This window comes from Acipenser ruthenus, chromosome 10 (genome assembly GCF_902713425.1).
Source record: "Acipenser ruthenus chromosome 10, fAciRut3.2 maternal haplotype, whole genome shotgun sequence".
NCBI classification, from domain to species: domain Eukaryota; kingdom Metazoa; phylum Chordata; class Actinopteri; order Acipenseriformes; family Acipenseridae; genus Acipenser; species Acipenser ruthenus.
In genome coordinates this window covers 44,611,902-44,868,205 of record NC_081198.1, presented here as the reverse complement: position 1 = coordinate 44,868,205, position 256,304 = coordinate 44,611,902, and the positions used below count along the sequence as shown (strand labels likewise).

The 256,304-nt window shown below is 36.4% G+C and overlaps 3 protein-coding genes across 10 annotated transcripts; all 3 read right to left on the bottom strand.

The window, feature by feature from the left end:
* Positions 1–56,162: 56,162 nt before the first annotated feature.
* Positions 56,163–65,186, bottom strand: LOC117409089 (histamine N-methyltransferase-like). 4 transcript variants are annotated; one of them, XM_034014735.3, is made up of 7 exons: positions 65,052–65,186; positions 63,810–63,956; positions 61,265–61,317; positions 59,432–59,539; positions 59,006–59,136; positions 58,811–58,904; positions 56,163–57,347 (listed from the first exon to the last, which is right to left on the bottom strand). In XM_034014735.3, the coding sequence occupies exons 2-7, from the start codon at positions 63,944–63,946 to the stop codon at positions 56,992–56,994; spliced, it is 879 nt and encodes a 292-aa protein (XP_033870626.3). In that variant the 5' UTR covers positions 63,947–63,956; positions 65,052–65,186; the 3' UTR covers positions 56,163–56,991. The 4 variants fall into 4 exon arrangements, with proteins under 4 accessions (XP_033870626.3, XP_033870633.3, XP_033870618.3 ...); XM_034014742.3 differs by having other exon boundaries at positions 65,048–65,181; XM_034014727.3 differs by having other exon boundaries at positions 64,944–65,175.
* Positions 65,187–65,593: 407 nt separating this feature from the next.
* On the bottom strand, positions 65,594–73,239 carry LOC117409074 (histamine N-methyltransferase-like). Of its 4 annotated transcripts, none has more exons than XM_034014693.2 (7): positions 73,130–73,239; positions 71,830–71,976; positions 71,324–71,376; positions 69,054–69,161; positions 68,628–68,758; positions 68,436–68,529; positions 65,594–66,954 (listed from the first exon to the last, which is right to left on the bottom strand). In XM_034014693.2, exons 2-7 carry the CDS (start codon positions 71,964–71,966, stop codon positions 66,599–66,601), a joined length of 879 nt encoding a protein of 292 aa, XP_033870584.1. In that variant the 5' UTR covers positions 71,967–71,976; positions 73,130–73,239; the 3' UTR covers positions 65,594–66,598. The 4 variants fall into 4 exon arrangements, with proteins under 4 accessions (XP_033870584.1, XP_033870592.1, XP_033870565.1 ...); XM_034014701.2 differs by having other exon boundaries at positions 73,126–73,228; XM_034014674.3 differs by having other exon boundaries at positions 73,044–73,206.
* Positions 73,240–84,014: 10,775 nt separating this feature from the next.
* On the bottom strand, positions 84,015–215,032 carry LOC117401984 (thrombospondin type-1 domain-containing protein 7B-like). Of its 2 annotated transcripts, none has more exons than XM_034002774.3 (29): positions 214,780–215,032; positions 187,437–187,738; positions 182,845–183,018; positions 163,321–164,149; positions 159,052–159,300; positions 158,281–158,450; positions 155,766–155,921; positions 153,610–153,810; positions 138,526–138,717; positions 135,922–136,156; positions 132,701–132,816; positions 131,491–131,623; positions 129,834–129,937; positions 116,999–117,190; positions 110,934–111,197; positions 110,327–110,505; positions 96,620–96,753; positions 95,321–95,474; positions 94,029–94,170; positions 93,815–93,930; positions 92,890–93,007; positions 91,585–91,730; positions 90,115–90,286; positions 89,601–89,774; positions 89,197–89,292; positions 88,785–88,867; positions 87,335–87,527; positions 87,044–87,131; positions 84,015–86,559 (listed from the first exon to the last, which is right to left on the bottom strand). In XM_034002774.3, the coding sequence occupies exons 3-29, from the start codon at positions 182,981–182,983 to the stop codon at positions 86,478–86,480; spliced, it is 4,857 nt and encodes a 1,618-aa protein (XP_033858665.3). In that variant the 5' UTR covers positions 182,984–183,018; positions 187,437–187,738; positions 214,780–215,032; the 3' UTR covers positions 84,015–86,477. The 2 variants fall into 2 exon arrangements, with proteins under 2 accessions (XP_033858665.3, XP_033858672.3); XM_034002781.3 differs by having other exon boundaries at positions 158,290–158,450.
* Positions 215,033–256,304: the final 41,272 nt, after the last annotated feature.

The window sequence follows — 256,304 nt, the reverse complement described above, 5'->3', positions numbered from 1 at the left end:
TGAAATGTATTAATGAGATGATACGTGTTGTAACCATTTGTAATGTTTGAATAATCTTCAGTCTGTAACAAATACTGTAAAGTGCTCTCTCTGTAAGATCGTATAACAGAATCTGGTACAACTTGATACACTGGCCGGCCTTGAGCAGTCTCTTATTAAAATTGGCACGATTCCCAGAATTTAGTACTAAAATCTCTGTTAACACTTTTCAGCTTGACTACAGAATAATGCTGTACTAATAGATGTATGTTAATATGCTTGTTTTAAATGGTATAGGTTGTTGCGATAACATGTAATCATAGTTAGTGGTAATTATAGTTAGTTTAAATAATAGTGTACTATGAACAATTTTTATGTATAAGATCATATGATTCACTTTGCTTAATATGATAGCATACCTGAAGCTGTTTTCTATCAAGATAAGCATAGTTAAAAACTGAGTCCTAATTCAATGAAAAGAATTGCTGTGTGCTTACATTCAAGAATTATACTTTCCGAATATAAAGGAAAAAGGAGTTAGGAGTATTCTTAAGGGAAAGAGAAAGACAGAAAGGGACTAAAGGATCTCACTTTGAGTCGGTTTCTGCTTGTAATTTAGCTTTAAAATAAGTGGGTGAGTAAGAACAACCTAGAGTAAAAAGCAGCCTCTAATTCAAGAAAAATAAGCATTTTAGAAGATACACCACAGAAAGGGAACAGAAAAGTTAAATAAATTGTTATTACGATATTGCTGCTATGCTGCTGCTAGCAGAAAGTAATAAGGTTAGCAGCCATACGCTATAAGGAGTAAGGTACTAGTTTGACTCTGAAGTTAAAAGACGCAGCATAAAAAGAAGTTGTGGTAAACATACAAAATAAAAGGATTGAATAAATAATGAAGAATAAAAGCAGGAGATAGGTTTTAGGAGAGTAAACTCTATGTGACCTGTCTTCTTGAACTCTCTATCAGCCTGCCCTTGGAGAAGATTTGTATTAGCCGATGGAAGGCCTATTTGGTGGGAAGAAGCCGGAATTTTTTTATCAGAAGGCTTATAGTATCAGGGGCCGGACTGCAAAAATAGGGAGTTAGAACGGATGGTCTTAGCACCTAAGATAGTTAGTTGCCGGGCGGAACAAGCACGTAAGATACAGGTGTAAGGAAAGTTCTAGGGAACATTAATCACTATTAAACTTGGCAAGAAAAGAGGTGTCTCCAGCAAGCTGGTTTTAGCCAGTATGTGTATAGCTGAAAAATACAGGGTCATCTGGATGTCAATTAAGTTCAAGCTACCAGGGGCCCATAGGAGAAAAACATTACAGCTTAACAGCTCAGTAAAATAGTTAGGTTTTCCATAAGGAGAAAACTCTACACTAAAAAGATATAAGATGGAAGTTCCCTATAATACCTGCTAAACACACACCTGTAATCAATTATAATCATTATAACTATAACTGCTATATTATGATATAACTATTGGTGTTGCATATATTCAAACACCACTCTTTTTATAATACACACAATTATTGGTGCTTCATATATTTAAACACCACTCCTTTTTATAATGCACCCATATTAAGTAGTGTATCAAGGTAGCAAGGATTTTGTGAACTCTGCTTCACCTAACTTTTCAGATGAAGGAGGGGGGCCAAGAATGAGTGGATGAGAACATGGGCTAGTGTTGATTTGTTGGCATATGACTCCAATTGAGTCTGAAGAGTTGGTTGAATTCTTTAGAGATTACTGTTTGCCAAGAGATAAGGACTGTCCATATAGATTGATGACTGGATCTAATTGGGGCTTCCCATTGCTTTCAATGGGACGAAAATTGTATAAAAACCCTGAGCCGATCACACTGAGACCACCACAATCAAGCTTGGCAGAGCTATGTGGTCCATCCTTTGCAGATCTCCACAAGGCAGTCCTTCTCTTTTGTTCACGCTACTCTCCCTTATAATAGGAGGTAAGCACATTAATGGTAATATTGTATCTTGCATGTATTGGTTATATTGCTATGAGGTTTTGAAACTATGTTTTAGTATTGAGAGTGTTATATTGAATGTGCTAAAACATAGCAGTGGGTGCTTGTAGGCTTTGTGCTTAGCCAGCCTGAGGGCTGCACTGAATACATATAATTCTATTATGTTATTGACGTATTAAATGCTGAAGCTTGTAATAAACTTAGGATTGCTAATTATTGTTACATGTTTTGGGGTTTTAGTGGTATGCGCAAACTACTAAACCAATATTAAAGGCATTATAATAAAACGAAGGAGCGCTGATGTTGCTCTGATTCGTAAAACTTCAAATAAATGAGTCTGAGTGATTTTCTTGGTTAAATAAAGGTTTTATGGACACACCGCTCGTCCAGTGCTCGAACATAAACCACTAGGAGTTTTAAACATCTCTGTCCTCCTCAACGTTTCCCCTGAGTTAAGAGTGTGTGCAGAGCAAATAATACAATAAAAAGAGAACGTGAAAAGTGAAACCGTGACATGCTCATGAATGCAGGACTATATTATTTGCTTATAGTTTTGTTTACACACTCAAACATGACCTTTGCACCCCCAATTATGGCCAGTATCGGGCCTTTCTCGAGTAGAGTGACAGTTTGACGGGTGGTTTGGATGTGGATTAAATACTACCAAACTGATTTCACTGAACTGGATTCAAATCTAGAACATCAGAGGTGAAAGGCCAGATTGAGAAGTGAATTTGCTTGGCGTAACACCTAGCTCTTCACAGAAAATTCTATTCTCATAATGCTGTATATTGTGTTGTAGGTTTATGGTTGTATTTTGCCATGGCTTATCAAATAGTGGTTGTAATAACTGCTTTCCATCTTGCAATAGCCTTTAGAGTCATTTAAAAATGGTATATGTGCAATGTATAATTCGGTGCTTATTTTGAGGTATTTTCGAGTTTTATGTAAATCGTTTTTTTTTTTCGGGGCTTTCGTTTTTAATATACTGTATGAAATTAGTGTTTTCGGTTACTTTTCAAAATGCTTTAGCTTTTTTTATTTATTTTTTTCTGTCAAAATATGTGTAGTAGTAACTCGACAGTACTTGCACACATAAGTTGTACCTTCTTTCCTTTGCTGTCTTCCACAACGAAATCTCTATTGTCACGGTCACATTCTGAGTTTTTTGTCTGTAAGCATTTTTGTACATTTCGCCACAATTTAAGTCCTCCGTATCTTAACTGTATACAGCTTTAAATCCTGCTAACAAGCCTCCATCCTGATTGTAATCTTGTTTTAAATCTCGCAAGCGGAGTTTCCAATAGAAATGTAGGAAGCTCATTAACGCCACAAAGACAAACAAAATAAATCAATGTGTATTGCATTATTATGAGATAATATGTTGTTTCTCAAGCATTATTGCCTTATTCAGAGTTTCCTACAACGTATATTCATTTTTTAAACAACCTCAATGTTATAACATAATGTTTCACAACATGTAACATGCCTTTGAGCCAAGTTTACCACACCTGTGCCATCTAATTAGTTAGCCTACTGTACACGCCTCAGCTTGTATCTCTTATTTAGCCTGGCGCCTGATACTTCCAGTTCTGCAACAAGCTCATGCCATATCTTATTTCTCCCCATACAAATTAAGCTTCACACTTACAGGACTAAGCAACCAAAATATTCCATTGCTTATGATTAGTTATTTACATCAAACATATTATAATAGTACAGATTTCATATATGAGCAGGCACCATTATCTTGAGGATGTATATATGAATATCTTGTAAATTTTCTTTTTATGTCTTATCTTGAATTGTTATATAGAAGGCCTTTTTGCAAATCTTTACAGTTATGTCATTGTATAATTGCAGATGTAGGTAAATGCAGAAAAGGTAACCCATTTTTCAAGCCCCTCAAAAATTGAGGACTAAGTACAAGAGTTAAGAAATAAGTAATCCAGGCTGAAATAAATAATGTACGTGAGTGGTTTTCATGGCCACAAAATTTCTATTTTCTTTTAATTTAATTTAATATTCCCAGAAAAACTGATTTGCGATGAAAATGCTACGTTAAGAGAGATTGCTGTGGTCACACAAAATGATTCTGGCGAACATATGTGTTAAAGCTGAACCTATTTGAGGAACATTGCAGCACAATTTAAAAACAACAAGCTTTTTGTTGCAATTCTCTTGCACAAAATGCACAAGATGATATCTCTTACAGGCTTACAATAACAGGATACTCTTCAAGCACAACATGGGTATGACCCAAGCAGCAACAAGTCTTCTGATAACAGCACCCCAAAAAAGTACAAACAGACAAAAGATCCACATTTTGTTTCTTTTTGGAAGCTTTGAGGCATAAAGAAATAGATCATGTTGCTTTAAGCTCAGCTTTTACTGGTAGCCAACCCTTGTGTATTGTATCAACAATCCTTAATAATAATAATAATAATAATAATAATAATAATAATAATAATAATAATAATAATAATAATAAATGGCATTTTTAACACAAAATACATTTAAATAATAACAGAAATAACACAATCATAAAACTGTCGCAGTATCATAAAACCAAAACAATTGCTCATGAATGCAGGACTATATTATTTGCTTATAGTTTTGTTTACACACTCAAACATGACCTTTGCACCCCCAATTATGGCCAGTATCGGGCCTTTCTCGAGTAGAGTGACAGTTTGACGGGTGGTTTGAATGTGGATTAAATACGACCAAACTGATTTCACTGAACTGGATTCAAATCTAGAACATCAGAGGTGAAAGGCCAGATTGAGAAGTGAATTTGCTTGGCGTAACACCTAGCTCTTCAGAGAAAATTCTATTCTCATAATGCTGTATATTGTGTTGTAGGTTTATGGTTGTATTTTGCCATGGCTTATCAAATAGTGGTTGTAATAACTGCTTTCCATCTTGCAATAGCCTTTAGAGTCATTTAAAAATGGTATATGTGCAATGTATTTTTCGGTGCTTATTTTGAGGTATTTTCGAGTTTTATGTAAATCGTTTTTTTCGGGGCTTTCGTTTTTAATATACTGTATGAAATTAGTGTTTTCGGTTACTTTTCAAAATGCTTTAGCGTTTTTTTTTTCTGTCAAAATATGTGTAGTAGTAACTCGACAGTACTTGCACACATAAGTTGTACCTTCTTTCCTTTGCTGTCTTCCACAACGAAATCTCTATTGTCACGGGCACATTCTGAGTTTTTTGTCTGTAAGCATTTTTGTACATTTCGCCACAATTTAAGTCCTCCGTATCTTAACTGTATACAGCTTTAAATCCCGCTAACAAGCCTCCATCCTGATTGTAATCTTGTTTTAAATCTCGCAAGCGGAGTTTCCAATAGAAATGTAGGAAGCTCATTAACGCCACAAAGACAAACAAAATAAATCAATGTGTATTGCATTATTATGAGACAATATGTTGTTTCTCAAGCATTATTGCCTTATTCAGAGTTTCCTACAACGTATATTCATTTTTTAAACAACCTCAATGTTATAACATAATGTTTCACAACATGTAACATGCCTTTGAGCCAAGTTTTCCACACCTGTGCCATCTAATTAGTTAGCCTACTGTACACGCCTCAGCTTGTATCTCTTATTATTATTATTTATTTCTTAGCTGACGCCCTTATCCAGGGCGACTTACAATTGTTACAAGATATCACATTATTTTTACATACAATTACCCATTTATACAGTTGGGTTTTTGTTTTTTTTTACTGGAGCAATCTAGGTAAAGTACCTTGCTCAAGGGTACAGCAGCAGTGTCCCCACCGGGATTTGAACCCACGACCCTCCGGTCAAGAGTCCAGAGCCCTAACCACTACTCCACACTGCTGCCCCGGTTATTTAGCCTGGCGCCTGATACTCCCAGTTCTGCAACAAGCTCATGCCATATCTTATTTCTCCCCATACAAATTAAGCTTCACACTTACAAAACTAAGCAACCAAAATGTTCCATTGCTTATGAGTAGTTATTTACATCAAACATATTATAATAGTACAGATTTCATATATGAGCAGGCACCATTATCTTGAGGATGTATATATGAATATCTTGTAAATTTTCTTTTTATGTCTTATCTTGAATTGTTATATAGAAGGCCTTTTTGCAAATCTTTACAGTTGTGTCATTGTATAATTGCAGATGTAGGTAAATGCAGAAAAGGTAACCCATTTTTCAAGCCCCTCAAAAATTGAGGACTAAGTACAAGAGTTAAGAAATAAGTAATCCAGGCTGAAATAAATAATGTACGTGAGTGGTTTTCATGGCCACAAAAGTTATATTTTCTTTTAATTTAATTTAATATTCCCAGAAAAACTGATTTGCGATGAAAATGCTACGTTAAGAGAGATTGCTGTGGTCACACAAAATGATTCTGGTGAACATATGTGTTAAAGCTGAACCTATTTGAGGAACATTGCAGCACAATTTAAAAACAACAAGCTTTTCGTTGCAATTCTCTTGCACAAAATGCACAAGATGATATCTCTTACAGGCTTACAATAACAGGATACTCTTCAAGCACAACATGGGTATGACCCAAGCAGCAACAAGTCTTCTGATAACAGCACCCCAAAAAAGTACAAACAGACAAAAGATCCACATTTTGTTTCTTTTTGGAAGCTTTGAGGCATAAAGAAATAGATCATGTTGCTTTAAGCTCAGCTTTTACTGGTAGCCAACCCTTGTGTATTGTATCAACAATCCTTAATAATAATAATAATAATAATAATAATAATAATAATAATAATAATAATAATAATAAATGGCATTTTTAACACAAAATACATTTAAATAATAACAGAAATAACACAATCATAAAACTGTCGCAGTATCATAAAACCAAAACAATTGCTCATGAATGCAGGACTATATTATTTGCTTATAGTTTTGTTTACACACTCAAACATGACCTTTGCACCCCCAATTATGGCCAGTATCGGGCCTTTCTCGAGTAGAGTGACAGTTTGACGGGTGGTTTGAATGTGGACTAAATACTACCAAACTGATTTCACTGAACTGGATTCAAATCTAGAACATCAGAGGTGAAAGGCCAGATTGAGAAGTGAATTTGCTTGGCGTAACACCTAGCTCTTCAGAGAAAATTCTATTCTCATAATGCTGTATATTGTGTTGTAGGTTTATGGTTGTATTTTGCCATGGCTTATCAAATAGTGGTTGTAATAACTGCTTTCCATCTTGCAATAGCCTTTAGAGTCATTTAAAAATGGTATATGTGCAATGTATTTTTCGGTGCTTATTTTGAGGTATTTTCGAGTTTTATGTAAATCGTTTTTTTCGGGGCTTTCGTTTTTAATATACTGTATGAAATTAGTGTTTTCGGTTACTTTTCAAAATGCTTTAGCGTTTTTTTTTTCTGTCAAAATATGTGTAGTAGTAACTCGACAGTACTTGCACACATAAGTTGTACCTTCTTTCCTTTGCTGTCTTCCACAACGAAATCTCTATTGTCACGGGCACATTCTGAGTTTTTTGTCTGTAAGCATTTTTGTACATTTCGCCACAATTTAAGTCCTCCGTATCTTAACTGTATACAGCTTTAAATCCCGCTAACAAGCCTCCATCCTGATTGTAATCTTGTTTTAAATCTCGCAAGCGGAGTTTCCAATAGAAATGTAGGAAGCTCATTAACGCCACAAAGACAAACAAAATAAATCAATGTGTATTGCATTATTATGAGACAATATGTTGTTTCTCAAGCATTATTGCCTTATTCAGAGTTTCCTACAACGTATATTCATTTTTTAAACAACCTCAATGTTATAACATAATGTTTCACAACATGTAACATGCCTTTGAGCCAAGTTTTCCACACCTGTGCCATCTAATTAGTTAGCCTACTGTACACGCCTCAGCTTGTATCTCTTATTATTATTATTTATTTCTTAGCTGACGCCCTTATCCAGGGCGACTTACAATTGTTACAAGATATCACATTATTTTTACATACAATTACCCATTTATACAGTTGGGTTTTTGTTTTTTTTTACTGGAGCAATCTAGGTAAAGTACCTTGCTCAAGGGTACAGCAGCAGTGTCCCCACCGGGATTTGAACCCACGACCCTCCGGTCAAGAGTCCAGAGCCCTAACCACTACTCCACACTGCTGCCCCGGTTATTTAGCCTGGCGCCTGATACTCCCAGTTCTGCAACAAGCTCATGCCATATCTTATTTCTCCCCATACAAATTAAGCTTCACACTTACAAAACTAAGCAACCAAAATGTTCCATTGCTTATGAGTAGTTATTTACATCAAACATATTATAATAGTACAGATTTCATATATGAGCAGGCACCATTATCTTGAGGATGTATATATGAATATCTTGTAAATTTTCTTTTTATGTCTTATCTTGAATTGTTATATAGAAGGCCTTTTTGCAAATCTTTACAGTTGTGTCATTGTATAATTGCAGATGTAGGTAAATGCAGAAAAGGTAACCCATTTTTCAAGCCCCTCAAAAATTGAGGACTAAGTACAAGAGTTAAGAAATAAGTAATCCAGGCTGAAATAAATAATGTACGTGAGTGGTTTTCATGGCCACAAAAGTTATATTTTCTTTTAATTTAATTTAATATTCCCAGAAAAACTGATTTGCGATGAAAATGCTACGTTAAGAGAGATTGCTGTGGTCACACAAAATGATTCTGGTGAACATATGTGTTAAAGCTGAACCTATTTGAGGAACATTGCAGCACAATTTAAAAACAACAAGCTTTTCGTTGCAATTCTCTTGCACAAAATGCACAAGATGATATCTCTTACAGGCTTACAATAACAGGATACTCTTCAAGCACAACATGGGTATGACCCAAGCAGCAACAAGTCTTCTGATAACAGCACCCCAAAAAAGTACAAACAGACAAAAGATCCACATTTTGTTTCTTTTTGGAAGCTTTGAGGCATAAAGAAATAGATCATGTTGCTTTAAGCTCAGCTTTTACTGGTAGCCAAGCCTTGTGTATTGTATCAACAACTGCATATGCATTCCAGATTAATTAGACTTGTTTTCAGCAGCTGAAGAACAAATCTGCAAACCTCTCCAAAATCAGCTCTAATTTGAGGTGCACTACATGTCTCAAGAGCAACCAGTTGGTATTGTATGCAGAATATCCTTCTTGTGCAAAGTTCAGTGACGCAGGTATTCACAATTTGGTATTTCCTATGAATGGTTCACCACTAACATCTGATTCCCACATGTGAAGTTCTGTGGCACAAATCCTAGCTACTGCATCCCTGCATTTTGATGGAAACATTACTACATTTAAATGAGAATTATTGATGAAAATGAATGTTGTTGTGGAATATCTAATTTTCTATATTTTCCTTAAATCTTTGTGTAATGAGAATAAGGATAAATGTAGTGATATTTTCACAAATTTATAAAATCCTTTAAATTATTAGCCCGTGTCAACATTTAGCCCTGTTTTCAGTCACTGTAAATGATGTCATCAGTCTTTTTGTTTTCAAAATTTTCCAACAATAAGCTATATTTCATCCAAGCTTCCTGAAACAATCCTTTAAAATGACACACATGGTGGTTACTGATAACAGTTATTTATTTCACAGCCTTTGTCTAAAAATAAAACAGATCTGGACTCTAATCTGTTAGGTCAGGATTAGTCTTTTAGAAAAAAAAAGTGTTTAGGTTCACTGCTTTGAAAAAAAGTGGAAACCTTTTTCAAATCTATTCATATAACATATGCACATATTTTCATAGACATAACCTCTGCAAACATAAAAATATGTGCACAGGATTTTCTAATTCTCCAGATCAAATGAATTAGAATTGACAAAGCAGATATATTAGCAATAATACATTTACAGTGCAGACTTCTCAAGAAAACAAGCAAACACTCTTCAAAAGCTTAGTGAAAGGACACTATAAAAACATAAACCACCATGTGACAGAGCGGTTGCAGTACTGACGTCCCGGACCAGGAAGAAGCAATACAAAAACAAAGGCAAAGGTAGGTAGGGGAAACGAGACGCGTTTGCGCTCGGGTTTTAATAATAAATCAAACAATAAACAAAACACTCTATAACAAACAAAAGGGCTCGATGGCCAAAAATACATAAAGAAACAAATACCGAGTGGTACAGCGGTAGCAGTTGCTTCGGCTGTATGATCTCGCTCTAAACCGTCCTCCCGTCTCTAACTCAAAGGAAAATCTCCCCCCATTACCCTGGAGCTCGTTCTTTTAAGCTGTGGCTGGAGCCTTAATTAATTATCAATAAAACAATTACCTTATTGAGGCTCCAGCCACATTCACACAGGTTTTTTAAATTAATAAACAAAACAAACAATAAAAAAACACGGCTTTCCCACCGTCAAATACAAATATAATAATAATAATACGAAATATAAAAATAATAATACAGGGACGAGGTGTACCCTATCACACACGCCCCCCCTTGTGCGTAGCACACATGGCCTCAATGGCCACCTCCCCCCTCAGTCTCAACGTCCCGGAAGAGGGGGAAGCACAGTGTCCATGGGGGTGGCCATGGTGGGAGGTCCGGCACCCCCCAACTCTTCGTGGCCGGCAGCTCCCTCTTCCAGGGCTCCCGCCACACACTATCCTGCCGTAAACGTGCGGCTGGGGAAGCTGGTCTCCTGACCTCCCCCCCCTTCTTCATGGCCGGCATTTCCCCTCCGTGGGGCTCCGACCACCCGATCTCCGGCAGCGAAACTGCTGCGAGGGGAACTGGTCTCCTGACCTCTCCCCCCTTCTTCATGGCCGGCAGCTCCCCTCCGTGGGGCTCCGGCCACAGTATAGCAACCCCAGGCGAAGCAGGACCCTCAACGACCCCAGGCGAAGCAGGATCCCTGGCGACCCCAGGCGAAGCAGGATCCCTAGCGACCCCAGGCGACGGCAGCAGCAGCGGACCCTCGGGAGGCGACGGCAGCAGCAGCGGACCCTCGGGAGGCAGAGGCAGCTCCTGCTCCTCTCCCTCGGGTGGTGGCGGTGGAGGCAGAGGCAGCTCCTGCTCCTCTCCCTCGGGTGGTGGCGGTGGAGGCAGAGGCAGAGGCAGCTCCTGCTCCTCTCCCTCGGGTGGTGGCGGTGGAGGCAGAGGCAGCTCCTGCTCCTCTCCCTCGGGTGGTGGCGGTGGAGGCAGAGGCAGCTCCTGCTCCTCTCCCTCGGGTGGAGGCAGAGGCAGCTCCTGCTCCTCTCCCTCGGGTGGTGGCGGTGGAGGCAGAGGCAGAGGCTGCTCCTGCTCCTCTCCCTTGGGTGGTGGCGGTGGAGGCAGAGGCAGCTCCTGCTCCTCTCCCTCGGGTGGTGGCGGTGGAGGCAGAGGCAGCTCCTGCTCCTCTCCCTCGGGTGGTGGTGGTGGTGGAGGCAGAGGCAGCTCCTGCTCCTCTCCCTCGGGTGGTGGTGGTGGTGGAGGCAGAGGCAGCTCCTGCTCCTCTCCCTCGGGTGGCACTGCTGGCTCCTTCGCCAGCGGGGTTAGAGCTGGTGGCGCTGCCGGCTCCTCCGACAGCAGGGTTAGGGCTGGTGGCGGGCGTCTCCGCTGGGCTCCCTTCAGCAGCAAAAACAGCGGCTGCTGTGGAGCCTGAGCTTCAAGCCCTCGTCCCTCCCAAAAAAAAATAGGGGTTTGGGCCTTCAGCTCCTCCCCTCCGGACACAGGACGCACCGACTCCTCCCTCTCGGGCCGTGGACGCACCGACTCCTCCCTCTCGGGCCGTGGACGCACCGACTCCTCCCTCTCGGGCCGTGGACGCACCGACTCCTCCCTCTCGGGCCGTGGACGCACCGACTCCTCCCTCTTGGGCCGTGGACGCACCGACTCCTCCCTCTTGGGCTGTGGACGTTCGGGCTCCTCCCACTCGGGCTGTGGACGTTCGGGCTCCTCCCACTCGGGCTGTGGACGTTCGGGCTCCTCCCACTCAGGCGCAGGACGTTCGGGCTCCTCCCACTCAGGCGCAGGACGTTCGGGCTCCTCCTCCCCTGGCTCCTGCTCTGGGCAGTCCTCGTCCTCATGCCCATAAGCAATGCACATGGTGCACCACCTTGGCTCCCTCTGCTTCCTCCTCACTTTTCCCCCTCTCTGCCTCCTTCTGCTCACCTTCCTCCTTTGGGCTGGTTCCTCCTCCTCTTCCTGGAAGGGGCAGACAGCCACCGTGTGCCCATACACCCCGCAGGCAAGGCACCAACCTTGGTCCTCCAACCTGCCGAGGAGATCCTCCAGCTCACTGCAGCCGTCTCTCCAGTTCCAGCCTTCCATTTTTTTTTTTTTTTTTTTTTTTTTATTTATTTACTTTTCCACAAAAACCAATTTTCGAAAAAAATTTAAAAAAAAACGCCCTTTGTATTCCTGGTCCGGCTCCTGGAGGCGTTTATCCCACGCAGGACACCATATGTGACAGAGCGGTTGCAGTACTGACGTCCCGGACCAGGAAGAAGCAATACAAAAACAAAGGCAAAGGTAGGTAGGGGAAACGAGACGCGTTTGCGCTCGGGTTTTAATAATAAATCAAACAATAAACAAAACACTCTATAACAAACAAAAGGGCTCGATGGCCAAAAATACATAAAGAAACAAATACCGAGTGGTACAGCGGTAGCAGTTGCTTCGGCTGTATGATCTCGCTCTAAACCGTCCTCCCGTCTCTAACTCAAAGGAAAATCTCCCCCCATTACCCTGGAGCTCGTTCTTTTAAGCTGTGGCTGGAGCCTTAATTAATTATCAATAAAACAATTACCTTATTGAGGCTCCAGCCACATTCACACAGGTTTTTTAAATTAATAAACAAAACAAACAATAAAAAAACACGGCTTTCCCACCGTCAAATACAAATATAATAATAATAATACGAAATATAAAAATAATAATACAGGGACGAGGTGTACCCTATCACACACCAACATTGCACAGAGGAGGTATCTGCAAATTTGAAAGCCAAATAAACCTCTTGAACACTCAAACTACTACTTTGAGACAAAGAGAAGAGTTCTGCAATCACTTAATTATTAGATTCAATTAAGTAAATTATCTTTTACATCTGTCTTATCTGTTTAAAAAATCAGTATGTCTTCATGCAAACCATGCAATCACACACAACAGTGGAATAAAAATAACGTATAAAAGGCTCTAATTGCATTTACCACTTATTCTTTCTTTCATTCAATCATGCATGAATATTTCGCTGATTAGGTGCTCAGATTTTTGCATACATGTATTGCTGCATCTGGTACTCATTGCTCATTTGCTTGATACTAGCACACTTTTTAATTATTTTATTTCCATGTGGGTGAAAGGTTATATGAAAACATGGATACAGTTGAAGTACAATTCAAACAATTATATTAAATTGTCAATTGCAAATTTAAATAAATGTTTTCTGTCTGCAGGTGTGGGGATCAAGGCAGAAGCAGACGCACAGAGGGAAACTGGACTCAAACTCAGTACCTAGCGTTTCTCAGACCAACACAAAAGAGCCAGGTGCATTTTCAGGAGCAGTTATAGAATAGATGCATGGACTTTACCGCCTATATACTACCAGGGTCAGCTTCTTTCAAATTTCCACTGTGTCTCTCACTAAAACTATGCTTGCAACTTTTAACATTTCTAAAATAAATAAACAGAAAGGCATAACAGTCTCAGGCTGGTGTGGGCAATCACCACTCCATTCCACAGGTTTAACAGGTACAGTATCATGAAAAAACAAACATGTTACTTTAGGACCTGGATAGATAAAACATGGTGGAAACAAAGGTCTAGACAGAAAGTGCCAGTTTAGCCCTGGTCTAATCAAAATAACACTGTACTGCTTAAGTAATTAAAATTGGTCAGTGCAGACTTATTGTCCTGATTTTATGGTTTCAAATGAGACCCCACCCCACCCCACCACACCACATTGTACTTTTGTGTGTGTAAGTAACCAAACCTACTGTATCTTTAGTGTAATTGTAAGGGTTGTGTTTGGAGGTGAATGCCTATACTGTATAGGCTCGTAAGAAAGCAGACTCTAATTCAACTACAACTCTGTTCTCTGCGTGGAGCGTGGGAGAGTCGATAAGCTTGTAAAGGACAGTGGCTCAAAGAACACCTTAAAGGCACAGTACAGCTTAACATATGGTTGCATTGCACACTGACAACAGTCTGTTAATCGGATGCAAAATTATGAACCCAGCTAAAAAATATAAAGCCAAAGATGGCCACCAGTGAGTCCCCGTTAATCAGATCACATCTAATAAAATCTAATCAGAACACTTTTATAATTATAATTTTAGAGGAATCAGAATATTGAGTAAAAAACACCAAGACATATTGGATAGGGATTCATAGCCATGGTCCCTCACATTCCCCATTGGTGGTTATACCTTCCAAATCAATCAGATACATTGCTATTTGGAGTGCTCCCCTCCCCTGCAAACTGTTCTGCAAAAATGTTTGATTGGTGCTTTCTTATTTCTGCCTCTGCTACTTTTGATCATCTGCTGTTTGTTTTTCTTTTTGGCTTAAACAAGTTGACTAGGCAACAAACTTTTAATTAAATTACATCAACACAATAAGTCAGACAAGGGTGACTTGGAACATACTGTATACATGCAAGCTAATGCTTTTTGGAGTAGCAATTTCACAATTACAGGTACCGTACATTTCTGTTTATGTATGGATTACAAGATGCTGTATTTGGGATATGCAAGACAAGCTGTTAGATGCTGTGGCTGTATTTGTACTAGTAACATTATGACATTATTCTTAATGTAATTTATTCCTTTATGTTCTGAAACATGTATTTTATAACTTTCAGCTGATCATAGCATACATTTTTATTCAGTTTTGTAAGCAGTTTTGTACTTCTCTCTACGATTCTTGAATTAAATTGGATTACACAAAAGCTCACAGCATGCCCAAATACTTATTACGTTAAAGTAGAAATCATTAAATGCTGTTCTTGGAAACTATGAATAATCAAATCTTGTTTATATGCAGTACCAGAACATAAACAGCTGTTTTATGTTTGCATTCCATATACAGACAAGTATTTTTCTTGCGTGATAGCAAGCTAGTTTACAGATATATATTTAACGTGCTCCTCTTTGTTTCTGTGGGATATTATTAAATTATTAAAGAGACTTTCCTTGAAATGTGTCTGGAATGAAAAGAGTGGAATATATTGGAACAGTCCTTGTGCTTATCTACACGATGGAACTCAATTCCACTAATACAAAAATGCCAGTGAGAAGAAGCAATCACAATCATTCTCCCAGTGTTTGTCATCGTAAAAAGAACACAACTGAGTCAAAACATGTGCAGAAAAGCAATATCAGATGCACTTCTGTTTTCACTGCTGTGTTTCCATGGCAACCATGTTCTTTTTCAAAAAGCAGCTCAATGAGAATGGTGTATGATGTCCCATTCCAGGCACAAGGCACATTTAAAACTACAAATGTCCCACTTTGTATTTGAGCTTCAGTAGTAAACTCAGACTTGTTTTGAAGTATTTCAATCCAGTAAACTACAGGCTTTACTTCATTCTTTAAGTTGCATTTTTTAAATAATTAAAAAAAACTATATTTGGTTCTAAAAACACATATTTATTTGATTGCTTTAGAACACCATGCTGTTGATATCTGTGGACAGGATGGCTTTGTGGTGACCAGGAAGTGACAGACACTAACTAGTACTGTGGGTTGAAGTGCTGTGCGCGTATTTATTAAACAAATAAAAAAATAAATAAATAAAACGTTTAAACAAAACTCAAAAGACTTTTACAAAAAAAAAGGCACGATGACCAAAACAAATAATAAACAGCGACAAACACAAACAAGTAATGTGCTGGTTTAAAGCCAGCACAAGTAGCAATTGTTTTTAGATATATTTTCACTTACGTTCCTCCTCTGAACAGCCCAACCTTGACTGGGAGGTTCCTGCCTCTTTTATGCAGCTGTGCCTGAGCTTGATTGCTTGTCAATCATTCAATCATGCTCAGGCACATTCTACACATTACTGTTGGCAGGGAAGATAATTGTCTGCTTCCCTGCCAACCCAAAACCCTTAATAATAATAATAAATGGCATTTTTAACACAAAATACATTTAAATAATAATACCAGAAATAACACAACTAAACACAGGGGTGGGGTGTACTCTGTCACAGTATCATAAAACCAAAACAATTGCTCATGAATGCAGGACTATATTATTTGCTTATAGTTCTGTTTACACACTCAAACATGACCTTTGCACCCCCAATTATGGCCAGTATCGGGCCTTTCTCGAGTAGAGTGACAGTTTGACGGGTGGTTTGGATGTGGATTAAATACTACCAAACTGATTTCACTGAACTGGATTCAAATCTAGAACATCAGAGGTGAAAGGCCAGATTGAGAAGTGAATTTGCTTGGCGTAACACCTAGCTCTTCACAGAAAATTCTATTCTCATAATGCTGTATATTGTGTTGTAGGTTTATGGTTGTATTTTGCCATGGCTTATCAAATAGTGGTTGTAATAACTGCTTTCCATCTTGCAATAGCCTTTAGAGTCATTTAAAAATGGTATATGTGCAATGTATAATTCGGTGCTTATTTTGAGGTATTTTCGAGTTTTATGTAAATCGTTTTTTTTTTTCGGGGCTTTCGTTTTTAATATACTGTATGAAATTAGTGTTTTCGGTTACTTTTCAAAATGCTTTAGCTTTTTTTATTTATTTTTTTCTGTCAAAATATGTGTAGTAGTAACTCGACAGTACTTGCACACATAAGTTGTACCTTCTTTCCTTTGCTGTCTTCCACAACGAAATCTCTATTGTCACGGTCACATTCTGAGTTTTTTGTCTGTAAGCATTTTTGTACATTTCGCCACAATTTAAGTCCTCCGTATCTTAACTGTATACAGCTTTAAATCCTGCTAACAAGCCTCCATCCTGATTGTAATCTTGTTTTAAATCTCGCAAGCGGAGTTTCCAATAGAAATGTAGGAAGCTCATTAACGCCACAAAGACAAACAAAATAAATCAATGTGTATTGCATTATAATGAGATAATATGTTGTTTCTCAAGCATTATTGCCTTATTCAGAGTTTCCTACAACGTATATTCATTTTTTAAACAACCTCAATGTTATAACATAATGTTTCACAACATGTAACATGCCTTTGAGCCAAGTTTACCACACCTGTGCCATCTAATTAGTTAGCCTACTGTACACGCCTCAGCTTGTATCTGTTATTTAGTCTGGCCCCTGATACTTCCATTTCTGCAACAAGCTCATGCCATATCTTATTTCTCCCCATACAAATTAAGCTTCACACTTACAGGACTAAGCAACCAAAATGTTCCATTGCTTATGATTAGTTATTTACATCAAACATATTATAATAGTACAGATTTCATATATGAGCAGGCACCATTATCTTGAGGATGTATATATGAATATCTTGTAAATTTTCTTTTTATGTCTTATCTTGAATTGTTATATAGAAGGCCTTTTTGCAGATCTTTACAGTTGTGTCATTGTATAATTGCAGATGTAGGTAAATGCAGAAAAGGTAACCCATTTTTCAAGCCCCTCAAAAATTGAGGACTAAGTACAAGAGTTAAGAAATAAGTAATCCAGGCTGAAATAAATAATGTACGTGAGTGGTTTTCATGGCCACAAAAGTTATATATTCTTTTAATTTAATTTAATATTCCCAGAAAAACTGATTTGCGATGAAAATGCTACGTTAAGAGAGATTGCTGTGGTCACACAAAATGATTCTGGCGAACATATGTGTTAAAGCTGAACCTATTTGAGGAACATTGCAGCACAATTTAAAAACAACAAGCTTTTTGTTGCAATTCTCTTGCACAAAATGCACAAGATGATATCTCTTACAGGCTTACAATAACAGGATACTCTTCAAGCACAACATGGGTATGACCCAAGCAGCAACAAGTCTTCTGATAACAGCACCCCAAAAAAGTACAAACAGACAAAAGATCCACATTTTGTTTCTTTTTGGAAGCTTTGAGGCATAAAGAAATAGATCATGTTGCTTTAAGCTCAGCTTTTACTGGTAGCCAACCCTTGTGTATTGTATCAACAACCCTTAATAATAATAATAATAATAATAATAATAATAATAATAATAATAATAAATGGCATTTTTAACACAAAATACATTTAAATAATAACAGAAATAACACAATCATAAAACTGTCGCAGTATCATAAAACCAAAACAATTGCTCATGAATGCAGGACTATATTATTTGCTTATAGTTTTGTTTACACACTCAAACATGACCTTTGCACCCCCAATTATGGCCAGTATCGGGCCTTTCTCGAGTAGAGTGACAGTTTGACGGGTGGTTTGAATGTGGACTAAATACTACCAAACTGATTTCACTGAACTGGATTCAAATCTAGAACATCAGAGGTGAAAGGCCAGATTGAGAAGTGAATTTGCTTGGCGTAACACCTAGCTCTTCACAGAAAATTCTATTCTCATAATGCTGTATATTGTGTTGTAGGTTTATGGTTGTATTTTGCCATGGCTTATCAAATAGTGGTTGTAATAACTGCTTTCCATCTTGCAATAGCCTTTAGAGCCATTTAAAAATGGTATATGTGCAATGTATTTTTCGGTGCCTATTTTGAGGTATTTTCGAGTTTTATGTAAATCGTTTTTTTCGGGGCTTTCGTTTTTAATATACTGTATGAAATTTAGTGTTTTCGGTTACTTTTCAAAATGCTTTAGCGTTTTTTTTTCTTTTTTTTTCTTTTTTTTTCTGTCAAAATATGTGTAGTAGTAACTCGACAGTACTTGCACACATAAGTTGCTGGGAAATGTATTTATTATTATTTTTGTAGTAGGTTTTATTTTTTAATGGTTAAAGGGTAAAGTCAACGTGAATTGATTAACTATTTCCACAGTTTTTCTGGTGATTTTCAGTGTTTATTGGCTATCCACCGATTTTTTTTTTTTATCAGGGGTGTTTTATCGGATTTTATCGGTTAAAACTGAAAATCAGAAGCCCTAAATATAATGTTCTCTCTCTCTCTCTCTCTCTCTCTCTCTATCTCTCTCTCTCTCTCTCTCTCTCTCTCTCTCTCTCTCTCTCTCTCACACACAAGTTGTTATAATTGTAAAATGAGCCAAAGGCTTTCTTTTGGGGTTTGTGGCAGTGTTGTTTGAATGTAAAATGAGAGTAACCAACTGTGTTCCTCATTTATGCAATATTATTTCTAAACTATTATGCACAGCATTTTAGTGCAGCAGACATGTGTAAATTACTTGATATTTAAAGCTGCATTTTCATTCTGGCCCAATCTAGCATTATGAAAATATAGGTCTATGTTATTTCTAGATTGTAATGTACAACTGCTGTGATTGAGGTATATCAATACAGCACTACAATCTTAATTTATGAAGAATAATATTAGAATTTAATTCAGTCACAGTAGTCTTTCCTCCACTTTAACTGACAGACTGCAATTAAAAGGACCAACACAGAACCTAATGAAGCAGGACGACTCAAACATGCTTTGTGAGTCTTATGGGTCAAGGAATGTTATTGTCATTTGGTTAACATCTTATTTTACTTATGAAAAATAAAATCTACATAAAATCACAGATGTCTTATGTCAATAGGTAATTTGTGTTACTTGTCAGACTGTACAGATGACATGATGATAAATTACAAACTCTGATTATTACACCCGTGATTATGTAGCGTAAAATATCTAGGCAGATGCTAACGCTGAGATGTCTATTGACAATTACTATCGTTCTTCATAGCTCATTTCACAGAGGATGAAGGAAGAAATTGCACACAAGCTTCTTGTTATTAATAGAGGTATTTCATATGGAAATTAGATTCTAATTTTACCCGAATGCACAGTGTTTATTCTGGTAATTTTCAAATGAGTTGCAGTGATGTTAGAATTGAAATTATGATCCTATTAGGTTGTGCTGCTAAATACAGAACAGTGGTACCAGAACCCTGACCATTTTCATTGCAGCATATAGCTTCCTTATATTTACTATCAGTATCAATGTAGTCGTTTCTACATGGATCACATCTGTTACTGCAGATCAATTCAGATCATTTTGCAGGATGTGCACTTGCTCTCATCTGGCAATATAACAAATACATACAATTTTAAAATCCTGTATTTATTATTAATTATCCTTGTATCCAGCAGTCCAGATAAGCTGCATACCTGCTGTATTTACTCATTTAAAAAATCCAAAATACACACTAGATTTAAATTTAATGTGTAAAAATATGCATAGGAATTTTGCTGCACAGCTTGTCTGCCTCCCCTCCTGCCTCCCCTAAAACTTCCACTAACAACTACATTTCCCAGCATACAATGTCTTCAGTTATTAGGAAACTGTACACAACAAAAACCAACCCAACAAACATTATCCAATCTCTGGCTACCCTTGATGTCTTTGCAGCCAATCACAGTAAGAATAAGAAAAATTTGAAGCTTCACAGGTTGAAGCGTAAACACCGCAGTCGTTCAAAGTAACATTGCTGTTAAAATGGAAGGCTCTTTTTTAATGCCAACCCTATTACCATTAAATATTGTACAGTATGTATCAAGATTACTCATGATTTCAAGTTTCTGCAAGAACTGCTTGATGCTGGTAGGTCACCTTCCACATTGAAGGTGTATTTAGCGGCTATATCTGCGTGCCATGACCCGATAGATTCGGTATCTCCTGGTGCTAATTTTTTTGGGCGACCCGGTTTATCAAGGGAGATAGGCGGTTACGCCCTCCCAGGAGGGCTGTTCTCCCCGAGTGGAGCCTTGATGTCGTACTGGAGGCTCTCACGAAGGCCCCGTTTGAGCCACTGTACTCCATAGAGTTGAAGCATCTGTCTATGAAGACAGTCTTTCTCTTGTCTATCACCTCCGCTAAGCGGGTCAGTGAGCTGCAGGCACTGTCGGTGCACAGCTCTTTATGCGTATTTGGGACGATGGCAGCAGGGTGTCACTGTGTACAAACCCTGCTTTCCTCCCCAAGGTGATTACAGCCTTCCACATGAATCAGTCTGTGGAATTGGAGTCTTTCCATTCACCTCTGTTTGCTTCGGAGGCGGATAGGAGATTGAATTTCCTCTGCCCAGTGTGGGCATTGAGGTGTTACGTGGATAGGATAAGAGCTCTGCATCATACTGATCAGCTCTTTGTCTGTCACGGTATACAGACCCTGGGACAGCCCCTCTCAAAGCAGCGACTGTCTCATTGGATTGTGGACACAGTCTCTGCGGGGTATGACAGTGCTGGCTTACCCCCACCTGGGAGAGTAGCTGACACTCTACTAGAGGGTTGGCTACATCTTGGGCCCTCTTCAGAAGGGCCTCACTGTCCAATATATGTATGGCGGCTAGCTGGGCTACGCCACATACATTCTCCAGTTTCTACCGCTTGAATGTGATAGATCATTCCTTGCCTTCAATAGGCACGAGGGTCCTTGAGGTTGCACGCTCGCACCGCTAACCTTCGGTTATATGGTTTTGATGCGTCCCTCGTATGCTGCCGTTCTTTCGCAACGGCTCTGGTATACATTTCCCATACCTAATGATGTTGGTGGTCATCTTTGAATTGAAAGGCAACATTAGGTTACCTACCATAACCCTGGTTCCCTGAAAGAAAAGACAACCACCAACCGCGAGGTCGCATCAGTCGCCCTCACGGGTTCGATGCAAAAAGAGAAATGGCTTCCTCAGTATGACGGTTTTAATCCCTCGGCAGGCGGGACCGAGGGCGTCATCCCAGGAAGGGGCCTATCGGCAGCTGTGGTATAGAGAGCTCAGAAAATACCTACCAATGGGCAGGCATATCCCATACCTAATGTTGTTAGTGGTCATCTTCTCTTTCAGGGAACCAGGGTTACGTTCAGTAACCTAACGTTATGGGTGCTCAGTCAGGATGGCTAATGTCATGGCCTGGATCCAAAGTTCCATTCTATAACGTACATGTCACAAAGTCAGATCCTATATTATTTAGCTCTCTAGTTAGTACACACATATTTAACAAAGCACAGCAAGTAGGTGGTGCCATAAAAACTTAAAAGTACAATAACCAACAAGTAAAAGATCGTAACAGACAGATAAATATAAAACACCAAATAACAATAATGCTTAGAAAAGTTCACTTTGAAAGGCAGCTTTTAACTTAGTTATAATAAATCATGAAATATTGTCTCAGAAAAGAGACCATGTTGTAAAATCAGCACATACTGTAGGAAATAATATACAAAGTAATCATTCTTGAAGTTAAAGATAACGTCTTTTTTCTGACTTGACTCACATACGCTCACAGCTGGGTTTGCGATGGGTGACAAGTCCCCGATAAGATTCTTTATTTTATTTATTTTTTGGCATATGATGCTTTGACAGAGGGGTTTAGAATTTAGAATTAGGTTTTTGAAGCCAGTTTTGAATTGTGACATATTAACTTATGTTACCAAATTATATTTAGAATTGTAAAACATATCAATGCTTGCATTTTGGAATAGAAGAATTCATTAAATAGTACTAGTAATGTACCTGTACACAATCATATTGCCTAGATAGTTGTACCTTGAACCAGGTGTCCATGCTGTCCTTGCTTGTTGTGTGTGGTTGTGTGAATGGATTAAGTGGTTCTCTCCTATCTGAAAAAGCTTTCAGTATTTACTGTAGCATGAAGTGTATATTGTCCATCTCCTGGAGGTGATGTACCACATAATTCAGTTGCCTGTGACACCATGCATGTTCACAAAATTATTCAGAAGTGATGTGAGATAGGATGAGCTTTTTCATGTTTGAAACAGAAATGGCACACACAGCAAGATTGTTATGGACAACCATGATTCTTATACTGCAGAACTAAACAGGCCAGATATTCACTAATTGCTAGACAGTTCTGTATATTATAAGAAATCCTTACCACATTGGAAACGTAACGTGCCATCTATTTGTGTGAAATGCAATTTTGCAAACTAGTCTCTATATTTAATAAACACTTTCAAATAGATAAATGGGTGTTTGACTGAAAAAGTATACACACATCCACCAGCACTGCTCAACACATTTATAGGCTATGATGCATAAAATGGTGATCGTCTGTCACTGTTAAGACTTTATGGTTCAGTGACCGTTTCAGTTTTTGAACTGGTACCTGTGATTCAGGTGCAGGATCAGGTCCAGTATTTGGCTGAGTAAAATAATCGTTTGGTATTTTTTTGTTGTTGTTTTTTTGCGATATATATGTCTTTCTTTTGCCATATAGAAAATAATGGTTTCAGTGTTTAATATACTTACCGTGTTTTTGGTGCTGACATCCTTGAAAATATGAAGAATCTTGTCTCAATTTGATGTAAAATTTAAAAGCGGAATAGTTCTGTCTGAATAAGGAAACACTAGATTAAATGTAATTTATCCAAATGTTATTATTATTATTATAGCTTTCAATCAAGAAAGGGAAATCCAGTAGGGTTTCTGGTTGGAGTATTTACTCAGAAGACTGTCATGAAGCGAGTCATTGCTGTTTTTTCCTCTTTGTTTTGTTTTTTAAATTTCGATTGCAGTCTGGTCATGAACATAGTCTTGATCACATTGTAGCTACACACTGGGTGCTTGTAGGTGCTGTCTTAAGTGCACCAGAAATGTGTTTACAACAAATATTTAGCTCAAAGTTAAAAAAAAAAACAAAACAAAACAAAAAAACACCTACTTTAGGACCAGGGTTGAAAACCACTGGCTTAGGTTAGAAAGAGGAAACAGAAGTCAATGGGAATAATCTGTGGAGAGATGGGTGAACTATAGAACTATAGGAGTGTGTTATATAGAAAGCAGCACTTGTTTTGTTTCAGTATTAATAATGGCACTTTTTTTACAACATTATTAACACCTGCAATATGCAACACATATTGTTTTCATGAATGGGGCGGCTTCTTTTTAGTTTTATTCTTTAAAGATTTTATTTTCAGTGGGTTAACAAATAGAAAACATTGACATCTTTAACTGGTGTTAATGGGAGAGTATGATATCAAGCATCAGTCCTAAAAATGATCCTTCATAAACTGATGAAAATGAGGAAAGAGTGTGATAGTCTATAGAAATATCCTGGGAAGTCTGTATAGTGAAAGCCCCAGACAAACAAGTGCCTTTTATATAACAGAGATTCTACTAAAATAGATAAAATGAACAGGAATCCATTTGGGACTTCATGACAACTGCATTTTAACTAGATGGCTGAGGATGTCCCTATGGACATAACAGTATGATGTCATCCCTCTGATCTAGAGCTTTTTTTAATTAGTTGTCTGTGAACCCAACCATTGTAGTGTCCTTGATAATGTGAAAAAAGTACAATAATTTCCCTGTTAATACTTGGTAGTGAGAATAGATACAACTGCAGCCACCACAAAGGTTAATTGGCCCATTTAGCGAACCAGTCTTCATATGAATATTGTCAATCAGGTAAATGTTTGTATTTTGCTCTGTAGCAGACAACAGCAATAAACCTCCAACCTCCAGTTTTTGCATCTAATGTATAATTGTGAAAATAGGTGCAAGCTTTATATTTGGGTTTTTTCTGTAAAAATGCAGTTACTTCTTGGTATATAAAAACCATGCACTTCAGTCCAAACAAACACCCTTTGCTTAAATCTATTGTGTCCATGCATTATGGGATCCTCTTTAAAATACACATTTAGAAAACTATTAAGATTGTAATGTTGAGAAGATATTAAACATTATTGAATATTGAATAATTAAGTGTCTAGTTTCCATTAGGAGTCATTAATTTGTGGTAGACCTACAGTATATCAGTATATAGGACAGGATCTCCTCCCATACTGTAGCAGACAGTTACCATGTAGTAGTCAATTACCAAAGTAAAACCACTTGCTCCTGGTGACTCAATTTGCTGAATTGATTGAGTTGGAAATAAAAATGTCAGATCTGATAGTTACATGCATGACTCTTAGATTACAATATTACAATACAAATAAACATATCTGTTGACACTATTTTAATAAGCTATTTTTATTTCAGCAAGCTTCTGCGCTTTCAGAGAGTATCTCATTTCCAGAGCAGGTACATCTTCTGCAGAGGCTTATCATTTCATTGTTAATTAATACAGATGCACTGTTGGCTTTAAATGCTACCTGGAGTCTGTATTGGTAGATTACTGATGTCACTTTTTGTACCATAGAGCATTTCTCAGTAAGGTATTGGCACCATGCAGTAACCTGGGGCATGGGAATCTCTGCTCTAACTGCAAGAAGCAGTAAAGCTTTTAATTACCTTCTGTACTAATATTGCCCACAAATGTGTGTCTATAAAGACAACCGTGGCAGTTAATGCTTTATAACATGATGGGTTTGTTGTGGGCAACAATAAATAGTTTAATAATCTTAGCATGAACAATGCAGTGTTTTTCACACAATTACATCATTTACAGCAGCATACTTTTACATACCAAATAGCTTTAGATACATGGGGACCTGTTTTCATCTGCCAAACTGAAAGTGGTTAGTAATTAGTCACAAAACAAAGTCAAACAGATTCAACCTGGAGAAGAAATTGGTTTCTACAAACTGCTTTGATAAAGAAAATGACCTAAGAGGTGCACATACAGTATGTCAATGATGTGTGTACCTTCTACATTTGGATACCAGTGAACCTGTGGCATGTTTGAGGCATTTAGGGTTTTATACAACACTCAAGGATGTTTCACAACCACACAGATCCAACCCAAAACACGTAAATATACCCTCAACCATGCAGCTTTACTGCTAAACGTGTAGCTATAGCCATGCAGTTATACTACAACCTTGCACCTGCAGGACAAAAAATCCATTACAACCCACCACAATAGCGAGCAGCACTAAGACGGGAAATCTAATGATGGAAAATCATGTCAGCAGTACCAGCACCAATGCACATACTAGGAGCTGAAGAAAACAGAAAGAGTAAGGGCATCGTTCACAATATTGAAGTACAGCAAACAGGCGCGGAGGATTGGTGTCTGTGTTTTCTGGCAACGATCAGAGTCAAACACAAACCAATGATAAACACCACATCTGCACAGCAATCAAGAAAAACCCATAAACACAACAAAACAAAAATGTTTTCTAAAATATCTAATTGTTAGGTATACTGTGTTTATATTTTATAAGGAAAATGAAATATCAAGAATTAAACTATACAAAGCCCTAGTCAATGCTTAAAAATGAAAGGCCAAGGAGCAAATTATCCGGTCATGCCTGAATCCCCAGTTTTCAAACAGAGTAAAGTGTTGAATTTATAACCCGAAGGCTCCTGGAAAAAAGAAGCCAGACAAACATGCCTGCTACATGGCAGACATACAAACTCCACCAGCATAACTACATAAAAATGTCAAGGAAACTATTGAAAATAAAAGTTACATTGATCAACATTTGGAATCTCTTACATTAACAATACATAACTGTATTACAACAATACTTTATGTATAGCTACATGTAATTATATGTGTTGTTGCAGTTGCTTTTTAAAACAATGTAATTACATACTGGTACAATTTGCATGTATCCCTCATTATATTGCGCTAATATAGTGAATGTTGTGAAAGACAATAGGTGAGAGAAGTGCATTGTTCTAGTGTTTATAAATATATATATATATATATATATATATATATATATATATATATATATATATATATATATATATATATATACTGTATATGTGTCCATTTAACTTGTATATATTTTATACCACACATTCTGCAGTTCATGTTTACTATAGATTGATAATTAATTTTGATAAATGTAAAATCATTGTTTATATCGTATAGCAAGAGCTTATATTTTTCCGTTTCATATGAAAAATGTTATTGTTTTCCTGACATTGCTATTTTCTAGAAGGTAATTGCAGATACAGATCTCTTGGAGTCCTGCCTGCTAGTAAATGCCAGGTCTTTAATTACTGTCTCTTTTCCATCTCTGCTATTGAACTGCAAAGATGTCTATCTGACCTGTAGATTCCGTTTAAAATGACTCTAATGGGAAATGACCAGTGTCTGGGTACTGCAAGAGATTAGAAGCGACAATTCTAATTGACGGCAAAAGAATTCCCTGGACGGCTGACTGGAAAAAGTCCTCTAAAGGAAACATAATTGGATTGATTTGATTCTCAAATAAGATGCATAGAAGTTTATGTTTTTATTTTTCTATACAGTATTTGGAAAGCTAAGTGTGCCAAGTTCTAAAAGCTAAATTGTTCCAGCATGTTTTCTTTAACACGTTTTTATCTCAGGGAAAAGTGGTTAATTATACACCTCTGTCTCTGTTTTTTAAGATAAATATGAATGTAGGTATTCATTCTAACTTTCCACCACAGCTGCCCTTGAGACTGGTGGACAAACAGGAGAGGGAGTGGCAAAAAACGACTGGGAATGACTGGCTGTCACATCACGACTGGGTTGTGTTCCTGATGTCAGCAACATTACAGTAGGTGGAGATAAATATAAAGTCTCTACAAAAATACTGTCCTTTTCTTAGTGGTATCAATGATTAAGAAAGTCTAGGCTACAAAAGAATGGAGCCTTTTGGAATTGTATTCCATTGCAAAGGTATAGTAGATATAATGTATATTCCCTCTGCTCATTTAAGCTAAATAAATGTTCATATGTGTCTTATTTCTTGAACAGATATGCAGTATAATACATGCCGAGTGCATTGTTCGAATGGTAATAAGGCGTGAACAAATAGAAAAAGTTTTTTTTTGTTATTTTGAAAGTCTGCAAAATAATCTATTATTGTTGTCCATCAGTGAGAACTATATGCTGTGGTTTTTCCAACTGTCCAGCATTATTTTACATTCTACCAGAAGAAGGGTATTTCTGTACATCCCAAACCTGCGCAAATGTTGAAATGGCAAAATAATAACAACATTTGTCTTCTGTCAGGAGATATTGACATAACATTACTGGTACAAAATTGCTTTGTGTTGTGAAGTGTGTCTCAAAGATAACTCTAGCTTCTGTGACTAAAATCTTTTCTTAAGTTGATGTTGGGGAAAAACAAGGTTCAGGTTCAAGAAATGTTACGATTTTATTATTTTGTATTAAACACCATCTGAGTATTGTGACTGGTCGTTTGATGCTTAACCATCCACATTTGCAATGACAAATTATCTTGATTAGTATATTTTACTTTTGGATTTATTTCAAATTTTACACCGATTTTCACACACATTATTCAATTCCAAATAACAAATTCAAAATCAAGGCAAAATCCTCAAAAATGTTACCTTTTTGATTAAATGTTAGTAAATTACTATACTGCTTAGAATTTTTATTTTTATATAAATGTTTAAACAGTCACTGGCATGACACAAAAAACATGATAGTGCAACCCACAGTATCTATGGCATAGTAATTTAAATACATATTATAAGCATGGGAATGGGATTTAATTTGGATCACTGCATTTTATCTGGAATTCATCTGACATACAGTACAGTAAAGTATATGTATCAGGTTGTATCTGCTGGTTGCTGTTTATCAATAGGAACTGACTGTAATTTTGCCAGATTTGTGTTTGGTATTCATGTGCTGGTTTAGTATAAGCAAGTATTAAATAGAAACATCACTGAATGCTAGACATTGTAGATAACCTGATCTAATCGTGAGCTAAAAAGACTACATAGACAAAATAACCATTCTGAATATTAATATTTAAAACTAAGTGCTGTATTGAATAAACTATAGAGAAAAGGGAACAATGTACCTTTACATAGGAATTATCGCTCTTTTCCCCACACTTAAAGGTCAGCTACTGCTCTTGTTTAAGAGGCTTTTACAGACCCTTTCACAGGAAAGCAACCTCCCACTTTGAACAGTTTGTGAGGCACTGAATTAAAATTCAACCCAACATTAATGGGAAACCATTTTAATTTACTTCTGACATTAAGATGTTGTGCCCTGTGGGCATTTTGTCGCAAAAAAAAAAGTGTTGTGTTCGCTCTCCTGCCTTCTAAATGCACTTTGTGTTTTGGTTTAACAAATCCAATCACAAGAAAAGACCAAAAGTGCTGTAAAACTAATCAAGTGGAGAGACTAAACTGAAACTCCTCCTGTGTTTTAGCTTTTTTTTTTTAATATCTTTCTTGAGGTATACCCCTGTTAAATGTAAAACCGCAGCTGCATCATGTGGTACAGCTGAGTCAATTGTCTGCAGCAAATGCTTTCCTATTGATGTGAATGAGGAGCAAATCAGGATTGTAAGAAATAAACAGGATCCTTCAAAAGATGAAAATACATAGCAGTATTTAACAGCATAAAAACATATTGCAATGCCCTGTCTCTTTGTGGATGATATACTAGAACTGCCACAGCTATACCGGCCCTTATTGTGTATGTGTAATACATATACAAAACATTCAGGGTTATCTTCCAGACCCTGATGCCTCAAGGTAACAGAAACAGCAGGATATTAATTGTATGTAATTATGTCAATGGATTACTTGTAAACTTCTGTCACACATGTTTTAAAATGTGGTTCACAAAGTCTACTCTTGATTTAGTTGTACTTTTTGAATTTCTAGGTTGAATTTAAGTTTACAAAATAAGGTTTGTATTTCATACACTGACTGGTTGACAAAGAGTTTATTCTGTTTGTTAGAGAAACACCACAATGCAATATGTATGATACTGTATCAATTCATAATGCACTGAATGTTATCCACAAATCTTATATACAAAGCGCATTACATTTTTCATTTTGAGACATTATTCGCATTACCTTTCCTGTCAATTTAATACCTAAGTTATACATAGCCTTTTGATCTAAATTCACTAATCCAAAGTTCATCAAGGAGGGCAGCCAGAGTCAGCTACATTTATCAAAGTGAAACGAAGGACAATCCATTTTTTTTAGGGTCCATCTTTTCATGACCTCTTTTATCATCCCAAATGCTAACTTGTTTCACTGCCCATTGTAGTCAACCATTACAGTGCACATGGAAATGTACAGTATAACTGGCTACTGGCTCTCTTTGTAAAACCTTATTTTATACCAGTTCAATTCCTATTTGGAAGTATAATTTGTTATCACTTTTTTTTGGTTGCCCTTGCACAGAAAGATTGAAGCTATCAATTTGACCAATTGTAACTTAAAATAGTGCACAGTCGGATAGGAGATGGCACAGCTGGAAGACAACAAATGCTACAAATGAACTCCCCAGGTTTAACCTGTGCTTTGAAGATCACTTCATTACAATTATATGATGTTGTACGAACCTCCGCTTTCTTGCAAATCACCACATTAGGTTTTGTCAGGAGTACATCAATTCCCTCATTCCTTTTTTCTATAGAGGGAGCAAACCTGGTATCTTCAATGTGCAAAAAAAAGATTAAAAAGAGAAGAGAAAAGAGTGAAAAGTTTTATAAAATATCAATCTAATTAATATGGAGACACTGACGGCACACATAAACTCTTTGAAAGTGTACTTTGACTTTCTCTCTGTCAGTAGTTCTACCACAGAGCTAATGATCCTGGCAACAAGATGAATCACTTCAGACAGGGAGTCGAACAGGGCTGTCAAATGATCTGTATAGCTTCTGACACCTGAAAATAACCAAAAGAAAGAATAATACTGGCTACAAGAGCAACCTGAAACACACATTTTAAGTTATTTTAAAAGACGTATACTGATATTATCTGCCCTGCTTGTTGTTGTGGATAAAGTTACAGTCCATGAAACTCAGTAATAGCATGACATTAAACAAAAATTGTACATGCCAATGGGGTATTTCTTTAACCTTTCTTTAATATTTTTAACAGAAGCAAGACGATTGACTTGACAGCGGCACCATGCCCGTTGATCTTCAGACGCTAAGTGTGTTGCAGCATTTACTGTAGGTCAACAATGACTGCAACCTGTATTTTCTAATCTTAAAAAAGTGGTGTGTTATTACCAGATTCTAACCATTACTTTAACTGCTTGGAGAACAAGGTTTCTAAATGTTAGGCTGCCGGTATGAGACTGCCACTGTTTAGACCAGTCAAATAAACCCCACTATATTCACACAGCAACTGTTATTGAGGCACTGTCTTTCCAGTTGCACTCTTTCAATCCTGTTCTATTAATTGCGTGGCCCAATCCAGTATGCAAAAAACAAAAAAACAAAAACACTGAGCCTATAGCCTCTTATTTGCTATGTAATAGTATAGTGATACATGTAATATACTTCCATTAGGTACATTTACATTAAAGTAACAAATTAGATCTGCTTGTCTATGGACACATTTTCCATCATTTAAATTGCTTCATTTCTATTGAGATGACTGCAGCTTCTGTGACAAAGTCATTAATATCCAGTTCAGTGGCAAGAAACTGCGCAACAGAGCATCTGTTTTTATTGCCAATGCTCGGTAGGATGTTGTTACATCTGTAGTGAGAACAAGAAGGGGTCTGATTCACATCTAGGTGTAGATTCTGCAATGGCCACTTTTTGTCATTTGCCAGTCATTTGTTTTCTTTGTATTTGCAATAACATTATACCCCCGGAGGAAAATGACCAAAATAAATAAATAAATAAATAATCACAAATGCAAACTTTCAAGATTCAGAATAAATTGGTGGGGAAATTCTAAGGCCATATTTAGTAAAGATAACACCATTAGAAGATCTATTTTTTTTTTTTAAACCTAAAGATGGCGCAGTGGGTCAATGGAGTATCCTTGCAACTCTGGAGAGCTGGATCCAAAGAGAACAGAAGAATAAAGGGGTTCTCTTTGGTGCCAGAAGGACCTCAACACTGTACCTTATTTCAGTCAGGACAAGCTTGCGTTAAATAACCACCTTTATTATAATACAAAATCTTACAGATTTCCAAAAACATTGAACCCCACAGCCTCATCCTTCGGAGCACCCCGGTGCCGCCTGCTAAAAAACAAAGAATAAAATAATAAATCTATACGACATGTTCAACCCGGGGAACAAAACATATTAGGCAGAGTAGCATCTTATACTCCACCCATCCAGGAAAGGGCTGGAAGTGAGAGTAGGTGGTAATTCGAAGCACAGCAGGACTGTGTTTGCAAAGTAGGTTTTTATACCTAATAGGTTGATGGGAACTTGACGGTAATTGGCTTGTAGTTTGACCAATGAATAAATGATGTACTAGAAACTGTATTAATGATACTATAGAATTCCTTCCTGAAAATCAAGCAAGCGTTATTATTATATTATCCTCCATCACAATCTATGTCAGTACCAAAAACCAAACATCGCCATGTATATAAATAAATCAGCAGAACTGTAATGTTAAATTGATAGAGGCCTCTAATTTTTAATATACAGTAGCTAAGATTAAGTGTCCTTGAATTTTCTCTAAGGGGTGCTATTTGACCATAATGTTGAACAATGTGCCTGTTTATTATCCTGATGTAACGTCTAACTTAGTGATGATGATGATAACGATGATAATTATGAAGATAAGTGTTGATAATTTGTTCTTTATTGCTGTACATTACATTTAAATGTCCACTGTTGGAGAATTTTAATATTTTGCCCAGTACTGTCTGTGTCTTTGGTAGATGATGATAATAATAATAATAATAATAATAATAATAATAATAATAATAATAATAATAATAATATCACCCACCATAATTAAGGTGACCATATGGCTCTGTGTTCAGTGGGACAGTTTGGGACAGTTCAGGCTTTTCAACGCACAACCCAATGCATTCTGGTAAGCGTAGTCCTGCTTCTCTTAAAGGTAAGAATGGTACCTGAGACAGGTAAAACGTACCAGAATGCATTGGGTTGTGAGTTGAAAAGCCTGAATTGCCCCAAACTGTCCCGCTGAACATGGAACCATATGTTCACCTTAACCATAATGCTTGTTTACTATTAGGACAGTAGTTACTATTAAAACCATTACAAGTACAAAACCAAGAAACCAACTTTCAGCCTAGTGAGCATAATGTCTGACCTAGACTGAATTCTAAATGAATTTATATTTTTTCTGTTATACTTTAGTATGAATTATGCAATGTTTGAATTATCAGTCATATTTATTACACTGCTTAGGAAATGTACTACAGGCCACTCAGAGTAAGCAGCTGGCATTTTACTGTTGAAACTCAGCCGAGTGTGCTTTTCTAACAACTCAGGGCTAAGACAGAGTGGCTGCAAAGCCTGTCAAACATTATCATTATAGAAAGAAGGTGGTGGATTAGCTAAATGGGATTTGGGAAGGAGTTCCAACTCAGAAATTACTAAAATAAACTTTGAATTTGTTTTTCTTAATACTAAATCATACAAAAAACTAGCTGATCAGTGTAAGTCAGTTCCATTCTTTCAATGCTATGGAAACCATCAGACAGCTGTCATATTGTGGCCATGTGACATTTTGGACTGGACTGGAGATTTTGGTTTAATACTCCGTACATAACTATATTCTCTGGTGCTCTAGGTTAAGTTTTACTGTAGGAGCAGTGGGGCATGCTTAAGGGAAACATTCAGGGCTGTATTAGGAAGCTACACTGAGGTACTCAGACTACCTGAAAGCAGAACCATTACCCAATCTGAAAGCTCACAGAAATTATTCATTTGTGTTTCGACTTTAAATGTTTAATTCTGCATCAGCAAAGTGATGGATTTGGCACTTGCTGCTATTAATATGAAATAAACAAAGATTAGGACATAGTGACTGAGCTCAGTGCTGAATGCACATGCCAGTAAATAGTTATGCTTGTGTAGCTCAAATCATTAGCTTGAAAAAGTGGAATTAAATAGTAAATCCCCAAAGTAAACATGAATCTGTCAATAGCTATGGATGTGTATTGGTGTAGAGATGTCTGCAATTACATTCTGTAAAGAGATGGATTTTTTTGGGGGGGAAATACAAAGTTGAAACTTTAGTGTCCCATTTTGAAACAGGGGGTTATATTCGCAATATTGAACAATAATAAGATGATTTTAAGGACTGTTTTTAAAGGTCCATTTTAATTAATTAATGTAGTTCACAAAACACCTTTCAACTGTTTCAGAGGTTTTCAGAAAAGTTTATTCTCAGTTTTCAAAGCACTGTATAACCTAAGAGAAAGTTTATACAAACAGACCTTATAAAAGGTTTCCTTAAAATGGCCCTCAACATTTTTTTAATAGGGCTCTTCGTAGAGTATGTAAACAAACAATTATCAGTATGCCAAAATGTAATTTGGAATACAAAAAGTATTATCCCCTTTTAAAAGTTATGTTATACATATTTACAGTAGTAAGTAACCTCCTACTGATGCAAGTAGTCGCTGTGGTATGTCCATTTGAATCATTTTGATGCATGCAATAAAGTACTTTGGGCTATTGAAACAAACTTGAGGTAATTCCAGATATGTTCTTACTTTTGTGGTCTGGTACAACACCATCTACACTTCAGTGAATATGTACACCATATGCTGAAGAGTAGGAAATGGCAAGATGCATCCAGTCTGTGCTTACAATAGACTTACAACAGTGTGCTTCAAGTGGATGTGTGCTTTACTTTCAAGACATGCATAGTTAAATATATAGGTATTAATAGCTGATGTCAAGAATACACGGGACTTCCAGATTAAAGATGCGGTTGAAAATATATCAGCTCTTTCTTTCTTTCTTTCTTTCTTTCTTTCTTTCTTTCTTTCTTTCTTTAGTTTATTGGTCTTGCCTGTTTTGCCATAGAACTGTCAAGGTGACCCAGTCCCCTATGCCCAAACATTTAATAACACAGCTGTCTTGCCAATACCCTTTGAAGAATGAGATGCATATCTAATTGGTTCTCATCCTGATTAAATAAATCAATTAACTAGGGTTACCATATGGCTCCAGATTAACCGGACGCTTTGAGACAGACCGGAATTTCAAAATTCCCCCTAAATTGAAAGTAATTCACGTATAAATGAGCTCCACCTTTGCTGAGATTAATCCTGCTGTGGTGGAATTGCTTGGGCGCAGCAAACAATTCACACTGATCAGCTGCTTCTGATCAGATCTTAATGAACGAACAGCTAATTTATCGATAGAGCAACGAGATGATGATGCGATTGTATTTGCAGAATAATATGGGCGATTGAATTTTAACAAACAGAATAAAATAGCGACTGGCTGCAATTCATTCTTGGTATAATACAATTATTTGACGCGCATGCGGGTATTTAAGCACCATTATTAATTGTAGCTAAGGATGGTTCATTTACACCTTCATTTATTTCAATTTAGGGGCAAGTTTGAAATCCCGTTCTGTCTCACAGCGTCCGGTTAATCTGGAGCCACATGGTAACCCTAAATTAACTGAAAAAAAAGTTCAATACTCATCCTCACTGGTGATAGAAAAAAATATATTGTATACTTTTTAATAGACAAGAGTAAAATGTATGCCTAAATATACACTAAATGAAACCCTGGAAACAATTGTGCTTTCCTGTTTTTCTGTTCAAACACATTGCATCTGTTAGTAATTGTTAACTGGTGGCAACAAACAATATTAACTGCCGAGTGTTCAAATGGTTGTACAAATGGAATAGGATAGCTACTGTAGTATTTAGGATTAGCTACTGTAGTATGTCCAAGCACTGTTACAATAGCCCATTTTTTTCACGCTAGGTTCCTTATTGGCTTGGAAACAGTATTTTTGTTTCTGTAGTTATGGTCATGTTTTTGTAATGTATCAATTCCTGAGACGTTCACATACGAAATATAATTTACAGTGTTGAAGATACGAAAGAGCATTGATGCCTTTAAGTGAGAAGATTTTTCTTCTGTGCTCGATTGCATTGTAGATATGAAAATGAGTCTGGAAACTACACAGTAGTTGGGATATTATCTGATAAATACGTGACTGATGTACCAAGCTAAGGAGCCTTTATCTGATTGTAGAAGGCTGCTGAAATAATTTTGTATTCAATGCTAATCTAGCCCTAGGGCAGTACTCCTGTACATTGTTTATAAATGCAACTCGTTTTTGTTTTACTGAATTTAATTAATTACAAAAAAAAAAAATCATCAGTTTATTTAACTATATGGAAACTCCTTACATGTTTCAATTTCATTAGTACCACAGGCACAGAAGCTGTGCAGCCAAGCTGAAAACCCTTGCAAAGCTCATGGTGATTGTCAGGGTGTGACTGTGATGGATCACAGGTATACCTGAAACAGACCTGCCATAGATTAGCATGTCTGAAAGCAGTGGGACTCCATAGACCTATTTGTTTTGTACTGATGAGATAATTTTTCTAATTAACCTTAAGAGCATTGCTTGATACCCTGTCACTATGTGAAAGAATGAGTGTAAGTGCATCCTTACAGTACCATGCTTTTTTTCGCCTCTATAGGCAAGTATATTACAATATTGTTTCTATTCTAAAAACAAATGTATTATCTTAGATGAGTCTCTTGTAGTGAATATTTGTTAATATACAGGACTATATACTCATATTCTTATATAGGTGACCTGAAATCACAGCCAAACTAAAGGGAAAGAATTTTACTTGGCATTAACTGTTTTTTAACCGACTCCTCTGTGCAGCGATGTGGAAGAAAAATTGGGTAGTTCCTAGTAAGTGTTTGATGTTGTTGGCTCATATTATTCCTGATTTCTGAGGGTGAAATGGGGATCATTTTGTTTTCTGATTTGCCGAACCGATTTAGCAAACCAAACCGGAAAAAGCCTCCCTTTTGGCTTTAAAAATGAAATATATTGAAACTAATTATTTGTATTATTCTTCTTGCATTTAGCAAATATTTTGTGTTGAATGGTAACATGGATCTTGATAGACAGATAGTTTGCTAGCTATGTACTATTTTAATTAAATTCATTTTCTAGCTCAGTGTCAGATGGGTTTTGGTTCACATTGTTATTCTGTTTTTTTTTTTTCTTATTCGGCAAAACATATTTGCTGTAGTTATTCTGCACATTGCATAACTGAATTTCTAAGTAGAAATTCACCTTTGGTTTGCAGTCTTTGCTCATGCATCTGACAGTCATATTAGACATCTGGATAGAGCAGATTGACTTCAGCTAGAGCTGCACCCAGTAGGATTTGAAAAATGTCCTGGTGGCATTATATCTCCAAGCTTCTGTAACTTTAACATGTTTTGTCAGTGAGTGAAGCGTGAATTTGGAATAAGATGTCTTATTGGCATTTATGTAGCTTTTTCTGTTGAATGTAGGTTTCTTTATTAGTCTGGACACATGCAGACTCCCATAAACATTTGGGGTCTCAGGTCACTTAAAGAGACAACAGTAATATAAACAAAGGTCATTGATTCTTCTACTAAAAATAAGGCAACACCAAGTATCTACAGACAAATTAACCATAACATATATATATATATATATATATATATATACACTACCTGTGTATATATGATGCTCCTGGAATATTTTCTATTAAAAAATATACTTAAACTAGTCTTAAATTGTTGCTTTGACTACCCGTTTCCCTTTCTCTAAACCTAAGACCAATAAAATATAAATATGTCAATTTCTTCAGACCTGATATTAATCAATGAATACCTAGTAGCCAAACTTACAAAAAAAACCCAAAAAACAGCAATATAAACAGGCAGGTAACAGGAACATACAATGTGGTTTGTTACACACTCTAGGAATGCTCCTGACTACAATATATGTAGAAAACAAAGTAATGATTTCAAAACAGGTTTTATTCCAGTTTTCCTTCATGTTCTTAAAATGAGTATGGACTTTTCAAATGACATTTCCTGGATCCCAAAAAAAGCAATAGTGTTAACACATCCATCGTCTAGCGCTTTAAGGTCATATTTGCAAATACATGTACCCCTAAGGGTAGCAATCCCTAAAATTTAATCAAAAACAGGTTATACTGTATTTTTTATTTTATTTTTTTAGCCCCGAGTGCTTTATGTTTCAGATTAAAAATGTGTAAGTCTTGAACCATCTGGCCTGGGAGAATGGACTGGGGAAGAGGAATCAATGCCAGCTCTTTGCCACTTCCTAGGATGGGCTGTTGGTATATAAATGGCCCTCGGCTGTGTGTCTTCTATTTATTATTTTTTAAAAGGACATTATTTGGGTTTTCCATTTTTTCTTTCTGTAAAGCTTAAAAGTAATCTGGACTTTTAGCTGCCTGGCCTGACGTGGAATCCAAACTAGGTCAAGGACTCAAATGAAGTCATTCAACAGATGAATCCAGCAATAATTACAACAGTCAGCCACTATAAAACTCCAAGTAAAGTCTATGATGAGATTAAAGATACAATCCCATGCAGCATTTTAAAAATCCTATTGTTTAATATTTCCCAGATTTCAAGCAATTTCCTCAGCATTTGTGCTTCCTTTGTAAGTGTTGCACTGTAATTAAGCTTACTGCCTTCTTATCAGACCAATTCAAGAAACTCAAAGTCTGGCATTGATAATCATGTTTAAAACAGTTTTTTCAATAGATAAAGCAGCATTTTCCACATTTAGCATTTAACCCTTAGAATTGAAAAATAAATAGATTTTGAGCAGCATTATAGCATGTTGGACTTGATTTGCCCAGCGCATACAATACATTAAGTCAATAACTGTGGATAGATTTTGAAAACACGGTTATGTGCAGGACAGTTTTTTTTTTCCCTTGCTTTTTTAAATAAATGGTCACATTGTTTCCTGGTACCTTAAACCAGTTGTAGATCAGATTTACTCCAATGGCATCCTGCAATCATGCCATGTAACCAACAGTACATACAGTGATTAGGTATCAGGAATCTATAGCGCTGTACAGATCTTGAAAAGCAGTATTGTAAGCATTACAGAATTGGGTAGGTGCAAAGCCCCAAATGCTAATATTAGGTAAGAAAATTGATTATTTTGGATGCCGTACCCCTTTAATAGGCCGGCATACATTTAAACTGAAAACCATCTTTATACTTGCACAGAGCCTGCATGGTTGAAAAATAATGGACTGTAAATGAACTGCCTACTCTGTTTCATTCTATGTTTGAAAATCAATAGCAAACACATTGTCACATACACAGTTGATGCACAGAGGATGTACAGTGGCTCTCAAAAGTATTCACCCCCCTTTTCCACATTTTATTGTGTTACAACATGGAATCAAAATGGATTTAATTAGCCACTGATCGGTGCTTCACAAAACTGGCCTTTATGGGAGAGTGGCAAAAAGAAAGCCATTGTTGAAAAAAACTCGAATCAAATCTCGGCTAGAGTTTGCCAGAAGGCATGTGGGAGACTCTGAGACCAAGTGGAATAAGATTCTATGGTCTGATGAGACCAAAATAGAGCTTTTTGGCCTCAGCGCTAAGCGCTATGTTTGGCGCAAGCCTAACATCGCACATCATCCTGAGAACACCATACCTACCGTGAAGCATGGTGGTGGCAGCATCATGCTATGGGGATGCTCCTCTGCATCAGGGCCTGGAAAGCTTGTGAAGATAGAGGGCAAAATGGATGCAGCAAAGTACAGAGAAATCCTGTTGGAAAACCTACTGAAGTCTGCAAGAGACCTGGGACTTGGGAGAAGATTCATCTTCCAGCAGGACAATGACCCCAAACAAACAGCCAAAGCCACACTGCAGTGGCTTAAAAACAAAAAGGTCAATGTCCTGGAGTGGCCCAGTCTGGACGACAATCCAATTGAGAATATGTGGAAAGAGTTGAAAATTGCTGTTCACCAAAGGTCCCCATCCAACTTGACGGAGCTCGAGCAATTTTGCAAAGAAGAATGGGCAAAAATTGCAGTGTCCAGATGTGCAAAGATGGTAGAGACTTATCCAAATAGACTCATGGCTGTAAATGCTGCCAAAGGTGCCTCTACCAAATATTGACTCAAGGGGGTGAATACTTGCAGTCAATTATTTTCTGTTTTGTATTTGTAATTAATTTAGAACAATTTGTAGATTTTATTGTTCACTTTGACATTATGGACTTTTTTTGTGTTGATCAGTGGCAAAAACTCCTAATTAAATCCATTTTGTTTCCATGTTGTAACATAATAAAATATGGAAAAGTCCAAGGGGGGTGAATACTTTTGAGAGCCACTGTACATCTGTATTTATTTTGTAGATAAACTAAGCACACATTATCTGCAAAACATCTAAACAAATACTGTGTTTTTCTGCATATTCCCCTAATGTCCTTGACTTCAGGGAGGCTGGATTCCTAACAAGGTACCTTTGGGACTATTTGAATGTGTGTTTGTCTGTGCTGCACTTACTGTTGCCCTCCCCAAAAAGCACTGAACCTTGTAAAAGAAAAAAAAAACATCTTTAAACCTGTGCTTTCCAAATATTAGATCATCCCTAGTGTATAACATCTAATTGTACTACCAAAAAAAGAAAACATGTAATTATATATACATATATGTGTAGGCTTTCTGTCAAGTTAATACGTTGCTGAATACTGTAAGTCTAATCGTGGGCACTAAAGACCTAGGTCACCTTTCGTATCTCTGGGAAAACGTTATATTATTTGTTCTGCTTTAGTTACAATGAACCTCTTTTTGACTGCTATTAAAAAAGCTGTTAATCCCGAATGGAATCCTTGGCTTATGAAATGGAAATTATGACATTTATGAATTCTATCTTTCAACGGGGCTGCAGGCATTTTTCAAAGAGGTTTATGACCCCAAGATTATTCATGTTGGGTGTTATATGTACTGCTGTGGGCTATTTCTGGAAGAACCTGATTTTCATATTGATGTGCTGTACAGAACAGTTTATTTCCCTTCCTGGTCCTGATATTGGCTAATGTATCATCTTAACTTCAAACTGTCAAGCCTCATTGATAGCAATTGTAGAGTTAATAAATAAACAGTCTGGTACATGGCTATCATTTTCTGCCATGTCTTTCTCATTATATGTGTTTGATATGAGTATTTGAATAAAACTTCCTTTTTTGACCTAATGATGTAACACCAAAATGAAAACAATACTGTAACTTGACCAATGATAAAACTTTCAGCATTTGCAACTGGTTTCATAGACCCTGATAAGTACTAATTGTGGACTACCTTACCTAAAATTGCATTAGGTAGTCCAACATTAGTGCAAATTGGGGTCTGGGAAACCAACCACCTGAGGATATAGTTATTCCTTTTTAGTATATAATTTAATGTTCAAAACTAAATTGGTCTTTCAACAAATCATTAAATACAAAACCTGTTTTTTAATTTTTTTTTATATACAGACACGTTTTGTAACTTACATTGTAGATACATTTCTAAAATGTTTAAACTTACAAAACACCAGCTGATTAAAAACAAATACCATGTTTGGTTGGTTCCTATTGATACTGAACCTAATATATATCTACAAAAGTGTAATTTATCTTTAAATAACTGCCAATTAAAAGTTTGCTACATATTTGTATCCCATTGTAGTATATAGCTGTACAATATTTATGCATTAGTGTTTTTTCAGAAGCAAGATAAAATAAAGAGCAATAGGTGCAATAGGGGTATGATATTTCTATAGATACTGTAAAATCTTATTTTTAATTTCTTGATAGTATGTACATCAAATATGAGTTTATTGAAGAATTGGGACTGTTCAGATAAACAGTAAAAACCTTATTAGCATTTTTTTGGTTCCTGGGTAGTAAGTGTTATTTCCTAATTGCTTATGCCTCAAAAGTATAGAAAATGGCTATTATTCCCCACAAACTTTGCTTTTGTGACCAGGACAGTGATATTTTGAAATTTACCTATTTTCCAGAACATTCCAGATAGATTCAGAGCTGAATAAACTTGGAGTAACTTCTAGAACTTTCTAGAACTTTCCAATAATATAAATAGTAGTATAAATACAGGGGCCTTAAGCCCACCAGTTCAGTTTAGTTCCAGCTGCCTAAGTGGATACATATCTGCATTTTTCTGAGATGGCATCAAGGTCATAGGAGACTTCAAAATGGTGGCATTCCTGATGGGTCTCTGTGACAGAGATCGAATGAGTCTTAGTGTTAGATCTCCCTCTCGACCTGTGAGAGCACGGTATACGAGGAACAGAGTACCCTTAATGAAATGGCACGACAATTTATTCCGTAGGGTAGATGGAAGTCGGTCAGTTCGGAAGGGGGCGGAGCCATGGCACCCGAGCTCAGTGACCCAGACGGTAAGCGGCGTGGCATCCGAGGACTGGAGGAGCGGATGCGCTCGTTAACCTCGGGGTCATGGGCGAGGGTATAAATAGGGGGCATGGCTTGAGTGATCTGTTCCTTTGCAGATGGTTAAATTATATAACCAAGAAGGAGCCCGTATTTGTGGAATCGACCGTGAGTGTTTCGTGTCTGTGTCTTAACACTGTGTGTCTTGTGTGTCGTTTCTCACAAAGATTACTGAGCACGATCCGGAGCTGCAGCCGCAGGCCAGCGACAAACCCGGACTTCACCACGCACCTTTGCACTACAGGAACTTTTGTTTGCACCTTTAGCACTTTAATCACGCACTGTCTTTGTGTTTGTGTTTAGTGTGGGTGTCTGAACGGGACTTTGGGGTTGCGGGTCAAACCCGTGGATTACAAATAGAAGTGATACACGCCGCTGTATCACTTCCAGCACTATTATTATTTGCAGGTTTGCCTTAAGGCTCTGGACATTTATTAAATTAAATAAACACCCTTGCACCTGTACCAACGTTGTCTGTGTGATTCTTCTGCACTGCACTCACCTGCACGTCATTACCACTTTGCCACACGTGGTTGTCAGAAGTGAGGATGGACTACGCAACACTGTCGGCGCTGCTGGAGCAGCTGGACAGCAGACGGGAGGGGGAGGAAAGACGGAGAGAGGAGAGGTACACCGCGCTGATCGAGAGGGTCGGGCTGGCAATACCTCCCACAGCAGCAGCGGAACGCGGCTTCATAGCGCCCAAAGCAAGGACGCATAAAATGACGGCGGATGATGATCCAGAGGCATACCTGGTGGCATTTGAGCGGCTGGCTACCACCGCGTCATGGCCCCGACAGTTCTGGGCAAGCCAGCTGGGACCCTGCCTGATTGGGGAAGCGCAGGCAGCCTACCAGGCGATGGGGGATGACGACGCCGCTCAATATGACCTGGTAAAACTGGCTATTCTCCGCCGTCTTAACATTACGGAGGAAACGCACCGAGTGAGGTTCAGGGAGTACAGGAGGTCCCCGAACGTACGCCCCAGGGTGGTCGCGCAGAAGCTCTGTGACCACATGATACACTGGCTCACCCCGGCGCTAAAAACAACTGCCCAGATGGGGGAGGCCATCGTGATTGAGCAGTTTTGTCATGTGGTTGGCGCCGAGACCCAAGGATGGATACGGCGCCACAACCCCGACACCCTGGAACAGGCAGTCAAGCTCGCTGAGGACTTCGAGGACTCCCTGGTATCCGCCCAGACCGGGCTACTCACCCCGCTACCTCAACGGAGCAGCCGAGCCCCACCTCCTCTCTCTGCTCCATCAACCCCACCACCAGGACCGGTTCAACGACCTCCGAGAGCACCAACCCCAATGGGCGACCTTGCCTCCTCTTCATGGAGACCAAGGTCGGCCCCCAGCGGGGGTAGAGGTGCTGCCCCTGCCCCGTTGCCATACCAGCAGCGGGACAGACCATTTAACACTGTGCCCTCCTTTCCCCCTACCTGTTTTAGGTGCCGCCAGCCGGGACATCAGGCTAGGTCATGCCCATCTGCGATGGAGTGTGACGTGGCCGTCTGTAATCTGGCATCTGAAGCGGGTGAGCGAGGGAAAAATGGTCGGGAGGGGCCTTGTATTGTTAAGGTGATTTTTGGAAATGTGAAAACCCATGCATTAGTGGACACAGGGTGTGGTCAGACCTTAATTAGAGCATCTCTCTTAGGCGGTATGGTGTGGCAGCCACAAGGTCAGGTGGCGATCTCCTGTATCCATGGAGACACGGCAACATACCCCACAGTAAAAGCATATTTATCGGTCGGTCCGATGAAACGTTCCCTGGTAGTTGGGGTAGCGGAAAGGTTACCACATCCCATTATTCTGGGTCGGGACTGGCCCAACTATAAAGATTTATTGAAATTAAGGGCAGTCCCGGCCATACACGCAAATGTGGCAGGAAAAGTAGAAGGGGAAATGATTGGTAATGTTTTTCCCTTTCAAGCGGAAATGTTCTCTTCCCTGTTCCGGCCGAAAAAAACAAACAAAGAGAGAAGGCTGCGGAAATGGGAGGGAGCGTTAATGAGACAAGGCTGGGGGCTGGTGGGAGCCTGTTATAACGGTGAAAAACGTCAGTCAAAGGGGGTCGGAACGCAGTGTGACCGAGAGGGCGAGGTTACTGGGCCATCAAGGGCAGATGTTACTCCCGCCCCGCTCAATATACCGGACATGTGGCACTCGAATGTGAACCTAGTGTGGGAGCAGGACAATGACCCATCACTGGTGCACATTCGGGGACAGGTCCGGTCCATTGAAGGTAAGGATGTTGAAGGCGCTGGGGCACTAGTATTTCCACACTTCATTATCAAGGGGCAATTACTATATAGGGTAAACCTGGCCGCGGGCACAGGACATCCTGTAACACAATTATTGGTCCCCCCGTCTTGTCGGCTGGAGGTCATGAGGCTGGCGCATGATATCCCTTTTGCGGGGCACCTCGGAGTTGACAAGACAAGGGAACGGATATTGGCTCGATTCTTTTGGCCAGGTCTTTATAAGGAAGTGTCGAAATATGTAGCCACATGCCCAGACTGCCAGAGAGTAGCGCCGGGTCGAGTGCGCCCCGCCCCTTTGGTCCCACTGCCGATTATTTCCACCCCCTTTGAACGCATCGCAGTGGACATAGTCGGCCCTTTGCTACCTTCTGACTCCGGGTATACGCATATATTAGTGGTGGTAGATTACGCAACGCGATACCCAGAGGCAGTTCCATTGAGGTCCACTAGTGCTGCTGCGATAGCCAAAGAACTAGTGCAGATTATGGCAAGAGTAGGGATCCCCAACGAGATATTGACTGATCATGGAACTAATTTCTTGTCAAATACGCTACAGCAGGTATATAAATTACTAAAAATACGTCCCATCAGAACGTCGGTTTACCATCCACAGACGGACGGTTTGGTGGAACGTTTTAATCAGACTCTAAAGGCGATGCTGAGACGATTTGTGAATCAGGAGCAAAAACATTGGGCATCACTTCTTCCCTACCTCCTTTTCGCAGTGAGAGAGGTGCCGCAGAGTTCGACAGGGTTCTCCCCCTTCGAGCTCTTGTACGGCCGACAGCCTCGCGGCATTCTCGATCTGTTGAGAGAGGGGTGGGAGGAGCACAAAGGCTCGTCCAAAAATGTAGTGCAGCATGTGCTCCTACTGAGAGATCGCCTAGATTTGGTCGGTCGTTTGGCCCAAGACAATCTCAGATCGGCTCAGCATCGACAACAGCAGCATTACAATCAAAATGCATTAATCCGAACTTTTCGACCTGGAGACAAGGTAATGCTGCTACTTCCCTCAGCGGAATCCAAACTATGTGCTAAATGGCAAGGGCCATATGAGGTGATTCGGGCTATAGGAAAGGTGAATTACGAAATTAAACAGCCCGATCGCCGTAACAAAAAAGAAATTTATCACATAAATTTATTAAAGCCCTGGCAGGCAAGAGAGGTGTTATTTATAGCCCCAGGCAATATAGAGGATGATTTAGGGCCCGAGCTAGAACCCTCTAGCACAAAGAACATTTCAATGGGGGAACAGTTACTTCCTGATCAGCAACGTGAACTACGCAGGTTAATTGAGGAATTTAGCGATGTTTTTTCTAACACGCCCAGTAGAACTAACCTCGCTGAATATGACATTATCTCTCCCCCAGGTGTCACAGTGCGAGAGAGACCTTACCGGGTCCCGGAAAGTCGACGGAGTGGCGTTCGCAAAGAGGTATGGGACATGCTCGAACTTGGGGTGATTGAGCCTTCCAGGAGCGAGTGGTGCAGTCCAATTGTGATAGTGGCCAAAAAGGACGGCACCAACCGCTTCTGCGTTGATTTCCGCAAGGTAAACGCTATTGCCAAGTTTGATGCGTATCCCATGCCTCGGGTCGACGAACTCCTAGATAGACTGGGGACGGCGAGGTTCATCTCCACTCTGGATCTGACGAAAGGATATTGGCAGATCCCGTTAACTCGTAGGTCTAGAGAGAAAACCGCATTTTCAACACCAGAGGGGCTGTTTCATTTTACAACCATGCCGTTTGGGTTACATGGTGCGCCTGCTGCCTTCCAGAGACTGATGGACCAGGTTTTACACCCACATCGTGAATATGCGGCAGCGTATATTGATGATGTGGTCATTTACAGCTCCACCTGGCGAGAGCATTTGGCTAGGATCACAGCCGGCCTTCAGTCTCTAAGGGCAGCCCGGCTGACAGCTAACTTGCGAAAATGTGCGTTTGCCAAAAGAGAAACACAATATTTGGGATTTGTAATGGGGAATGGCAGGGTGAAACCCGTTGTCTCCAAGGTCCAGGCCTTGGTAGACGCGGCAATCCCCAAAACCAAGGCTCAAGTGCGGTCGCTACTGGGGTTAGCCGGTTATTACCGCCGCTTTATCCCCGAGTATGCCACAGTGGTTAATCCCTTAGTTGACCTCACCAAAAAGAGCGCACCAAATTTAATTAAATGGTCAGAAGAATGTCAGGGGGCGTTTAATACTGTTAAGCAGAGACTTTGCCAGGCCCCTGCTCTCATCACTCCAGACTTCACTAAGAGATTCATCCTCCACACCGATGCTTCGGATGTCGGTTTGGGTGCAGTCCTGTCTCAAATGGTAGGCGGAGTAGAACACCCTGTTTTGTACATAAGTAAAAAAATGCTCCCTCGGGAGCGCAACTACTCCGTCGTCGAAAAAGAGTGTTTGGCCATGAAATGGGCTACTCACTCTTTAAGATACTACCTGCTGGGACACTCATTTGATCTTGTCACTGACCACGCCCCACTCAAGTGGTTAAGCACAATGAAGGACAGCAATGCCCGGATAACTCGGTGGTATCTGGCATTGCAGCCCTTCATGTACCATATGGTACACCGTGCAGGGAAAGACCACCAAAATGCGGATTATTTTTCCCGGGAGGGGGGAGTAATGGGAAAGGTAGGTTTAGCCGAGTGTTCCTTCGGCTCCACTCTGAGCGGTGGGATATGTGACAGAGATCGAATGAGTCTTAGTGTTAGAGCTCCCTCTCGACCTGTGAGAGCACGGTATACGAGGAACAGAGTACCCTTAATGAAATGGCACGACAATTTATTCCGTAGGGTAGATGGAAGTCGGTCAGTTCGGAAGGGGGCGGAGCCATGGCACCCGAGCTCAGTGACCCAGACGGTAAGCGGCGTGGCATCCGAGGACTGGAGGAGCGGATGCGCTCGTTAACCTCGGGGTCATGGGCGAGGGTATAAATAGGGGGCATGGCTTGAGTGATCGGTTCCTTTGCAGATGGTTAAACCAAATAACCTAGAAGGAGCCCGTCTTGTTTGTGCTAAAACCGTGAGTGATTGCTTGTCTGTGTATTTACACTGTTTGTCTTGTGTGTCGTTTCTCACAAAGATTACTGAGCACGATCCGGAGCTGCAGCGGCCGGCCAGCGACAAACCCGGACTTCACCACGCACCTTTTCACTACAGGAACTGTCTTTTGTTTGCACCTTTAGCACTTTAATCACGCACTGTCTTTGTGTTTGTGTTTAGTGTGGGTGTCTGAACGGGACTTTGGGGTTGCGGGTCAAACCCGTGGATTACAAATAGAAGTGATACACGCCGCTGTATCACTTCCAGCACTATTATTATTTGCAGGTTTGCCTTAAGGCTCTGGACATTTATTAAATTAAATAAACACCCTTGCACCTGTACCAACGTTGTCTGTGTGATTCTTCTGCACTGCACTCACCTGCACGTCATTACCACTTTGCCACAGTCTCCAAGGCGGTTTTACCAAGTTTCCCTGCTATCTTTGCCTTTGGGACAGCAGGGACACCAAGGCGCACTACCACAAGCGGGACTGGCCACAGCGGACCGAGTTCTCTGTGGGGAGGAACAACATCAAGTGGGAGCCACTGGTGGACCCCTGGAAGGTGCTGATGCCACCACTGCACATCAAATTGGGCCTTATGAAACAATTTGTCAGAGCTCCAGATAAGGAGTCGGCAGCCTTCAAGTACCTTCAAGACTTCTTCCCTAAGTTGTCTGAGGCAAAGGTCAAAGCCGGTGTCTTCGTCGGACCACAGATAAAGAAGATCCTGGAGTGCAATGAATTCCCCAAGAAGCTCACTAGTAAGGAGAAAGCGGCTTGGAACAGCTTTGTCGCAGTGGTTCGGGGCTTCCTGGGCAATCACAAGGCCAAAAACTATGTGGAGCTGGTTGAGACTCTGGTGAAGAACTACAGCACAATGGGCTGTAGGATGTCCCTCAAAGTCCATATCCTTGATGCTCATCTTGATAAATTCAAGGAGAACATGGGAGCGTACTCGGAGGAGCAAGGCGAGCGCTTCCACCAGGATATACTGGACTTTGAACACCGCTACCAAGGACAGTATAACGAGAACATGATGGGAGACTACATTTGGGGGCTGATTCGTGAAAATGATTTACAGTATAATCGTAAATCTCGAAAAACTACTCACTTCTAAATCTTTTGTAGTCATTTTTGTATTACTTTAGTATAAATACATGTTAATTTGGATTCATATGTTGTTTTTTTCTGATTTTTTGTGAACGAAAAGACACAAATTCGCCCGTTTTCTCATTGGAAATAGGTAAATTTCAAAATATCACTGCAAAGTTTGTGGGGAATAATAGCCATTTTCTATACTTTTGAGGCATAAGCAATTAGGAAATAACACTTACTACCCAGGAACAAAAATTGTGTTACATAGTGTTTTCAAGCAGCCTTGGTAAGATTATTGAATAGAAAAAAAGCTAACATTCACACTATGTCCTGGCTCTAAGCCACTTTATTGGAGGATGCTGGCTCCCAGTCATAAAATCTAGTCGAATTAAAAACCAAAGACACAACCTACATTTATTTTTCAGTTGAATCAAATTTGACTTGAAAACCAGAGTTAGCTGTAGCGGAAAAACACAACACTTATTAGACAGCTGTCACCTGATCAAGTCATCACTCCAAATGCAAATTTGGCACTGGCATTTCAATAAGAAAAATAAATTACTGCGTCTTTAGATCACAACATTTTACAAAAGTATCCTAGATACCAACTAGATCATGTCTACTCACAGATCAGATCTCGTCAGCTTATTTGGATGACAAATAATAATAAATGTGTCATACTTTATAAGTAGCTGTTAGGTTGAATGAATATAGAGACTCTTCATTACTCTCTTTTCTATTGGGGTGTAAAAATGAAATGTTCTAAAGCTGAGACAAAACATACAATAGCATTGTGTTCCACTTGATGTAGATGGATCTGAATCAAGTTGGAGAATAAAAGCTTTGACTGGTAACTCTAATGGCTTATATAGGACATTCATCAACACTGTTATTGATTTTAAGATCTTCGATACAAAGAGAAAGAACAGAACAGATTATGAAACAGCCTGATATCACAAAAGTTGAATGGGTAGTGTAGTAGAGGAAAATAACACATTTGGATATTGTAAAAAGAAAAGATTCTCACTCATTGCAGCAAAAAATGACCTTGGAGTTTCTCTTGTGGAGGTTTAAAATCAGAAATAATGGGAGGGAGCCTGTGGCTCAGCTAGTAAAAGGACTACTGTGTGGAGTGCAGGGTGAGTGATGTAACCGTTATTTGAGTTAAGTTTGCAGTCTTAACTGGGAGCTGCAATGACCTTCATGCACACTTACCTATGTCGGATAGTTTATCTCACCCCTAAGAGTCAGACGTCCACCAAAGCCAGGGTTCAGTAGTGTAACAACATTAGGTGTATGGGATTCTAATTTAACTTAATTCTCTTTTCCTCATTAGATTTCCTTGTTAGATCTGCTTACAAAAATATGTCAAGTTCACAAAATTACACCGTAAATGCCACGTTCCAACTGTAACATAACTGGCTAAAACTTAAATGCTATCTTTATTAGGTTCTCTATCTCAAGGGTGTTCTATGAGAAACAGACTTTATAGGTCTGAACCAGGGTCATTTGATAATTTAAAGGAACATTTTATTAGATTGGGTTTCATTGCAAACGCCGTGGCAGCTAAGTGAAAAGAGAACTGGAGGAAAATGAGTAGATGTTATTAAGCCAAAAGGCTACTCTAGAGCCCAAGCTCTTTAATAGTGCATTAAGTTTGAAACTCATTTACTATGCACAATTTAACACTGCCCCAAGAAAGCAGCAGAGAGGATATTTTGAGAGCAGCAAAATAATTATGTGCTGTAAATAGCTTTTAATGAAACAACACAGAAGAATGAACGTGTTGTCGGTTTTTAAATGCTATATAAAATGTTTCTATCTGAAAAAATATGTATGTGTGTTTGGAAATATTTTGTTCTTGTTCATTGTACATCTTATTTGCATATTTAATTATTACAATTTGAATGATTAAGCAAAACTGCAACATAATCATGTATCTTTTTCGGAAAGACAAGTTAATATAATAATTAAGCACTAATGAGCAAAAATGTGTGTTGTGCCGAGATCTTGCCTGGCTAATTTTTTACCCATTACAGTAAGCTGCAGGATCTAAATAATTTTACTAGCTTTCTATATTAAAATCAGTGGTCACTGAGAGTGCCTGTGTCACGGGGCGGAGGCTGGGAGCGAACCAGCGACAATTCACACCACAAGAGAGTGGTTTAAAACCCCTTCTTGCTGTATCAAGGCCATATTTCAAGGCCAAGCTATGTCGTTTCCCATTAAAGTCCAGAGTGGTTTATGCTCTGTTGAAGCCCTCTACAGATCTACAAATTCACTGTAGTAATTTCCAAGTTCATTTATTGTGCTGTCCCCTTACAATGGCTGCAGTCATTCTGAATAAGTGGTTCTTATTGCAATGACTCAGATACTATGCTTTCTTCTGGGCTAAGGTGCTGTCACCTGACTTCAGGAGCTGCTCTTCAATTCTAACTGGCCGCTATAGATATATTACTTGAGTGAGGCCAAGGACTGAATGGCAGGGGGTATTTAAGTCAGGAGGTGCACTCACTTATTGTGTAAATATATTATTATAATCATTTTACAATTCAAATTATAAATGGGGTTGGGTTAGGTTTATGGCTGTGGTTAGATGCATTTTACAGTATACAACCTGATAGAATGCCTGACAATCCAGGGTGTCAATTTAAAGATCCTTACAATAAGCAACCTTGTAGTAATATGTCTTGTCAGTATATGCAATTGAATGCTTGATCTGCTACAGTAAAACATCTTAAATATTCAACAAAGCAAGAATCCATTACGTGCTTCTAGAGGAGAATTACTGAATGTAATTAAAGTAGAATTTGTCACTGGCTTACGTTATTGACAAACTAAACATCTGATAGAGGTCTTAATTAAATGAACATGGGTTATCCATTAGATGCTTGCTCATAGGCTTCATTAATTAACTACACCAGTATCTTGTTGTTCATTCTTCACACACTATTAAAAAACATGGGTTTTAAAAGGTGGGAAAACGATATATATTTTTTGTACAGGGGATTAGGGTAAGGGTTAGGGTTAATGACTTTTGTAAATGTCACTAATCCTTCAACAAACTAGGCTATTGTCAAATATATAAACAATGATGCATCAAATACTACTGCACTTTAGTTAATCCAGCTGGAGTGTTCACTGATGGTTGATTAATCAATGCCATTATTAACTTATTAGTGTCACTAATACCCCATCCACACAACCTAAATAATGCATGATTATCACATTTCAGTATTTTGAATAAAGTGAATGTCAGGCACATGGTTTCAGCATGTATTGATCAAGCTTGTTTAGGTAGTGTGCATAGGGTATAAATGGAACAGAAACTGGACTGCCATAGAGCGTGTTTACAAGTGTAGGCATTTAGATTGACACTTGTCTTGTGTGAGATTTATTGCATGTCATATTCTTCAGAGAGACATTGAGCATATACAGTATAGATAGAGGTACTTCCAATTCACCATAATATTCACTGAACAGGCTAAATTTAGTAAATATTTCTAGTTCTATATTCTCAGGAGTGGGGCTGGGTGAATCAGAAAATACAGAGTCTGTTATGTGTCTGTCCTTTGGCAATATTTAATCAAAATTCCATACACTGGAGGCCAATTCAACCCAAACATTCAGTACCCCGTGTTAGAAAAAAATAAAATAAATACCATTCGGTTATATTCTTTTAATTGGAAACACATGCATACCTTCATATTTATATGTTCATTGTTGGAGTAGTGGTTAGGGCTTTACCTAGATTGCGCCAGTAAAAACCCAACTGTATAAATGGGTAATTGTATGTGAAAATAATGTGATATCTTGTAACAATTGTAAGTTGCCCTGGCTAAGGGCGTCTGCTAAGAAATAAATAATAATAATAATTGTTGTTGTTTTTTTCACTTCTTCAGCTGCAAATAAATATAGGGGAATTAATAAATTGAGGGGAATTAAGCCAAGGACTTTGTAAAGTGTGTTGGCACATGGCAGTAAACAATGAAGATTGTGTCCCTATGATGGACATCCTCAGTGATTCGATTTAAGCATGTACTTACGTACAGAATGGACCTGGTCATCAATCAAAGAAAATGCCCTCTGACTTCTTCATGATAGACACTATATAACTGCAACTGCTAAATAGTACTAATTCCTTCGGATGAAATATTGTTAGGGCCAGCTACTGTGAGTCATTTACTGGATTTGTATCATGGCCATATTTCAAGGCCAAGCTATGTAGCTTCCCATTAAATTCCAGTTGACACATTAAAGGGCGGTTTACGCTCTGTTCAAGCCCTCTACAAATCTACAAAGTGGCATGAGGGCTGATGTAAGATTCTTTGATTGACTGTGGCAGTGGGACAATAAGAAGGACAGAGCAGGTATTTATTAAACTTTTGTGCTTTTTTAAAAAAGGAACTTTAAGGCCCCTCACTTTACCCGGTTTGGACTTGTGTCTTCTTTTTTTCAAGAGCTCATTTATTGAAACGTGTTTGTATGTTGGTGTGACAGGGTGGCTGGGTGGTGACGTCACGGCAGAAGCAGGAACTACACACACTGCAGTTTAAAACAAAAAGGCGGGTTTGCCGTTTTTATTTAAAGGTAGCAGAACAACAAAAATAAATAAAATATTCAAACAAAAACACTGTGCTCGCAGAGCAAAATAAAAGGTTTAAATAAAACAAATCTCGAACACAAAATGCACGGTCAGGCTAGGCAACAGCCTTCACTGATCCGTTATCTTTTTTTCTTTCTTTTCGTTTCCTCTCGCTCGCACTCTCGTTCCTCCTCTCGAACACCCCACCCCGAGTTGGAGAGCTGCAGGCTTTTTATAACAGGTGACCATCTCCCGATTAGCAACAAATTAAATCACCTAATTAATTTGGGAGATGGCCACCTTCTGCACGAGTTTTAAAATACCATGTGGATGGGGCTTCCCATCCACGTTACTAAATAGTATAAAATAAATAAACGGCTACGCCGTCACTAAACAAAACAATAACAAACATACAGCGCTCGCCATCATGTAAGTAATAATTCAATAAAACAAATAAACAATACAAAATAACACAGGGGCGGAGGGGGACCCCGCTCTAAAATAAAATAAACAAAACCCTGTACAGGGCACCTCGCCCTGTTACAGTTGGCTAGGAAAAATGTTAACTTACATCAAGTGTAGGAGGAGCATTACCAAGTGGAGGAACGATGATGGACAAAGGAAGTTGATTGTAATATTTTTATTGTAGTATTACTTTGGCACATACTATTGGTGGTAAATGTGCTACATTTTTTAGCCCTTTCATTTTAAACTGCTGAGAATGAAAATAGAACAGTTAGGTTTTTGTTTTGTATTTCACTGTGCAGATACCTTGGGTAACAGACCATTAGCTAACATGTCTTTTATGATTCCATGAACAAAAGTGCTTCATTTTTTGTATGCAACACTTTACAATACACTCCTAAAATATATTTCCCAAGCAGATGCCAAATTACAGGAGGTATAGTTATGGACTGAAATTAAGTCAAAGGGGCTGTGCGGAATTTTGTGCAATGAAGCAGTATTTTTATTGAGTTGAGCTACTCGTGTTAGTGTGTATTGTACTGTATATTAACAGTTTTGTGGTGTATTCCACAAACTACTCTGGGCTTTATTATCTCAATGATAAATGCTCTGTCAGTGCTTAATAGGATATTCCCCAGCAAGGCCCCTTTGTTATGCAGCTGAGGTTCAGTAAGCAGTGTGACATGATAGGAGTAAAACAAAGTCGACAAGAATTTCTAATGAACTTCAATTTCTGATAGATTATGGCTAATAGGAAATATGTGCACCTCTGCTATCTGTTGTTCTGCTTTCCTTCTTGAACATCACTAGGCAGTGATTTATATCACACTGAACTAGCTTTGAAACTAGAAAGCACACATCTTTGACAGGCTGTTAGATACAGTAACTGTTATTCAGGAGAATGTAATCAAAGTGAAATTAGAACAGTTTTTTTTTCATTATTGCAAATTTTATACCAATGACCTAAAAACCTGATCGACTATAAACTGTTTTGATCTCTGGTTATTCCCTCTGCATCCATTTTTATCCCTGTTATTAATTTGACTAGCATGATGACATGTAATTAATTATTTAAATACTAAAGTGTTTGTCATTGTGAGATTTCAAAAAAAATGTTTGCTTAAATGAAATGGTCCATTCCTGTTTTTCAATTCCAATTCCTTTTAAAAATCAATTTCCAATTCCTTCGAAGGACTTGGAATTGATATTGATATTTCAGAGACATAATCGTTGTTGTGATTGTTCAACTGCTTTCACCTGAAGACAATTTAATTGCCTAACAATAGTGATTGACTAACAATTAATTACTATTGCACCCATATTATTGTGGAAAATCATTTCCAGCTGTCTCTGTGCTGCACTGATGGTGCAGTAATATGCCCTCTTTGAGATCAGGTGGCGCAGTTTTACTGAACTCATGTGATTCTGTTATGGTCCAGTAGAAGCTGTCCTTTTTACATACCATATTGTTATGAAATGCTATTTTTTTAAAAAAAATAAGGTTGTGAACCAGCAAAACAGACCGTAGCAGCCCCAGTAAATCAGATATCTGATATAGCATATTCCAATTTGCATCAGATGTCAACTCATTATTTACGAGCACTCTAACAGAGTGTGAAATGGAACGACCAAATGAAGAAAAATTGAGATGTGTCATAGTGGTGTATAAATTATTTTCATGAGCTGTTCCTTGGTGGTTCCTTCCTGTGAATCTGTGAGATACATATACATATAATTAGAAAATAATAATAATAATAATAATAATAATAATAATAATAACCTTGCTAATACAGACTGAATCGTGTCACGGTCAACATTGTCTGTGTCAAGAAGTCGGCATGTTACCAGATTTCCTGAGTGAAAAACTGGGACATATTTTTTTTCTTCAATTCATTGACTCCATAGCAACTATGAAGCAGTTAATGTAGAATAATAACCTAATTGTAATTTAGAAGTTAAACATTGGGTGTAATAATGTCAGATCACAACAATTCATCTGAATAGATGTTATCCTAAAGGTGATTGGCTACTCTTGTAATTACGCTGTGAATACGAAGTCATTACAAGCGACTATGTTAGCATGACTAGGTACTACTGTAAAATCACCTGACCCCTACATAGAAAATACGTAGGTCATTTGCATTTATTTAGAACACATACTATTTTATGTGTTCTGATTGGTCCAAATCCATGTGTACTAAATATTTAAAACATGTACTAAATAACGCAGTTCTGACCCTAATGGCCTTCCATAGTACAGCTCTTAATCTATAGAATCACTGGACTAATTGAATGCATTGTTTTACAGTCCTCTAGGCTTTGCAGCATAATATATATACACCTAATGACTTTTTAAAAAATGTTATCTCTTCATTATTAAAGTGCTGTATATGTTGTTGTTTTTTTTCAGTTCAGCTGTTACAATGAAATACATGTACACATATTTGTGCTGCTACTGTTAAGAAAGTTCTAGACATTTCCTCACATTATCTGGGATTCATTCTGAGGCTGGTTTACAGTATTTACACATTTGTGCAACTTTTACTGTAAATAGTCGACTGTGAGCATAAGTACTTGATATGTTTGTGTTTATTTTAAAGAAAAGGGTCCAAAAAACATCAAAGGAAACATATACCACTCTTTGCAGTTCATTACTATTTCACATTCACACTGGTAAAATAATCTGCTAATTTAACATTACAAATATATTTCGAAAAAAGTTAGTTATCTTCAGGATTGTGCACTTTCAATACTACTACATTGTTTTATTTTTCTGTAAAATACATACATTACAGCATCATAGGTATATGAGAAATATGAATACATATAACATGAATTCATATGTAATAACAATCAGTTTATTTTGTCTTTATTTTTAATCATACATAAACTACAGAACAAGCCACAGGGAAAACAATAACGCAATACAACAATGTCCAAAAGTGTGTTGTTGTAACACTTATTTAGCACTGAACCACTCAAAATACTCAACTTACCAGTACCCCTACAGGTCATTCCTTATTGCGTTATTGTGTTCACTAGGCTATGGCTTGTACTGTGTCAGTAACCAAATACAGCACACTTTCAGCTAGATAAGCTACTGCATTTGTATACCCCAAGGAACTTTATGCCTTCCATGTATTAGAGTGAACATTATAATATTACTGGATAAATTACACTGTACACAGATTGCAGTTGACAGATGCACAATCATAATAGAGAATGTACATAACATGTTTACATAACCCATATTGTGTTGAATATATTGTACAAAGTTGAGTTGCTACAAAATATAATTTTTTTGATACCTCATACTACATTAAACAACAATACACTGGGATTGAATTATCTGTATGTCCTTTAATTAATACCTTTTTGAAAGACTACCATGATTACAACTTTATGGTTCCACCATTATTGCACCCAGAGTGTTGTTGAAAATAATCTTTCCATCTTTCTCTGTAGTGCACTCAGGTTGGCGCAGAAAGGACATTATTTTAGCTTTCAAATCGGGTGGTGCTGTTTTATTGAACTCGCACGTTTCTGTGAGGAAATCCATCAAAAGCTCCCCTTTTTCGTCCCCCTCCGTAAAACACTCTGTTATGTCCAGGTAGGATGGGAGATCATAGTGTTGGTATTTTAGCCCTGTGCTGTCAAGGTATTCTTTAATGTCTTGAGTAGTTATATACTGGCTGAATTCATTAAAACACAGCTGGTGTTTAAATGTTTTCCAGAGATGGGACCATCCACTGGTACCTGTAAAGAGAATGATAACATTTACAAAAAACGTACCGTGTTTGCTCGAATTTAAGTCGCCCCTGAATTCAAGTCGCACCCCCAAATACGGACACCAAAAAAAAGACCCTGAATGCAAGTCACATTTAACTCGGAATGAAAAAAACACAATAATTAATGGTTAAATTACTTTTTAATTTCTAGGTGCCAGCAGGGAACACTGTATTACTGTACATTAAAACATCAGAGTACATCACATACTATATTACAAATGCAAATGGGAAAAGAAAATATGTACAGAGTACAGTACAGTACTTTCAGTATTGAACGACATTCTTTGCAGTTTATGGTAGCTGGGAAAGAGTAAATTACCTTGAACTTTATTTCAGTCTACTTTATTGTCCTTGTTTGTTTAATTTGGCCAACGTGACTCTGTCACGTTCGCAGGCAAATTAGTGCAAGACAGAAATGTGTAGTTCATCTTAAGTTTGAGTTAGGACTTTAGAGTTTACATTAGTGGGGTTCCCGTAGTTAAACCAGCCACCGACCATAATAACAGTGAGTAAGGTAGAGAATCAGAGAGCGATGGAGAATCCACCATGAAGCAGTACATACCTTAGTGTTCCTGTTTCTTGTGCTCCTCCAGATAGAGAAATAAAGATATATAAATAAATGATTGTTCATTTTGAAGCTGGACCCGCGTTGATCATTTCAACAAGTACTGTACTGGTAATATTATAGTATTACATAGCCTTTCAATTGCGTCTCCGTCTTCTGACACATCTCAGATGCCGCAGTTTCTCTTCAGCAAACAAAATTACTTTTCTTTTAAAAGCTGCATTAAAAAATGTTCATGAAGTTTGCTGTGCAGCCATTTTAATATACCGGTACTGTACCGAGAGTAATATCTGTAGTGGGCAGTACTGTGTACAGTTGGTCTTGTTCAAGCGCACCAGAATAACTGACATGCGCAAATGTAAAATGGTACCCTAACTAAAAACCTTGAATCCAAGTCGCTCCCTCCAGATTTGAACTTTTATTGACTTAAATTTGAGTAAATACGGTATATAGTAACCTATACCTGAAAATGAGATAAGGAGCTGTGTACAGGACTATTTACACTCCAACGTGAATCAACAAACTTACAGTCCCAGTATACTAATAATACATTATTTTCAATATATGTTCTCTTTGAAAGTTGTAGTTTATCTAATTACCGTTTTTGTTTTAGATTGTAGCTTAACCCTCACGCTCTCCCCTCTACCTACTCTGCAGCAGGTCCACTCTGCTTCGACAGGCTTTTACCTAGCTGCTTGGTAAACCAACCCTGGCTTTAGCAATCCCCAGCAGCTTGTAAGCACAAATCCAGAAATGTCCCATACAAATGTTTTGTTGTCACCATATGATTGGATTAGAAATCAAAGTTATCATGCTTAGCTGAGGTGTACCATCAAGTTGAGTTGTGAAGAATATTGAGCTCTTACCTGATACAAGGATGATAAGGAGCTTTCCCTTAGGTCCTAGCAGGCTATGAAAGAACTTGATAGTAGCAGCAGGATCTGACACATAGTAAAGCATCTATTGATGATACAAATAAAATTAAAAAAAAACAACGGTCAATTTTATTTTCACATTAAAAGGGTTGAACATGCCCAGAAATTGGTTTGCTTAAAAAATACCTGAATCATATGAATGAAGTCAAATGTTTTGTTTTCTTTGTTCTCTTTCACATGGTTCTCATACTCAGATGATGTCATCTTATTCCAGTTGAAGGAGACATTTTCAAGGTTTGGGGTCTTGGCAACTAATACTAGGAACATCAGAGAAACCACCATATTTAGAATATTTACAATACACCATGACACAAGAGTCTTAAAAACATTCTTAAAATAACTTCTGGTTGCATGTTTTGAGATAAGGGCCTAATAGTATACAAAGTCAACAGCAAACTGCTCAAGATAGTCTTTCAACATTATTATACAAACTTATTGGTTTACATTTAAGTTTTATAAAAGTATACACTGGTGTGTAGGCCTATAGTGCAAGTTTGAAAAGTAACAGGGATGTCTTTAAAAAATTACAATCTTTGTATGCAGTACTGATACCTTTGTAGTTGTGGATCTGTTCACTGCTGGGCTCCACTATTTCATTATTAACAGAAGCTCCTGGGTATTTTAACTGCAGTTTAGACAGCATTTGGAGATCAACTGCACCTGAAAAGTATGTAAAAATGAGAAATGAAGATATGAAGTATTTCTATGGATAAATGAATCCAATTTAACAACTATGTCAAATATTGTAAATATAATGTTGTCAAAAATAAGTTCTACAAGTATTTACTGCTTCGGACACAAATTACATGAACTGGTAACAAATGTTTCAACATAAACTCGGCTTCTCTGCGCTCATTCTTTCCCATATGATTTGTTAAAAGCTTCAATGTACCTCTGTAGAAGCTGGCGCCACAGCTAGTGAAACGTTATCATTATTGTCTCTGCTGGCAATACCTGCTGCATCGGATGTTGTATTAGGAAAGACCAGTCACCACAAAAAATATTGGGCTTTATAAAGGAGTGATCCCCATTCTTGTACCGTATTTCATTGTGTTTTAAACTTTTTTTTTAAAATTATAATTATCAATTATAAAACTGTAAAAATAAAATAAAATATACAACACATTGAATTGATCCAGCCAGCTGTATTGGGTTTTGGTACAGTGGGGTCACAAAACTCCACAGACAGCCCCAACATTTTTACCAGAACACTATGCTAAATGACACATTTTTGGGGGAGGGGAGGGGGGATTTTTAACAATAAAGTTCTAATACACATTTTAGCTATACAGACAGAGGGGCTGAGCATTTTGATTCACATTTCTTGTCCTGCCCTGCTCCATTTTCCAACTTTGAATAAAAGTTTCAGTCTATTGTTTAATATATTAACTTTCTTCTTTCAGTCTATAACGATTATGTCTTTAAACTGACACAGCAGGAAGCTTTTCAAAACACATTTGACTGAGAATAGCCAAAAGAATGTTTGGGAATTTTCCACACTGGATGAAGTTCACAATACATAGTTTTTTTGGACTTCGGTCTGATTGTGAAATTTTCGTCACTGAACTCTACACATCCATGCACTTGTGTTTCAAACCTTTGAATTAGCAGGCTGTAAGCTTTCTGAAGTGACTGCAGTGCTACCAAAAAGGTTGTGATCTGAACTTTAACTAAGAGCCGTGGCAAGTTTCCAAATTTCAATTGCTCAGCAGAGTGCCACTGTCCTGTGTGATAACATGAACGGAGGTCTTCCTCTTATTTGGTCAAACATACAGTACACAGCTGAGAAAATACATTTCAGATACAATCCTTGCTATTTAGAATTTAAAGATTTAAAGAAAAGTTGAATAATTTGGCAACAAAAAAGTATACTGCCTAAGAGAATATAAGAAAGTATTTTTAACAGGGTTAAAAACATAACATTATCCAGATTAGTAGTACTTGTGTAAGGCTTTTTTCATTACTGAAAATGTAATTACATTGTAACTACTTTGTATTTGCAATAGAATTGCTATGCACATTAATTCATGATACACCTACAATTAATACTAAAACATGAATTAATCACAGACAGGGACAGCATTATAGAAACAGACAAATGCATATGTGAATATTGCTGAATGTATCATTATTGAGATGTACTTCTTGTGACTTCAATATGAAATAAACAGTTTAAAATAATATCTAAACTGTATGCGTAGATGCGTTTTTTATGTATTTTTTTTTTTATCATCGTCTGTTATGTAAATGTGATGAGCAATATTTTCCAAAATACTGTGGTAGAAGCTAATAGATACTATCATTTGCAAAACAAATAAACCAGACACCAATAACAAAGCTAATAACAATTTCAATCCTATGAAATGATAATATATTCAGGCTTACCTGCTCCACTTCCGACACCCAGAACATTAAAGCTGCATTTTCCATCTCCAATGCTTTAAAAAAAAAAAAAAAAAAAAAAAAAGATCTTGATAAATACATTCTAGCCACAAACTGTATTTTACAATGAATAAATAAAGACATTCAGACGCAAATGCCCACTGAACTCTAAACTCTGTTGTTGACTTCATCTAAAAAGAGGCTTAACAAAGAACAGTGACAGCTTTTACGACTTCATTGTAAGGAAAGAATATTTACTGTCAGTAAAATCTGACAGAAGTCTACTGAAAAGAAGGTAAACATTGCAAAAGGAGACCCACAAGTACTTACAACCCTGTTTTACCCCACTCTCATTGTTTCAAGTTTAGTTTCAACAGCTGAACGAAAAAAATAAAAATACATACATTAATGACTCTTTGGGCGCTTACAGATATTAACTGTCTCTGTGGCCAATTATCTTGCAGGTAATATCCACAGCATCAGATGTTACACCAGATTTAATGTTTTATCATACAATTTACTTTTCTTCCTGAAATCTCTATATTTGTAATAGGGTGAGTCAAGGCCTTCTATTTATCCGATGACTGAACAGATACTTAGATTATATTAACTATTTAATATACTGTTGCTATTATATGAGATAAAGGTAAGGTTGAGTAATAAATTACATAGCCAACTATTATTCTTTACAAATGTGTGGTCCCTTATTAAACATACTACAGGCCTTAATTCTTTTAATAGGCACTGTGCTTATGCACATGTAGACAACAGTTTATTTAACCCTATTGCTTGTATTTGTTATTGTTGCCTTAGTAATATTCCTGTTACCAGTAGTCTCCGCATATAAGAACACCTCCTAAGAGAACACTTTGCCTAAGGGAACATCCTTGTGGTGAAACAGATTTTTCCCATTGTAAAAGTTTTGTCTGAAGGAACAGAACTTTGCTTAAAAGACCACCTTTTTGGCACCGCTAGCAATTTGTTCATAACTGATACAGTACTGTTTTGTAACCTGATAATACATCATCATTAAACTTAAATTCAAATGGTTTATTCAAGGCACACTGATTGGTTTATTAAATATTTCCAGAGCCGTCATCATATCATTGGCTCGTTTTGTTAACTGATTTCCATGAGTGCACTTCATCGCTACAAAATAGCATGTAAACAAATGGAGAAATGTGCCGTTGCTTCGCTAGTTACAAAAAGTTGGAAATTGTTCAAGCTCCTGAAAAAATCTTGAATCAGACACAAGTTGCCGAGCAATTTGGTGTTTTTCGTTCTGGTGAGTTTCTGTGTTATTTTAGTTTGACAGTTTGTCTGTTACTTTATTATTATAGTTTATTAACATACACTTACCTATTGCTTTTCTCGTACTTATTCTATTAATTTAATATGTTGATGAACATGCGTCATGACAAGTAATAAATATGTATGTATTTATTGATTCAATTGTGTCTGGTGGTCAACTCTGTCTTATTAAAGAACACTGTACCTTTTGATTTTGTATCTGAAAAATAACTAATGGCGCTTCTGTCCTGAATTTCCACACCACCCTCCATTTAAATTCAGAAATTCGCGCATGCGCAGTATAGGTGATATCTACCTTTTTTACAGTCTACCAATTTCCCATGACACTGGCACTCAAATAAAAATAAAAGGTTATAAGCCATTTTGTGTATGGGGTACCTGAACTGAAGAAGAGCTCTGTGCAAGTAAAATATTTTGTTCTATTATTGAGGTATTATTTGGTATTGTAGGCTATGGTCTCGAAACACTGAATTAATAATAAGGATATTATCCACACATGTCACTTAACATTATCTTGTGACCTGGGCAGAAGCCAAAAACAACACAGCGCCCCCTACTGTTATTTTAATACATATTTCCAGTTTTCTTTTGCCACCTGATGGAAGGAATAACAAAGTGCTGCTGAATCAAAGTTTTTCAGAAAATTCACAATTGCTGCCATGTGACACTGTCATACGTTTTAGGCTATGCCAAGCCAAATTATCAAATTCAATTCAAGATATCTCAAATGGGCAGGAACTCATTTTGAGATATCTCAAATTCAATTCGAGATATCTCCAACTGGAAAGGAAATCAATTCGAGATATCTCAAATTCAATTTGAGATATCTCGAACTGACTTCCTGTCTAGTTTGAGATATCTTGAAATGAGCCGGAAGTCCATTCAAAACAGAGCAGTTTCACATGAAGTCAATTTGAGATATCTCAAACAGGACAGGAAGTCAATTTGAGATATCTCGAATTGAGTTTGAGATATCTTGAAATCGAGTTAGTTTGAGATATCTGCAATTCAATTTAAGATATCTTGAAATGCATTTCAAGATATCTCTAAATGATAATTTGGCTTGCCATAGTCAGGCGGCATGCTGTTATCTGCGGTGGGGGGTAGGAACATGCTGCTCCCACTGCATACTATAACATACTTTCTTTAATACAACACGCATAAATACCCCACAAAAATAAATGTATATGCAACTGTACTGTAACACTTTGAAATAATGATATTTTTCTTGTATTACCTTGCTAGTTCGCCTGGGAGTATCTCATCAATAAATACTTGCATACACTTGTGTTCAGTTGAGCGATCCAGGAACAAGTTGAATGATTTCAAATACCGGCTTTCATCACTCAACAGGGTTTTCATGGAAGACGCCATATCTAGTTTGCTGTGGAGTTCGAAAACAAAGAAACCTGGATATTTATATCCTCAGAGTGAATGAAGCCTGCTGTGCATGTCACTGCCTCCCCTGAGTGATACAACATTTCATTGTCGATTAAAAACAGCTTGGCTGGTCTATTGATTTGGAGCTAGACATTACTGTATTTAAGGGCTCTGAAAAAATAAATACTGATATCCAAAGAAACAGATGTCTGGGAGCTGCTTCCTGGCCTCCCATCTTAGTTCAGTATCACAGTCTCTTGGAAATCTTAATCTCTGACTGTGCTTACAGTACTTCCTGCCAGGTCAATTTAAGTTCAGCTGTACAAACATTCACTGTATTAGTTAAAGTTGAACAAAGCCATTACACATCATATTACAGCAACAACTGAAAGCAATAATGCCTTTAATAAATCTGACCCTCTGCATAAAATAGAATTTCACATATTCCAAGTAATTAATAATTATATAATTTGTATCAAGACTGTTAAAGTGTAATTTTCTGTGCATTTTTTATCAGAATTGTTTTATGACCCTGGATGATTTACTGTTTTACAGAGCTACTCAATCACACTTCAAGATACAGGTTGGCAGGGGCCAAACACATTAGTCTCCCATAATCCTTTAATTTAATAATGCATTTTTTTTTTAAAATCCATGCTTAATTGTTTTTCACTTTCATATTACATGTCTTAAAGGTTGATTCATAATCAGTCACATATACTTCCTCCCTATTCCTGTTATGTCACTGTGAACTGTAATGGATTGTGCAATTGCAACGAGAGGTTACGAATGTCTACTACAGTTCTGTTGTAGGAGAAAATAAAGTTTTTTTGGTTATACTGATAAAAGTGTTACAGAGCAGAGCTACAAATCTGATATTTTTACTACGGGTTGACAAATGTTTCAAATGTCTACATTTTTAAAATATGCACTTATACAACAGTTTAAAACTGCAGGGAGCTACATCGTTACAAAGCAAATAGTAATTTACCAAAATGTCTTCAATGTTGTACCTGGGTGGGTATGAACTCCTTAAGGGCATTCCAAAATGTTCAAACCCAGCTGAAGTTAGACACTCTTGAAAAAAGTACTCACTTACGTCTTGAGTTCTTTAGCTGCAGCAAACAATGGTGAGAAAACCAGTGGGAAACGCTCTCAAGGAATTGAAAGAAGAAGCTTTTGAAAAAGTTTAAGTACAGGAAGTTTGAATCCCACCCACTTGAGTGTGTGTGTGTGGGGGTGTAATTCGTCACAATTTAAAGATGCAGGATCCTTTTTTCTGTGGAACAAAGTCCAAATTCTGGGTTTGGTTGGTTTCTAAAAATGAACATGAATAATAAATAAATACCTCTAAGCCTATACAACAGTTTATACATTTAACCAAGTGTCATTCCCACTCTGAAATGCTTTAAAGCCTTTTAAAATAAGAATGCAACATTCATTGACATCTGTCTTTAAGAGTGGATTTCTTTAAGCAGTGTATAAAATGTCAGGTTCTGAAAATCCAGAGAGATTATTAGCTTCCATTTGTTGGAGTATGAACTTTACCCATATGTTTTGTAGAATATGGGCCCTATTTTAAATTGAGCTGTAGATAAGGTGTGCATTTAGGAAGGTCAAGTACAGACATTGTAATAAACATTTTCAAAATGTAAACAATTTTATATTTTCCATTTTCATATTACAAAACAGGGCTTCTTAATTCATTTAAATTTAAAAAGGGCATTTTAAACACAGCTTAATAAGGGGTAGAGAAACTTTAGCCCAATATTACCCACGACTCGAAGTAAGGGTTATACTGTATTTAAAAATAAGAATGCAAGTTTTCAATTTTATACGCACATATAGCATATGGTCAAGCTCAGCATTTTATTATTATTATTATTATTATTATTATTATTATTATTTTTTTTTTTTTTCAGCTGTTACAATGAAATACATGTACACATATTTGTGCTGCTACTGTTAAGAAAGTTCTAGACATTTCCTCACATTATCTGGGATTCATTCTGAGGGTGGTTTACAGTATTTACACATTTGTGCAACCTTTACTGTAAATAGTCGACTGTGAACTTTCGAAAAAAGTTAGTTATCTTCAGGATTGTGCACTTTCAATACTACTACATTGTTTTATTTTTCTGTAAAATACATACATTACAGCATCATAGGTATATGAGAAATATGAATACATATAACATTAATTCATATGTAATAACAATCAATTTATTTTGTCTTTATTTTTAATCATACATAAACTACAGAACAAGCCACAGGGAACAGAATAACGCAATACAACAATGTCCAAAAGTGTGTTGTTGTAACACTTATTTAGCACTGAACCACTCAAAATACTCAACTTACCAGTACCCCTACAGGTCATTCCTTATTGCGTTATTGTGTTCACTAGGCTATGGCTTGTACTGTGTCAGTACTACAGATTGCAGTTGACAGATGCACAATCATTATAGAGAATGTACATAACATGTTTACATAACCCATATTGTGACGAATATATTGTAAAAAGTTGAGTTGCTACAAAACAGAATTTTTTTGATCCCTCATACCACATTAAACAACAATACACTGGGATTGAATTATCTGTATGCCCTTTAATTAATAACCTTTTGAAAGACTACCATGATAACTTTATGGTTCCACCACTATTGCACCCATAGTGCTGTTGAAAATAATCTTTCCATCTTTCTCTGTAGTGCACTCGGGTTGGCGCAGAAAGGACATTATTTCAGCTTTCAGATCGGGTGGTGCTGTTTTACTGAACTCGCACGTTTCTGTGAGTAAATCCATCAAAAGCTCCCCATTTTTGTCCCCCTCCGTAAAACACTCTGTTATGTCCACGTAGGATGGGAGATCATAGTGCTGGTATTTTAGCCCTGTGCTGTCAAGGTATTCTTTAATGTCTTGAATAGTTATATCCTGGCTGAATTCACTCAAACACAGCTGGTGTTTAAATGTTTTCCAGAGATGGGACCATCCACCTGTACCTGTAAAGAGAATGATAACATTTACAAAAAAACGTACCATGTTTGCTCGAATTTAAGTCGCCCCTGAATTCAAGTCGCACCCCCAAATACGGACACCAAAAAAAAGACCCTGAATGCAAGTCACATTTAACTCGGAATGAAAAAAACACAATAATTAATGGTTAAATTACTTTTTAATTTCTAGGTGCCAGCCGGGAACACTGTTTTACTGTACATTAAAGCATTAGAGTACATCACATACTATATTACAAATGCAAATGGGAAAAGAAAATATGTACAGAGTACAGTACAGTACTTTCAGTATTGAATGACATTCTTTGCAGTTTATGGTAGCTGGGAAAGAGTAAATTACCTTGAACTTTATTTCAGTCTACTTTATTGTCCTTGTTTGTTTAATTTGATCAACGTGACTCTGTCACGTTCGCAGGCAAAATTAGTGCAAGACAGAAATGTGTAGTTCATCTTAAGTTTGAGTTAGGACTTTAGAGTTTACATTAGTGGGGTTCCCGTAGTTAAACCAGCCACCGACCATAATAACAGTTAGTAAGGTAGAGAATCAGAGAGCGCTGGAGAATCCACCATGAAGCAGTACATACCTTAGTGTTCCTATTTCTTGTGCTCCTCCAGATAGAGAAATAAAGATATATAAATAAATGATTGTTCATTTTGAAGCTGGACCCACGTTGATCATTTCAACAAGTACTATACTGGTAATATTATAGTATTACATAGCCTTTCAATTGCGTCTCCGTCTTCTGACACATCTCAGATACCGCAGTTTCTCTACAGCAAACAAAATTACTTTTCTTTTAAAAGCTGCATTAAAAAATGTTCATGAAGTTCGCTGTGCAGCCATTTTAATATACCGGTACTGTACCGAGAGTAATATCTGTAGTGGGCAGTACTGTGTACAGTTGGTCTTGTTCAAGCGCACCAGAATAACTGACATGCGCAAATGTAAATTGGTACCCTAACTAAAAACCTTGAATCCAAGTCGCTCCCCCCAGATTTGAACTTTTATTTTGGCCACAAGAGTGTGACATAAATTTGAGTAAATAAGGTATATAGTAACCTATACCTGAAAATGAGATAAGGAGCTGTGTACAGGACTATTTACACTCCAACGTGAATCAACAAACTTACAGTCCCAGTATACTAATAATACATTATTTTCAATATATGTTCTGTTTGAAAGTTGTAGTTTATCTAATTACCGTTTTTGTTTTAGATTGTAGCTTAACCCTCACGCTCTCCCCTCTACCTACTCTGCAGCAGGTCCACTCTGCTTCGACAGGCTTTTACCTAGCTGCTTGGTAAACCAACCCTGGCTTTAGCAATCCCCAGCAGCTTGTAAGCACAAATCCAGAAATGTCCCATACAAATGTTTTGTTGTCACCATATGATTGGATTAGAAATCAAAGTTATCATGCTTAGCTGAGGTGTACCATCAAGTTGAGTTGTGAAGAATATTGAGCTCTTACCTGATACAAGGATGATAAGGAGCTTTCCCTTAGGTCCTAGCAGGCTATGAAAGAACTTGATAGTAGCAGCAGGATCTGACACATAGTAAAGCATCTATTGATGATACAAATAAAATTAAAAAAAAACGGTCAATTTTATTTTCACATTAAAAGGGTTGAACATGCCCAGAAATTGGTTTGCTTAAAAAATACCTGAATCATATGAATGAAGTCAAATGTTTTGTTTTCTTTGTTCTCGTTCACATGGTTCTCATACTCAGATGATGTCATCTTATTCCAGTTGAAGGAGACATTTTCAAGGTTTGGGGTCTTGGCAACTAATACTAGGAACATCAGAGAAACCACCATATTTAGAATATTTACAATACACCATGACACAAGAGTCTTAAAAACATTCTTAAAATAACTTCTGGTTGCATGTTTTGAGATAAGGGCCTAATAGTATACAAAGTCAACAGCAAACTGCTCAAGATAGTCTTTCAACATTATTATACAAACTCATTGGTTTACATTTAAGTTTTATAAAAGTATACACTGGTGTGTAGGCCTATAGTGCAAGTTTGAAAAGTAACAGGGATGTCTTTAAAAAATTACAATCTTTGTATGCAGTACTGATACCTTTGTAGTTGTGGATCTGGTCACTGCTGGGCTCCACTATTTCATTATTAATAGAAGCTCCTGGGTATTTTAACTGCAGTTTAGACAGCATTTGGAGATCAACTGCACCTGAAAAGTATGTAAAAATGAGAAATTTTAGTTTTGCAGTGACCAAGAAACGGCTTGTGTTGCAGTTTTCTAAATCATATTTTGTGGTAATAAAAAGGTAATTTGATTCCAGGATTTTAAATTATTATACAGTATTACAGTGTCTACCTTTATGTTAGGGCAACTCCATAAAAATTAGATGTTTGTTACATTAAATAAGTGACCATCAGTATCAGATAATGGCACGAAAGCCTTTCTAAGTGGGTGGGCCAAGGTCTGGGGGCGGGGGTGGGGGGTTGATATGAAGTATTTCTATGAATAAATGAATCCAATTTAACAACTGTGTCAAATATTGTAAATATAATGTTGTCAAAAATAAGTTCTACAAGTATTTACTGCTTCGGACACAAATTACATGAACTGGTAACAAATGTTTCAACATGTTTCAACAGTTCTATATTGCTACAAGATGACGAATGCAGCAACATTCGCTACCACACATAAACTCGGCTTCTCTGCGCTCATTCTTTCCCATATGATTTGTTAAAAGCTTCAATGTACCTCTGTAGAAGCTGGCGGCACAGCTAGTGAAACGTTACAATTATTGTCTGTCAACATAGTTCCGGTGTCATCTTAATTTGTGGATTTATTTGATTTTTATATATATATATAATATATATATATATATATATATATATATATATATATATATATATATATATATATATAATGAATTACTGTCTCTGCTGGCAATACCTGCTGCATCGGATGTTGTATTAGGAAAGACCAGTCACCACAAAAAATATTGGGCTTTATAAAGGAGTGATCCCCATTCTTGTACCGTATTTCATTGTGTTTTAAACTTTTTTTTTTAATTATAATTATCAATTATAAAACTGTAAAAATAAAATATACAACACATGGAAATGATCCAGCTAGCTGTATTGGGTTTTGGTACAGTGGGGTCACAAAACTCCACAGACAGCCCCAACATTTTTACCAGAACACTATGCTAAATGACACATTTTTGGGGGAGGGGAGGGGGGATTTTTAACAATAAAGTTCTAATACACATTTTAGCTATACAGACAGAGGGGCTGAGCATTTTGATTCACATTTTTTGTCCTGCCCTGCTCCATTTTCCAACTTTGAATAAAAGTTTCAGTCTATTGTTTAATATATTAACTTTCTTCTTTCAGTCTATAACGATTATGTCTTTAAACTGACACAGCAGGAAGCTTTTCAAAACACATTCGACTGAGAATAGCCAAAAGAATGTTTGGGAATTTTCCACACTGGATGAAGTTCACAATACATAGTTTTTTTGGACTTCGGTCTGATTGTGAAATTTTAGTCACTGAACTCTACACATCCATGCACTTGTGTTTCAAACCTTTGAATTAGCAGGCTGTAAGCTTTCTGAAGTGACTGCAGTGCTACCAAAAAGGTTGTGATCTGAACTTTAACTAAGAGCCGTGGCAAGTTTCCAAATTTCAATCGCTCAGCAGAGTGCCACTGTCCTGTGTGATAACATGAACGGAGGTCTTCCTCTTATTTGGTCAAACATACAGTACACAGCTGAGAAAATACATTTCAGATACAATCCTTGCTATTTAGAATTTAAAGATTTAAAGAAAAGTTGAATAATTTGGAAACAAAAAAGTATACTGCCTAAGAGAATACAAGAAAGTATTTCTAACAGGGTTAAAGACATACACATTATCCAGATTAGTAGTACTTGTGTAAGGCTTTTGTCATTACTAAAAATGTAATTACATTGTAACTACTTTGTATTTGCAATAGAATTGCTATGCACATTAATTCATGATACACCTACAATTAATACTAAAACATGAATTAATCACAGACAGGGACAGCATTATAGAAACAAACAAATGCATATGTGAATATTGCTGAATGTATCATTATTGAGATGTACTTCTTGTGACTTCAGTATGAAATAAACAGTTTAAAATAATATCTAAACTGTATGCGTAGATGCGTTTTTTATGTATTTTTTTTTTTTATCATCGTCTGTTATGTAAATGTGATGAGCAATATTTTCCAAAATACGGTGGTAGAAGCTAATAGATACTATCATTTGCAAAACAAATAAACCAGACACCAATAACAAAGCTAATAACAATTTCAATCCTATGAAATGATAATATATTCAGGCTTACCTGCTCCACTTCCGACACCCAGAATATTAAAGCTGCATTTTCCATCTCCAATGCTTTAAAAAAAAAAAAAGATTTTGATAAATACATTCTAGCCACAAACTGTATTTTACAATGAATAAATGAAGACCTTCAGACGCAAATGCCCACTGAACTCTATTGTTGACTTCATCTAAAAAGAGGACAGGAAGTCAATTTGAGATATCTCGAATTGAATTTGAGATATCTCGAATTGAGTTTGAAATATCTTGAAATCGAGTTAGTTTGAGATATCTGCAATTCAATTTAAGATATCTTGAAATGCATTTCGAGATATCTCTAAATGATAATTTGGCTTGCCATAGTCAGGCGGCATGCTGTTATCTGCGGTGGGGGGTAGGAACATGCTGCTCCCACTGCATACTATAACATACTTTCTTTAATACAACACGCATAAATACCCCACAAAAATAAATGTATATGCAACTGTACTGTAACACTTTGAAATAATGATATTTTTCTTGTATTACCTTGCTAGTTCGCCTGGGAGTATCTCATCAATAAATACTTGTATACACTCGTGTTCATTTGAGCGATCCAGGAACATGTTGAATGATTTGAAATACCGGCTTTCATCATGCAACAGGGTTTTCATGGAAGACGCCATATCTAGTTTGCTGTGGAGTTCGAAAACAAAGAAACCTGGATATTTATATCCTCAGAGTGAATGAAGCCTGCTGTGCATGTCACTGCCTCCCCTGAGTGATACAACATTTCATTGTCAATTAAAAACAGCTTGGCTGGTCTATTGATTTGGAGCTAGACATTAATGTATTTAAGGGCTCTGAAAAAATAAATACTGAGATCCAAAGAAACAGATGTCTGGGAGCTGCTTCCTGGCCTCCCATCTTAGTTCAGTATCACAGTCTCTTGGAAATCTTAATCTCTGACTGTGCTTACAGTACTTCCTGCCATGTCAATTTAAGTTCAGCTGTACAAACATTCCCTGTATTAGTTAAAGTTGAACAAAGCCATTACACATCATATTACAGCGACAACTGAAAGCAATAATGCCTTTATTAACTCTAACCCTCTGTATAAAATAGAATTTCACATATTCCAAGTAATTAATAATTATATAATTTGTATCAAGACTGTTAAAGTGTAATTTTCTGTGCATTTTTTATCAGAATTGTTTTATGACCCTGGATGATTTACTGTTTTACAGAGCTACTCAATCACACTTCAAGATACAGGTTGGCAGGGGCCAAACACATTAGTCTCCCATAATCCTTTAATTTAAAAGGAAAACATACTATAGGCATATATCCTCATCCATACATTTTCATTAAGTGTCCCAGTTGAACAGGAATAATGCATTTTTTTTTAAAATCCATGCTTAATTGTTTTTCACTTTCATATTACATGTCTTAAAGGTTGATTCATAATCAGTCACATATACTTCCTCCCTATTCCTGTTATGTCACTGTGAACTGTAATGGATTGTGCAATTGCAATGAGAGGTTACGAATGTCTACTACAGTTCTGTTGTAGGAGAAAAGAAAGTTTTTTTTGTTATACTGATAAAAGTGTTACAGAGCAGAGCTACAAATCTGATATTTTTACTACGGGTTGACAAATGTTTCAAATGTCTACATTTTTAAAATACAACAGTTTAAAACTGCAGGGAGCTACATTGTTACAAAGCAAATAGTAATTTACCAAAATGTCTTCAATGTTGTACCTGGGTGGGTATGAACTCCTTAAGGGCATTCCAAAATGTTCAAACCCAGCTGAAGTTAGACACTCTTGAAAAAAGTACTCACTTACGTCTTGAGTTCTTTAGCTGCAGCAAACAATGGTGAGAAAACCAGTGGGAAACGCTCTCAAGGAATTGAAAGAAGAAGCTTTTGAAAAAGTTTAAGTACTACATTTGAATCCCACCCACTTGAGTGTGTGTGTGGGGGTGTGTAATTTGTCACAATTTAAAGATGCAGGATCCTTTTTTCTGTGGAACAAAGTCAAAATTCTGGGTTTGGTTGGTTTCTAAAAATGAACATGAATAATAAATAAATACCTCTAAGCCTATACAACAGTTTATACATTTAACCAAGTGTAATTCCCACTCTAAAATGCTTTAAAGCCTTTTAAAATAAGAATGCAACATTCATTGACACCTGTCTTTAAGAGTGGATTTCTTTAAGCAATGTATAAAACGTCAGGTTCTGAAAATCCAAAGAGATTATTAGCTTCCATTTGTTGGAGTATGAACTTTACCCATATGTTGAGAATATGGGCCCTATTTTAAATTGAGCTGTAGATAAGGTGTGCATTTAGGAAGGTCAAGTACAGACATTTGTAATAAGATTGCACCTCACACGGGTTCGTTGCCCCTTTAAACCAGACCCAGGACACCAGAATTGAATTTTCACGCGGTTACGCGCTATTTTTAATAAGCACAAACAAAACACAAAAACACCTAGCTCCTTCGGAGCGCTAACTAAAACTTAGGAACACCCTGACTATAAAGTCGGACGGCTAAGCCGTTTCCCCACAACACAAAACACACAGGATTTCTACACTTGACGACTGCTTGGAAGCAAAGCACACCTTCCTGCCTCCTTCTCCTCAGCAGCCTTGAGCAGACTAGCTACCTCTCTGAAATACCCTGCACCTGGTTTTAATTTAACAATAGCTACCAGGTGCAGGGGATAATTAATAATAAAACAATTAACAAATCAATTAAACAATAAAGTAAAACAATTAAACAATAAACCGAATACAATTAAATTAAACAAATGTGCATTCCGCACATGTTTTTTTTTCTTCAGGGAGGCTTTAACCCCCTCCCTGCTATCTTACACATTGTAATAAACATTTTCAAAATGTCAACAATTTTATATTTTCCATTTTCATATTACAAAACAGGGCTTCTTAATTCATTTAAATTTAAAAAGGGCATTTTAAACACAGCTTAATAAGGGGTAGAGAAACTTTAGCCCAATATTACCCACGACTCGAAGTAAGGGTTATACTGTATTTAAAAATAAGAATGCAAGTTTTCAATTTTATACACAAACATATAGCATAGCTTCTATTCATTAATACAACTTCTGTTTTCTAATTTGCTATTTCTTTTTTTCTGTATCATATACAGTGAAATGGTTACAATAGACAGCTGGTAATAGAGTGTGATGAGACTGTTTTCAAATTGCGTGGGTCTGACAGGGTCTTAATGGGTTTTATATGAAGCTGGTTTTAAGAAGAGGTGTGTATTTTGATCTTACCTTAAGTTAACATGGTGGATATATCGGTTTCTTTTTTGATGTTATTTTGAAATATATGCATATGTTGCACACTCGGAAATAATTAAACTCCCAAGATTGAAGTAAACGTATTTGTTTATTTAGTCTGAAAATAATTAAAAGAAAACACTTCTCAGTACAGTACATTCGTAAACTTTCTGCATTGCTTTCATTCAGCTCGTTGACTGGCACACTGCCGGTGTAGCGCCATCTGCAGTCACGACTGTACTAGAGCAACTCCAACAAACACATTATTTCTACCAAAATAATGAGGTAAGTATTTTTAGTAAAGGTCAAGCTCAGCATTTATTTATTTATTTATTTATTTATTTATTTATTTATTTTTTGTATTTTTTTTCTAGTTGGTAAGTAACTATAGTCCCAGTATGTTTTCTGTAGATTACTGACTTGCCTGTATGTCAAGAAAGAAAGAATCTTATCGATGCCACTAACTAAATGGTTACATTTTTTAACAGTAAATTCACTTCAACATATATACTTCACTTCAAAATAAATATCCCATGTAGTAGTTCTCTCAAGAGGGGATATAAACAAAATTAATCTTACCTGCTTCAGGATTTTGAAGAGTCGTTGAGTCTTATGGGATTTTTAACTTGGTATACATTTCCACCTTGTGGTCACATGCTGTCAGTGAGGCTTCCATTTAAAGGCACTGTGTTCTTCTGTACTCCACTCTGTAGTGTCAACATAAAAAAATAAAAAAAATAATAAATCAATATTTATTTGGAAACAGTTGTATATACAATAATAGTCAAGGTGCTGAAAAATGAACGATAAAAAAGTATCAAACAGCTCTGCAATAAACAAGTACCTGCAGTGCTTGTTTTCAAAGAATGTTATAAAAACAAAACTATTTAAACTAATACCACTGGACTTGAGTGTACCTGCTATTTATTCTCTAGGCTCCTTTGGGTTTTAGTATCTCAATGACAAATGTTCTATCAGTGTTCTATCAGTGCTTAATAGGACATTCCACAGCAATCTGTTTTTATGCTGAGGAAGTTCAATAAGCCATGACAGCCAGGTCTCACTAGAAAAAAATGTTAACACATTCACTAACAAAGAGCCTATTGTTTCAAAGTTAATTACACATCTTCAGTCAACCCAGATATTTGTTATTGAAGTGAATAAACCTAAATGCATTATATACAGTATATATATATATATATATATATATATATATATATATATATATATATATATATATATATATATATATACAGACGTGCTCAAATTTGTTGGTACCCCTCCACAAAAAACGAAGAATGCACAATTTTCTCTGAAATAACTTGAAACTGTCAAAAGTAATTGGCATCCACCATTGTTTATTCCATATTTAATAGAAATCAGACTTTGCTTTTGATTTTTTATTCAACATAATATTGTAAATAAGAAAACAAATGAAAATGGCATGGACAAAAATGATGAGACCGCTAACCTAATATTTTGTTGCACAACCTTTAGAGGCAATCACTGCAATCAAACATTTTCTGTAGCTCTCAATGAGACTTCTGCACCTGTTAACAGGTAGTTTGGCCCACTCTTCCTGAGCAAACTGCTCCAGCTGTCTCAGGTTTGATGGGTGCCTTCTCCAGACTGCAAGTTTCAGCTCTTTCCATAGATGTTCGATAGGATTCAGATCAGGACTCATAGAAGGCCACTTCAGAATAGTCCAATGTTTTGTTCTTATCCATTCTTGGGTGCTTTTAGCTGTGTGTTTTGGGTCATTATCCTGTTGGAGGACCCATGACCTGCGACTGAGACAGCTTTCTGACACTGGGCAGTACGTTTCGCTCCAGAATGCCTTGATAGTCTTGAGATTTCATTGTGCCCTGCACAGATTCAAGGCACCCTTTGCCAGGCGCAGCAAAGCAGCCCCAAAACATAACTGAGCCTCCTCCATGTTTCACTGTAGGTATGGTGTTCTTTTCTTTGAAAGCTTCATTTTTTCGTCTGTGAACATAGAGCTGATGTGACTTGCCAAAAAGCTCCAGTTTTGACTCATCTGTCCAAAGGACATTCTCCCAGAAGAATTTTTTAGCAAATTCCAGTTTGGCTTTTTTATGTTTTTCTTTCAAAAGTGGAGTCCTCCTGGGTCTTCTTCCATGGAGCCCACTTTCGCTCAAAAAGCGACGGATGGTGCAATCAGAAACTGACGTACCTTCACCTTGGAGTTCAGCTTGTATCTCTTTGGCAGTTATCCTTGGCTCTTTTTCTACCATTCGCACTATCCTTCTGTTCAATCTGGGGTCGATTTTCCTCTTGCGGCCGCGCCCAGGGAGGTTGGCTACAGTTCCATGGACCTTAAACTTCTTAATAATATTTGCAACTGTTGTCACAGGAACATCAAGCTGCTTGGAGATGGTCTTGTAGCCTTTACCTTTACCATGCTTGTCTATTATTTTCTTTCTGATCTCCTCAGACAACTCTCTCCTTTGCTTTCTCTGGTCCATGTTCAGTGTGGTGCACACAATGATACCAAACAGCACAGTGACTACTTTTCTCCATTTAAATAGGTTGAATGACCGATTACAAGATTGGAGACATGTGTGATACTAATGAAAGAAACTAATTAGTTTGAAATATCACTATAATCCAATTATTTATTATCTTTTCTAAGGGGTACCAACAAATGTGTCCAGGCCATTTTAGAATATCTTTGTAGAATAAGCAATAATTCATCTCTTTTCACAGCTTCTTTGCTTTATTCTATGACATACCAAAGGCATGCAAGTATACATGATAAAATAGCTTTTAATTTCATCACTTTTCAGGAGGAATGAAGCATTATTTCAATGAGCTGTAAGGGTACCAACAAATTTGAGCACGTCTGTATATGTATATATATATATATATATATATACACCGTGCTCCCTCGCTATAACACTACAAGCGTTATAATCGAAGTGCGTTATACATGGGGAGGGGTGAGGGGCGCCGCGGGGCACATAACAACACACATCTGACTATAAAATACAAAATAAAATAACTCACTCTCTTTAATGCACATTTAGTGAAGCAAAAATGTAACTTTCCGTTAATTAACAATGCATAAAGCACCATGTAATTAACGCTATATTTGTTACAAAAAAAAGGTAACATTCCCACTTGTGGATCATTTTAATTAGCAGTGTTTAAACTATAAAGGAGAGCTAGAAGGAGAGCTGCTCAGGCATTGGGAAGATGGAATGGGCTCGGCTGCCGGAGCGGGGCTGAAGAGAAGCTGAAGCATCTCGGCCTCCGTAGAGCTGCAGTTCCTCTCGCAGCAAAAAAGTAAATACATTAGGAAAGATAACCACGTAATAGGCCCAATATTTATTTAGTTATAAAACAAATGCTGAATAAGATGTCTGTGTTATAAAGTGCCAGCACAGCTTTTCTTCCTACTGTATCAAAAAGGGAGTGACAGAAACGGAAGTTAAGACTGAGAAGTTGTTTACAGTTTTAACACTGGTACTGTGTTTACTGTAGAAATATTGCATGTGTAGCGTGCACGGGGGAAGGAAGCAGTAGGGCTGGTAGGTGACGTAATCACACACAAAGACATAAGCCCGATATACGCTCCTTGCAAAGGAGACAGCTCTTTTGTACAGCGGTATCGGTGCTGTGCTTTAGTGCGAGAGGTCCCGGGTTCGCGCCCGCCCTCCGCCTGTATGTGGATTGCCTCGCTCTGTGTGATGCGCCTGCCTGCGGGAACCGAGATCGCTACACATGCATCACTATCGGGAATTGGGTGACATCTGTGGAGACAAGTCAGAGTTCTAATTATTATTAGAATAATAATCACATTTATTATAATATATAAAGATTGTATATATTATAAAGATATAAAACGACACCAGATATGTTAGAATAAATTCTTATAACTACGTCATCTTAACTCTTAAGTTCATAAATCGTGTTTGATGTTACATAGAGTGAATGATCTATGGAATGTATTCAAAACAATGGAATGTATTACGCTTGCAATCACACAATACTTTCAGAAAAACAAATAAAAGATTTACCAATGTCACACCAAACTAATGACCTAGCTATGCTCTATGGTGATAGGAGGAATTAACAATTATCCTTAGCTAAATTTCAGTGGTCTTGGGTCAGGGCTAGAGCAATCTTAAACCCCTTTCATTTGGGCCGACGGTTCAATCCAGAGAAGTTTGGATGGAAGCGTCCGTAACGAGCACGCCATCTTGAAGCCTGAAAGGATTAAAAGGCTAATTTTAAATTTGATTCACAGTTGATGTAGAGTCTATTAGAAGCCTGCAAGAGTTGGAAGCTGATTGGTTGATGATAAGAGGCTAAGAGTCTCTCTCTCTCTCTCTGCATGGGGCCTTTCTTAAAGTAATCTGTGGTAGATTATTGCTAAATAAAGCTATATGATCTACAATGTGTTGTTAAATTTGAACAAACAATGAAAAAAAGGTAGTAAATGTGCCTTTGTGAACTTGATTATTTTGGTCTACCATAGTTGTCTAATTTTGTATCACTATTCAAGACAACACTTACTATATTTTTTGTTTCATCATGAAAATAATAAATTATTCCCATCAAATATGCCCATAAAGCTAAGATTCTTTGAGCTAGGAGAATGCAGATACTGTATTGCATCTTCAAGAAGGGATGTGTTGTAAATGTATTTTGCTAAAAGAAGACCAGTACACACCACATATCTTTTCCCCAGGGATGAGAATTATCTATACAACATATTTTAACTTTTTACAGCTAATTCCTTTCTAAATTCCTGATTTAGTGAGTCAGTATGTACTGTTTACAGCAATGAATTTAATTTTATTCAGTGGCAGTTGATTTCTTTTAAAATTTCCAAGCCCTTAAACACAATGCTGATGTCATAACTTAATTAAATGCAAAAGTCCCCTAGTTACAATTTAACAAGACACTGTCTGCTCAATTTATTTTACCTCATCAATTCCTGCTGTAGTAAATGGAGCTGTTGGGCTCAGAGGTTTCATTTTCTCTTTATTTAAAAGCCTACTTAATATTCATCAAGTCGGTGCCTGCCTCTTCTTTCAAGTCAGTCAAACCACATTTAGCTTTAATAGAATGATTTGCTGCTAATAAAAAAATAAATTATGTTTAAAAAGCCAAGTGTTTTGCAAGCTACAGAAAGTTCTGAACAGTTTGCTGGAGAATGTAATGCCCTCCATGGGTTTATTTAGATGAATTAAAGATGACAGGGTGGCACTATCTCCTAGTTGCTTGCGGAGGTAGCAGTGACATTTCTGTTTTAATTCATTCCAGTTTTAAATGAAACTGACATTGTTAACCACATAAATTAAATCTGAATACAAGATGTAAATGTCTATTTCCCAGAGAGCAGGTTTTGTAACTGATATATAGGTCTTTGCCTGTTCTGGTGAGACATGTCAAAATGTATTCCAGCATAGTGGTTAAAACTAGTCCACCCGTCAGAAGACGTTTTATAAAATGTTATTTATGGCTCATAGAATCAAGGAACCACTAAATTGTAATTTGGACCAGTATGAATGATTGCATTCTACTGCATTCCCAAGCTCTGCGACTGGACAAATGACCTAAACTGAATTGATTTGCATTGCATTATTGATGACAAAGTTTAAACATTCGTCCTGTTTTTTTCAATTCATTATTTATTTAGTTTAAACATGTAAATTATAGGATTTCTCAACTCATTGTGATTTTTTAGAGGTCAGATTAATTAACTTGTTTGTCTTTTGCTGTCTGTGATACCCTTCTCAGCACCTTCTGGATTTCTTGTAAGGTTGTGGATTTGCAGGTTGTGGCCCGTACAGTATATTATGGTATTAGCCTTCAGCACAACATGCATTTCTTAAGATCAATATAAAAAATAAGTTACAAATCCAAAATCAAAAAGAAATTCTAACAAATGCACATGTTTAAATGTTGTTACTTTGATAGTTGTAATCTTATGTCATCCACCAATATTCAGGGCAAGAGCAGCTTATCCTAACTAGTGCCAACACAGGAAGAGAGACAAGTGTGCTTGAAAAAATAAAACCTAGTTAACTATGGGACAGATGCATAAACACTTCTAAGTGAAATTAAATTCTCATCAGCTTTCCTTCATGAAAACAAACTAAAGCAAATGTGCAATATTTTCTTTTTCAGATGAAACAGAAATAAAATCCTGATTTATGTTCAGTTTGTACCAATGCATTTTTTTTATATAAATGTAAATGTTATAAAACTAAAAACAACACAGGTTTAGGCAGAAGCTGTTAAATGTTGTTTCTTACACATGTTATAACATTTACATGTCCAAGCAAAGGGGGCAGTGGTGTAAACATAATGAAAACCAGGCTCATAACTAAAGTGCAAGTTTAAAAAATAAAAAAAATAAAAATAAAATGCAATTGTATCCCAATATTGTGATTACATTGTGGTTATTACTCAGGAAAAGCAAGGTGCCACCTGGAGAACAGACCCCAAGAGCCACCTAGTGGAAGAAATTAAGAACTGAGCAACAGACAAAGAATCCGACCCTTCCTCACCAACTACTCCGCGCAACTCTTCAGCCCTGGTACTCTCCCGCCTAGACTACTGCAACTCCCTCCTGGCCGGCCTCCCTGCGTCTACCACCCGTCCGCTCCAGCTCATCCAGAACGCCGCTGCTCGCCTGGTGTTCTCTCTGCCTCTCTTCTCCCATGTACTCCACTGCTCCGCTCACTCCACTGTCTCCTGATCACCACTCGCATCCAGTTCAAGACTCTTGTACTATCAAATGTGTTTTTGTTTACGACTGTAAGTCACCCTGGATAAGGGCATCTGCTAAGAAATAAATAATAATAATAATATAAACACTGTTATCTGCTCTTGAACTGCCCCGATTTTGTATCTTGCTTTTAAATGTACTGTAATTCTTGATACATATTTTTTGTATTCAACTGTAAGTTGCCCTGGGTAAGGGTGTCTGCTAAGAAATAGTAATAATAATAATAATAATAATAATAATAACAACAACCAGCAAGTAGATCAAAAAAATATATACTAAAGCTGTTTTACTTATGACAACCATGCCTTTAATTAATTTAATTATTCACCTCTAATTGTGTATTCCTTGTAAGATGAGGTTACTTGTAAGATGTGGTTGTTTTTAAAGTTCCCTCCTCTTCCCAATGACCACAATGCAACATTTCCTTATACCTGGTTATATCTTCTTCTTCCACTTGATGGTCAGGGGATGTGGTTCAGGATGGCCCTAAGCAATCCCAGAGGTGTTGGAGCTGAGGCCAAAGATTTTCTGTAGCATGGTAGAGTTTTAGCTGCTGTATTTATGCCAAGTATTTAATTTATACTTAAGTCAATTGAATTGGCAATTCATCTGCTTAGTTTGTCCAATTTGGCGACAGGCTTATGGTCTAATGGGCTTCTAGTTTTGTTTTTGATTAATTGAATAGCTCTTTTAATAAAATGCTCTTTGTAATTTTAAACAGCCAAAGTTTCTTACATGTTAACACTGTTCTGATTTTTGTTATAAACTGGTTCTAGGCTACATCTTGCAATTAGAATGCTACTGAAAAAAACTGAGCAATTCTTACTTTTTTATTAAATGTACATACTGTAATGTTCAGGGAGTGCAATATCGCAGAGGCATTAGTTCATTTGTAGGTGACTTTGGCACTGTTTTCAGACTGCTCAATAACTTCTCTGCAGAAACATTAGGCTCTGGATGTAACCCCGGTTCCCCAAAAAAGAAGACAGCCAACAACCACAAAAGAGAAGACAGCCAACAACCACAAAAGAGAAGACTAGCAAAAAGACTGTCCTCATAGAGATATTTCAACTCTATGGAATGTATAGGCTCAAACGGGGCCTTAGTGAGAGCCTCCAATACCACGTCTAGACTTTCTAGGAGGACATAACCACCGAGCGCCCTTCAGAAAACAAGTTGCCGTGAAATGAGAGCCTGGGGACATTGAATCAATGGCGATATGGCATGCAGATATGGCTGCTAGGTACACTTTCAGTGTAGAGGGGGATCTACCCTCCTCTAGCAGGTCTTGAAAAATCTGTAAAATGATTGCTATAGGACAATAGATGGGGTCATGACCTCTGGTCATACACCAGTTTTGAAAATACCTCCACTTATAGGCATACAACAACCTTGTGGAGGAGGCGCTAGCATTCTGCAGTGTACTAACAGCTGCATCTGAGAGCTGCGCAGATTGTGCAGAATGTCGCATCCCCTAAGGCGGAGGAGGCGTGCTGCATACCCAGGCACCTGACACAGAGGAGGTGCAAGGGTGAAATTTGGACATATCGACATACCGGGACTAAGCACCGATGCACTCTCTTTTTTCTTTTTTTTTGCTGCAAATGCAGAGGAAAAAGACAACACAAAACAGCTGTAGGGTTAAGAAAGCAGACTACAGTCGCAAGGCGATGTAGGCTGTTGAAAAGAAAAAAATAAACAGAGTGCAGTTGCGCAGCGTTTATAGTTCAGTCTTCAGAAGTCGAGTTTCTGATTCTGAGGAAGTGGCAAGCCGACTTCCAGCAATAAAATTGCAGGGGAACACTAGAAAACTCTGGAGAGAGAGAGCGAGAGCGAGAGAGAGAGCTCTTTAACACATACTCAATCACAGCAACTGGAGAGGTTAGACCTTACCTACCTGATTGTGAGAAGCAAAAGAGAACGTGATCTCCGCGGAGTGACTACTTAATCCCTCGGTAGGCGGGACCAAGGACGTCACTCCCTGGAGGGGCCTATCGGGAGCTCTGACATAAAATGCTCAGTAAATACCTGACCTGTGGCAGGCATATCCCAAAAGTACTGGTTGTTGGTTGTCCTCGAATTGAAAGGTAACACTAAAATCGTATCCTGGTGAACCATAAAAACCTAAAACCCCCAAAACCCAGAACCACCAATTCCATCAAAAACTAACACCCAGCATTTCCCTGATTCTTAATTGTTTTGTATCCATATTATCTGGGCTAGGCTTCACTGTCATTTGTGTTGACACTCGGAAGAATGGTAATAAAAAAGGCTCAACATAAACGGCACAAAACCAAGAAACAACTTAACAGTACTTAGTAGACCTTAACTTGTATTGCTTGTTTTTGTAAAATGTTTTGTTTTTCTTCACTTAAAAGACAGGAGGACACTGTGATATATGTGCCCTGTAGTCTTAAGAAAATAACATAACACTTTCTCCACAGAGTATCACAATTTATTTGCATTTGTTCTATAACTCGTTCATTTAAGTACACACACTTGTGACATACATTTCACTGTAAACAAGGAATATACCCATATTATTTCCGGAGAGTGTGGCTCTGTTACTGGTGTATATTTGGAAGAAGCATTGTAAACATTATGAACTTTGGGGGCACCAAAAAATGATTATTTTTTTATAAAAGTTTATGAAAATGTGTCTGAATGAAATATTTTATTACATACAATAATACAAAATAACATGTTATAAGAGATTAAAACCACATAACTGCAAGGCTGCTTTTTGCATGGGTTGATAATGCTACGGTATTAGACTCTTTATAACATGCTATTACATACATACAATTTACATTAGATGTATAAAAAATACTGTCACTGTATTTTTTAAAGTTTGAGTTGATAAACAATGTGAATTACATTCAAACTTTTGGAAGGATTTACGTTGCACTCTGTGTCCAAAAATGAAGGTACAGTATTACACAAACTTTGCACACCTTTTTATGAAAGGAAAATCAAATTGATTGTAAACAAATCAACCAATGCACACTTTTGAGTCCTAAGTTAAACTTAGTTTGATGTAAGTTGACATAAAGACTTTTAAAAATATGGACCATGGTTTTAAATAAAACTAAAAATAATGAGGATGTTTTAACATTTGGCCATTCAACTATAGATCCAATCTGTGGCTTATTTTTTAAATGTGTTTATGTGTTATTTTCTGTTGTAAAACACAACTTTTTACTGGTCAGTTAACGGTGAATTATACAGATTAAATCTTAAAATCCCAAAAAAGGAATAAAAGAAAAGGTTATGGTGGAGACTGGTCAAGATAAACATCTTTTAGCAGGACATTACAAATTGTATCATGGACAGGGCATTTTTTATGACCATATTGTTACTGCATCGTTTTATAGAATCAGTGTATCAGAATTTTTTTAATGTGTCCCTAACACCATCTTAGAAAACGAATCAGAAAGGTAACAGTTATTGTGAAATACCCCTAGAATGACAGAGACCACAGGGCCTTGACAAACAAACCACCGACAAATACTATTAAGAGGACAATTATATAGAGCTAGGCCTTTAAAAAAAAACAAAAAAACAGTTGGTTTGTTAATTTTTTATCTAGGTAACATTTCTCATGTACATTTAGTTGACAAATCTAGAATTTCATCAATAGACTGAAATATAGGCTGGTGTATTGTGGGCCTCACATATGTCAAATGTGCCTGTATGCTGACTTGCAATAACAATTCTTCACTGAAGAGCAGAAAAGTAAATTGGGTCAATAAGTTATTATTTTAATTAATTCAATTCTAACCAACAATATTTGTTCACACTATTTTAAGGATCAATAATAAAATGTGTACATAAGTGGGTTGATGATTATTAACAAGGAATCGTTGTATTAAATGAAATGTTCTTATATCAAACCATGTGTTGCCAAAGCCTGTTATGAGTTGTAACTGTCTAATGTTATTTATTTCTTCCTTTATAGATTACTGATTGTTTATACCAGAACCTTAAACTAAAGCTGTACTGTGTCTTGATGGTCAAATGCATGAATTGAACACTAATGGCTGGTTTCACAGACCCTGGGTAGTACTAATCTTGGATTATTTTACCTAATATAACATTAGGTAGTCCAAGATTAGTGTTAATCAGGGTCTCTGTTGGCTCTTTCATTGTCAAATGTTCCAGGGACATCCACACTTCCAGGTTCATCTAATCTTAACCTAAAATTATAATTCTACCTTTACCTTTCAGGGTAGCTACTTCTGGTACACAACAAATGCAATTCCATGGTGGATGTTCCTAGAGCATTTACTACCGAACAAATCACATCTGAATGTCAGGTTTTTAGTGGTTTTTAGAATGCAGTAAGCTTCACCCATCCGTGCTGGCTAGGCAGGCTTGTAGACCTTTCTTCAGTAGTTGTCCTTCACCATTAGAGAAGAAGTTTGTCAAGGGTAACAATGAGTGGTATGGGTACATCCCAAAATGTTATCATTTAAAAAAAAAAACACATCACAGCAAAATCCTTTGTATTGACAATGTAAACACTAGAAAACTGTTCTGTTTGAAAAAAAGGATTCAGCACTAATATAGTGCATAATGACATTAATTTGCTTTTTCATTGTCCAATAAGCAAGGTAGAATACAACTCAGATCATGGTTTTTATATTCCAGTGCCATAAATACACAGAGCCATTGGCAGAAGATGTACTTTCTTTCTTTTTTTTTTAACAAATTTTCACTACCGTATGTTCACTTATCAAAATCAAAGGGTTAAGTTATTCCATCTGTGTTGAGGAATATCATTTAGGTTAATATGCTCCTATTTGACTGTACGTCAGCAGTAGCTCTTCCTCTTTGTGGTTTTGTATACAAACATTACTCACATCTCAAAAGTACTTATAAAACTAGCCAGTCTTCATTCAGTGGATGACATGAGATACAATCTTCCAGTGAAGTCTTTATAGCAAAAAGAAAAACTGTTCAGACGTCTGCAGAAATCTCTTTTTATCTTTTCTTGTCATTGTGAGATCTCTGTATCTGTTTCTTTTGGTCATGTCCCCCTATAGTGTAGGTGTTGGTTTCTGTCGTTTGGAACTTGGGCTGTAGGTTCTGGATGCCCCAGTTATGGGGCTGATTAATGGAGTTACATGTCCACATCTCCATCATAGGCTAAAGACAGAGGTTTCTGTTGAGGAGGTGCACTTTTATTCTGCTTTGGCTTTTTGCTGTAAAAAAAAATAAAATATAAAATCCCCCACACATACAGTACATCTTAAGTCTGCTTCAATAGCTATAGCACATAGTCTACATCATTTTTTTTTTTTTTCATTTTTAATTCCCAGTTACTTATTTACACCCATTTGCTCCCAAATCAGAATTGCCCACTTTCACTCCCTGCTGTAACACATGTTCTGTATTGGCCCTGAAGGAAGACTGAAGACCAGCCGGCACCCTCCTACTGAAGTATTGACTGGTCTCGATCTGACCTTTTCTAGTGCCTGACCAGTAGGGGTCACTGTTGTGCAGTGAGCCGAATCTGCCAATTTTCTATTCCTATCCATAGCAGAGCTCCCTGTGGAAGATTGTGAGCACAGTGCAACTGAGGTTTGTACCTGTAAGTGTCCCAGTCAAATGACTCACCTTGTACTTAGGAGCCACATCAACATTAACAGCTACGTTAACAGCTACGTTTTGAAGAAATATACTTACCAAACCAAAAAAGACATTGCAGTGATTAATATAATAAGGAGAAATCCACCAGCAGTCACACCATAGACCCAGATCTTTACTCTACCATCTGTTAAGAACAGAAAAAGCCTCAGATAAAACTGGAAAAAAAAGTGTTGTTGTGGACTGATCTTCATTTGTTTTATATTTTGCTTGTTTGTTGGAGAAGCAACCTAATGGAAATAAAAAGCTGTTGTACGAAGGTAATTACACTTCGTGTATGAGAAAATTGAACACCCTAGTTATTTAAGCAAATGTGCAATTCTTACATACCGGGCCCAAAAGGTTGAATAGACCATCCTTTTAAAAAGTCCTGTATCGTGGAAGTCCCTGGTTTTAATTTTCCAGCGCTGGTTTTCACATCAGCTTTCTTGTTGTCCGGTCCAGGAATTTTTGTGCAGTAATCCAGGAACCCGTAGGCAGTCATTACTTCAACATATCCTTTATCACATCCACAGACTCCGCTCTAAAGTGGAGACCGGAGATATGTTTAAAGATTGAAATCTGTATTAATCCTGCTGGAGTCCCAGTTCATTTACTGTCCCCCCTTAATGATAATCATAATTACTATAAAAATACAGGGAACGAGATTCACAATACCAATTATATGGTACCAGTATTACAATGCTGCTGATGATAAAATCCTTAAAATAGACCCTGATACTGTTGAAATACTGTTTCCAATACTAGTACACCTCTAATCTGCAGTGGGGGGTAACTACAATACCGCACACATGTGAAGGAACAAGCTGGACCAATGGCTTGTTTGTTTTCAAACTATCATTCAAATTAAATATAGTAATACATCATTGCAGAATATAATTATTTAATATAAAATGTTTAAAACACAGCTATATGAAAAATATAAGTCACATGATCAAGATTGCAGTATAATAAAAACAGTCACTTTAAATGTATGTTGTGTACTTGTAATGATGTGGAATTTACTCTGGATGGCAGTAAATTCACTTCAGTCCATAACATTGATTTTATTTTACAAATTTACGACCAGTGATCTGTATTTGTTTAAATTAAAGCATGCACTCATTATTTTTTCTTTGTAATCACACATTACTTTATATACAATGCACAGTGAAGTGCTTCAGTTAGATGACACAATTGAACCTACAAACACATAACACTATAAATCCTACTTAGCATATTTTAATCCCTGGAAAAGCCTCATTATTTTAGATTTTCTGGTAATGTCATATAATACAAGCATTATTCCAACATACTTATATGACATTACCAGAAAATCTATCTATACATATATATATATATATACAGTATATACACACTGGTGTGCAAAAGTCTTAGACAGGTTGCATTTTTCTACTCTGATGGATTGTGAGCATTAACAATTTATTCAAAGCCTCCACTAGTGTTTTCTACTATTATAACAACCTTGACTCACATAAAGAAGGAAAAACATTGAGTGAAGTAGCTTGCATCACTCGATTTTCAAGGTGTGGTATCCGAAGCATAATCAACAAGTACAGAGAAACATCATCTGTAATTGACAAACCCAGGACTGGAAGACCCAAAATGCTGTCTAACAGAGATGAACTTGGCGTCTCCAATGGTTTTAGAGATATTAGCAGTTAAATAGGCTATTCATGGTTGATTACTAACTACTTAATTGTGAGTAACTCCTGATTGTGACTTTGTGATTGCCATGTTCACACAGTACCACAGGTTATTAGCTTGCTGTCATTATTACCTGAGTACAGTGGGAGAAGGGTTTTGTGCAGGGGGGGTGGCAATGTCTGATGGTTGATGGCCGGTTCTCCAAAAAGCACCCTCCTGGGAAGGAAGAAAATAATACATGTTATTTTTTATATTTTTTTGATAAACAAATTATGTGTCACACTGAATAATAGCAGTGTAAACTTATCTGTGTTTTTGATCAATCTCTGCTCGTCATTTTTCTAATGTAATTTTCATCTAATGCCCTCGGCTGAAGCATACCAGGCAAAAAGAGATTACTTTAGCGATGCTTATGTTTGGTCGAGCAATTTTTTATATCATTTGTTTTTTATGAACAAATAACTGTACTCTAAGCATGCGAAGGATACAGGGACCAGATCAGGTACATTGTCTTTGCTGAATGTCTTAAACTTAATGAGGCACACCTGTGACGTTAACCCCATCTGAACGTTGACACCACACACGGCGTTCATTGTCTGTCCAAGGACTTGTCCTCCACTCATAGCTAAGGCATTTTCCTTCTGCAATAAAACGCTTATTAGGATTATGTTAGCAATTCATGTTTTCAGGCTTGCATGAACAATAAATATGGTTGTCGTATCAACAAAACACTTTCCTTATCAAGATTTTTTTTTCAGTTTTGGTGTTATATTCCTTCTTAAAAATGTACAGAAAACTTAATTGATCAACTGTAATATGTAATATAAAAATCACAGAAACACAGACAAAGGAAAGTCAAAGGATTAATTGCAACAAAACATTTTCCTCAATGAATTAAATTGAATGTCTAACCTATAAGAAATGTGTGCCTTTTTTGCACTGCTCATACCTTTACAAGTTTGTGTTTGAAAGACTTGTTGAGGACAACTGTCTTGGTTTTCAATGGCCTGGATGACCACAGCTCGAGAGCGTGCCTGACGACCTGTAGTCTCAAAACTTCTCCCTTCTAGACAGGTCAGCTGACAGGAGCTCCATGAGGACCACTCTGTCAAGTGACAGTCACCTAGAACAACAAGGTCTGGAAGTAACACACGCCAAGGATATCTGTCTGACAGGGGTCACATTAAAAGTAGTCATTTTCTTCGAAACCAGATAAGTTACTTTCTGGTGCATACACTGCTGTAAGAGTCTTGATAGCAGTGCTGCTGTCTTTATGTCTTAATGTTCTCCCTTATTTAACTACATAAAGTAGCATTATAAGAGAAAAAAGATTAATCAAACCCCAATCCAAACTATAGCCTTGTTTGTCAAGCCAAATGCCTGTCCCTAATAGATGAGTAAGGGAATATTGAAAAGGTTAGGGATTCAGTTCTAGCAGGCTTAAAAACTAAATAAAAGCATACCTGGGCAGGGTACAGAACAAGGTTGCTGTAATTCATGTCCTTTGGCTTTCATTAACTTGGCCTCACACATCTCCTCCTCCACTTGTTTGGCAGAAACAGAGTCAGAAAATGAACCACTGTGAACCACACATGCAAGATTCCTCACTCTAAGCCCCTCTCCACACTGCGCTCCCTGTACAAACAATAAAGTCAACATTGTATACTGAAATCATGTGAGGGTCTATTCAAATGATCTAAACAGAAGTGTATCTGAATATAGCCACTGTTGAAATAATATAAACATGCATGCCAACAGTCCCTTTGTGGTTGGGACAGTCCCGATTTCCTAGCAAATCTCCTGCGTCCCGATGCATAGGAAGAAAGTCCCAATATTTACATGTAGAAAAAAATTAATTTATTCTGCACAGTAGAGTTAATGAAAACCACACACTGTGCTCTTCATGCGGGTGACACATCTGCCGATCACTAATATACCGGTATACAAAGGTAAGAACGCTTCATTGTGTCTATGTCTAATGTCATGCTGGTCGTGCGGTGTTGAGTTGAGGGGATACGTCTATTATTATATGAGTGTTTTTTGCGTATGACCCCTCCCATGTGTGTGATGCGTATAGCCCCCCACCCCCAGCACGGGACGAGCATCCCGCTGAACAGTTTCCAAATGTTGGCAAGTATGTATAAATATGGCTTTTTGGGCAGCAAAAACTGATTGGTTTTGTATTCAGCCTACTAAAAGTAAATGATTTACTAAAAGTCTCTTAGAGACTCTTTAATTAATCCTGGAAATAACTCCCTAAGCAGAATCAATACAGAGGTTAAAGCCAGCATTATATAGATCCAACACTGTTTTGAAAACTAAAATACACAATATTAATTATATTCTTAATGAGGCCTGGAAGTAAAGCCATGTTCATTAGGCTCAGAACCACATGCATTAAACACAGCTGATAGTGACACAGATCAGTTGTGTATCTTTTATATAAGGACCAGACTCTGCTATTCTGTTGTCTTTTGAACATCAAATGATTCATTGAAATCCCTGCAGGTGGTCATAAGGACGTCATAGCAACCTCATGTTTAAAGCTGCAACTCTGCATATAACAAGCATACAAAACAAATGTCTCTTATAGACATATACTGTCGGTTTCTGAAAATATCTAAAACACTGTGTTAGGCTTTTTCAGAAGAAGCCTTTCAATTGAAAATGTAAAGAAAATCACGGTGGTGATTAGTTGGCTTGCCTTTTATGTCGTTCATCTCTGGAGGTGTAACCCAACTGACTTCACAATTCAAATTAGTTAAATCCAGTTTGAGAGGTCATACTGACTTGTGCTTGTAGAGAGGTGAAGCCTCGGAGCCAGTGCCATTGTCCTCCACCTTAACGAATTCAGCACTAAAGGTCCAAATGAACACAGCTCTGGGACTAAATAATAAAATAAATCAATCAATAAAAAAGGTAAGATTCAGTACCTCCACTTGACATTGTGACCATTCTCCAAGCATCCATTTGTAGCAAGGCTTTACTGGGCACTGTCGGGCCTCAGCAAGGTGAGCTGGACAGGGCCTTCCCTCTCCACGAGCCTGCTGGGTTATACTTCGGGAGCGCATCATCTGACCTGGCAAGGATAAAATTCTGAGATTGAATTGAATATAAAGTACAGCACGGTCAAGCAACATAGGTGACCTTAAAAATGACTTAACCGTTTGCTGTCATTTAAATTACAAAAGAAGATGTAGGTTGCTAAAGTAACCAAATTCATGAGCTGGATGAAGTTCAACATGAAACAACTGCTTTGTCTACAAACAAACAAAAAAACCATTACTTTAAAGCAACATGATGATCACTTGACTATCTAAGATAAAAAAAAAAACGCTTTAGAAGCATTGTATTATTAATCTTCACTACGAGCAACAAATAATAGATGTATTTTCTGGAATCGTATCAGAGATCATTTCAGGCTTTTTTTCTTATTGCTGCTGTCTAAATGTGCTTTGATTTAAAAAAAAAAAAAAAAAAGGTTTTAATGTAAACTCTTGCTGTAAAATACATAAGAAGGTAAGCAAAGGATGTATGCAGATATATGAGAAACATGTATACCTACCTAAATTTATTTAAATCCCTGTTTGTTTAATAGTGGGCAGTGGGTGTGTATAATGCTGCATAATGATAATGTTTTCTTCTATGTTAACTTAATTCAGCAGTAAATTATTAGAATTAAATCAACCAATTTAGTTTTTCTACGTTTGCTGTTTTTCTCAGACCAGTTTAACAGCAGTAATTAATTTGAAAACCTAAACTATTAACTACTCGTGACAGGGTGGAAATGCCCTGCATAGGATCTTCTATGTTCCAAATCTGTTAAATGATTGACTGAACAAGCTAACTATAAAGCAACACTACTTAATTTATCATTAGGAAATACTAATCAGGGAAAAAAGAGCTATAATGACCTATGTTTTAATGAGTTGACTGACAACTTGCTGATTTGCTGAAAAGACAGGACTTAACATAAATGGTTTTCTGCAATGCAGTGTAAGATGCCATAATGTCAATAAGAGTAATTTGAGGATATATTTATGTATTTATTTGAATCTGTATAAATATACATATTATAATTAGTGAACGATTTTTTGTTGCATACTGTATTTTAATGTTCCAGATATTCCAGTAAAAATTATTTGTATTGTATCCCACAAGCACTGGATTACAATATAAATATCTACTATTCAATTTACAGTATGCATTCCATGTATTTAAGTCACATTACTAAATACCTTGGAGCCCACATGAGTAGGAGCATTCAGTCCAAGGTGACCACTGAGACAGCTGGCAGTTAACAGGGCATTCAACAAGGCAGTGAATGGTCAGTTTCCACTTCTTCTCCAAATCCATCTATACACAGTAGAAGAAAAGATGTGAGAATAATTGTAGGGTTTGCAGCAAAACACATTAGTTATCGGTGCTGCCTACTGTACACATTACTGGGACACTCGTATTAAACCCTGAATCAAACCCTAAATTCAAGTACTTTAAAGTGTTTCCCTTAAAATAAATAATTAAAACATTAATAGTGCTACTGTTATTCTAAACTACACAATTTATAACTAGGGATCTACCTAATTCACGATTAGGCATGGTTTCTTTCTTTTGGTATCTAATAAAATTAATTCCTGGATAGGACAAACATTGTGCTGCATATATGGCTTTTATTAAAGAATGCCAGATGCCCTTGAGAGTAACCAAGTTTTGGGACTGTTTCTAATTGATTTCCACATCTATATAACTTGGCAAAGCTTTTCCTTACACTTCCAACCAATTCAGTGGATGCAGAACATGCAATCTCAATGTATGGGCAAGTCTTCACACCAGAGAGACAGAGAATGTCGGCAGCAGCTGCTGGGGGATGTTACATGTTTGCCTTTAACAAATGACAACACTCTGTATGAGTACCACTATTTTTTAGGCTCTGAAATATGATCTACTTTAGTTTACTTAATGTTTAAAAATGTCTGCAAAATCTTAATTTTATTCAATAACCTACCCAGGAAAAATATGTAAATTCTCCATGATTTAAGTAGACTACTAATTATAACACATAGGATGCAAGTAAATTAAATGCCAAATAAAGAATACAACCTGTAACAATCAAAACCTTTAATTAGCTTAAAGGTCCAACAGTCACATGTTTTAAAAAGTTACCTGCTTGCAGTATCTCAACTCAACTGGCTTCCCATCACTTCTGACACAGTCTAAAAGGCGAACTCGGGTTCCCTGTCCACACACAGCATTATCACTTAACTGACAAGTGCTCCAGTCTGATTTTATGAAACAAAATGATGTCATTATTAGATTAACAGATTAGCATTATGCAGAAGTGGATATCACATTACTGAGACCTAGAGAGAAGTTATACCTGTGACATTGTATTGATAGGTGAAGCAGTTTGTGTTGAGAACACAGGACTGATTTTGAGAGTCTTCAGAGCAGGTGTTGTCAGCTGTCGGGAGCCTTAGAGGATGCCTTGTCCTTTGCCGAACACCTTTTGGGTCACACGGCTGAAAACAAGTAAAATGAAAATGTTTTTATTGTTCAGTAGTTGTTAAAAATAAAAATTGACATACTGATACAACTATTGTGATGAATAAATGCAAACCAAACTTTTTTAGACAATGTTACTGATGATAAATAGCATGACCCCAGCAGACACAGGCCCGCCACTAGGCATGTGCAAAGAGGCAGTCTGTGTACCGTAAATGTTAATTTAAAAAAAAGAGTCATACTCAGAGAGACGCGCACCACATGCTAAAATAAACCAGCCTTCTGAGCGACAAATTTGCTTATGTTTTTAGGGGGCTGGTGGCAGGCCTGAGTAGACATATTTATTGTTGTTGTTTGGTGAGGTATTATTGTAAAGGTCAAAAATATCAATAGAAATGGAATTGTTAAATAATTTACTACATCATTAATCCTTCATGAAAAAACTGGTAAATGGGAAACTGATCTAATCTGATGAAGAAAAAAAGATTATTAGTGGCAGCAATAAATAAATAGTGATTTTCTACACTGCATTTGAAAGCAGTATTTTGTACTTCTGTGAACATGGCAGGATGTTATGGATTTCAATTTATCAGAGCTGGATTCTAGCACTTTGAGCTGAAAGTACAGCCTAAGCCTCATTTAAATCAAACATGTTCTGGTAAAATAAGTACATATATATATATATATATATATATATATATATATATATATATATATATATATATATATATATATATATATATATATATGCTTCTTGTCAATGCTTATGACAATTCTTTTGACAACAGTATATTGATGGTCAAGTACAAGTCAAATAGAAATCTGTCAATTACACCCCATGTATAAAACACATGGAAAGGTGCTTTTACTAAATAATTAAAACAAAAACCTGAGATCAGAGAATGCATTTCTACACAGCCAAGCAAGAGAGTATGAGAATATATATTTTTTAAAATGTACAAACCATCAATATAATTACCCAATATACAGTATATAGTTAACTGAAACATGGCTGATATCCATTTCAAAACTCTTGGATAAGATTCTAGGTGGGCATAAAAATGTCTCATTCAGCCAGACAGGACGGACTTCCATACAGTATATTAGGTGTGCCATTCCTTGACTCCAGTGCTCAATTAAAAGCCATGGGATTCATTTGGTACTTACTTGTGGACATATACTCCACTCTCCCCACTGGGACATCACACAGTCACCTGGGCATGGGCGAAAACAGATCTGAGCCTCAAAAGGCATTTCTTCCTGATCACACAGTGTGTTATCCACAATCTCCCCAGGAAAATCAGCAGTGTTATTTACACACCTAAAGAAAAAACGTAATGTTACCAAAATGTTCACTTTGTAACTCATGTACAAATTAATGCCACTGCAACTGAGATTTAATGGACCAGAATAAAAATGCTTTTTTTTTTTTTTGTTAATGGATTTAATTTAATTTTCAGGGCTCATAATAGTAATTCTTTTAAACTGATTTTGCTTTTTCCAAACAAACATTTTATTTTATTTTTTCAATCTATATTGCTGCCTTAGAGAGATAAATTAAATCTGGTGATCACAAGAACAAAGAGAAGCCATTTATGTCAATTAAAAAACAACAGCAGCATATTGACCTGTATGAGCTATATTATTTAGTTTGTTTTTGCTCCAGAGACAGTGGTTCCCAACCCTGGTCCTGAGGACCCCCTGTGTCTGATGGTTTTCATTCCAACTGAGCTCTCGATTACTTAACTATACCCTTAATTGAACTGATCATTTACTTAATTAGACCTTTCTTTAAATTATTTTCAGCTCTTAAACAGTTACAGAGTTCAAGTTACTTATAAAATGTTATAGCTAACATGAAATCTGCATTTTTACTTCAATTAAGGGTCTAGTTAAGTAATCGAGAGCTCATTTGGAATGAAAACCAGCAGACACAAGGGGTCCCCAGGACCAGGGTTGGGAACCACTGCTCTGGAGCAGGGGTAGGCAGCCCTGGTTCTGGAGTGCCACAATCCTGCAGGTTTTGTAGGTATCTCTTAATCGTCAATTGCTAAATACCTGGAACACATGGTAATTCTAACCAATTAAGACCATCATAAATCAATTAATTTATTAAGGGGCTTGGGTAAAACAAAAACCAGAAGTGTCTGTGGCACTCCAGGACCGGGGTTGCCTACCCCTGCTCTGGAGGACACAAGATAAGATACAAGTTAATCAGATATTGAGAGGTAGTTTAGGAACACATGAATAGATCAAAGTGGAAATCCAATAAGGACAAATGACTACTTCTATAAACAAAAGCAATATTGTATATAGACATTTTTTATGAAAGGAAAATAAAACTTAACGTTAGAAAACAAGTAACAAGCAAATATGAAAATAAAAAGCAATATGTATAAACACAGGTACAGATAGAAGCGGTATTTTAACATGCATGTTAAATGTCTTATTAGTAATATTTCTTACTTGACTTTTCTACTCTGCACTCCTTCTCCACAATCCAGAGTTTTGTCTACACCATTGACTGTGCATGCAGACCAGGGATCTGTCACCCAGAGATACTGATTGCATTCGCTGTAACACGGGACTGCCTCATACACCTAAAATATGAAAAAACACATATCATTTATTATATGAACATACATAGAAAAAGAAAGAAAAGCAAGCTTCCAGATAATCTAGTAGTCAATATGGGAGAGAAATCAGAATACCAGAAGTATAGTAAGCTTGGCTTGTTCAGGCATCTACTTTTTTCTTAATAGTTCTGGTATTCATATCTTGTCTGTGCAAGGGAAGACATAGAGTCTCTTCTGTTTACTGGGTTTTAAAATGTTTTAGTTTTGATACAGGTTATGTGGCAAAATGTTGACATTTGGGCCAAGACAACCATTACCAGTAAATAATAAATTCTAAAGATATATATTGCATATTATTTCATGTGATCACCCAAACATTGCCCCAATACTTACCTTAATCATTATTACTAGCTTTACTAAGTAGCAGTGACATTTACAGGTAATGACCTTGTTAAGTGACTGTAATTACTGGTAGAAGTGGCCTAGTCAATATAAAACTTGATCAACATTGGTAGTAATTTTAAACTAGGAAATATTCAGTCTTTTCTAAGTATGTTTATAAACTTAAAAAAAAAAAAAAAACTTAATAATGACACTGTCAGGTCGTCAGATGCTAACCGTAATGTCAGACATAACATTAGCTTGTATTCATGTTTTATATTTCAATTGCAAAATGGTAAATCAATTTGAGACAATGTACAGAAAGAGAAAACATTGCAGCTTAAAGTGATAAATGGACACTGTATAAGCTGCATATATCTATGTTTTACTGGCTCATTGTCTATCTAGCATGTAGTTCACTTACTGTACTCAATAGTTTAAAAAATCCTTTAAATAGTATTGCTTTGCTATATAGCTGCAGATGAAATGGTGTAATTATTTTTGTAATGACTGTCAATGTATTTAAAAGTGAAGACAAACAAAACACACACATTATAATGCTGCCCGTTTGCTAATTATTGTACTGATCAGTGTAATTTAAAGGTGCAAGGTTATTCATCAGAAACTCTGCTTTCACACTATGAGCTTTCTGAATGATACATTGAAACACTTTGAGATATGCTGGCATACCATTGTTCACAACGGGCATCACAAATGGTGTCCTTTCATTTACAAAAGATGTTTTAAATGTGTTTTTGCAAATATCACTTAAATCCAGTTACCTCCAACCTACAGACGTAACATTCCTTCCAATAGGTCCCCATGCTTCGCCATGACAGTACACATGGGACACTATAGGGTCGTTTGTGATTATCTAAACAGTCACTTATCCAAATACTACCATCCTTTTAACTCAGTAATTATCCAGCTGCCGTATTCTCTACTACAGTGATTTACTATCTTCCTTCATAACATCATTAAATACAAAAAAGGAAAGGAAGTCCATGATTCACCAGTTTTAGAGATATTAAGCTTTGCCACTATACATAATTTGTTATGCTTATGGCACCTTGGGTCGCATTCATAAAGTAATACTGTAGGACTATAGGACCTCAATGCAATTACTGACACAGTAATACCTTATGAAAACAGTCATGTATGTCAGAATTCCATTATCTGCAATTTCCATCCTGTGAAACATACATTTCAGATAACTTTGTGCTTCTTTTTAATCCAATGTATCTTATATTTGTATAAACTCTCCACCACCCAATACACACACATACACACACACACACACACACACACACTTCAAATTCCAGTTTCTGCAGTTAAGAGGGAAATTCTTTAAAATGCCAATACACTAGGTCAGCTCCTGTGAGTGTTATTGCAAAGGTTTAGTTATTATTCAAAAATAATGAAATCCCATGATTCTTTGTAAATGTCAGAATATGACAGTTGGACAGAATGCAGATGAAAATGCAATATTGTTGTAGTGAACTGTATATTATTTTCCTACATTACTCAAAGCAGATATTCAAATTAAATAGCTAATAATGCAAGGGTGGGCCAAAGAGAGGACACTAGGTTATCAGGCTAACCATATCTTACTTTTCATGCGTGGACTTTTATTCAAAACAGTGTGGTAGAAATACAATAAGTACCACTAACCTGAGCCTTTGTAGACGTCCATATTAGCAGTGCATAAGCAGAAAGGGAGAGAAAATGTTTTATCCATTAGCTTGGTTGATATATTCTTAATAACAGCTCTGTCTTATAGTAGATAGACAATGTGTTTTTGCTTAACTGTTTATTATTGTTTTACAGGATGCATAAAACATGCCTAAACTTATAAGGAAAATAAATCCAAATGTATTGAAATTGAGGGTTCTAATTCTTTAATTATATTTCTTGACAAACCTGGACATGTTTGTGGCAGTGTTTAATTATACTGTAGGTTGTGCTAAAAGCTTTTAGTAAGGCTCTATCAATCACAATTCAACTTTTTTCTTGAACAGCATAGTTTATGTATATTTTAGAAATAACTACAAACATACAACAAGGTTAATTCTTTCTTAGACTAAACACTGCTATCTTTTAGATGCATGTTTATTGTATGTACCTTAAGATTCACTGTTAGATGTGTGATTTGCATTACCTTGGTGCCCACAGTGTCAGTATTTAGAGCGGACGCTGTTAAATCAATTTAATAGTCCCAATTTGAAAATTATATTTTTCAAGAATAAGGATGGCAAAACTAGCTGCATTCATAGTTCTATATTGACGTTGTACTTCAAAACACTAAGAGGTAGTGGCATTAATCTTTTCATAAATGTCCTTTTCTTTCTGTGTATGAAAGATTTACAGTTAAAGCAACGGAGAGCCGTTGACTGTAAGACCTACAGCAGAAGCTTATATGTATAAATCTCTTTAGCTGACACAGTCTGACTAAAACTTCATATAAATTGAAACATTACTGTCGCTGTGCCTCCAGACTTGATAGAAAACAATTGTGTACTGGATCAACTTACAGAGATAAATGTCACTTCCTTGATAGGCTTTTATACATTTACAATTTAGTATAAGCACATCTAAGAAGTGTATTAAAATATATACAGTACTGTGCAAAAGTTTTAGGCAGGCGTGAAAAAATGCTGTAAAGTAAGAATGCTTTCGAAAATAGACATGTTAATAGATTATATTTATCAATTAACTAAATGCAAAGTGAGTGAACAGAAGAAAAATATAAATCAAATCCATATTTGGTGTGACCACCCTTTGCCTTCAAAACAGCATCAATTCTTCTAGGTACACTTGCACAAAGTCAGGGATTTTGTAGGCATATAGTCAGGTGTATGATTAAACAATTATACCAAACAGGTGCTAATGATCATCATTTCAATATGTAGGTTGAAACACAATCATTAACTGAAACAGAAACAGCTGTGTAGGAGGAATAAAACTGGGTGAGGAACAGCCAAACTCAGCTAACAAGGTGAGGTTGCTGAAGACAGTTTACTGTCAAAAGTCATACACCATGGCAAGACTGCAGTGTGGAGTAGTGGTTAGGGCACGGACTCTTGACCGGAGGGTTGTGGGTTCAATCCCAGTGGGGGACACTGCTGTTGTACCCTTGAGCAAGGTACTTTACCTAGATTGCTCCAGTAAAAACCCAACTGTATAAATGGGTAATTGTATGTAAAAATAATGTGATATCTGTATAATGTGAAATCTTATAACAATTGTAAGTCGCCCTGGATAAGGGCGTCTACTAAGAAATAAATAATAATAACAATAAGACTGAGCACAGCAACAAGACACAAGGTAGTTATACTGCATCAGCAAGGTCTCTCCCAGGCAGAAATTTCAAGGCAGACAGGGGTTTCCAGCTCTTTTGAAGAAGCACAAAGAAACGGGCAACGTTGAGGACCGTAGACGCAGTGGTCGGCCAAGGAAACTTACTGCAGCAGATGAAAGACACATCATGCTTACTTCCCTTCGCAATCGGAAGATGTCCAGCAGTGCCATCAGCTCAGAATTGGCAGAAAACAGTGGGAGCCTGGTACACCCATCTACTGTCCGGAGAAGTCTGGTCAGAAGTGGAAGACTTGCGGCCAAAAAGCCATACCTCCAACGTGGAAACAAGGCCAAGCGACGCAACTATGCACAAAAACACAGGAACTGGGGTGCAGAAAAATGGCAGCAGGTGCTCTGGACTGATGAGTCAAAATGTGAAATATTTGGCTGTAGCAGAAGGCAGTTTGTTCGCCGAAGGGCTGGAGAGCGGTACACGAATGAGTGTTTGCAGGCAACTGTGAAGCATGGTGGAGGTTCCTTGCAAGTTTGGGGCTGAGAAGTACAGGCAGATACTTATCCATCATGCAATACCATCAGGGAGGCATCTGATTGGCCCCAAATTTATTCTGCAGCATGACAACGACCCCAAACATACAGCGAAAGTCATTAAGAACTATCTTCAGCGTAAAGAAGAACAAGGAGTCCTGTGATGGTATGGCCCCCACAGAGCCCTGATCTCAACACCATCGAGTCTGTCTGGGATTACATGAAGCGAGAGAAGCAACTGAGGCTGCCTAAATCCACAGAAGAACTGTGGTTAGTTCTCCAAGATGTTTGGGTCAACCTACCTGCTGAGTTCCTTCAAAAACTGTGTGCAAGTGTACCTAGAAGAATTGATGCTGTTTTGAAGGCAAAGGGTGGTCACACCAAATATTGATTTGATGTAGATTTTGATTTGATGTATATTTTGATGTAGATAGGGGCAGCAATGTGGAGTAGTGGTTAGGGCTCTGGACTCTTGACCGGAGGGTCGTGGGTTCAATCCCAGGTGGGAGACACTGCTGTTGTACCCTTGAGCAAGGTACTTTACCTAGATTGCTCCAGTAAAAACCCAACTGTATAAATGGGCAATTGTATGCAAAAATAATGTTGTTGTATGTAAAAATAATGTGATATCTTGTAACAATTGTAAGTCGCCCTGGATAAGGGTGTCTGCTAAGAAATTAAGAAGAATTTTTTCTTCTGTTCACTCACTTTGCATTTTGTTAATTGATAAATATAAACTATTAACATGTCTATTTTTGAAAGCATTCTTTCACACATAACTAACAATAAAACAAAAAATCAACAACCGTGCTACACAAAATACTTAACTTGAGCATGAGTTTCTCATGAAATACAGCAATGATTTTATACTAAAGGTATACTGTTTTTGGCTGGAGCATATTATCTGTAATAGTGGTACAGCATCTGTGAGATGATCATAGGCATTCAATTTGTTATAAAACTGTACAGTATGTAATGAGCAGTGTTGTGTGATTCTGATCCCGTCAGTGAGATCAGATCAAAAGCTTTATATCCACAGGCGTTAAGGGTTCCTTTCCTTTATGAGTGGTTTTGTGTTTATTTAGCCAGAAAAGGTTCACAATTTGCACTGGAATAAAATCTATAATACCAAGACCTTTTTGAGAGTAAAATTTAATTCATACATTTACTGCAGCGTGTAGAAATATACCTATAATAAACCTTGCATTATATTGATTTCGGTTTGAGTACATATTTGTATCCAATTGCTTGTAAACGAATAATCAAAAAGAAAGAGTTAAGTTAAATATACTGGAAGATTGTACTTGTCTCCACACATTCCGTCTGGAACAGCAGGAACAGTATCTCAAGCTTGACCTCAGTCATAAACTTGAGCACTGTATGGCAGTCAATAAAGCAATATTCCTAATATTTCAAAGCATTTTCAAGCCGATCCTTAGTGACATTGCTCCCACTAAAGATTTATTATCATCACAGATCGATGTCAATCGTACATCACATGTGTTAGGTTTGGCGAATCAGCAGATGAAAATGGAAGCTGCACTTCTTTGAATTAATTCCTCAACACTATTTCCCATCCCAGCCATTACAATACATCAAGCTATGAATCATCTGTTATGGAAAAGTGTGCTTGCTGAACGTGTGCTGCTGAGGCACCCGGTCATCAAGCACTTATGTAGCATAGCAACAACAATTATAATTTTTTTTATATCTGTTTGATGTAGTAAGTGAATGTTCAAATGTGTTACCCTCAGACTCGAATTTAACATTGGAATTCCAATTCCTGTTTTAAAAAGCTCACTAAAACTACATTTTCAAATATAAAAGAAGTGGCTACTGTATGCTGTCTTTTGTATGATATTGCTGAACTGTGTTTTAATGTTGCTAAAAATGTGTTTGCATTGTATTTCTTTCTTTCTTTCTTTCTTGTATTTATAAAATCACAATATGCAGTGTAATAAACCAAGAGCACTAGTTTATAGCATACCTGTTGATGGTATATTGAAACCAAGCATCGGATAGCCCTTTAAGGTTTTCAAATAACTAATCATTTCAAGATAGACACTGCAACATATTACCTCACAGAGCCCCGTGGGTGTACAGTGGGGAATGTATCTTTATTAGATACAGGTGTTCACTGTATTGTACAAAATCAGATAATATGAAGATCAAAAAAATGTATAATTTTCTGGGATTAAGAAATTAATACGTGTATATATATATACTTCCAATATGACGTTGTCTCTAATTGTAATTGACTTTCTCATTCAACAATATTAACAAGATTTTTGAATATAAACGTAATTTTATTAACTGCTTCAGCTATCTGCCTCCATCAATGACCATACCGCCCCCATAATATTAAAGGAGTTAATTTTAAATCCATGAACACAAAGCAAACCTGCAGACATAAAATTTTTTTTTTTTTTTTTAAATCATACACCGAAGAAACTTCTTTGAGGTGTCTGATGTTTGTATTAAGAGTTGTTGCTCTGACTAGGTACCACAAATACACTGTACTAACAAGACTTTGTTAAGATAAGGTTTTAATTGTGGTTTGGCCCATTTTGTTTTCCAAAAATGTAGTACATTAAAATTGAGCTGTGTGATGTTATTTGTCACATTGTGCCCTATGGTCAATATTAATTATTTGTATATGTGTGCGTTTGAATGCAATAAAAAGAATAACTGAATTCCATGTATAAACAATACAAGATATTGATATAAGAGAAGAATTGCACATTAAAAAATGTAAACATTAGGGAATGTTTGTAAACAAGTAGAAAATTTAAGGGTCGAAATGTTTTTACAAGACATCACACATTCTAGAGCCCAAAATCCAAGCTCTTATTATTATTATTATTATTATTATTATTATTATTATTATTATTATTATTATTATTATTATTATTATTTGTGATATTCAAATTAGCTCATATACAGTAGCATATACTGAGCTAACTTTTCTAACATAACTACATACTAAGAACCATCTGTTTTGCTTCAATACCTGGACAGCTTCCAACAGCAAATCAGCCCTTTGCCTTTTGGCAATGCCTGTACAATATGCAGATTCATTCATGAGCTATTTGTAATTCATGGGGGCACATCACCTACATTGAATCAACAACATAAGATAATCACGTTTGTACTAACCTGCAAATATGCATATACAACTGATATAAATATTTCTGCATATTATAAATCAGTGGTTTACAAGCCATGAGTTATAGTTCTTGAAAAAAATTGACCAACAGTGATCATGACCTTCTTACAGTATTATAATTCAAATTGATAAAATCACCTGGGGGAATAGGCATTAGACAATAAGACTGTTGTTATATTTTCCAAGCAAAGGGACGATTCAAACCGTGGCCATGCTATATTTCAAATACACATTGACTCTTGAACAATCCAATAGCTATTGAACACACAATGCTAAATCAGATACATATGTTTATAATGTTTGCGTATTTCATCTGTCAAGCTGTACACAGGGCCAAACCAAGAACTCAACAATCCAAATTTACTGGCAGTAACAAGAGGACACAATGCATACAAATTATTCTGTCTAACATATGAATTCATTTTAGGATCCTCACTCACTAGTCTCAGTGTTAATGAAAATGAAATAGGCCTGGGGACACAAAAGAGGATGCTTGGAAATCCACATGTTCTCTCTACTGCAAACAGTCCAAAAGCTATTGTATGGTAAGCTGTTTTAATGTTTGATATTGGAACTAGGAATAGTGATTTATTATCAATGAATGTAATCATGCTATCATACCCTATTTATTTTTAAATAAATGCTTTCTGATCTTTGACATTTCATTTCTAATGAGTTTCTAATATTTGAAAAAGACAGTGCCCAGCTGAATTAAGCTAAAAAGTAACTGTAGGATACTTCACTATGTCCCCCAACATTAGAAAACCTTAACAACAGACCACTATGAATTCCTCCATTCACTGCCCCTGAAAAGCAGACTAGCTACAGGTTTACTATATTAATCCTTTTAGGGTTGATTTTTCCATTCCTTTTCCTTGCAAGTGTTAAACTGCCAATGCATTTTGTTTATATTCTCCTACCCATTTGATGTTATAAGAAGGTGAAATCACAGGTGTTGTTTTGAGAGGTTTGGTGCGCTGCGGTGTGGTAAAATATGTTCTGAAAGAGATATAGTTGCATACAGTGAAGTAATGTTTGATTGCTACGTTGTATACATTTAATAAGAGAAACATAATTTATGAAATTGTGGCTTCTGGGTGACATAAAGCTGTGTGGATGGTTGTGATAATAGGACGATTTCAAAAAGCATTCAAAGATATTTTAAATGTTCTAAAGGCTGCTCTGGGTAAACACAGTACGTTTCATTCTTAATGAGTTCAGAGGATCTAATGTGATACAAACTCCATGGAAACAAATTTTAAAAAAGAGAATCTCAAGAAGTTCCAAATCATAACACTTTTAAAAACCTTCTAAAGATCTTCCTATAAAACTCATGATGATTACTTGTTTGTATATAAAAAAAATTGTAACTCTGATTTTTGCAGACTGATTTATTAAGCTTTTAAAATGATTTAGTGAGTATCACCACCAAGCCTTGTCCAGTTGCAATCATTTAAATACAACACCATAAATAAGCTAAGCATATCATACTTGGGTTATTCTACCTATTCAATAGCAGAGTCTGGAGACTAGATAATAGTCCACATAAATCACATGTTGTGAGTAAGCCTTTAGTTTGATCTGCACAAGAAACAACAAGGTATTGTAACGATCTGTGCATTTGTGTTGTACTGTACTTCTGTGTATGTGTGTTTACGTGTCTTGGGCCGTTCCCATTGTTTGTAATTGTGTTCCCTTCCCCCTCTGTATTTCCCGCTGTTGTTTAACTCTGTCTCAGTTCCTGTGTGACCCTATCCTGCGCGCGTGGGCAAGTTCTGTGTCTCCCCTGTGATTGGCCCTTCCCGTTGTATCAGTCGTGTAATGCATGGTCTGTGTCTCCCCCGTGATTGGTCCCGTCTGTGAGTTACTGTGTGTTCACATGTTAAATGTGTTCCCATTGGCCCGAAGTGTGCAGCTGAGGACCAATGGGATGTGTAAGGTTGAATAAAGTAGTGGGGGGCTGGGGTTATAAAAGGCGCTGTGACGCCCTGTTGTTGTTGTTGTGTCATGGTTGCCATGGTTCCGGAGCAGCTGACAGGGAGCTCTCCTATTTTCTGGCTGTCTGCAAAATGCTACAGTATTTAAGGTGATGTGAGGATCTTCCCTTCACTTGCCACTCCTTTGCCTAATTTCTCAAGACATGACTGCAGGCATGTACTTTCCCATGCCTCCAGCAGCACCTCTCTGATACCATATGCCGGGACCAAAGTAGGCAGTTGGTGATGACACTTTTGCCTCAGCCAGGTGGGTAACAGGAGGTTTAATTGGTTTAATTAAACAATTAAGAACATGGTTGAAACCATGTACCTAGTCTCGAATAGACATTCATTACGCATACAAAAAAAGTAAAACTTCCCTATACTGTACATTATTATTATTATTATTATTATTATTTGTTTATTTAGCAGACGCCTTTATCCAAGGCGACTTACAGAGACTAGGGTGTGTGAACTATGCATCAGCTGCAGAGTCACTTACAATTACGTCTCACCCAAAAGACAGAGCACAAGGAGGTTAAGTGATTTGCTCAGGGTCACACAATGAGTCAGTGGCTGAGGTGGGTTTTGAACCGGGGACCTCCTGGTTACAAGCCTGTTTCTTTAACCACTGGACCACACAGCCTCCTACAGCTTTAACTGGATGCATTATTCTAATGTGGTTTTATATTTATACATTTGAATATGTTTGATTATATATTACTTTGTTTGTTTAATATACTGTATATTTCATGTATGGTAGTTTTGTTTTCATAAAATAAAATAAGAAAAAAGAAAAAAAGCTAAACCTGTTTCTTGCTTGTTTTGTTATTTGGTATCTCAGCCCCTGTCACATAGTACAGAAACTCAAATCCTCAGATGCTCATTGTTCCTCATGTACTGTGTGAATCATTAAGGAATGTTTAAAGCATTCTGACCATTGACATATATTTATATTTGTACTGACAGATTCCTCTCTTTTTTGTTCTAAACACTTCTAAAATGAATCGGTTGAGATTGCCAGAGGAACTCATTAAAGTACACCTCCCAAAGGCTTTATTCAAATATTATTTAAACAAAAGGCATCAAATACTTGATTAGACAAGCTGAATTAATGACAGGTTCTTCATATGTTTATATACCTATCTGAATATCTGACTATGATTAAAAATTAATCATTATATGCAGTATTTCCAAAATGATTCTCCTCATATGCTGGAAGACTGTCAAAAAAGTTTCCCCCCCATGAAGTTATAACAGTTTAGGCTGCTTTTATCTAAAACAAAGTTGCTTTTTGCTAAACATTTTATTCTAATTGCGCTATGATGCATCCTGTTAATGTATTTGCATCAGTACAACTATTATAAAGACATTAGAAAAACAATCCTATTCCCACTGGCCCATCAGTGAGTAATTTGCAATATGACACATTCATCTGTCTAATGTTCCACATAAATTCCAATCAGCTGGTACTACTTATGGGGGGTAGGAGGGGGGCTTATGAAAAAAAGCACTTTAAATGCAGAATATAAATATTGTCTCTGTCAAATATTATTGAACAATTCTAAGCAGCTGTGACATCGGCTTCAGAAACATCTGCTGTTGGGAGTGTGGGGAACCCACAGCAGTGTCCATTGATATATAGTACTGCCTATCTGCAGTTGGGGAAGGTTAGAGGGGAACATAATTTGCAAATAGGCTCAGATATACATTGGAGCGAGGTTAAGAGTGCAAACTATCATTTATAAGCAGTCATTAGCAACATTTAGAAAAGGAGGTCGTTTCCCTACTCCTAAAAAATATAGCATCATCGTATCCATTTTAAGTAGATCTTCTTTGTCTACTCTATCTCTTTCCTAAAACACTTTTATTAATTATCTTTACTCTTTATAACAGTTTTTAAACCCTTTATATTTTTTCAGCATAGGACCAATAGGAAACACAATGTTAATCTTGTTAATCTTGACTCACATTTTAGGTACTGTCGTGTGAAAAGGATTTAACTTGCAGAATACCAGAATATTGGCTTCTGATGTATTTTAAGGTTTAACGATATCGTTGTAAAAATCTATATATTGGTGAATTGAATTTAATAAACAAATTGTAGTTAATGCTGCTGTTTAACCACTATTATTATCAGTTTGATATAAAAATGGAGATGTATCACTGTGAGCAAAATAATATGTATTCTATACCAGGAACAGATGCAGGGCTGTGGTTGGTGGATGTGATTTTATACAGCTACAACCTTATATGCAATAGCTATAGCTGTGCTATTTTTTTAATCTGTCATCTCCATCATGTTAAATATAATAAATATGAATATTACATTTAACAAATGCAAAACATGATTTTGAGACAGATTGTTAAAAGTCTTTTTTTTAGCAGAGAGATAGTGTAAAGGTTGTTAACAGGTATTTAACAATCTGTACACATTATTTCAATATTTCTACACAGTATGGAACATTTGTAAAGCTTGACTCCTAAAAAGATACATATGCCATTTAGAACCCATTTATGTATCGCGAAAGCACAAAAACTATTTTAGATGCTGAGTCAATAGCCGATGGGAATATATGCTGTCACAAAAGATTTAAAATGAGAAAAAGTGTTCTTTTGTCAAGCTGTCACTTCATGAGACAGATGACTAAAGATTGAAAAGTATTTTACAGCATACTTTTAACACATTTTTTCAACACATTAAACACAGTAAATAAAAAGTAAAATATTAAGATAGCAGTTAATCGAAGGTGAATTAGGAGGAGGCACGTCTATTGGGAGAGTGTGGCCTACATAAAACACTGCAGGAGCTCTGCTGCAGCCTCGCACAATCTGTACCCACCCCCCCAGGAGGGGTCGTGGTCTAAACTAACCAGTCCTGTACCATCTCCCATGGACGTGACCTTACCTGGCTCCCCAAATTAACTCTTGGGATCTACCACAGCCCCCCCCCCCCCCCCCCCCACCCCCACCCAACCCTCCTCCTAAATGACACTGCAGCCTGATTGTGAAAAACTGCATCAATGAGGAATGACAGGTGCGTAACCTGATTATGTTAATGTAATACTCAGATATGACTACAGTGAATACAGTAGAAAGTTCTGATTCGTCCTACCAAATAACATTTGTACATTTAGAACATAAGAACATAAGAAAGTTCACAAACGAGAGGGGGCCATTCGGCCCATCCTGCTTGTTTGGTTGTTAGTAGCTTATTGATCCCAGAATCTCATCAAGCAGCTTCTTAAAGGATCCCAGGGTGTCAGCTTCAACAACATTACTGGGGAGTTGTTTCAAGACTCCAACAATTCTCTTTGTAAAAAAGTGCCTCCTATTTTCTGTTCTGAATGCCGATTAATCTAATCTCCATTTGTGACCCCTGGTCCTTGTTTCTTTTTTCAGGTCGAAAAAGCAAGGTGACCAGAACTGAACACAATATTCTAGATAAGGTCTTTGTAATGCATTGTAAAGTTTTAACACTACCTCCCTTGATTTAAATTCAACACTTTTCACTATATATCCAAGCATTTTGTTGACCTTTTTTATAGCTTCCCGACATTGCCTAGATGAAGACATAAACTCCTAGATCTTTTTCATAGACTCCTTCTTCAATTTCAGTATCTTCCATATGATATTTATAATGCACATTTTTATTGCCTGCGTGCAGTACCTTACGCTTTTCCCTATTAAATGTCATTTGCCATGTGTCTGGCCTATTGTGAATATATTACAAATGTTCCATTCATTTTCTTTTGATTATACAAATCAGTTGTTTTTTTTAATCTACAGTTCACACACACACACACACACACACACACACACACACTAGTGGTTAGAGCTCTGGACCTTTGACTGGAGGGTCGTGGGTTCAATCCCAGATGGGGGACACTGCTGCTGTACCCTTCAGCGAGTTACTTTACCTAGATTGCTCCAGTAAAAACCCAACTGTATGAATGGGTAATTGTGTGGAAAAATAATGTGATATCTTGTAACAATTGTAAGTCGCCCTGGATAAGGGCATCTGCTAATAAATAAATAATAATAATCCTGTATATACACACACATTTCAAGAGTTACTGTGTATGCTTATGAAACTACATTCAGTACTATTGCTAGCAGATGAAGCCAGTATTTATCTTCCCTCACTTGATATTCCACTAAACCAACAACAACAAGAGGGTCATCATGTCTGAATTTCCTAAATCTGCATTGGCTTATTGGTATACCTCACCTGATTCTTGAGGTCCAGCTTTGGGCAGGGTCGGCCTCCATTAAAAGGCTTCTCGCGCAGCCACTTGGACCTGACCTTTACCCCACTCCCACATGGGGAACTGCATGTTGACCAGCTTGACCATTCACTCAGCTTGCAGTCAAATGGACAGGGAATTGCACAGCTCTCCTCGATGTAACCTGGAAATAAATGTGTATGTCCAAGTTTAGAACACAGAATAAAAAACAAACCTAAATGAGTGGGTAGAGACCCATGTCAGGCTCTAATTTGGCCTTTCATGTAATTGATTTGTTTCGTTATTATTATTGTTATTTTGTGCAAGTACAGTAGACCTATCTCAGCAATACAAAGTCACCCGGAGATGTTCAAATGGCTGTGCTTTCCTGGTTTGGGGTTGCTGTGGGTTAGACACAAATGGGGCGGTATAAAAGCATAAGCATGAAGTGAAGAGAAATATAAGAAACAGGCTATAGAGAATAGCTGCATGTGAACAACATATGATTATGTAGTTACGCTGACACCAGAAAAGGATGCAAACGTGTTGAGTGATACGGTATCATGACAACAAACATGCTGTAAGCTGTGCAATCCCACAAGATGACCTTACCTGAACTGCTACAAAGAGACGGGTCAACAAGTCTGCCATCCGGGTCTGAGCATGTACTGGCTCTGTAGCGCACACCCGGCCCACACTCATTACTATCTCCCTGGACCCTCATTCCCAGTTGTCGTTCCACTGTGCCTTCAGGAAGAATACAGTCAGACCAGTTCCCATAAGGCTGAGAGACATATTCATCACAAGGACAGGGCTCCATCTCAACTTGTGGATAGAGATCGGTGTTCTGGCATTTTTCTCTTTTTTTACTTCTCCCTTTATAAAATAGAAAAGAAAAACGACATGTTCATTCTAATCTTTCACAATCTTACAATAGCACTGTATAGAGACTACTGGTGTGTGATTCCCCACGGGGATACTGTAGCAGCTGCAATAGTATCTTATCCTTAAGTAGGTAAACCTAAGATAAGACCACAGCACACAAATAATTGGTATATTGTATGTGTTTCTCTATCTAGCAAAAGAGTAAACTGAAAGTTGTGCATACACTGTTATTCGACTTCTTTAACTCTTACAAAGTTCTTCTCTTAAATAGACGTCCTTATACAATGTAATACACCATCCCATTAAAAAGTTAGTGGATGAGGTGCTACTTTTTGGTCAAACTTTTAGAAAACTCACACTAGTTTCTTTTAGATTTTTTATTTTTATTGTATTAATCTTGCTTTAAATTTGAATCGTCTCCATGCAATTCCAAATAAAGAAAAACTGACAAAAAAAAAAAAAAAGCAAACACTGTAATTTCAGACACAGCTGGGGTGTTACTCTGACAGTTCATATAAGATATGCTGATGCGTTTCATATAATATATGCTGATGAGTTTAAGCATTTAAATTAAAAAAAACAAACAAACAAAAAAACTACTACTTATTTGCAAACTCCTTGGATGAATTCAGCAGATGTCCGAGTCTGTTCCCCAATCAAAATAAAAAGAAAGTTGTGGCCTTGACCTTACCACAGCGTGCATATTGCTCATAACATGTGGACATTTATAAAATGGCCATTTTAAAAGTCTATATGGCAATCACAACGACACAACTGAAGTGAAGGTGTGATGTTGTACTGAGACAACCCATCTCTGAGGTGGTTGGCTCCTCATTGTGCTATTAGTATGAGGCGTGGGCTGTAAGCCTCGACACACACAGTATCAATTGGAAGTCCATACTGGCAGTTGTATTATCAATGGTGCTGCTGGCACATTGTTTTACTGAACTTTTGTAATTAAGTTCATGTTTTTGGCAACCCTATACGCACAGTATTACATCATTGTGAATGGCTTGAGCCTTGCAAGCAGCTCAATTAGTTAAAAACAATACAGCACCCTAGATTTTAACCTTGGAGCAGATTTTATTTTATTATTATTTTTTCTTTTTTTTTTGCTATACTTCAACCCACCCATCATGAATGTTTTACAATACTGCAACATAAAACACAGCAGAGCAGTTACTGGCAGCACTTCCACAAATAACTCCTGACTCTACAGGCTATTTTTCTCTCTTCAGCTTGGCCCATGCTGGGGAGGCCAACCAAATCCAATTACTCTAATGATCTGAAAAATGAATATATTTCACACTGTAAAGATTACTGTTTGTGAGGCAATTACCCTCCAGACTTCAGTTAGCAACACTTTAACAATTAGTGAGTTCAATTACTATGTAGTATTATTAGAGTATTTAAAAATAAATATATAAATAAATAAATAAATAAGTGACAGGTAAAATAAAACATTTTAAACGTTGTGACTGCTTTCTGTATTTTATATTTTTGCAATGTATTTTTTTATTTAAAGTTAAAGTTGGGGCTTGTTTTGAAGGTTTAAAATGTGTGTTTCTGGATTGGATATGAATAAAGGTTTTGATGAGAGTTTGAGTAAACAGCGTCTATATGAGGAGGATCTGTGTAGTTTCAATAGTTGGTATCTGTTGATATCAAATCTAGTATCAAAGCAGTTCAAACTGATACAGCATGACTGTTGTTTTTGAAACAGATGCATTACTTATTGTTACTGCCTCCTGTGCTGATTGTTTTTGATATTTATTACTGAAACCTCCTGGATAAGTTCCTATGCAATCAGAGAATGACATTCATTTAAATATATCTCTGGAGTATATTCAAATTAAAAGTCCAAGAGCATGTTTCATTTTTACTAGTGTTGTGCATTTGGAAGTGAGTGTGGTTATATCAGAAGTGGGTTGAGAAAACCCTGATTCTATGTAAAATGTTACATTGGTCAGAATGAAGTTTTGCACAATTTCCAGGTTTTTGGCCACACCCACTTTTGATTTGACAACATCTATTTCCAAATCTGAATCCTGTAAAACCATAGTAAAATAAAAGCATGAGCATTATGGCTGTAGTGGGAGGTTGTTTTTTTTTTTAATAAGCCACAATGGTAGTGTAATGAACTGTGTTGAGTAGTATCTCTATCTCTCTTGGTTAGTAGCCAGCATGTTGGTCTTTGAACCAGGAGCCTAGGGTCTTCTATACTATACTATATCAAGATTTTTTTTTTTTAAATTTAGAGTGACCAATTATTATTTGTATTTATTTTCCCACAATTTGGAATGCCAAATTATTTTTGTACTCCTCACTGCAGCGAGTCGCAACACAGCACAGGTGTTTTAAGGGCATGTGAGTGTCCTCCGATTTCACAAGCCTGAAGCCAGAATCGCTTTTACGCTGAGCGTTCCAGAGCAAGGTGGGCGGGCTACCGATCCCAGAGAACAGAGATCAGCCCTGCTTTTTATCCACTTTGAATGTGCTATGTGTCTGGCCAGTAGGGTTCGCTGTTGCGTGATGAGAAGGAACCCCTGCCGGTTTCCCATCCCCCAAACCAGGAGCGTCAGAGCCAATGTGATGCCCCCTTCAGTCCCCAGCAAAGTTCGGCCTTTTTGCACAGCCTGGACCCGAACTGGCACTGTCCAAGCTGTATGACTCATCCTGCACTCCTAGCAGCAGCTCTTTAACTGGATGAGCCACTCTGGGTCCTCACTATATCAAGGATACTTTTCAGTTGAAGAGTTCTCAGTTTGTACTTATGCAGATTAATTTGTTTTCCACACTTTATAAATAAATATCAAGAATGATGTCATATTGGTTCAAAATTCATATATGTCATTGACAGGAGAATGTTCAAAATGTAAGTCAAATGATTGAATCAGGTGGAAATTACTAAAAGATTTAAACAAACTTAAAATTAAAAAAAAGGAAAAAAAAAGATAAATTGTGTGAATGCAGGAATGAATGCAGGAATGAATGTAGCAATTTCTTTAGATGCAATGTGGACACATGTTCTAACACTCCCATAGCGGCTTCAGGGAGAGCTCTGTAATCTGTTTTCAAAATCGTTTACAGCAGGCAATCTGTAAATATGGAAATTATCTTCTCACTTTGCTTAGAACAACAACACGCCAAAGGTGCATTACGTCTCCAAAGACAGGACTGCTGACAAATTCAGGTTGAGCAAAAATGCACATGTGTGAGGTCAAGTCAAGACTTAGTCAACTGAAGACAGGCCGTTCAGTCTTTAGCTGAAGTTATGTTAAAACAAAAAGAAAATATCAACTGATTCATTTTTAATTTAGGATTATATAGTATATTTCACTCTACATTAGTACTTCTGGTATTTTCCACAAGAGGCGGTTTAATGACCATGTGAAGGGGTACACCCCACCCCTGTGCATATTATGATTTGTATTTTGTATTTGTTGTATTATTATTTGAACACGTATTGTTTATGTGTGTAAAAACATGTTATTTTATTGTTAATTATTTTGCAGCATGGATGGGGTTAAACTTTCCCTGTTGTTAGCCTTTTTTTATAGCTTCCCCACATTGTCTAGATGAAGACATTTCTGAGTCAACATAAACTCCCAGGTCTTTTTCATAGTTCCCTTCTTCAATTTCACTATCTCCCATATGATATTTATAATGCACATTTTTATTGCCCGCATGCAATACTTTACACTTTTCTCTATTAAATTTCATTTGCCACGTGTCTGCCCAATTCTGAATGTTGTCTAGATCATTTTGAATGACCTTTGCTGCTTCAACAGTGTTTGCCACTCCTCCTATTTTTGTGTCGTCTGCAAATTTAACGAGTTTGCTTACTATACCAGAATCTAAATCATTAATGTAGATTAGTAATAGCAGAGGACCTAATACTGATCCCTGTGGTACACCACTGGTTACCTCACTCCATTTTGAGGTTTCTCCTCTAATCAGTACTTTCTGTTTTCTACCTGTTAACCACTCCCTAATCCATGTGCATGCATTTCCTTGAATCCCTACTGCGTTCAGTTTGAGAATTAATCTTTTATGCAGGACTTTGTCAAAAGCTTTCTGGAAATCTAAATAGACCATGTCGTATGCTTTGCAGTTATCCGTTTTCAATGTTGCATCCTCAAAAAAGTCAAGTAGGTTAGTTAGACACGATCTCCCTTTCCTAAAACCATGCTGGCTGTCTCCCAGGATATTGTTACCATATAGGTAATTTTCCATTTTAGATCTTATTACAGTTTCCATAAGTTTACATATAATAGAAGTCAGGCTTATTGGTCTGTAGTTACCTGGTTCAGTTTTGTCTCCCTTTTTGTGGATCGGTATAACGTTTGCTATTTGTTTGTTCAGTGTTTGTTTGGTGTATTGTCTGTTTCTTTTGGCCAACATTTTGTTTGTTCTGTGTTTTGTTCCACCTTTTTATTTGTTCATTTACAATAATCAGCAAATGTATTCATATCCCAGCACTGTTGTCTGTGTCCACTGTCTTCCAGGTCTGACATCACCTGGTGACCAGCCATCACAGACCACCATAAATATTAACACCAATAAGGACAATAACACACAAAAAAACATTGTCTACTAATTTAATTTGCAGAAATCTTTTGAAGACCAAATATGCCCTAAATAACTCAGTAAATGCAGAACAGGTGGATGGAACAAATATTATATAAGCAATCTATTCCAAGGATACTCAGCTTTTTTTTTACAATGAGTGCATAAAATAAGAGCACTTCAAAAAAATGTAGACAATAATAAATTGGTTACAACAGCACCAACCGATAACAAGCTACAGAGTACAAAATTTGAAAGTCATTGTAAATGTGACTAGATAGATCTGAAATTTTTAAGGAACCCATTACAGGAAGAACAATTCCCTATGTAAAGCATATATATATATATATATATATATATATATATATATATATATATATATATATATGAACAGCGAATAAATCTGCAATCCTATATTACCAGGAGAATCGTATGTAAATAAGTTTGTTATTTAAAATAAAGGAGAAATATGTCCAACAAGCTAGTTAGAAATATAGTACCTATATATGTACGTAAATGCACAGAAATCTTGTAAGGTAGTCTGTTCCTAGTGGTATTTAACAGCACAAAAGCTGATTTTGAATTAGTCGTGCATGCAGAAATGCCATTAGTGTAAGCAGGTGATGGAAATAGCCCAGACCTTTTGTTTATGTCTGTCTGCAGGTGAATACAGACTGTATTTAAAAGTTTATAACCAGGAGCTTGTTGTGTCTTTTTAGCACTTGTGTGGTGGAAATGTTATGTGCTTTTGTACTATGCACAAGGAGCATATGCTAAGAACATCCACTGCATTCTCTTGTGAACTGAGAAAGAACTAAGAAAGATTCAAACTTAGGCTTCAGAGAAGAAGTACTCTCAAGCTGTTACTCATAAACAACAATTGTATAGTCCAGGAAACATCAACAGGCTTACTAATGATATCTCTAAAGAATAGAACTGAAGCTTAAAACCATGAAAATATAGTCAATCTAATGCCTTGCAGTAAAATACAGAGTATTATAACTGAAAACACAGACATAAAGGATGTGCTTAATCAAGCCGAACAAATCTTCCACAACAAAGGGACACACACATAAAAATCCACATCCTGGAAGGCTTTAAAATAACTCTGAATACAAATTTGAAATGCCAATGCATGAGTGACCACGGTTTCTTGCAACGCCATAGTCAAGGTCAACCAGGTTAAATTATTCATTCGTAAATATGAAGTTTTTTTTTTTTACCTGTAAGAGATCGTTTTCTGCTGCGTGTGACTCCACACCCTGTACATGGAGTAAACTTAGACCAGGTGGTGAACGTGCAGTCATCTTTGCAGGGGACCTTGCACCTCTCTACCATGGAGGGCATGGGACCAGCCCTCTGAAGGCACTCAGTCATGTCTGCTGTCTCATCATCGTCTCTAAGGCATGTTACAACTGGAGGGGATAAAATAGAAAAAAAAAATCTAATCATAAACTAACAAAAAAAACAACAGAAGAAATGCTCTGATGAGCTCTTCCCCTTCTCATTTTTTTTTATATGAGTGGTATCGTGAATCAAAATATTGCAGATTTGTCCTATATAAAATCTGCTAGCATTGTCTGAAATGTTCTGTTCATGAATTAACTGTGTGTTTTTTTACCCTCTCAAAATTCAGAGGTTTGAAGAGCACCAAACTGTACTCCCTGCAAAAGGGCAGTATAGCATTCCCAAGATAAGATGACCACGAAGGCTGAGAAAAACTGAATGTCATATATGTGTGTATTAAAAGCTTAATCATTGGCAATGAGAAGAACCAGGCAATTCTCTCAATTAACAGGGATAGTGACATAAGAGACTAATGAATTTTGTGAAATGCCTTATTCCAATCGAGGCAAAATACTAAAATGGTTTAAAAGTCATTGAGCTGATTGCCGTGTGTGCTATCTTCCCATGCTTTTATGGTGATTATGATGTTTGTAATTAGCTGGTATATCATTTGATGTACCCAGTAACCTGAAGGCAACTCACATATCCAGTCAGTAGTCTTACAGACGTGCTCAAATTTGTTGGTACCCCTCCACAAAAAACGAAGAATGCACAATTTTCTCTGAAATAACTTGAAACTGACAAAAGTAATTGGCATCCACCATTGTTTATTCCATATTTAATAGAAATCAGACTTTACTTTTGATTTTTTATTCAACATAATATTGTAAATAAGAAAACAAATGAAAATGGCATGGACAAAAATGATGGGACCGCTAACCTAATATTTTGTTGCACAACCTTTAGAGGCAATCACTGCAATCAAACGTTTTCTGTAGCTCTCAATGAGACTTCTGCACCTGTTAACAGGTAGTTTAGCCCACTCTTCCTGAGCAAACTGCTCCAGCTGTCTCAGGTTTGATGGGTGCCTTCTCCAGACTGCAAGTTTCAGCTCTTTCCATAGATGTTCGATAGGATTCAGATCAGGACTCATAGAAGGCCACTTCAGAATAGTCCAATGTTTTGTTCTTTTCCATTCTTGGGTTCTTTTAGCTGTGTGTTTTGGGTCATTATCCTGTTGGAGGACCCATGACCTGCGACTGAGACAGAGCTTTCTGACACTGGGCAGTACGTTTCGCTCCAGAATGCCTTGATAGTCTTGAGATTTCATTGTGCCCTGCACAGATTCAAGGCACCCTGTGCCAGGCGCAGCAAAGCAGCCCCAAAACATAACCAAGCCTCCTCCATGTTTCACTGTAGGTATGGTGTTCTTTTCTTTGAAAGCTTCATTTTTTCGTCTGTGAACACAGAGCTGATGTGACTTGCCAAAAAGCTCCCGTTTTGACTCATCTGTCCAAAGGACATTCTCCCAGAAGGATTGTGGCTTGTCAATATGCATTTTAGCAAATTCCAGTCTGGCTTTTTTATGTTTTTCTTTCAAAAGTGGAGTCCTCCTGGGTCTTCTTCCATGGAGCCCACTTTCGCTCAAAAGGCGACGGATGGTGCGATCAGAAACTGACGTACCTTCACCTTGGAGTTCAGCTTGTTTCTCTTTGGCAGTTATCCTTGGTTCTTTTTCTACCATTCGCACTATCCTTCTGTTCAACCTGGGGTCGATTTTCCTCTTGCGGCCGCGCCCAGAGAGGCTGGCTACAGTTCCATGGACCATCAACTTCTTAATAATATTTGCAACTGTTGTCACAGGAACATCAAGCTGCTTGGAGATGGTCTTGTAGCCTTTACCTTTACCATGCTTGTCTATTATTTTCTTTCTGATCTCCTCAGACAACTCTCTCCTTTGCTTTCTCTGGTCCATGTTCAGTGTGGTGCACACAATGATACCAAACAGCACAGTGACTACTTTTCTCCATTTAAATAGGCTGAATGACTGATTACAAGATTGGAGACATCTGTGATACTAATGAAAGAAACTAATTAGTTTGAAATATCACTATAATCCAATTATTTATTATCTTTTCTAAGGGGTACCAACAAATGTGTCCAGGCCATTTTAGAATATCTTTGTAGAATAAGCAATAATTCATCTCTTTTCACAGCTTCTTTGCTTTATTCTATGACATACCAAAGGCATGCAAGTATACATGATAAAATAGCTTTTAATTTCATCACTTTTCAGGAGGAATGAAGCATTATTTCAATGAGCTGTAAGGGTACCAACAAATTTGAGCACGTCTGTATGTATCCAAACTAACGGTGAATGACAATGGTAGTTACTCATATGTAAATATATCTCAATTGAACAACTCAAGACCTACGACAGAGAAAGCCCTACAGTACAAACTGCAAAGAATGTCTTCACTTTAAAAAAATATGTTTTTTTATTATAAAGCACATTCATCTTTATTAATATTTTTTAGAACATTAACATAAACATCATGAACAACAGATGTTCTGAAACAAATCAAGATACTACATCCAGTTAAACTAGAAAGCAATCTAAACTGCAGGCTCTCCAAATGCCTCAAACACCCTTAATAATCATATTTATAAAGCAGAAGAAGAGTGTCTTTACATTTAAATACTATGTATTTACTGACACACATACAGTAAATACAGCCCAGGGTGTCCAGCAAAGTGACGTTCAAAATTAGCCTAGTTTTCTATCCATATCTGATTAGTAAAATTCATTTCAATCCATTGTAACACTCTCTTTAACTGCTAGTTTTAGTCTGTGTATCAACTCATCTGGAAGAACAGGATTCCATTTTAATTACAATAACACTATCCTAATAGATGCTTTTAAAAAGTTAAAAATAACAAAACAACAAGTGCAATGAAGATAATTAATATCTATCTATCATAGTATGCAGTCTTAGCATTAAACAATTGCACACATAGTTTTGGTATTTGGTAGTTTTAAGACATTTTAAGGATGGCAGTATCTTACTGTAATTCACATTTAAAGTTATTTTGCTCATAATCTAGTCTCTTATACGTGTAGGTAGTTCTTGTTTAATAACAAAAATAGAAATCATCTTCAAAACAAGATGTGATTGCTGCTTGTACAATTTCTATTAACTGTCAATAGCAGAGTACCCAGCAGATATAACAGTTAGCAATCCATTTAGAAATCCTTCATAGGCTCACCTTTTGACTTCTACGACTTGAGTTGTAACTCATTATTACTACAAGTGGCGATGTTTAGTAAAGCATATCTGTAGAACACCACTTACAAATAACTTCTCATTACAGTTTTTGACTCATACTTGGAATGGAATGGAGACAGAAATACAGCGCATAGGATAACAGGAGATTGATAATTTAGAGAGCGTTTGAAAACACAGATTACAACTAATATTACACTAACATAACCAAGGATTTTAGAATTTTTTTATTTTTTATTTTTTTTAATAGGATTTAAAAAGATTTAATAAGATTTAATTTCACCACAATACTGGCTAGAAAACAACATAACACGGGCTATTATATTACTTCTGAAAGTTACAAAGTTCACAAAGAGATAAAAGAAAGAAAAAAAAAACACATTCATGGTGACATTCACAGACTTGGATTCATATCAGCTCAGGCACAGTACACCCCCCCCCCATGTAACTCCAATTCCCAATGGTATTATATAAACACCACCATGTTGTGATTAATTTTATGACTCTTGAACTTCTTTTGACTATTGAACTTCTTTTGTTAAAAATACTCTCTGTGCTGTGATGTGTACAGTGACTTCACTGGGTTTACAGAATGTATTTTGGAACACCATTTCCACTGAGATTCATTAGCTATACCTTTGTCTCTTGAAACAGACAGCTTCCAAAATATCTTATGTAAACGAGCATGTAGGATGCATGGTGGTTCAGTCTTTTTAATCTAATGTAGCTTTATGGTCATCGATTTAAAGTTTGATCTCCACCAGTTTTATATAAATGCTCATGCTTGCATTAAACATTTTAATTATTTTTCTGTTTTGAAGATATAGGGCCAAATGTTGAAGTTAATGTTAATGTTGTTTTATCCAGTTATATATATATATATATATATATATATATATATATATATATATTATATATATATATATATATATATATATATATATATATATATATATATAGTATCACTAAAAGGTGTCGTTGGCTTTGCACTTGCTTCAGAATAGGGCCAGTTTCCTTTACAGATGTGCTTCCATAGAAAGGTCACATGCGTTGGAAACTTTAGATCTGTGATCACAACATCTCATGATTTTTTTTTTTCCCAGTCAGCGTTTTATCTCTTTTCTTTTAAAGGGAAGAATACTGTAGTCAGTGCTTGCTGACTGCACTCCCCCTTTATTAGTCATTTTATACTTTTCTCATATTATTGCAGTATTTTTTATAGCAGTATTTTATTGTCAGTATTTTTTGGCTAGTCAGTCTTACATTTTACTGGTTCTCTATTTCAGCACATGGTTCAATATTTTCAGCAGTAATCAGATTTTAAAAAAACAGAATCGAACCTTATCCCCCAAATCATTAACATTAAGCAAAGGTCTATATTTTGTTAAACCGTTTGAAAGATTTAAAAATCAATGATACTCTTTACCTAGATTTACTGGCATGTCAGGATAAGAACAAGGTGGCAATGAAGTTGAATATTTTATATTGAGAGAAATTGGTAGAAGCCTTCAAGCTGACAAATTGCCTTAATTTCCAGCACTGTCATGCATCATGTTGGCAAGGTAAAAATGAAAAGTAGATTTTGTGTAAAGAGATTTTTTTTCTTCTTTTTATAATTATTTTATTTTTATTATTCATAATTTAGTAATGCACAATTTTAACTAAGAAATGTCAAATGATGTTTGCTCTGAAATAAGCTACTCCATGGGGATGTAAGTACCTTGATAACACAGCACAGGCTGCATGTGATGAACCATTGATCCAAAAACATGCATTTTACACATCTTATTGATTTTTAATTGACTTCTAAATGTCATCCCCCACCAAAATGTGCTGAGTTTTACAATCAGCTCATAAGGCTGCGTGGGTGGCAGTAGAACATGGCTGATGAGGCTATTGAGGCAGCTCAGGGCTATTGGAAAGCATTGCCAAAGCGCTGCATGTATGCTATGGGGGATATTCTTATCTATTATATTGATCTGACACTCCTGACGGGCTACGGTTAGGCTATCAGTTGGCACAGCTACCTCCAATTCTGTACAAAACTGTTTTTATCGAATTCTGTCACTGAACTATCAATCTAACATCTAATACACCCTGAAAGATGGACACATTTAAAGGGGAACTGTAATGCAAATTAATATATAGCCATTTCAATAGAAAACATGTTAACTAAAGCTTTTGACATATTTTCAGCCTCTCCGTGAGCAGTGTATTGTATAAACACCATTATAACAAATTAACATTGAATGTATTGGAGCTCTCTTCCGTCGCGCTTCGTGTGACGTCCTGTCGTTGACTCGCTCTATAGCCACACATAGTATTCTATTGAGCGTATGTTCCGTTCCTATATTATGTAGCCATTGTTTTGTTATGGCCGCCCTTTGTTGGTTTAAACGCTTAGGCACACAAAAATACTTTTTGTTACTGTTTTTCCTTTTGTTATTTTTGCATGTGGGAATTTATACAGGTGTATAAATAGTGTGATCACGGGTGCTAGTTAGTAAGGATAGGATTGATGTTGGTTTTAGAGGTGGAGGGTCAGGTTCTGTGTTCCATGTTCCGTGTTGTGTTGTATTTACGTCTGTGTCCGTGTTTGTGTTTATTTACGTTTGGTGAGTTTTTGTTAAACCTGTTTATTTTGGCCACTGTGCTTTTTGTTTTGTTCCTGTGTTTTGTTTATTGTTTTATTATTTAATTAAACGTGTGCATTCACACTTTACCTGCAACCTCTGTGTCTGAGTCTCCCTTCCTGGTCTAAATAAACACCACTGCCAGTGACAATGTCCTGTCAGTTGGGTTAAAATACAGTATATTCACTATTTCATTTCTGTACATGATTTTTTTTTTAGTGTTACCAAAATAAACAGAAAGAACATACATGTATGAAATTACCCAATATAATTTACACTTAAAAATAAAGACTTTTACAATACAAATGCAGGAGTTATTTCAATTCCCTGACAGCTGTAGCTGTGTGTGTCATTTTACCAGACATGGCAATTAACTTAAAATATTCACTTGCAAAACTGAAAAAGTTTACTAATTTTCCATGGAGCTACAGCAAGCCCTATCTGCCATATATCTGTACTCACAATCAAACCGTAAATACAGATTTGCAACTTTTAATGTGTTACTTTTTTCTAAAATTAAGCCGATGCACCAATTACCATATTAATGGCTCTGCTGCTAGCTATAAGAAGAGCCCTGTATCTTGGTGGGCTGACAGCAATGGCATTTTGATTTGAAGAGGCTGTTATCCCTTTTTATTGCAATTATTTTTCTTCCTATCACCACTCTAACATATTCCTTTGTATTCTCTACTTTCTGAATCATTAATATTCTATTCTCCCTATCCAGAAATCTGACAGGGATCATCTTTAATAATGCAGTTGCTGAGGAAGGTGTCAATGTTTGCTAACTGCACAAAAGGACACTGCAGAGAACTTTTTTTATGGGGGAAAAAAATTGAATAAAACTTTATTTTTTAACTTGAAATTTGATCACAGATAAGGGGAAAGCATTTCTCTTCCAGCATTACAATAGAGCTGGTTCTCAGTATACAAATTCAATACATTTTTGTTGTTATTATTATTAAGTAGTCATTTAGCAGATGCTTTTATCCAAAGCGACTTACAGAGACTAGGGGGTGAACTATACTTCATCAACAACTGCTGCTGCAGAGTCACTTACAATAGGACCTCGGTTTTACGTCTCATCTGAAGGATGGAGCACAAGGAGGTTAAGTGACTTGCTAAGGGTCACACACAGTGAGTCAGTGGCTGATCCAGGATTTGAACCGTGAACCTCCTGGTATCAGACACTTTTCTTTAACCACTGGCTTCTTCTAAATTACTGGAATAAATATTAGGACTTGGTAATGTAGATTGTAGTACTTTGATACGTAAGTAATGTATTAAACAGGTATTAAGACCATGAACTCCCAAATAAAATGAGTCACATTCACTATATTTTCAACACACTTACAGTATGTGATTAGGGCTGTTTTATATAGGCAGTATTCTAAAATTATTAATGTAATAATCAGTAATTACATTAAACTAAAGAGCTCACATCTATGAAATAGTCTAAAAATAATATTACAAGTTAATTTTCAGCAGAACTGCATTCATTGCATGAATTGGATTGTATTAATCATTTGAGACAGGTTATAGAAAACGCTGGATTACAAGTCATCCAATTCCTACATCCAAGACTAAATTATTAATTAATTAATTAATTAATTAATTAATTAAATTAATTAATTAATTAATTAATTTAATAATAATAATAATAATAATAATAATAATAATGTTTGTTCTATTATTTTTTCTAACTTCAAATAATACTATGATAGAGAGCTATTGTACTAATTGGTATTGGTATACAGTATTCTCCTTCACTTTCGTTTTGTCTTCTTTGTGTATTCCATCTCCTCCCCACTGTCACTTCTGCAGCACAGTTCCCTTGTGGGAGTGCAGGACAAGGGTGTCCCATCCTCCTGCCTTGGAGGTTTCATGTGGTTAGCTGATAAACAAGCCCATACCTTAAATGACTCATTTATTTCTGATTTGTTAACTTTATTGCGTGCATGTGACAGAGACAAAATGATTCTCGGTGATACATCTCCCTCCCGACCTGTGAGGACGCAGTGCAAAGAGAACAGAGTGCCCTGGACTGCATAGCCTGACCATTCATTCCCAGGGTTAGGTGGAAGTCGGCCATCTAGAAAGGGGACTCAGCTGTGGTACATTAAGTCATTGCCCCAGAGGCAAAGCGATGTGGCAACCGCGGATTGGAGGACAAAATGGCTGCACTCGCTAATCAAGGTGGCATGGCTGAGGGTACAAATAGGGGACATAGCTTGGTGATCTGTTCCTTTGTTTATGGTTAAGAGAAACGCTGAAGGACGAAAGTAAAATAACTGTGAGTGTTTAGTGTTTATTTTTTTTGTCAAGTCCAATTGTACTGTTTGTTATTTAATAGATGGCTAACACGATCCGGAGCTGATCACTTACCCAGACATCACTGCACCAGTATCACGATAAACTGTATTTACACCATGAGCACTTTAGTACACACAGTGGACTTGTGTATGTGTCTTGAGTTTCATGTGGGCATTTAAGAACAGGACTGTTATTATTTCAGGACCAACCCGTGATTACAATAAAGCAATACATGCCACTGTATTGCTTATCACCATTATTATTGACTGTGTTTGTGTGTCATCAGACAATTGGATTTAAAAATAAAATAACATTGCACCTGGATTATCGTTGTCTGTCTGTTCATGAATCACTGCTGCATTCCTGCACCTGCACACAGTTAGCCACTTTGCCACAGTGCATTATGGAAAAATCATAATAATGACAATTTAAGCTCTGAGAATCTGGCTCGATAGCTTTAAAACTTCAAAAAGTCCCCTGAGACCAAATGAAAAGTGTTACTAAACCACTGTTCCATCAAGAGAAAAAAAAGATCCTCTTATTGCTACAATTACATTTAAAGGCTTGAAATATTACTTGAAGGAGCAGAGAAGAAAGAGACACTATGTTTTGGTGAGTGAGATGAATTAATTAAAGTCAGTTCCTTACATACAGTGAGTTAAAGGCATTAGCCATGCTTTTGAGTGTATAATGTTCCATCATATGTGCTGAACTGCCTACCCAGTCAATATCTTTTGACAGCCATGTCCACTTGTGCTGGGAAAAGATAGACCATTTGTACAGGTCTCTAATTAATTACTAGAGGCATTCACAGTCCAGAAATAGACATCATTCCCTTCATTATCATATTTAACAATAATATTGTAAAGTGATTCATTTTATGCTTACTCCGTGAACTTGGAATCTCTGTGGACCACTGAATTCCAGTAAGTTATATGAGGAGTTTCTGTTTTGTAACTCTTCTATACACTTACGCAAATGTTCAATTCCAGGATATTTCCACATAACGAGCCCCATTCCAATATTTCATTTGACTCAGAGTGAATTGTAACTGAGATACACAACACTGGGGGTAAATGGTCCAAAAAGAGTCTCTTCAAATCAACACATTAAGATATCACTGCTACACCAAGCTCATTATCAAACTTAATTTGAGGTTTATAAATCACAACAGACTGGGGCTACATAATTTAGGGCTACACAAAGTTCTCTTAAAAGGATTCTAAGTTACATTTGACAGTACAATATTACTGTCAATGGACTTATATTTCCTAGATCAATACTTTATCCTTCTTCCAAGAGGGTCATTGGCATAGATGTGTGTGACACGTTTATATTATTTAATAATTCAAGTAAGAATGCAACTAGTTTTGCCCCACTAAACTACATTCTGGTATGAATTTCATCCTCACTACAGAATATCAGTAAGGATTTAAATATAAGGGGTTTCGATTTTTCTGTAACATCCCAAAAAATATTATGATTGCTTCCAGTGGTGTTCATTTCAGTTATGCTATTCCCTCTCTACTAAAAGTTAAGTGCCTTTTTTTTAACTTGATGAATATTGACCTTTCTGTTGTATAACAGCAAACAAAGCATTTACTAAATTGTGCGGGCTCCAACCCCAACCAGCTGTTAAAACTGGCAACCCACTGTTGTTTATTTTTCTGAGCCAATGTGCCACACATCCACATGTCCATGAGCATTAGCTTTGTTGAGTGCACACTGTACATTAATGGGAAAACTATGCATTGGCATTGACATTTGAAGTTGAACAATAAATACTGGTACACGTCATTTTCATACAAGTGGATGTCATACCAAACACAATCCATCTGTATCTTCTGGCTTCATTTAAAAGACCACTGAATTTACATTTTTATAAAGGAAAATGTCTTGAACAGAGAACATAATCCAAGTATAGATGGTGCTTTTTAGAAATTACACACCATACCTAACTGTTTCAATACTGTGGAACATATACACTTGGGCAGCAGTGTGGAGTAGTGGTTAGGACTCTTGACCAGAGGGTTGTGGGTTCAATCCCAGGTGGGGGACACTGCTGCTGTACCCTTGAGCAAGCTACTTTACCTAGATTGCTCCAGTAAAAACCCAACTGTATAAATGGGTAATTGTATGTAAAAAATAATGTGTAAAAATAATGTAATTGTATGTAAAAAAAATGTGATATCTTGTAACAATTGTAAGTCGCCCTGGATAAGGGTGTCTGCTAAGAAAATAAATAATAAAATAATAATAATAAAAGGTATGTATACTGCAGGACACTGGAAATATTGAATTAGTTATAGTTGGGATATCTTTCAGTAAAATTATTTAGTGCTGAAAGTGTACAGTAAATTAATACAAGATTGGATTTATTTTTGGTTTCACAACATCATTTTTATATTTCAGTTGGAGATCTTTAAAAGCCTTCTGGTCTAGTCTTCACTTATTGAATCATTTCCCGCAATGTGGTGCTCTCAATCATGTCTTATACTAAGCTCACTCCATCTGCTGACACAGCATGCATTTTCAGCATACACAGTTGATGATGATCTGCATTTTAGTGCAAAACGGAACAGTTAAATTGCTGCATCACATTTCCATTGTATTAACCCTAGCAACATAACTGTGTTTAATGTTTTGATCATTTAACTGTGTTAGTGTTTTTTCTTTTATGTTATGGTTATGAAAAAATAAATCTGTATGAACTTTTTCAATGCCACTTCAGTGAACTCTTTACTGGTATGCACAATGCTTGAAACAAATCTCATTAAATGAAAACAAAAAAGTCTAGCATTATATCAAATTATGGAACCCTACAATAAGCTCTAACTGTAAAAAAGAAAGTATATTTTCTAATTAATATTTCCTCTTTTTTATCTGAATTGGGTTTTGGTAAAACCTATGGCCTTTTATACCTTTTGCTCACTGCATTTCCTGCCTCGTAGGCATCTAGGGGATATCTATAATAAAACAACTCCTTTGTCCATGAATTAATACATCCTAATAAGGAGGGGAAAGTCATGTATTCTGGCATTTAACTTTTAGAGCAGCACAGCCTTTGAAATACAATAAAATAAAACGAGAAGCTTTTTTCATCAAAGTCACTGAAGGACACCAGATGTTGAGGCAATTTCCTCACACTCTTGACAGTCTCTGGTAAATTACTTACAGAACAGAAAATCAGTGGGTTCCTTTGTGCCAAAATGAGGAGTCATAAATAGCAATAACATGCTTATTACTTTGTCTTCTCAAATGGTGACTTGCTTTGAAAAAAACAAAAAACTATTTGTGACTAGTTTCTTCCTATTTTTTTTTTTAATCATTTGACAGTTTCCCAATGACCAGATCTTCTTGAAGATAACAAATTGACATTCAGTTTTACTTCTAGACATGATTGTCAAATAATCATTCTTGTCAAAACACTGGTCACTGAGGGTTTGCAGACTTTATATAAAATAATACAGCTGCCAAGAGTAATATGCTGCGTTAAGGTAATGTCAGACTAGACAGTACATTTTAAGGTCATGTTTAAATTAAAGTAAATACATACCAGTGCAGCCTCCACTTGTTAGAATAATGGTTACAAGAACCAAAAAATTGCACAAAAATTTAAATGACAGGTCTCCGAAGCAATAGAAAAGTTGCTGTTCTCTTGGCAAAACAGTGCCCAGTCCAGAGTTTCAGCACCACTCTTTAGAGCAGGGGTGGGCAATGAATTAATTGGACCAATTAAGCTTCTAATAAGCACTTAATTAAGTAATTTAGGGTACAGTTTGAACAAAAACCAGGAGGGACACTGGCCCTCCAGGACCGGAATTGCCCACCACTGCTTTAGAGTGTAGGATTGGACACCTAATTTTCAGCACAGTGAGTAGTCCTGCTGTATGACTCCCAGTTCAAAAGTTACAACCTTTTAATTCCTGGATAGAAGAGACTGCTCTAGTAAAGGCAAGTTAGCCCCTTCCTACAGTACCTCACAACATTACACATTTTGCCCTGGGAATCAATTCTAATGACCATCTTCCCAAACCAACACCCAGTTTTAGGATACACTGCGACATGATTCTAAATACATAATTCTTAGACTGAAGGCTTCTTACTGTTGAAATCAAAAACCACACCGGGGCAACCTACAGTTTGAACAGCTGAGCCACTATAACTAATCGTGTTTTAAAACAAAACCTACCAGCAGGCTAGGTTCTTATAAAATTGAAGATATTGATGAATTTTAGCCTGCATGGTTATAGTTAGCAGGAAAGACAATTGTCAGTGTAATATTTTACATGACTGTGGGAAACTGCAGCTTTAAGAGGCTAATGATGCTTTGAGTATATTGTGTAAATGTGGCTCATTCGCTGTGAAACCACACTATTAATGAGGAAATTCATTGCAGGTGACATGGAAGCAGGACAGCATATAAAACAAACAAGCCTGTTGAAACCCCAGGTGGCAAGCTGAAGGAGGGTTGAAGTGAAATATACTTATAAAAGCAACATTATTACAGATACACAAACATAAGTCTTTGCACACCTTACCTCTTGTCACTAAGCCTTGTCCACATGCCTCCCCAGCACCTATAATGCCTAGTCTGACAGAATCTGGTACAATTGTACACTGGTGCCACTTATGGGGCTTCCATCTGAAAAAGTAATTCACATGTATGTTTAAGAATCATTATCAAAAAGATAGAACAGTCAGCTTGGAAAATAGTAAAAAAAGAATGGCTGAGTCTCATCACAGGAATTAAGGATGTAACTACCATAAAAACATTATATATATACACATATGTATTTGTGACTTATAGCATACCAGTGAACATATTATGTTTCCAGTGGATACTATGGGATTTATTTTATGCATGTGTTTCGTTTTACAAGTTGAGTTTGAATATCTTGTTCACAAGAACTTGCTGCAGTGCCTACAAAAAACATGTGAGAATGTGGTCAAGCTAAATTGGTTATTTAAGTGCCAATTTAGCATGACAACATATATAAAGAGCTGGGAGACAGCCAGCTTTGTACTCTGCTTTTGATCCCAGTCATTGTGACAGCTGTTATTTCAGTGTGCACGCAACACCGCTCTTACATGCCCGTGTGGAAATAGTATAAGACACAATACACTTTTTGTTGCAAGTGTTATTGTTATATTATAATTATTGTTGTAAGAGACACACTACAGTAGTTCATAGAGCTGTATTGAAACATCGCCACTGTGTGTATTGCAAATTAATATGTAAAAATAACCAACCCATTACCGCAAACATCTTAATTTACAAACAAATACTAAGGTGATGATGTTAGTCTAATGGATGACACTGTCTAACATAAAGCAGTGGTCATTTGATAAATGTATTTTGCCGGTAGATTTGTCAAAAATAACTACACTTGGTTGGGTGTCTTACAGTGTTTTTTTTTTTTATTATTACTGTTCTACTTTCCTATTATTTTCCTATTCCTTTGAATTTACAAACAAAAGCCCAAAAACATGTGGTTGTCTTAATATATGTACTGTTTCTCCATCTGCTAAGAAACAGTTATTGATTTTTATGTCAGTAAAGTACGAACATGGTGTAGTCTTTTACCTTTAACTATTACCTTACACATTCAACATAATTTGCTCTGTGCCTTGAGAAGATGGTGAGCGTGACCTACTTTTTTTTTTTTTTAACAGACTCACTTGCAAATCAATAGGAACTAAGTCTTCTCCTAACTGTGAAATTATATACAATTATTTAACTCCTTCTTTGAGAAAAGTGAATACAGAAGATAGATGATCGTGCTCTACTGGTACTTCCATTTCACAGATATGCTTTACTTCTATGGAGGTCTAGTCAGCTGATTATAACAGTGGCAGCTATAAATACAGCTACTGTTTAAATATTATGTTAAAGACACTTAATAAACCATCCATTGTTAGTGAAGTCCCCTTCTTGCTAATTATTTAAACAGGCTGTATTTAGATATGCCAACCTTCAGATCAATTAAATAGACACCACCATGTTTGTACTTGTATAAAGTTTGGTTCAACATTGGTTCAACTCCTGTGGTGAAAATGTAGAAAACAGAGACTTTTATCAGTGTTTCTATGCATAGTACTGTTTAAGATTCCCAGTTGTGCTGTCATGTTATAGTATCGGTTGCCATTTTTTTAAAATTACGATAGCGTATTTCTTGATTTTTCATTGTACATTACCTGTAAGTTGGACATATCGGAAGAGCTTCACACTCTCTCTCTTCATAAAGGGTGTCTGGACATTCGTGGCCCCCATGAGCAGAATTCTGGATGATAATCCTATAGCGGGACTGTTTAGTTGTAGTTTCGTCAGCTGAAAAACAAAAACATATTTAAGACCATTGTAATTAATGCCCATTTTAAATGTGAAGTATATTAATTAAAGAAACAAAATCTAATTCCAATACATTTCAGTTAATTCAGGCTATGCTGATGATAAATTTGACCTTCAGTAATTCAATGACTCTCTCTCTCTCTCTCTCTCTCTCTCTCTCTCTCTCTCTATATATATATAAATTGTACTCTCTGGTTTGAGTATTTACTTCCGATACACTTCTAAGCTTGCAGTATATCGTTACTGTATGTGTCACTCTTTCTTCCCATTTCATGATTCATGTTAAATCATATTGAAAGCTATATCACTGTTGTCAAACACAATTTATTAATTTTTTTCTGACAGCAAGGCTCAATGAACAGCCTTAATTACCAAACAATGCAAATTAAATAATTAGCAGTGCAATCACATCAGCAGCAGGCCCAATGAGGTAAAAATTGCATCTACTGCAAGTTTTAATTTGCAATTACATTAAAACAGGAGCCGGTGTCAGCAAGGTAATACTGTCATAAAATAATGTTCTATTATGTAATTAGACACTTTGATCTACTCAATCTTGACACTTCCAGATCCAAGAAAATTCACAGTAATAACAGGTTGTTTCTGCTGGTATAAAATACCTGTCCTGGACCTTAGAAGATTCCAATTGCAATTCCAATCAGCGGTCTAAGATTAAACTTTGTTGAATTTGGGCCATGCAGGTGGTTAAACATGTGTTGACTGTCCCACAGGTCAATTATAGGGAGAAAACAAGTTGATGTCTGATACTAGCACATAGTATTGAGGAGCACTGCTGTACATGTCTTCAAGGTATGCATTGTTTAAATGTTTTAATTGTGTCCTGTATAAACGTATTTATAATACAAATAAATATTCCTTTGTCGACCAAACGCAAAAATGTCAATAGGAACACCAGACACATTGAAAATAGTTTCAATTACTGGTAGTCTTGGTTTACAAGGAACTTTTTTTTTTTAAAGATAATATAACTTAATTCTGATTTTAAATAGTTTATCAAGCAGCTCTTCAAAAGCATCCATAATGTAATAGTCGTACCTGGTTGACAAGTTGTAGGACAAGGTGTCCACTCACTAAAAGGGGTGACCATGCAGTCTTTCTTGCAAGGTAGCAAACAAGGGCGAATTGGATCTGGCCGAGTAGAATCTGGACACCTAAACTCAAAACATAAGAGTGTAAAGAAAGGCACTATTCATGCAAATCTGGAGACAGAAAATTGGCAAAAATGAAAATTTTTACTCCCAAGCGCGCATTTGTAAAGGCAATAAAGATTTTGGGTGGGTCTATCAAGGCTTTAAGATGTCCCACAAGATAATTCATTAGCAGGTTTCCGTAAATTAAGATCAAATTAGATTATTTTCTAATAAAGCTCTACTCCCTTATAAAGTAGAAAGTACCATAACAATTGACCTTCCATGCCCCGATTGGGGTGAACATGATGACACTTCGTTCCTCATTGAAACTGCCAGACATGCATCACCATGGTACAGTAAGCGTGCGTGACACTCGGCCAAGCTTTTTTTTAAACAGCTAACTACATCAAGACAGATAAGAACAAATGTCCAATTGGACCTAGTTTGATCTAATTGGCTTGAAATTTTGTCTGGTTAGAAATTGATGTTTGACGATCCTTAAAACTATTAACCTCTTTCCTTCAATATGAAAGGGATATATTGCCTCTATAAAGCCTCAGGGCCACATACTGTTTCACTTAATTAATTTCAATTAATTAATTTCAGGCTATGTGTAGCTCCCTTTACAATAAGATTTCAGGGTATGGAGGGAGTTGAAGAAGTGGATAAATACTTTAACGTAATGGATTTTTACATCTGGTTTAAATTATTGTTGTAGTTGGTTAGGTCATCATATTCATAGTCATATACTCGTCAGTCCTCGGCTACAGCTTGACTTACAATTCTTCATGTTCACCATGGCTGTCTGAGCTACAGTAATAACTAAGTCCAACAGAAATATAAAACATATCTTTAATATGTGGAGTAGTGGTTAGGGCTCTGGACTCTTAACCGGAGGGTCGTGGGTTCAATCTCAGGTGGGGGACACTGCTGCTGTACCCTTGAGCAAGGCACTTTACCTAGATTGCTCTAGTAAAAACCCAACTGTATAAATGGGTAATTGTATGTAAAAATAATGTGATATCTTGTAACAATTGTAAGTCGCCCTGGATAAGGGCGTCTGCTAAGAAATAAATAATAATAATAATAATACATATCATATCTTTAAACCACTATAATAGGCTAGCAAAATGAATCACCAGAAAGTCACATTATTCTATGCATTGTGTTTATTTATTGAAAACAACAAAGAACATAATACTTCTTAGGAATCTTGCTTTAACACAGCATTATTAATTACCCCCACTACTTCCTAAAACATGAGTCTAAAACCAGAGATAACCAAGGCTTTGAAATCAATGTTCTTACCCACAGTATTGTTAGCATTGGTATTTTCACTGGTCCCCTTATTGCTTCTTATCTTTTTGCCAGGAAGCACATTCTCTAGGAATATCACCACATCCAGGAGCATCTACACATATACCTAGTCCTTAAACATTACATCACAATTTTACTCCAAACCTTGAACTTTTATCATAACATTCAAGTCACAATCCGATTGCACAATTGCACTTTTGAAAGAAAATGTAAAAGTTTTTTATATTTTGTCACGGCAGGCAAAAGAACAGAATTAAAATAATATATATTGTTTATATATATATATATATATATATATATATATATATATATATATATATATATTGAGCAGTATTATTACTGTATTTTTAGGCCATTAAAAAAAGTTTTAAAAAAAGTTTGTTTTTCTCTACTGGAAGTTAAGATGGTTTGGGTTTCATTAAATAAGCTTGTCAGATAATCTCTGCTAACCGCAAGATTATAAAATATATGTAACCAATAACGGTAGTGCAAAAATTCCTCCACGGTTATGTGACCACTAATAACCAATCAGAATGCTTAGTTTGCCCTGTTTTATAAATGCAGATGTCAGTATGTTCCATAATGTATAAGTAGGGGGCAGTATTCCCTGGAAAATTGAAAACAAAACCCATATATGGTATGTTACTAAATGACTTCTTCAATTTATTATAATATATAAAAAGTACTTCTAAAACTACAAAACTGCTGGAATTATTTGTTAATTTCCCATTCACTTGCCCTATCATCGTTTTATAATACTGTTTTTCAATGTTGGTGCCTCTGTTGGTCCAACTGTTACTGTACTATTTGTTGTAAATACCTATCAATCATTATTTCTAAATTCACTGACATATGTTAAGTAGAATAGTTAAACCAGATTACAATTACATTTATTGCATGTATTGCAATTCCTACTTTTGGGAACTGTTTGTGCTAATCAGCTACATTTGTTATGAGAAGAGTAGCCCATTATTGCTTTTTTACAGTGTCACAAAGATTAATGATGTGACAAGGCTACATTTGCTGCCTATGGTACAATAATGCTGGGCAATAGAAGAATCTATCAACTTGATCTCAGTCTGGATTGTCATTTTAAGCTCTGTAACAATTATCTTCACCATAGACCAACCGAAGACAAATGTGCTGGATAGAGTATATAATGAGGAAAAAATCTCCATCAGATATGGGGTAACAATTTTTTTCTCAAATTTTAATGATTTAATTACATTATGTTTCACTATCAGGAACAGGCTACAAAAAAATAAATAAAATAAAAATAAAATAGAACCCACTACAGCATTTTAAAGTTTAAAAATGAAATATCCTTGGGATGTATTCACAAAAATGCGGAGCCTGTAAGGACGGAAATGCATTTACAAGTACAGTTGATGGTGAATTCAGTTATTGGCTATACATGCAGCCTGCTGACTGCAAGCAGAATGGGTGATGCCTGTCACGTCTCTTTCAGGAGACAGGGTGCAGTCGGCTTATTCAGTCCTTTCTAATGCTTTAGAGATAAACTGGCAGCCTTGTTGGCAAGACAAAGAATGCAACTTGTGAGGTGACAGGCCTGCCAAGTCAGCATGCTGGTAGCTGTGGGGCATGCAGAATGCGAGTGGCTGAAAAGGCAAGTCTACTGTTAACCTAATGGAGCAAAACACAGTGGTACCTGACATATTATTAAAAACACAGTGTGTCTGATTAGTCTGTCACGAGAGACATGCAAAAACACAATGTATACACACATTTATCCAATGCTACTTATTTAATGCATTATTAGAGACATCTTAATGATGAAAGATACAATACCTTTTTGAGATAACCTGTCCAACATTGACTTTCATGCAGATGACTTTGCGGATCTGAATTCCGATGGCACAGGTGGGTTTTCCATTCCAGCTGCTGGTAGCATTGAGAGTTGTCATGGAGGTGTCTTCAATACAAGAGGCCCATGGAGAAACTTCCCAAAAAAATACAGTGCAGGGATGGTCATTACAAAGTCTCCATTCCTCTAAGGCTGAAGCTGGAGGGCACGGCTTTCCACCTGGAAATAGAAACATTACCTTTTGGCGTCTAAAGATGATAATGTACAAATAATCATTAATAACTCCTAACTGTCTGATGAAGACATATCTAAAAAATCTCAGTGGATGCATAGTGTTTTAAAATGTACTTTACATTCTTGAAGCATTACACCTCTTCGTTTCACAGCACAAGGAGTGAGCAAAGCGAGCACAGCAAAGCGAAATTGATTCCAGCCTTATTTTTCACTTGTCACGTGATAGGGATGTGACGTATTCATCATGTATTTTGAAGCTGCACGCGCATAGGCCACCACAGCTAAGCCACCACAAGCCATCACACGCAAGGTTTCCGAGCCTGCAATTATACACTCTTGACAAAGTTGCCTGAAACTTGTAGCTTGCTAGCGAGAGCTCTGCCCATGTATATGTATTGGTGTTTGGTGGTGGTTGGCAGGGATGGGGTTAGTTCCTCCCTGCCAAAAAAATGTGAAAATGTGGCTGGAGCCTTAATCCCATAAAAGGAGAGCCCAGGGCTCCATTTTGAAGAGAGGAGTTTGGTGAGTGAACTTGTGTTGTTTTTGTGGTGCTGTATTGTCTTTAAAAGTTCAGTGAAAGCACTGAACAGTTTTTGTATTTTAGTTTAAACCTTTATTTTGCCCTTGAGCTGTTTTGTTTGTACTTGTGTTATTTTTGTTTATTAAAGTGTCTTTAGTGCTTGTACTGCAGTTTCCTGGCTTCTGAGTCTCTATCTCCCCACTGTCCTGTCACAGTCATTTTCAATTAAAAAAAGTATCCCTTTCTACATTTTTCTAGGAACATGTAGACTAATGTCCCTTCGGCTTTAGTCCAGCTGGTGCACTGTAACCATTAACCTGTCCCCCTACAACACTCAATGTTAGGATGTGATGGTTAAAAAAACAAAAAAAAACAAGACGACATTAAGATGACTGTGCTATTTCAGACCTCTACCAAGTTGCTATTTAAAATAACGCCTGCATTGTGTTAAATTATCAGTATTCTTATAGTTTTTATATAATTTAAACATTATTTCCCTTAATCAGCTTTTACTGCTTTTACAATGGACTGTCATAATGGCCTTGCTGTAATCAACATTTGCCCTCAATCTAAAAGAATAAAAAAAAAAGTAAAAAAAACAAGGTTAATTGAACTTCAGTCTTGTTAGATTATGTCTATGAAACATATTTTCTTCCTTTCCAGTGTGGGATTCAGACAATTAGGTGAAACAGGACTTTATGTGGGAGTTGAATGTCTCAAGGCACAGGTATATTTTTTGTCTTAATTAGATTTTCACTTGTGCAATTTGAAAGAGGTCATGCATGATTTATGTTGTACAGTAAGAGTCAACTACAAAATAATGCCTAAGACTCTATTTGACAACTCAGTTGTGGTTTAATTTAACCCAATTAAGGTATCAAACCTGCCAAAACTGCTAATAAACATTTTAGAAAGTGGAAATGAATAATATTTTATCACCGTTCCTTTACCTTGATAATGTATAACCAAAGAATTAGGTTAAAATCTCTGCCAAGGTTTATGTGCATGATGACATCTGTTCAAGATGCAGTAGGCGTTTGACTTAACTGATGCTTTAAAGCAAGACAAAGCTGTCATATGCTAGAACAGATGTTAGCTTGAAAGACCATTCCTGTGTAATTATGATTTATGATTTTTTTTTAGTGTTTCTATTAACTTAATCTTTACTCCAAAATCTCTCATTTTCTTTTTCCTTTTGAGGTTTTCTTAACTTTGCTTCTACAGTGAAATTAAAGGCAAGCCTTGTTTCTGTTATTTTCACAAACATCTAAACCTTGCAATTGACTGGTGATAATATTGTCCCCCTTTTGATCACAGTTTAGCAGAACTGAATCGACCCACCCTGTCACATTAAGATCCTGACATTTTGATACCGCCAATAGTACTCAGTCTTGTTTACAGCACATCTTTTAGAACATTACTTATAGGTGGAATATAATATGCAAAACTGCGCTCCATAGAATTCTTCATGTTTTAGTATGATCGATTTGTCAGGAAGACAATTATTACATTTTCTGACATTGGGTAGAATATATTTTATATTTTGTCATATAAACGAAAACCAATTCTGTGCCCTATTTTCAAAGTCTTTAGTCATGTCTTTAATTAAATTAATTATTATTTTTTAAAGGATAAAATGTACTTGAATTATACAAAACTGATTAAAAGAGAATGTCATCCTTTTAAAAAAAAATAGGACCTTTAACTTTTCTTCAAATGTATTTACTATTTTATAATACAGCCAACATCAATACTTTTCCATGTTTTGGACAACAACAAAATAAAGTTTATTTCCAATTGTAAACTGTAGACCAATAAAGTAGACGATGTGTACCTTCTCCAGGCAGCGCAAGGATCAATCTCACTCTGCTCTGTTTTCCTTCCGCATTTTTACTGGAACACGATTGGGAACACCCTCCCCAGGCTGACCAATAACTGAGCACACAGTCCATAGGGCATGGCACCTCACAAGGCAGTCGAGAGGGAGGAGGGTCGTCCATACACTGATCATCAGAAACGTCTTCACCTACACAAATTCAAGATAAACACTTCAGAAAAGAGTTCCCAATAATATCCCATTTGTCCAGTAAGCCCTGGGACTTGAAACATGAATTGTGTGCTTGTGGCTTTAGGAAGATGACATGTTTGGAAGATGACATTGCTTTCACTTTGGCTTGCGGAGAGCCACCCTCGCGGAGGTGAGACTGAACCAATCGGCCTCCAAGGCTGGGAAGCAAGCGTTACTTCCCCCAAGGGGAAAATGAACAGAAGGATAGAGGACACATTTGAGAAGACTAGAAGTCGCCGTAACTAACAAAGAACACCTACGCTTTGAGATCGGCATTACCGGACCTCCGAGACAGAGCCACGCAGGGCGACAGGAATTTTGAAAGAGAGAATTAACATGCAAATGGACCAGAGAGGAACACTGGCCCAAGTGAAAGCAAGTTGTTAGTAAAGAATACAGGGTTTCCCCCTGGCTCAGGGAAGCCGCCCTCTCAGAGGAGAGACCGCTCTCCGAGGTGAGATCGAAGTGATCGGGCTCCAAGGCTGGTGAGCATGTTTGCTGCCTCCAGGGGGAACCTGAAATGAGATTGTTAAGATAGATTTGGCCGGGGGTCCCCTCTGGCCCTCAGAGAGCCTTCCTCTCGGAGGTCGAGGCCAGCTCAACCCAAAAGAGGACCCATTAGGTAATAAGTTACATTTACAATTAGGCATGCTTAAAATTCAAAGGTAGAGCACAGCACACAGTCATGATAAAGAATCAAGAAGTGCAGTTAACATACTTATTGACTGGTGAAATAAAATTCAAAGTTGCTGCAGTATGTCCACTGTTTTTTCATTTCAAATAGTTTCACAAAACAAACATTCTTTAAAGCTAAGTGTGCAGTGCAAAAGCATATCATGAAAAACCACATTTATAGGTGAAAAACAATATCCACTAAAATAAATGGCTTTATATAATCTGTAAGTAAGTAATTGGAGTGTCCAGTGTGAAAACACAACACAAAATAATAAATTAACGTAGCATCCAAAGTAGCACTATAGCATTAAAATGTTCAATACCAAAACAATGCCTGAGTTACAAGCTATTGCAGTATCTAAAAAAATAATAATAATCCAAAATAGGGATTGAACCTTCATCATTGATGATGCAAGCAATTGTCTGAGTCATTAATGCACAGAGCAACTTCTAGGCAGTTTTTTTTCTATTCTCGTGAGCCGCGATATTTCCCCTCAGGCATTATTTGCGCATGATTATTAAAAATCATTCAAACCTGAGAGTTGAATCTGGTATTCTCCTTATTATGGAGAAGCAATTGTAATTAGATTTCTGGACCAGGTCATGAAATTAAAATAAACATACTGTACACATTTAAGATTAAGATTATGACATGTGCCTTTGTTTTAAATACTATATATAAATACTTTGTTTTAATTTAATAGGTCAATTTAATTAATATCATAAAAAGATATGCATACAGGGCTCCATACTATGGGCTCCAAAGTAGTAGTATTAAAGCTAAACATTAACAAGCAGTGGTTATCATTCAGTAAGTGGGACTCCGATGTCCTGTGGGCAAACAAAGGCTTAAAAGCTACCCACGCTGCATGAGAAATATTAGTGCTGGGTACCAGTTTTTCTTGTTTGAACATTCTTTCAAAGTTTAAACAAATACTTGAATAGTCTTTAATTTTGAATTAGCTGGAAAGCAAAAGTATGATTTGTACCATATTACAGTGAACAAAATCTCTTGAGTAAAATAAACCCCATCAGTGCTTAATAAAGAAAGAAATACTTATGTTTTTGCCACCAAACATATTTTAAGCAGTGTTTGTTTGATTAACAACTTTTCCTAGCCCAAAGAAATATGTGTCAAACAAAGAATATTACACATACAACAAGTACAAAATGTACAAAAAGAACATAAAGGAGCCAGTCTAATGAAGACATTGCTATATATTCAAAAGAACCAAGAGGACACAACTGACCACCAAAGAGAAATTGCCAAGGCAAAATGATGTATGTGTTGATGAAGTAGAGAATCACAGTAATAAAGGAATTTCAACACATAGAACAGTCCTGTCATTTTTACGACACAACCAGTATAAAGCACGGCCTGTGTATAACACGCATGGCTCCGCCTCCTTATTTTCTTGACTTTTCTTGGTGTTTTGTCATGTGTGAGGGCAGCGCCTGCCCCATGTGTGGCAATAGTAAAGTAATTGAAATGAACTTAGGGAAAAATTATTATACATTAGCATGTGAAACAAGACTGATATGCACATATCTCATATTGACAGACATACTGTGATCTTATAATCTTTTCCATTGGCTTTGCAGTTGATGGCATTATGTCATTATGAACAGCTGGTGTAATTAAATAGCAATTGCTGAACAATCGTAATAAAAAATATTATTTATCATCATCACTTGCATTACTCACTGGCAACTTTTTCACATTTTCAGGTCACTGTCTTAAATATTGTAGCTGTAGGTCTTCAACAGAGAGTTGCTAATTGCATAGGAAATTGTAACACACTATAAATAAAAGCTTAGGTCTGACTGGTCAGTGAGTCACCATTTATTTTAAACTCAAGAACTCAAACTGTTGTGGTGATACAGAAGAAAGCGTGATCTGGATGCACAGCGATCTTAGAAGAGATGTTTTTTTCCTCCTTGCGTAAATGTTGAGAAATGTATTGCCTACTTGATTTATGATGAAAAACTGCAAGAGCAATTTAGAGCCTCTTGCCATGGTTTTTCCTTTAGTCCACATATAGATAGCCTTATTTATGTTGTTCTTTTTTGTAAGTTTTAACCATACATGTATTTATTGTGTTGCGTGTATTTGTAATTGTTTTATTGTTTAACAGGACCCGGTTGTAAATGAGTCCTCATCTCAATCTGTAAATCCTCTGTATAAATAAATACATTTAAAGACTCTGCAATATGTTTATGAACACAGCAAAGGTAACATAATGTGTTTCTTGTAAACTTTGCAGGGTTTTGTAAAACTATTTTGTAACACTTTACAGCCCCTAAAGTCATGGTAAAAAATGTAGATTCCCTTTGGAAGAAAATATTATAGCAAAAAGGTGGTCCAAAGGATGTAAATTAACAAGAAATGCTCCTGAATAGAGGTCTTTTTTTCACGGTTTTTTTCACTTCACAGTAGAAGCTGCCAGCTCAGCAAAATTAAGTATTCTGTCTGCTAGTCAGCTTTAAATTCCTTTGATACATGCTGTAAAATAAGCTTAAATGCTAATTACAGCTTATTACATGGTATGTTTTGATATCCTTTTATGTTTACAATAGCTGACTCCTAAAGTCTACCATTAAAGTAATCTTTAATAGCTGTAGGTTCTTGCTTGCTGATCAACCCAGATTTTAGAAATGTGACGACTACATTAATTTGCTGAATATCTGCATTGGTGTTTCTAACCCGTAGCTACTATACACGGGTCCTGCGGACCCAGTGCCCTTTTAAAATGCTTGCCGCTCACTGTACCCTCTTGTAGTTTCATGTTAAGTCAGCACCACTTGTATGGTGGCATTCTTCCTGGGCTGGCTACTCAGTTTCTTCACAGGTGGGTATGTGGGTCCAGGGGACCCTTGTATAGTACTTGACATTTCTTAATCAATCATGCAATTTGGAATTCATAATTTTTTTTAACTACTAGGAGTTAGTTCTAGAGTCATATTAAGTTGATATGTTGCAAAAGGAAAGAACAAAGCTTCTCCATTTTTTTCACATATATTTTTCATAAAAAATATTATTTTTTATACTTATTTTTTTGTTAACATATTTTGGCCAATGGCTCTATTTCATGCCATTCAAAAGATTGCTGGGATAGGCAGTCATGTTCTCTACATCTCTGCAGCCCTGAATGACTGTCTCTGAATTCCTCAAGGAGCTTGGAGCGCAGAATGGCCAGCACCAAAGTACCTCGCAAACTCTGCTCCCTTACAGTGGATATTCTCGGAACTCCTCTGTCTGCTGACCCAATCTTCAAAAGGAAAAAGTGATCAATTTGTCCATCATCGAAGGACCGAAAGACAAACGTCTTCAATGTGCCCATCACATATGTCCAAATTCCATTTGAACAATGAACCTGCTCTGAATTATTTGAATAGTGTTGCTTTCTTTTGCTAAAGTGTCGTTTTTTGTTAAATGGATTTAATTTGTCTTACACGAAATAAACAATGGGTCCACTGGACCCATGCATTGTACTTAATTCACATTTTGAGGTGGATAGTAGCTACATGTTAAATGGCTACTGTAGAAATCTCAACATGGAGAAAATAATAAAAATACTGTAACAATCTCAACATGGACAACACTGTGCTCTTATGATACTTTCTCTAAGGACATTGTCAATACATATACACCAGGAATGGTTAAACTGTGCCATTTTCTTCACCAAATCCATTTCTACAGAGCAATTCAAATTTAAGCTAAAACAATCTATTTTTTCTCCAAGTCATTGTTTCGAGTTTAAAACCCAACATTGCATAATCAAAACAAAGCTATCTAGAGCATTATATGATTTATTAAGTGTGTAAGTAACATTATAGCCATTTTTTTTTTAATCTTATGAAAAATTAATTTCAATAACTTCCAGTAAGGTAGTGATACAATCAAATTAAAAAAAGTAATAATGTTCTTATCTGCGAAAACCAGGTGATGTGTGCTCATGTTATTATTAACATATAGTGCACAAAACATTTTAATATTGTTTCTGACCTTAGAAATACAGTATTCTTTACTTTGACAGTGAAGAAATAAATATGCAAATTAGGACATTTTATAAAAGGTGTCACCGTTCTGATTTCATACAAAGCAGTTTTCATAAATATATAAATGACTTATTATATTAGTTTCTAATTATGAATGCCGATCAGATTTCACCTGTGAGCTTTTACAGCATACATTCGTATTGAAATGAGTGTGCACATTGCTGCAGTATTGCCTGACTAAACTCTATATAATATTGACAGTTCTGTTTTTGTAGTTTTATTTTTAACTGTATATGAGTTGAATTTTGAACAAGAGGTTCTGTAGGAGGCCTGTTCCAAAATATTAAAAGTAGGGTCCTATCATATAGTTTACAAACAACTGGAACCGTTTTTATATGGATGATCATCATTAAAACTGATAAATGTGATGGTTAAAAAAAAAACATATCTATTGTGTGTATCATGGAACACATATAATCAAATTATCATCCCAAAACTCAGAAATTGACTTTACAGTGTATGACCTTGCAACTGTCTCGTACCTCAATGCAGTGGCAGCATTGACCAACAAGAGTCCATTCAGGAGATCCAGGAATAGCAATGTTTGCAGAAAACCAGTCCAGTCACAAGCAGGGTCATGGCTGATTGAGCATGCAGACGTGTGTAACGTACTGTGACCAGCAACAGATGTGCATAAAGTTGCTTGACTTGGGGTATATCCATGCATGCTGTGGCTTATCTATCCGATATAGAGTGCTGGATGTTAGTACTCACACAGAAACACAATAATACAATAAAAAACCATACTAGCGGTTGCTATTACAGACCATAATTACATATCACATGACTAATCAGAAACATATAGCCAAAAACAAAAGTCTTCTCCATTTTGTTCACCTTGGGTTCAAATCTGGCTTAGGTCACAACTGAAATGATTGTTGGTGGGCTCACCTGGCAATGAACAGATCTGTAGTCGGTCTCACAAAATGATCTACTTTAATTAGTTTAACATTAGTTTAATTTGATAGTTCATCCAAAATGAAATCAAACTGGTCAAACTCATTTGTAGGCAAAGTAAAATCAAACCCATATAGTACAACCTTGTACAGTCTGAAATCTAACATATGTTTTATTTTAAACAGTGGATATTTAATTAATTAAAGACATCATGCCGTAGTATGAGTTTGGAGGAAATGAAGAGTGGAACTTGCAACAGATGTTACTTCAGCCTTTAGGAAATATGTTGATTGATTAGAGACCAGTACAAATTACAGATGCCAAATGTAACAGTTTAAGAAAAGTATGCTCATTTACTCTAACTTGATGGAAGTGGCACAAATCTGATGTTCCCAAGAACTGTGTCTGTATTGAAATTGGCTGGCTATCAGCTACAGATGTGTCGAAAGAGTTAATGTTAATGTTCAAATACAGTATACAAGCTTATTGTTAGCATTTTCCACACCAAAATGACGACTTTCTCACTAATCACATGAAAATGCGAATATATCGGATTCTGCCCTGGTTTGAACAATCGCCTCACCCCAACTTTCAGCTGAAAGTCAAATTTTCACCATTAATTTACGTTTTTTTAATAACCATGTGCAAATAATGTCTGAGGGAAAATATTGCTTCTCACGTAAATAGAAAAAACTGAAAAAGGGTTATCTTTGGTTCAGATCATGAAGACGTGGAGTTTGGTGGCATCGGATCAGATGATACAGACTCCACAGTCTGATTGATTACGCTTTTTCGTTGTTACACTACAATAAATATTTTGGATCATTATTTTTTTTATTTTTTTTAGAAAATGCAAAAGCTTGTTACTTAGGCACCATTTTTTGTATTGAACATTTTAATACTATAGTGCTACTTTAGATGTTGATTTATTATTTCGGGTTGTTTTCACACTGGACACCGCAATTTCTTACTTGCAGAGATTATGTGAAAGTCCTTTATATTATCAGACCCAAAATTTCACGGGTTTATATATTTTTTAAATGTAGCAACTTTTATTTTAGCGTTTTTCAACTACAAATGTGGTTTTTCATGATGTAGGTTTGCACTGAACACTGCAGCTTTAAGGTTTAATGTTTGTTTTGTGAAAAGATTAGAAAAGACAAAAAAGTGGACATACTGCAGTAGCTTTGAATTGTATTTCACCAGTCGTTAAATATGTTAACTGCACTTCTTGATTCTTTAGCATGACTGTGTGCTGTGCTGTACCTTTGAATTTTAAGCATGCCTAATTGTAAACGTAATCTATCTACCTTATGTTAAAAATATTTCCTCTGCAATGTATGTAATTTCGCCCCTGCCTGAGTTAACGACAAATTTACGCCCCCTGGGCATTGACTCGGCAGAATCCAGTAAATTCACATTATTGATGCATATTATCCTTGGTAAGGAATATAATGTATATGTTACAAACAGCCCTTAAAATTGGTGTACTGTACTAGTATTTGAAAGAGAAAAAAATAACAATTAGGGAGAAATAAATAAAGAAATAAGCAGAAACATAAGAACATAAGAAAGTTTACAAACGAGAGGAGGCCATTTGGCCCATCTTGCTTGTTTGGTTGTTAGTAGCTTATTGATCCCAGAATCTCATCAAGCAGCTTCTTGAAGGATCCCAGGGTGTCAGCTTCAACAACATTACTGGGGAGTTGGTTCCAGATTCCCACGATTCTCTGTGTAAAAAAGTGCCTCCTATTTTCTGTTCTGAATGCCCCTTTATCTAATCTCCACTTGTGAACCCTGGTCCTTGTTTCTTTTTTTCAGGTTGAAAAAGTCCCTTGGGTCGACATTGTCAAAACCTTTTAGAATTTTGAATGCTTGAATCAGATCACTGCGTAGTCTTCTTTGTTCAAGACTGAATAGATTCAATTCTTTTAGCCTGTCTGCATATGACATGCCTTTTAAACCCAGAATAATTCTGGTCACTCTTCTTTGCACTCTTTCTAGAGCAGCAATATCCTTTTTGTAGCGAGGTGGCCAGAACTGAACATAGTATTCAAGATGAGGTCTTACTAATGTATTGTAAAGTTTTAACATTACTTCCCTTGATTTAAATTAAACACTTTTCACTATATATCCGAGCATCTTGTTGGCCTTTATTATAGCTTCCCCACCAGCAGTGTTTATATATTTCTTAGATGATGATATGTAATTATGATTTCTATCATTGGTGTAAACAGAAATTATGTAAAGTGTCCAAGGTGCAACTGAAAGCCTGTAATGTAGACTGCATCATGAACTTAATAAAAAAGAAATGACAGTTGTAGCAAATTCTTCAAATTAAACTGACTGTGAAAAAAATTACTAGCTTTAATAATGCTAATTCATCATCCTTGTTATGCTGCATTGAAGTGATCACTGTCAGAGCAAAAAAAAAGTGTGTCAGACAGTCTATTAGCTTATTTTAACATCTCAGGCATACAATTTTACATTTATAATTTATGGAATGCATTGCTTCCTCACCAAAATAGTAATATGACCAGAATGAATTTGCTCCTTTTACACAGCACAGGCTCTCGTGTTGCTTTTAAACTAACTTTATTAAAGAAAAAGGATATAAAACAATACAACTATTACATTATTTCAAGTTTTTCTTCAGTTAGAAATGTCAAAGTCAAGTAAGGGGGGCAGGTCATTTTCTTGCTAAACATCTGCTCCTAAATATACGCAAATGGTTTTATGAGTGTGTTGTCTCATAGGTGTAGTGCTAGCCAAAAACGTAATCATGTTCTAGTAATGACGAATGACTATGGACGAATGACTCCTTTGTTCACAAAATGTCTTGATATTCCTGAATAGTGTTCTCTTTAAAGAAAGCAGGGACAATATTTCAATAAGAAAGCTTTTCCATAGGTCTAGTGGTACTCCAAAATTGATTTACTACCAATGCATTATGACTGGATGGGGTCGGTCCTTAAATTATATCGTCAAAAATGAGATTCTGAAATGGTGACTGCAAAGACACATTCAACATTCAAATAAGTAGGTGATTATCTATTGAGGAATTCAAAGATATTTAGTAATCAAGAGGTCTGAGTGGCTCCCCAGTTCCCAATACCAGATACCAGCACATGTTTAACATTTTTGGACAGGGTCTATTAACTACAGTAACTGTTACAAAATTATAACTTAACTAACGTCAATTGGACAAACATCTCACTATTAGAGGTATATATGCACTGAACAAATGTCTCTAATCTGAGGCAACTAAAAGTCTTTACTTCATTACCACAGAGATGATTTCTTAATTTGAAATGGACTCTGCAGTTTTATGTTAGTCTTCGATGATATACTGTATACTGTAAAATTATCTGTATTCAACACTATCACAGAATGCATGTACTCTATGAATTATTTAGGCATTCAGCACATTTACAATGAGACTAGACACTGCATGCCTATTGGTCCTCCAGAAAAACCACAAAGCACGTTATGAGCACTTCTACACATTTCAAGAAGGATATAGTAAAGTGTATTGGTTTTCAACTACAAAGAGGGGGGTTCAGGACCACATAAATCAATCTCATAAAATCTCATAACTCACTTAATTATAAAAGATAACAGATCAAATAAGTGTCTTTAGAAAGAATGTTAAATAAAATAGATATTTTTCTGTCAGAGTCAAACAAATAAATTTATTTTGAAGTTGAGATTCAAAATTGGTTCAGAAATGGAACACATTTTCAAAGCTAGAACAAAAGCCCCATTGTGTAAAATAGCTGTCCAAGAATCCCAGCCTAAGGGGCTGATTTGTTATATTTACAGATCCTTTGCTGTAGCTTCTACTCCTGGCTTTGTACATTCGTTGTTATTCACAGACCAGTGGCAATTTTCATTTTTATCCTGGTTTTAATTATGTACACATGACTAGTTTTTTTTATTTTTTATGTTTTTTTCAGGTAGTCATGTGTATATTAAAAAATGCATACTTCACCACCATTTGGTAACAGCATCATACATGTATAATATAAGGTAACACTACTCATGCAAGCATCCCAGGGTGCATGTAACTACGTGTATCTACAATATACAGGGAATGGAGCAGGGCTATATTTCAAAATCTGAAATCTGATCAGGCGGAAAATATTTCAAATCCAGGAAGCAAAATAATAAATAAATGCCAAAACCAAACAGGCCTATGAGCAAAATGGCAGCCAAACTTTCCTGGTGTCCCCTCCTTAGTGAAAATTGAGAAATGTTTCTGGTTTTATTCCCTGGTTGATTTTTGGGTAACACTTAAGTAATAGAACCCAAAGAATAGGGCTTTATAGTCTGGTAAGGCCCGACTCGTGTCGTTAAATATCCCGAGCTGAAGGGTTGTATTGCTATTAGAAAATGGATGTGTTAAAAAAATAACATTTATACAGTTTTTCTGTTTGTTTGTTTTTGTGATTTTATGCAGCACTAGTTTTTGTTGAAAATGAATACAAAGTTTACCTCATTATTCCGTGCTCAGAATTCCAGCGCTGGAAGCTTCGTGGGTATTTCCAATTACCAAATAATACCTCAGTACTAAAAAAAAAGTGCTTCTACTTACATGGAGCTGTTCTGTAATCCTGATCCCTTGTACAGAAACGCGAATATGGTTTATTAACTGTTTGGAAAACATACTGTGTTCATACAGTTTATTTAGCCTGTGTTGTTACTGTGATATGCTGAAGTAAAGTTGTTGAAAGTAATCTGACTGCATCCAGTTGTTTGATTTCTTTAACTCGTTTTTCAAACTGCAGACTAGTTGCTATCGTGGTTACTATATTGCTGCTGACAGCAAACACTATTTTCAATTTTTGTTTACATTTTTTTACTTTATTTGCTATACTAAATTTGAATAGACAGATAGGACAGTGAGGATGCATAATTACTCTATACTGACAGACAACATTCACAGGGATTTTCATTCAACAAGCAGAAAAAGGTAAAAGACACAAATACTGTATTTACGTATTTTTGGACAGATTGATCTGGAACAGTGATTAAACATATCAGTAGTTTGAAAGATAACATGCAAGGTCCTTTACCAGAGATTTAAGCCCTTGTATTGACCAATCAGATTCAAGGAAATCTCCAATCTATTTTCTAATTTACATTAAGTCTCTATTTGTTGTGTATTTACATAGGAGTTACTTAGTAAATACATGCATACTTACACAGAATTACAATGTTATTATGAATAGTTACAATGTACGTTATGTGTAAATCTTTTTGCATGATATATGTAAGCACATAATTGTATCATAAATGGGTTACAGTTATGGTTAGGGTTTGGTTCAGGGTTAGGGTTATATCATTCATTAAGCACATTGTAACTATACATACTAACATTGTAATTATGTGCAAGTACTATCCTGTTCTCTGAAACTTACACAATTAAAAGATTTCACAAAACAAATATGTGAGTCATCTGCAACAGTAGTTTACAGTCTTAGGTATATGTTAATTATGTTCTTAAGATAGCCCAACATAGTGCTGTTATTTATGTACTTAATGAATTTATCAAACAATAGGATTGTAATATGATTGTTATTTTGTGCATGTTTTATGCTTAAGGTAACCTTGCTATAATGTCCTCCGTTCAATTTGTAAATAAAAAAAAAACATCAGGGTGATAAAGAGTTTAATCAGTAACAACTAGAGGTCTGATAAAAAAAAATGGCAATACAGATTCATTTTTCACATGTGAAAATTGATTTTCCACAACATTTATGCTTGTTGCTTGTTCAGCCTTCTATCTATCAATGCCAGAGGTCTCCGTTTTGACATTAGGTGTAATTACAGTGAGATTCTGTGTTTGATAACTCCCTAGGCCTTGGCTATTGCTGAATTAGCTTGCAGTAAGCAGGGGTTACATTCCATTATCAGCTTTACTAAAATAATCAGATGAGTGCCAAGAAAGTGACAGGACTGTAAATGATGGGTTCTTTTTATATGGCTCGAGGTAATGACATTCAATTGAAAATGTATACAATTATAAATACTTGTAGTGAAGGCTTTCTGCATGAGGTATTAATTATGTTATTAATTATATGTTTTTCATTATGTGTATGTGTGTGTTTTTTATAATGAAGTTGCTTTTAATCATTATGTTTAAATTGTGTGTGAATGTGTTTTTATAGTCATTTTAATGTGCTTACTAATTCAGTTGCTTTGATATGCTTTTATGTTAAGATTCATTTCCCATCGGCAGTTTTGCATAGTCAAACACGACTCAAAGTCACAGATAGGTGTCTGAGCTAAACGCCAAAAGGCAGGAGATTAGCTGAGTGTGAGATGGGGGAGGGGAACTGAAAGACAAGATGGATGCACCCTGCTAGGTATAACGTGGTATGCACAGGAATGTGCAATGATAGCGTGGAAACCCCTATCATTGGACAGAAGTAAGACAAATGGGAGTGGAGTCAACAATTGTTTACAAAGGTATAAATATCAAACATTGTAAAGTTTTGTCAGTCTTTTCATCTCTTTCGAATTGACTCCATGGATATCCGTGCTTCCTAATACAAACATATGCACTGAGCTGTACTGAGGCCTTGTCTAAAGTCAATTTAAATCTCGTCCTTATATGATTGTATTGGAGGTATATCTTTCTTGTATATAAAGTGTTTTTGAATCAAAAACCATTTGTCAGCTTAGTTTTTTCACTACATTAATCATATGATACGAAGTTAAAACTGTAAGAAACTAACACAAAAAAGCAACAGAGGTTCAGTAGTAACATTTCCCAGATTTGTCATATTTAAAAGATTTTAAACCAGTATTTCATTACAGCAAGTAATATAAAATGTTGAAACTCACTGAACACCTTACTCACGTTGTACAGAACAATTATGGGCAGAATTATTATTGCCATTAACGCATCCACATTAAGGCATAACTATAATGATTATATGTCTCCATTAAAGCAATTAGAACCAACTGCTCAATGGAGGCTGTCTAAGAAAAAAGAAATCCCCTCTCATTAAACATTCATCCTAGCACTGCTGAACCTTGTGTCTAAATATGCTGAATTGTTTTCTTGCATATTGTTTCCAGCATACACATGTGTTTAGTTCTCTTGTGATGCTACAATTCTCAGGTTTTGTGATGGTTTATTCATATCATTTTAAAATACTTGTGAATAGATTTTGACAGCAGTTTGAGTGCTATTTTTCATGTCTAGTATCCAGCTGAGATGTATTTTACATGGTCTCATAGTGGTATGGTAATACTTAAGGCTTAGAAAGTTCTTTCTCTCTGGCTATAGTATTGCCTCAAGCACATCTTGTAACAACATCAGTTCAATTAATACAGAGCTGTGAATACTCTACAATATGTCAGGATTTATACCCATCTCAAATCAAGGTGTAAACATCTTAGAATACAAAAGGCCTGGTTTTGATGAAACGTAGTAAAATGCACACAGAAGGGCAAAGTGCAGTCTCCTTTCATGTTGTGATTTTGAAGTGAGATTAAACTAAGTCCTGGTGGAATTCAGTTAAAGCTGACCAATGAAGAAAAAGTGGGAGTCAGAAGCTGCTAACAAATCAGGAGTGACTGACGTTCTCTTTAAGAAAACAATAGCCCCAGCGATTGCCTTACTGTGATCTTGATCAAGAGAAAGCTGCTCTTTATTGCCATAGCACCATTTACATTAATTGAACCATTTTTGCATAGGTGACAGCAATGTTTAGTTATATTCATAAACATGTCATTTCTAATACATACTTCTGGCCTAGTGTATTTACGATTTATACAGGAACTATTATTTGCAACATGGCTTCATTACTTAGTGCTGCTGTGATTTGTATGAAACAATTTGCTCCTGTTTGCACCAAGTTTTTTCATCAAAATCAGGGTCAAACATTTCTTACCCTAGCATTTTTCCCATCATCAAAATCAGGCTCAAAGACTAAGAAGGATTTTTCACAGTAATATTCACACCTAAGGTATCATTTGAGTAATGTAAACTGAGGTACCATAGGGAGATAAACAACAGTTAGTATACTGTTGTTTATCTGAAGTTAGTATACTTCATAAAACTCTCAATTCCAGTTTTCCCGTGTGTTCCCTGACGGTGGAACTGGTAAATCACAGCTACAGAAAAGCAAACACCATATTAATGAAAAACATCATCTGTGAACATGAACAAAATAAAGCTACTGAAAAAGATACCTGCCAGTGTACAATATTTATCAGGAACAGCACAAAATTAATTGTCTCACTGACTCCAGCTCCAATAGGTCAGCCTAAATGAATCAATCTTCCGCAGCCTGCAGGTAAGATCATGCATATAAACTTCACTGTGTAGAACAGAATTACTAAAAGCCCTGTTATATGACCACAGTAAGTCTCTTATAGAACACTGTCAAAACTGATGGCAGACTGGTTGCCACTATCCATTAGATAATGTATAGCGGGTTGTAGTCAGAGAGCATAGCACACCAGTGACTGCATTGCACAGCAAGGCTTTATGAATACATGCAGTATTGTTCATAGGGTTTTAGGTTTGAACCGATAAACACAGATAAAACACCCCCAAAACAAAAAGAGGTATTTGCTGTTTCCTATAAACACAAAGAAATAACAATGGAAACTACCACTTGTTTTTCTGTTCATTTAGTATGTTCATTGTTCAGTTTACTGCATTTTGCAGCACAGTACAACATTACACATCAAAACTCCAGAACAGTTGTTTGTAAGAAATTAAATATTCCTAAAATGTGCATGGTATAAAGTATCCCCAAACGTGGTGCCTAGCAATTGCTAGTCACGTGTTCTAAAAAGACAGGTCTTACTTGTACTGCCTCCAGTGGTCACTCTCACAGCATCTCTTTGCCTGGACCCCCCACTCTCCTGCAATGTTTTCTGTAAGTGATTTTAAGTGTGATCCTGGACAGCACAGCAGCTATCTATCTTTAAACATATCACTCTATCTCAGGTGTAAAAATAAACCAAAAAAATTATCAAGCTGAATGCAGTGGTGGAACCAAAACTTTCGTTGCATAGCTCTTTGAGACATTTCAGGTATTACTATGAGTTGAATTAGTCATACTGTGTCTTAATCATCATTATTACTGCTCTGTTGTAATAAGTGGAGTTATCTTTCCCAGGTTTACAATGTTGAATGTGTTGCTAAAGACAAGGAATGTAGTGGGTCTCTCTGGATTTGTTAAGAGTATTGCTTACCTTGATTGTTCTTACACACAAGTTTCAGAGTGCGAGTTCCATATCCACATGTTCCTTTAATAGGAATGCAGATTGACTCCTCAGTCACATGCCACTCATAGCAAGTTGGTTCTTCACATGGAATAGTTTCCACAAGATGGGGGCAACTGTCGGAGGTGCCAGTAGGCTCTTGGATCACTTGACGTCTTCGTAGTCTAAAACCTAAGAAAAGTTAAAAAGCAAAAACAACTTTAACCACCAATGGGACTGTTAATTGACTGTTAACAGGCTTCCCTGTTAATTGTACACTGTGCATCTTTCAGTGCCTTGGGGATATCTGGAGTAACATGGCTTAACTAATGGCAAAATAATAGTAGTACCCGATCCTGTGACATTTACAACATGTTATAGAATGGAACTGTGGCACTAGGTTTGTATGGTCTGATAATTACCAAAACGAATGATCTGTCCTTGAACCCACTATCCATTTCTGGACTTTCTCTCTTGCCTTCTGGCCTAGATTAACTTCACATCAACTAAGCCTAGCAGATCTTAGTGGCAGCTACCCTATTGAGGATTAATCTGTTATCTATCCAACACCAATTTTTATAAATCACAAAACATTAACATAAGTAAAAGCTCTAATTACAATGATGCTCTATTTATTCATCATTAACAGGCTTACATTAGATCATAATCGCAGATTGTAGTTTCTAATAGCTTTTTATTGTGCTATACGTGGTACTATAATATTTCTCAGAAATGGTTATTAATGTAGTCACACATATTGCTATATTTGGTTCCGTCCTTGCAGTGCTACAATCCAGCTTGACACAGTTTACTTGTATAGTTGTAATTGCACTGCTTGAAACTTGCAACCAAATCACTGCCATACTATAACTCTAGTAATGTAAGAGCCATCATTACCAAACTTAACAAATCCAGCTTTGTGCTGGAGCAAAATCTTTAACAAAGAATTAGGTCTTAGTGTTCTGTTTATGACCCTTGAAACTTTGTCAAAGAAAAAATAAAAGCTTCTGTTTAGGAAGAACATTTAAAGTTTGCCAAAATATCTTTGTTAAAAAACATTTCAGTGAAAAGATGCTGCGCTGTACTACAGTTTATCCCATAAGAGGTTAATAATTTAGAAGTCTGCCGCCACATAAGGTGTTGTTAATCAGCTGAAAAGGAATGATTTTTTCTTTGGTTCACTTCACTCACCTTGTTCCATATCGGTTCCAGTTCACTACACCTGCCTTACATACATTTAAATAAGGTGATTGAGACTCATTTTGAATGCTACTTTATTAAACACGTCTTAATTTCCCTTATCATTTCTGAGCACTGTGCTGCATCATGAACTTGTTTCAGTAAGCCACTGAATTGTAACTACAGTTCATAAAGGGACACATGCTATTATTTAGAACTAAAACTAAAACCCCGCCCTAACAAGGTACAGCTGCGTCCTATTATACAATTAGCTCAGCCCAATTTGACTATGGCCTTCTGGGAAACGTAGTCTTTTAGTCGGCAACCATTTTACCCCAATACACACAGTCCCCAGTATACATACAGCGATTTATTGTGGAAACAGGATTGTTTTCATTCTGTTGCTTATGTATGCATTGTTACATACTTTACCATATGTTCCCCAAACCCCTCTGTCACAATATATATATACAGTATATATATATATATATATATATATACAGTATATATATATATATATATATATATATATATATATATATATATATATATATATTCTTTTTCTTTCTTTTTTGTCAAATTATTTTACCCCTGATTTTCTTCCCAATTTAAAATGTCCAATTATGTTCCCTCGTTGCAGCAATTCTCCACACAGCTCAAGTGAAATGAAGGTTCATTGGACATCCTTCGATCCCACGACGAGCCACTTTCCTCTTTTACACCCAGGACCTTGAGTTTATGTCGTCAAGCTACCAGACTCTGGAGGACAAAGACCAACCCTGCAAGAGTCCGCTGTAGCTCGATGAGTACCAAACCCAAACACTCCCTCCAAAATCCCCAGAGAAGACCGGTGACTTCGCACAGCTAGGATGGAAACCTGACTGTATGACTCACCCTGCACACATTGCAGCCATGCTTTTACCAGGTGAGCCACTAGGGGACCCCCAGTCAATATACATTTTCAATACCTTTCCTCCCTTGCGGATCTTTGCAGTTTTCATATGTGCATGGTCCCCAAGAAGACCAGGCAAAGACTAAGCACTCTTCTGGGCAGGGTGTGGAGCACAACTGAGCTACCAAAGGCATTGGTCCAGGACATAGCCTCCCATTAGCAGGTCTAGACACTGAAAAAGACAACAGAAAAGAAAAACAGCAAGTATATAATAAGTGACTGCATAAGATTTTCTATTCTGAAAACCACTCTTGAGAATTAAATGATACTGCTTTGGCTGTTTGGGGGTTTCTTCCATTGACATATTTGAGGTATTGTCCTCAGAAAAGCCATTTCAATCTTATTCACACATCAGTAGCGATACAGTGCATCAATAAGATGCTGTGATTGATATCCTTGGAGATGTTCACAGTGAGTAAAATACAGGATGGTTCATAGCTATGCCAGGGAAATGTGCCCCGCAGAGCATTAAAACTTTATCATTTCAATATTAGACCATGGGAACAAATGGTATGGTTGACAATTTACATCACCAAGGGTTCTGTAGAGAATTTAGTTTTCACAGTGAATGCAGTGCCAGGAAAGCACACTGTCTGACAAAAGCAAAAGTAGATTTTTCAAGTGTATCCAATTTTACAATCATGTGTTATGTATCATTGTGTGCCCTTGTAACCCTTGAAGTGACCACATGCACCACAAGCGAGTATCTGTGTGCATAATTTCCCATTCAAATTTAAAATGATTCATTTCAAGATCGTCCAGATCTTTGTACGTATAGCTTCTAATCGTGAAGTTCAATATCTGATTGTAGATATTAAGAACTTCCCCATCCTGAAAGAAATACTGTTTTTGTATTTAAAGCACTAAAGCCAGCTTTTTGTATCTGAAAGTTATAGTGCTTTTTAATTTTTTATTTTCTAATTAAGTTATGTGCTTGTCATGTGTACCTGTTACAATTCATTACCAAATCAATCTGCATGAGTTGCAAGCTTAGCAGGTCATAACTAAAGCAAACGTGCTGATTCCAATTGATCCCCTCTCCGAACAACACTGATCAAAAAGTGTCGCCCTTGTTATTATTGTGGACTGGCATTCAGACATTTGAAACCTTTCTAGATAGGCTGAGGTCCAAGTCGTACAATCTCAATAGCAACAACGGAGATGTAGGAGAAACATGGTAAGTCACTGAGACATTTTTAGAGCTTGAATCGGAGGACTGAAGGTGATTGGGTCCCTTCAGCAGATACATTAAAGTATACAAAATGGAAATTGGCACAGTAAGCATACTATTAATGTTATATTTTGGAGATCTTGTGTTGTGTTGTTTTGTTTTGTTTAGCTGTTTGTTTGTATTTTGTTTGACGTTAAGAAACATGACAAACAACGCCAGGAATACAAATACCATAAGCAATGTCCTGGTAACAGATGGAAGTGATGTCACAATAGTGGTTTAAATAGTAATATAAAAACACTCAGTGGAACCCATGCCTCTAAATGATACAAAAACACCAAAATCTAGAATATAATGATTTATTCTGAAACATGATTTTCCTAGGAAAGATGTGTTTTTTACATTCACAGGCAGTGTGAGTGAACAGCAGCCCACTGAACGTTGTAATATGAAATGCCAGGTACATTTACATTCACTACTCGATGTGTTACAAAAATACAAAACAGGTTGCTGAATACAAACTTATTAAATGACACTTTGGGCACTCGTGGTAAAGACACTCTAGGCTACTCTTCCCTACCAGCCTGTATCATACAATACCCCATGCTTTATTCTATAGCTGTTGAGTTGTTTCATATCATGAATTTTAAAGAGCCTTCCAGATCACTGACTAACTTGACCTCACTTGAACGCCAATGGAGTATAATGCTATGATAGCTTCAGTTCATTGGGCATGCATGTAACTTTTAGACTGATATTTCAATAAAATCAGAAGAGTCTTCAATATCACCAATGGACACATAGTTCACATCACAGCACATCCTGTCACTTTGATTTTAGCACAACCAGTAGGAGGTCTAAAATATCTCCAGTGGAAATTATTTAATTTAACGTCATGCTGCCTTTTATATGTTCACTGAGACTGCTACAAATATAGGATGACAAATATTGTTTTCCTTCTGTCAGCATATGTACCACAGAAAGGACCATAGGATCTGTTTTTAATTGTCTGATATGATAGTATAGGAAGTATTACAGTCCATTTTTCCTGTATACTCAAAGCCCTATAGAACATTGTGTATTACTTACTGTTGTGTCCTTGGCAATCTGTTTTTATTGGTTTCACTGGGGTTGATAACACTGACTACACTAGAAAGTATGTAGGCTAATGAGTAACAGACATATAAAACAAATTACATAATAACCCATATTATTGAAGCTGTTTTCTTATTAGTTTTGTGTAAAATGGTATTGGCACAACTGAGTAAACAGTCTTTATTAATAATATAAAGGCCAATGTTCTGAAACACTTTAGTTTTCATTCTAAGTCTCATATTACATGAATATTATATGGTCCTACCTTCTTTACCTTTGTGTGAAATTGCATCATCTGGGCTCTGCACACAGTATGCTTCCCTCCTCTGTGTCCCTCCTCCACATAGCACAGAATGGTTGCTCTGACGACAGTCTTGCTGGCTGAGAAGGGGAGTAACCTGGCATTCACCCCACTCAGTGGTCTTCCACACATACCTGACAAAATATCAGAATAATTACAGACAGGCTCCAACAAAATATTGAGTTGTTCAGTCTAATTTCAATTATTTCAATTTATGAGAAGAAAAAAAAATCTATGTGGTCCAATACTGTTTATAGTTTAACTATTTTTTTATTGTAGTTAAAAAATAAAGAAACAAACAAACAAATCAATACATACAATGATGCACTACACATTTACTACACTAAGTACCAAAAGCCTTCACCCTTAAACCCATGAGCATGTTATTTGTGAACTGATTGTATCTACTTTTCAAAATACAGAAACAAAAAAAAATGTATTAGTGTTTTGTACCAATTATTATGTATCATTTATAATAATTGATATTATTGGTACTAGTAGTAGTAGTAGTAGTAGTAAGGTAAGCTTCATTAGCACTGAATGCTTGGCTCCATTTGTCTCCTGGCTCCGGCGACCTACCTGGTAATTGCTTTTCTGTCTGTTAGAACACATCATCTCAAAAAATGAATTAAGTACAAATAGCACAGACCTGAGAGAAGATGATTTACATGAGCCATTATCATGCCGTATGCTTCCAAGTTAAATGCTTCTTCAAGTATATCTATTTCAAAGTACCTGGGGCATTGTGGCAGTAGATCCCCACCAATATTACAAGCTTCCTTCTCCTCCAGAGCAGGGCAGTCTTCTCTGCCTCCAGCTGGGATCTGCTTTAAACTCCGGGTCCTGGTTCTGTACCCTGGAGACAAGTCCATTGACCGACAAGTCTTGGAACAGGGGCTCCATGGAGACCAGTCTGAGGTTTCACAGTCCCTGGGCAGGATACAGGACTCAAAGGTCACAGGGGCACTGTCTTGAGTACAAAGGCTAAAATAGAACAAACACACACAGTTAAAACATGTTTAAAGTACTGCATAGCTAATGTCTACATTAATACATCTAAACAAAAAGTGAAGCCTAAAAGGCAATGTTAAATGATTTTTTTTTTTTTTTTTGTCATAAATGTTTTCTGTTTTGTCCAATTTTCTTTTCCCTGTAGTTTTCTGCGTAGTTGTATTCACATTGCCCAGGTTGCCTGCACCTCCCCTTTGCCTGGTTACCCAGCACTATCCCAGTGCCTCAGTTAGATCTACCTCAGATACAGGCCTGCCTTTAAGAAATTGACATCTATTCTGCTGCTTTGTTCTGTTTGAATGCCAGTAAGTATATTATTTAGAAATTAAATACATTCAATTTGATCTTTAATATGCACATTCATCTGAATATAAATGTTGCTTATCCTGCAATTACTTCCCCTACTTACAGTACACAAGCTATTATACCACATAGTAGTACCGTATTAAGGAATGCACTGTCCTCATATAGTTAGGATGATATCAATTTAATTAAACAATTCATTGTCTGTGGTGTCCATCGGTTCATTCATCATCCTATGATCCACCACTGAAAGATTACTTTCCACCATAGTCAATTATATATTCATAGCACTTGCTTTGTCATGTCTTCATAGCAAATCATTTAATAAGTTAATTGATTAAAATTATAACATGATCAATTGATTGATTATGTGACTGATTAAAAATGTTAATTCGTCGCACATAGGAAAGGGGTTTCATCTATCTGTAGTCAATTCACTTCTTTTTTTTTCTTCTTTTTACACAGATTATAACATTCCCTAATTGAGGTAACAATGAGGCTCCATAAATGTTAAGTAACCACTGATGTTAATTGAATCCCCCCATTTAGATGAGATTTCCTTTGGAATGGCTTTAGATCTAATTTGAAGTCAACCATTTTCAAACCTCCGGGAAACTCATTAAATTATAAAAGACATAAAGTTATTTTAAAATCTGGGTGAAATCAGCCTGGAACAGATTCTAAATCTGTTTTGGCTCCCTCGTATATTAGGTTACCTATTTAAAAAAAAAAAACAAGTACATCATTTTTTTTTTTTTTTTTTTAATTTCTAATAGTATAAGAGTGTATGTGTGTGTCTATACAATGCACATTAGCAGTGAAAAGTTAACTCGCAATTTGATAAGCAATTCTCCAGATATATGCAATATTGTGTGACTTACAGGTGGATGGGTGATTTTACAGACACCATATATGGCCAGGTTAAAATATTGAATGCAAAAATTCCATCAATAGCTAATCTGTTTTTGGTTTGCCTTGGGAGCCTATATTTTATAGGCTGGCGATGCTACTGTAATAGAAAAGGGGGAGAGGGGTCGTCACTTTTCAAATATGAATACATGTTGCACATAGCATACTGAGCACATTAACTGTCATTGTATGATCTTCAGTCCTTTCAGTTATTAAAGAAATTGAATAAACCGCCACTCAGGAGGGGAATTTATTGAACATTATCTAAATGAATTGCCACATTACTTGCAATCTATAATAAGGATATTAAATATATACTGTACATGCATATGCTAATTAAGTGTAGAGACAAGACGTGCGGCTTGAAATGAAAACCTCACAACTTCTTATGGCTCCTACTGTATTGCCACAAATCATGCCTTCTGTCCTCCTTTTTCAGAAAGGACAGAACTGAACTGCCAATTGACAGGTAATTGCTGATGTATAAACTTCTAATCTCAGAAATGTTTTTAACAGTATTAATAGTGCAAGGAAAGGCACACTAAAACTGGCCTACTGGTGGACTGAACCTTTTCACAACAAGCTGATGTACTTGTATAAAAGTTTTAGAACAGAATATTTGTACCCCAGCAGAAACGCTACAGACTATGTAATTTATCAGAAATGTTCAGGGTGTGGGTCATGTACATTTGAATAGTCTGTTCAGAATTTGCTCAGCATGGATAGACAATAGAGCTTTTATATGCACATATAATACATTTACAGTTTGTAACGTGTATAATTGAAAATTACAAATGTATTTAAATGCAGGATGGCAAAAAAAGCATAATGCTAATGTAGTCGGGAGAGCATGTTGAAATACAAACCCTATAAAAAGCAATGTTGTTAGAAGTCTCTGGACAATGGACCTCAGTTTAATTGAGGTTAAATATGCAGCAGTGTAGGCTTTGTAAGGGAGAAGTGGGGAGGAGGGCAATTATAAAGTAGAGCTGCACTCTGAAATCTCAGAATTGCTTGAAATAAATGACATGCTAATTCCAACCATAGCCTTTCACAGACATGTATGTCTCTGTAGACTGGTATTAAACTATTCAATGCTACCAAAACCACTGCTGTATTAAATGCATGACTTCTTACTATTATCATGTGGATAGCAGAAATGCTGATTGCATCAGATTTAGCAGACCAGGAAAATAGGACGTTATCAAAAATGTAGCCTGATCTCTTGACAACTTGAAAACCTCCTGTTTTTAGAAAAGATGCAAAACACCATTATGATACTACAACTGCTGTGCTTTCTTTAGGACAATTATGATAAGGCTGATGTTTATAAACTGCTAGCTGAAGTACTCTGCGTTGCCTGGGGAAATTCAATATTTTAATATTTCATGCATGACAAATTGGGGAACGGTAGCCTTATGGTTTCCTATAAGTTAGCGATCTTGGGTGTCGCACAATGCGCTCAGACCCCTTTCTCTTTTTTATACTTTTTTTTTTTTTTTGGTTTTTGCCATTTTTAATTTTTTAAAAAATGTTGTTCTTTTAATTTTTTTTTTTTTGGTTTTGTGGGTTTCTTTAATTTGAGATACATGGCTACTGCAGTGATCCAGCAATGGGGTTACTAAATAAAGTACCCTGGGGGTCAAAATTTTGCATCCAAACATAGCCCTCGACTTTCCCCTGTATGAAAGAGGAGGTCATGCAAAGTTTGGTTGCACTGGCTCCTGCGGGGTCCGAATGCATAAAGGAACAGACAGACAGACAAACTTTCTTCTTTATATATTAAGATAATGTAGTATCAAGACAGGTCATCAAAACAAACAAAAAAAAAAAAAACAGTGTCTCCAACTGTTTTAAGTGTTTATCATTAAGTATATATAAAATGTGGAGCACATACAAGTTTAAGTATTATATATTTTTTACCTAATGTTACCTTCCCCAGAATCACCAATAAATAATACATGATGGTGTCAGTACAATGGAAAGGTCTGTCACATTGACCTACATGGAGTGTATAGTTGAATTTCATAATAGATTCCCTCCCACAGTCAAAATTGGAGGGGGGACCCCTGTGGATCACCTGCTATAGCATCTCCATTTGGAGTGCAGGGGGAGTCATGCAAGCACAGAATCCTGGTCATGCCAATGTGCCCACCAGGAGGGCTACATTTGCCTTTGTGCTCCTGTTGATTAGAGTGGGAAATCAACTTGGCATAGTGCACCTCGTCATACTTCAAAGAGCCCTACTGGTCAGGCGCCCAACAAGTCCAGGCAGAGACTTTCCAGGCTGGTGCTCACCTTTAGGGTTAATAACATCTAAAAGCATCTGTTGATTAGTTGGAAAGAGGCAGTTGACTTGTCAGTGGGTACTGTGGTAACACATTTATATTCAGTCCTCCTGCTCAGTAAGCAGGTTGCAACGGTGAGGACACATTCAAACGGGCAAAATTCAGTTGAAAAAGGCAGGTACTTTTTTTTGGTTTTTGTTTAAATCAACCCAAAAAGAAAGATTGGACAAGAGCTTCTTCTATAGCTCAGCCAATGACTTATCAGAAAGGAACCATTAAAAAGAAGTTCAAGATCATTTAGACTCTGATACCCTCAAGCATGAGTGCAAAAGTTTGTCAATTTCAAGTTTCAAAACAATTGGGTGAGTCCTTTTTAAGGTAGTATAAGGAAGCGTGACTTTGGCAATACGTTTTTTTGAATTATGTGTAATGTTCATAAGATAAACATGTCAACTGTAATTTTTTCAAATATTTTGTACAAACAAAATCGTACCTTAGCATTGCATTCCTTCCATCACTTCTTGTACACCTAACCTGTCGAGTTTGGTAGCCAATCTCTATGTCCCATGACTTTGATTGGTGATAACGCCGATGATGGTGGTGATTCAGGACTTGTGGCTTAACATTATTCTTCTCTGCAGACTCAGTACTAAAATCCAGCATTGTTCTTCCACTTAGTAAAATCTCTTTCTGATGGGGTAGCCTACACTCACTCCAAGGCCCAACTTTAAGGCTGTATTTGTACTCATCCTCCCCAAAAGAACAAGAAAGATGATGATTACAAGTCCTGGTTTCTGTCAGGTTAGGACAGTTTGAACCCCCATACATTGGAGAGGCCAGTACTGCCCGTGTCCTGTGCTGTAATCCTGTCCCACAGCTCTTGCTGCAAGCAGACCATGGTGAGAACTCCGACACCACACAGTCATGGGGGCAAGGAATGAGACAGGCTTGCTCGATGGTCGGTCTTGGTGTAAAAAACTCACAGATCTCGTCTGTCACCACTGTCCTGTTGGTCTTTCGAATGCAATGAGCTTTCCTTTGCTGTATTCCATGCTGCGCAGTCACACACTTTGAAGTCCTTAGTTTTTGGTCATTGGAAGAATAAGGAACCAGAATGCATGACCTCCACTCGGACACTTCCCACTCAAAGAGTTCCTGGTGCCATTCACACACTTTGAAGCACTGCCTCTGGCTTTCAGGTTTGCCAGTGTGTTTGCAGTTGGAATGGTGTGTTGTCCAGCCCTCTGAATGGACACACCACACAGTTCTCGTCTGAACCCCTCCTGGTCCACAGTCTTCACCCATACATCTACCCCACTGCCCTGTGAATTGGAAAAGAAAAAATATATCCTTTAGCCATGTGATGACTCTTAGGGTATATAACACTTTGAAATGATCCTTTCTTTAGGAAATAATACATTTTATTGTGGATGAATCATGCAAACGTTACATTTAATGAAAACCAATTTGTATTATAATAGGAAGCAAGGACCAAAATCATTAGTTATATTCAGTGGTCAAAGGGGTACTATGTCATCTTATTGCCAAAACCCATACACTCATCATTATACCTGATCAAGATATATTTAATGCTGTGTCACTTGATAAATCTACTTTCAAATCAGGCTGTTGGTTCAAGAATTATAAATAAGCTGTACAACCTCACAAACATATTTTGAGGCCATATATTGTAAAGACGGTATAATGTAAAAATGTTGGCATAACTCACTCAACTAGATCGACAATGCCTGACATTATACAACAGGAAAAATCAGATCAGACATCCTCAAAACTCACCCTTGTATAGAGTTAGACAATGTCAGATGTTGCAACAGAAAAAGTATAGAACTTAAATGTTGGATCAACTAAATTTCTGAATTACTATTAACAACAGCTTCACAGAGGAAAACAAAATATTACATTGAAGTTTAGATACAAAAAGAAAACATTTTTACATTTAAAACTAATATATTTACTCAAAAGCTAGTTTTTAAAATCAGGCCCTTAAGGGTTTTTTTTTTTTTGTTTTGTTTGTGTTTGTGTTAAGAATTTCATTATTGTAATTGTATGGTCTACCATACTCTTTATTGTTTTTTATTTTGTTGTTGTATTTATTTTCTGTGCTTTATTTTTTAACATGCATGCAAAAAGGCTCCCTTCCTTTAAGCCTTTAAAAACTGTTGGCTTAATTGCCTTCATTTGATGTGCAATAATTATCTTGTCAATCATAAATAGGCTCATCTTAATAAGGATTTAATGTTTGGTTCTTGTCTTGACATATTTAAACAACAAAATGAGGACACAGTTCATTTTGAAAATCGCTGTAGTAAGTTTTCTTCTGGTTACATGATTGATAAGTAGCTTTTAACAACAGAAACGGTCCAATGTTATTGTCAGCAAGAAGCACATCCTGAGCAGAGTGATAGGACTGGGCAGGGCTGTCCTTTCCACAGAGACTGTTTCAAAATTAAAAGCATGCTTGTCACACTGGATTATAAAACTGCTTGAATAAGGTCAGAGAGGGTCAGGGAAAAGTGTCAAAAAACAAGTGAGTGTCGCTTCCCAGTGGTACGCATGGGTAGGAGTTAGTCATAGGATAAAAATAGGATAATTGCTGTAAGGTAGTGAGCTCCCTTAGTGAGGTCAGTGGAAGGACAATTGCATTATATCTGAGTGCTAGCCTTTCCGCTTGTCACATATGATGGAACTCAAAAGCCACAACTTTTATTAGCCACTTAAAAAGATATTCCACAAATGATCAAAAAGTACCAATTCACAATGGCCTGCTGTTTGTTTTTTTTCATGCTGTCTTCAAAATAACATGATGGATTCCAATGATTTATTGCAGTATTAATAAAAATAAACCCACTGACATCATGCAGATATCCACAGGGACCGTTTAAATGATATGGTGTTGACGAGCCTTAAAATGCCCAGAACTTAAAACTATAATTATATGAATAAAGTGACTGTGCTTTCTAACTCATCATGGTCTGAACTGTGAGATAACAAAACCCCTGCTGCTTGTATGTTGTCCTTCATCAGATGTGAATGATATGCAGACACCACTGCCCAGTCAACAGGATTTTGGATCCGAAGATCTTATGATACTTAATCCATCTACACAAAGTTTACTTACCAATAAAAAGGTAATAGTTCCTCAAACTATTGTAGAGCCAAAAGTTCCTAGTAGTATAAACTACTCTGGGTCAACTTTAAACTGATCTTCCCGAAGAGTGAACTCAGCTCTCTACCTTAAACTCCGCTCACATGGAAGCACGTCTTCCAGTCTAATTTTGTCACTTTAACCTTTGGAATCCTGTTGAAATGGATTACAGTTTCCAAATATTGTGTCTAAATGTGTGAATAGTGGTGTATACCTATGTAAACCCGATACTGTGAATAAAGTTACAATATATAGCAGTAAATACAATTAGTTCCCCTCTAAACAAAATGTATTCAATGCATTACAATGTCATATATGGTAAGCAGTGAAAGGGTAATGTGGTGGCTAGCCACCAATACTTTGAAAACAGAAATAAAAATATGAGCATTTTTAATTAAAAGCAAGGAATTTATAAGTTAGTTCAACTTTAAATCTGTCACTGAAATCCATAATGCATTAAGGACAAATCATTCAGAAAGGTACTCCTTTCCACATGATTTAAGGCTGTACGCAAAAGTGCTAGTCTGTATCCACTTACAGACTTTTAATAGCTTATCTGACAGGCTGCAATGTGGCACTCTGTCAGCCCGTTTTGATATTAGAGTTTCCTGAACCAAAGATCAAATTAATGGTGGGCTTACATGACAGACCATATACAATAACTTCATTTTGCAGTGGAAAATATACAATTTCATCTTCAATTGGCAGGTTGACTGATATTTCATAAACCCAGCCATCCGGAAAACATCCGGAAAAAAATACACAAACAAATAGGTAATCATTGGCGGTCGTACAATAGGCCATTTACTGTTTTTTACCAGAGTCTTTTGGCAGGTATCATGGAATATTTTCCAGCACTGCTCATACAATTTCAAATCTGCACATTTCTTTGATCTATGGCTGGGTATTTGTTGGTGACTGAGAGTTATGGCAGTCCTTGTATGCACACACTGAGCAGTCACTTGCATTGCTTCTCCAATTCTTACTGTCACCATACTGAATAATGACCGTCACTGCTGGCATCTCTCTTCATAGGGGAGGAAACAACATTACAGACACCACGTTATCAATCCATTGTATTATGCACTGCATAAAAAGAGTACTGTGTGTATCACAGTACATGCAATTACTGTTTTTTTTTTTACCGTTGTTTATGAATTATCACTTTCTCTTTCACTTTATCCTTTCTACTCTCAACATCTGTAGAGTAAACATTAAATGTTTTCTTTTTATTCGGAATCTTTAATATTCTTTGATCCAAGCTTATTTTCAAGATCATAGGCAATTAGTCAGGTGAATTGTACACCACTGTTACAATGTGCCTCCTTCCAGGCTCTGGAGGCCACTACCTTCAGTGCTCATTCATCATTCAGGTAAGCACTTGTTTTCATTTTGTAAAAATCCAATGCACTATAAATACACAGTTCAGAGACTTGCCTGCTGTGTGTTAATATCAATAACAACAAACCTTATCAGTTATTAATGAGAGACATTTGCTGTCCTGTATTCCAAAAGGTATTCAAATGCATGCAATGCACTCTGCATAGAATTTCCTTTCTCCTTACATTACCTTGAAAGTATTTGTAATTCAAAAGACTGGCAAATACTTTAAGGAATTTTTTTATTCATCCCTTGTTCATATAACAAAACAGTATATGTCAATTCCTGGAGGCATATGACATCCTCTTGGACAACTTAAAAAGGAAAGTTACACCACGAATGGCATGAAAATGAGAAATGAAACTGAAATATAGTCTGTGCTGCTGTGTTTTTGTGTTAACAGGAATATTATTTCTCTCTGTACACTTACACAACAGTCTTTGCTGTTGAACCAAATAATGTATTTATGTTTGGCATTTACTTACATGTATTTTATTTAATTTATAATGCCACTTAACTGTGAGAAAATATACTGAGTAAAATGAGATTTCCTTGCCTATCGCTATCTTTATTCCACCAAACCGTGATGCCCCCCACCCCCACCTCCCCACACACTACACACACATGCCTGCCCTACAGCACACCTTTTTGAGATCTGTTTTGTTCATTCAGTCTTAGCAGCCTGCCTGCACAAAATGCAAGATGAGAGCTAATATATGGAGACAGTTAATTCCTGAACATTCCTAACAAACTTCAACACTTCTTTAAATAATGAATATTAATAAGCATCATGCCACTACAGAGATTAAGTCTGGGGCCTTGTGTTCCACAGAGTCTCCTGTTTAACATGTAAACTAGTGACAGGAGCTATTCAGGTTCTCAGTCTTGCTCATGTCACCCTGCTGCAGAATACTCACCTCCAGCCACTACATTAATTAGCAGAATGCTAACAAGATATTGTATAAATTTTAGTGTTTTATGTCTGGTATCTCAGGAGCTCTTAATAATACAGCTGTTCATACCCAAATGTATCTTCAACAAGGTTTATAAATACATTTTCATTAAAAAAAAATATAGATAGGTAATAATGCTAATGTAATATTACAGTTTAAAATATAGCATTTACAGTAGAAGATGAGAGAGGAGTGCTGAAGCTTAATGTTATCTCATCCTTATATTTTTACAAATAAGGTTAGGAAAATAATTAAATAACAAAATGAATAAATAGTTTCCCAAATGACAGCTGCATGTTTTTACTGTTTTTTACGGCCTGTTAAGGTTTTTAGACACCTTTTCCCAATATTTTTTTTTCTAAGCAGCATTGTTAATCAGTAAAGTAGCTTGCCAAACTAGTTTCTTAATTTTTTTATTAATGTTTATCATTTTTATTTATTTATTTTAACAAGTTCTATTTCTCTTACGGCCAACATGTTTTTGTTTTTTGTAAACAACTGTGTAATAATTACTTGGTAACCACATGGTACAGGTCACTGACGTGTTACTCCACAAGTAATTCTCATGTTAGAGCATGAACAGTCTGTAGTTACCCAGTTATTACAGTGTAATTATATGTTTGTGTATGTGCCGTAATCTAAAATGCTACATCATTTTTAAAGTAATATAGATGTGAGCAGCATCTAGAATGTTTGTACAGAGAAATGTTGTTTTGATGAGTATACTGAAACACAGCACCAAAACTAGAATTGTCGCTGTTAATGTTTACAGGGCCTAATACTTCACTTCACCATGTACCTTATTGTTCTCCTATATTAAGCTATTTGATGTTAGCAGTAAAAGTAGTTTAAAGACAGTGTCATTCATTTTTAATGGTATCTGGTTTTCATTGACTGTCAAGAAACAAGCCCTGTTAAATTATGGTGAAAATGTGACCACTCCATGAGATTAAAAGAGGTAAATTAAAGGTCAGAGCAAAGAGAAAGTGATAGGATTACACATTCTAGACCATGATTCCACTCTACAAGCATACAAGGCAACTGGGATCCATCCCTTTTCTTGACTTATTGGAAATGTGAGAAGATGAATAGACTGTGAGCTGAATGGTTCAGATTCCTCCCTCACAATTATCTTAATCCAAATGAGATCTGCCATAATGTCAACATCAAGAGAGAATGCTTAGATAATACAATATAAATGTAACAGAAAGAAGGTTTGTTTTGTAACTGCATGACTACATTTTAACTTGTAATTACCTCTGCACATTCAGAAGGCATGCAAACTCGTTTTAATGCCTGACATCAACATACTCTTAAAATATGAAAATGTTTTTTGTAGATCTGTACTGACTGTAGAAGCCATCAAAAAGCAACTGCTTTTCACCAATAATGAGCACATAGACCTCGCAGGAAATCAATTTAGAAGTTCTAAAAACAACCTTTTTCAGTATTGATGCCTGCTCAGCTTCTCTATAGCAACACATTTCATTATCTCAATTCCTAAAGATTAATGCCACCATTGTAATCATATAACTAATCTGTTAAACACGTTATCTTAGTGCAGGACCTAAAACATTTATTTTGGTAGATATCAGCCTCTTTGTAGATATACAATCTGAAAGGCAGGCTGTTATTATTGACATGCCTACTGCCACTGTACTAATGGCCTTGACAGAAAGATCAGGGTCTACGTACTGTAACAGGAAACATGTCTGTTTATAATATATTGTTGTAGAGAATAATTTAAAGTAAAGTCAGTTAAAAAAAAAAAAGTAAGATTATAATTTTTCAATACACTATCTACTGACACTATCTAATACATTTTAATACTATTATGACAGCAGATTACTATACATTATTAAGCAAAAAATAATTTATTTCAGTATGGGTAAGCAACTAGTGTATGCAAACACAAGTACATAGTTGCATTTTTTTCCCCCTGAAAAGTTAAAAGATATGGATAGCAGTGAAAATTGAATATTATAGTACCATACTAAGGTTAATGAGAACTAGAGGTCTATACAAAATGTATACAAAATTCCAGAAAATACTGCACATACAGCCTTTTTGAATCAAACATAACAGTGGGAAAAAATGCCAAGATTATGCTGTTATACTGAATATGAAATCAAGACAAATTCCCCTTTCCTTCATGTTAATCAACATCAAATATGAATCCATATGCAGCATTTCAAATAGAAACCATTTCTTGAAAGGATACTCAGCAGCCCAGTAGTGCACATAATACAATGGTGCATTTTACATACTGTACACCATTAATCTGTAATAAGTAATTTACTGTGTTTAAAACCAAGAAAGCTGTTGGTGTTTATTTTTGGTTGACCAGAAAATACATTACATTCCTTAGAGACCTATATATTTTTCATTTCATTGTAAACGAAGCGCATGATTTTTACGAGCACTCACTAAGAACAGAATGCAGGGGACTTATAAATGCAGTTACAACTATAGACATACTGAATCAACACATTTGTCCTTCAAAAAATACTTTTTATTAAGTGAATCTTAGACCCATATTAAAGTTGACTTCTGGGCCATGTATGAAAGCAATAGCACATGACAGGGTGTTCAAATATGGTCCAATATCCGCACAGTACTTGTGCTGTTTGGCACGAGGCGTAAAAGCCAAGATATGCAGATTCTGGATCCTATTTGAATACCCTGGAGTGTGTTATTGCACTTATAAAATGGCACCTCCAACCCTCCCAAATTGTTTGTCAACTGAATCAGGCAAAATGGTTCTAAAAGTTCCAAGCTTTGCTGGTTTGGTGGCATATCTGACCTGGTTAGAACACTTGTAAGCCCATGAGATTGCTCCCTCCATTCTTTCCATTGTTATCTCTTTATATAGCTAGTCCCTTGTCCAAGTCTGTATTCCAGATTTAGTTAGTCATGAGGATCACCTTGATTGCAGCCATAGTGTCACCAGAACCTCTTGATGGAATTTAAAGAGCAAGTTGCCATTGGTTATGAAACATCCCAGTTATCTTAACCAATCTATTCTTCTTCTTGTTTACACTCACTTTGTATGTAATTTTCTGTTTCAGTCATCCCATCCTGGTGAGAAGTTTAAAGCACCACCATGGCCTCAACGGAGCTCTGAAACACATGCTTCTAACCTCTGCGTTTTTAAAAAGTCATCAGGATTTGATGACAGAAACAGAAATGATATACAAATCGGTTCTAAACAAGAAGAATATATTAGTTACTACTATTACATACCCATACAAAGTTGCTCTTTATATTTATTTGTATATACAATAGATGGTGTTCAAGTCCAAGTCTGCATTCAATCTAAGCTCTGCCCCGGTTTGTCTATAGGCATCACATTTAACAAGTATTTTTAAAGCATTCTTTTGGTGTTACTGTAACAGAGCAGAGACTAGGCGTGAACCGGCCACCTCGCACACCAAAAGCAAGTGTTTTAACCACAATGCAAAAAAGCAGAGCTTTTAACCTCATCTCATCTCATCTCATCTCATCACTTGGTCTCAACAGCTGGTTGATGGGAAAAAAGACTTTGATCCAGTGTGTAAGGAATGCAAATATTTTAACATTGTAAAACTAGAAAGAAACTGCTAAGAATAGTAATTTGTTTCTTGCTAGCGTATAAGATTGGACATTTTTTAAATCAGATCCCGTTGAGTTTAATGCTTTATTAGTACATACAGTGAAGAATTAATTTACATTACAAAGTAATAATATATTGATTGCTGATGTTTTGAGCCATTGCAATTGATTGTTATTTTCCAGACAAAGACGTTGACAAGTTTCAACACTGAATTATTTAGTGTGAAAGATAAGGAAAGATGCTGCAAATGTAATCTGTTCTTGCAGACAGAATTAGAAACACCAATCTAATTACTTTTTTCTTCTTTACTCTAAATGTATAGTGCTTCAGTGAGGTAAAAAGAAGTAATTATAGTTTGAGGAAAACCTGGAAAGAACATGGAACGAACAGTGAACAACAACTTTAGCCATGCTGAGAAGTGTACTTAGATGGCCTTTTTCCAGAGTAAACTAACTTAAAAAAATTGTATTTTGGGATAGTGTAATTATTGTTATTGCTGTTTGTAGTACTATTTTTTTTAACTTAATTCACTACAGCATAACAGCATCAAATTCATATTCTGAGAAAATGATATAAGTCGCACCGGTGTATAAGTCTCCACCTCCCCCCCCCCAACATAACAATGTATAGATTACTGATGCAATCTAGGGAGATTCTCCAGTTCCGTGAAATTCTCTAAAATTCTAGCTGTGGCTGCAAAGAAAAAGACTAATATATATTTAACATGCATATGTTAAATAGGCTTCTTTCCAGGGAATTTAATTATGATTCAGTGGAATTGAAAATCTTCTGTTCTGATTGAGAAATTGAAGGACTAGTTTGCAGTTACCCATCTGTGCCATCTTTCTTTTTTCAGTTCAACGTTTTAATTAAACTCAGCAGTTTTATCATTCTGCTGCATATTTCATATCGTTATTTATTATACTTTAAATAACTAGCAAATAAATCAAATGAGAAGAAATATGCCTCAAATTGAAAATATTGGTGGTACTGATGTGTTTTACAAAGTAATTTGTGGATTTAATTTTAAATGCAATTAATGTTTGCATATTTTTTTATGCTTCTATAACTTTCATTGGGTATAGACACTACATTAGGCAATAAAGCAGCTACATAATGCGGCAATACTATGCAAAGGATCCATGTAATGTGTCATGCGATCATCAGTGTTGTATGTATGGCCCAGAGTAGTGGGGTTGCAGTAAAATGGGTAGAAATATGTATTTAATATATATACAGAATGCTCCGCTAGTCAGATCTAGTCTCTAATGGTCAATGGGTCACTAAATTGCATCCCTGTAAACATGTCATCACAATACTCCCCACTATCTGTTATTTGGTGTCCTTAATCACTTCTATTGTTTTGGATTAAAATATTCAACATAGCATGTCATATAAATCCCTTCAGGAGCAGCACCACTAACTCAAAAGTATAAATTGAGCTGATAAGCTGATGAGCCCAGAATGAAAATATGCCAGTTGCAAGTTCCCACATTCTGTTTTTGTTCATTAGTTTTTACCATTCCAAGGAGTTTTCCTTGGTGAATTCAAACTTCAATACCTGACCCCTAAAAAAGCCAGCCATGTACAGACTGTAATTCTATAAAGACCCTGTGCCCTGAAGAAATATTTCACTTAGTCTTTTTCTTTCTTTAATCTCCAGTGTCTCAGAGTCAATCCCTACCCCTTTTTTCAGTTGCATTTGATAGCTGTTGTTAGCAATAAGAGAGAAGTTTAATCTTTAAAGCAGTATCCCTGGGGACATTATCACAAGAACCAACATGCTGTGGGTACATTCAATTCATGATCAATAGCTTTGTTCCATCTTATTATTGCATTGTTTTGATTTATGTGTGTGTGTGTGTGTGTGTGTGTGTGTGTGTGTGCGCGCGTGTGCATGTGCGTGTGCGTGTGTGTGTGTGTGTGTTTTATTTGGGAGTTTTAAAGGAGTCTTTAATTACTGAATCTCAATATAAACTAGGATTTGTTAAGAATACCATATGCAGTGCCCTTAACACACAATACAAGAAATCCAGGCACTTTAGAAATCAATGAAGCATTGCCTTGATACAGAGCAACAGCTTCTGTAGATTTAAAAGAGAAATCTCTAGCCCGGCTTTGAAGGTTTTGATAATGGCATTTCAGTCTATAATTTCCATAAATAAAAATCAACCACAAAGACATTAACCAAGTCCTCAAAACGTATGCAAAATGAAAAAGGTCAAGCACTAATGTTCTCCTTTTATTCTGCATATCCAACTATAACCCTGCTGTACATTATTACACCATGAACACAACGTTATTGTTGTATTTAAAACAATAACACTCAACACTATATAACAGAAATGACAGGGATACAACAATTAGCCTATTCAAGTGTAAGTACTGTAGTCGAGGAAATGTAGTTCTAAATGTTGAAACAGTATACATGGTTTTCAAATCATCATAAATTAAATTTTACACGGCAATATTTAGCAGAGGTGGAAGGTTGTACCATTCACATTAGAGAAGTGTTAGTTAGTTAGTTTACCTGATATGGTCTTTTATTCTGTTCCTGTTTCAGTGACATTTACTATATAGCAGGTTAAAATGATTTTTGCTGTGTTGAGAAAATTGTACCATTCAGTGTGTCATGAAGCAATGGAAATACAGTTTTGAGAGGTCAATATGTATAATTAAACTGCACAGATCACTAATTTGTTCCCAGTGCTATAAAAGCTGTTTTGTATGAACACTGTACAAAGACTATCCTCAGAGGAATAGCCTTTGTTGTCTGGCTTGTATGTTTTAATGATTTTTCAAAGCAGTTTACATATTTATCATGTAGAAGGTGTATCAACACATTTCTGTCGAATGTCTACCTTTTAAAGTTCCAGGTAATTTTGTCCTGCTTTGGGGCTTATAGTTTCTGAAAATATTATGATACATTTTTAAATAGACATAGGTTTATTTTTCTGCATTTGCAAATCTTTAAAAGTTGTATAAAATCTCAACATTGTCGAGTGCAAGAATGCTTGAGTAAGATATATTTTAAACTTCATTTTCATTTTTTCATATTTTCAGCCCCTAATATAGTGGTCCAGTTTACATACATTAAAATGAATGAAATAACCTTCTAGAGTGCCACTTAATACAGCAACATATTGCCTTTATAGATAGATAAGGGGAGGGAGGAACATGCATCCTGTAATTAAAGCTCAATTTACACAATCTCTGCTTAAGTAATTGATATGATGCGATTAGAGTTGGGTCTCAGCTGTAGGAAGAGGTATAGCTGAAACCTGATCAACTTCAATCTGTTTGATGAGATCACACTTTGAAAGCTAGCCTGAGGATAACTATGAAAAGTCTCTCTCAGTCACTCTATGGTCTGCAGGGGCCTGGCCTCACAAACATGGAGCAGATGCTTGCTCCTGTTGAGACGTCGCTCTTGAGACAAAGCCTGTCTATCATACTCCCTGTGATTCCTACCACGGTTCTACAAACTTCACAGATGGTTCTACAAACTGCGGTACAAATATGCTCTGAAGTAGCAGACAATCAAAAACCAAAGCACTAACCAACTATATAACACAAAACACAACAAATGTATTGTACTCAGAAATATAATTAGATTTCCATTTTCCATTTGGTGTTCAAAGTTAAATGAATGACCAGGTTTATTTTGTGGAATATGGCACAAGCAAATTATAAATGTAAAGCAATGCCTATATGTTTTTTTGTCTCATGACACTGTCATGCTCTTAGGGTTAACTATAATTTCCAAAGGCTATTTCAAAACTGAGCCTCTTGTGCCACAACAAACAATCTAACACTGTGCTACTGTGTTCCATCAAGTGGGTATTTTTACACACGATGCAACGATATTAACAGTGGTATGCAAAGAAAAGGTAAGTTGTGATCTTCCATCCCCGTGCCTGAGAATGTAGCACTAGGACAGGTTATTGTATTCACATAGTCACATTTTCCATTTCAAATCAATTTGCTGCATTGAATTTCATCCACTTAGTCCTAGCAGAAGCAATTAGGCAGGCTACTTGTTAGCATACCTATGAGAGGTTTGGGTAATGACTGTTCCTTAACACTCAGACTCACCATAGTTCATACGACATGCTGAGTTTAGATGTTTGAATCAGACGTGACCAAAACATTTCATTTGTACGAATTTTTTTTTATAAATGGAACCAATTCCAAAAAGGGATGTGATGAATAAACTTGAATTTTCATGCACTCACTAACAGAAAACTAATAAATCGTAGCATGAGTGCATGTTATGAGTGCATATGGTACTTTTTCACCTTAAATGGCGATTTTATCAAATATACACTGTTTCCCCATACACTCAACAGAAGTGCAGTTTATCAAGTCTACAGTAGTTATATAACTTTAACTCGTGAGACGCAACGGTGAATGTATAACAGTGTTCCGTCTCTAACTTTAGCAATACAGTATTAAGAAATATATAGTAATTATGCTCTGTTGGGGGACTATGAAGCGAAATAACAGCACTTCACTTATAAAATTATACATGACCTTCATACAACTTACCATAAAAAATAAGGATTAATCTATGAATGGCTACTAAGTGAATAAAATCAAATACTGAAATTATTATTATTATTATTATTATTATTATTATTATTATTATTATTATTATTATTATTATTATTAATAATAATAATAATAATAATAATAATCCTATGTGTAACACTCACCCCCCCCCCCCCCCGTATATTGAATGGTTTGGTCCAGAATCAGCTCGCCTCACTGTCCTATGCAGCCGGTTAGCGAATGAGGCTGAAGTTTTGAAACAGAAGTGCATCAGTTTGAAAAAAAAAGATGTGTGTAAGGCCACACCCTTTATTTGTTTGTTGAGATTGAGTTTGATCTTTTAAATAAATATTTATAATTTTATCATTTTATTTTATCTACTTGATTTCTGATATATGGGTCTAAAAATAAGAACTGTTCCAATTATTACATCTAATTGTAAAACGTTGACACCTCAGCACAGCGTTGATACAGGTTCCCTTCACCTCTCTTACACATTATTCACACCTGTTGTTCCAGACCAGAGGCACGCTATAGTCAAGCTTTTTCGTTATTTATCTCTCAAGGGTTTCTTACGGTTGTTGTATTCTTTGCTTATTTGTATGGGTTATACACATGTATATCTATCTCCATTTATTAATAGGAGCAAAACAGTTAAATATTCTACAAGTGAAGTATGTAAGTGTTGCTCTCACTGCCCAAGAAGTGAGGGGTTGGCGCTCCCTGCCGACCACGCAGCACTACACCCCTGGTGGTAATTGTTAATACACAATGTACACACTGGTCTCCAACTATAAATAAAAAATATTTAAAAAAACACATGTAGGTGCAAGTAGGTGCAAGTTGTCATGAACGCATGTCTGCTGCATTGGCAACTAATGCTTCATTATGTGGACCAAAGTCTGCCCTTAGGTTTCTTTTTTCTATTCAGAAAAAAAAAATCAGTCCAAGGAGACCAACCCGCTTCTGTGTGCAATTAAGTACAACAAACAAATCCCACCTTTGGGCTGAATCGTGACTGGAAGTCTTTGAATGTGAATTTGCAACCTCTTAACACCATCAGTTATCACAGTTGCAGGCCAGTCTGTTGAGACGACACAGCAGATTTATAAATGTCACCGATTTACAAAATAAGAATCCGTTCTTATGTGCAAAACTCATCCAATTTGAGGTGGTAGATTCATAAGTCAAGGGTAAACCCGTACTTCACTCTGACATTTCAAAACATAACCATAAATTGAGGGTTCACAGAATCTTAATACAAACTTCACTTCTCTGGAGTGTTTTTGGAATGTGTCCAATCTGCAGAGCTGACAAATGAAGACCCATTCAGGAAAGTGCAATCTGATCATCATGGATACCTGTTATGGGCACGTTTTACTCTTATGAATTTCAAATGGCAGCATGTATGGTAGTAAAAGGATTAAAAACCTATATTAAAGCATGGAAATGAACAACTAATTCAAAGACCAGTTTCATATTTCTAACTAATTATCTAACTCCTCATTAGAGTACAGAACACTATGTGTGAGCATATCAAATGACTACTATGGTTATCCTTGCAGACAAAATAGCTGTTGTTTTTAGTTCAGTCAAGCTCAATACAGTCGCATTGTGGAGTTACTCTTGAGTTTACATTTTAATTGTTTTTAGGTCAGTCACTAAAAATGTAAACCATGTCCAGGAACGTATTAGACTAATTATAAATAAATTAACAAGAAAGTTGCAGACATATTGAGCAACAGACATAACTGCTAATGTAATTTATCTTTAGTTGAAACAGTGTGTGTGGTTGGTTGTGCTGGGGGGTATTGTTATTTTCTAAACATGAGGATTTCAGAAGTTACTGTCGCAATTAATAGTCCCCATGGCTTGTGACCTTTCAAGCTCCTTTATGTGGGCAAAAGGAACACCCTGGCTAATTCAGACAAGCCACTAATTGTGTATTATGTACCAGAATCATCATATCTTCTGCATCTGTTCACCACACTACTGGGTTCAGAGCATCAATATACTTTTAATCTGATTTGGGTCCATGTGCTCCATAATAATTAAATCACTCTGAGTGCTATGAAAGCTAGCTCATCTAATACAGAATCAATCAAGGGCAAATGCAAATTGAGCAAGTGTTGACAACTTTTAATTTTATGATGTATTTTTAATATAGCTCCAGTAAAATACATTTGGAAAATGGGAACAAGAGATCATCTGTGTCTCTATAAAAAATATAAGTGTGAAACTATAGTACTATAGTACAATGTTTGTTTTTTAAACAAAAATTTGACCCACTGAAGCTTTTCTACCAAGAAAGTTCCTGACTTTCACAAATTGTTTTCTTCTATGTCTCCTGTTCTTTCATATGCAGAGTGCCAAATATGGTCTTATTTTTTTTTTCCTGGGCTTAATTTGCATTAAGAGAAGCAAGATCTCAGAAATGTGAAATAACATTTCTAAAATGGACCAGTTGCCTCCCAAACTGGTTGAATTTAGTTTTATAAGTGGTTTCTCACTAGCAGTTAGGCTTCAACTCACTTAAGCCTTCTTTGCGCTGTGAGGATGTCAAATCCTCACCCCTGGTGTTCCGATTAGATTCCCTTTGAACATATGCCCTTTCAAGTGAAATTAATCAATCTCTTTATCACTCTGGCGGCATCTGGAGCTACAATAATTACTCGACTGCTGAGAAAGAAATGAAAGTGCTAATCACACAGGGAGTGGAGCTTTAGTGTGTGAAGGGAAAGTTTTTATTAAGTTTTAATCTAAAAAGTGATTCTTTGGAGAAAGACGCACAATCGATTGCAAGGGAAGGGGTCTGCTGTTTGAACAAAATCTCTCTGGCCTCCTATGATAAACACCAAGCTGCTAAAAAAACAGGAATGACTGGAAATTCAATGACTTCCATGATTATGTCTTTTTACCAACTCATCTATCTGTTCAGTCAGCAAGAAAAATATAGATCCTTCTTTTGTACACAACACAACATTTGACTTAGATGACTTGGATGGAAAGACCAATTACAATTAGTCAGAACTAGATTAATCATAATGTATACGTATTTTAAGTGGCATCAAATGTTTTCACACCATTAAAAAGCTTCAGTACCCTTTCTAAATTGAATTTAAATTTACAGTACTGTGAAGTATTGATCTGTGGTATTGGAGTCCCCCGATTCAATTTTTGTTGGACACCATGGAGAATTAAAAGTAAAGCCAATTAAAGGTTAACTCAGGATTTTATATTCTATCCAATTCAATTTTGTATTATATAAGCAGAATGTGAACCCATTGAGCTGCGAAGTCTAATTTCCAAGAGGGTTCCAGATAGCACCACCAGCAGCATATAATCACACTCAGTCTGCTACAAAAAAGACAATCAATTAAAATTACCATATAGTACATTGAAAAATATCTATCGATCTACAGTATCTATCTATCTATCTATCTATCTATCTATCTATCTATATATATATATATATATATATATATATATATATATATATATATATATATGTTAAGGGCAAAACCCGGTGGTCTGGCGAGTCTAGTTTTGCCCGGGCCAATCTAGTTTCACCAAGGGCTTCTGGGTGAATCCCGAAGTTACCACTTTTTTTCGGCACTCGTCCGTGTCCAGTTGAAAAAGATGACTGGGAAAACCCCGTTTTTTGAACAGTTTTCACTGAATTTCAGGGCTAGCCCAGGCGAGTCTAGTTTCGTCGAACGCTTCAAAATTGATGCTGGGCCAATCTAGTTTTGCCTTTGCCAATTATTTGGGCGAGTCTAGTTTTGCATTTCTACACTCTCCTCTGCCAGCTTCCAAGTGCGTGCCAGGGTACCTGCCTTGACTCCACTTCTGACAACAATGTAGCAACTGCGTGCCGGGTTTCCAGCGGCGGTGCAGAAAAGGCAGGACATCAGGGCTGGTTTTAATAGCGGTTAATTAGCGAGCTCTCCCAAAAAGTTAAAAGTCAAAAAGTCTCGCTCCTCCATACACGCAGGCAAAAAATACGTGAAAAAAAAATACCTGGTAAATATTAGTGCTTTTTTAGAAAAAAAAAATTTACACTTGACGCCCTATACATATAACCTAAAATGAAATGTTACTATCATACCTAATGTAATACTTACAAACAAAAAACAAAGAACAAAAAACCTAGAAACAGGGGCTCCCAAGTGGTGCATCCAGTAAAGGCGCTCCGTGTGGAGTGCAGGATGTGCCCTATAGGCCCTGGAGGTCGCCGGTTCGATTCCAGGCTATTCCACTGCCGACCGTGGAAGGGAGCTCCCAGGGGGCGGCACACAATTGGCCGACAGCTGCCCGGGGGGTGGGGCTTAGGTCAGCCACAGTGTCCTCGGCTCACCGCACACCAGAAACCTCTGTAGACTGGCCGGGCGCCTGCGGGCTTGCCTGTAAGCTGCCCAGAGCTGCGTTGTCCTCCGACACTGTAGCTCTGGGTTGGCTGCATGACGGGCCTGCAGAGTGAAAAAAAATGGTCTGATGACGACACACACTTCAGAGGACAGCGTGTGTTCATCTTCGGCACGCCCGAGGCAGTGCAGGGGTGGTAGCAGTGAGCTACAATTGGATATGTCAAATTCGGAGAACTGCGAGGTCAAATTAATTGGCAACTACTAAATTAAAAAAAAAAAAAAACTAGAAACATTTGTCTTAGTGTCTGAGCTGGAGGATCTTTAACTCTGAATAATCAGAATACTAGGCACAGGTCCTACAACACTGTCATATTTCATCTATCTATCAGATGAAAAAGACTAGCAAGTCTTTTATCTATCAATTCCTTCCATTTTTGCAGCCATCTGGTATCATATCATCTCTATGTGCTATATCTGAGCAGTTGTCTGCTACATGCATTGCTCTTGAAATGGCATGACTTCTCCTCAGATCATATGTCTGTTGTTTTTTATTTGTTTTTTTTACATGTACTGGTTAAAACTATTAGCCATATTATATGTTGTCGGTTTCCCCAGCTGGATTTTAAATGCAATACCTGAAATGTGAACACAGCATTGTGTAATAGTGTGTACTGTATCTGGGTTGTACAATCATAGATTCCAGGGCCCTTTTAAAAATAAAACATGTAAAGTAGGTTATCTGTTTATTGCTATTATTATTCAAAAATGTGTATCATAAAACATTTAATGCATGTTATACCCTAGAGTGTGACATGGTGTTTTGGGATTACAGGGATACATCCAATTATCTACTTGTTTTCTAAAAATACCAGTGTAAGAAATGTTATCTTATTTTACAATGCACCAGCAAAGGAATAAATCTACCAGAAGGCACAACAGCAGGTCATTATTTAGCTTTCAAAATGTGTAGGCGGATTACACTATATCATTATACTGTATGTGATTACTTTTTCCACACACAGCAATATTTCTAACTCAGATGGAAAAGCCACCAAGAAATGCTTCTACTTATGTTCATAACCGTGTACACTGCCACAATGTTTTTTAGATGCCCAAACCTTGAATTTTATTCTAATGTGAGTGTATAACTTACACAGATTGATTTCTAAAGATAACAGCAAGCTATTTGAATTTGCTGTTTTGAGAGTGGTATTCAGGATCCCTGTGATGATAACTGTAACTTAAACTTGAGTTGTTTTCCTCCAGTTGCTTTCCAATACGTCTGTATTGTTTTGTTATTGGCAGTGATGGATAGTCATGCTGGTGTTTTATTTTAAAAACACTGGTAAGAAGGGCTTTGACACCCACTTTACGTTTGAATAGCATCAGTAACACCTTCACTTCTCCCATTTTTGTTGTGCAACAGATCATTTTGTTCTTTGCTTGATTATTTTGTGTTTGTGTGTTTTTTTTTAGTTTTTTTTTTTATTACTTTATACCACAGTGTACATTTACAAAATGCTGCTTTCTGTTACTTTCTGTGTTAGACTCTCTCCAATGTTATACAGGAGGAAGAGATATCATGAAGTAGTAGTTCTAAACAGATAATGTGGAAAATGTTTGATATTCATAAAACTGCATGACCGTTGTTAAAGAAACCACTGACACTCTAGAACACAGCTGAATATCAAATTATTTAAAAAAAACACACACACAAAAACAGACTGAACAGATCTTATATTTAGACAGAACTGTTGAAAAATGTTAAAGTAATACATTAACTTGCCGACAATGTAATATTATACATTCTAACGAAATTAAGGATAAAGTTTTTAATAAATACAATGGAAAGATACCTCCACATGTCCCCAGATTCGAACACTTTCAATATCTAAGTTAGTATGCTCCATTTCGACGGAGCACATTTTGTACAGTATGTAATACTCTTCATGGGCAGTTATCCCACATTTATTTTTGTCAGGTAGAAAAAATAAGTTATCAAGCTTACCTGTTTTCCAGGAGTGTTTATCTTTTGGGGCCTGCAAATCTGCTTGGGTGTGTATTGCCAGAAGAGACATAAACAGAAGTAGATAACTCTGACTCTGCCATGTCCCGGCAACTAGGCCAAACTCATCACGCAGAATCATAGTCCAGACAATTGGGTCTCTATCCTTTCTTATTCCTAAAATACCAAGACAATAACAAGTTATTAGAATTTTTTTAAGGGTCTGTTTATCACTTAGCATGAATAATGGAAAAATAATGGGTTAGATGAAGTGGAAATGAAAAGAAAACATGTGAAAATGAAATCTAAAATGAATAATGAAATAAATGGAAGCTCACCATAATGCATTCCATGTTTAGATTCATCCTTAATCCATCAGAAATATGGCAATGAGAAACAGCTGGATCTTACATAAGTTAAAGCACTATAACCCTCAAAACAATAATGATAGATATGTTACAGATCTACAATTTGTTAAAGGTGCTGAAATGTATTTAATTCTCTGTGTTGAATGTGGTATTCAGAATCCCTCTGATGATAATTGTAACTTAAACTGTAACTGTTTTCATTTCAGCAATCCAGGCTTTTATATAGTGAAGTGTATGTGTGTAATGGAATGTTAATTAAAGGACAATTGTATAATGTATCTTTTTTTTTTTTCAAAACCACGCTATAAATTAAGAAAGTAAAAGTTGCCTTTATGTTGCATGGTTTAAAGCACCATTAGCACCATGGTTAAATAAGAAGCAGAATCCATTCAAAATACAGTCTGCTCTCAGCCGTTGACTTGCTATGTACTTGATTTTGTCCTGAAAACCATCTGTCACCTTGTGTTTCCCAAGGTTTGTTCCATTGCATGAAAACCAAATTGTATCTCTGCATTTAGTGAAATCAACTCAGGCTACATGAAATTTTAAGGAAAGTGTTTCCCCTGAATGTATACAGAAGCATTTGAGACAATTCTTAGAGGTAAATTAGCACACCTGTTCAAAATTGCTGACATCCAGTCCCATAAGATTTGCCCAAAGCATACATATACACAAACAGGTCCATATTAAGGAGTTCTACTTTATGAATGACACACAAGACTGCAGGGAAGAAGTGAGTCACTCCCCCAAAAAGACTTTGTGCTTTTTCAACTTCTTCTATGATTGTCAGCACTTGTAAGGGTTTGTTAGCATCAATCTAGGTAAGATTTTAATAGTCTAATGAAGTCATGAAAGGATGCCATCAGTGAATCGCCTCTTTATGGTTTAAGGTGTACATTTAGATTATATTATATTATGCAAATACATATCAAGGGATATAGCATTTGCTTCTCCCCCTGCAAACAGGTGGTCCCCTTCATTAAGGTTTGATTATGCCAATACCATCACTCAAGTGCTTTAGGTGGCACCTTTCCATCCGCTGACTTCTCATCAATTGCAAGTATTCAAACCCCCTCCCAAAGGACTGCACCGGCTGGAAGCCAGATCCATGAAGAGTCACAATCCTTTTAACCCTAGGAGTGCCCTGTGTTTATTCGTCTATCGCAGAGGTTTTCAACTTTTTTTTTTAAACTGTACCCCTTCTGACTGAAGGTTTCAGCTCAAGTACCCCTACATGTTTTGCTCTACTGAATGGCACCACAGTTGCAATAAAAGGCAGAATAATCTGATTAACAAGTATATTTTTTTTCATTTGTTTAATAGATCATTTATGTCACCACAGTTTGGGACTGACAAACTGCTGGTTTAGGACAGCATTTTATGGTAAATTTAGTAGTCAGCAATTCATTTTTACCCAGTTTTTCTCTCAATTTGAAATGCCCAACTGTATTTATGCTCAGCTCACCGCTAACGGATTATGTAGTCTTGAATTCACAATTACTACATCATGCTAATTTTTTTTTCTTCCCCTGCTACAAAATGCCAAATACTTAATCTGAAAATCATTTATTTGTCTTATTTTCGAGGGTCTGTGGTATTTCCACTTTATAAAACAATGTCGTAACCTCAGGGGTTTGTAAATGTAATTTAAATAGCATTCTAAAAATTTAAATGGGAATTTCTTGAACGATAACATCAGGTCAAATGTTGTTTACCTTTACTGCATCTCAGTACTGGAATGATTAAGTATTCCGTTTGAATAGAAAGGTTTGTGTCATGGCCCCCTGCAGGTCTTGGAGGAAATTGTTACGTTTTCCAGCACCACAGGTAAAAAGAGGAGACTGTTATCAGTATGCAGCACAGGGAGGTGATTGGGGCGGCACACAAGCCAAAGGTCAGGCAGCAGGTTGTGGATTCTTAAAGATGGAAGGATTTGAGGTGTGGCATGTCAAAACGCACAGGTGTGTAGAGAGTTGCAAGCAGGTCATGGATGAAGCAGGATATGTCACGACCTTGCTTGGAGCAGATCACAATCATATGTGACCAGGTGCTGAGAAAACTGTCAAAGGTGTCAGAGACAAGGAGAATAATCCCCAAGGCCTTCAGACAATGCATTAACTTTGTCAAAGGTTTGTCAAAGGTGGGAGAAGAATGTATAGTAAGTTGTCAGGAGGGTAAGCACCCTGACAAAATGATCTTCAATGACAATGTGGTGGCACCAAAATGGTAATGATATAGTTCAGTAAAGGCACTGGTATGAGCCATTAGTGGAATGGTACTAGGATTGCCAACTGGCCCCAAAATTCCAGGAGATTAAAACAGATCCGGCTTTTCAACTCACCTCTCTAACTGCAAATTAATTGATTTTATTGAACATGTAAAGTGAGTGTGAATTGTGTGAACTGTCGCTAATGGAATGTAATTGTTTTGCTAACTAGTTACTAAAAGTACACACCTGTCCGTGGGCAGGAATTATTTCCTGTGAGGATCGCTTCCATCAATCAGACCTATACAGCTTGCTGATTTGCAGTATTTGTTTGATTGGCGTGGGACTGTGTGAAGCAGGAAGAAATATCAATAAACGAGAAAGAGTGCGTGTGAGTGCAAGTCTCTCTATAGCGACGGAATTGCACTAATTTGATAGCTATTGTTTACCATATAAAATTTCAAGCAATACTATTTTAATACATGTTAAGATGCTCTCCCAATAGAATCGCCACCACAATTAAACAATTAAACACATTTATTGATGCCACTTTTCAAACTCCGTAAAGGCATTGATACCTATAGACATTGTGACTTGCTTCCAGAAAGAAATGGACTGGAGTTATTACACTGTGGACTGATGTGGTAAAAATACAACAAAACAAAATTTTAAAAAAATTGTAATTCATCATGAAGCTCACTGTACCACAGAAGGAAGCTTTTATATACATAACGATCATATGATGATTAGGACTTGGGTAGTAAATACAGCACAATAAAGTAACATGCTGTTAAACATTTATGGCTAAAAAACATTTTATTAGGCCATAACTGAAAGTCATAGTAGAAATACAACTTCATTGATATTTGTGGGGAAAACATAGACAATGACAATATTCACGTCCCTTAAACAAACATTTTCACTGAAATGATGGTGATGTGTTATTTCATTTCAAATTAAAGCAATCTCTTTGTGTTGATATTTTGGAATAAAAAGCTATTTTGTTGTGGTGCATTTCATGCATTTTCTATATTAAAACCTTTTTGATATCCATTTGATTTCCAGTTGCAATCTTTCAATGTACACAAAGAACCTTTGCCAGGAAAACAAAAACTTTTTTCTCACTGGAACAAATTATGAGGAACATAAATGCCAACTGCTACAGAGCTCTTGACTATTACAAGCTAGCATCCTAATACAGTAGCTCTCACAAGACAATTAACTATACCCAGAAGTTCAAATATATTTAGTAAGAGCATCATTAATATGAGAACCTCAAACACTGGCCCTTCAAAGCATATATAGCTTTAAATACCAGTTTATCCTTCCCTTCCCTGGCTTTCAGCTTGCTCTTTAACCATGATTCTATGGTTCTATTCTATGGTTCAACATGAACATCAAGTGACACTATGTGTATTGGAGTTCAAGTACATTCCAGGCACATACAATTGGCAGAATCCATCATGTGTTTCCAACTACAGATATCTTTGAGATCCAGCATTCCTGTTGATATAAGCTGTACTGCAATACTATTGTAGACTGCTGGATTCTATAAGCAATGTCTATAGAGTATATAGAGACCTAAACTTGGTTGGCAGTTGTACATTGTCCAAGCATTAACGGGCTGTCAGTTAGTCATTTGGATTTGCAATTAAAACAATATTGGCCTTTATATATCCAACTTGTAAATGACGGCTAGTTGACTATTCAAATTTGCATGGCCGAATAACAGTCTACCTGCTTGCCTTTTGTTTTTTCAGTAGGAACCAATTAGTTGGCCATTCAAATCTGAATAGACTTCAGGTAACTGGCTGCCAAGTTGGATATTCTGAGGCCAATGGATTGTTTCTTACTGAAAATCTGAATGAAATGCCAATGGCCAACGCCCAACAGTCAGCCAGTTTTAGTTCAAACTAGGGTACTTCAGTTCTTGATTCAAGAGAAAATCATGTGAGTATGGATGTTTCATTGGAGTGGGGGGTTACTAAAATAATTAAAGTGGCTTCTTTTTTTAACCTTACCTGAATTGGAAGTCAGGCAGTCATCACTTGTACAAACCAGAAAATGTACAAATTGTCACTCCCTTACAGCGACCCTTCTGATAAGATATCTGACACTCTTCGTTGCTAAACGCAGACTTGTCTTCCTTCAGACGCATCATCCAGCAACTAATTCTCTGTGACAACCCCCTGGAAGATCATGGCTTGAAAGATGTGTCTGTCAAATCATCCCCGACGGCAGGCAGAGATAAACCTGTGGCAATTGCTAGGTCAAGAATTCACTGAATGAAATTCCTCCAGGGACCGTCCCAAAACTACTGAAACTGAGAAAACAGAGAGAACTTATTCAGTGAGGGAATAGAACAAATTCAATACTCCTTTCAAGGACTTCTAGAGAGTGACAGGCTTAAGGTATTATAACATACTTAAGGTTAGCTCTTCAAAAGTGACTCCAATATAACTTTTGTTATTGTAGAAGATTGAAAGAAGAGATATATGTTGACTCTAAATTTACCCTATTTTTAATTAATGAACTTAGTGTCATTAACAGAGATGTACTTTTCTGAACATTAGAGTGGCTTTAGTTAATGATAATCTGACAGAGGAGTGATATTGGTTCAAGCAGAAAAAAAGTGAGTACTTTTCTTGCACAATGTGTTGAGATTTCTAACATTGAAAAACATTTAACTTAGAATTGTAAAATAGTGACAAAAATAAGTAAGCATGTATGTTTAGATATCCCTTAATGTCTTACCATTTAAGTTAATTAAAATTTGTAAAACAATTATTGATCTGGTTTACTTAATTTATTAAACTTTAAACTGAATATTCTGCAATAAAAATTAGTAAATTTTGTAATGTGGTTAATAAACAATACTGTAAATTATATTTAATTAAAAAGACAATTACATAGGTTTGTAGCAATTTCACACAGCATTTAAAAAATATATAAAACTTATTATACGAGACCAGTGGTTTACAAAGTGTGGTTCGGGGCCAACTTGTGATCCATATATTCCCCAAAATAAGAAAACCACACTTACCCCTTCCCCAAACATTTTACAAAAAATAACTTTACTAAAGTTAACAAATGTAATATTTCTAAATATTCACCAATACAGTTATAATTAGTAGCAGAAAACATAAATATGGTTTGAAGCCAGTAGTGGTCCCTGGAAAACAGTGGCGTGCCGTCAGGACCTTCAAGGTATTCTCTGCTGACCAGACAGTGCCAAGTAAACTGTCAGTCAAATGACATTACGTTGCCTCACTCACTTGCGTACAGTGTGCTTGCTTATACTATGAAACATACTACTCTAATTATTATTTGTTCATTTGTCTGACGCCTTTATCCAAGATGACTTACAGGGTTTACTAGAGGTTTTTTAAGAGTCTAGGGGTTTCCTGAAGGGGATGTGATCAGCCAATAAGAGATCTGCAGTTCCCCCGCATAAGTCTGAAACAACGACCAGATACTAGAAAAAAAAACAGTTGAGGGTATTCTCCGTTTCAGCTGAAGGTCTTGAGTGAGTTTAACCAATAGGCGAGTCGAAGAATGTATTTTTTTTTTTGACAGGCGACCAATCAGGAGTGAGCAGAGGCGGGCCATAAATCTCCCAGGGTATTCTCTGCCTCACTTGAAGTGCCTGCTTTAGCAACCAATGGGAAAGTCAAAGCTCTGACAGTTGACCAATCATTAGTGAGCAACCCCAAAACATGAATATTCCTTGGTTAGCACTGCAGTTAGGAGGATAGCTGGATTTGCACGATATTGCTTATAAATATACATTGATAAATACAAATAACTTTACAACATCTAATTATTTCGAATTTTATTTGACTCTGCTACCCCAGTCCATTTTGTCACGGCACGCCACTGCTGGAAAATACTTAAATGCCTGGTGGTCCCTACTTGGAAAACGCTCTCAAACTTAATTATTTACTGTATTTTTTATTTTCTCTCATTTGAATTTGTTCCGATTTACTACTGACTTTATTGTATTTTATAACTGTTCTTATTTGTAATTGAAAGTTGCCCTGGATAAGGGCGTCTGCTAAGAAATAAATGAATACATAAATAAATAAATAAATCATTTCTGTGTGGCCAGACAAAGAGAGGAGGAGGAGACATCCCCAAATATTTAAAATTCATCTGTCTTTTCTGAGCCTGTCTGACACACAATGTATGCAGCAATTTCACCTCAACAGACAAACAATCACTGACATCTGCCAACTGCTTCAGGCTGACCTGGAAGGAGACATGTGGAGAGCACACTGTAGCACTAAAGTATACGCACTGGTTGACAACGGGTATCCACCGAAGCGGTGGCTACTGACACCGCTGCTCAGCGCCACAAACCCTGCCGAAGGTATAATCGAACCTTTAAATGTGCCTGTACTGTAATTGAGCGAACATTTGGAATCCTCAAAATGTGATTCCGATGTTTGGATGTCTGTGGCGGAACACTACAGTACACTCCTCAGAAGGTTAGCAATATCATCCTGGCTTGTTACAACACAGGTCTCCGGAATGGATGTTGAACATAAAGAGGAACGATTACAGGGTTAGAGGGAAGCAGATGCTAAACTTGAAGCACCAGTGTTGGAGGTTGCAGATGCTGCAAGTGCCAGGCAGGTCAGACAAAGCCTTTTAGACAGGGGTTCACAGGTACACATGTGGACCAATAGAAAAATGCAGACTTTGTTACTGTTGTGTAAGACGCAAATGTGAGTGAAACAGAAAGAAATATAAATTGTAGCTTAAATTTTGCTTATAGGTTACTTTTTTTTATTCGTAAGTATTCACTTACTGCTAAAAAAAAAACAATGTAGCCTTGCTTGAGGCGCTTGTATCGTCTTCCTTTATTTTTTGTTTTGTTTCAAAATACCCTCGTTCGCTATTACAGCAGCACAGATCATTTTAAAGGGAATGTTGAATCCTTATTGGTTGTAACCTTACTCCCCCACTCTGCTTTGATTGGCTGGGCGCATGATTCACTATTTGATGTGCGTTAGCCCAACATGAGACCGGACTTCTAAATCATGTTTTCGTGTGCTATCGCAGCGCTTCGAAAACGCAGTCATTTTTGCCCATGGGATAAAATGGCTTGAAGCCGAGAAGCAGTTGTCCTTCTTTGAATATACAATCAGATAGAGGCTCAACAGTCACCCACTTTTGTCATTGATTTATGTGAAGAAACACTTTTGCGAAACAAATTAAAAAAATAATAAAATAGATCCAAAACAAATGCCAAATGCTCATGAATAAAATATACAAGCTCTAGAGACAAAACTTAGTTAAACAACGATAGGATTTACTGTCGACAATAATCATCTTCTTCCTGCTGTTTTATTTGCAGCTCTTTAGTTTGGTAAATCTGAAATACATGAAACTGTCTGAACAAAGGAAATATAAAAATATGCATATGTGTATATAAATGGAATCTAGACTGTGGTGCATTTAATTTATATGCAAATGTTATTGGTACAAAGTTTGCATTACATTTCTTTAAACACTTGAAGATTTGTGTTATAAAACAGCTGTAATGATAATGTATGTTGCAGCAGAAAAAAAATCATCTTCATGTAGTAAAATAAATGAGATATTGGAGCAGGTTCTGAAACAGTTTTTTTTTTTTTTTTAAAGCAGAGCAATACTATTGCACTGTATGTATATGTTTACAGAGATATCAGTGCCTGCGGGAATATATCCAGTTTATTATCCTTCACTCCCAATGTGCTTTTTATGAAATATCTGCAAACTATCCAATTACTATTACAGCTCACTACTGGACTGGTAATCTTGATTTTAAAAATAATACGATGACAGAACTATAATATCAAGCAGATAAAACATAAAGCATACAACAGTCATATTACATTGAACCCATACATTTGTGCAAGATCTAGCAGTATATTGTAGTTGCATTAACAAAATGTTTTGAATTTAGTTGTTAGCTAATTGCTCATTGGGACTACCCTTTATATACACCTGTGACTGGAGCCTAATTAATAATAAATTATTCAATTTACGGCCCCCGCCACATTCCCACATGTGTTTCTGGCAGGGAGGTTCTGCCACACACACTAAAACAATACAGTGTTGCATCTAAAGATTTGTATGTATAAGAAAGTGTGTGTACTTTATAACATAACACGAAACACCTAGTAATGAGTGATTAAATTGAAATTGTAATACACTTTTACTTGCTGTTAATAACATCTTCATAACATGCTTATAAATGCTTATTAGTAGATAAGTAATCTAATGTGTTCCTGCATATCATAATTGTATTATTATTTCTACATGGGGGTCTCAGTGTTTCTCTTTTTAAAAGAAATTCCATTTGGAGTTTTCAGTTTTTTTCCAGTCGGGTTCAAGGGCAGAGCTCTTGTCACGCCTTGAAAGAAGGTCTTGTCATCTTTGATTTTAATTGGCTGGTTGTGGAGGAAGCTCCTCTTCCAGGAAGAATAGAAATCTTCTGTTTTGCTCTCACTACATCCTTGCTTGGATTGCAATGAGAAAGAGCAAATAAAATTGTGGAAAAGGGAATGAAAATAAAATCCTTGTGGTTGGTATCATAATTTTAAAAAATATATACCTGTAATACTGAATTAGGTTTCCAGTCCACAGGACTGAAGAACACAGCAAAGCACTAATTAAACCCAGCCTCAGAGTAAGGAAAGATTACAATGTGTTCAAGATGTTCCATCTCACTGCCTACCCTGGTTAAACAGTTTATAATTAACAAAATACCTTGAACTGGCACTAATACAGCAGACTCAGCTGTGATATGATAAGAGAGTATTGAGAATGCGAATGCTTCGAGGTGCCTCTTAGTGCCAGTCGGGAAGGGAGGGGTCATTTTAATCAGGTTATGGTAGCTGAGGTTCATTGATAAGGCAGATTGTCAGTCTACCCGTCACCTGGCCCGGACAATCCTGTCCCCCAGAGTGAACCACTTTAATTGTCTCTGTGTGTATTTAACGAGGCACTGAGAGAATTCATATAGCAGTGGCAAGTGAATGGAAATGTATTACATTTATGAAAGGGATGAAATGGAAGGTCAGGGTGGTAAGTGTTCTAAGTTCCAGATGCATTAGCCAAAGTTTAACATAGTAGCTTTAAATAATTCAATTATTAAACAATAATAAGTGTTCTTTTTGTTTTTAAGTTTTCTTGTCTAGCAAGTACCTTATAATTTTTGTGTTTATTTTCCCAGAGTTTAATTTAAATTAAATTGGTGAAACCCATGTATACCATTTATTCACAATCATGTAGACTCACTCCCTTTGAAGCAGGTATACTGATATATACACTGCTGTGCAAACGTGTCAGACATTTTGGGGTTATACTACCATAGAATCAACCTGCTTTAATACCACAGAATCAACCCACGCCATCTACAAATTATTGATGGTCATAACATTGATATATATATTGTAACTCCTGAATGTGCATAAGACTTTTGCACACCAGTGTGTGTGTATATATATATATATATATATATATATATATATATATATATATATATATATATTAAAACAAAAGAAAGTCTGTTTGGGCTTAAGCTCACTTCTCAAATCGATCCACCAACCTTGATTTATAGATTGAAGTCGCACACTCAAAATCAGGACAAAATTTACTGTAGTCTTTCACAATGAACCTAACAAAGACCTGTTGTGTGGAAACGCATAGTTCTACTAACTTTTGTTTGCTCGGTTTAGTAAAAAAACATGTTTTAACTAATAAAATGAAGAAAACCGTTTTTAAAAGACTACAGTAAATCTTGTGCTGATTTTGAGTGTGCTACCAATTGGTCTTTTGGACTTCAATCTAAAAGACCAATCACACACAGGGACATAAGCCCGATACACGCTCCTTGCAAAGGAGCCGGCTCTTTTGTACAGCGGTATCGGCGCTATGCTTTAGTGCGAGAGGTCCCAGGTTCGCACCCGCCCTCCGCCTGTGTGTGCATTGCCTCGTACTGTGTGATGCGCCTGCCTGAGTTAACCGAGATCGCTACATACAGGCTAACTTTACTATAACGAACACCCGTTTTTCAACGATCCCAACAGCAAGAACCGACTTTTTCAATGCAAATTAGCCCTATTAGAACAATCACGTACAGGATCGACCCGGACAGAACGATCTCAGTAGTGACTGACACTGAACTTTCTCCAGTGTCAAGTGTGTTATTCTCTCAGTGAAAACAAAGACCATGGTTGACTAATTCAAAGATAACGCTAATTCAAAGATGACCTATTGTAGTATGAATCATGCATGACAAATGCAATAGTTGCCTGTCCGTCATCGACAAACTGCAACCAGGCAACAGGCGTGAGGAGCAATCTATGTGTCCTCTGTGCATTACCATTGTTGGTAGCGTCACATGACCGGTTTGTTTACTTTCTGTTTTGTGTTTAATAAATCCTGCGCGCCTGTGCCGGCGTTTCCCTCCGTCTTGCAATGCGGTTACCCACACATGTGTCACGAGTATCTTGTCACAATACTGTTTAAATGTTTATCAATGTGAAGTAATCTTCATAAAAGTACTATATATTGATGTTCAATTAAAATTTGCCGTTTTGTCATTATTCTGATACAGAAAAATGCCAAACCCTGTTATAGTGAACACCCTGATATAACGAACATTTCTCCAGGTCCCATGGGGGTTCGTTTTAGTGAAGTTAGCCTGTGTATATACATATACCACAATTATTTGCTACTTTACAATGAAAATATGATTGTAAGAACTATTAAGTTATGACAACAAAAAGAAGACAATAGTCACATATAATAAAATATGTTTTCAGTTGTTGAGGCTAATTATTAGTTGCAATACAACTTTCACTTGGCGTTTATTATTATTATTATTATTATTAGACTTTATCCTTGCTCGGACTGTGCTGCTTTATCATTTCAAACTCTAGTCATGCTCCTGTTTCTATGGTTACTCCTCCAAACAGGAGCAGGGCCCAAACCCCTAGAGAGGCGGAATTGTCCCTGAATGGATGATGACTCTAACAGAATATGTGTGCAAGCTTTGTCTTCTAGAGCTAAAATGCCTTCCAACAAAATGACAGCTACTCTATTATAGTGTGTCTTTTAGTCTTGATTTATTGGCTTTGTAGCCTGAACGTTTTTGTTTCATTGACTAAGGACAGTAAACCACCAAAAAAGTTGGGGTGGGGGTAATCTCTGTATTAGTTTGAAGCTCTGAAAATGAAGATCAATTGATGTTTATAGCGAATGGACTGCTGACACAGTGTTATTTTTGAATGTCACCTATTTATTTAATGCAGTGCAAAATCAAATAGAGGGGAGCTATGTAGCACAGTGAATGTGAATGTTGCCCTTTGCCAGATTACTACAATCTTTGCATAAAAGTGTAAATTAAAGCCTTCAAAAATGGAATTGCACATCATCTTTTAAAGGTTATTGTCTTTATTAGTATGGGGGGGGGGGGGGGTTGTAAGCTGCTATCCTTTACAAACACAGGAAGGAGTACAGACACTAGAAGCCAGAGGCCACGCCGTTTCTTCAAGATAGCTACGTCATGTAAATGATAAACATTATAAAGATATACCAGCTGTTAGAAATTCTTAGGTCTAAAGCAGTATTTATCCTAATCTTTAAATGCACAAGCTTTTGCACAAACAATTCTAGTTATTATTTATAGTGTAAACCCAGGTGGCCATGTTTCTGTAATATCATTTTGAAATGTACAAAATTGTTGTAAACACTCTTTTTAATGCAATGCATATTTAATTAATAGTATGATTCTTGTGATGTGTTACAGCCATGAGAATAGCCACTGCTTAATTTCCATTAAGACGCCCCCTGTCGCAGAACTTAGACCCATGTCAAAAAAAAAAACAATTGGCGAAAAAGAACTGGGTCAAGTTTTTTCATGAGTAATAGTGCTATTATCATAGCATACTACCTCTGTTTTTGTTGTAATGTAAAAATAAACAAGTGTTTCTATTAAACATCCAAGAAATGGTGCAAATTGATAACCTAGAAGTGCACAGCATGAGAGTATTATCAAGGTCAACTGTTACAAGCTGGTTAGAAAAAAAAAAAATACAGAGTCTGATGATACAGATTTTAATGATAATGCAAAGACTCATTTTTTTGGCTCAGAAGGACGCCTTGCTTTAGAAGTAAATCTTTCAGCAAAGTCTGTGTTTTTTTACCATCAGTATGGTTTCAGCAGCCCATCTGCAAGGATAATTGCCACAGGCAGATGAAAGATCAGAAATCCATATTTATCCAATTTTTAGTCTTCTGTTTTGCATTGTAATTATCGGTCCATGATCAAACCTCAGAACCATCTTTGTTATTAAACTCACAATCTATAAAACAGCAGAATATTGGCAATACGTTATTTTAACGGTGTAATACAAACTATAATGAACTAACACATAATTTCAAGCCAATTGTTTTATTCTTATTTAGGTATTTATGATACATTAGTCATTAATGACTCAGTCATGTAAACTGTTCTTGATAACATTGTCCCTAGTCATGATGGATTTATCATTGGGATTCACATACAAATATATCATTATCTAATTTGAATGCCATATGAATCCGAATGTACTTATTTAGTTGTTAATACATTGTGTCATAATAGGTGCCACTTACAATTCCTCCTAAATGATTCCTCTATGACATATAAGAAGAAAAAAAAGCTGAGGGGGATCTGTCACGAAAAAGAAACTGTCTGTAACAAACAAAAAGGTTCAAATGGAGTGGGATGCTTTGCTTCACTGATTTGTAAGCTGCTAACAAACCCGATGCATTTTCTTTCTGCAGTATGACCCTGTAGCACCTTGTTTTAAAAAGAAACAGAAACTTGAAAGTTGAGTGAAAAATGAAAATAACATTACATTTAGAAAATGAATATAAATCCATCTTCTTGTATATTCTTACACTGTTGAAAAAGGACAGGGTGAAGTGTGACTATATCTTTTCCAAAATGGAAACTTTATATATATATATCCTCAAGGCAGTGTAATTATCCCCATCTGGATGGACATTCCTTGCACAGAGTCTTGAGGGTATCAGAATCTAGGTCACACCTGACTATGCTTGGCTCCCAAATGTTTGGGCTGCTGAAAACTATATTTTATATAAAAAAGGAGGAAAAAATAGTTTCAACAAATTATTCCACATACTGGTGTCAAATTATCTAAACTGTGGCTGGTCTAAATCTGCCAAATCATTAAAACAATGAAAACCAAAATCTATAACCGTGTGTTTGAGTCTCTTTGGAAGTAAGTAAAATGCTAGATTTACAGTATATTTAAAAATGTATGGAGTGACAGTATCTCTTTGAGATGAAGATCCTTTAAAATGGTTTTTTTCATTTAATTTGTCCCAGGTAAAGAAATCACCCATTGCAATTAGAGAGTTATACAGGTGGTGTCGTGCACGAGTGGGTATTTTCTATAGTCAGTCACCAGCACTGTTGTGCTGTTTTTTGGCATGGAGGAAGCCACTGAGAAGCCTGTGTAAGGCTTGTCCTGGGTGGGTTGATGTTATCAGCAGCCTCTAATAAAGTATGTACATCGTAGCGTCACTTGGGAAATCAATGATAAAAGTAATTGTTTCGATCAAATGAATTGACCCCACTGTGAAGTAGATTTTCATGGCACTGACACCTGTATTTTGTATGCATATCCTTAGTAGATACCAAAGTACTTATACACACAGAGGAAGCATTTTAACACTGGCGATATGGAAAAACTTTGCCAACCTTTTAATATTACTGAATTTCTTATGACGCTTGAAGTTAAGAAGGAATTTGTCAAGACCAATTCAGACTACATATTGTATAAAGAGGCAAGCCCTTTTTAAAGGTTGTCTCGCAACCATCAGCCTCACAGCATTCAGATACAAATCAACAGAAATTATATCTTAGTTGGGAATAAGGGAAACATGCATTTTTGCAGAGGGTAGACTGCATTTCACATTTCACATTTGCTATCCTGAACACTCTTCTCTTTCACAGTGAGGTGAACGATGAGGTAGAATTATTAAATCAATACTGTGCATACAAAAGAGAATGTGTAACAAACCACCCTTTTTTAATTCTATCCTAAATATACAAAAGTGACATAACAGAAATGAATCTTTCACAGATTACACTGTTTATACAAACAACAAATATTTTCTGCAGTATATTGTTCAGTTTCTTTCATCCACTGCTGAGTACTGCATAAACCATTTTTTGTAATTAACATCAAAACCATTAAATATGAAGGATTCAAATGTATCTCAAAATGGAAGTGTTGACTTATAAAACGTATAAAATATAGTGTATAATATAATCTAGAAAATATTGATGCAACCTTTATCTCAATAAAGTTACATAAATCACAATTGCGCAGATCACATATCAAAACAGCCACTGTGCTGCATCATTGAACCCTGTCCTTCTGACCTTCCCTGCTGTCATGCCCATTACAGTTCAATTAATGACAGAGTCATACTGTGGCCAGCTGGAGCATCTGCTGTGCCCGTCTGGCAATGATTCAATAAAATCACGCCGCAGGAAGATAGAAAGTTGAGTGTACCTATCAGATCCATGTTCCACCAAGAATACAGATTGACTCAGTAAAGGCGGGAGACAGTGACCTAGTGAATTCTTGGTTCATTTCAAAGATCTCTTACAGCACCACTACCTACAGTAAGCAACAACTATTAGAGACGGATAAGGTTAATTGATCTTTTTTTCAAGTGCGGACAAAAGGTTATCACTGTCCAATGCAATAAAATCATTATTTGTTGCTAATATTTTTTATATCTATTATACATTTTGTCTTAAGAATATAATGTCTTATGGTTCCAACTGACATATTATCAGGATCTTTCAGGTTCAAATCACTTGAACATTTTGCTTATTACATAATCCATAATGCTTAAAAAAATACTCATAATGCATATTTATTTGCAGTTATCCGCAGCAGTGTGGAGTAGTGGTTAGGGCTCTGGACTCTTGACCGGAGGGTCGTGGGTTCAATCCCAGGTGGGGGACACTGCTGCTGTTCCCTTGAGCAAGGTACTTTACCTAGATTGCTCCAGTAAAAACCCAACTGTATAAATGGGTAATTGTATGTAAAAATAATGTGATATCTTGTAACAATTGTAAGTCGCCCTGGATAAGGGTGTCTACTAAGAAATAAATAATAATAATAATATTTAGGTCAGACCAAAGTACACATCTCTGAGGGAATTTATCATCACATACTACATACAGTTTTCTTACTACTTGAAATCCCACAAGCAACTGGGTGTCTGCTTATGTAACTGGCAATACTAGATAAAAAAAAAGGTCAAGCAGTGCATAAAGTGTTTACTTCATAATGTAAATTCCAGTTACATATTGTAATTACAAAAAAATAAAGTAGGGTTTGGAGTATCATGAATGCCCTGTGAAAAACATTGGTTTGTCCCTTTACCTTTCTACACATCTAAATACACACGCCAACAGGCTTGCTTTAAATACAAACTTACAGTATGCATGGTATTTGCATGAAACTATAACAATACATCCTGCCTTGTTGAATTTATTTTGATAGGGTTTATTTTGGAAATATATTCTATTATATCATAGAATAAAATAAAATGAGATGAGGTAATAGCATTGAGACCTCACCAGCAACAGCTAATTTAAAAATGATATTCAGCTCAAGAGCATTTCTCTGGATCTGATGTCTATGCAATAGCTAATACTTAGGAAATCCATTTATTTAGTTGAATAAACCCTTAATTCGTACTGAATCAACTCTGAACCCTGCAACATTTTATACGTAACTGGAATGATCAACAGTGTGAGGCAAGGCTACCAAATACATAGACGGACGTTAGGCATGAACCTGGCACCTTGCGTTCTTCAGCCTCACATCTTATCCACAGTACAAAACAGGCAGACTGGTATGCAAATCTACTATAGTTTCAGACAAGGTATATTTTCCTTTGCTTCTTCTTCCTTATTTATTCCGGTAGGGGTCAGTCTCATACCATCTCCGTTTATCCTTTGACACAAATACTGTAGTTTAAAGAGGACTAGAAAGGTATAACAGGACCAGAAAGAGATGTTTGTGGAAGAAATGTACACTGCAGATACAGTGCCTTGCGAAAGTATTCGGCCCCCTTGAACTTTGCGACCTTTTGCCACATTTCAGGCTTCAAACATAAAGATATGAAACTGTAATTTTTTGTGAAGAATCAACAACAAGTGGGACACAATCATGAAGTGGAACGAAATTTATTGGATATTTCAAACTTGTTTAACAAATAAAAAACTGAAAAATTGGGCGTGCAAAATTATTCAGCCCCCTTAAGTTAATACTTTGTAGCGCCACCTTTTGCTGCGATTACAGCTGTAAGTCGCTTGGGGTATGTCTCTATCAGTTTTGCACATCGAGAGACTGAAATTTTTGCCCATTCCTCCTTGCAAAACAGCTCGAGCTCAGTGAGGTTGGATGGAGAGCATTTGTGAACAGCAGTTTTCAGTTCTTTCCACAGATTCTCGATTGGATTCAGGTCTGGACTTTGACTTGGCCATTCTAACACCTGGATATGTTTATTTGTGAACCATTCCATTGCAGATTTTGCTTTATGTTTTGGATCATTGTCTTGTTGGAAGACAAATCTCCGTCCCAGTCTCAGGTCTTTTGCAGACTCCATCAGGTTTTCTTCCAGAATGGTCCTGTATTTGGCTCCATCCATCTTCCCATCAATTTTAACCATCTTCCCTGTCCCTGCTGAAGAAAAGCAGGCCCAAACCATGATGCTGCCACCACCATGTTTGACAGTGGGGATGGTGTGTTCAGGGTGATGAGCTGTGTTGCTTTTACGCCAAACATAACGTTTTGCATTGTTGCCAAAAAGTTCGATTTTGGTTTCATCTGACCAGAGCACCTTCTTCCACATGTTTGGTGTGTCTCCCAGGTGGCTTGTGGCAAACTGTAAACGACACTTTTTATGGATATCTTTAAGAAATGGCTTTCTTCTTGCCACTCTTCCATAAAGGCCAGATTTGTGCAGTATACGACTGATTGTTGTCCTATGGACAGAGTGTCCAACCTCAGCTGTAGATCTCTGCAGTTCATCCAGAGTGATCATGGGCCTCTTGGCTGCATCTCTGATCAGTCTTCTCCTTGTATGAGCTGAAAGTTTAGAGGGACGGCCAGGTCTTGGTAGATTTGCAGTGGTCTGATACTCCTTCCATTTCGATATTATCGCTTGCACAGTGCTCCTTGGGATGTTTAAAGCTTGGGAAATCTTTTCGTATCCAAATCCGGCTTTAAACTTCTCCACAACAGTATCTCGGACCTGCCTGGTGTGTTCCTTGTTCTTCATGATGCTCTCTGCGCTTTAAACGGACCTCTGAGACTATCACAGTGCAGGTCCATTTATACGGAGACTTGATTACACACAGGTGGATTCTATTTATCATCATTAGTCATTTAGGTCAACATTGGATCATTCAGAGATCCTCACTGAACTTCTGGAGAGAGTTTGCTGCACTGAAAGTAAAGGGGCTGAATAATTTTGCACGCCCAATTTTTCAGTTTTTTATTTGTTAAAAAAGTTTGAAATATCCAATAAATTTCGTTCCACTTCATGATTGTGTCCCACTTGTTGTTGATTCTTCACAAAAAATTACAGTTTCATATCTTTATGTTTGAAGCCTGAAATGTGGCAAAAGGTCGCAAAGTTCAAGGGGGCCGAATACTTTCGCAAGGCACTGTATATGACAAATTACCAAGTAAAGACAATACATGTGAGTAAAGCTGCTCCAAAGGATAACTGCAAAATTCTTAACACCAGGGCTGAAGTTATTGTAACTTATACTGCAAGTGTGTTAGTGAGATTGTTTGACTATATCTCTCACCTTGGTTTGCCCTTTGAAAAGAGAGGTTGCACAGAGGGCCACTCTCAGAGCAGAACAATGTTTGACTGAACCAAATGATAAATAAAAAGATAAGGAACAACCAAAGGTCTAATAAAGTCTGAAATAGCCACTAGGCCGTCTGATTGTAATTCTTGTTACTGTAGCTTGGCACCTTTTGAATGCCACATCCCAGTTACTCTTCAAGAAGAGCAATGATGAACTTAACATGTTTCATAGTGCTTATAAGGTGTCCCCTAGAAGACAGCACCACATTACAAACTAGATAAATGTAATTCTAATTGTATATTGCAATAGATTCAAATTGATGGGCCTTTTCATTTTTCAGGCAAGATTCAAATTGATATATATTTTTTTTCACTTGACAGGGAAAGTAAAGTTATATAACAATAATAAAGGTATGACATTGTATATCAGTGTATCATTTATCATAATACTACATGATATTTAATTATATATGCTTTATGATACATTTTTGTATTTCAACCATCTAATATCAAAATGTATCACTTTGCTTTTTATGATTCATCAATTTTCTTTATTATTTGTCATCTGTTGTCAAGATAAAATATTGAACCAGTATGTAATTCAAGAAGTGCCACAAACCTTTAAAAATATAAAAAATAATTTAATAAAAAAATAAAATAAAAACATTTGGAACCTTGTTAAAGTAGAAAAACAGAACTCTTGGAAATCAAAAACCAGCGAAACACACAAGTTGCCTGAAATAACATGTTATTAAGCCTTCCATAATCATTTTCATCTTTCACCTGTTATTCTGTAGTCAGTGAGCTTTAAGGAAACAACAAATAATGATGATGGATTCATATACAAAGGAGTAAAGACCAGAAATTCAAAAAACTTTTTGCACCATTCTTCAGATAAGAGAAGAAAACCTATAGTACAATGAATTAACGTAAGAATACATTTAATGAAGTCCATTAGTTGTTAATGTAAGCTTTTGCTAAATCAATGGGTGTTTTTCTACTTGAAGAAAAAAATGGGCTAATGAAAAAATGTGCAGTTTGGAATATTTTCCCACATAATATTTAATGGGGAAAATATAACTGATATTAAAAGAACATCATTATCTGTGCTAATATATATATATATATATATATATATATATATATATATATATATATATATATATATATATATATATATATATATATATATATAACTTGGGTGGTTAACTCATTACATAAAACCCTTGTTGGTCCTATGTCACTGAGAAATGCATGAGATATCAGTATGCTAAAGACTTTTAACCCCCTTGGATGAATAAACAATATTCAGATATATTCAATATTCATATATACATATCTACACTGTAACATTAACACTTAATTATTTGGTCCATGGTCAAAATCTCCAGTAGTGTAGTCAAAACCATATGATTAACAAAACCCTAGGGTTCTGACAACAGAAAATTCACACAAAGGAAAGATCAATATCGTATTACTTTGACAGACAAAAGAGCCTGTTAAGGTATACAAGATATTGCTTCAAAGCAATATGCCCAATACGCACCAGCGGTGTGTTCACACTATCAATGGGCAGGTTGTCAGGGCGTCTGCTAAGAAATAAATAATAATAATAATAATAATAATAATAATAATAATAATAATAATAATAATAATTAGAATCATACCATTAACCAAATCTGCATTGCATTAAAAAGGGCGTTTACAATGACTTTGATGAAAGATTTTAGAATGATATTACAGACATTTTCCACTGTTTTTTTTACAGCAGAGTAAAAGGCTATTCGCATTACAGCGTTTATTTGCTGCGTTTTCCAGGGTAAAAAATCGAACCAATGGAATTGAATACTACCTTTCACACTTGAACGTAACCATTGCGAAAAAAAATGCAAAATTTGCTGCGAAAAAAAAAATCAAAACAGGTTCGATTTTTAGACAAAAAACGCAGCGATCACCACCCTGTCCTGCTAAATTTGGATTTAATCTGAAGGCAATGTAGATTGGGTGCAAGCTGCCATATGGTTATTGCTTCAAAGAAGAAGAGAAAGAAAGATCTGCACAAACGTGTATGTATGTGTATAGCATATCCTACAAATTCTGTTGTATTTATTTACGTAGTTATGAAATTCTAGAGGCTATCATATCATATCACATATATATCATATCATATATATATATTGGGCGGGAGGTCCCGATAGGTTGGGTGTGTGTGGCGAGAATGGGCACCCTGAGCCAAGAATGCCAATAAAAAGGGAGGACAAATAATCTCAAACAATGTTATTGGCAAACAAACAATAAACAAAATTATAAGTACAGATAGGACTACCAAACGCAATCATTTCGATGCATTGTGTGGGTTTTTTATATATTTTTTTATTTCTCACAGATACCTTGCTACCGACGACTCCTTCACAACCATAGCATAATAGGATGGGTATCTCAGCTGTGCGTGGAATATATGTAATGGGCCACGATATCTCATGGCACGCACTTTCTAGAAGCTACACCCGGACATTTAACGGAAACCGGTAATCAAAAACAGTGTTTATTTTGACATACCAATAGTGCTTACTTTCCGATTTCCTTATATTTTCTGACAATGGTTAAATGTAATTATTAGTTCAATGTTTACATTAAGATTCCCTGATAGCACAAACAAATTTGTTAATGTGCTGCGCTAAAGTTGTGCCAATAGACTACAGCTACTACTAATTCAATTGAAGGTTTTTTTTGTTTTGTTTTTTTTAACTACATACTATTAATATGCACTTTGTTTTGTGGTTATACTTGGGGATTTGCAAACTAGACATAATAGCAAGTTTTCAGGTTACCTGGTGATAGCACCTTGGAGCCTTATTTTAATGAAGGATTAAAAAATGTTTTTCATTTTGCCACTTGGCTGATGAATGAAGTGGATTCGTTTTTGTTTTGTTTGCTTTTTTTAACTGCATGCAGTAGGGGCTGCTAATAAAGAATGTATTGTTTGTTTTATCCAGTTGCGTTGTTGATAAACAGGCTCAAAGCAATTACTGCTAAACTTGCACAGCGGAATTAAGTTCTAAATGAGATCTTTAACTTTGCCTTACTGTTTAGTTGAGTAAATAAAACTTCACGCATATTTCATCTCTTTTTGTGTATCTTGCAGTTCATGCACATTTTGTAAACACTGTTAATCACCATTCCCACAAGTAAAACATTTAATAAACGATTCAAAGCACATAACAGTAACTTGTCAGTTCAGATCTTGTCTGAAGAAAACTGTTGATCAAATTCAAATATGGACAAAGCAAATTAAATATAAAGTTTATTTATATGAACCAATTTTATAGAAATTAACATGCCTCTCTGGTACTAATAACAAATACATTTTTGAATAAAGATGCAATTGATTTAGTAACCCCATCTTATTGCTGTTAGGTTGATATCATTAGAGAAAACAATTCAAGTCAAGTAAAGTAAACTGATAGCTTTCTTTTATCAATAATGCAACAAAGTCACGTGGGGGAGGAGGCTAATGTCTCGCACTGTGTTCTGAATGATAATTATCGAAAAGTAGACTATAATGCCAGCCCTTAACAAGATCCCTGATAACCTCTGTCAAACCTAAAGCTCAGAAGCACTTACAGTAGCTGTTTTCGTTGCTGAATCAACATTTTAACTAGCAAAGTATGTTCGACAGAATTCTGAAGCAAGGACTTGTTTTCAGATAAATATTCAGAAATTGTCACAAAAATAATAATAATAAAAATAATTGTTAAAAAAAGACTAGCTGGCACTGGGTATTAGTTTGATGTAAATAATACTTTAAGTGAGCAATTCTACTCTACATGCTGACATGATTTTATTTGCCTGTATTTTTGCTTATTGTATTATTTATCTGGGGAGACTTACAGAGACTAGGGTGTGTGAACTATGCGCACCAGCTGCAGTCACCAGAAAGAAAGAGCACAAGGAGGTTAAGGGACTTGCTCAGGATCACACAGTGCGTCAGTGAGTGAGCTGGGATTTGAACTGGAGACCTCTGGGTTACAAGCCCTTTTCTTTAACCACTGGACCACACAGCCTCCTCCTTAACTGCATTTAAATTCTTTCTTAGACCGTTCTTGTGACTGTGTATAATTGTATCTTGAACATCTCGTAACCTAGATTATTTGCTTTGATATCTGTCAGCGATATACTGTAATTACTAACAGTTTCAACAATATCATATGTTAACTCTGGTTTACAATTTACATTTTTATTTGGATTTATTCAGATGTCAAGAATGATTAATGCAAATGCAAAAAAGGTTATACTCTCCCAGGGGACAGAAATACTGCAGATAACATTATAAATAGCTATAGAGTTATTTACATTAGCAATAACATAATTCCTACTGTATAGCCTACTGTACATTTTCAACTGGTTAGTACACTTGAAAGAGGTTTCACAATCTGCGTAATACAGTAGGTAGTCACATGATCATTTATTGAAAAGGTGATACATCTATAGTAGCATAAATCAAGCTGTGCTAACAGCAACAAATAAATGATCAAATTCCACTTTTAGATTTGTCATACATAGTGAAATTCACTAATTTCTAAATGTAAATTCAAAAAGCATGCCAAGACAAAATGATAATTGTATTGAAATGAAAACAGAAAGCCAATAAGCAAAGCAGAAACGTTAACTGAATAGATCAGACAATCATCTAAATTCATACCAATTAGACCAAATTAGACCAGCTTAGATAGTCCATTGAAGTTGGCAGCCTGGAGCTGTATTAAGGCGAATTGGCTAAATAGGAGTTGCGTGGATCAAAATTGCTTATCAGACCAAATTGAAAATTGAAAAGCCAATTAGATAGTAGGAAATAGCTCTGAGTCCAAATTCCCAGTAGAATCTGGGTCTTCATCACCCAGAGCCTAGAGATAGTATTTATTTGATTTTATTTTGTTTTAGCAGAGTCTTTAGATGAAAAATTAGGATGCAGTACCATATATAATCTAGTACTAATCCAGTCCTACTCAAAAAGCATTATTAATACTATTCATGAACTTTAAACAATTTTTCACGGGGCATGAGCTGGGTTGTAAGGATAGGGCAGAAGAAGCAGAAAGGAGCAGTTAGTAGGACAGGGTGCTGAAAGGACCGGACTTAGGATAGATAGAGAGAGAGGGTACTCAGCATCTGAGACTTCTGTAAAGGGGTGCTCGTTAACCCCTGATTGACTTCACACTGCCTGGGACCTGAAATAAGGACAAAGCATGGAGGTTAGTATGGGACTCAAGCACTGAGAGCGGCCAGTCCCGAAAAAAAGGCTGAATATAGAACAGAGCCTCGAGTGAGATAAGCACAGGTGCTGAGACAGGAAAGAGTGTGGCCACTCTGGGGATCCACTCTGACTCACATGGTGAGAACCCCCCTGAAGGTAAGGGAGGCAGATGCCTAGCCCTGACGTCAGGGAAGTGAGACTCACTTGCCCCTCAGAGACGACCGATGCAAAGGCATGTAGGAAGGTGGAGGAGGGGAGGAGGAGGAGGAAAACGAAACACTAAACACTAGACAGAGAAGGTGCTAGTGATCAGGGCTTAAATGAAAAATAGGTGCTAATTGACAGGAAATTAGAGGCCCCCAGCTCCACGCCCACGAACTGTGCAAGCTAACATGAAAGGAAATGTTGTAGAGTGAGAATATAGGTATTTATACTATTTACAAATCGTTCCTTCTGAAAAGTGGAAGAAGCCTGATTCTCCCAACCATTCTGAGACCTGTGACCCCATGAGAAAGGTAATCTCTACAAGAGAAAATTGAATCCTGAAAATGCTATTCCTTGAGCTTCACTTCCAGCCAGGAGAACAGTACATGGGAGTATGACCAGACTGTAATAGAGCCAAGCATGCCTTGTTTTCAGGAACTATTCTAAAATGTCACTGCTTTCATCAAGTGCTTTCATTAAAAGGACACTTTAGATAAGGTTATATCAAACAGGCTCGATGTTTCATAGTAGAAGCATCTTTCCTCATATACACATGTTGCTTATGTCCTACAGTATCTCTGATAGATTAGCACTGACTAATTTCGTCCAATCTTGACACATCTGTTTCAATAACCCCTTCAGTCACAGTACAAGTGACCAAAATTAATATGCAACTATTACCTATATTTGCAAACATATAGTTCATGGCGGGAGCGGATTGGCTTAATGCTTCAGTAAAGATTACTAAAGGTTAATAGAATACTTAAAGTCATTTACTACCTACATTGCAATAAAGCAAGAAGTTTATTGCATTGAGAAAAGTGCTGTGCTTAAGAATAGACTTGTTCACTGACATTAAACATATACAATATATATATATATATATATATATATATATATATATATATATATATATATATATATTGTTTGAGGTGGAAAATTTAGGACCAGTAATTTCTATAGATAGCAGGAAGGTCGGTAGGATGAAATCTATAAAAATGGCTGAGCTTAATGGACTAATCCCCTTCCGCTGGTTGTATTTTGTCACCTAAAGATGAAATATATGGATATTTTCTAATTGGATGACTCACTTAAGGATGTTTCCATAGCCTCTAAATTGGATGAAATGTGTATGAAATAAATTAATTAGTCTTGTTTTCTTATTTCACTCTTTCCAAATACTTAAGCTGTTAGACCAATGTCTTTATTAAATTTAGATTTCAAAATGAAGGCTAAAATTATTGTTCTCTTTTGACTTAAAGTGTTGCCTACATTAATACGCCAAGGCCAAACAAGAATAGAAATATACCAGACATCACAATAAAATGACTAAATCTGATTTCTAGAGCAAAAATGGTTACCTTAACAGCGCTATGTAGAGTTGATGTAGAAAAGGCATTTAATTAGATTGAATATGACTACTATTTTAGCTGTCTATGATTTTATTACACTTTACTCAAACCCTAAAGGTGTTCTAATGACCAATGGCCTAATGTTTTCCTAAGTCTCACTGAAGAGAGGCACTAGACTGGGCTGTCTGCTTTTCTCTGTTCTCTTTAGCTACACATTAGAGCAATATTAGAGCATCTTTTAGTATCCAAGAAATAAGAATTAATAACGATTTCTGAAATGTATATGCTAATGATATAATTATCTGTCCCTCTGATGTACAGTCCTCAGTTGCCTAATACAACTACACTAATTGAATATTTGGGTAGCCTTTTCTGGATGCAAACTAAACTGGGATAAAAGTGAGCTTCTTTACCCCAATAAATCATGTATCCAGTCCTCTGTAGCTGACTATAAAATCAAAATATAAAATGAATATATAAGAGATACTTTACTATTCTTATTGCATCCCCCAGGTGCATTGTGAGTCCAAAGTGATGGCACATGCACAATGACTTAAAGTTACTAAAGCTTGACCCAAAGAATTGCCCTGGTGCTTTGGAGATTAATTGGAGGATTATTTCATTATATCAGGACCATTACATTATATCTAAATCTATGAACTCACCATTATATTACTGCACATCCTTCTTAACTTACCTTGCCTACAAATTATCATTTTGAATAGTAAATGGATTGACAGAACAACGGTTTGATTTTGGTTGTTAATAGCCTATTCACTACCTATCTAAATAATGCAAGATCATAACATTTGTTTCTGAATTGATCCAACCCTGCACCCATGAAGGAAGACAGTTTATCTTTACTAGTTCATAGGAAATTTTAGCATTTTAGTAAAGGTAGTTGAAAAAAAGTAGCTCAAAAAACAAGACTGGGTGATTGAAAATGTTTTTTTTCAGAGCAAGTCACAAAAAGCAACTTGCAATTTTTTCACAATGTGTTACTTCATTTTAATTTATCACAGGTACTGTAATTTTCCATAATCTGTGGTCTTATTGTGACAGGGGAAGATTAAAATTGCGCACTGCAAAGTTAGCATGTACCGCTGGTTCTGTGCCTACATATGGGAACAAACCAGCTCAGATCTCAACCCCTTTTCTGTTAGCACAGAAGCATCCCTCAGCAAAGAAACAGCCACGTTACACCAAAACCTTTGACACTCTCAGCACATCTAGCAGCGCACTAAAGGAATATACTGTATTAGAGTTTTGCAAATCCAATACAATGTTTGTGGGTGACACATTCAATCAGTCACCGTCTGATTGCATTTGGTGCCGTTTGCAGATTGAGGTCTAGCAGGAGGCTGAGCTTTGTCAAGTCAATGAGAGAAGGGAGAAGGCAGAACATTATTTATGCATTTCCAGACCTTTACTGGAACCTTTCTACACATCAAATACACTACAAAAGGGCAGGCCATGATTTTCTTAACTGATTAAATGTGAAGGAAAAAAAAGCAAACTAATTTTAATCCTGCACACGATGCACAGTGAAAACTAACAGTGGCTCTACTGTTTATCATGTAACCATATTGTATTGTCCACTGTAATTCTACTTCTGGCTGTGAAATTATTGAAAAAAAATACTACTGTACAGTATATTAAATCACTTTTTTCCCCCCAAATGTACATCAAGTGTTGAATTGAGTATACATAAGCATATTAAATAAATAATAATTTATTTCTTAGCAGACGCCCTTATCCAGGGCGACTTACAAGATATCACATTATTTTTACATACAATTACCCATTTATACAGTTGGGTTTTTACTGGAGCAATCTAGGTAAAGTACCTTGCTCAAGGGTACAGCGGCAGTGTCCCCACTGGGGATTGAACCCATCACCCTCCGGTCAAGAGTCCAGAGCCCTAACCACTACTCCACACTGCTGCCACATTACACCAAAACCTTTGACACTCTCAGCACATCTAGCAGCGCACTAAAGGAATATTAAAGCTGTTCTTGTAGCCTGTGGTGTTAGCAAACTGTATGCTAGCAAAGGACAAGGTTCAGTGGACCAAACAGTCTCTTCTGTAGCCCAGCATTTTCCAGTTCTTATATATAAAACGGAATCTCCTTTCTGTCATTTCAAGTTCACATGACATAATGTTGTTACCTAATTGACTGATGTGTGCTCCTGCTTTGAAGTTGTAGTGGGAAAAAAAGTTTTTATTTTTATTTTTATTTTTTTTATTGCAATGTACTTGGTAAGGTGTAGAAAGTAAATTCAATATTCAGACAATTAAAAAAAAAAAAAAAAAACTAACAACACTGCCCTCATAGATGCCTGGAGAAACACAATACATCTCAGCACTAATTCTTATTAGATGTAGAGCATGTCCGAATTTTTTTTGTGACCCAGAAATAATGAAGTAGGTGGTGACATGACCCCAGGGCTTAAATCTGCTGCCTGTTCAAATGCATGCATATGGTACACAGCACGGCAGTCAGTGACCACTGGTGTCTATAATCCCTAGGCTCCCATTGGCAATCGCAAAGGTCATGCAGAGATTGCAAAAATCTGCCAGACACTCCAAAAATGATGGGGGAATACAATGTTAAGATCACCATCTTATTAACATCCTAAACTTGCCTTGTTAAGTGTAGGAGGGAGGCTCGGTCAGTGACATTTTAGGTTTAAATAGCACTGACTGGGCAGGAAAAGAGCAAACCTATGTAAATCCTGTACTGTTTTATACCTGACCTTGAGAACATCCCTTTAGCAGCTATCCAGCCCCATTGTCTTACACAATAATGAGATCAGGGAAATCGCCACCTAGTCTGCAATGCAAATACATTCCCATCATGAAACACCTCTGAATATGCAGCAACTGCTTAGTATGCTCCGAGAGCTCCCGGATTCACACCATATGAATATGTACTGTACTTTAGTCTCAAATGGTCCCAAACTCAATAGTGGAAGAGATATGACAGCACAACAGAGGACAGTCTGCTAGGGTGAAATCTAACCCTGCAGACTTGAAAACACAGAACGTACTTAGCAGCACTGGTCAATAGCCTGGATGTGTTGAGCTCCATTCTGAAAGCAAGGAGATGAAATCGTTTACTCACTGTCTTTGCTCTTTTCCTGCCACTGTCAGCCATTTATTGAATCTGATATAGTATAGAAAAGCCGGTTAATTAATTAAGAATATAATATTGATGATTTTGTGTTAAAGAGTTAGCCATACACTGTGCTTTACAACATCAATGGGAATTATTTATAATCCTATGAAGGAGGTATATAGAAACAGCTGATAGCCTATAAAATACAACACCCCAGATCATATATGTCTAATTGTAAGAGCTGATTTCCAAAGCAATTGACATTCTTTTTTTTTTTCTTTTTTTTTTTACAAAGCACTGTCTAAATAACAAACTGTATTCTTATGCTTTTGCAGTTGAAAGGGTAATAATTTGTCTCACTAAAATCTGTTATTACACCAGACTCACACAAGACAAATGATGGCAAAATTATATATAAAAAGATAGTATACACAGATCGACAAGGAATTTGTTGAGAAAACAAAAGTTAAGTTATTCATCAAATCTATAAACTGCACTATGAATCCCATAGAAGAAAATGATCTGGGAGTTTTGTTTGGGAGGAGCAGTGATGATCTGATCAGCATAAACTAAATTCATAGCTAAATGCCTTACTAATTTATTCATTTTTTAGATTTTATTATTGTTATTTGTTTATTTAGCAGACACCTTTATCCAAGGTGACTTCCAGAGACTAGGGTGTGTGAACTATGCATACAACAACATCTCACACGAAAGACAGCGCGCACGGAGGTTAAGTGACTTGCTCAAGGTCACACAGTGAGTCAGTGGCTGAGCCAGGATTTGAAACAGGGACCTCCTGGTTACAAGCCCTTTTTTTAAACCACCGGACCACACCGCATTCTATTACATCTTGTGTTCTATACATTTTTAATAAAGAGGGCTTTGTCTGTATTTAAACTGAGCATGGTTTACAGGTTTGGAAATATCATTGCATATACTTCCCCCAGTTTCAAAACTTAAATCATAAAACTTTGTTTTGTAAACAATCTTTTTGCATTATTACTGAACTAGGTTTGGAGTAGAACATTGGTAATGAAAAAAGAAATCACTATATAGCAGCAGTAAGCTATTTATTTTTCTGCCTACAGGCAGCACGACTCACAGGAAAACTAATTCTGTTTATCTTCAGTATAGGAAACAACAAGTGAAAAATGCCCATTATATTAACCTGAAAATTGTGATCGTTTTAAAAATGATAACAACGACATTATATTATTATAATTCATGTCAGGTAAATCCGGTTCATTTATTCACATTCATAACTGCCTGATAAAGATAAACACTTTAATGAGGTGTGATTGTAAACCAGTACCGGTACATCTTTTAAAATGTAATACCATACTTTGTGGGCTGGGGATAAGGCTTCCATCTGCCAAAGCTAAATTTGAAGCTTATTGACACAGAAGGTTTGCTTTATTTCAATGAGGATTGGGCTTACAATAATTTAGATCTAGATACGTTTGAGGCCCCATTTTGCTGCAGCATCAACACTGAAGCAGAGATATAATAAATTACTAAAGCAGCCCCCGAGGCAGGTATTCTTACAGCAATTAGCAGTGCCTGACTGCAAACACCAGTCTTGTTCTTTTATATACTGGGAAACATGACACAATTGCAGATGCAAATTCGGAAAGTTTATTTTTCGCATTACTGTGGGATCACAGCACTTAGTCCACTACATGAATGTTTCTCGTAACCACACCACTACTTAGTAGATTTTAGGAGCTGGCAGATGTTCAGGCTCCTGAGGTGCTTGTGTTCTGCACAGTGACAGGTTGTTTCAAAATGTGCTACACTAAATGATGTTGAATTATCACTATGCATATTTAGTCAACCCTTTTTTCCTAACATTGCAGCATTTACTTTTTTTTTTTTTGCTGTAGAAATGGCACAATCAAAGAAAATATTCTCCTTGTCTATAAACGGTGTTGATGTTCTTGTTTAGAAACTGTAACCCACTTTATTCTATTTTTATGTACAAGTGTAAGAGAAAGGCATTATGAGCTAGACAAGAACAAGGAGGGATTTCCCAACAGATTAGCTGCCTCCTTGTTACAGTACCTAACAAAGTGGTACAAGCTTGACACTGTCGTAAAGCTCAGATTAATCACCCTGACACCTAACCGGAGTGAAACCAAGTAAAATCTGTAAAATGAAAACAAAAAACGTTTTACAATACACCAGTAATTCATATACAGCTTCAATGTAAAATTGAAAAAAAAAATGAAATCTACAAAAAGCATGGTCATAACAACTCCATACATAATGGTGGTACATTCACGATGTCAATTCATATTGTGGCACCTATAAACACATTTAAAAAATAACCATTTACGGTGGCTACATATACACTGCTTGAGGAGATTTCATTGGAAATCTTGAATGAATAAATAGATTTGTTTGTTAGACATGGAAAAGTAAGTATAATAAATACTTACTGTATATTTCACCAAATTATGCTATAATAGTAGTAATACTATACACATTATCAGTCGCACTAAAAAGTCAGGAATACAAATTTCAAACCCTTCAAGCTTTAGTATTTATGAATCCAGCACCTGGGTAACAGTACTTTAGCCCTTGACAACCTGTGTGAGGTAATCTTGCTTGACATTTATATGGAACCAATTGCTATCAATGTGTTTAACAAAACTAATATGTAACCCATATTGTGTTGTGAGTTCTACTCTGTTAACTAAAGTCACCTAAGTGCTAGGTCTGCAGAGCTGGAGGAGTCATTTTGAAAACCTGATCACACAAATGTGACTTCTAATACTTACATTGGCTCAAGCCAGTGAGACCATTACTACAACAGAAAAATACAGCAATAAAATAAATTGCAAGGGTTAAATCGGTTGACAGAAGAATCTTTACGGAGGAGTGTTTTGGAAAGCATTTATACTTAATTGTAGTTTATGACCAGCATGATGATATTCAATATGATTGCATTTAGTCCTGTTACGTGGTGTGGAATGAATAAACCTATTACAAACTCAAAAGTCATCAACAATGTCATGGCTTTTTTTCTTTTAAAAAACATTAAACAAAAAATACCATTCAGTACCCTTTATTGAAAACAATAATAAGCAGAACCCCAAATTGAACTGTCCAGTTCTATGTCATGAACCATTCATCTGTGTATATATTATATGCAACACAGTTCACTTACCATCACCTTTAAAATCTGAACCCCAGTAACTTCCAAATTAAAACACTTATTTAAAATTGTACTTTGTGAAGTATTTAGTACCAGATCCTTAAATTGATTTAACAGCCAAATTTCACCTACACGATAGCTGAAGTTGCTGTAATGTCTAATTCCAGCAATAAGAACCCATTAAAACACAGCTTTTATCAAGCTGATGGCTAACACAGGTCAATTACAACTTAGACCCTTCAGTCGCTACTTTCTCTCTCATTCAAGAATCTAAAACAAAAACACACTGAATAGCTTTTGATTTATATCTCCTATTCCTACCGCGATAAAAATAGGTTTCAGCAATAAGCTCTTCCTTACCTGTATATTAGCTGTCTGTTGTTAATATCATCAATAAGTAGCCAGTTAGTAAAAGGCAGCTGCAGCTCTGTAAGCGCTGCTCTCTCATTGCACTCTTTTTTACTGAGGGGATGCTGGAGCTTCTGGAGGTGGTACTTCTCAGCCTAATGACATCTGCTTCACTCTTTAAACTCATTGGTTAACAGGGCTGATTCCCATTTATCCAGCCTCTCTCTGTCTCTCAATGAATCTACTGACTTTATTTAGATCTCTCTCTCTCTCTCTCTCTCTCTCTCTCTCTCTCTCTCTCTCTCTCAGGATGCCTTCCTTTCTCTCTCCCTCATTCTTTCTTTCTGCCCACCTCTCTTTCACCTGCTCTTCCTCTCCTCTCTCCCTCTGTGTGGGTCTGCCACCTCTCTCACTCCTTTGTTTCACTCTTTTTCCTTCTCTTTCAAAAAAACTCGAAACAAATTGTACCCAGCTGCAGGAAGTCATTGAACCAATCTTAATTGCTAGCCTCTTGGGTGATTTTGTGTACTTCAACTCCCCTCTAAGTGCTCTTTACTTACCACTTTTTAGGCTTTTAGAGTATCCTAATTCACACCCCTTGTGCATTGTGTTAAAGCATTGTGTCATTCATTTCCTGCACATTGTCATCTGCCCTTAGTGGACTCTTTAGCAGACTATTACTTTAAAACAACAAAGGAAGGATTTAGGCATTGTACTACATCTGTAATTCTAAACGTAATATTGAACAACATCTTTTTGTTTTTCTCTTGGCTTTTGGTCTTGCCCGGGGGTGTTAAGGGTTTTACTTCTTCTCAATTTCCCTCATTTAATAGGAGCACTGGTTCTTTTTCTGATCAATCAGTTACCGAATCAGCAGGACATTTGATTTGTTGATGTTGATTAACTCTGGCTCTGTAGCCATAAGGATGGTTCACTCCATTTAACAATTTCTTGTAAGAAACATGTACCGCATGTTTTAAAGTACTTCTGTACCCTTATTCAGAGATGATTTGATCAGATGATTCCATATAAGTGAGCAATATTTCATGCAGTGTCCCAGCGGAAAGTAAAGGTATTTTCACAAGCTCATTTTGCACCTTCAAGGTCCCTCAGGGTTTGGATTTAATTCCATTATTGCTGTTCACTTATGTCTACCATTCTCTGTTGCTGAATATTAAGTAAATTAAACAAATGTTCCCCGCCAGAGACGTGCTGCTGGCTGCGTGTGTTGACAGGGAGTGGCAGCTGGGGATTAGCCGGTTGTGGATCCCTGACCGGACGGTGGGTGCATCCCAGCGGAACGTCTCGCAATTAAAAAGTACCTGCTGACACACACTCGAGGCTGATAAGCCAGGAACAATGGTCCCAGAGACAACACCAGTCACCATGTGTTCAACCAGGGTTGCTCTTGCTTAAAAGACTAGAGAATAGTTCCCCACTGTGTTTTGTTTGGCATTTTTGGATTTATTTTGTTTACACTCCACTTTGTGTACATGCGCCCGTAAACTACCATTGCTGATATAGTCACATGGTCCTTCTGTCTTACTCTGTCCTAGGAGTTACCATTGCTGGTACCCTAGTGGTGGCTTCCTGTAATTGTTTAGATCAAGAAAATCCTTAAATATTGTCAATAAATCTTTGGCGACTGTGGAGTTACAATGTCACTTCTTGTGTACCTCTCCCTTCTATCAGTGAATACCCACAATTCCTTTTCACATTGACATACAGACACTCCTCTATATCCCCAGAATCTGATATTCTCAATTCTAAATAATGCTAATGCCAAGTTGACAATTATATAAGCAGGTCTCCAGATATATAGAATATGTGTGAAGTGTGACATCCATGCTCGTCTCAGGTTGTCAATCCGTCCAATATTAAATACTCAACCTCACTGTTAAAATTGTGGTTAAAGGTTAGGATTAGATTGATATTGACAAGTTCCTGGAAGCATTGCTGGTCCTGGAGTTTTTGGCATCAGATCCGTTGACAATGTGCGCTGTTGTAACCCTACTCTTTTTCGCCTTGAAATATATATTTCTTATCCATAACTTCAAAACTATCAATCAGAATTTCAAGGTAAAACTATATGAAATTAAGTCATGTATACAAAAGTTTGGGCTAGTGCCCTTTTCAGGTACAACGAACAAGGCACTCAACAAAACAGTACAGAATAACTCATGAGCAAGTTAATTTTGTACTTGAAACCATCATGGATTGTCTGTAATAGCCACCGCCAAGAATTGACCCCATTTCTCGATTCACTACTCCATGCAAGGTCAGATTGTTCAAATTGTGGTGACTTCAGGGATGTCAATAAAAGACAACTCAATAGAAGGGGTAGACTATGTTTTGTACTTTTCATTTGGGTCTGATTTCTTTTGCTTAAACAGTTTTTACAGTAATAAAATGGGTTTTGCCTTTATCTCCTTTAAGTAGCAGCTTAGTAAATGCTCTCATCATCTAGCATTCACTCAATTTCAGTTGATTCCCTTTCTCCAGATTTAAACTATGCATATCAGTTTGCTATATTTAGTTTAGATGGTTTGAGTGGATACTCACAACCCCATTTCCACAATTTTAATATTTATTATCTGTGAATCTGGTGAAGTGTGTTCGCCTCCCTATTTAGTTCTGCATTTGCCTTCTTTCTTATAACAATTTTCAATGTTTGTGGAAATTCATTGGCATTCCCATTGTTTTTTGCCCTGTGTCTAGTGATTGTCGGTTATAGTGATAACCTCTTTGAATCTCTGCCATGTTACTTGAGACCTATCTGTTCTTTCTTGTACTTCAGTGTGAAAAACATGTTGCTTAGCTGTATTTGGTACTGTATAACTGCAGGACTATATAATTATTCATTAAGCAATATAACTTCATGGTTAAGGGTATATTTACAGGTGTGGGTTAGATTTGTGCTGTTGCTGAGAAATGAATGGCTGTGCTCTGATTGGCTAAAAACAACCTTAAGTGTTGTATAAAAATGACTTCTATATGTCAACCTTTGAATTGCTAAGTCTAATAAACTAATACTATAATTTATTGACCCTTCTATTTCTTTTAGTTTTACATAGGTCATTTTGGATTCCAGGGTACTACCAGGACCACACACGAAGGAACAAAGACAGGCAGACCAGGTAAAATACACGTTTTATTGTCATACAGGAAAGTATTCTATACATCAAAAACTTTCCATTGCCACCAATGTTTCAATTATGAACATGTTTGGTATATCTGTTTTTTTAAATGCATTTGTTTTTACATTTTGCGATGTGTAGACTGTGTAACGTTTATCAATTACATTTTTAAGAATGTTTCCTGAAATTGAAAAACATTCAAATGTGTTCTAGTTTTTTTCATTTTGGTGTAACTTAAAACATACTTGCTATTTGTGTAATGAAAGAGTCATAATCATCCTGTACCATAATGGTGGGGATAACACTGCAAATCAAATTGTATTTATAAAGTGCTTTTCACAAACCTGCAGCAAACGAGAAACGATTAAAATACTTCTACAAAAACTAAAAAACGGGACTATATTTTTCAAACAATGGCACTCAATGATCATCATTATAGCACAGCGCCAGCACACCTTTACTTTAAGTACGTATCCTGAGACTCTTGTTCTGAGAGAAGCTCCTGGTTCCTTAGAAGCCAAATCTGTATTCCAAACGTCCCTCGCTAACCCAGTGTCAAAAGTACAAAAACTCCATTTATTATTCCAACTAAAACAATCAAAAGAAAATAAATTAATGGTGCACAACAAATCATAATACACAAACAAACCAAAATAATACACAAGCCATTAAGCAAACCAAATATTGTGTCAATTTACTAATTAAGTGAAATAAATTAATAAGCCCCCGATCCTTGGAAACAGTTGACATATACAAACCAAAATGATAGACAGATGGCCCATTTCTAAATGTAGAAATGTAATAATGGGATTTGTTTTTCTATCATTTATGATGCAAATTGATAAAATTAAAATTAAAATTACACTTTCATAAGCATTTATTACACCACATTAATAATACAGTACCTACACAATTGCATGTAATTCATTGCTTTTTACCTTTAAAACATTAATTTGATGTTGGCCACTAAGTCACCCATAATAAAGAGAAAAATACAACTGCTCATTGGGTCTAAATTTACACCCAGGATTTAATCAGGCTTACTGCACAGAAGAGATTCACTTCCCATTCACAGGCAGATAAATCTCTCAAATACCATCAGTCCTATTTCTACTTCAATTAGTTGTTCTTTTTCAACAAACTAAACAGGGAAAATTAGTTGGCAACTGAGCGACATGATCAATCGCTTCTAAATCAACAATGAGACATTCATGACCTCAGTTCTGTCTCACTCCTATTGCTGGGGGACCTGTTGCATTGTAAGGCTTCGACTTTTGTCAGGTACCCTACAGAACAGATGTGCAACCTGGGACACAATTCTTAATATACCACCCGTCAAACAATCATAGGTTGATTTAAGCATAGTGTAGAATGGTTGTGATAAACTAGTGCAAGTGTAATACACTTTTGCAAGCTGTGAATTAAAAGTTTCTGTGACAGAAAGCGAATGAATCCTAGTCATCAATCTCCCTCCCGATCTGTGAGGGCGCTGTTTAACAGGAGCAGAGTGCCTCGTACTGGTTGGTCTGACAGTTCATTCCAGGGTCAGTCGGAAGCCAGCCAGCCAGGAAGGGGGCAGAGTCACAATGCCCAAAGTTCTCGCCCTAAAGCGGTACGCAATGTGTCAGTCATGGGGGCGTGACTAAGGGTATAATTGGGGATGTTACGATGTAATCTGTTACTGTGATGTGATTACGAAACTGACCGATAAAGGAAGAGACTCAGTATCGTGAGTGTTAGTACATTTTGGAATCCAAGAGCTGAGTAAAACTGCAGAGACAGGGAAAGGATGGATTTGCAGGTAAGCAGGAAGTAATGGTACCTGGATAAAAATTACCTGCTGAAATAAAATGCCTTTTAAACAGAAAACAAAATTATGTTATACAGTAGATAATGAATTCCAGTCAGTATAATCAAATTAAGTTTTAATGTTATTCAGACATATATACACTACCCCCATTGGATTATAAAAAACAGAATAACAATTCTGTGCATTTAAATGCACCCTGTATATACTTTACATATTTACAGTATGTATCAGGCAGAGCGGTCAATTACAAAGTACCTTTCTGCAATAATTAGGCTACAAAACAAAATACTCTATGCAACAGTAAAGAAACACAAAATACTGTTTTGTACTGAGATGCATATGCAGAGGGGTGGCTGTATGTATATGTTGTAGATATACTGTACCTATATAATGCAGTAATAAAACAACCCCTTAGGCAAAATATATGGCATACACAATTATGCTGCTAGAATTTCCATACCATTGGGTTAAAACCAGAACTCCCTCATTAACACATATTATTATTTTTTTTTTAACTGTGAGGCTATGGAAGAAATTACTTTTTAATGAGACAGGCAGAAGCCATGTACAAATTAGAGAGATTAAAATATGTCTGGACATAAAGAAAAAATACATTGACATTCAAATGTGACATTTGTAATATTTTTATATTCATATATTATATTATTTGCTCTGGGGTGCAATGTATATACAGGCAAATACATGTTAGAATAAACTAAAACATGAAAATATGAAATATGTTTAATCTCAGTAGAATGAGAGCCATGTCTTCATGACAACTGCTAATTTCTTTTAACACAGCAGCTATTTCCAGTGCAGCCCATTGATTTTACTTATCAACTGTATTATTTCCCAAGCACGCGTAATAGTTATTATTAAACATGAGGCTGCCTCGTGGCATAATTTATCTATTTATTATTATTATTATTATTATTATTATTATTATTATTATTATTTTAAATTGTTGAAAATAAATTGCCAATTATCCTTCAAATATATATCTTGTATATTTTAATTTACAGCTTAGTAAAAATCTCCTATCGTGTATCACATTACACAAATATAGTCTATGATCACATGTTGTATAAGGAGATCTGATTCTATGCTTAAAATTGCAATACTTTCAAATGCAACATGCAATACGGATTATAACTCCTTTTGGGTCTTCGGCGTATATAAATTGCTAATTTATATGGACACTTCAATGACCGTTGCTGGGTTACTCCTCCGAAACACCCACGCTAAATATGAACACAATAAGCAAATAATAATTAATTTTGGTCAAATTCTTACACAAGGAGCTAGTAGCTATGACATGTTATGAAACGAGTTGGTGAGAACACTAGTAATCGAAACACAGTAGTTCTGTTTAACCAATAACTTGCGCTTTCATGAAAAGGGTTAGAATTTGTGTGCTCAAAAGCAGCATTCCACTTTTTTTCTTGAATTGAGTGTCAAAATTGAACCATTCAGCAGAATGAATATTATGGCCCCCAATAAATTCAAATGCAGCTTGCTTTACTGTTATTATTATTATTATTATTATTATTATTATTATTATTATTATTATTATTATTATTATTATATTTTTTGTTGTAGTTATTATTAATAATTATCATTATAAATATTATTAATTGCTTAGCAGACGCCCTTATCCATCCTTTATCATTTTATTTTTTTGACAAAAAATAATCACTTCCATATTCAAAAAATAAACCCTCTACCGAATGCATTATTTTCTCCTGGACATAATAACAACTTCAGTTTATATAGTGCCTTTCATGCCATAGCAATTAAATACAGCGAGAAAGACATAACAAGGGATCTTGCCATGCTTATTGCTGCCTATTTTACAAGAGACTACGTCTTTAATGGCTAACTTTTGGTCCCTGTAGTACTCAATTATATTATCCACTGCTGGTTTGTGTACTATGGAAACAAGATAACATTTCTAGATTATTCATAATTTGTAGAATTTTGCTTCTAGAGAACATACGTGCAGGATTGTAACCAGCTGTTAACTGGCAATGGTACAACACTATCTGCAAGAATAGAACCTCTACATGTATTTTAAAAAATGGACAGAACAAGAAACTTCAAGGAAGAAAAATAATCTCAAGATAGGGACTCAAATCAAAGCAACTGCATATCAAAGGGAATACTGTATAGAAGCAGCAAAACTATAAAAGAACAAGAAGAGGTTACTAACCAAACTTTCACTCTGTCAGTCAACTATTTTCACATACAGTACTGTATGAAATCCTTACTAATTTCTTTTTTTTTTAATTTTTTTTTATTTATTTATTTTTTTTTTAATTTAGTCGTCGCCAATTATTTTTACCCCGGTTTTCACCGTTTTTTTTTATTATCTGTATCCCCGGCTCACCGCTCGCAACCCGCCCGCCGACTCAGGAAACGGAGGCTGAAACACGCGTCCTCCGAAACGTGCTCCTTCCAAGCCGTCATTTTTCACACTGCAGATCCACAGCAATGCTACCAGACCTATAGTGCCGGAGGACAACACAGATCTGGCGGCTCCGCTGCAGAGCCACAGGCGCCCTATCGGCCACAGGGGTCGCTGATGCGCGGTGAGCCGTGGATTCCCCTGCCGACCTAAGCCCTCCCTACCCGGGCAGCGCTCAGCCAATTGTGCGCCGCCCCCTAGGAACTCTCGGTCACGGTCAGCTGTGACATAGCCTGGATTCGAACCAGCGATCTCCAGGCTATAGGGCACATCCTGCGAGAAGCGCCTTTACTGGATGCGCCACTCGGGAGCCCCCTTACTAATTTCTTTAACAACACCAGAGGTGTCCCCTTTTGACTTAACACACAACCAGCAACAAACCTTACCATTTACTATTTACAAAAACCATCTCAATTAGACTGGAATGCAAGTGAATGAAATAACGATCGAAAACAGAAGCAGCAAAATCATTCAAAGCAACACGAAACACTCTTACTCTGATCCAATTTAACCTTGGCAGTGATCCAGTCTAGTTTAATTGGCCTATTTCCTGCGTGTGAAGTGCCTGGTCTGATTTAATTGGGCATTTTGTATTGCCACTAACATTGAAATTGAAAGTTATAGAACTATAACAGTGACAGTTACTGGCTTACATACTTGGATAGACCTCCACATTTTAAAGATGGAAGAATAAGTATTGCTTGGCCAATATAAATCTGGATTCATGCTAAAATACAAATATAGAATGTAAAAAATATTCAGGAATGTTCTTCATGTTGGCCAAGTAGGTATATATTGCATATTGCATATTGCACATTTCAAACACTGTAAATGCCTTATCGTTTATAGTTCTCTTATATGAATATCCAGTAAAGACTATGATGTATAGCTCTCTCTTCTTGTATTGGGTGAAATGAAGCTGGTAACTACAAAATAGTGAATCTGAACAAGGCAGGGGAATTAAAAAATTTTTTTCACAATCCTATATTAAAATACTTTACAGATCAGCATATTCCTTCTAAATCTCCCAACGTACTTTATATCTTCCTGTTTATAACTGAATTCAAAGGGTCATATTTTACCGATTGGATCAGTCAGTAACCTTTTTTTCTTTTCCATATTGGCTCAAAACAAAACAAAGTCCCTGCCTCACATTTCAGTCGTCACAAGCGCCTGTCGTACTCAAAACATTTTTGTTGCTCTCCAACATCCATGGATTTATTTCATTTTAATAGCTTCTTTTCAGACACAAGACAGCAATGTTATTGGGTGAATCACTTTACTCCTTCAATGGCTTGTCAGCAGACTCGTACAGGGAGCTGTGACTAAATCCTTAGCCACTGTCACAAGCTGATTCTGCTAAGCTCTCTTATATCTACCAGTAATTAGCATTAATACATTGGATAATGACTTTCATCTCGTATTTTTTTTTTGTTGTTCCAGTTATCCTTGTTGAATTGGTGTTGTAGAATCTAGGATCCCTGCAATCAATGGAAAGCAGAAATGTCAGATAACTCATTTCCCATTAAAAAAGACAAAGCAAATCACCTTCGGCACAAAGTAGCGCCCACTGTTGTATTAAAACTTCGCACGCATTCTATTAAGTGCAGCCAGTTGCAGCGTGTGACGTGTTTTAGCCTTGCCGCAGTTAGAAGCAATCCCACGTGGTTCGCCCCGCTAGTGGAAAGCATCAGCAATGGATCACTGGATAAAAACAGGCTGGGTGAGGCACCTAATGAATTTGGAGCCATTCGAATTTGTGCGATTTAAATTTTTTCAATAATTGCAGTGAAATACACACAAACTTAACATCAAAATAGTAAGAGCCTGACAGAGCTTTCATGTGACAGCTCTTTAGTCTTCACGCAATGTCTTCTGACTGATTTCTGGTTACAGCACCAGCCATCTCATTAGGTAAGTTATTCAATGTCCTTTATGGTATTGTTATCAATTGCCTCACTAGTGGAAAGCAAATTAATAGAATGTCCTTGTATAGAAGCCGTGTGTCACTATGATAGTATGTACATGGGGGTCTGTGAAATTTTTGGAGGTTCAGAAGGGATCCACACACCCAAAAAGGTTGGGAACCAGTGCTTTAAAACGTCTTAAACCCTGGTCTGATGCCTAAAACACTGACCTAAAAACAAAGTAAATGTCACAAGGAGGACTAAGAGATCTGCAGTTAATTACTGAGTCTCTTCGCTCCCTTACTGAGTAAAATAATCAAGGGAAATTAGTCCCATTTAGGGCTATCCATGGTCAATATAGCCTTGTGCTATACTGTAGAGCTAACTATAATATGTTTACCTTCCATTCCAAAATCTGGATCCTTACTTTGACAAAGACCACAAATGCCTGGTAGATTATGATGGCAATAAAATGTCACATTCATGAAGTGGAGCCCATTTTCTTTGAGAGCATCAAAAATCAGTATAAACCTTATTGGTGACACTTTCAGTTTAAGCGGCATCAAGGAGCATTTATTGACAAAAGTAACTTCCAGGCCACAATCATACTTGCCACCTTTAACTGCTTTTGACCACTGTACTCCTTTAAATAGCATGGAATTGTCATTGCCTAGTCTAAATGCTTTAGATAATAAACTGCAGCATTGCTCTGGGGAGTCCCACTGCAATGAACTAGCTGTATAAAAAGACTGCATTGCTCACTAGAAAAAAACCCTTGAGTCTTCTAGTAGATGGGTGGGTATGTTAATAAATTAATTTTATCAAGTAAAATGAACAAGGTGGCTAGCTTAGACAGAATACACTAATGGGCTGCAATGGCACATTGAAAGAAGCCTCAATCCTGCTATCAAAGTTCAACATCCATAGAGCCTCTTAGGCTTGCATTACACTATTTTGCTGCAGGGCAGTATGCATTCTCCTTGTACAAATACATGTTAAGTAGTGTAAGATTTTGAAAAAGCTTCTGAAACTTCCTAGTTTATTCAGCTAGTAACAGCTTAAATAATAGGGGATACCTTAGCTGTGAGAATGTACACTGGAACCAACCCTTTGGAAACAATGAAAAAGGTGGGGGAGAATGACAATGAGTGATGACTGATTTGTACCAGTTATCCATTATACTGAAACGCAGGGAGCATGTGCAGGGATGCTACACTAACTCATTCGTCCTCTTCCTACAGATGGACGACACTAGGAATCTACTACATGACAGAAGCCAGTTATTAACAGCAGCCATTTTACCTCCCAAATCATGTCAGTGACCTGCTAAATTGCCACGATGTCAACATCAATCAATACCTTCTGCTTTGCCAGGGGTCATGGGATGCAGCTTCATACTCTCACTTTAAATTCATAGTCTGGTCATTAATCAAGCTTTTAATGTGCTGATGTAGAAGTATTCAAAATATGGTACATGGATGGCCTACTGTAAAGTGACTATGGCTAGAAGAGGTTTACCTCCATGGTACCCTAGGGTGTGTTATTAGGGTATGTGGCAGTGTGACCCGTAGAGGCACGAAGTACTCATTCTGGGTTGTTGTGTGTTCGGTGAGTAGAGAACGGGTGTGGAGAGGAGGTGAAAAGGGTTAAAACGTGCTGGCTTATAAACCAGCATGACACTTGTTATTGTTTATCGTCTGTTTGTTTGTTTGGCCAAAGCACCGTTTTGTTTTGTCAAAGTGTTTGTGTTTTGTTTAAACCTTTTATTTTGTTAATTTAATAAACATGCAAGCAGCGCATTTATCATTTCACTCGCAGTACTGTGTATTCTTCTGGGTCTGACGTCACCACTTCAAACCATCCGTGACAGGGTAACATAATCTGTTTTGAATATTTCGTTGTAACAAGTAATATCAGAAGCAAATATGGCATAAAGAGTGACAAGAAGGCTGAGCTGGAATAAACAGACAGCAGTGCCCTCAGTTCACATCCCGGTTGGCTAATGCAAGCTCACACGAACAGTTCGTGTTATCTAGTTTCAGTCTATAGTAAATAGTGCCCTGTGACATCAGTTGCAGCACTCTGGTTTCTAAACCTGTTGTCTTTAAACATTTTAGTATGAAGGCTCCAGTCACAAAATGGTTCATGAACCAATAAAACTGAGACTAGAAAATAGGGGAAACAGTGAGACATCTAGTGGAAAAATGAAAATGTGCAATGTCTCTAAAACCCCTCCGTCGTTCTATAACCGTTGTGCTTACAGCTCCGTTGCTAATCAGTCAATCGTGCAGAATGTTTATAGACATATGCAAATTACTAACGTTATTATAATTATTAGGATTTGTACAGACTTCAGAAAAATACGGACTGGCAAATAGTGCAGGTGGGTTTTTAAGCCTTTGCACAGGTTGTTTTTTTATTGTTCTTTTTTAAAAATATTTCATTAAACAGACATTGACTGAACTGAAACTGACCTCCAGTGGGCAATTGTTTTCCACTACACGCCTTAATTTCAGTATTTATTTGTAAAATATAAAAAATGACTCTGCCGCTTTAAAAGGTTAAATGATTGTGCACAGGTCAATGTGTAGTACCACTATGTTTAATCTGTTACAAATGTACTGTAAAGGATAATTGAAATATTTTGATTACTTACTCACAGCAGAACTTGTCGAACCACGGATGTATTCCTCATCCTTTTTGTTGTTTATTTTACTGCATAATCTTAAATGACGTTTTAGTGGAACAGTCAGACTGTTATAAACAGTATTTACTGCCTTTTACATTTTATTGATTTTGCTTGCTGGAAAAGAAAGAATCAGATATAGTCTAAATTAGGAACTACGTGTCTACACATCCATCTTGGATGACCACATCACTTCTCCAGAGATTATCAAAGCTGTTTTAAGAGGATAATGTGCCAATCCACAGGGCCAGGATGTTCACTCATTGCCGGTAAAACTGATATGGGGCATCTCCTGTGACCCTGACCTAAACCTAAAATGAATCCCTGTGGGATATTTCTGAGAGCTTATTCCGGGCAAGACAGTCATCATCATGCTCATTAGAGCATCTGTAAGTTTTACTAGAAGAATTGGAAGAAATACCACCTTCCGGGTATGAATTGGAAGAAATACCGCCAGTTCATTTTTCTCTGAATAATTTTTCGTCACCAGGCTCCGACATGTATAAGCATTAGATACAATAAATAATTAAACAGCCAATCCCTTTATAAATCTCCTATGCATTTAATAGAGGAAGACAAATGTTCAAATATTCCTGTAAACTATTAGACTGTCCATTTCGCCTGGTTTGTTTAAAGGAAGTTGCAATATTATGGTTTTCCTTAATGATCAATCAGTTGAGTTAAGCTTGCCTGCAGAATTACTGTGGAATATTGTTAAGATATGAACATTTATAAATAATGCACTGGTACCTTATGATACCAATTACTAACTAAAATTTGTAAACAACTCTCACTCAAATGTAAAGTTTTAGTTTTTAGGTACACTGTATTTTTCATTTTAAAAAAGCAATTTACAGTAGCAGTATGAAAATTCAATACTTACATGCTAAGTCATTTGTATAAATCTGTATGATGAATTACTGAATCAACAATCAGCAGTTGGAGAAACTGGTGTGCAGCAAGGCTGATCCAGATGCATCAAGGAACCACAGCGCCATTTAAAGCAGAGGAGGCTGTGTTGTCCAGTGGTTAAAGAAAAGGGCTTATAACCAAGAGGTCCCTGGTTCAGATCTCAGCTTACTCAACTGACTCACTGTGACCCTGAGCAAGTCACTTAACTTCCTTGTGCGCTGTCTTTCGGGTGAGATGTTGTAAGTGACTCTTCTTTGCCACTGACAGCACTGAAGAAAATAAGATCCCTTCCAATCATAAAACTTCATATTAAGCTCTCCAATTAATATCAATGCCACCACTTAACAAGTCCCTGGGCAGCATACCCATTAGCAATACTTCTGACAACCACAAAGACCTTCGAAACCAGCCTTATGTTGCTTTCCACCCTGGGACAGAATTTGTTATTTATTGATTTTCTAGACAATTTGTGAATATACTGATTTAATGTGTACAAAGAGTAAACAAGTCAATGTTAATGTTTCATTTGTTGAACTCATATACCAGATCTCCTGGTGAGGGGATAATCCAATGCATAGGTGAAGATTGGGCGCGAACTTGGTTCATGGCTGCTCAGATCTTAACCACTGTACAAAACAGCCTAGGTCGTTTGGATGAGCGGATGCAGAAGTGACGATTTGCCTTCTCTGAAACTCCACAGTTTGACCTCCTGGAGATTACCCAACGCTAAGGCATGTCTATCTGAAGCACCACACTCCTTTAAACAGGTTCACACCCACAGCCACCACATTTCCAAAACCTTTACAACTACCCAGAGAAAACATTACTTTATCAATAACTGACAGACCTTTCAGCCACCTCAGCAGATTCCCAGTTCCTAAAAGAAATGGGCAACTATTAAAGTGATCATCTGAGTTCGACTATTTCTTTTTCATGTCAGAGGTCACATCTCATAGCTCATCACAGATTATATTGTACTGCTCCTGTATACCAGAATCTACATTCATTGTATAGAACTTGACTACAGACCTTTGTCCTAAATATGCTTTGAAATTGGATTTTTTTATTCTATTTTCACAATACAGTTATTCCGATTTCTAATCAGATGAAATGAACAAATAGCTTAAAAGAGCCAGCTGTCAAATGTTCTGTTATGTTTATATATAAACTATATATATATAGAGAGAGAAAGATACACACATATTTATGGCAGCCCATTTTTATTTATGGTGCATTGGAATGTGCATATGTGTCTGTTTTTGAGAAAAAAAAAACAATTTAGGGCCATAAAAAACTACTTTTCATTGAAATTCTGTTTTGGAAATCTTAAATGCTTTTGTTTTACCAAATGCTCTGTCCTTTTAGTCTCTCTGCTTGTAAATACAATTAATGTGCTGAGCCTGCACTGCACCAACACCACAGCTATTTAATGCTGATATGAATTATCTTAGCCATTCTTACTACAATTGAGATATGAATCCTGGTGCTGCAAACTAGAGAAATATTGTTCTTTTATCCCAGCATGATGACTTTATTATGATGTTTTTGTTCCCCAATAGTGTGAAAAACAATTAGATAGCTTTCATTTTGGGGGAAATTTTCCTTTTCCTAAAATGAACTGAAGAAACTAATATGAATTAAGATTAGGACAAATACACAAATGGTCATTACTGATGCTGGATGGTGTGTTGTGTCAGTATCCAAACTGCAGAAGGAACATGATGAGGTTTTTCAACACTGAAAATGTGAGAAAGTCAATTGAGAGGTATAGTTGTTTACTGCTCAAGCCTCCCACCAACAATGTATGTAATGTATCTCTGCATACCTGTCTGACAGGCAGAGCAGACACTCCTTTGTGACCGTATGAAGTCTATACTTATTAGCTACTGGCCTCTTTTGATATTGCAAGGGTTGTGTATTAGTTGTTTCATTTTTTTTTTTAAACTGCTGTAGAATTTTGGACACTGTTACTTTGCAGTAGTGCTGTAAAATACCCATAATACAGTACTGTTCTGATACCCTTTGCTATAATATGGGGTTTCTTGCCTCAGAGAAATACCAGCCTGTACTGAGTTAAAAAAAAGAAAAAAAAAAGTATTTTAAATGTAAGAAGAAACAGTAACCTGATAGGGATAGAGTTGAGAATTACAAAATAAGTTACTGATAACAAATTCATCAGTGTATCTTTTTACATGTCATACAGAGTAGTCCACAGTAGTCCACAAAGATAATTGTTTATCGTTATGCCTTTACTGTATAAACCTTATAGCTGGGCCCTTTGGCTTTGGTAATTGAATGTAATACTAATTTGACAAAAAAAAAAAAACATTCGCCTCATGATTGCTGTGGGTGAATTTTAATTTGGAGGTACTCACCTTCATTATTGTGACCACCTGTGCAAGGTTGAATACCATATCAAAGTTCAATTAACTGCTAACCCAAGTACCCTCCATCACCCAGCTGTGGTTCATATGTGTTTGTTAAAGTAGGTTATTGTCTGATAAGGGAAGTCACCTTTCGTCAATGTCTTATACGTTAAAATCTATCCGAAGCAGCACTCACCGAAAGCAATTTCTGCCAGATCGGCATTATGGTTCCCAGTGAAATGGAATTCTCACAACAAAGTATTGTTAGTTCGGAGGCCAGCTATAAATCTAAGTTGTGTACATGCAGTGTAGTCAGGGGATGGGTAATGACTTAAAAGAAATAATTGAAAAGGTGAAATGCATACAATACTTCTTTGCAAAATGTGAAGCTCAAAGAACATTTGAAATGGATTTCAACAATCATAGGATTTATGAGTATTTAAGTGTAGACAACACGAACAGAACATTTCAGCGGGCGATTTCCAATTATCAGCCAGGTTACATTTACTGATATTTTTACTCTAAATAAAAAGAAACAGGTGCCAAGATAATGCTTACAGAAGATCGAATAAAGACAACATAGTGAATTATTTGCAGTACTGGTGCTGTGAAATTGTGTTTAGCTACCATTTGATCTCAAGCCAAGGGTACAATACCCTTCATGAAGTTGTTGTCAATAGCTCCTTTGGGAAACCCAGTCACACTGCAATCAATGCAGAAGAAGCAGTCTTGAGTTTGTTGGCCTAGCCATATTGCAGGAAGCACAAAATTAAACATTCCCAATAAGATAGTGCACAAGGTCATATTTCAGAGCTGCAGCAACTACTCAGCATTTAGTGAGATAAAAAGGTTTAGGAATTTTGGGGGTGAGGTCTGTGTATGGTAAGAGTTTTTCAGAGGTATGTTGTATTAGAGGTTCATTTTTGAATGGGAAGTCCTAGAACACCAATAATTAACAAGAATCTAAGAGCAATTCATATCTGTGATGTTATCAGTTTCTGGTAATAAGTGTTAATTGGGTTAAGGTTAGAATTCAAGCTAGGGCTAGGGTAACAAAATTAAATAATCCAAATAGAACAATGTATTGGTCAGAGTATACTATGACCGAATATTATATGTCTTGAGTTGGTTTTGGGGCAGTAATGCACGAGTATAACGTATAAAATATAAAATGGTTGCTGGACAGACTCTCCATGCTTGGACAAAACCACACAGTGAAATGGTCATACGGGATGTTAGTGATGGTAAAACTAAAGGGGGGGATTATATTAAAACTCATATATAGTGGACATAAAGATGTATGGTGTATTATTTTGTTTCTCCCACAGAATGTAAATCCAATTTCATATCAGGAAGTGTTTGTTTTCCTTGTGTTTTCAAACAAAAAAAAACAGCTCTCTGGCTTGTTACTCTCATTCAGTGTAAGGGGCCATACTCACATAGCTGCATCCCTTTTGATCCCTGTGATCGGTCTATCCAATCGCTGCCTGCACCACAGCTGATCATAATGGGTTCGTTTAGCAAACTCGCAGCTACGTGCTTTCTCCAAAATGGCTGACTTCCGGTTACCACCTACCACCGAGTCGCCCCATCTATGGGAAAGCATACCACCAACTTTACACAGCGCACTTTCTGGTCGGGAGGGAGATTTGCAGCTCAGATTCCTTCTCTCTCTGTCACAGTCAGAGTTCTCTTCATTGTTTGGTTTATTATCCATGTTTTTATTTTGAGTTTATTATTTCTTCTCTGTTGTTCTGTGCCTGTTGTACCAAGAGTGATAATGGCGGTGGTTTGTTTTTAAATGATGCTGCTGACCAGGGCTCATCATGACGTAGGAACATGTATGTTATAAGAAAGAATAGAAGGATATTTTTTTTTCAATGTCGCGTTCTGTTTCCTTGGCAACATAGAATGTAAAATAATATCCGGCTAATATAAAAAAAATCCTTTGCACAACCAAAGCTATTCAGTTTCCATTCATACAGGAATAACCAAAGCAATTCCTGTGAAAAGAAATAGCTTTCTTTAAAGGTTAACAGGAAGTGTGTGTGTGTGTGTGTGCATGTGTGTGTGTGTGAGAAAGTCAGACGAAAAAGTGCTCAGAGACCCTAGTAGCTTACACTGGAGCTAATAGTAAAGCAAATTTAATACTTAAGTCTTTGTGAAAACAGATTGCATTGTTGCAGCCAACTCTCTCTTCTTTTGGGAATATAGTGTTTCCCAGAGAGACCAGTGCAAGGCATATTAGAAAAGTATGAGGCTCAGAAAAAAGTATCCCTTGGTTCTAAACCTTTAACAGCCTGTCAGCCTGTATCCCAGTAAATCAGTTCTGCATTTGGCCAACTGTGTAGGATCCTGACAGAAATAACACTGTTGAAGAATTAGTTACAGGAGAAATACACTGTCCAGATTAAGGGTGCTGAATTGGATGATAAAGTGAACCATCACAGTAGGAATAAGTTAGTAATCCATAAACTATTAATTTACAGAAGTGTAGCTAGTGACCGCGCATAGCCTTAGGAAATCCAAATTTAATTTAAAAAAATGTCAACAAGCCCTCTTCAGCTGCCTATGCTGTTTATTGTCCAGCACTGAGAGCAATACCAACTCTCACAGGTTATTAAAACAAAGTCAGGTTTAGATTCAATAGTATTCTGAAAGAGTAAAATGATTTGTCCATTGATGACAAAAAAAAAAATCTCAAAGATTGTCACGTGACAAGCTTCAACATCTATTGGAGCTCTTCTTACTTGTGTCTCTCTTCATTACACTTCTGTGATTAGTCTTGACCACCTGTTTGTCAGCTCTCTGTAGAAGATGTCAGATCCTTTCCAATCTCTTAGCCTTTTCATGAATGGCTCTTGCTTTGGTTTGCTTCCACATCCAGTGTGTAGTTTCTTTGTAGCTAATCATTCTGAGACAAGTTTGCAGCAATGGCTTTTCTTTCTTTGTTCAACCTAGTTTGAATGAATGAAAGAATGAATAAAGTCAACCATTTTCTCCCTGCATTTTTCTTTTCCTCTTTCCCATAGGAACTTTCCTGATTTGGTCAGTGTGATATCTGGAATCAGGAGATAAAACATGCAGAAGGGTAAAGAAAGGAATAATACTTAGCAGGAGCAATCATACTTTATTATCACTGTATCAATTCAATTGGACACTGGACACTGAAACATCAGCTTTTTCTCACAGCTGCAAGAAAAACAGGTTAGTATTCATGTAGGTCGTGACTTACGATAAACATGTCAACTGCACTTATGTTAATAGTTATTTGTTATATTCCAGAAGTGATGGTAACTGATTCATATGACATCCATTGGTCTCCAGGGCAGTCCCCTCACTTAAAGAGTAAGTAGCGGGGTTCCAGAAAACAGCGTTTACATGTCCATACGGGCAGCTAAAACTGTTTAAATAACATATCTGTCATTCTTCTTTTCATTGTTAACATCCTGACAACTTTTTACACTTATAACTTTAAAGTTGGTTTCAAAGCTCTTTTCAAAATGGCTGCTGATAGTGTAGGGATTATTACCCACATTGTCAAACAGGTAACACAGTAATAATGATCCGTGATGTGGTATGGAAAAGAAAAGCCAGAGCATTTGTTGTTATGTTTTTGGGGTTTTTTTTAATCGCTTCCTTCCTGCAGTGATTTAGAGGACAGATCTCAAACCCCATTGCAGTAGAGTGGCCATTTTGGAACAGACTTTAAAGTTATAAGTGTAAAAAGTTGTCAGGATCTTAACAATGAAAAGAAAAATGACAGGTACATTATTTCAACAGTTGTAGCAACACGTGGGGACGTATAACACTATTTTTTATTTCGGAAACCCCGCTACTTACTCTTTAGGAATGCCACTAAGAGGGCAATGAATTGGAGAAAAGGATTGTGGGGTGCATATATTGGTGTTGTCTGTGTGAACTCTGCCAACTTCACCTTTTATGATGAATATAACCAGAAACTATCAGCAGACCTGTCAACTCTCCCGTATTCACCAGGAGTCTCCCGTATTTTGGACCCTTCTCCTGGACATCTCCCGGGACAGATTTTCTCCTGTATTCTACTGTTAAACCACCTTATGTCTACAATTCTACTGTTAAACCTTTAATGTCTACAAAACTCATGGCTGGTGTGTGATTACTGTAATCCCTGTCTGTACATATCAGGGTTTAGGACCCAGGGGAGTCCTGTGGCATGCATGCATTCAGTGCGAGAGGCAAGTTCACATACTTAGCCATGTACCTGCACCCCTCCCCACTCCCCCCGCTCTCAAATTTGTATTTTCAAAAGTTGACAAGTATGAGATTTTAGTTTACAAAATCTCCTGTATTTTAAAAGCTAAATGTTGACAGGTATGTATTAGATTTTATTTTCAAGGTTTTAGTCAGTCATTCCTTGTTCACTTTCACAACTCAATACTGAAGATAATACAGCCATAATTCCAAATCAATATCCATTTAATTTAATGTAATCAAGTTTTATTATTAGCTTTTTCAAGGCAACAATGGTTTGAAGTCAGTGGTTTGGCTAACACAATATATTTCAGCATCTGTTTTCAAATCACGGCATTTGTAACAGTAAGAAATAAATCCTGGAATAAAGTTTTTTCTGGGGGGCTAACTGTCTTCTACTTTCCTGATGAGAGGCTGTTATCTTTCAACATACTGTAACATAGTACTGTATAGGTTAGGTGGAGCCATCAGTTGAAGGTTAAAACCTCAGAGGACATTCTGGACTTTCTCATTTATTTTGGTCATGCTACAACATATGAATTAATGTGTTTCCATTAGATGAATCCAATAAATACATACATCACATTTCAATAATAAACCGTGGAACCAAGAGTACAGAGCAGAACGCCCCCTTCGATGTATGCAAGATAGTTTATATGGGGATTCAAATGCATAGCATTATTTAAATATCTAAAATATTTTCAATTTATTTGAGCATATGCTTAAATGTGATGACAGATGAAAGACTAATTGGAAATATTTCAGTGAAATCTGATTACACTTATTAATTTGCCCAACTTGCATATGGAAGATTGACAGCTCACTGTACTGCATTATTAATATTTGATCTCACCGTGCAAAGCGCTTTATGGAATTTCGTATGCTTGGAAGGTTTTATTTCAATAACAGAAAATGTAAAGTAGATTACTCTGAATATTTATGATTCTCCATTCCATATGCAAGGATGCAGGTTACAACTGAACAAATGAGGTATATCAAGGTTACATTAGATTTAAAGCAAGCCAGAAAAAAGAACTGGTTGTTGGATTAACTTGTATCTTATGCCCCTTGCCTATTGGTTTGCGGTACAACGTGCTGGTAAATAGTTATGTCTGTGTATGGAAATTAAATAACTAAAATCATGCCATATGCATAAAAAACTAAACTAAATGTATTCAACAAAGACATTCAACAAATTCCCTGACCACCTTCCGGCGCCTCCTCAAGACTCACCTCTTCAGACAGCACCTGTAGAAACTCCTCTTTTCCATCTGGACACTTATCACTCTTCCTTAAATGCACTTTACTTGCTCTTATCTGCTCCTTATTTTACTGCATTTTACCCTGTACTTTAGAGTACTGTAATCTGTCAAGTGTCATTTAATCTGTAGTATTTTGTATTTAATTATATCCTGATGTAACTATCACTGACACTGTTATCTGCTCCGTTATTGAATTGTATTTTGTCATATACTTGTACTTGCTTGAACCGAAGTGATTGTATTTTATCTTGCTCTTAATTGTATTAATACATGTACTGATTCTTGAAATGTATTTTTGTCTACGACTGTAAGTTGCCCTGGATAAGGGCATCTGCTAAGAAATAATAATAATAATAATAATAATAATAATAATAATAATAATAATAATAATAATAATAATAATAATAATAACAACAGAGACATGTCCTCAATAGAGAGAATGAATAATGTTCATGTTTAAATAGCTATTTACAATGAAGTTTAATGGCATTCACACTAAAACTATCTCTGTCATGATCGAAAGGTACGGGCTAGATTTGAGACGTTTATCCTCCTCACATTTTTTATGTTAATGTTCAATGCTATTTTCACTCCAATATTGATCACACTTGAAAATTGCAAGATGTAAATTGTGTTTTTTTTTTACTTTATATTTCTATGGTTTGTGTGAAACAAGTTAAAAATAATTGCATTGCAGGCACAGGCTTCACAGAACCCTTCACAGAAAAAATATAGAAAGATGTGAAAAACATTAGAGATCACTAACCTGTCTTACAATTCCAATCAATATGAAAAAATAACACTGTTCTGTGCTGTTAAGGCACTGCTATTGTATTTGATTTAACTGTGCCATCTCAGATCAGAAAGAGAGACATTGCACCTAGTAGTTCAAAAAAGTGTATTATATATTTTAATCACCCTTATATTGTATATAATGATTGTATTTTATTAATACAATACAAAACAACCTATTACTGGAGCTTGATAAATTACTTTGTTAAAATATTTTTTAAAAAATGTAATTTGATGGTGGTTAATGCTCAGTTTAATGATTGTACATATGGTAGAAGCCAGCCTTTTTTAAATATTATTAATTAATAAAATATCAATTAACATAGTAGGGCTATACAACCCAAGACATCACCGCATTTTGTATTCTGATCAGCCACCAGCACGGAGACTCCCTGGAGCAATGAACCTGCAGTAAAATGCTGGTCGTCTTAAATATTTCATGAGTCCTGAACATAAGCTACAGTGGCTACTCTTGATATAAATATAAAACCTGGAGATGTCACACAGATTCCAGATTCCTCTCTAGATATGTAACTTGAAAAAAAGTGGCTTTGCATTGATGGGGGAACAAAATATGTATGTTGGGTAAACATACATATAGGCTGTCTAAAATAGAAATGTGAATAGCACACTTGTGTATGTATACCTACTTTCAAAGATACGTTTTGTGCTAAAATATTATATATATATATATATATATATATATATATATATATATATATATATATATATATATATATATATATATACGCATTATAAAACATTCCCACAGTTAAGCACAGTAAATTGGGCATTTACAATGAAAAATGTTTCTAAGGTTGGTGCCCTAGAGCTTTGAAGCCTCCCTTGTTCCCTTAGATGAGGCAGGCTTTCCACAAGTGCTCCTGAAGAGATGAACCAAGAGCAACAGCCTTCTGGGAGGTTGTTAAAAGGGAATAAAAGCAATTGGACAGGATCTTTGAGTTCTGTGGTATAGCATGGTAAAGTATAGTAAAGCACAGAAACTGTCAGTGTGATAAAGCATTATAAAAATCTTGACTACTTTACTTATTATAGTTTTACCTCAAAATGTATATGGATGTATAATGTATTTTGCTGGTTAGTGCAGAAAATTAAATCTAAATTCATACATTTACATTACAATTTGGACCTTGAGATCATTTTGTCAAGCAATATTATCGCCGTACATGGTCATGACATTTATGCAGCATTTATTTAATAATTTCATTTCATGATTATCTAACATTTACTACTTACATTCTCTGGATTGCAAGTATTGATTGTATCATTCATGTAAAAATGTCTCTCATGGATAACAAATTATTCAATGGTATTTAATAAACATTATTGTAGACTATTTACAGTAATATATTTGTTCTAAGTGTTTTCTGGCTGCATTATATTTTGTTATGAGCTACAGCATTATTGATTTTTAGATACACCAGCTGTGGCTTTTTTGACCTGTAGATATAAACCTATATTGTGTTAATCCTTATGATGACAGACAGGGGGTACGTGTTACCTGTTCTGTAGGGCACTTTGTCATTTTTACTGAAAATCACATAAAGACAAAATGATCCAAAAGATTCATCTCTATAAACAGAAGGCTGTGTGGTCCAGCGTTTAAAGAAACAGACTTGTAACGAGGAGGTCCCTACTTCAAATCCCAGCTCACTCCCTGACTCACTGTGTGACCCTGAGCAAGTGCTTTATGTTTTGGGTGAGACGTTGCTGTAAGTGATTCTCCAGCTGATGTATAGTTCACACACCCTAGTCTCTGTAAGCTGTCTTGAATAAAGGCATCTGCTAAATAAACAAGTAATAATATATATAATGTGTTTACACATGTACAGACAGCTTATTTATTATCGCTAGCAATGTTTTGTTTCGATATGGATAAATAAATTAAATGTGACAAAATTGAGGTCACATGACTTTTTAGGTTTGCATTATTGCCCTAATATCTGTATTACTGGTGTGTCCAGTTAAAATGAACCATTTCACAGTCACTTTGTTTTATCTTATCTTGGTTTGTTTTGCATGTACACTGCACTGCAACTGATTTGTATTATCATATAAACAAATTATGTTGAGCGTTTAACAGTGAATAAAAATATAAATGTTTTGAAACATAATTTGACATATTTGCTTAAAAAGAAAAAAAAAACAGAACAGGCAATATTATAGGCAAGTACAACATTTACTTTATATATTTAAAAAAAGCTGTGAACATTTTTTTTGTCAAGTTAATAGAGAAAAGACAATTAGGTTTCCATGGCTAAAACATTTTAATCTATAACTCCCTTTTTCAAAAGTACATTTGTGCAGATCAATAGCTTTAGCAGAAACCATTTTTCTTTTCTTTTATTAAGCTTTTTCAATGAAGACACTGTATTAAAATAATTTTAAAAAGATGTATGGACAGGATATACTAATATGTGACCCTGTCTAACCTGCTTCCCTGTTTATAACTGTGCAGTTTCATTGAAGCAGTTAGTCTCTTGCAGTCTTTCTTCCAGTCTCTCTATATTAATTATTCATCAGGGATCTGGAGACAGCACTTAGAGAGAGAGCCAATATCATCTATAGCTTTGGCAACAAAATACTATATTGCCTGTTTGTCCTGCCCCTGGTATACAATCTATTGTATTTTTGAAATTCAGCTTCAAACATTAAAGGTGTGTTAACTGAAAGGGAAGTCTTCCATGGAATTGTAGTGCAATCGAGTGCTCGCATTAAGCAAGAATGGTACATTTGGAACATGCTGTAACAATGAATTTCCTTCTGACCCTACAATGTCCTTGTTCCTCAAATATCTACATTGCATCACAAAGCATGAATAATTGTGATCTCATTTATCTGGACTACAGAATGCTGGTTAGTAAAGTGATCCCTCGTTATAACACTAGTGCTGCAGGTTACACATCTATGAATAACTAAACACTCACTTTAATTTATAAGTACTATAAGTACGCTTGAACAAAAGTTATTGTATTTCTTGCTCTTATTGTATTGTATTGTAACACTTGAAATGTATTTGCTTACGATTGTAAGTCGCCCTGGATAAGGGCGTCTGCTAAGAAATTCATAATAATAATAATAATAATAATAATAATAATAATACTATGAAAAAAAGCCTGCCATAGATAGACAAAGAGTCTTTATGTCAGAAAAGTATATCCACGAGCAGTCACATGTCTGTCTTTTATTGCTTTATGTACTACTTTATCCTTGATGCAAACCAGCACTACATCCATATATCCTCGTTGTGTCTAATATTTTAACAGCCCATTATCTCTGCACCACAGTCCTCCTTGTTCCAACAGAGCTGTCATGACAACAAAACAGAGTCGGTCCTTCTGTCTACATTCATTTGTCCTTTGTATTTACTTCAGTTCTTGAAATGAATACTGTTTTTTTGTGTTGTACTGTAAAATGTTTTGTCTGACAAATAAAGAAAATTACAACAATGCCAAATGTTTTATTAAAAAATGTAACCATTACTTTCATAGAGCTAATCCTATTGGTTCCTCAACCTATATAGTCCAGGCTCACCTTCCAATACTTGTTCTGCAAGTCTTTCTCCTCCACCTCCCCACCGCCTCCTTTGCAACTGTATCTCCCTTCTGGGGGTCGGTGGTCTTCCATCACCCAGCCTTAGTGACCTCTGACCGACGTCGGAGGTCCCACTTCAAACGAGGGCGGCTCTTATCGGTCCAGAAGGCAAGATTCTGGGCTGAACAGTCAATCATCCCACACTACATTCGTCTTACAATTCTGGGCTTCGATCTTTGAATTTGTACTGTATTGATATTTGGAATCTTGTGTGCTGTAGGAAAGTTCATTTGGATTTTACAAGAACATAATGTAGCTAATCTGAAATCCCAGCTCATGCTGTCATTAATCATGTCAGTTGTTTTTATATCATTTCATCTTATCAAATACATTTGAATAAGCATGAATACAACCTTGTTATTATTTTTGAAAGCTTATTAGTCAACCTGGCAAACTTGACATCAAACAGCTTTTCAAAGCAGCCCTCAAAGTCCCTGATGAAATGGTATCTTTGCAATTTCTATAATTGCAAAAGTTGCTAAAGGTGTTATTGTGTGTTTGGTGACCACAAGTTAGAAAGTAAGCCAAATCTTATTCATGTTTTGTAAAATAGATGGATATTGTTGCTGGAGTGTTTTTGATGAATATGTTATAACTAAAACTTGGATATGTCAGTGCCAACCTTTTTAAAATTCTTGATCAAAACCATATTGCGTTTACCTGCCCCTCATCCATCATGTAGAATTTCCATTCATCATCTTGCACTATGGAGTAATCATAGCTATCTCAGAGGTGTGCAGCACTTATTTTTAATTGAATTTCAGCTGTCTACTTCACATCTAAAGAAATTCTGTTGACAGCTACAGTGTAACAAAGACCTTCAGGTTCACTTCCACAAGGCAAAAACTGATGTAGCACAATTTTAAACAACTGAAATATATACAGAATGTAATATTCCTCTATTTGGTATGATTTCAGTTTTAAATGTGTCTATGTATAACTGTTTAAACTAAATATTGACTGCAAATGTCTCCCACAGGAAACAAAAAGCATGTAGTAGCCAAAGGCAAAAAAAACATAAAAGCTGTTAGAACATTTCACCGTGAATGGTTGACATCTGAGTGACAAGTTAGAGGCATTCTACTCCAGCCTGACAGAAAAACACCTTAGCATTAGAAACCACAATGACCATTTCAAATAAATAAAATCCTTAACATGGATAGTTGTATACATTTTAGGCATATAGTTTAAAGAGGTTTTAAGGTAATCAAAAAACATCCAAAAGTTCACTGATTCTGTTTATCATACAATCATAGAAATACAGACGTGCTCAAATTTGTTGGTACCCTTACAGCTCATTGAAATAATGCTTCATTCCTTTTGTGCAAAGGACATAGAGACAACAGTAAAACCTGCATTATAACCCTGCATTAGCAATCAACATAGCTGAATGTTTCTTTTAAGTTTTAACTGGTTTTACCAGCCACCCAGCCTAAGCTGAAACCAGTTCAATAAAACAGTGATATAATATATAACATTATTATTAGAAAGCAAACAGCAAAAAAAAAAAAAAGAAAACAGTAACAGTAACAGAACACCCCTGTTACAATGGTACATAAGTCAATAATCTAACTTTTCTGTTGCTGGAAAACTTCTAGCAACCAGACTCTTGATTGTGCTACTGTAAATGTACACCTTCCTCATGGGAAACTGATTCACGGTTTTATTTATTCATGTTTTTTTCCCCTGCATATCCACCTTGGTGACAGAGTAATGCTCTGAGGCTCCGTGACATTGCAGGATTATTCGTGCATGTCCAGGCCTCTGGCTGAGCCTCCCAGCTGCTGTCTGGGGAGTCCAGTGGTGGGTAGAAATGCTCTACTGGTAAGGAGCGTCAAGGGTTGAGCTCCCAAGCCATAATGCCATCCAGGGGAGCGGAAAATCTTGCTTGTTGATAAACTTCATCCGACTGTGTCTACCAAGCTAAAACCGTGAGCACATTAATATGATAATAATTCTCAGGGTTCTTGCTGGGCTTTAATTTATACTGCATGCTCCTTCCTCATGGCATAGAGCCTGCTATATCAAGGTATTCAAATATACTGAAAATAAAACTTCCAAAACATAATGAGATGATAAATAAACCAAAAATAAGAAATACAGCCTTTTTTAAACCAAGTGCTGAAATAGATGTGTATATGTTTTTAGTGTAAATGACATCATACGGTATAACTCCTTTTTTATTGCAGTGTATGTTTAATTTTACTCCATTTAAAGTCTAATTACAATAGTTAACTGACCAATTCCAACAGGAAATACAAATGGTGTACTCAAGTGTATACCCTATAGTAGGTCAATGGAAACAAAATAAATAAATACATAAATAAATTGAGTATACTGCCATCTTGTGGAGACTTCAGTCCAAGCAGCACCACTTTCGAAACATCAGAGAAAATAATAGGCAGAAGCAGCAAGACTGGTTTCCTTTCTCTAAAGTGCAGATTACTTTGACAGGGTCAGACAGCATGTAATCAAAAGCCTATTTCTTTTTTCTTCAAAGTATGTGTTTCATAATGTTAAGTTTTTAGTAAAGCTTTTTTTTCAAGTGCAGAAAACGTTGAGCGTTTCTTTCACTATTCCAGTCAGCCTCAATGAGTTCAAAGTTTGCAGTCAAATGAATAACTTGATGGCTAAACTACCATTCGCTGTTTACTATGATTGCACAGTGACCAAGTGACAAAACAAGTCACTTTTCTAGTTCACCAGGAAGCAGCAGTCCAACATCTACACATTATAAAATAAAATAAATACTAATAATATGTATGTATTAAAACTGTCATTTACAGAAAACAAAGTATAAAGCCAGGGTAATTGTTAACATGGCAGCATTTGATGATAACACAAATGTTAGCACAATATCAGTCGCAGCTTAACACTAGACTTAACTCACAAATGTTTGATTTGTGATGGTTAGATCAAGGGGGTGGTAAGTATGGTAATTACAGTTTATGGGAGCCAGTCCTGTGGCCCTTACAGCATGCTTTTTCATACTTCAATAATAGATAATGCCATGTAACAGTCACTTTATTAAATGAATCAATTTTAAAAACAATAGAAAAATATAAGCAAACAAATTGGACTTGAAAAATGTCTTAAAATGTTCTAAACATAACTTTTCAAAGGAGAGCTGTATTGCTTAATTGGAAGGTGGCCAGGCCAATCCAGCTTTAAATTGTTATTTAAACCCCTTTGGCACAAAAGAGCAGTATTTCAGAAAGCCTGAGAAGCTACGGATTTCTCAACCTAATTCAGTTCTAATTGCATCAGCGAGCAGAAGGTTTAACATTACCGAAACTGCTATAGAGGAAAGGGTATATGTTAGTTTTACAGTATTAAGTGCATCAATGAAAGTAAACAGTGTGAAGAAATTACTTTTTAAAGTTTTGTGTCTTATGAACTAAGATTCCAATTTTAAGAAATACTTTGTCACATTGAATAGGATGTCCTACAGCATAACTGTAATAATTTATAAAATGCAACACAATACTGGAATCAAATGATAAAATACTTTGTGAACATGTTTATTGTGAAAATCTATTTTTGTTATTTTTTTGTATTCAGAATTGCAATTTCAACTGCGCTTTCTGGTTTGTACTGGTTTTTTGATGGTTGAAATGCCCTTAAATGTAAATAAAACCAAGCAGTGTGTGAACTATTATATTTTAGGAATTATGCTTATGTATGTGATATTTACCCAACAGAGAACATAGATTTACAGTCTGGGATATCTGAGTATCTAAACAAATAAAATAGAGGGTAGTTTAATTTTCCTTGGTGCAGAAAAAGCTATGTGAAGAAATGTCAGATATAAATGTTTTATTTACATATTACACAGATTAAATCTATTGATAACCTTGGAGGATATTGCTGCTCTAGAAAGAGTGCAAAGAAGAGTGACCAGAATTATTAATTATAGTTTAAAAGGCATGAATGTAGACAGGCTAAAATAATTGAATCTATTCAGTCTTGAACAAAGAAGACTATGCGGTGATCTGATTCAAGCATTCAAAAGTCTAAAAGGTATTGACAATGTCGACCCAGGGGACTTTTTCGACCTGAAAAAAGAAACACGGACCAGGGGTCACAAGTGGAGATTAGATAAAGGGCATTCAGAACAGAAAATAGGAGGCACTTTTTTACACAGAGAATTGTGAGGGTCTGGAACCATCTCCCCAGTAATGTTGTTGAAGCTGACACCCTGGGATCCTTCAAGAAGCTGCTTGATGAAGTTCTGGGATCAATAAGCTACTAACAACCAAACAAGCAAGATGGGCCGAATGGCCTCCTCTCGTTTGTAAACTTTCTTATGTTCTTATGTTCTTATGAAACTTACTAATTTTATTAAAAAATGTCTTTGGGGCAAGCCAAGTGTTTGTCCAATTAACGCATTCAATGATTCCAGCTTTTTGGGCTTATTGGTTTCACTATCAAAAATAAACTGCAGGTTTTCTTTTTAATCTCCTATTAATTTTCCAGACAAAAATCTGTCACTGAATACAATAGGTTGCTTCCAACAGAATCATGCAGCATTTCTTGCATGATGGATGCTGGCGTGTGGTGTTGAATTTTGATTATGTTCATTAAAGTGATGTTTTAAAACGAGAGAGTGGTCTGCTGCAATATAATTTATCAACACAGGGGCTGAGATAATTTAATTAACAGAACTGAACAGCTGATACACATAATTAAACAATACTAATTACTGTTCATAATTAAACAACAAATCCACAGAAGCATTGCACATTTTACCACATCACGGTTTCGAGGATAATATTGTTTCTGAAAGTTTGAAATGTGGTTCAAATCAGGTTGATAATAAGGTATTAATGAGTTAAGAATAGTTCAAATTCGGGCCTGAAACAATGCGTATGGCACCTCTATACTTTATATAGTTTTGATTTCATCCAGTTATCAGTTTTATTTAAATACTTTTCAATTAAACAATAACGGTATATTAATAGCAACTGTAATTGTTAATAACTAGCTTCATAGTATGTTAAAAGGTAGTGACGTATTTAACATTTTCGTGTTAGTAGTGCAATGGTAATAGTTGTGTGGGCTTAAGGGGAAAAAAATGAATAAACAAACAATGTTGCACCTGGAAGCTGGTTGAACAACACCTGTGCAACATTTAGACATGTAACGGTACTCATTTTTTTACTAGCTTCATGTCAGTTGCAGGCCTTAAAGTAGGCCTTAAAAATAGTAGGGTTCACATTGTTAGTCAGATGTCCTGAGAAGCAAGAGGCTTTTAACCATTGCAGCCAAACTGTGCCCTTAAGGTGCTGTTTAAAAGATGAAAAATGTAAGAAGACACCAGCATGAGGTATGTGCATGAAAAGATTAGAATCCAGGTAATATTAAACAGAGATAACGAGACGCCTCCCTTCAAATAATTATATGAACACTAAACTGCAGATATTTGTCTGCTTTATATTATGTCCTCTCCAGGACTTGTAAAAGTTGTAAAAATGTAACTTTCTTCCATGTGATTAAAATAATAATATGAACTATCATTTACAAGGTACAATATAGAGCCAATAAATTATTTGCATATATTAATAAAAAGACTTAATTTAAAACACTTTCCTCATCTGTATTATAGAGATAGGGGCATGGGTGCATTCATAATTAACATAACACAGTTTAATTGACTGTACTTCAATTTGAAGCAATTCAGTATAAAATAGGATAGGCGAAATCACAATTTTATACTACCAAGGTTCATTATATTTAATTACATAATTGCATTTTCCACCTAATTTTGTTCATCAGTATCAGTGAATGGTAAGTGCCTCAATCTGACTGAATACACATTACAGCTGGTAGATCACAGAGTTTCCCAGGGTTCTGACACTATGAACTGTGTTATGGTAATCCCACAACAAATAATCCCTTTCACATGCCTATTTCCTGTAATGTATCAATAATTATTAATGTGGAAATGAGGGTGTGGGTCAATCATATAGAATATCTGCTAACTAGACTGTTTACAATCCCATTGTCACTTGACAGTGATGATACATCATTTATATTTTTTTTAGGTGAAAGAACATCTCCTGGTTACAGATGCAGATAGAAAATACATCACCTAGCCTATTGCTTTCCTCTGGGGACCTTAATTCGAATATGTAGTAAAACCACCTTCGCAATTTGACATCATTGTCAGCAGTCTTGCTTGAGACTAAAAGTAAGGAGTGTTCTGAGGTGACTAGTTACCTTAATTTAAAGATGTGTTTTAATGTGTTTTAATATTCGGTAATGTCTTAACATAATGAATACAAACCTAACCCAGACTGTCCCATAAACACAAACCACATGCACTCATCCAAGATGGGATCCTTATGAATAATACATTGAAACAGTGCTGATCGTGTAGTGTGGTCTACTAAGAAAAACTCAAACCATCAACTGAATACACAAACAGGTTCCACAATACCAGCCTTAAATATCTCCAATTCACTTCAGACATACCTATGCTATGGGTTGCAAATTATTTGAGACAACACAATTAATAAATACATAAGTAAATAAATGAATCAGTCAATAAATTAATTAATAAATCTATCCCGGAAAATATTTGTAAAGAAAACCATTGTTAGACAATTTGTTCTAGTAACTGAGCAACTGTGTGCTACCAGAAGCTGCTCAGGCAGGACACTATAACCTGCATGCAGCTGCATACATGGGGAAACTCTTCTTATGCTTCAAGCTGTTTTCAATCTAAATCTGCAATTCAATTTGTAACCTTCAAAGACCGGTCTGGATACATTTGAACCTGGGCCTCAGAAGTGTTTTAATACGCTAAGCCGCCCTGATTCCCTGTGTTCTATCAGGTCATTGTTAGCAGAGACTTGAACTCTTTGACTCCAGGTTCTTCTGTGCCTGAGTGGTAAAAGAGGAATGCAAACTGGTCTCTGTGACACAGCAACCTCATATGCCTCATTCACCTTGCAACAAATTGGCTGCCACAGAGGTCACGGAAGATCAAACTGCTGTAAATGAAGACAGAAGTCACACAGATGGTCTGCCAATTTATTTTCAATACTGGAGGACAAACAGGTCCCCAGACCTTCAGACTCCAATTCCCACAGCTATTAAATAAATCTAAATCGATACAGGGAGAAGGAAATTGTTAAATAACATACTGTCAATTTCCAGGATTTAAGCGTTTGCTGATATTCAAAAAATGTTACTTCTTGGAGAGGCGAGATCAAATATGTGCGTAATTTATTAAGCAGGGGAAAAGCAAAGTGGTTTGTTGATTAAAGTGGTTGTTCAGTACACCATGCCTGTCAGATGAATTTCCATTTCATTTAGATTAATGTTGTTCTAGCTTTATCCCATCTGTCTCTTTGTCTTTTTAGCTCCTATTTGGATGGTGGAAAAAAAAACAACTGGGCAGTCTGACTCACAAACACCTGACAAAGTTATTTCTCATGGGATTTTTTTCTAAATCTATACACATTATAAAATAAATATTTGCAGAAAAACCCTGTCACTAAGGATGACATGACAAATACAGAATATTAACCTTTTTATGTCAGAACCATTATTTCAATAGCACAACATTCAAGAATCTGAAGGATCGCCATACTGTAATGTATATGCCTTTCTGTAGTACAAAATATGTGTGCTGCTGAAACTAGTGGGTGTGTGAGTGGCCAGGATATTTAGTGATTCTACCAGCAATGTTTGCATAGACATCTTAAGAAGGCTTAGTAAAGGATACGAAGATTTACTATCGGCAGATATTTTCTCCTTGTTATTGTCAAATCATCTGGGAAACGTTAAGGTCATTAATACAGCAGCTGAAACTAAAATAATGATGATGGCCTTCATGCCAATCTTAATGAACTGCAGAAGAAGATCACAATATAAAAAAATGAATTCATTAAAAGTTTTCAGTTTCTTTTTCATTAAACAAACTTAAAAATGAATTCAATTTATATAATAAAATGTCAGGATAAAATTAGAACGTTGACTGGATATATTTTTTTTAGCATTGTTAAAAGTTAATCAGAAGTAAAAATGAAATGTTTTTGTTGTGGTGCCGTACTTTGCTGGTAGTATCTTGAAAAAATAATAACCTAACTATTTAAAACAAAAGAATGTGGAGATAGGTGTGGCTTGGCATTGTATTGTTTTACTGCTACCAATATAATATTTAAATGAACAAGGGCTATTCTCTAGAAGTATGTGTGTTCATGTGTTCTGTAATAGTACTGAAAATAGCACTAAAAAAACATGCAGTGCCTATTTAAATAATTTAATCTGGAATGGCATCTGATCTGCTGCCATTTAACAGTTACAACAAAACATTTTGCACTGTAATCACTAACACGTGGATTGCCATATGTAGCCAGGTGTTTTTTTCCCATAAAAAAGAAGAAATGCAGGTTGCAACCTATATTAGAAACTAGGTGAATTATTGCAGTCCAGATCTTTGATTAACAGGAAGCTGTAGAATCTGAATTTAGTAAACAGTGAAGTGCATTGTTGGAGCAGTTCTTTTATTGTGCCACTAGATGGCTCTGACAACCATTATCTGGAAAAATATAGAAAACTGAGAGGAGCCTGAAGATGTCATTTATAACATGTCAGGGCACAAGGTAGCGCATCAATGGTAAACCAAAGCAAAGCTGCTAATAATTAATTAATTAATTAATTAATTAATTAATTAATTAATTAATTAAATTAGAGAACATACCCTTGTGTGCTTTTAATGTGCTCTGAACACTTTTCATTTAAAAGGAAATACCATTGAGCAGTACGAACACATATTAAAAGTAACCATTTCGCATGTTCCCTGAATGAATTGTTGAATTAATACAAAATGAATACAGAATTGTATAGTACTATTTGTCATTTGGTCAAAGTAAAGAAAAGTATAGTAAAGCAAATTGTAGACATGCATAACTGCAAGAAAAATGACCTTGGTTGACTTATATTGTGGGATATATGAATAATAGTACATAGTAGAAAAAGAAGCTTGGCATAAGAAACATCAACAAGCTGCCAGGAACCCAACCACTGCATCACGAGAAAGCAGCAGAACTAAATGTTATTGTATATCAGGAAATGTGTGTGGTTTCCCTTTCTGTTCATCACGCTATGATCTCCATGTACCATCATAACCTACCATCCTTTCTTGTACAATTTCATTTGAAAAAATGTTTACTCGAAAAGTAGATTTGCTGAAAATATTTTCAACTATATCATGTACGGAATTTTTTAAAAATAAATCTTTGAATGTTGCAAACATGAAATATATGATATTCTGTCTGTTTCAAGCACTATTACTGGTAACTACCCATGTAAATCTGTCTAACCCTATTGCAGAATGGTTAAGATACTTGCATGCAAGTAGACAGACATGTTTATCTCCAGTTGTTCTGGGCTGGTACGTGGGTTATAGTGGGGAGTTGTCATTTAAATCAGGCCTTTCAAATTGAGGAGCAACATGGACTAAAAACACATACAAATAGTTAACTTTAAATAAATAAATAAATATAAATAGATTATTTAAATGAACTATAAAGCACTATATTAAATACACAACTGTTGTTTTTTCTTAGTTACAATTTATTTATTTTTTTGAGGGGGTGGGGTGTACATCATACCCTTTATAACCGTTGTCTTGCAGCTGTTTTTACAAATGTTCTTTGATAAAAAGTTCCATAAACCAACCTGTGCAGACACTGCAGAGCTTCATTAATTTCAATGCTCTATTGAACATAACCGAAAGACGAAGAATATACTGTATCCAGACACGTGATTTTGCATAATCTCATCTACAATGGCTTCCTTTGGGTTCCTTTTTAGTCACCTCAAGGTGCTTTGAATTCAGCACTAGCACCTGCTGGGATACCATTCAAAACAAACATTTTTACTCGAGCGGCCTATTTTTATGCTTGTCCACCTCTCCTTTGCAACATTTTACCTCTTCATAGGTGAGACCAAGTAGAATTAAATACATTTTTTGCAGCCCATTATTTTAAATAAAGAAATGGAGGTGGATTAAAATACTAGCTGAATGCAACAACAGTATTAGTATTCTGCTTAATGATTTGTTAGGTCATGTAGTGTAAAGTAATGATTTGAAACAGTCATAAAGACTAGTCAGACCAGTAGACTACATGTGCAAGGAGTGAGTACAGTATTCAGAATCCAGGGGATACAGAACATGCACAATTGAGAATTACAGTTCCTCTCAGACCTTGCTTTAATTATTTATAAAAGATTAGGGTTTTCTGTATTAGGTCGATTGTGTTTAATAGAAACCACTGCAGTTTATTATTAACAATATAACAGGTGAGATACATTCATTTTCAGTGAATCCCCCTTCTTGTGACACCACTGACTGCTGCTAGTAATAGCCCTGTTCACTAAACATGGGTGCAACAGGGAATAGTTGTTTGCATGTGTAGTTATTGTGCTGTACAATGGGAAGAATGAATTGTATTTCTGTGTAACTGTATTTTGGTTCAAGTCACTGCCACAGCACAGTTTATTACAAGTCTTTGTACCACTTTGTTGTTGTTTTATTTAATACCTATTCCAATGTATGATTCTAGTGGGGGTGTAACCTGTAGAAACAGCAACTTAAGCATTATGTAAAAAATATATTTTGAAAGTTTCAGCTTGCAGCTAATCTAACATCTTCCACAAACCCAGTAGTATTGCTGTCATATCTGATAAGTACCACTGTTTTAGCTGTTTTGCAGGAAATTGTTTTCTTGATCGAAGAAAATTTGGGCAAGATCTTAGATTCTACTGCAGGGCAAACTATCCCAACTTTGCAAAGTTCACTTAGAACAGTGCATTGAAAACACAATGAGTAGGTTTTGAAAATGTCCATTTTATTAGAAACCAGACCTTGTTGGTTTGCCTGTTTTGTTTATATTCCCTGTGGGTGGTTTCAGCTGCAGATTCACATTGGTACCTGTAACAAATGGAATAAAGAGGATCTCCTTTTTTCCAAATGGTATTTTTGATAAACCTGCAAACATTTAAAAGGAAACCAGCCTGAAAAACAGATTGCAAATTGCTAAAATCATATTATGAGTGTTTAAAATAGCATATTGATTAAAACACCAGTTTATATTAGTTTTCTATTAAATCTCTAGTACCATCCTTATTTGAGATTTGTAGATAATTATTCAAAACTGTTTTTATTTTCCCAATTAAAACCCATGTACATTTTAAATGTGTACAGATGTGTATTTATTGATCTAGTTGGACTATGCCATTTCTTGAACAGATTTCTAATAATCATATTGCAAGTAACATAAGAAGGTATTGTAACTGAGAGACCACAGTGAACACCTCAAAGGATATATTTGGAAGGACTGGTGTATTGTATGGATTTGTAGCTTCAAATATTCTGTGATGTCAGCATTCGTTAATTGGGTGCATTCAAATGAAATTACTAAATGTGTTAATATTAGCAGCAGCCAAGTCGAGTACACGTATACTTGTTTGCCAGATCATTCTAAATGATAATTTGACACTGTGGCTCATGGGATCCATCTGGAGTTTCAAGGAGTGTCAAATAATACTTCGTCCAGTGATATCAGTTCAGATGGACAATAGCTTGTGTGAGGCTTCCTTATATGAGGGGCAATCATTCAAAAGTGCTGTGAATGAGGGCTCAAGGCCTAAACAAATGTAAAAAGATGGCAAGTGGTAAGCAGTTCATAAAGACAACATATTTTTTTTCAATGCACATAAGTGAAACACGACCCATTCTATAATTAGTAACAAGCACTGTCTGAAATAGGCACATAACAGTATAAACACCTAGACCACCTGCTAAATCTTTCAGGTTCACTGGCCGCAAAAACAAAAACATATATAGTAGCCTACATTAGCATGTCAGCTATAAATAGTTATTATACCTGAAATATAGTGTGTTCTTTCAGTGTTATAAATATCAGCAGGTATATTATAAAAGGAGGCAGAGAAAAAGTATTTGATCCCCTTATTAAAGTTTCCCACAGTAAAAGCATAGCAAAGTGTAATGAATGGTAAAGCATAAGTAAGTATTGTAAAACACAGCGAGGTATGGTAAACCACATTTTAAAAAATCCACTCAGCCAAAGTGACAGGATACTTCATATACTTGGTATTTACCACAGCCAAAATTAAAATTCTTTATTGTGGAAAAAAAGGGAAGTGTGAAATAAAACTAGCCTTGTGATCTTCACACACTTCTCAACAGCTTTGCTGACCCTTGATCATCCCTGCTGTAACAGTAAACAACCATGGAGGGTCACATACGTCTGTGACAACTCATCTCATACAAAGTCGTCTTCTATTTTCGTCACTGTCTAGAAAGCAGGAAATCAGACAGTTCAACGTATATCCACAAGTTGAATCTGAGTTCATGGGTGAACAGGGTTGTTTTTGATTGTTATGAGAGCAATATGCTGATCTCTGCGGTTGTTAGAATGTGTATCTTTTATATTATTTTCAGTGGATCAACCATGACATCTTACAATCTGTAACTGGACCCATCTTTATCAAGCCACCCCAAGTGTTCTATTACACTGGTAAATAATCTCTTGTGACCTCAGGTGCCAATAGAATGCATTTGATCTTGTACTGTTACTGTATACTGTATGGGCCCATGCTAATTAACTGATTGAAATCACTATTTAGTTAACTATATCTCTCAACCTGCTTCCTAGATAGCTTCCAAAGAGGTATCCATCTTGGCCCACTCACCTACATCATACACCAATTCACTGCTAGGATTCTGTGTTCCTTCATGTGTTGGGAATGGTGCATATATGAGCAATGTATCAGAGTGAGCCTATTGAAGTTTTACAAAAGTATATCAAATAATACAACTGTATATTTTACAAGCTTAGAAGAATCAATGTATGTCAAAACCTATGCACCCCAGTGTGTTGGGAAATAACCCTTATTATCCATGTAATTACTGTTCATGTTCAAACAATGTGATTACAGTATCCTTACAGGGAAATAAATAATATGACCACTATGACTAATATAGCACCTGATGGTATTTTCTGCCAAACAGGCCACTCATAAATCTATTTTTTTAAAAGCAACACTGGGATCATAGGTCTTCATTCTGCTTTATAAGCAAAAATAATGTTTCCAGTAAACTATATTAAAGATACTTTTTATAAGAAAGCACAATCCCTAATAAACCCAATGGAATGCACTGTAATGATTTTTGTTTTGTTTGATTTTTGCAATCTTCTGCCTCTGGACAGCCTGCATCACATAAAGATGAAAAGTCATATTTGTTTCTTTCTAAAGGTGTGGGCAGAGGAAAAAAAGTGGTTTGTATCTTACTTAGTGTTGGCATGAGGCTGACAAAAATTACACAAAGTTTCCTAACTGATAATCTGTCGGTCTGACAAATAATATGCTAATCAGCATCAAAGGGTCTCATTATATGGTAATTACATTAGCTGTGTACTTGATTTGTATTCACTGTTAAGAGCACTGCCGTTGATACTGAAGCATATAATGGATGCTAAGCTTCCAACTGTTCATAAAACTTTAGATATGCTCCAGAGGTGGTGTTATGCCCTGTTTTGTCAAATAAAAGAAAACAACTGATGTTATTTAATTAAGTGTCAATCTGGGCTCCAGTGTACCCTCTCCTGCTGAATTCATTACACAAACATAACCCAGGACACCAACACAACCTGCCTGTAACTCGTTACCAGCAGCACTGCACACATGAGGATTCTCAGACACGAAAGTACAAAAAAAGCATCAGAGAACAGTAGAATCTCGTAACATTGGCCTAGTCTGGCCTGTTTATTTAACAGCCTTTGGATGGACAATTCCCTGTTAAAGGCCTTCTGTCAGTTTTAGAAATCCACAGCAGATAAGGGCAGTTATTAATTTCAATACACACGACAAGCACAACATGCACGTAACAGTGTGGTTTAATTAACTTTCCAGTGTTTACCCTTCCTCTAGCACGTACACTTCTCTTTATTTTATTTCAGATGCACAGAATTTCACTGGAGTTTGCGTATGCCACACAAAGGGAAAAGGCTACCCTCAGATAACCTACAAAATCTCAGAAACTTCCCCAATTCCAAGTCACGCAAATGTTTCAGACTGTCACATCACTTTTATTGTCTTCCCCAGCTTGCCTCGTGCTCATAACCTTCCTGTCCTGATAAATCTCTTGTCCTCTCTGTTCTCCACTCTTGAACTTAGGCAAACACAAGTCAACACAAATCTCCTGTTTCCAAATTCACACAACACTCTGTTTGAAATCTTCTTTCAATCCATGTTAGGTCTATTTGCTTACAATCGTCTCTGTATTTCTCTAACCGTGTCCAGGACCATTAAGGTTGTTTTGTATTACCAGTATATGTTTTGTTTGCTATTTAAAATCGGAAGCTAGTTCATGCCAACAGTTAATAACAATTATGTTACATTCCTTGGTCTGGCTAAGAGTGTATGAAGACAGCTGTTTGGCTTTTAGTTATATTTGGAGACCAAAGAAAATTGCATCTGCCACTAGATGGCTCTAGGTGTACTAGAGGCCTGGGGCCAACAAACCTGGATTCTGATTTTGACAGATCTGAGAAGATAACAAGGTTGGGTCTGGTCAGGGCTTTGATAGATCACCTCAACTCAAGAAACAGCAGGCGCTGCAGAAAGTGATGTTAATGGTTGGGGGGCATAGTGCTTTTGGAGGTGCTGTCTTAATCTGACACAATTAAGATGTATCATTCTTTTGAAGAAGAGCCTGACTAAATTCTAAAACAGGTCAAAATATGCAAAATGAATGTAGGCGCCACACACTCATCTATCAACTTTACATTCAGATACTCATTGTATTTTGTTTACGAATGTAAGTCGCCCTGGATAAGGGCGACTTACATAATAATAATAATAATAATAATAATAATAATAATAATAATAATAATAATACAGAATCTGAGACAAGAGGTTTCCATGACAACAAGACAATATTTGAATTGTAAGTTTAAAGGGAGCCAATATTCACAATGTTTTTAAGTTCCTTTCTTATTGTAAATATTGCATGTGTATATGTATAGAAAATCATGAATGTACCTTATTTAAAATTATACAGTAATTTAAGTCACAGTCTTTAATTTAAATAAATATTTGCTTCCATCCCTGTTTCTAGTATAAATGGGAGACAATCATTAATGTGCCTGAGAGCAGGTGCCAAAGGTGTGATTGGGTTGATACCCTGACAGTTTTTAAGCCACTTATTTGCAAGACATTTATGACTCATGGTAAAATATATGTAAAATACATGATTGTACAGCAGCACTTTTAAAATGTTAATGTTACTTTAAACTATTGTATCTATATGAATGTATGTGTGTTCTCCAGCAATGTATCAAGTGTTCTCCAGATCACTCTATTCTCCTATCCTCTCTCATTGACCTGGGAATCTCTGGCACTGCTCTGGCCTGGTTCGCCTCCTACCTCTCCGACCGCACACCTCACCCTCTCTCAACAGGAGTCCCCCAAGGATCAGTCTTGGGTCCTCTCCTGTTCTCTCTATACACGCGCTCCCTTAGCCCCCTCATTGCATCCTGTGGTTTCTCAGACCATTTCTATGCTGATGATGCTCAGATCTTCCTCTCTTTCCCCCCTCTGACTCCACCATCACATCCTGATCTCTACCTCTGTCTGCTATCTCCTCCTGGATGCACTCGCATCACCTCAAACTCAACCTCTCTAAATCTGACTTCCTTTTCTTCCACTGCTCTGCTCACTCCACTGGCTCCCGATCAGCGCTCACATCCAGTTCAAGACTCCTGTACTCACCAACCGATGCCTTGACCAGACTGCACCCAGCTACCCTCAGACCCTCATCTCTCCCTACACCCCTACCCAACCTCTCTGCTCCGCCTGCATTAGAAGACTGGCTGTACCTCCTCTACGCTCCCCTGCCTCCAGAGCCTGCTCCTTCTCCACCCTCGCCCCGCAGTGGTGGAATGACCTTCCTACAGATGCCAGGACTGCCCAGTCCTGACCACCTTCCGGTGTCTCCTCAAGACACACGTCTTCAGACAACACTTGTAAAACTCAACTCTCCCCTTCTGGTCAATATAGCACTCTGCCTTTAATGCACTTTAACTTGCACTTATCTGCTCCCTATTTTACTCTATGTAATCCTGCACTTAACCCAATTTGTAGTATTTTGTATTTCACTTGCACTTGTATCTAACTCTGATGTAACTATAACCCAATTTGTAGTATTTTGTATTTCACTTGCACTTGTATCTAACTCTGATGTAACTATCAACACTGTTATCTGCTCCTGAACTGCCCTAATATCTAATCATACTGTGTTTTGTATTTGCTCTT

Coding starts and splice junctions, on each gene's coding strand:
- LOC117409089 (XM_034014716.3), bottom strand. CDS start 64,994: ATGCCCTTAAGGAGTTCATACCCACCCAG. Junction 63,957..64,965: donor AGGAGTTCATACCCACCCAG/GTACAACATTGA, acceptor CGAACTCCACAG/CAAACTAGATATGGCGTCTT. Junction 58,905..59,005: donor ACTTCATTCATATGATTCAG/GTATTTTTTAAG, acceptor TATCATCAATAG/ATGCTTTACTATGTGTCAGA.
- LOC117409074 (XM_034014674.3), bottom strand. CDS start 73,072: ATGCCCTTAAGGAGTTCATACCCACCCAG. Junction 69,162..71,323: donor GGGTGTCGGAAGTGGAGCAG/GTAAGCCTGAAT, acceptor CATACTTTTCAG/GTGCAGTTGATCTCCAAATG. Junction 68,759..69,053: donor CCAGATCCACAACTACAAAG/GTATCAGTACTG, acceptor TGATGTTCCTAG/TATTAGTTGCCAAGACCCCA.
- LOC117401984 (XM_034002774.3), bottom strand. CDS start 182,983: ATGATTCTGCGTGATGAGTTTGGCCTAGTTGCCGGGACATGGCAGAGT. Junction 93,931..94,028: donor CTATCAATACAATGTCACAG/GTATAACTTCTC, acceptor TCATAAAATCAG/ACTGGAGCACTTGTCAGTTA. Junction 87,132..87,334: donor TATTCAACCTTTTGGGCCCG/GTATGTAAGAAT, acceptor TGTTCTTAACAG/ATGGTAGAGTAAAGATCTGG.